Source organism: Podarcis vaucheri, assembly GCF_965113315.1.
Source record: "Podarcis vaucheri genome assembly, chromosome: 9".
In the NCBI taxonomy this organism is placed as follows: domain Eukaryota; kingdom Metazoa; phylum Chordata; class Lepidosauria; order Squamata; family Lacertidae; genus Podarcis; species Podarcis vaucheri.
The window spans coordinates 21,021,822-21,286,712 of NC_138767.1; the positions used below are offsets into that span (position 1 = coordinate 21,021,822).

Consider the following 264,891-nt stretch of genomic DNA (forward strand, 5'->3'; position numbering starts at 1 on the left):
AACCAGGCAATTCCATGATATGGATCAGGGATAAGGAACATTTATCAGGGAGTGAATCTGAAGGCACAAATGTCTTCAAGCCAGGGCTGTTAGGGGCTATAAGAAGTGGAAGTCACACTAGAAAATCAAAATTGCAGGGCTCAGATCTCAAAGTTTACTGGAACTTTTAGGGAGACAGTTGACTGCAAAGAACAAAAAGGGAAAGAGCCACAAGGAGAACAAAAGGAAACGACGAGAGAGCTGCCTTGCCGATAAGGAAAGCAGAACCAGGTTTTTCAGCAAATTGCCTAGCTGAAGCCACCCTTGCTTAGTTTGCTTAGCTGAGCAGAACAAACAATCAGATAAGCTGGCTGCGGCATATTCACAGGCCTTTTTATTGAAATAAAATAATAAAGCTCCAGAGCCATGGAGTATGCTGTGCACTGACATCAAGAAACGCACCAAAAAGGAAATGTGATTTATTACCACATTTAGATTACCAAGAAAGGTATATCAAGGAGCAGCAGTGGAAGAATGCTTTTGTATCAGCAAAATAAAAAATAATAAAAAAGGCTTTGCCTCCAACCTGGTGCTGGAGAGAGAAATTTAAAAGTGCCATTGACCCAGAGGTTCCCGCGGCGGAGAACAGGCTGTGAAAGGAACGGCTTGAGGTGGTGCATGGCGTAGTCACACACATAATGGAACTGAACTGTCGGAACCAGCTAACAAGCAACAAGGCCGCATCCCTGACCTTCTGTTAAAGATCAAGCCTTCTTCTTCACAACTGTGGCACATTGCGAGTAGTGAAAGTGGTGGAGACTTTCAGGGCATATCTGCCAGATCCAAAGCCCCATCATTTTCTGCGACACAGCCCAGAAGCAGGAAAGACTCTAACAGCCCCCTTCATATTTGGAATCAATCAAAAGGGGGAAGTAAAAACTGATTAACAAAACTGAAATAAAAAGAGGCAAAAAGCAGACGGCACCACATATGGCCAGGCAGGGGTTAGAAAACGGTGGTTCTGCCACTACAGATGCCACTTCTGCCCTAACCTCAATAGGATTGCTCTGCCCTTCTTCATAAATCTGCATATGAGAGCAAGGCATGATCTCTGAAGGCACATGGTGGAGCAGCCTTGCTGAAGCAAAGCAGTTTGGTGCCAGGTCAGGGCCCTGGGTAGGAGATTACCTTAAAGATAGCTACCTGTGCTTTCATAAGTTAAACACAAGGAACCTTCTTAATTAATCAAAAGGTTCTCAATCTTATGCCACTCTGGTGTAGTGGTTGGAGTGTTGGGCTACAACCTGAGGGACCAGGATTCAAATCCCTACTCAACCATGAGCTTCATTGAGTGACCATGGTTAAGTTACTGAAGAAGAAGAAGAAGAAGAGTTTGGATTTGATATCCCGCCTTTCACTCCCCTTCAGGAGTCTCAAAGCGGCTAACATTCTCCTTTCCCTTCCTCCCCCACAACAAACACTCTGTGAGGTGAGTGGGGCTGAGAGACTTCACAGAAGTGTGACTGGCCCAAGGTCACCCAGCAGCTGCATGTGGAGGAGTGGAGACACGAACCCGGTTTCCCAGATTACGTGACTACCACTCTTAACCACTACACCACACTGGCTCTCTTTAATCTTACCTGAGGTTTGTTGAGAGGATAAAATTGGGGGGGGGGGCATGTATGTCATCTTGAGCTCCTTGGAGGAAAGCTGGCATATAAATGTAATCAACTAATAATAATTATTATTATTATTATTATTTATTATTTATACCCCGCCCATCTGGCTGAGTTTCCCCAGCCACTCTGGGCGGCTCCCAATCAGTGTTAAAAACAGTACAGCGTTACATATTAAAAACTTCCCTGAACAGGGCTGCCTTAAGATGTCTTCTGAATGTCAGGTAATTATTTATCTCTTTGACATCTGATGGGAGGGCGTTCCACAGAGCGGGCGCCACTACCGAGAAGGCCCTCTGTCTGGTTTCCTGTAGCCTCACTTCTCGCAATGAGGGAACTGCCAGAAGGCCCTCGGAGCTGGATCTCAGTGTCCGGGCTGAACAATGGGGGTGGAGACGCTCCTTCAGGTATACAAGACCGAGGCCTAATTACAAATAGGTTTTCTAAATGATTCATCCATTAAACTTTTCAGCCTCACTGAAGCAATATCCAATGAGTCAGTTAAGACAAGCTGATGTACTGCAAAACAAAACCATGCTGACTTTTTCTGGTGATTTTTGTCATGGAAACCTTGCTCTTGCAAATTCTGCAGCATATTATTAGATCCCAGTTCACCTTGTCTCCAAATACCACCACATAATGAGTTACAATTTCAACTGATCACAGAACATTTGCAAAGCCAGTTCCTTTTTTTTTTTTTACGACATCTCCTCAAAAACCATGTGCGAGTTGACTTCAGTCTATGACTAATAGTCATTTGAATTGCCCATAAGAATAGCTGGCAGAAACATGAAGTGTTTTGGCACATTGATAATTCTGGATCATTTCCCTGGATGCAGTTCTACAATGCAGGAGTGACTCTCCTGTGTGTAAACATTTCATACAGATAATGTCAATGCGCAATGACTCAATCTCCCAAGAAATATGAGGGTGTTCCATGGGTATTCTGTGGAGATAGCCTCATTACTAATCCTTGGCATTTGGTTTTTAAAATATGGGCATTAAAATACAGTATCCCTGTATGATAAGCATGTAACAGGCTAAGTCAGACTGGGGTGGGCGGGGGAGGCGGTATCAGCATATTTAATTACATTGGGTATAGTAAAGTGTAGAGTCAATGCAATCCCTGGGACTTAAGTTAATCATCAGAGATCAACTTCCATCGTACATTAAATGACTTCAGTTGCCTATTAGAAACAGTGACTCCCTGCTTCTGAAGTATCCAATAGACAGCCACTTTTGCTTGAATGCCTTTCTTGGTTTCTCAGTATGAGTGCATGGAATGAAGTCCGTTTCTGATTAATTCCACCACCACCCCCAGCTCCAGGGCAGAGATGCCAGCCTGAAGGGCTCAGCATGGCAGGGATACATTGCCAATGATTTATGCAGCTCCGCTTCCTTGATGATTACCCCAAATAAATCATGTTGGTATTTTCCACAGTGATTTAGCTGCCCTTTACATTCATATAAATCTTCAGGCCAAGGAGAAAATTAGCCAAGTCCACACATTGATCATGTGAGGTAAATTGTACCTCGGCAGCAGGGAGGGGGGGGGCCCATTGCTAAACAACGAGGCACCGCAAATAACCTATCAGTTTGCTTTTAATCAATGCTGCTTCTCAAAATGCATTATTCTAGCAAAGGGTCTAAATCACTGAGCACCAGAATTGTTGTTTTCCAAACCTTTTAATCTAATTGGAAAAATCTTCCTTTCTGCCGGTAATAAACACTCACTAAACTGTCTGCACTTAATTGAGCTGCAGTAATTTATGGGAGCTCCCTACTGTTTTCCCACTTTTTAATCAGACAAGACGCCTCTCTGTCTTTAAGTAATGAAATCTTAGCATTCACCCAGCAGATCTGATCAAATGTCACTAGAGAATAAATCTTCATTAACAGTGGTGTGCCCCATGTTTTTCTGCCTTTGATCCATGCTGCCCACCGCCAAATATTGTCCACACCACTCAGAGAAGTTTACAGCTAATGAGGCATTCAGTCAAAACGAACAAGGCCTTGATCACATACAATTCACCAAGTACCTACATAAGAGGATGACACACCTTGGGTCAATTTCCTGGATCCTGCTACTAACCTCACACCATGATGGCGTGTTCCAGGCAAGAACATCCTTGTCTGAAGCTTTTGTTGGGTAGATCTCCATGTAACCAGTGTCAGAAAAAATGCTAAGAAGGCATATGAAATGGTTCTACTGTGGAAGCTACTACCTTCTGACCTTATGAGCCCCTTTGAGCTTCTAGCGCCATGCTCACCCTCCCACTGCCCATCTCCCCTGGAAACAGAGCCTGACTTGATCCTTCATTACACATTGGTGCCACGGATTTCCTGCTTCCACACATTACTACCAGCCTCCTGGCTTGACTCTCCTATGCTGTTTAGTTAGTTATAAAGTTTATAAAGTTAATTAATCAAAGCCATTGCAGTGGCTTGAGTGCCCTGGTTGCCCCACCCATTTCCGGAGTGTTATGAAGTTTCCTGGAAAAGGGTGGAAGGGGAGTCACTAGGTATTTAGTTGTATGTCGAGATTGGTATGAAAGTTGTACAATTGGTGGATAGAGGGAAGGGGATGTGGGATGTGTGTGTTTTGTTTCTATATTAAAAATGAAATCGAGAGAGAGAGAGATACTGTGGTGCCTCGCAAGACGAAAAGAATCCATTCTGTGATTCTCTTCGTCTAGCGGTTTTTTCGTCTTGCGAAGCAAGCCCATTGACAGATTAATGGATTAGCGCTATTAGCGCTATTAGCTGCTTTTAGCGGCTGATTGGGTCAGCTGATAAACGGCTTAGCAGCTTAGAAAAAGGGGGGAAAGGGAAAAAAACCTGCAGGAACTCACAAGACATTGTCGTCTTGCAAAGCAAGCCCTTAGGAAATTCGTCTAGCAAAGCACCTCCAAAACGGAAAACTCTTTCGTCTAGCGAGTTTTCCGTCTTGCGAGGCATTCGTTTTGCGGGGCACCACTGTAGTTTCCCAGTGAAATGGGGTTGGGACAAAGCCCTGAAGAGTTTCCAGTGTAATACCACTCATGAAAGAAAAGAAAAAGAAGACAGTTGGCTTCTGAACTGAGGATGCTTTATTCACCTTTCTATAATTTTATGTGTTTTTATATTGCTGTTTTACTGGCTTGGGTAATGATTTTGTTTTAATGATATATTCTTTATGTTTCAGATTGTATACTGCTTGGAGATTATTATTATTTAATTAAGCAGTATACAAATGCTTTCAAATAAATACATCTGTGGAACGGTTTTTCTAATTGCTCTGCCCTCAGAGATCATTTGCACGTAGCTTAAATTCAGACAAGAGCTAAACCAAGAGAGTGTGGTCTTATTTCAGTAAAGACACATTTTCACATCAGTTCAAAATTCAGCCAAAAATTAATAATTAATTTAATTTAATTTAATTAAAGTTTGCATAACACTTGTACTTAACAGTGCACTGATTTTGAGAATAGTGTATTATGCTGGAGCAGGAATGGTGCTCTTGGTTTTCAGTAATGTTTCAAAATATTGCGTTGAGATTTTGGTGGTATTTTATGGTTTTAAATTGTATTGTGTATTTGATATGTGGCTTGTAAATTGATTTTGGGAAGATTTTTTTTTGGGGGGGGAAACTGGCATGAACATTCATTAAATAAATAAATAAATAAATAAATAAATAAATAAATAAATGTCTCCTTAGAAGTAACCCTTACTGCACTCAGCTGAGCTTACTCCCCACTTAGTGTGTTTAGGGTGACAGCCTTAATCTGATAAAAACAACTGGAAATGCTGAAAAACAAATGGAATTAGGGCACTCTACATTAAAACTTCAACTCACAAAACTGAAGGGGGAGAATTTGAGATTTGTCAACTTCCCATTTACTTACAATGCTAATTTATTATTTAAGAACCCAAGAGTTCTGAGCAGCCTACAAAAGAAATAAAATCAACTTCTTCTTTTTCAAAACAAGCTGCAAGAGCATCAGATCTAGTTTAAATTGATCTAAGCAAGAAAACAACAACACTGCAATTCCCATAGTATTCGAAGAAGGAAATAATTTATAGGAACAATTGGATTGAGCTAAAATGAAGAGAGAGATAGCAAACAGCTTTTCAATATCTAATACCCAAGATGGATTTCCCATAGAGCATTAACAGGATGTGGACCACTATCAATACTTGCAGAATGTGGACCTGCTGGTGCCTGAACTCATCATGGAGCTGTAACAAGGTAAAGCAGATTTCCAACCAGCTTGAGAAATACGGATTGCCAACAGAACCAGTGATAACCTGGACAAAGAATTTGGATGCAGAATAAGAAGGGGTGAGTTGTTAGGACAGTTAGTGGAGTGCTGCCCATAGCTTAGTGGTTTGTATGCAGAAGGTCCTGAGTTCAATCCCTGGTATCTCCAGGTAGGGATGGGAAAGACTGTCTAAAAAACTGGATGGCATGTCCCTCCAAAAGCCAATTGCATCTCAGGAGGGAATTGTGATAGATACTGGAAGTGAATAGCATGATTCATTTGCCGAAAGCAGTAACTTCTTATGGTGCACCATGCCAATAAATAATATATATTCCAGATTTCTTCTTCACAGCCTCCCTGTATCTGAACTTCTCTCAAGCACATGAAAGGCAGCTTCTAATGAGCCTCTAAGAACCTGCCTGTGATAGCAGTACTCCAAACAGCACTTGGTAGCTGGGTCTAGTCCCTGTTTGATTCCTCATGAGGCCCCACCACAATGCTAGATAGTGGGTATTCTGGAATATTAATAGGGTGGTGACATTCACCACTTGGAATTACTTGGCATGCCAGACCAGAAAAAATAATTTAAGGTGGGCTCAAGGTAGGTATCAGCAGTGAGTCCTACCTCAGATACCCAAAGATGTGCGGCACTGACATCAGCCATGCAATTTTTTATTCACAATGAGTCACTGTTGGTGTTATTTGTGTATTTCACTGTTGTGTATCAGCACTTCAAAGAAGCACAAAAAGTTTCAAGATTATAACATTTCAAGCCAGAGAAACAGTAAGGACAGCTACATGACTGATTAATAAAAAAAGATTAAAAGGAGATTTTATAGGCACAGCAATTCACTGTGACTCCTCACCATCTAATATCCAACAAGCTGACTTTGGGGACTGCATTGCCTTTTCATGAACCTTGATTTATATTTATATTTAAACCACCCTACTTCACTTGTACGTCTATAGGGCTGGCTCCATTTTCCAGGGGGCATCTTTCCATAACAATCCAGGAGATGTCCGTGTCTTAATCACAACTTCTCATAAAATACCTTTCACCGAAGCAACCAGCAATCTTGTCACATCAGAATTCAGCCTATTCAAACTAAACCCCGGGCAAACTGCCATCTAGCATTTCCCCTTGTTTTGAATAGCTCCTGGTGAATAAAGTACATGCTGTTCCTGCAAAAAGTAAATACCCTGGTGGTTAACAAAAGTGGGGTTTAGATTTGTTTGCCTTTTAATTGGGAGTACTTGTCATTTAAGGCAACAATTAACGTTTGTTGGAAGCAACCTCACTGTAAACGACTCCTACTATTACCCTAAATACATTTAATTATGATTTATCGGTGCATAGCAACCTTTTGTAACATTATAGGCTAACATCCATTTCCACTTAATTAAACTCATTATGAATGCACTTCACTGCAGAGGGGAAACAAAGGAGTAGGCATAGCTGAAAATTTTCACACTTAATTTTGTTAAAAAATAAGGGTCGTAATAGAAAATGTGCAATATTGATCCTATCTTGTATTAATTATTATTGTTGTTATTAGATTAATCATACACCCAAAGTAAAAGGCTAGAAACAAAACCTGTATTTATGAAGGGAGTTTCATAACAAAGTAGAGATCATAACAGGAGTGGCAAAAATGTATAATGGCAGCCTTCACACCACAGACTTAAACAGTCATTCCTTCTCCTCAGGGAACTATCTGAATAGCACTTCAGCTAGGAATCTTAGAGGGTTTTACTTGGAGTAGACTCACTGAATTTAACGAACATGTTTAATTTAGGTCTATTAACCTTATGGGTCTACTTTGAGGAAACCTTTATTGAATGCCATGCAATGAGAGAATTGTCAGCATTCCCAGCAAACTATGATTCCTGGCCTCCTTGGGGAAAACTATGTCAATTTAACTGATTTTTTAAAAATCTAAAAAACAATTCTGTTGTTTATCCTTTTATAAAGAAATTTACAAAGCATTGCAGACAGGTAAAAACACAAAACAGCCTGCCTGCAGGATTACAACCTAACAGAAACCAAACACACGCACACAGGTTGGTGAGGTTGACAGGAAAACTCTGGCACCTTTTTAAAGTTACAAAGTTCTTATAATTTTCATCTGCAATGGAAATCGTTCAGAGAGAAGAAGAACCAAATGGCAGCTAGTCTCTCAGCCAAGTCCTGCTGCCGCATAAGGACAGCCAGTGGCCCACCTAGTCCAAGATCCTGTTCTCACAATGACCTATCAGATACCTATGGGAAGCCTACAAGTAAGATGTAAGCGTAACTACATTCTCCCCTCCTGCAGTTTCATCTTTCTGCTGTAACACATCAGGCCAAATGCAGTTATTCTGTGTACACGTGCTCTCAGAGCCATGCACCACAGCCTTCACATAGACATATTTTCATCCCTCCTTTGCTGTCAATATCACATACTTCCCAATGCAAACTTCTTTCACTGTTCAAGAATGTTTAGGGTCTCGCATAACTGCAGCCTCTTCCTCCAGTTACTTGGTTCAAGAATGAGGTTGGAAGAAGGGGGCAAGTACTGCACAAATCACCTTTACAGGGACACACAACACCTTCTGAACACACCCATATTATTATGTATACGCATTGCAAACAGATCTCCTGTCACAGGGACCAGGCAAATGCATCAACTGGCTGGATGCTGCATTCCAGGAGCTCAACACTCACACCATGGTTTCGCATTGAGCGCAATGTAAACATTCTTTGTTTGAATTTTCCATATTCTATGCTTCCAGCACCCCAATTAAAAATGGGCCGTGTGCCTTGTGTCATTCAAAAAACAAAATCAATCCTTGCTAATCAACTAGTGGGTGGATAAAGCAGGTACTTGAGAAACGATTACAGCCTGCAATTAGCATAAGTGTCCATTAGACTGCTTTATGCTATTCAGAGACTGGTAGGGGGCAACCTGAAGCAGAGATGGTGAAGATTAATGTGACATGGATAGATGCTATTTGGACTCATGGGCTCTTTCTAGTAACTCACCCCCAGTGTGGAGAGAGAACTCTTTCCTCTTCACATGGAGTTCAGCACAAGAGAGGGAGAGATCTCCTGGCCCTAAGGTGAAAGGACCAAGTGCCAGGGTGAACTGCCCTCACTAAACGCTTTGACAGTTGTTACAAAGCGGCGATCCCCCTCAACTTGACTACCTAGATGAGCTCCTCCTGTTCTACTAAAGTTGCTGTGCCTTTAACAACAGTCTACCCTAAAGAAATTAAAAAGGTGCAAGTTTCTCCCCGTGAATTTCACTGCATGCACACTATGCATTCAAAGCACATGACTGCCCTCAAGGAATCCTGGGAACTGTAGTTTTATGGGTGCTGGGGAGTCCCTCCTCCCGACACCACCGGAACTACTGAGCAGAGAATGTGTGCACAGTTCAACTGTAGCCAAGATACTGACATCACAGGCCATAATCTTCCTGGGTCAGAAGTCAGGTGATCTGAATGAGTCCTATGCCACAGTTTGCTATGAAGCTCCAAGATTTGCTCCACTCCTATTTTCTGAATGATTTGTGATGGAGGGAGTTCTGCAATCCAACCTTTTGCATTGCTAGACTGATTCCCTACCTGCTAGTTGTCTGCTAGTTGTTGTCTCCTCTGACCTAAGTAAATACTTGCTTAGGCGAGGCGGGTGGCTGCACAATAATTTAACATTCAAAACATTTAAGTAATATAAAGTATGACACTTTCGTCTGCATTCTCAAATCCAAAGCAACACAAAAATTCATATATGTCTTGGGATCAACTGTACCTCAATCATGTGAAATTAGTTTAAATAAAATAGACCATTCAACAAAGGGAGAAAAAAATTATAATTCATTGAAGTAGTGTTTCATTATATCATAAGTAATCATAAGGCTTACGGAAAGCTGTAAGTAATAATAATAATAATATAATAATAAGTAATTAGGCTTACAATCACTGAAATCTTCTACACTGGAAAAAACCCTACATTTTTTACTTCGTTATAGAAATATGGCCATGAAAATTGGCACTGATTTCCCATTCCAAAATTATTTCTTTGGTGGTTGCCACCGTATTGGGCTGCCAAGACAGTTTTATATATTTAAAACCTTGCCAACAAAGGTCCGTATAGTTAAAGCTATGGTTTTCCCAGTAGTGATGTACGGAAGTGAGAGCTGGACCATAAAGAAGGCTGCTTTTGAATTATGGTGCTTGAGGAGACTCTTGAGAGTCCCACGGACTGCAAGAAGATCAAACCTATCCATTCTGAAGGAAATCAGCTTTGAGTGCTCACTGGAAGGACAGATCCCGAAGCTGAGGCTCTAATACTTTGTCCACCTCATAAGAAGAGAAGACTCCCTGGAAAAGACCCTGATGTTGGGAAAGATTGAGGGCACAAGGTGAAGGGGATGACAGAGGATGAGATGGTTGGACAATGTTCTCAAAGCTACCAGCATGAGCTTGACCAAACTGCGGGAGGCAGTGGAAGACAGGAGAGCCTGGCGTGCTCTGGTCCATGGGGTCACAGAGAGTTGGACACGACTAAATGACTAAACAACAACACCCTGACATTCCACAAAAGATGCCCAGGTAAGCTAAAAGACAATAAAAATTAATAAAAATACAAACAGTAACAAGAACAGTAAAACATGTTAAAGATAACTATAATATTAATAAATCAATACACTTTTTATTTTAAAAAACACATTTATCACTACTCACATAGAAGCTTACCTTTCCAGGAATTAATATACAGTACTTCTGAAATAATATGAAAGGGGCAGAGGCTCTAATCTCCAGACACAATTCATTCAGGCAATGAAATGTGACACAAATGTCATTCTCTTTCATACCGAGGCACATTTTGGCCTGATGCTAGAGTGAAACATTAACTAGGGGCAACTTCCAAGTGTGCGTAGGACTTATTAGCTTAAATCATGTTATTTATGAAATGATTGCGGCAAGCAACTCCTTAAGATTGATTGAAAATTTACTCCTCCCACTCAGCCCTCTTCCACAGTAAATCATAAGGTCAGAATTAATTTGTATTTATAATGAATATGTTTTACATATCCTAGCTGCATGCTTGCTCAGCAGCACTCTAGTACCTGGAGGCCAAAGATAAGTGCTTAGGGATTACCTTTAAAACAACCACTCAGCCTTTCTGTCACTGTGAGCAGAAAATCAGGACAAATGCTAACAAGCTTACATCTGTAGACTGGCCAAATCTCAGGCACCAGGAAACCAGAAAAGAGCTCCTAAAAATTGAAACAAGGTGAAAGCAACTGGAGAGCAAGGCCAGAGCAATGGTTCTTTCCCCAGAAAGATGCCCTTGGATTCTCCATTTGCTGACTTCAAAACTGCACCTAATTATAGGTGCTTAAGTCCTATGCAGCTTTGTCACGCTGGCCACGTGACCCGGAAGTGTCTTCGGACAGCGCCTGCTCCCGGCCTCTTGAGCGAGATGAGCGCCCAACCCTAGAGTTGGTCACGACTGGCCCTGACGGGCAGGGGTACCTTTACCTTACCTTTAAGTCCTATGAAAGTAAGATAAGGTATATTTAAGGATTGCAACCCACTTCCTTTTCATTCACCTTTCTTTCCATTTCAACACTCTTACTTGAATGTGACCGTTGGTGGATGGTGCCCATTGGGACTGTTGAAGAGGAAGGCAGGAAGAACAACAACCGTAGATGATGCCAAAACCATTGGCAAGGCAGAGCCAACTAATTCCACATCCTCCTCCTTGCTGAGTTCTACTAGGGCAAAAGTGAGGCTAAGGAGGAGACAGCAGGCAGCCATGACCACCCTCTGGACTGGTTACAGTGGTGCCTCGCAAGACGAAATTAATTCGTCCCGCAAGTCTCTTCGTCTTGCGAGTTTTTCGTCTTGCGATGCACGGTTTCCCATAGGAATGCATTGAAAATCAATTAATGCGTTCCTAGGGAAACCGCCTTCAGACCAGGTCCGGGGACAGTCTGTCCCCGGACCTCTTCTGAAGGCTGGGGGGGGGACAAGGGCTTTTCTTCCCACCCCCAGCATTTTAAAAAAACCCTTTTGAAGCAAGGGGCGGTGGGGAGAAGCGATCTCCCCGCAGCCCCTTGCTTCAAAAGAGGTCCGGGGGCAGCGGGAAGCGCTTCCCGCTGTCCCCGGACCTGGGGCTGCGGGGAGAAGATCGCTTCTCCCCGCCGCCCCTTGCTTCAAAAGAGAAGACCCGCTGTCCCCGGGGCAAGCTTCGTTTTGCGAAGCAAGCCCATAGGGAAATTCGTCTTGCGAGGCAACTCGAAAACAAAAAAACCTTTCGTTTTGCGAGTTTTTCGTCTCGCGAGGCGTTCGTCTTGCGGGGTACCACTGTATATGCAAGAAGAAGGCGGTGGGGCAGTGTCCCATTTGCCCTGATGGACCAGCCTCTGAGGCATATGACACATTTTATTATAGCTGGTGATATACCTAGGAACAAAACAGATTTGTTTCACAAACTAATCAGAGTTAACAACTGATCCCCATCACAACTGGCATGTCTGTTCTGAAGCCTTCTTATATCTAACACTTATTAGTCAATCCCTAAACAGACCTTTTTACCCCATCTCATCCATGGTACTGAATTCATTCAGCAGCAACCACACAAAGGGTTTATCCACACACACCTTTCCCCCGTTCTTTCCAGGCACAGCCCATGTTTTAAAGCTCTGTGTTCAAGCGCCCTCCCCCCACCCAGAGCTCTCCCTGGGAAAACTTGTTTTTTTGTGCTCAATTGGAGCAAACGTCTATCTGTGGAAAACCCAAATTGACTTTTGCTCCAACTGAGCACCAAAGAACTGATTTCATGGGTAAAGCTGGGTGGGTGGGGTGATGATGATCCACTCAGACACGGAGCTTTAAAACACAGACCTGTGCCTGGAAAGAGTGGGGGAAAGCCCAGAGCCAATACACAAGCAGGACTGCTCAGGTACTGGAACTTCTCCTGCCTCTCAACAACCACCCTGCACTGTCCCAAATCTGCTTTCGGTTCCTCTCCTGAAGCCTCCAGATAACATTTGGGAGGGTAAGGGGAAGAAAGTGAAGGGAACTTCTACCCTGCAACCCTGGAAGTGGGACCAGAGGGGGGATCACAGCAGTGATCATTTTATGTAAGAAAGAAAGAACTGTCATGTTGTGTCAGAACAAAGGTTGATCTAGTTCAGCTTTCTAACTATAGAGATAGTGTCCGAAAAGATGCCTTAGGGAAATTTGCAAGAAGGCAATGATGGCAATATATCCACCCTCTGCTGTTTATTCCTATAATAAGAGGTATACTGAACATGGCGGTTACACCTTTGGCTGCCATAACTAGGAGCACTGAGGAGAGATTTATCATTGATGCTCATAAGCACCACAGCATCAATTCCATAAGCTGAGTATACATCCCACCTTTGGTCATGCAATTAAGATGAGATGGAGCTTTGCGAGGTTGACGGTTGTGTTACTATCATTGCATTCAGCTGATTTTGACTTCCCTAGACACAGATATTCATGTAAACTGAAAATATCCTCAGATTCAGGGACAAACTAGATTGATGTTAGTCATGTGATTAGCCATTGCGGGCTCTTTTTTTATTTATTAAATTTCAGCCTTGGATCCTGATACGGATCATCCTCCCCTATCTGGTTGTTTTCTTGTAAAGGAAAAATAAGCATGTAAGGGGAAAGAGGGACACACAACTAAAGTAATATATGAAGATAATACCTAAAGCTTTGAGGCGTATATATATATAACCTACTGTTCATGACATACTGATACGTTTTATACTATTTCACGGATTCCAGCTTATTAGTAATTTTAGCAAGTGTCCTGCGAATTGAGTGTTTTGCAGCACAGTCCTTAGTAAAAATAATTGAGGGCAACAGGTCTTGCCCCAAATTAAATGCAATCGGATTGCATCCTTAGAGAACTGTAGAGAAATCCTTTTCACCAGAAATGTTCTTCCTGATGCCACTGGAACAATCATTAGTAGTAGTAGTAGTAGTAGTAGTAGTATACTGGCCTTCATCCATGGATCACAGGGCAGTTCACAACATAAAATACAAAATGAGAGCACAAAACACATAATAAACAAAAACAAATAATAAACACCCCACCTTCCCACAAACACATTTAAAAGACCATAGAATGTTTAATCAGCCAAAGGCCTGGTTATAGAGGAATGTAGCTAAAGATATATAATGAAAGCATTCATGACATATGTTATGAATACTTATCAGCTTCTATTTATCACTGCTGGTTTACAAAATGTGCGGAGGGGCTCATATTTAAAATCCTTCTAACCACTGCTACCACATATCTCTACTATGTCTGCTGTTTACTAAAGCCTTACATATATAACCCAGTAGCTCTGATACTTTAGGTGTGGTATAAAACAGGCCAGACTTGCAATATAAGTTTTTAAAAATTAACAAGTTATGAATTATTATAAAGGTAGAATAATACTAATACTTAAATTGGTTACTATTTATTTAAGATTTATTTTTGCTCTTATAAACTTACTATTACTTTAAATTGCAGTCGCTTACAAATACAGAAGTTTACACAGGACTGGCTTGCAAAGTTCAGTTGTTCCTCCTTTTTCTTACTTATCTGCCAATTACTCTCCGCCCCAGTCAATCTCACCACAGTCAGACCACTCTGTCCATCTAGCCAATAAGAAGTGAAATTTTACAATCCTCTCACACAGCAAAAAAATAACCCAGCCTTTGCCACACCAACCTCATTCACCTTAGTAACTGCCACCTGCCATTCACCAACGGAAACTTAACTATTCATGCAACCCCACATACATAAGAAATTCTTATACACTGTATATAAAACAACCCTATCTCAGTAGACACATTTTAAAAGGTGATTTCTCCACAAGAACTGAACATGTTAGAGATGGAGAAAAGCAAGCGTTACATTATTGTTATCACCCATCGTTGAAATAAGGTGATCCACAAGGCTTTTTACAAGTTAAACTTTGTACAGCAAACAGTTTAAGGCTGACACTTGCATTGTTCAAATATACGACTGATATAAAATGGTTTGGCTTACTGTTATACGCAAGGGCAGGTCTGGACTTTAAAAAAATGCTTCTTGGTGCAGTAAATGCTATGATGTGCTTACCTGTTGTAATTCATAATTATAACCCTAGAACAAGCATGATGAACGCAGCTTTTGTGTCACTTTTCAGAATGTGTGCTTAGCTTGGAAAATGTTAAATAATTCAGTAGTGGAAGGTTTAAAATTAGTTGCTAATTAAACACAGTACTTCCTCACCATTTTTGCAATGACACCAACTGTTATTGAAATAAATAGCGCGTTGGCATCATTCCCTGCCATTCCACTTAGTAATGTCACAATCTTTCTTGCTATGGTTTTTATGAATAGAGTGTCTCCTATTTAAAGGGTGGTGGTGCGGAGAATGAATGAAGTGTGTGTGTGTGTGTGTGTGTAGATTCTATTACAGTCAAGCTATTCGCCATCCTAAAGCCTATTCTGCAAGGGACCCCATAGATCATCTAGTCCAACCTCCTGCAATGCAGAAATATGTATCCACACGGGAATCAAACCTTGGTGTTATCAGCACCACTCCCAAACCAACTGAGCTAGGATATACATAAGATTACATGTTTTATACTCTAGGTGTTGCAAGTAACATTTTAATGTGAAAGAAACTAAGGAAAACCAAACACCTGTAGATGTAGGATTTCATCCAATAGGGTTGTGGCCATCAAATCTCTTAGCCCTAACCCAATCATATCATATTGACTAATAGTTAGTGAGAGGCAACAAAATTCTGGGTGAATCTTCTGTCTACCCGTATAGTAATCCAATAATTTACAGTGGTACCTCGGGTTACAGACGCTTCAGGTTACAGACGCTTCAGGTTACAGACGCTTCAGGTTACAGACTCCGCTAACCCAGAAATAGTACCTCGGGCTAAGAACTTTGCTTCAGGATGAGAACAGAAATCGCGCGGCGGTGGCAAAGTGGCAGAGGGAGGCCCCACTAGCTAAAGTGGTACCTCAAGTTAACAACAGTTTCAGGTTAAGAACGGACCTTCAGAACGAATTAAGTTCTTAACCCGAAGTACCACTGTACTTAAGGTTGAACGTGGAACTATAAAAATGCCCATTTAAATCCAGTTGAGCTTGGCATCTTGTTTAACCCTGGTCATCATTCAAATGCCACAGCATTGTTTGAAAACACATAAAAATGGTAGGGCGAGTCCTCTGCTGCCAAGCTTTTGGCTGTTTGCTTCGAAACATAAGTTAAGGGCTCTCCCCTTCTTATGGGAAAGCATAAAATTTTCAGATCTGTTATATAAACACTAGTGGTGGGGGATCACAGCTGAAGAGAGAGAGAAAGAGAGATTGGATTAGGGAGGCTTAGACAGCAATCCTAAATGTCCTTACAAAGGAGTACGGTAAGTCCCAGTCCAATGGGGCTTACTTTTATGTCAATATCCATAGGTTTACACAGTTAGTTACTACTGCATAGTTTGAGTTGCTCTTTGGAAAATAAATTGATTCAATCAATTTCATAATGGTTTAGCCTATGGCAACTAATGTGTATCACATGGAGGTAAAATCAAAATGACAACAAAGTAAGGGCAAGATATTCAGACGTGGGAGATAGGGTCATAACATTATTTCTCATTTTCCTGTGGAGCACACATATACTCAAATGCAAGTCCCATTTATTTCTGTGGCATCTGCACCAGGTAATTTTCTTTCGAAAATATTGTGCATGTTTAGCAATTAAACAGCATTCTGTTTTGCTGGATGTTGGTTAGTTTCCTTAGATAATCCTGTTCACAGCTGCCAAAAATAAAATAAAAATTGCACTCTTTGTGCTCTTTTCTTAAATGTTTGATAAAGTAGCAGGCTTAAAGACATTTTCACCAGCTGCAAATTTCTGTTACCATTTTAAAAGTGTGAGTTGTATGAAGATGGCTATGAATCATGCCGCTCACTGTATACCACACAGCTAATATTGCTGTGAATGACTCCATAATAGGATGTGATCTAGTAGCTCTGCGCAGTCTTTATTATGGTGTGATAAAAGAAGTTATCAATGGTTACAGTGAATTTAAGACACTTTATTGCTGAATATAGCAATGATATATTACAGAATGCTTTTTAATTGGTAGTTAGCTTTAAGTGTTTTGCTAAGACCAGCACTTTGCATCCATATACCACCCACATAAAATTAGATTTGAGCCTACACTCCAGAGTACAAATTATGCACATTTTCCAGTTTCAAGTTATTCTTTAATGATTCTGGCTTCTGTGGCCATTGACAGCCTGCCTAAATATTAGGCTTTAGTCATCATTAAGCTAAGCCAGAAGAAGACCCAACTCTAAGAGATTGTGGGGCAGTCTCCCGTGAATCACACATTTCTATGGCCACATTGTGGCAAAAAAGGTTTTCGTTCTCAACAAAACCGACTCTTTGTTGTTTTAATAATGTTAGTAAAGAGCTTTAAACACTCTAAAAGCACTATATAGACTATAAGACTGTGTAGCAGGGCTGAGACGGATGCCATCCTACATTATATGAGGAGGGCTGCAAATATATTTGGAAAGCATATGAGATTAAAACTTAATTTGTGTCAAATTTGTTGCGTCATGTAGTGGTCAGTTGGTTTTAGCACTGTGTGTGCTAAACAAAGCCTTATCTCTTAATGTTTGGACCAATGTCTTCAACAGACGTGTTGGTTCTCTTAGACAACCCTAAACTGGTTTCCCTTCGTACTGGATGAATTTGGATTGGCTACTCCACTGTTCCCAAGTGGAGAATCAATGTACATGCTGATTTGAGCCCTATCTTTCTGACCATTGGGGGAAGGGCAGTGAATGGAGGTATATTGCTCAAAAGCCCTGGTCAGGCATTTAAATTCATGCATTTGCTATTGCATGAGTGGGGAACACTGGGACTCACTTCTTTGCCCAATTCCTTTGTCATATGACTGTTTTCTGCTCTTGCAGTCGCCACTTGGGGGTTGAACTTCTGTTGCAAGGAACCATTTCTACTTCAGTAAGATCCAATGATAATTGAGAAGCCTGATCATTTATCGCAGATCTCACTTGTCATGCATGTTGTTTGTATATTCTCATAGAGCTGGGTCTTAAGAAACCTGCAGCAACTTATGAAGTATTTGAGATGTTTAAAAATATGTTTACAGACCTCCAACCAGAATGGCTGAAAACCAAGATTCAATACAAGGTTGTCTAAAATATTATACCTTCCCAGAATAGACCTATTTAAATTATAGGCATGACTAACTTAGGTTCATTACGTTTAATGAGTCTTCTCTGAGTGTAACTTAGTGGAATACAATTCACTTTTTACTAGCAAACAATCTCATGCACATACTTGTATTTCTTCTGGTTGTTTCTGCAATCTACATGAATTTAGGGATGTCTATAATGTTGCAAAAGCCATTATGTTTGCCACTCCTGCTGACTGATAGCTCAGGCCTAAAACATACACTACATTCAAATATGTCATTAACATATTCTGGCTTTCATACATTCATCCAAAAATCTGGACTTGTGTGTGCTAAACAAAGTGTTGTCTTGCAAAGAACAATATATTAATTTGCTAAATAACTTTATTAATGGTTATGATATAAAAGCAGAAATGTAGAAATTGCAAAAGACCAGGGACAAGGAAGAGAACTTCACAAAGAAGAAAAATAAAGACGATATATTGGAAGAGCAGTTTTTATATCCCAGAAGACAAAGCAAACAAATGGTATGAGGACGTCGTCAAACTGTTGACATTTCTTCACAGGACAACCTTCAAAGGGACCCAGCTACCGTGGTTTCATTTTGTCTGTATGAAAAGAGAGGGGTGCATTTAATTAGGTTTCCCCAATTGTCCCTGCTTAATGTAGGTGTGGGTGAACATTCCCATTCATCACGCCCCTTCATCCTCTTCCTTATTGTATGTGAATGACTGGTAGGAGACCACCTGACCTGTGTACATGATACATTTGAACTGAGGGAAGCAGACACCAAAATTAGTCCATCCAATCCTCCTGAAAAGCTCTTTGCATAGGCTCTCAGAATAATAATTTCTGCCTGACTCTGTCCATCCATTGCTGCTTCTGGAGTACTAGATGGAAGACTGCTCCCTGCTGCAAGGCTCAGGGCCTAGGGGGCAGGGCCCAGCCTAAGGGACTTTGTTGGAACAACTCCTGGGTTGGAACAACTGGCTAAAATGTTTTAAAATGTTTTAAACATATTTAATTTTGGTTCCTCTGTTTTGTTTTTGTTGAGTTGGAGTTGGTTAAATGTTTAGTTGGGGTTGGTAGTTATTTTAATTTGTGTATAACTGTTAACTGTTATTATTAATGTTGTTGTTGATGTTGTTGTTAGTTTCTATTGATTTATTGGTTTATTTATAGTCTGTATATTCTTTTTTAAAATGTTTGATGTTTTATTATGTTTTTATATATGCTGTAAGCAGCCCAGAGTTGCTGGGGAAGCCCAACCAGATGGGCGGGATATAAAACCATCATCATCATCCAGTGTGGTGTAGTGGTTAAGAGCGGTGAACCAGGTATCCAGGTCTCTGCTCCTGCACATGCAGCTGCTGGGTGACCTTGGGCTAGTCATACTTCTTTGAAGTCTCATGGCCTCACTCACCTCACAGAGTGTTTGCTGTGGGAGAGGAGGGGAAAGGAGAATGTTAGCCGCTTTGAGACTCCTTAAAGGTAAAGGGACCCCTGACCATTAGGTCCAGTCGTGGCCGACTCTGGGGTTGCGGAGCTCATCTCGCTTTATTGGCCAAGGGAGCCGAGGTACAGCTTCCAGGTCATGTGGCCAGCATGACTAAGCCGCTTCTGGTGAACCAGAGCAGCACACGAAAACACCATTTACCTTCCCACTGGAGTGGTATCTATTTATCTACTTGCACTTTGACGTGCTTTCAAACTGCTAGGTTGGCAGGAGCAGGGACCGAGCAACGGGAGCTCACCCCATCGCGGGGATTCGAACCGCTGACCAGTGGCGTAGCGTGGGTTGTCAGCACCCGGGGCAAGGCAAGTAATTTGCGCCCCTAACCCGTGGATTTGCGCCCCCTAACCCGTGGATTTGCGCACCCTAACCCTAACCCCCAGATGTTGCGCCCGGTGCGGCCGGCCCCCCTGCACCCCCCACGCTACGCCACTGCCGCTGACCTCAGCAAGCCCTAGGTTCTGTGGTTTAACCCACAGCGCCACCCGCGTCCCTTTGAGACTCCTTAGGGTAGTGATAAAGCGGGATATCAAATCCAAACTCCTCCTCCTCCTCCTCCTCTTCTTCTTCTTCTTCTGCTTCTTCTTCTATGGTCCCAGAATCTTGTATTCATGACTAAATAAAATATAGTCTAGCTTTTGCATTATAAGACTTGCATAGATTGGTCTTTAGTTTAAGGAGATGAGCTATACAGTTGCCATCTAATTTATTAGTAGTTTTTAAATCTTCAGACATAAACTCTTCAGGTGAAAACTGTTTGCTTTAATTCAAAGCGCAGAAAATCTTAGCAAAATACGCCTGTAAATTCCCTGTTTACCAGCCTGCTTTTCTTAGTAAATACAAAGACAGAAAGGGTGAAGTTATCATACTCACTTTTTTGAGACTAGTTCATTCGACACACAGAAAATATCTTTCTCTGTCATAGGTCTGTAAATGGAATTGCCCACTTGAATCACAACCGGATTATTCAATGTTGCATTGAATGTTCTCTTCAGGACTGTATCTTTCAGAAGTGGACTCAGCTATGAAAACAGAAACATATAATATTATATTATGGTTTTATCTTGCAGATCAATTAGGGGGTAACAGAAACTGATTTGAGAAATGGTTTTGAGGAAAATATAGCTGCTAGGAAATTAAGTTTATGAAGGCTTCCTTAGCCACCTCTGCACTTCACCTCTGGGAATAATATGAGGATTCCTTTGCTACTCAACTTTCCTCTTCTCAATGAAGTAGCAGCGAAATAATATGATCTCAGTGAATGGTTGAGGCCAAGGGCCACTTCACACTTTATATGTATCCTACAAGGAGACAATCTTTTAGAGAGATTGTGCACCCAAGTACCTCTGAGGTGTGATAGCAGAGCAAGTCTTTTATTTAAATATAAGTACACATTTTTCAATACTCACTGAGGCACACTGAGAATAAGTGCAAAATGAACTTCAAAATCCCAACCCCAATCCACCCACTGATGAGATAAATCATAATGTCAGGTTTGAGTGTCATGGGAAACTATCAGGTAGAAGAGAGGGAGGGGGGAGGAGGGGGGGAGAAAGAGAAAAAAAGAGAGAGAGAGAGAGAGAGAGAGAGAGAGAGAGAGAGATCAAACACCTTCCTGGTACTATCTGACTGAAATGTATTAAACAGTTAACCCCTGACTTGATTTCCCACTCTACTGTCCTTCCTCTTCTGCCCCTTCTTTACTTATTGCTTTTCAGTTTGTCAAAACAGGTACACGCAAACATAAAATGTTGAGGAAAAGTAAACATAAATCTTACAACAACACACATTACACCAGTTTACTACAGCTTTCTTGCTTGATTTCACAAACTACTGGCAGCAGAGAAATGCTGCTCTTCCTTAAAAGATCAAAGGAGCGGTTCTGTATCAAAAGTGATTTTAAATCCTGTCTTTGATTTCATCAAAATCTGCATTGCGCAAAGCAGGAATGCTGCGCCTAAATTTTTATTCAAAAACAATGATTGACTCCGGATATGTCTTTGGTGGAACTTCACTTACTGGACACTCCATGGGCAGAAGGATGAGGAGGCTATTTACAGCCTTTCCTTCTTCCCCCTGCTGCTCCCTGTGCTCTCCACAAATCTGCCCATGAGGGTTGGGGAACCCTCAGGAACAGTGTGCAAAGTGGTACAGGAAGGAAAAGGAATCATCTCTAGGCCAGGCATAGGCAAACTCTGGCCCTCCAGATGTTTGGGACTACAATTCCCATCATCCCTGACCACTGGTCCTGTTAGCTAGGGATGATGGGAATTGTAGTCCCAAACATCTGGAGGGCCAGAGTTTGCCTATGCCTGCTCTAGGCAGCTGATGACATAGCTCCCCAAATCAACACAGACTGTGGAAACTTCACAGTGGACTTCAAGCATCTGGCATTGTGTGCCTCCCCATTCTTCCTCCAGACTCTGGGTCCTTGGTTTCCAAATGAGATGCAAAAGCTGCTCTCATCAGAAAAGAGATTTGGGGAGCCATGTCATCAGCTGGTGTTGGTCCACTGTGCTTCATTAAGTCCAGGGTCAACACAGCCGTCTACCAGGAGATTTTGGAGCACTTCATGCTTCCTTCTCCAGATGAGCTTTATGCTGACTTCATTTTCCAGCAGGACTTTGGCACCTGCCCACACTGCCAAAAGTACCAAAACCTGGTTCAGTGCCCATGGAATTACTGCGCTTGATTGGCCAGAAAACTCGCCTGACCTGAACCTCATAGAGAATCTATGGGGCATTGCCAAGAGACAGATGAGAGACATGAGACCGAGCAATGCAGAAGAGCTGAAGGCTGCTATGGAAGCATCCTGGTCTTCCATAACACCTCAGCAGTGCCACAGGTTGATAGCATCCATGCCACGCCGCATTGAGGCAGTAATTGATGCAAAAGGGGCCCAAACCAAGTACTGAGTACGTATGCGTGCTTCTACTTCTCAGAGGTCCAATATTGCTCTATTTGCAGTCCTTGTTTTGCTGATTTCATTTAATATTCTAATTTTCTGAGATTGTTAATTTGGGGTTTTCATCAGCTGTACGCCATGATCATCACAATTATAACAAATAAAGGCTTGACGTATCTTGCTTTGCATGTCATGAGTCTATCTCATATATTAGTTTCACCTTTTAAGTTGAATTACTGAAATAAATGAACTTTTCCACGATATTCTAATTTTCCGAGTTTCACCTGTAGAGTTCCATCTCTGAATGGAATGAGTCCTTTTGTATGCAGTGCAAGACAGTCATAGTCATCAATCCAACCCATTAGAATTTACTGGAAATGTAGGATTTAATTTCCTTCCTATAATGCCACAAATTCTACTGAGATGCAGCCCTGTTTTTCATAATGTGTTGGGCCATCAGATCCTGAATCTGGCATTTCAAACCTAAAAAATAACTGAATCTGGAATAAAGTATTGTGGAACAATGGGCTATGTGAAACAAATGGACCCATTCTTCTATGACAGTGGTTTTTGAACTATATGCCAAGGAATTGCAGGGTTCCTTGGGAGATTATCAGGCCTTCCACACTGAACTAATTAGTAATAGCAAACATGTGTCCCCAAAAGACAGCTAGACCACCAGTGCAAAGGATTCTAGGGTGTGTTTTATGCTACGCTCCTCACACAATTCCAACAGGCCTATGTGAACTGAATGCACACTCTAAAAGATTTGCCATGCAGAGGTTTTGTAGAAGACACACATGAATTCCTCAGGAGGTGAAAAGATCAATGTTGCTGTAGAGCACAGAAAGTTTGTCTTTACGTGTCATGTAAGCTGAAAGGTAGATTTGGAAACACTTTGCTTAACAGCTACAATCCTTGTTATTTGAGCAAAAGGCCATGGTGGGGAGCTGGATCTGATTATAAGACCAACCCAAGGGTAAAAATGCTGTTGATCAGTCTGCACAGATATTGACCTAGGCAGCAAGCAACTTGAACACACATCAGACAAATCAATAATCGCCAACAAAAAGCTCTCGGAAGTACTGATCAACATAGATCAGAGGCGGAGGTCAGTAGCTACATGTCCAAAAAGAAGAGATTAGCTCAGGCATGGACTAATGGCATGAGGCAGGCAGCAAAACAAGAAAGGCAGATCCAAGCTGCATTTCTATCAGCTGAAGAGCAACATTTATGACCTCTGATTGGAGCATACGAATGAATGGCGTTATTTTTTATAATCACATTAACTATCCCATTCTGATAAATGCTTTTCATTTATGTTTAGCTTCTCTTACCCTAAGTTAAACCTAAGTCACTTATGAACTTGTTGAAGGAAAGTACTAAAATTTGATTTGTAGGAAGAGTTAGGAAGGGACCTCCGATCACATATCTTCCCCTAGGCCCAGGGCCAGCTCTCAGCAGCACTGCCCAAAACAAGGGTAGCCATGGATTTTGAATAATACAAACCAGGAACCTAATAACAGTACATCTAGCCTTGGCCAGCCAGTTCCTTCCATATATGAAACGTACAACGGAATTCCAGTTAATTTCATCTAATATATTTTAAAAGCCCAGAAGCAGAGACCCTACTGAAAACCTGCCTCTACCTGCACAGAAAACACATAAAGCAAATGGAAGCCCTGCTGAAACAATAAATTGCTCACCAAGTGTCAATACTGTGAGCTAGGCCAGCCACCACAACCCAAAGTTTTGAGTCTCTTGCTGTATCATTTATTCATTTAATGTCTGGAGGCTTGAAGACAGATGTGGGGGGAAATGCAGACATATGGAATCTGAGATTGAAATGCAATATATTTAAAAGCCACGACCACCAAATTAATGTATTCACACAACACACCATCTTGCTAGACAACTGACCACTGAAGTTTGTATTACAATTCTCTTATATACAAGCATTTTATCTCTCTCCCTTATCCATCCTTCCTAAAATAAAAGTTATTAGTTAAATATAATCCTACTAATATCCTAATGGTAGCACATACATACAATTGTGCAGCTAAAGTAAGGGCCTTTCGTCAATAAAATATCCCTCATTCCTATTAAATAGTACCCAATCAAAAAACAGTTCATGAAAATTCAGAAGGATGCAAGACGTAACCTCTCTGAGATTATAGCCTTAGGCTATGCAATTCTAGTGGATGCAAAAAGGTAACATGGCTTGGCATTTGAATTTAAAATTGTTTTAATTTTTTTCCCATTGAGCTTTATTTAAAATGGAAGGGGGAAATGCAGCACATATATATTAATTTTTCGGTCAGTAGTACTTTTAGTCACAAGGGGAAAATCCAGACTTCCATTGCATGTATGAATTTCCACAGGCTTCTGTTTCTCTTTCTCTCTCTCTCTCTCTCTCTCTCTCTCTCTCTCTCTCTCTGGAATTGCACAATAGGTGAATTTGACCCAGTAGTTTATTTCCCTCTTTCTCCAATTATTTTTTTGTATTAGTTATCTGTGTATATTAAAGAAAGTATTGACTTGTTGAATTTCTGCTGTATATGCTTCTCATCACACTGGGACTTCTTAGATCTATATGAGCTTAGGCGGCAGGCTCAAACGCACAGCCTTGCTATGCATAAGATAAAAATAAAAATGTGTGTATTAGCTTATTTATTGTGTGTGTTAATATTTTATTAGAAACTTACCTGATAATGTGATTAAAGAGTCGAGTACCAATTTTTAAAATGAATGAATAAATAAAAACTTATGGCACCGGGCTTATCTGTGTACAGTCATATAGGCAATTCCCTGGATTTCCGAAATCCCTCCACCCTCTTCTTGAAGAGGATTGATCATGGGATTTGATTGTACATTTGCATGCCCCAGGCCATATGCTACCATGTGCATATGACAGGCAGAAGGTACAGGGACGAATGGAGGCCGCAGCTCAGCCACGCTGTGGTTTAAACGGCAAGTGGCCACGCCCCCCCAGCTAACCCGATTGGTGGGCCAGGGAGCGTGATGCAGCTGGCCGTCCTAGTGATGTGGGCAGCATCCCTCCACCCAGAGCTAGGTCACTGGGAGGTCCCAGAACTCCTCCTGCAATGCGGGAAAGGGGAGCTGTCCTCTTGAACGTGTGTCTGAATTGGCCCTTATTCGCTTGTGTGTGCTTCAAGTGATGTTAGCTATCATTAAGAGTCAAGCAGCAGGGTAGCTTTATTTAAGCAAGGCTGCGTTCAACTCCTAATTTTCTCTGCCCCTCCTGCTCTTTCTCTGCACTGCTTGTGTAACTCACTTTGTGGTGGCTGTTCCCTTCATCTGTGCCTTCCCTGAGTCATTGAGTTTCTCTCCCTGTCTGTGGTCCCAACTCTCTTACATACGTTCAGCACACAATGATACAGAGTTTCCTGGAATTATTTCTTCACAACGTACAGAAATACAGAGAAGCAGCTCCCCGGTGGCTGTGGAGCTTCTGTGCCACAGATCGTATGGGTATAAATCTCTTTCATTCTCTGATATGCCAAAAAGTGTATGTTGATTCAATATATACACTTAAATTTATGTTACAATATATTTCCCTGAAATATTAAAATTTCTGTTAAATGCATAGACTGAACTCCCAAATATTGTTAATTGTCTCAATAAACCAACATACACTGGTGCAACCTAACAATGTTTGTCTGCCAATGTTTGGTGCAGGAGGCTGTAGGGAGAAGAATGTTTACTTGCAGGACATTGCTTATCACTCAGTGTTGTTGTTTTTTGTAACAATATTTTCAGCCCAAAAATGAAAATACCAGACCTGCAAGGGATTAATGGAAACATAGTGGTGATTCATTGATTAATGCATTTTCTGCTTTAATTTTCCTCATACTTCCTCCAGCTTTATAGATTCCACTTACCCACTGTTGTGAGAAGCCATAATAGCGAGCCATTGAAGAGGATCTTGCAGCATATTGAAAAAAACACCCACTATATTTCCAGCGGATACCACATTATGTAATTAGGTTAATTTTTGTGCTGTAGCTCATTAGGCAGCTTGACAAAAGTATTTGCATAAAATAAACATCTAGTAAATAATTTTCTCATCTGTAAATACTAAAAACTAGAGTTCCTCATGTAGTAATTTGGCTAAGTACGCCTAATCCTCCTAATAGCTCCGATTTCAATGCATATTATTTCCAAGAATGGGGACACAAAGGCAGTGGATGAAATTTCTCATTTACAATTCAAATGACCTGAAAGCACCTGTAGATTAAAATTGCAGGCAATCAAATATTCCAAATAGAAAGGAGTGGGGAGAGAAACATTAGGTTTTTGGTTACAGCTGAGACAAGAGCAGATATCCGTCAATATAGGAGCTACAAGGCAAGTTGACTAAGATGCTTCTGTTGAGGAACCCTATTCAACTGGGTGTTTTTCATTTTATTTAAATATACTGATTGTTAACTCAGTAAAGTAAAAACCCAAAAAATTAAATGCTTAAAATATTTTGAATTCTCACATCCTGGAATGAGGCTGCAGCAGGATGCTTGAAAAAGTCAGCATATTCAGATCACTGCATAAAAACAGTCAAAAAGATGCTGGTTCTTCTCTGGGCGCAGTTGTGATTCAATAAGGCTTTCTAGGATACCAGTTAGGATTCCGGAAGTATAACTGATTAGCAATGCACACTTGCACACACTATGTTCAAGCACACATGCACATGAATGGAAATTGCTCTTAATTTCTTTTCTTGTCCTATGTTTCATGTGTATCTGGGAAACTGTCACTGTCGATAAACAGAGAGGTGATATATAAACAGTAGTAAATGAGAATGGTAATAATAACAGGACTTTTCCGATGAACAGCTTTATAAGCTAGTGCAAAAGCTGGTCCATTGAATCTGGGGCTGCATAAATCGAAAAAATAACTGGGGTTAAGAGATTTTCTCCTATTTCACGCTGAGTAGAATTAATTTTCACAGAAGATGAGATGATTTCTTTATACCTCTGCAGTAGCATACAATATAGCAATAAGCTTAGTGAGAACTCAAAATGTAATTCATAATCCTCAGTTGCTTCTCACACCTAAATAGTTTCCTGTGTGCTTATACAGTCTTTCCATGGTCAATGGCAAACCCCAGGAGAATCATAGGATAATGTTATTATATTACATGCATTTCAATAGGCTCAATGAATGCATTCAGAAGTGGATAAAATAATATTGTCTCCAAAACATTATCATACAACTCTAGTATAATTTTTCCTGATCATACAGTATATGAGCTATGTACAATATGAGAAGCAATTTAAAGGTTGAATGAACTGTGCTGATAAGAATCTACAAGCTGTCAGCAATTTCTGAAATACAAAAAAGAACTCTCATCATCTACATTAATTCCATCATTTACCTTTGCTCTAAGCTTGTCATTTTATTGCAAGTTTCAGATTCCAGAACATATATTCAGGTAATGACACTTAAAAAAATTACAAAGATGTAATCTTTCCAATCAGCATATTTATCACCAAGAGAATAGTGGGAAAATAATTAGCATTTTTAAATTGGTTTTAACAATTAAGTTTTGTGCACACATTTTGAGTACGCATTCCCCTCCTCCCCCCCAAAAAAGTGAAAATGAAGCATAGCATTTGAACAGTAATTCTATTGTATCTGCAGGTGAAGGAAGTAAAGCCAACTCAGAGAAGGGAATTATTAAATGTGCACCTCAGATTGACACTGAGCTTTGAGTTACACAGCAGGCATATGCTCTAAAAAACAATTCTGGATCTGTCTTTGAAGCTGTCTCTGAAATGCAAGCCATATCCCAAAAATGGTTTCAGTGTAGAATTGCTACATTGCCATAGTTCCAAGACAAAATATATGGTCTTGCTGTTTTTCTAAATGGTTAAACTCTTTTTGATTAACCTAGAAACTGATCTGAACCAAAAGAACAACAGAAACCAATTGCATGATTAATTCCACCTCAAACCTTACTTTGTCCTGGGGTAGCTAACAACAGAATGTGGACCTTTGGCAAATGAGTTGTTTCCATTATCTGATTACCGTACTTTATTACTATTCATTAGTAATTTTCTAACACAGAAATATGGCACACGTTGCCTTTCTATATGGTTCTCTTCTTCAAACAGCTGTTGGCCGTATACTAAAAATGAGTTGAATGGTAAGTACAAAGCTTGTGAAACCATATATCAGTAGGAAAGTTTTATAGCTTTAGGGTTGCTTACAAATCAATGCCTTGGAGTGGGACTACCATTAGTAGCTTTTAAGACTGCCTGGAGCTGTGTCATTCACTGCTGTTTTGACACATTAATGCATTAATAGTATGCACAAGGCTGACATAACTTCTCTGATGTACTATTATTGTAATTATTAGAAGTCTTCCACCCGGACAGCAAAGTTAAGAAAGGTGACAAAAGAGTATGTAAATACTAAGACATCCTTTAAGCACCCATTTGTCTTTGACAGCACATAATTAAGAAATGGGTGGGCAGGGGCACACTGAGATAAGGATTGTCTGCTACGAATCTTGTCAAAGAAAGTAATCAAGGAGCATGGAGGCAGTTGGATGAAAATGATGACATGTGTCCCCAACTAGTTATCTTGTTTCAGTAGAATAGAGTTGAAAAGCCATAATATAGTGAGGAATATCAGGCATTATGGTCCATTAAGTGCCTTTGCCGTTAAAATGTTAGATTCCTGATTAGCTATTTCTAACATGTCCATTACACGTTATAGGACTCAAGCCAATGTCTAATGAGGGTGGCATATTTTGTATAATTTGTCATGCCACTACAGAACCATTCAGTGGAATTTAATCTAGAATTATTATAGCCAAATGTAAGTAAAATAATAAGATTTGTCAGTGACTGGGAAATCATATAGAAACCATATTTCTTGCCTCCAGCTAAGCCAAAACTAGGACACAACACACCGCTTGAACTTCCTGTGCAACCCACTGATTGGAGTTACATATTTTGAAGAGCTAAAAAAGAGGACACATTTGCCGACTTCCACTTTTAACTTTGGATCTCTATGGAGACTGGATGTGTCCTGGAAAAAGAGGACATATGGCAACAGATAATGAATGTGTTATTCCTCAGTTCCCAATTTATCATGAGCGCAAATATTCAGTTACTGGGTCTGAGTGATGTTCTCATTCTATGTCCCTGCTCCAGTCAATACTGTGAACACAACTCTGTTGGTTAGGTGGGTGCTTGAGGCAGCAAATACTCAAAAAACCTGTGTGGATTATGCAAATCCACTGAACATAGTGTGAATGCAGATGCATAGCACATTTCTGCACCAAAGACGAGAGTAATCACCAAAGACCAGAGTAATCACTCATATGAATGCTAAGTTTTCACCAGAATGATACCAAGTGCAGCACAGGTAAGTTGTTGATGATACAAGTCACTGTTAAAACAGGGGCAAGTTGTAGTTTGAAATAAGTTTAAGTCAGCTATAGTTGTAGTTGGAAATACTGACTTCCATTTTCAGCACCAGAAGAAACTAATACATTTTTAAAGGAAGTCAAAATAAAGTGGACAATTCTGAGAACACCATAGAAAAGAGAATTATCAATAATATGGCAACTGCACCACGGGGTATATTACAGAGCCCCCCCCCCAACTGAAAATCTATGTACCAGGGTAGGCTCTATTCTTCAAATCAGAGCCTATATATCCAGTTGTTTTGTTTATAACCTCTGAATGGTTTCTCAGAAGCAGGAAAATGTCTATGGTCATTCGCATTAATGAGATCTACCTACCTACAACAATTGCTGAGTTGTGGTTTCTGAAGTAGGCTCGAAAATCTGTAATCACTCTTCTAACATATTGTTTGTATTACATTATAAACAGTTTGAATTTGGGGGCATCCCCTCAATATATGTAAGAAACCTGTCCATACTGTTTTATAGTTTCAACAATTGTTCAGTACTCTCGAAAAAATTTGAGTTGGTCTGTAAGGAGTTACGGTCATTAATGAAATGACTGGGCATTTAATACTGCATGTTCACATAATTCTATTATTGGGTTAGGGTTAGGGTTAATTATTAAGCCTAACATGGAATAGTTGGTAACTTTCTCAAAAAATGTGCATAGCTGCAAAGTGGGGGGGGGGTGTGCTCTGCTAATCAAAGAAGTGTTCACAGTAATTTGGAATACATAAATATTATTTCAATTAACCTGGTATAAATGTTTGATACAGAAGACTAGGGAATGATCAACAGATGAATAAGACGGCTGGTGGTGATGTTTTGGAATAGGAAGTACCTGAACAATATCTAACTTTACACACACAAACCCTTGCTCTATTGTAAGATACACATGTATGCTGCATGTGTATCAAATGTATATTTTCAAGAACCACCTTACTTCTATAATTTTGTTTTAAACTGTTTTTAATTTTGTGTTTTAGTTGCCTGGCTTTAGGGTGAAAGGTGGGTAACAAATTGTAATAATAATAACAATAATAATAATAATGCAAATTCATAATGGGCCTTTAAAAATCAGTATAGCTCTTTTGAAGTGGTTGTTTGGAAACAGGGAGCCTACAGCCTATTCCCAGTTCTTACAATTTTTGAAATGCTTCAGAAAACAGTATAGAATGTAATTTTGCATTAAGGGTAGGTAGTGTCATGATAAAGATTTATGATACAAATGGTAGCTGTCTAGCTTTGAAACACACTAGAGCTCTTTGCATCTCTCACTTTTATTAAGAGACTCCAGCTTGCCCCTCTTGGCAGCTTGACAGATGTTTCTTCTCATATCTCTCACCTTTGCCACAAGGACAGAGCAAATTTGATATAATACTTACTTGTTAGCTTACTCTCAAACTATGTCACTCTCTTTAACATTCTGATAGCTGATATAACAGAAGATAAGGAAGAAAAAATATTGCTTTAGTATTAATGAAGAGCAACTTGTTAAAATGAAATATACACTTGTGCCTGTTTAAAGCACTGGTCCCAACCTTTGATTCAGAAGACCCTCTCGTAGAGAGTCTTATTTTTGTTCAGTGGTTATGTGTTGCTTTTTCTTACCCATGGCAACCAGTAACAAAAGACAACATTGTTGGCATAGTTACAAATGTATAGCTATCAGATTGGTAAACCTTCCTTCCTGACAAACCTTTCTTCGGAAGCCAACAATTTGGGAAAGACCAATAAAATAAGCAATATCATTATCATTTGCCATGTACCCTATATAAAACTTAGGAAGGAAGGAAGGAAGGAAGGAAGGAAGGAAGGAAGGAAGGAAGGAAGGAAGAAAATAAATGTTCTGTCTGGTGTACATACTCTCAATCGAATATCACTTTATTCGAAATGACTCATAAATGGAATCAAATTAAAAAAAACTGAAGAGATACTATTTCTTTACACAAATGAAAACACAATGTAGTAATCATTTGTTTTTTAATGTTTAATGTTCTATTATGTTTTTATATATGTTGGAGGCCACCCAGAATGGCTGGGGAAACCCAGTCAGATGAGCAAGGTACAAATACAACAACAACAACAACAACAACAACAACAACAACAACAACAACAACAACAACAACAACAACAACAACATTACTATCCATGGAATGTGGATAAAAATGAGTGCAGTTCATATGTCACAAAGATATGCCAAAGCTACCATTGAACACAATGCAACTGAGTTCCACCCATGGTATTTTGGTGTAAGAATTGAAATATTACTCCCTTTCAATTTGTTCCACTATCCCAACAACAAATTTTCAGCAGCTGGGAAAGATGGAGATGCCTGAAGCATGCCTGACCTTAAAACAGAGCTGTTGCTTTGATCAAAGACAATGTCTTTTGAGAATGACATAAGCCTACAATATGGAGCACTAAAATGGAATTACTTTTCTTTAAGAGCCTGAGTGGGAAGATTTCTGAATGTTACACAATGGGGTTTAATCACAGATGGCTCACACAGTGATCATCCTGTTGAAATCAGTTGAAGAAAGCCAGTTTAATTGTTCCCAAGCTCCCAATTCAGCTCATTTAGTAGAAAAAGGTAAGCCCAAGTTTATGCAGGGCAGGAGGCTTAAAGAGCATATATGATTAAATTATAAGGACATTTACCTATTTTGTAAAATCAAATTACAACCGAAAGCTAGTACAGGCAGTTTTAATAACAAAATGAATATGGCAGTATGGAAAAGAAACTAACAGCTGAGCCAAAATTAGAAGTGCTTCCCTTAATATAGTTGAGGCGACTACGACACTGGCCATGCTGGCAGGGTTAATTAGAACTGGAGTCCAGCAACATCTGGAGGTCCTCAAATTCCCCATACTGTAACCACTTCGACAGGCTCCCAATCCCTGGTGCAGCTAAATTTGCATAGTAAATTGATGCAAATTTAGCATTAATTAGTCACAGAGCTAGGTGACTCAGTTCTATAGTCACTGGAGAATAGACTAAGCAACTTGCTGCCATTTCCAACGGAACTGCTACCCTTATATATTTAGAAATATTTCATGATCAAGAGTACACCCCCCACTGACCCATCTTACCCAGTACTGTCTTCCCTGACTGGCAGCAGTTCTCCAAGGTCTTAGCCAGAGGTCTTTCCCAGTCCTGCTTAATGGCATCCTTCTCATTGCAAGTTTTGAAGTCCTAGTCTTTCTCCATGCAAAGCACATGCTTTACCTATGTAGAGTTTCTCCTCTTTACATGATTTTCAAGAACATGGTCATAAGAATACTTATGCAACTGCCTTGCTTAAGCTAAGCAGCTCTCAGTCTGGTAACTGTCTGGTAGGAAGACTGCTTGGGTGACACTATGTACACCTCCTTGCATTAAACAGTAAGAAATATCTGATATGGCCACCAAATCCAGGGACAGCCAACACGGTGCCCTCCAGACAGTCACTTCACACATTGGTGAAATCACGTATAATTGAAACCCATTGAAAAGGCCTGCAAACCCACCACTCCACCCTGCCTGGCCCCCCATTTTGCCCTTTTAGTGATGTTTCTGTAATGTCTTTATGGCGTTTCTGGGCCATTTCTGGGTTTGACACAGTGCATGTATAAACAGTCATGCACATATTGAATGCATGCAAATGGACGGGGGGGTGCCTGTTCAACAGTGAAAAAGAAGAAAAGTATGATTTGATATCCCACTTTATTACTACCCTAAAAAGAAGAAAAGTATGATTTGATATCCCACTTTATTACTACCCTAAAAAGAAGAAAAGTATGATTTGATATCCCACTTTATTACTACCCTAAGGAGTCTCAAAGCGGCTAACATTCTCCTTTCCCTTCCTCCCCCACAACAAACACTCTGTGAGGTGAGTGGGGCTGAGAGACTTCAAAGAAGTGTGACTAGCCCAAGGTCACCCAGCAGCTGCATGCGGCGCAGTGGAGACGCGAACCTGGTTTACCAGATTACGAGTCTATCGCTCTTAACCACTATACCACACTGGCTCTCTTCAATTGCTGTACAGCAAAGTGTCCATTGAAGAGAATAAGAATTTCGCCATTTAAGAGCTAAAATGACTCACCTCACCTCTTCACTCAAGTCTCAGTTAAAACAGGGGGTCTACACTAGTGTAAATGTATCATTGAACCTCAGGATTCATTAGAACAGCTCAAAGTGTCCTAACGTGATAAACACAAAAGAACAACATGCCAAAGCTTTGCTAATCCTTAGGGAATCAAATTACATCCTCTATATACTGTATATACTCTATATACTATATACTGCTCCTTGGGAGAAAGGCGATGGCAAACCTAGACAACATCTTAAAAAGCAGAGACATCACCTTGCCAACAAAGGTCCGTATAGTAAAAGCCATGGTTTTCCCAGTAGTGATGTATGGAAGTGAGAGCTGGACCATAAAGAAGGCTGATCGCCGAAGAATTGATGCTTTTGAATTATGGTGCTGGAGGAGACTCTTGAGAGTCCCATGGACTGCAAGAAGATCAAACCTCTCCATTCTGAAGGAAATCAGCCCTGAGTGCTCACTGGAAGGACAGATCGTGAAGCTGAGGCTCCAATACTTTGGCCACCTCATGAGAAGAGAGGACTCCCTGGAAAAGACCCTGATGTTGGGAAAGATGGAGGGCACAAGGAGAAGGGGACGACAGAGAATGAGATGGTTGGATGGTGTTCTTGAAGCTACTAGCATGAGTTTGATCAAACTGCGGGAGGCAGTGGAGGACAGAAGTGCCTGGCGTGCTCTGGTCCATGGGGTCACGAAGAGTCGGACACGACTAAACGACTAAACAACAACAACAACAACATATACTGTATATCCTCTGCATAGCTTGGTTTGAAGGACTTTACCACTTAAATCATACATCACACTCCCTTTATGGCACTGCATCATAATTTTCTGTAGCTAGGAGAATGCACATAAAGTTTTAAGCATTATTTAATGAAGATGACACATGAACCACATACGGAAAAGCAATATTAATAAAAAAATGTGTAATGTATTCTGACATCACAATAAGGCTCTTCAATTCAAAATGTTTCTTTCAGAAAGTAATATATAGCTGAGGTCATATCAATAAAGCCACACTGTGATATATTACTAGGAAGCGGTTGTTTTCGGCTTCTTGGGATATGCTGTTCCAGAGACAGCTCTGTAAAGTAATGTGTAGCTGATTTACACAGCCATCTTTATCACATAATAACGGCAACTGCCATATGATAAATTGAAAGCATATCACCAAACCGTAATCTTGACACAAGTCTATTGTCACATGGAAGACTATCTTACTCGGCTAAGAGTGATTGCCAAACAAGAAGATTGTCACATGATCTCAGTACCCATCAATGGAGACAAACTTCTCTTCTATGCCAACACTGCAACCTAGCTCTTTGAGTTCAGTGGTAGGGATTTTCATGTACGAAGAGTTAAACATCTCAAAAGTCCCAGGCAAATTCAAAGAAGAAATAAGCTGTGGTGTCTGGTGAGCCTCTTAGATGTATGAAAAGGCCCTGTTCCTGGCCACAACCTATTACACTTCTGAAGGCAGGGAAGGGATGCTTATGAATGAGGGATGCTTGTAGAGGCAGGGTTCTTGCAGAAGATCGTCCTTGTGGGTCAAGGTGGTCCTTCGGAAACAGCTCTCAGATATCCCCATACTCCCAGATGTACACTCTCTCCCCTGCAATTTTGTAAGGATGGAAAAGAATGGGTACAACTGGGTTCTCCCAGAAATATAATTAACTTGGTAGATTTTTTGTTTGTTTTGGTTCTATAATAAAAAAAGTAGCATACAGTGTAGCATAATGCATATGCCTGCATTCAGTAGGCACCTTCTGTGTCAGCTTTTAAATGCCTGATGAAAACTTTTCTATTCCACCAGGTCTTTCCAGGCAATTAAGAATACATCTTTCCACAATGGTTAACTGATGTCCATCTTTACCTTTTTTTATAGGGTTTTATTGTCCAGTTTTATGCTTTATTGCTGTCAACCACTTTGATTTTTTTTCCTTACAAAGCGGTATATAAATATTTTTATAAATAAATAAATGCATCTAACACAAAAATGAAGTAAAGTACACCACCTGATTTTATGAAGTAAAAGAGCTCATAAAAATGCTGATCTTCAAATTTGCTTGTATTTCCATATGCAAGATCTGCAATGATAATTATTCTAAATATTACTCAGTCACATTTCACGGGGACTAGGATCTGTTTGTGTTTCCAGCTGCTATCCCACAGGAAATGTAGCATTACAATTCTTATTCACGTCCTGAATATGCATGTAGAATAAGGCATCCCTCTGGAACTTAGATTATTTAAGTCATATTGCTTCACACATGAAAAAGTTTGACTGTGGACCTATAAAAGATTATCCAGAACCTTTTTCCCAACAACTTATTATTTGTACATTATGTTAATATATTTCACGGTATCTTAAGACTTAGCTGCTCATGGAATAGCTGAAAGAATCCTAAACCAAACATTTCATTAATTTAACCGCAGGGTTTGATACATAAATGTAAGAACATAAGAACCACCTGCCAAAGGACCATTTAGTTCAGCATTCTGTTCTCACTGTGGCCAATCAAATGCTCATGGCAAGATAACAAGAAGGACTTGAATGCAGCACACTGTACCCGACTGCTACTCCCAGCAATTGGTAGGCATACTGTTTCCAACAGTGGAGTTAGAATACGAGTCATCCTGGCTAGTAGCCATTGGCAGCCTTATTCTCCATGAATTTGTCCAACCCTCCTTTAAAGTCATTCAAATTAACAGCCATCGCTATCTTATGAGATAAAATTCCACAGTTTAACTGTGAAGAAGTACCATATTTTTTGCTCTATAAGACTCATTTTTTCCCTCCTAAAAGGTAAGGGGAAATGGGTGTGCGTCTTATGGAGCGAATGCAGGCTGCGCAGCTATCACAGAAGCCAGAACAGCAAGAGGGATTGCTGCTTTCACTGCGCAGCGATCCCTCTTGCTGTTCTGGCTTCTGAGATTCAGAATATTTTTTTTCTTGTTTTCCTCCTCCAAAAACTAGGTGCGTCTTGTGGTCTGGTGCATCTTATAGAGCGAAAAATTCGGGGCTTTATTTTGTCTGTCCTTTATCTCCACTGGATGTCCCTGAATGCTAGTATTATCAGAGTCAGAATAAAACCTTTCTATTCCCACTTTCTCCAAACCATGCATAGTTTTATACACTTATGTCACATCACCTTTTACTCACATTTTCTCTAAACTAAAAATCCCTAGATGTTAGAATCATAGAAGCGTAGAGTTAGGAGGGACTGTGAGGGTCATCTAGACCAACCCCCTGCAATGCACGACCTCCTACGTGGGGTTCAAACCCACAATTCTGAGGTTAAGAGGATCAGGCTCTACTGACTGATCTATGTTGTGACCTTTCTTCACAGGCGAGTTGCTCCATCCCCTTGATTTTAGTTGCTATTGTCTGAAATTTTTCCAATTCTACAAAATGCTTTTCGAGGTGAGAGAAACAGAACTATATATAGCGTTCCAAGTGTGGTTACACTAGAGTTTTGTATAATGCCATGTACAAATCAGTAGTGTTCTAGCTGTGTACAAGTAGCATCCCTTAATGGAAGTACGCATCCATCTCCATCAGTGAGTCCTATGTGAACATGACAGTCAGATACAAATCAGTGTCTACACTTACTTCTGCAAGCAGGACACCCGTGCTAAACTGTACTTATTAAGTATTTAATTAGCAAAGCAAATAATTAAATTTCTGCTTCAAAAATTGACTGCAAGAACTCTCAAACAAAAGGTGTACTGTTTTTGGATATACTGAAGAAGAAATACCTTTCCTTACTGATTTTCTTGTGAAATATTTGTTGCAAGCATGGCTTTCATCAACTTGGAACCAAACTATGTATTCACAGATTGGCATGGTTTTAGGATACAAATTGAAGATATAATTGTGATGCAGAAAGAAAACAGCCACGTAGAACTACATAAGGAATTTCTTGTGAAAGGCATCATATTAAATATGTTTAATTACTTAGGAGAAAGCCAGTTCTATGGAACCAACAGTGTTAACTGCAAGTGCAGAGCTGCAAGGGAGGGAGTGACAGGGCCTAATAGACTGGCCTCTGATCAAGCCATACAACCAAGTCTCATGGGACTCTGGCGTCAATCACCTGTAAAGAGCAAAATCATATTTCATGGCAGTTATGAAGGTATCCTACTGGAAAGGGAAGAAGAACCTTGCTTGATTCTCATATCTTAGGAAGCAACCTTAATAAATAAAGAGGATCTTGGCAGTTAACTATTATGGGCAAAAGCCATAAAGTTTCTCAGGCTCAATCTCTTGATGTGCATTTTTAATATGTGTGCAGGACTTTAATGACCAACAAGGCAGAACAAAAGGTTTCAGAAGCCATAAGAAAGAAACATCAAGAGAGTTTTGCCAGGGGAAAACCCCCCAATATTTCCCCACTCTACTTTTCCTCCATCAGCTTGTGTGCCCAGCTGCAGAGTTCCCTGCCCAGCATGCCTGACTATAAAAGGAGGTAAATGAAAGGACAAAACAACCGTCTGGGATTTGAAATGGCCAAAAACTTTATTTATTTCAGCCCCCTGCTGGAGAACTGAGGCATGACAGGGTCAATTCAGGGATGGATCCATTGCAAAACACACATTTACGCAGATGGCCCCAAACACCGAGGGAAGCTCCTATGGCCCACTAGCCCTACACAACTGGCATCTTGGACAGAGACTTCCCTCCAGACCCCTCTAATGGGGTGCCCTGTTATCGCCGCCACAGAGAACAGGCGGTGGGTGGGTCACACACCCCAATTGGATGAAAGACTACAGGATTCCGCCCAAGGCCTAAACTGCCAAATTTGTGACTAGTGCTATGGGGAAGGTGAAACCTGTAGCACAGAGAAAATTCCCAAATACAGCAACCATCAACAGACCACAGCAAGGCCTTCCTAGCTGAAAAGGAATTGGCTAAGCAGCAAGCAAGTATAACATAGGGAGGGAACAGGTGGGTGACGCTCCCAGCTGACTGGGTGAGGAGCACAGGGATGGCTGGGATATATAGTTGGCAGGTGGACCTGAGTGAAGCCTGCCTTTTCCAGGTCCGCTTGCCAAGGCACACACCCCTATGTCCGCCGTGAATTGGCCCAATTTGAATCGGTGTCTGGCAGGGACCTGTAAGCCTCCATGGCGGCCAAGAGGGACACACTGCGTACAAACTGGTATGTCGCGTCCGGGCAGCAATGGAGGTGCCACGTCATGCCACAACCGTTGCACATCAAGGAGAGAAGGTAAGTGGCCATTAGCACCCCTGGAGCATCAAGGAAGGGGAGGGAGGACTTTACTTCTTCAGTATCTTCAATTTCTAGGTTTTAAACCTTTCCTTGTATCTGAGGTTGAGTCACCAAAATTCCATTGACTCAGTTAGATTGGTAAAGAAAAAGTGTTTTATATGTTTTTATATGTGATATAACACTGTGACACCAAATGGCGTTGTGGAGTTGTGTTTTTGCCGACATGGTTTCCCATTATAAAGGTTACAACACATTTTTCTGAAGTGCTTCCTTGACGTGTCTAGAGCCAGTCCTACTCACAGGGACAGCCCATGGCACAATAATAACCTTGGCCATTTGCAGTGAAAGCTTGGTCCCTTTTTGTGCTTAAGTAGTTTAGTATTGATAGGAATGAAATCCTATATTGCCAGAAAACTTATCTGGGGTGGATTTTAACACACTTTCTTTTTAGTCCACTCACCCCAGAGATATGATGCACAGTGCAGATCACCGATATTGGGAATTGCCTCTGTTTAACACTGGAATATCTGAATGGGCTTTCGGTTGTGCTCCCAGTACAATGCCACTATTCATGACAGCTGCTACATGAGACCCCATGGCTCTTTTAGATGCAAAACTGAGTTTCAGGATCAGAGAATTAATCTGGAATGGTATATTATAGTTCAGTCATAAAACATAAAGGAGAAAGGGAAGCCAATCCCGTATTGTCTTCATTGTTCTGCTTTAGATTTAATGTGGCACCCTAAGGCTTCTAGAGTCAGATGAATGTGAAAAAGCATCCTAGACCAACAACTGAGAACATCATTACTTACACAAATGATCCCAAACATTTAAAAATTCAATTAAGGTTGATGCACTGACAATTAAAATTTCATCAAGTCTTTCACTACATTATCTTTCCTGACACGATGATGGGGCATGATTTGAATTTTAGGGGGAAAGATGTCAGAGGCAAAAATGCCACAGACAGTTATTATGGAAACTATGTCAGATGGTGAATATCCATTAGTTAATGATCATATTTTAGTATATAAGGAAATACGTCTGATGCATAATGCAATGGAGGACATGCCAGCTTTCATGACCAAAAGGATTTTATGACAAACCAGATCAAAAGTTAAATATAACAAAAAGACCATTTGGCATTCTAAGTATTTGTATTTGTATATGCATGTGCTCTGCTAGCACAGTGTAGGAGGCACAGAAATCTGTAGAACAACACTGAGTAAGGAGATTCCTGCTTCTACTTAATAGCTGTGTTTACATTTCTCCAAATCTGTCTTCCTTTGCCTAAGATTTAGCGTATAAAAGAGAATGCATAAAATAGCTTGGACTATTTTAAGACATACCAAAGCTACAATACTATTTACCTGTGAGTAGGAATGTCAGTGAATTCCAACAAAAACAGAAAAGAAAGGCAAATATCGCTATTTAGTCACATCATTGTTTTTCAAGGCTGCAAGTGATATGTAGTTAATGAGGGGGTTTTTTACATTGTTTTGACTTTTCTTTTACACTGCAATGAATGTAAACTATGTAACATATACAAATGGTTACATAACTATTGCAGGCAGTGAAATGAATAATGTAGTATTTGGTGGAAACCAAATTGCAGAAGAAGAGATACAGCATTGGCTGTGAAAAATACAGGCTGGAAAACCAACTGCCTTCTCCTTACATCCCTATCTGGGAGTAAGTCCCATTGAACTCAATAGAAATTACTTCTGAATATACTTGTCTAGGACTGCATTGAACATAATCTGCATCACTACATGTAGTAGTAAACATTAAGAATATAAACAGTGCCATGTGACTCACATGAAATTCGATCTAATCTAGATCGCAGTTGTGCCTGCTGAAATTCACCAGCAGATCATAGTGGTGATGGTTATCCCTGTTGTCACTCCCCATCAGCACTGGCTAATTTTTCTTCTGCAAGTTGTGGATGATATAAGGAAAAGCATTTGCCATTGCCATCTGCTGTCAGATTTGACAAGTATCATTCACTGTGCATAGCAAGTGCACTGATGAAAGACTGGGAGATTTAGGAAGAGTGAGTACGATAATTTCTGCTGTCCACATATTGTGAAAATATATACAACATCCAGAGTGTCCCCATCTTTGTTTGTTCCTGTCTCTCTCCACTCATTTTATAGAATAAAAAGGGAATAATTTATGAATTGGGCATATTGTGAATCACTTCTTTTTTTAAAAGTCTCTTAGGGAAAGCATGTTGATCTAATAATGCCCACTCAAATATGCATAGCAGAGTAATAGTGGCATGAATTGACTGGTTGAATTATGATTACGATTATTAGTATATTATTCTATAGTGTGTTGTGTGTGTTTTTAAAGAAACCCAACAACAAAAGACAAGCAAAAACCTTCCCAGATAGTTGGTTTATAGAATGACACACGGCCCCTTTTAGCAGCAATTATACTTTTGGGAAAGATCTATTAATGCTAAGTCATTATCAATCGATATGGTGTGATATAGTATAGAACAGAAGCAAGCATCATTTTCATTATCAAGTACAACTTCTGTAAAGACTGAAGACTACAAGCAATGTTCATATTTTCTATACACTTTGTAAACTTCTCATTTGAGATGTTGCTATGACCACTGGCTAATGTGAATAAAGTTTATCTATCTATCTAAAGTTCTCATTTGACCAAAACATGGTTGATGCCCTGGCTTTTAGAAATCCCATGAAGTACTGACAAAAGTGACCCCCACCAATAAAACAGTACACAATTGCAAATACTTGCTGACAGCAATTTTTATGATCACACAAAAAAGTCCTCCCACAATCATGGAAATTGCAGAGCACAAACAACTGCTTCCCTTGGGTCTGTGCATTGCATCCAGTGCTGCCATTGCACTCACACAACAGACTCATGCAGTGCAACTTTCCCCTCCTCCCTTCCTCAGCCACCAAACCCCACCACCACCATGCACTCTGAAAATCTGCTCAAAGGGGTTAGGGGACTCTGTGGAGCAGGTTTGATGGGGCAGGGAGAGGAGAGGAATTAATCTCATTGTGTGAGTGGAATGCTGATCTGCAGTTGTGTGAATCAAGTCCTTCTCTACCAGTTCATTCTTCCTATCATCTCTGAAAATCCAGAGTCCTTTCATTGTTACATTCCAATAAACCAATCAATAGACATAATCTCAAATTCATGCAGTGTATTTAGAAATCTTGACAGTTCAGAAGTGCCTTTGAATATTGTTTATATGTCTCTTGAATTTTCTGACCTGTCTGCCAATACATACATCTTCCCAAACATATGGGTCAGATGTCCTCAGGGTTGTCACAAGAACCTTTAACCAGGGTCTGCCAGTGTGGCACACACAGGTGCCAGTATGCCCACCAGTTCTTCCTATGGCAGCTGTGAAAGTCCAACATGCATGAGAGGCATTTGCTGTTTCTGTTATGTTCGTGTTTGCTCAGCCCTTCCTACACTGCATACCATTAAACATGACCCCATGTCTCTGGATACCAGGACTGGAGTCCCATCCTATCATGCATTCTGAACAGAAGAGAGGTGCAAAGAGCTCTCTGTGAGCAAATGAAGCACTGGCTGATGTAGATACATTTTTCAGCATTGATGGTGCAACTGATAGGGAGGGCACGCACACATGATTTTGAGGTCCTGTCGCTTTTTATGCCCTTTCAGGTGTGGCAGCCATTTTGTGTGACACCATGCTCCCATGGCAGCCATTTTGTGATGGGCACCCACGGCATTTTCTCAAAAATTCCAAATGTGCCTACAGGTACAAAAAGGTTTATAGTACCTGCATTATACTTTTTTAAGAAGTGGGGGGTAGACAGAAAAAAGAAAGGTATGGGCACCACATGTGGCTCATACCTTTTGAACTGTCCATTCCACATAGATGCTGTAGCTGAAATGAATACCCATAATTTGTTCCAGTAGTATTCATTACCACAGATAATTTCAACAGTTATTCCAAGGATGGGGTAGATTATGAAACATGGACCACTTACAAACACCATCTCCAACTCCTCAAAAGATTCCATCAACGATGTCTCCGAAAAAAATTACACATAACTTGGGAAGACAGGCAAACTAATATCAGTGTACTGGAAGAAGCAAAGATCACCAGTCTTGAAGCAACGATTCTTCAACATCAACTTCATTGGACTGGTCATGTTGTGCGGATGCCTGATGATCGTCTCCCAATGCAACGACTCTATTCCGAACTTAAAAATGGAAAGAGTAATGCTGGTGGTCAACAAAAGAGGTTTAAAGACTGTCTCAAGGCAAATCTAAAAAAATGTAGTATAAACACTGACAACTAGGAAACACTGGCCTGAGAGCACTCCAGTTGGAAAACAGTCTTTACCAAAGGTGTTATGGGCTTTGAAGACACTCAAACTCAGGACGCAAGGGAGAAATGTGCTAAGAGGAAGGCATGCTTGGCAAATCCACACCATGATCAACTCCTGCCAGGAAACCAATGTCCCCACTGTGGAAGGACATGTGGATCCAGAATTGGCCTCCACAGTCACTTACGGACTCATTATTAAAACTGTGTTTATGGAAGACAATCTTATTCGGCTATGAGTGATCGCAGAAGAAGAAGAAGAAGAAGAAGAAGAAGAAGAAGAAGAAGAAGAAGAAGAAGAAGATAGCTCTATAAAGTTTACTCTCAAGTTCTACAAATGGCTGGAAAGGCCACCTAAAAAGTAAGCATTCCCTTCTGTATTTTCTGGGCGCTTTTGTAAATAGAATGAGATGCTCTGTGCTGTATGGGATAAAGCTATTTCATATTTTCTAGATATTGAAAAACTTTATTAGTTGGCTATCTATACAAATCAAAGGAGTCTTCTATATTATTTGTAAAGAGCTAATCACATCAGCACCACCAGTATTATGTGTTACAATGGTAAGATCAAATCTGATAAAAAGCCACGGAAATGGGATGCAATGCATTCTATGATCTTATCTTTAAAATGCTATTTTAAAATAAACTATTTAAGAGGTGACAGAAAGCATAATCCAAAGCAAAATTAGGTATTTCAAAAAAAGCAAAACATAAACTTGTTGCTTTATGAGAAAATGTGGAACTAGTTTTATATTACTGAAACCCCACAGGAAGGAGCAAGCTTTATTAAAGAAAGAATAAACTCCCAGCAACAATATAAAAACCATCCACTTTCTTGAATGTCCTTCTATAGTTCAAAATAAAACTTATTAATGTAATGGTAGTTATTTTATTTTACAAAAAAGTGATTAATGTTTTAATGGATGTTTTACAATAAGATAGGAGAAGAAAAATGCTTGCTGAAACAGCTATTCTATCTTTAAAAGCACAACTTGTTAACATGACATGTTCTGCATTCAACTAAATACTCTAGATCAGGCATCCCCAAACTCGGCCCTCCAGATGTTTTGGGACTACAATTCCCATCATCCCTGACCACTGGTCCTGATAGCTAGGGATGATGGGAATTGTAGTCCCAAAACATCTGGAGGGCCAAGTTTGGGGATGCCTGCTCTATATTTTCAAGAGATATTGCACATCTAGCTTTGTCCTAAATTAGCATCATCAAGAGATAAAGGGATAAAGCCCTGCAGCTGTGCTCAAACTAGGTGCAAAAGCATTCAGTTCACTTGCTGCAATAGTTCATTACTGGCACTACAGGGTAGAGCTGCTCCCACCAAGAGGAATGAGAAACCAATAGCCCATATGAGGCCCACATAGCATTTCAATCTAGCCCACACTCACTTCTCTCCCTCTTCTTCCCCACATTGCTCTGCAAATTGAAGGTGTGGGCCCCAAGTCTGGATCAGCACCTTGGTATTGGAGTGGGGAATAGGACAGCTTTAAAGTACAGTGGTACCTTGGTTCTCAAACTTAATCCATTCCAGAAGTCCGTTCCCAAAACCAAAGCGTTCCAATACCAAAGCGCACTTTCCAATAGAAAGTAATGCAAAATGGATTAATCCGTCCCAGACTTTTAAAAACAACCCCTAAAACAGCAATTTAACATAAATTATCTAACAAGACCATTGATCCATAAAATGAAAGAAATAAACAATGGACTGCAGTCACACAATCAATCATTCGGTAGCTGGACTAAGTTCCACACAGTCACACACACAAAAAGAGCCGCAAAAACAAAAATGCAAAATAAAGAGCAAAAACAGACAGACCTCAGCGTAACACTCAAAACGGAAGTGTGGCACTCAAATCGGAAGCGTAACACTCAAAACGGAACATGTTCAGCTTCCGAAAAAAAGTTTGCAAACCAGAACACTTACTTTTGAGTTTGCAGTGTTTGGGTTCCAACTTGTTTGAATACCAAGGCGTTTGAGAACCAAGGTATCACTGTATAGACCTGGACACTGTACCAGGAGCCACAAGTTGGCTTGCCACCACCTCCATCCCCAAAGCCTCTTGTGTAGCATCAACTGCACCAGCAAAAAAAGCTTGCCACTTGTCCATTCTTTCACTTCAGCACAAACCTGGGCTACTAAGCCTACATACAGTACCTGGGAACAGGCACAGATCTCTGCTTTAAGGCTATTGCGATGCGGGTGGCACTGTGGGTTAAACCACAGAGCCTAGGGCTTGCCGATCAAAAGGTCAGCTCTTCGAATCACCCCGACAGGGTGAGCTCCCGTTGCTCAGTCCCTGCTCCTGCCAACCTAGCAGTTTGAAAGCACGTCAAAGTGCAAGTAGATAAATAGGTACCGCTCTGGCGGGAAGGTAAACGGCGTTTCCGTGAGCTGCTCTGGTTCGCCAGAAGCGGCTTAGTCATGCTGGCCACATGACCCAGAAGCTGTCTGCAGCCAAATGCCGGCTCCCTTGGCCTATAGAGCGAGATGAGCACCGCAACCCCAGAGTCGGTCATGACTGGACCGAATGGTCAGGGGTCCCTTTACCTTTACCTAAGCTTGCAGGGGCAGGGCAGTTGTTTTATGTAAAGCATGGGTGCCTAACCCAAATCTGGGGGCAAGTCGGGGGGTGATGTTATTCTTCAAGCAACTTTTTCTTTTCCCCCAGACACTAGAATGATATACCATGAGTGTGGCAGAAAGAAGAAAAATCATGATATGGAAGACACAGTCCTAGGGTGGTCATTGGGTTTTTAAGCTCTCTGCCCAGCCCAGCACTCTAGAATGCTCTCTCCCCATTCATTAGATTGACCATTCAGTGAATGGTAAGAAAGCACTAAATCCCCCTGGATCAGGTAGAAGGGTGTGGCGTGGCCACATGCACTGCTTGCGTGCAGCCCCTGGAAAGTTAGAGGAGGGTTAATGTGGCCCTCTGACCAAAAAAGGTTAGCCACCCCTGTATTCAAGGATAAAATAATAATAATAATGGAAATGTCTCATCGCTCTCTTTGATGTGTTTAAAACATAAGCTATAGAGAGTTTAAAATTCAAATTTTCAAACTTAAAAGCAAAAACCAGGAACAGAAAGGAATCCTGCAGTCACTAACTGCCCTGCTGAGTTCTAACATTTCAAAACACATTTGTCTCCAAGTGGCTAAGAAACTTGACTGCAATGCACCCATTGAGGGCATACAGGTTAAATCTCACTTGATCTCAGACTACTTAATCTACCTCCAAGCCACCCAGGCACCAGTAACTACCTGATCCACTGGGGTGAAGCTATCAAAGGCAACATGATTTCCTCATGAACAGTTAGCTAACTGATTACTAATTCAGCAGGCTAAATTTGTTTCCTTTCCTACCTAGGTTATGTCTCCTATGGTTTTGGGATACTTAATTTTGCAACAAATTATGTAGGAGGACTGGTTTTAATTATGTCTTTCTAACTATGCATCCTTAGCACATGCACATGTGCACACACACGCCTCTGGCAGAGGACAGCACTAGCCCCTGTCCTTGCCATAGCTGCCAAGTTACAGATTTGAAAATAAGGGACCAGCAGCCTCAAAAATAAGGGATCAGCAGCCAAAATAAGGAATCCATCATGTGCCCCCACTCCAGACAGACCTCCATCATGTGCCCCCCGCTCCAGACAGACCTTTTCCCCGGCAAGGGTGAATGGTCCGTCAATGACGTATCCATCCGATACTGAGCACGGGTATGTTCAACTTCTGAGCCCCTCCAAGCCAAAGGCAGAAAGCCCAGCCAGCAGCCAAATGAAGCCTCAAGCGGTGGTTCCCACAGCGCAGCAACCTGGCAAAGGGGATGCAGCAAGGAAAACCACCGTCACCTCTCTGCTGGGAAGCACTGAGCAAAGGCGAGTCCCCAGGCAACGTGGCCGATTTGATCGGCACAAGGCATGCAAGCTCCACCTCCCAGTCGTTAGACCCCTTATTGGGTGAGCAACGCAGCCAAGCAACACAGTTGGAGCCTCCCTCCTCCCTGGCCGGCAGGGAGGGAGGGAGAGGAGCTGCTTCCTTTGAAACCCGGGAAATTTACGGGATATCACCAATCCGGGACAGCAGCGGGAAACGGCACTGGGATAAGGGAGTTTCCCGCCAAATAAGGGATGGTTGACAGCTATGGTCCCTGCTTTGCACGTGCTTAGTCTGCCTACTGAGTAACCCATGGCTGGTCGGAAACCCTACAAGAGCGCAGTTCTATATGGTGAGGAAGCATTTGCACATCCAGGCATACATGCAAATGTGGGAGCTTAGCACAGCCTTGCTCCCCACTTCTTCTGGAAAAGGCTTTTCTGCAGTTGTTTTAATGAAGACTGATCCTATAATCCTTGGTTTTTAGCTGCCCTAAGGGCCCATGTAGCTATGTGGTAGGGTATCCATCAATGAATATATGAAAGGTGCCTAAGAAGACTGGGCTTATGGTTCCTGTTTCTCACACAACTCTAGTCCTTTAACCAGCAAAAAGGGGAGAGGCCATAGCTCAGTGGTAGATCATAAGTTGTGCAAGTGGAGGATCCCAAGGTTCAGTCTCTGGCATCAAATAGCAGGTGATGGAATAGATTTCTGCCTTAGATCCTGGATACCTGCTTCCAATCAGGGCAGATGGCACAAGGCTAAATGGACAAATAGTCTGACCAGCGGTTCATCAGAACCAAACCCTGCAGTCTCAGGGAGGGATTCAAAGGATGTTTATGCCACAGCTTGCAATAACTTCATTAAGAAGCAGGAAAGGGGTTTTAATCAAGTAATTTAAACGTTGAGTTCTGTTCATGCAGAAGTCTGTCTTCTTGTCCTAAACGGCTTTGGGTTTTTAACAGGTTTTCAAGTGTCAGCATTATTCTTACCAATAAAGAAAGCATATTATACTTATCTTTAAAGCCAAAGTGCTCTATTTTATTTTAGCAATTCATTAAAAGCTCTTTGCTCAGAGATGGAAAAACACCATAATTTGAGATTCAGTGGCATAAATAATGCTCTAAAGGTTTATGTAAAACTTAGTTTTATGCAGATGAACAAGACAAAATCTAAGAACAAAAAAATCATATTTTTTTTGTTGGTACGTGGACTGGAAGGGGTTGGTCTCTCTCTCAAATAATAAACCATAAATTCCATATCTGTAATTTTATTTTTGTGTAAAATCAACTTCTGAAGTAATTATTGAAACAGTGGCCTATAGAGATGAAACTGCAGTCACTGCTAATGTCTGCCTACATCTTTCTTTAGTGGTTCTTTTCAGCCCAGTTACAGAAGGCTGCCCTTCCTTTCTTTTTTTCTTAGAGACTGAAAAAAACAGACATTTAGTATTCATTATTGGGACTGTGATTAGCTATCATGGCGCTGCTTTGGTAACATGCTTTAGTTTGCTCAGCTGCCTTCTACAGCCATACTTAATTTCAAAGATTATGCAAGTGCTAGGGTAGAAATTATTTCAAATGAAGACTATTTGCATTTCATATTGTTCATTATACAGTAAATAAAAAATAGAGCTTCAGAGTCAATATTCTGGCACATTCCAGAAGCCATTCATATTTTCAAGTGATATGACTATACTCCAAATAATGTTACCTAACTACATTGCTTGTATTTGAGTAGCTTTTTATTAAACCATTCTGTGTCAGTTACAGCTTTCTTAGTAGCCTTTTAACCTGTTTAAGAACCTTCATGCATATACACAATCCTCCATATTCTTGAATTCTTGTCAAAGATTTGAAAAGAATGCAGTCCTGTGACAGTGAAAACAATGGGACTTACATCTCGCTAAATACAGTTAGGAAAAACTGATATGGTATTGGTCTGACAGTTTTTTGTGTCCACATTTGATTATGTATTGCAGTCTAGTCCCACAGATCTTAACACAGGGTCCTTTTTATTTTTTAGCTGCAAGGGAGCATCTGCAGTGTGGTCCTTCACTTGATAACATAAGATGCCTCTGGTTCTGCAAGAGGAGGCGGTGACATTATCATTTCCCATCCCAGGCAGCTGTGCAATATTGGCATGGGAAGAAGTTGTGGAATTGGCACCTCCAACATGAGTGGATTTTACTAAGTTGTGGGGGAATGAGTAATACCACAGCTATGCCACTACAGGCAATATAAAATAGGACTCTTGGGTCTAAGCTTAGAGTACATAAACGGCAGATGGAAATGGACTGTACCAAAATTGGACTGTACCATTCTGCTGTATGCAGAATATTGCATGGATTTAAGTTTTCTGATGAGAAAAAATATCTGCACTCTGAGCATGTTCCTTAGAAATTATAATTTTCTATTTTAATATAATTTGCATGTATTAAACAAGATTTTCATTTTAGAGATTTCAAAACACTCATGAGTCTACCAGACTATTTTCATTACTGTTCAATTTCAAACTAAGGTTATGCAATAAATAAATAAATAATTGTAGAACTGATATCAAAATCTCTCAGAATAACCATGTAAAAAGGCAAAAGAATGTTTGCAGACTTATTAGTACACATGTTGATAGATATAGTGACAAGTGCATCTCTGAAGAAGACAGAGAGTACATTAAAAATGTGTAGGGGGGAATTTGTATTTGTAGTTGACATTGCAAGTTTGCACTCCCAGACAGCTGAATTGATCTCCTGCTGGAAACCTGTCCTCAACAACCATATATGAGATGCAGAAAAAGTTCCTGAAGAATCAAACCTGTATGACCCAACTTGCCATTTGCTCAAGGCTGTCAAACACACTGGAGTACTGAAAGCTCCATTCAAATTGTTCCAGTGCTTTGACTTCAAAGATTGGACTAGTTATTAAAAATATTTTCACAGTATGTAATTGAACAAACTGACAGTCTGGCTGAACCCATTACAGAGGTGTTGAAAGTGGTGGGGAGGAAGAGTGCCCTTTTTTCAATTATTGCCTCAGGGCCATTCACAAGAAATCCTTATTTGCCTTCTGAATTCCCCACATTGCTCAGATCATGTCACATCATCAGACATTAGCAATGTTCAAATGCTAATGTATTCATGCTCCTGGAAATGCCCTTATTGCACATGCACTATTTTTTAGTGAACGGGGATCCATACACCCAAGAGAAAAACACACATTTTGTAGTTTTAATGGCAAAAGTAGGCATTGGGAACACTAGTAATATGTGAAGGGGTAATTTTATGAATTACCTTTCTTAGACATGTACCTAGGTTATTTTAATGCAACAAATAGACAGGTATCCATGGCCGGGAGCCATGATGGCTGCAGCTCCTCTAAAGGGTATGCCAGCTAAACAACCCAGGTTTCCCTCTGTGTAATATGTGAAACTGCCTAAAGATTATGTTCCTCCTTCCACTGCATGTTATAATTCCATTCCTCTTTCACAACAAGGCAGAGTTTGCTATGACATTCAAGCAGTACAAACTCTAGCCTAACGCGCAAACAAGAATTGGAAGCCAGGTTTTCATCACAGTTGTGGTTTGCTAATTATGACATCTGCACATTATTTTTTCTTGGTTCAGCCGCACTAGCAAACAATGGTTTGCCGCAAAAGAGAAAGTAAAGGACAGCATGGGGAGGAAGATGGAGCTTGCGAGCCTTTGGCTGGCTCCAGTAACACTATAGTTGGCTGGCTCCAGTAACACTATAGTCTGGCTTTCCATCCACACTGACACTATATATTTTCAGAATGTCTTCAGACTCCATCAGACTTTATCTAACAAAGAGTGGATTAAACAAATGGTGAAACTTTACATCAAAGTTCTTGAGAAAACCACCCAGTAAAAACTGTAAGCCATTATGTACCATGAACTTAGCTGTACAAGAGGAGGAGTAGGGGAGGTCATTCTGTGATCTGTAAGTGTCTGAAAACAGTGGTCATTTTTGGACAACACAGTATGCCATAAATCATGGCTGTGAATGAGCAGCATGCTAAAACACACAGCTAAAATGTTCCTACTGAACTCCCATCCTAGTGTGAGCAACCCATGCTTACTTTTATAATCCAGTCAGTGGTTGTAGTTTGTTTCTCTCAAACAAACCATGACCAGGTAGCCATAAACAAACCTTGTGTTAGAGGAGGAACACACTGGACAGGAGTGGTTCAGCAGGATGCACTAGTCTACTGCTTGTTCACAGTAAACCATGTCTTACTGTGTTGTCTGAACGCAGCCACTCACCTCACACAATGCATTGTGGTCTTCCAGTAATACAGTAAAGGAGAATATGTTAGCAACAGAAACAACTATCTAGAGCATTTGCATCAGCACAGCGGGTCAACAGTCTCTTCACCTCTTCTTTCATCCTCTGCCCTTCCATGCACTGTTTATAAATTATAATTGCAGAAAAATAATGATGATCACTTTTCAGTTTAGCCTCAGCTTTAAAATGAAGTTTCTTCTTGTCCTCAGGTGACTTCCTTTGGAGAAAGGGAAAATAGCTGAGAAACAGGATCAATTTCTGATGTTGTTTTAAATGGTCAGAATCAATAAAACCAAATAGCAGGACTCTGTTGAAGTAAAGTCAATATATAGACAGCAAAATGTGGCTTCATTAGCATTTTTGCTACATAAGTAGCTATATACACCCCAAAATTGATTAGTGCAAAAAAGAATGATTCTGCACTCAAAGAGTGGCAATAACAGCAGTTATGCTTGCTGAGGTACTCAACTATCCTTTCCTACATCTTTAGCTGTTACTTATTCTATTCAGTGTGAATTTAACTTGCAGCTATTTCTGTTGCTTACCTAGGCAGTGCTCATATCATGCTTAAAATTTGAAAGCAATGAGATTCAAGTTATGAAACCGCAATTCACAAAGCAAAAGGATATACATGGGAGAAATCTTGCTACAGCACTAGAGTCTGCCATTGTGGTCTGTATGTGTTCTCATTTTTCTTTTTTGTTTGGTTTGTACCTTTTTGCCTTTTGGGTGATTGTTACATGATCATGCAGCTGTAGTGTCACACAAGGCTGCAACAGTTCAACAGCTCAGCTCTGGAAAAAAGATATTTTTAAAGTTCAGTCTAGCAGAGTGATAAACTGTACCCAGGCATCACAAGGAACAGCCCAAGTTGCCAAATCAACCCAACACAGGTAGATGTGGAGAAAAGGAAATGAGAACTTGACATGGTAGCCAAACAAGCAGTAAGCAAAAGAGCCAAAATTCATGTGAAATGCAGGCATGAGTCTGAGTTTCAGTGGAATCTCTTGACATCATTAATTGTATTGCTATGTCAACTGCAGAAGCTGCTCTTTTGAATATACTTTAGCATAGTATGAAGTGCATGGAACTGCACTCAAATGTCATTCAGAAAATGACATCACAACTGGTTGTGATAACTGGGTTGTAGGTGTGATATTAAATGTTTCATAAAGAGTCAAAAAAAGTGTGTAAGAAACTAGGGCCAGGTCCTTGAATCAAGCTTGAGCAGTCACTGTCCAGTTCCTTACTTCCTGTGCCACTAGACTGGGTCCGCAGGAGGCCAGGCAGACTAGGTTTATGTGGAACAGGTGTTTTCTAGGTTGTAGTTCCTCTCTAAAGAGCCAAATCGACTATTGTCAGCTGACTCTCCAAACCAAATCACCTTATCAGTCCAAGCAATTTGCCATGAGCATGAGGACTCTCTCCTGCTTAATTTTCCACATTGCACAAGGTTTTAGGTTGCTTGATGCAAGATTAGCGTTGCCGTTCTGCAATCTTCCATCACTTATTGTTGGTTGTAATTATTTTTAAAATATTTTGTTGTAAATCATTGAATACTTTGTTGTTTAGTCGTTTAGTCGTGTCCGACTCTTCGTGACCCCATGGACCAGAGCACGCCAGGCACTTCTGTCTTCAACTGCCTCCCGCAGCTTGGTCAGACTCATGTTTGTCGCTTCAAGAACACTGTCCAACCATCTCATCCTCTGTCGTCCCCTTCTCCTTGTGCCCTCCATCTTTCCCAAAATCAGGGTCTTTTCCAGGGAGTCTTCTCTTCACATGAGGTGGCCAAAGTATTGGAGCCTCAGCTTCACGATCTGTCCTTCCAGTGAGCACCCAGGGCTAATTTCCTTAAGAATGGATGTGTTTGATCTTCTTGCAGTCCATGGGACTCTCAAGAGTCTCCTCCAGCACCATAATTCAAAAGCATCAATTCTTCGGCGATCAGCCTTCTTTATGGTCCAGCTCTCACTTCCATACATTACTACTGGGAAAACCATGACTTTAACTATACAGACCTTTGTTGGCAAGGTGATGCCTCTGCTTTTTAAGATGCTGTCTAGGTTTGCCATCGCCTTTCTCCCAAGGAGCAGGCGTCTTTTAATTTCATGACTGCTATCACCACCTGCAGAGATCAAGGAGCCCAAGAAAGTAAAATCTCTCATTGCCTCCAATTCTTCCCCTTCTATTTGCCAGGAGGTGATGGGACCAGTGGCCATGATCTTCGTTTTTTTGATGTTGAGCTTCAGACCATATTTTGCGCTCTCCTCTTTCACCCTCATTAAAAGGTTCTTTAATTCCTCCTCACTTTCCGCCATCAAGGTTGTGTCATCTGCATATCTGAGGTTGTTGATATTTCTTCCGGCGATCTTAATTCCGGCTTGGGATTCGTCCAGCCCAGCCTTTTGCATGATGAATTCTGCATATAAGTTAAATAAGCAGGGAGACAATATACAGCCTTGCCGTACTCCTTTCCCAATTTTGAACCAATCAGTTGTTCCATATCCAGTTCTAACTGTAGCTTCTTGTCCCACATAGAGATTTCTCAGGAGACAGATGAGATGATCAGGCACTCCCATTTCTTTAAGAACTTGCCATAGTTTGCTGTGGTCGACACAGTCAAAGGCTTTTGCATAGTCAATGAAGCAGAAGTAGATGTCTTTCTGGAACTCTCTAGCTTTCTCCATAATCCAGCGCATGTTTGCAGACGCTCAGTTGTGGATATGCATGGAAGCGAAAGGAAAGTCCAATGCTGTAAAGAAAAATATTGCATAGGAACCTGGAATGTAAGAACCATGAACCTGGGTAAGTTGGATGTGGTCAAAAATGAGGTGCCAAGAATAAATATTGACATCCTGGGCATCAGTGAACTAAAATGGACGGGAATGGGCGAATTCAGTTCGGATGACTATCATATCTACTACTGTGGGCAAGAAACCCATAAAAGAAATGGAGTGGCCCTCATAGTCAACAAAAGAGTGGCGAAAGCTGTACTGGGATGCAATCTCAAAAATGATAGAATGATCTCGAAACGAATCCAAGGCAGACCTTTTAACATCACAGTAATCCAAGTTTATGCACCAAGTACTGGTGCTGAAGAAACTGAAATTGACCAATTCTATGAAGACTTGCAAGACCTTATAGAAGTGACACCAAAGAAGGATGTTCTTCTCATTATAGGGGATTGGAATGCTAAAGTAGGGAATCAAGAGATAAAAGGAACAACTGGCAAGTTTGGCCTTAGAGATTAAAACGAAGCAGGGCAAAGGCTAATAGAGTTCTGTCAAGAGAACAAGCTGGTCATCACAAACACTCTTTCCCAACAACACAAGAGACGACTCTACACATGGACATCACCAGATGGGCAGCATCGAAATCAGATTGATTATATTCTCTGCAGCCAAAGATGGAGAAGCTCTATACAGTCAGCAAAAACAAGACCTTAGGCAACTACATGAATAAACAGAGAGAGAGAGGAAGGAAGGAAGGAAGGAAGGAAGGAAGGAAGGAAGGAAGGAAGGAAGGTCCCCTGAATCTCAGGACTAGATTGGGGGTGTAGGAAAGGAGAGGTTGGAAAGCCCTGATCAGCAGAAGAGGAAATGGATGAATACCCCCCCATCCATTGTATGAGATTCATTGTACAACAACAGTTAAAAACAATGCTTAGCACTATCAGTTTGCTGAGAATTACACAGCAAAGAATAATTGCAGTGGCATTTACAAATGCTAACCCCTCCTTGATGAACAGGCTGTAAAAAATAAAATTAAAAAAAATGTGCCAACAAGCCACTTTTAAAGATGTAAGGGGTCACCTAAGCAGCTAGCAGTAACAATTTTCTAGACAGGTGCTTGTTTAATTCCAAAGTAAATTACTAATAGTAGTATAAAACGAACTTGCAATATTTTATACTAACTAAGCAATTTTTAAGATATTAGAAAAAGCAAAACAGTCAACCTTTGCCATTTAAGGTCAACAAATGGCAACGCCAGCAAGCATATAATTTGTCTTTTGACATGAGAGCCGAAGAGTCACAGTCCCTAATTCACATGGCCCTATGAAACATAATTTTCCATTCCTTCAGGGCAGAAAAGATTTTAGGGTTATTTAATTGCTGCATTATTCAAAAAGAAGCAGAATGCCGACTTCCAAAATGCTTTAGGAGCACAATAATATTCAAGCTAACCAGCTTTCAGTTTATTACACTATTATTTTCTGATTTAACACTTTTCATTCCTTTTGCATATTTTTCTGTTTTTATGACAGAATGTTGTGCAACCAATACACAGGAAGCTATGTACTTGGAGGGCTTTAAATGTAATACTAATGGAAACATAACAAGCATATTAAAACTATTATATTAAGAACAACTGAGAGTGCATAAATTAGCTGAGGAAGGTACCAACTATAACTATAAGGTTTCAAGTACTGTACCTTTAAATTGCTTTTTACTTTAAATCATTTGGGGAATAATCTCATATTGTCATTTTTGTATCATATGGCAAATAGTCTTATTTCCTCCATTGGGGCCACTTGTGAATAACAGCTTTCAATGGAACTCGGAATCCTGCCTCTTAACTTTGTGTCTTCCTTTTTCAAAGATATGGGCATATGGAAGTGAGAGCTGGACCATAAAGAAGGCTGATCGCGAAAGAATTGATGCTTTTGAATTATGGTGCTGGAGGAGACTCTTGAGAGTCCGATGGACTGCAAGAAGATCAAACTTATCCATTCTTAAGGAAATCAGCCCTGAGTGCTCACTGGAAGGACAGATCGTGAAGCTGAGGCTCCAATACTTTGGCCACCTCATGAGAAGAGAAGACTCCCTGGAAAAGACCCTGATGTTGGGAAAGATGGAGGGCACAAGGAGAAAGGGACGACAGAGGACGAGATGGTTGGACAGTGTTCTCAAAGCTACCAGCATAAGTTTGACCAAACTGTGGGAGGCAGTGGAAGACAGGAGTGGCTGGCGTGCTCTGGTCCATGGGGTCACGAAGAGTCAGACACGACTAAACAACAAAACAACAACAACATGAGATAGACTGAAGCATTTCATTGGGTGACATATAGCGTGGTGACTTACACAACACCAATAAATAGGAAACACATTGCCGAAAAAGAGGACAGAGTTTTGCATGCAATCTGCATGTGCTCATTTATATACATAGATGCAAATTTAGAAATTATTAAAATAATCTCACAGTAGGGGGGAAGGTTGTGACCAAGTGACCTGTGTGTCTGTTCAGTCTGCCATCCAGGAGCTAACTGCTGACTGGCACATTCAAGGCCACTGCTCTGCCTTCTTTATCTTTAAACCAGATTTTGACCAGCCAACCCTTCAGACAGAGGACTCAAATACAGGGCAGTCCTCTGACAACCCTTCAAAGAGAGGATTAATCCCTGTAAAGTAGGGCACGTGGCCACCCCAGCAACTAACCACACACCACTGCTCCCCAAAGTTATTCCCTAGAGTTTCCCATTTGCACTATAGAAGCATTTAGATAATAGATAATGCACTAGCTGCAGTCTCTCGTGCTTGCCCTCCACCACCACCATCCTGTCTCACACAGGCCTGGTTTGCCCAACACAGTAAGCCAAGCAATGGCTTACTGGGACCACATAGATGTGCAGGCTTCCAGATTGGAGCTCTTGCACATTTTGCTTTTCAATAGTCTCTTTTCTTTTACACCTGTGGCATGCTGAGTGAAGTCAAGGTTTTGCCTGAGCTTGTGGTTAAGCTCTCATCTCAATAACCATGAGCTGTAGCCATTGGCCCTACTGAGACTCAAATTTGTATGAGCTGAAATTCTTCTTGAGAAGAGGATATCACCTCTCAAACTTCATTGGCATCCCTAACACACACTGTAGTCTTCTTCTTTGCTCATTGTCTTGCCTTCCATACATGCTACCATTGAATTACAATTAAAATATCTGAGCTAGAACTTGCTTTACATTTATAATAGGTGTTTGTCTTCCACTAGTTCTGGTTCACGAATTTGCTGATCCTCTGCATATATTAATCAGCAAATTGCTGGCCATTGTAACAGGAGGACTGTATTTATGAAGAATTGACTTCCATCCTGAAAGAACCACTGTGAACTGTGCCTCACTGCTGGGTGGATGGTCCCCACAGCAAGCAATTGTTTTTTCTCTATATGGGTGAATGGCAACCATTCACTTATATAGCAAGGGAGTGTACACTGGAATACCAGTAGGATGTAGGATGTACTTGCTCCCTTTCCTTTGTAGTCTTTACCACTTTGAAATTAGCCTATTCCTGTCCTAGGTTTTGTTTCTTGAGTGTGGCTCTTATAGAGGTGATAAGCCTATGCCTTCTAACCAACATGCCACTTATCTATGTAAGAACAATTTTTATTTTTATGGAGAAATGCTCATCCATGTGGATAATGTGCAGTCAGAAGTGTGGTAGCCCAGACATAGGTTTGCCATCTTAGTGAGAGATCTAGGCCTTTACTCTAGAATGTAAAGACTTGATGACTGGGCTTTGTATGTGTAAATAAAAGGAACAAATAACAAATGGGGCCACCATTTCAGTGATGTAGAGCAGCGGCATGTGTAAAGTCAGTGATAATTATTCAAAAAGAAACAGGCTGTTAGAGCATATAAATCTTAACTAGATATCTTTTATAGGTATTTCAGGAAACATGGTAATCAATAAAACATGCTCTAACTTTTATCACTTAATAATGTCGATAGCAATTATAGCAAACAACCTGCTATAAAACCTTCAAATGTAAATATATACGATTGTATTCCTTCCTCCCTTAAGCATTCTGGTTAAATCTGAGAAGTAAAGGAAGAAGAAAACAGCAAAGCAGGCAACCCAGCTTTTCCTCATGTTGGTGGAAAATTGAAACAACAAATAATTTCCCCCAAAATTTGAAGGACAACTCCAGCAATGAAAATCACAACGTTTAACTTTTAACTAAAATTCATAAGCTACATACTACCTACCTGTTAAGTAGGAATCAGCAACTGGACACTGCAGGTCCAGCAATTGGAAATCCTATGTTGCCTTCATCAACTCAAGTACAACCACTTATTCTCTGGTACCTGTTCAGGCAGGTTCAGGTAGTTTATCTCCAGGCTATTGCATTAAGGTAGTTGAGTTTTTGGCGTTATGGTACCTACTGCTGTTCATACATAAAATTGTGGAAACAAGGGTAGAATCATTTGTTCTTGAGACATTCTGAAACTGTAAGAACAAGCTGCTCTCCATAGTGCTGCTGTGGTCAAAATGGCTAAATTGGAACATATTGAAGAACCTGATGCAAGTCAAAAAGGAACTTAGAACTCTTATGAAGAAAGACAATCTTATTACCTGGAAGCTAAGAAGATTGAAAGTGCAGAACAGAAGCATGTGATCCTGTCTGAGAGACAAAAGGATTTGCTATTGTCCACTCCAATGCAGCATCTGTTTCATCAAGCACTAATATCTATGCTAAACTATTTACTCTCCTAAAGGTACATTTCTGTCCAAGGCCATCTGTTATGCTACATAGGCTTACTTTTCTTTGTACATGATCAGCAAGCCAGTCAAAGTATAGCAGATTATGTAGCTGGTTTCCATTGCCTTACTAAATCTTGTGATATGCTGGATGGGAACTCCATGGTCACCTCATCTGCAGCTTTCAACGTTAAGAAATCCTCAGTGCCACAGTATTGTACATGTTGAAAACAGAAGTGTTTTCTCCAAAGATGTAACTATTTATTATTATAACTCACCAGAAAAACCAGGGTAGAAAATCCTCAACGGTGGGTTGCCAGTTGAGGAAGGAAGTCCAACTTGATAACTGACCCTGGTCTATCTAGGTAGGATCTAGGATGCACTTGAGCAGATTATGCAGGCCCAACTACTCAAACAGGATTCTGTTGCAAAACTTAAACAATTCCTTCCAGTTTCTTCACATAATCCAGTTGCACTGAGATTTCTGTCTTGCCTCAAAACTGTATACAGTGGTACCTCGGGTTACAGACACTTCAGGTTACAGACTCCACTAACCCAGAAATAGTACCTTGCTTCAGGATAAGAACATAAATCGTGCAGCGCCGCCGCCGCAGCAGGCTCCATTAGCTAAAGTGGTACCTCAGGTTAAGAACGCACCTCCAGAACGAATTAAGTTCTTAACCTGAGGTTCCACTGTATACAACAAAGCATATCATACACATTTTTTCTACCATTCACCTTCATAATATTATGCAGCGATTAGCAATCCACAGTATACGTACAGAAATTGTCTCAAACATGAAAAAGGAATACATGGAAAGGTAGTCAAAAACTTGCTGCTACTACCAAAAGACCTGAAGTCCTTCCCAGAGCTAGTGATCTTGGTTTCTAATTACAAACACTGGTGACATGTAAAACAAACACACTTAAACAAACCTCAGTAGGCATATTGTCTCCAGGGTCTAAAAGTGATTTGTACACTTGAGAAATTATTTAGATCTCATCTCTTTCAGCTATAACAGTTTGATTTAAATAATCCTCTTTGATGATGTAGATCTCCAATGAATACAGTAATGCCTCCTGATGAGATGAAAACAATTTCCCCTCCCTGGTTTTGTCTTTATTGTTTCTCCAACCGTTGCTTCTTCAGGACATTCATGTGTCAAACACTGAAAAAAACCACTAAAGGATATTTCCAGGGCTTGTTTTTCAGCCAAAACTCACCAGGACTTAGTTCTGGCACCTCTTAGGTGGGCACCATTGTCACTATAACACAACAAGGGAGGTGCTTATGGTGAGTTCCAGCACCTCTTTTTCTAGAAAAATAGCACTGGCATAGCCAAGAGGTTTTTCCATAAGGATCTTTGGGGAGTGTCTAGGAATGGGGAAATGGGGGGATGCTTTATTTTGCTCGGGGTTGTATAGAGATAAGTTGAAGATTTCTAAGGAAGAAAGTGCTCACATTCACCACTTCATTTCCAGAGCCATTCACTGATAAAAAGAACTGGTAATGCAGTGGTGCCATTCTAGTTCTTAGGTGCTACAAATGGCTTTTGGGTAGCAGCTGGAGTTTCCTGACTATTATCGTGTACTGGATATTGTTTTATTTGATTTTATTTATGTTGCTAACTGCCCTGAGCATCCTTTGGAGAGAAAGGGGGGTGTTAATTTATTTAATTAATAATATTCTCAGTTTCAGCTGCTTACTGAGTAAAAACACTGGCAAACTGAGCAGGTAGCCAAGAGGCATAAAGAGTCCTTTGACTACAATTCAAAATTCAACACATGCCAAAATTCCACACATGGAGTACAGATGGTGTAGGCCTGTTTATCTTTTGGCACCAATTGAAAATGTGCCTCCTTTTTAAGAGTTTGATGGAGCTGAGTCTAACTCTTAAACTGAGTCTAACCTGTAGTTGTTTTGCAACTGCTTAAGAGTTGTATACAATGGTTTAATTATCTGGTTTTGTTATTTACTTGACCAGGGCTGTGTTGTTTTATCTTTTTATGCTGTAACCTACCCTGGAATCATTAACTGATGAAAGTTCCTCAACAGAAGCCTGAGATCAAAAATGGAGAATTCAGAATCCAGGGCTAGATGTAGTCTGCAAAATAACTGGGACACAAGGCCAGTACAAATGTTGAGCCCAACGATGATAACAGATTTAATAAGTAACAGAGAATCAAGACTGGATGCGCTATGTTTGAAAATGAAGACAGAACGAGATCCTTTAATGATTATATCATGTTAATGATATTGATAATGATAGCATGGGTTGTTTGAAATTGAGTGCCCCTTATCCTTTTTTAACTGAACTGAAAAACATAGCTGTAGATGGAAGTTGCTGTATTTTTCCTCCATAACTATGTACCTGCGTTTCATTTTATTCCCCTCTACTTCTCTCTCCATTCAGCTCACTTTTATAGATTGTGACTCAACAGGGAACTGCCTTTCTATATATCTGTATAATACTGTTACCTGCTTTGAGCCCTTTGGGAGAAGGGAAACTACAAATCTAAATAAATAAAAACACTGTAAGGAAAGCAAAAAATACAATTGTGCATGCTCCAAGCACAATTTGCCCAAATGCCTTTTGCAGTTGAGGTTATAACTCTCATTGAAAACACTACATAAAAGCTTAACCAAGCAAACAGCACTGCAATCCCAACATGTCAGCTTCTATGTAGTTTACAATAATATGGCCACAGTACTTCCTGTAAAGCTGTGCTCCAAAAGCTACTCTTAAAACAGCATGGCCAGGAACTCCCTCGGCCTTTTGCACTTCAGCAGTCTTGCAATACAAGAGAAGAGATGTGGGATTTCTGGTGACAAAACATTAAGTTATAAGCATTTAAACATAGTAAGCAATACATTTCCATTTACTTGTCTTGTCCTGATTGCAGGCTGGGCACTTTTGCCCATGGATCCCATAGCCAAAGTCTGATAATTAGCTGATTTATCCAGTTCATACCCTTTGTAAATTAAAAGTTGAACGTTTTGAGGCTATGATTCTTTTTTGAATACATATTAATGCATTAGTCAACTATATAACATTACCAGTTTAACTGTTCTTAATGGAATGCTCTGCTTCCCACTCTGTCAATTTTATAACTTTATTGAACATATATGATCTTTGGATGAAGGGTGTTATATAAATTTAAAAGATAATAATAATATTGCAGTCCAGTATGTTCGTTCCCTAAGTGTTATCTCTAGAAACTACATTATAACTAAAGCTTCACTGTAATTGCTGCTCTTACTTTTTTGAACCTTGTAGCTATTGCATCCTCTTTACTTATTACAGTTATAATTATACTTGCTAATATTTTAATTTCATCCAATTGTGAAAGATTATGAAGGCCGCAAAACCACACAAACTTATAAAATGCATAATAATAACTGCCAGCATTATTGTACAGTAAATTAAATAAGTTAATTATGCCAATCATATTTTAATGTGCTTCAGAAGTCAGGTTAAAGAAAATTCTCTTAACTGTAAGACTCTCACTTTTTAAAGCACTTCAGCATTAAATCACTAGAGAGCAAGGAAGATTCCCACCTTTATGTAAATTGATTATCCCAAGGATGCTTTAAGTTAATCATTTTCCATAGTGTTTCCAAATTTGGGTCAGTCACAATGTCACTGATTCTGCAGTCCATCAGACTGGGAACAAGGCCTGTATTTACATGCTCCTTCTTACCCCTCACCCTGCACTTGGCTTAAGATACATAGTGAAACTACAATTTGCATGCGCCCTCAAAACCAGGGTGGCAAAACAGGTTTGCAGTCCTGGTTTGAAGGGACTGCACAAATCAGTTTTCTTATTCATTATAACCAAGAAGCTAGTAATTAAACCCAGAATATAGGGAGAAATGGAAGCATGCAAGCATAGGGTTACTTCCCAACCAATGGTTTGCCAATCAGAGGGAGAAGTGGATTAAACTAGGATATATCTGGATTTTGTCAAGAAGCCACAATTAATGCAAGCAATTAGACTGTATTCTTTGAGGGGGGCGAGTTAAGTAAATATATTTATGGTGGTGCTGGCCTCATTCTGCCCAGTGAAGCATGAATGCAGGTCAAATCTGCAAAAGCAAGGAGCTACCAATATGGTTCTCTTATTTTATGGTTGAATAGGAGAAAGTCACATAACAAACAATAATGTACTTTCAAAGCATTCAATAAAGATTTTATCTCAGGTTTTGTGAAGATTATTTCTAAAGTCATGAGTAACCACAGCCCAGCACATTAAAAAAAATGTTGTTGGTACATTAGATAATGTGTTATAAAAGACTAGTCATACACCTCTCTGTTCCAGGCCTTTACTATTTAGATTGCTGCAAAATATTTCAGATATACATTTCTAGGAAAGGCATTTTTTCAGTTTTATATGAAATAGGCCAAAATCATGATGGCAGTCCCTATATATTTGCTGCATACTCTTCACATAGAGAATAGATAGTGCTTTGTAACTAACGAGACTAGAAGCTTCCTCTTCCCGTACCTATTTATAATTAGTCATTTTAAAAGGTATGGCAGTCAACCAAAAGAAAATGCTCCCTGCCATAGGCAGGATTTTATGTGCCAAAGTTGCTGTCCAACAGAAAGAAACCAACCATAGCACAACAGTTACTGTTATCTCCCTTGTCTTAACATGGGAAGATGCAGCAAAAAGGTTGCACCTTCCAGAACTGTGGTTTGAGATCCACTTTGCAAACGACGAAGTTCATGCACAGGTGTGACTTAGGTACTTGTGGCTTCTTGTTGTGTGTACATAATGGCAAAACAGGCATGCATATATCACAAACAGCAGTTTATACATGTGGCACATGCACTTTCCTACACAGAAGGTATGTCTCTCAAGGAAAAGTGCCACACATGATGCATGTATGAAGCGGGGAAGAAATGTGAAATAGAGAATGCTTTGGAGGCAATGAAGATGGGCTGATGGGCTAGGAAGAGATTAAAGGTACTATAGGAGCTGGATTGTGTCATATAGACCTTTTAAAGGTTACTAGCTTCATAGGAGACATTTCCCCATGACTTAGAGCAGGCACATCCAACTCTATAGAGACTGTGATCTACTCCAAGTATAATAAAATTGGCATTGTCATTGCAAGAGTTGTTGAGCTTTTCTTGGGAAGGAGTGCCCAGAGATGTTGAGTTTTTTTGGAGGACAAAAGCGGGGTGCGGCGCAAATGATAAGAAGCATACAGGCGACCTCTTTTTTTAATCACACGATCAACCAGGAGAACCACAGCAATCTACCTGTCGATCGCGGTCGGCCAGTTGGACAACTCTGACTTAGAGTCATAGAATTGTAGATTTGCAAGGGACCTTGAGGACCATCTAGTCTTGTTTCCACAAGGCTAAAGTTAATGTTCAAATGGCATAACCACATAGGTATGTTGATCAGTGGGCTATATACCACGGAGGGGTGGGGGATTTTGTGAATGAAGCCTAAGTGATCAGCCACTGTCTCCACCCACATGTTTGGGTCATTTAAAAGTTATTCTAGCCATGAAAGAGCTGCTCATTGAAAAACCGCTCCAATGCAGATCCATAAACAGCAGATCATTTCAAGGACCCAAAAGACCAGTAAAGAAATAAACAAGGTGTCATAAGACAAGTTGAAAAACTAAGAGATGCAAGAGAGGATAGACAGGGGAAACTCTGCAGTTTCAGTAAGGTAGCAGAGGGAATGAGGACACTGAACTATATATAGATCTATACAGAGTGCCTCTGTCTGGGATCAGCTTGCTCTGTTTGCCTGAGAGGCTATGGGATAGCAATGCAAATAATTAAATTTTAAAATGTAAGGAGAAAGCAAAGTAAAGCATTCTCCTCAAATAGCTGCCAGATTATTATTATTTTTTTAAAAGAAAACACCACTACTCACACACACTGTCAATAATTTAAGATCGAATCAGGTATTTTTCTTTTCTTACCTCTGGACAACAGAATCTCTATTAAATCAACAAATAAATGTAACAGAAAAAAATACATAACTTTATCTCTGCCTATACTAACTTCTCAACTAGGCTACTTTATAATGGGTATCTTTATGGAAAATAAAGGGCCTGTTTGGGCTGATTTATTAATCTTTTAGATCCGGTATTAATGGTGGAATAAAATGATTACGGCTATTATTACTGTGTGTCAATCTGCTAAAGCATTATACCCCAAGCTACTTGAGCCATTGTCGTAAAACTTCCATTATGCTAGGACTATATTAGCTACAATTCAGCAGAGAAAATGTGTTCAGTTTTTAGCAAACAACATAAATTACTTTAAAATATATTGAAAACATGACACCACCTTGAAGCTTAGTGTTATATTCCTCCCATCCTTCATAATTAATTATAGAAGGGATAAAATTCACCCATATGTGTTGATTTTATTTATGCTTACATTTATCTCACTACCATGTCTACTCACTCCTCCTAATTTCAACATCAATCTGAACCTTTAAGTTGTGGGGCAAGGGATGGACAGACGGGCACATGACTTGTCATGGGTAAATACTTCCTGTTGAGAGGTGAGATGAAGGAGTGAAATGCAAACATGAAATACAGCTGTTACGTATACAAACAAAAAAACTGTGCCCAATAGAAATAATGGCTCATGGAGGATGGAAAATGAAAGTGAACTAGTTCTTGAGGCAACCAGCTAGCAACCACATAAAATTAGCTTTCTGTCCACTTCTATTCTCAGCCTCTCTGGGGACCATTTGGGGGTTGCTCTACTTGGAAAGTAGAAAGGGACGCGGGTGGCGCTGTGGGCTAAAGCCTCAGCGCCTAGGGCTTGCCGATCGAAAGGTCGCGGTTCGAATCCCCGCGGCGGGGTGCGCTCCCGCTGCTCGGTCCCAGCGCCTGCCAACCTAGCAGTTCGAAAGCACCCCCGGGGGCAAGTAGATAAATAGGTACCGCTTACCAGCGGGAAGGTAAACAGCGTTCCGTGTGCGGCTCTGGCTCGCCAGAGCAGCGTTGTCACGCTGGCCACGTGACCCGGAAGTGTCTCCGGACAGCGCTGGCCCCCGGCCAATAGATGTGAGATGGGCGCACAAACCCCACAGTCTGTCAAGACTGGCCCGCTCGGGCAGGGGTACCTTTACCTTTACCTTTACCTACTTGGAAAGCAGGATGTATAACTATATGGAACTTTGATCTGATGGCCGAATAGCAAGGTTACAGCAATCATACTTCTGTGGCTAGTTTCATATGCCCATGTTTGGCAAATGGCTATATCACAAATCTCTTTGAAAGAAGAAATGCTTAGGGTTCTGCCACTGGGCATACCAGAGCCCTTAGGATCATCTAAAGTTGCTGGTTAAAATATTTATAGGTGTTTAGTTTAGTAAATTTCAGTTTTTAGCTGATTATAATGAATTTTGCATTTTTAATAAGTTGTTATGAGCTGCCTTGGGAGGATTTGCACTGAAAAGCGGCATCTAAATACGAAAAAAATAAACAATACAGCATGGCCATTCTTGCTAGTTGAAATATTTTGGGGAAATAGTTCTGGACTAGGAACACGGCTCTTGCTGTTATAAATGGTCTGAAAAGGATAGTGAGATACTGAGCATCAGGTGCCTTAGAATGCGGCAAATACCACTGCTTATTCAGGGTTCCAGTCAAATTATGCCCAAAAAATTCAGCACCACAGTCCTTTGCAACTCATTTACCATCTGACTGAGACAGTTCTGATTAGAAATCCTATCAGTCTGCAAGATAAAATTGGCTTGAGCTCCACCACATATTAGCCTTTTAGCTTTAATGAATAATTAAACAAGCATAATAGAAAGGTCTGAAAATTAAAAATACATAACTGTCATTTTTCATGGTATCCCTGTAATTTCTGGTTAACAAACCTCCCGTTTTAAAAATGATGGTGGCTCATGCTGAACTATTTTGAGCAGAGAGCAAATTCTTCCCCTCCCACAGGTCTATTCCTGTTCCCTCCATCCTATCTGAGCATAATTACACATAACAAGAAAGGATTAAAAAAAAAACCCTAGAAACTCCCTCTACAAATGCTCTAAGAAGCTTCAAATTAAAGAGAACAAAGGCTAGGAATGTCACCTGGCTGAGGAGGGATGTTGCTGTTGGATCGCGTTAGGGTGGTTGAGCTGTCAGAGTAAGATAAATGAAGCTCAGTTGTACCATTAACCTGTGACATTTCTGACAGTGCAAGACTATGTACTGTGAGAAAAGTAGAATATTTATTCCTTGACTTTGCTCTCGCGCATTTTGAAATAGTACATAGGAAAGATAGACAGAACGGATGAAAGACAAAGAAGAGATGGGTGCATCCAACTCAAAACGTATCAAGATAGACATTTTCCATTATTACATGCAAAAAGAAGCCTGCAGACAGTAAATTGTAGTGAAATTTAGTACCAAGCCCCCCACCAAACACTATGAAAAAGTGCCTAATTCAACTGTCAAAAATCTGGACATTTCAAAAGCTAAAATTACAATTCCCACTATTGACAATTTAATTTTTTCCCCCTTTGACAGGTTAGCTTTAAGAAACGAGCAAGGAGCAGAACAAACCATTATATAATTATTGTTGTTGCTTTTATATTTGATGCATTTTTATTTCTGGGCTTCAGTTTTCAATGAGGATAACACTGATATAACAAGCATATGGGACCATTATGACATGCTTTCTTTTTCAAAGCAAATTATTGATGGTCAATACACGATTTGTGCTGCAGCAAAAGTCACAGTGGATAATGTCTCAAGCAATCATTGCCTGGCATGCAAAACCTGACACTTTGACGGAAGCTGTCGCCAAAGACAAGCTGTGACTGATTCTGTTTCTGCACACTTTGCCAGTTTGAGGAATATATTCCTCTAGAAGTCTGCTGATCATTGTGCTGGGAAGCAGGTATTCCAAAGACACCCAGCTGGAGCCAGCAGAGACGTGGTGATTGGGGAGGAACCTTGTTACTGCAAAAGCACTGGAACCCAGATGGGGACTATTCCATCCATTATCATGCTTCTGTACACTGATTGACTATCAGAGTTCACAGGATGCAAAAGAATGGGAGGCTGAAAAGTAGGCGTGTCATCCGTGTTTTCGTTTTCGACTACCAGTTATTCTGTGACAAGAGGCTTGTGGCATTTCAATATATTAGATGTCAATTTAGAAATATTAGATGCAAGAAGTTCTGGAACATGCATAGTGAAGTTAATTCACTTCCTTTTTAACCCTGTTGCAAAAGGTCAAACCCACACGTGCATCATCTCTTAAGGATGCCAACTAGCGTGAGGGCGTGGGAAGCTCAGTGGTAGTGCATCTGCCTTGCCTTCAGAAGGTTCCGGGTTCAAATCCCAACCCCTCTGAGTAGGACAGTACTGGGTAGACAATACTGAGCTAGAGGGACCAATGGTCTGATTCAGTATAATGCAGCTTCCTATATTGCAGGTCTAGTTCAAAGTGGCCAGGTTGAGGGGTTAAACCATGCTGCATGCATAGCTGAACAAAGCTGTCTTATTTTACAGCAATAATAGATATAGCATTAAGATTCTCTTACTGCTTTGACCAATACCATAATCATGCATTGTGCAATGTTTGTATGTTTGTTTCCTGGCAACTGGTCACTTTGGAATCTTCAGTTCCTTGCAGAGGGCAAAGGTGGCAAATATTGTGCTTGCAAAATCTTTTTTGCCTATCAGTGTCTACACATAATTCAGACATCTGCACAAGATGCCTTTAAATGAATATGAATTATTTGTGGTTCCCAGATGAAGCATAAAAACTCATCTTAGGTTTTGTTGCTTTCTGGATCTCCACCTGTTAAAACTCCACACACACACACACACCCCACAAACATAAACTTTTCCTTTTCTTTTTTGTTTTATCGTCATAACCCAGATTACAGCCGGGAGCATATAGTCAGACACTTTTTTATTTAAAAGCATTTCTATCCTGCTTATTTAAAAATCTCAAAGCAGTAAACAAAAAAGGAAATATCGGAACAATAAAACAATGTTATGAAAAGAGATAAAAAGAAATTCAGTAGTTAAGTGTCCAATCTTACGGGTCAGGGAGAGCCTGGGCAAAAAGATATGTCTTTATAAGCCAGCTGAAGCAACTGATGGATGATGCTTCACTGATGGCAGAGGGAAGAGCATTCTAAAGCACAGAGGCCATGTGAAGAGCTGAGTAGAGAAAAGGCATTGTACATTCACAGATCTCTCTTTCCCTCCCACATTCATTACTTGGGACGTCCATCATCTTATATAGAATATTTATATCCATCCATTCTTCCAAGGGGCCCAAGGCAGAGTACACAGGTTTATCCCATTTCATCCTCAAACAGATTAGGGTGGAAGCGTGTGACTGATCCAAAGTTATCCCAGTGGAGTTCATGGATTTCAATCTATGCCTCTCAGCTCCAAAAGCAGTTCACTTATACTTTGTACCACATTGGCTCACAGCACATAAGTGAGCCTTATGTGGGACTGGTCACTTGAGAGAGAACAGAATGGGAATGAGTGTGGCTGGTTATACCTGGGAGATGGGAGAGAATGCCAGGAGAGGGAGGTATGTCATTTGGAATGGACAGCTGGCAGGGAGGGAGGGGAAGAAATGAGGTTTAGGGGAAAGGATGCTGTACAGTTCATATCACTTTCATCATATGAGTCATTTATCTCTCTGTTGCTATTATTTTTCATAAAGAATATAATATTCTCATCCCATTATCTATAAAATAAATCCTACTCCTGTTTTTGAGAAAGGTGCAGGAGTGTACTGTTCCCAGAACATGTATTAGTAGAGTTCTATATTAGTAAAGTTGGCAGGGTTTTAAAAATTATTAATTTTTACATAGGCAAAGTTAGTAGCATAGGAAGCTGCCTATGTGAGACCACTGGTCCATTTTGCTCAGTACAGTGGTACCTCGGGTTACATACGCTTCAGGTTACATACGCTTCAGGTTACAGACTCCGCTAACCCAGAAATAATACCTCGGGTTAAGAACTTTGCTTCAGGATGAGAACAGAAATCGCGCAGCAGCGGCGCGGCAGCAGCAGGAGGCCCCATTAGCTAAAGTGGTGGTTCAGGTTAAGAACAGTTTCAGGTTAAGAACGGACCTCCGGAACGAATTAAGTACATAACCAGAGGTACCACTGTACTGTATATAATGGCAGTGGCTCTACAGGATTCCAGGCAGGAGTCTTCCCCAGCCCTACCAGGAAATTCTGGGGATTGAATCTGGGGTCTTCAGTGTGCAAAACAGTTGTTCTGTCAGTAAGCTACACCCTACAACAGGCTTCCTCAAACTCGACCCTCCAGATGTTTTTGGACTACAACTCCCATGATCCCCAGCGAGCAGGACCAGTGGTCAGGGATGATGGGAATTGTAGTCTCAAAACATCTGAAGGGCCGAGCTTGAGGAAGCCTGCTCTACAAACTGGTAAGGCAAACTGGTGGTTATAGCACCATGGACAGATCCCAGTATGCTAGCCCCTCCTCGGAACTGCAGCTGCTGTTGCTGAATGCCAGCTCAGCTTTGAGTAAGACCTCCCTCATCCATAATCCAATTCAAAGTGCTGGTTTTTACCTATCAAGCCTTAAATGCCTCAGGACCACAATATCTCAAGGACCACCCTACCCCATATGAACCAGTCTGGACCCTAAAATCATCATCTGAGGCCCTTTTTCATGCACCTCCTCTACCAGAGGTCTGGAGAGCGGCAACATGAGAACCAGCCTTTTCTGCAGCGGCTCCCCATTTGTGGAAAGCTCTCCCCAGGGAAGCTCACCTGGCTCCTTCATTACATATATTCAGGTGCCAAGCAAAAACCTTTTTCTGTAATCAGGCCTCTGGCTGATTAACACTATATGGCCTTTAAAATGTGTTTGTCAGAGGGGATTATTGGTTGGTTGGTTTTTTTTCTCTATTTTGTATTCTCATTTTGCATTTTTATGTTGTTAACCACCCTGTGAACTTCAGAAGAATGGTGATATACAAATGTTTATTATTATTATTATTATTATTATTATTATTATTATTATTATTATTATTATTATACAATTTGGCTGCCATGCTCTATCAGGCAGGCATGTTAATATGGAAGGCACTCAATTCCTTGGGCTCAGCAGAAAGCTCTTGTGATGCTCTGACTCTGGTTCTACTGGCTCTGGGCCTTCTGCCTATCAACTTCCAACCCAGGGAGCTTCTAATCATCAGATTCAGTGTAAGGAGATCAGTCCAGCCATCGGTGCAGCAGCTTCAGACTGGGACAGAGCATCCTTCTCCAAGACTGAAGCAAGTCCCATAAACAAATCACAAACAAGTAACTAACATGTAAGCCTTCAAAATGAAATGAGATGCAAATGAATATAGCTATTATTGTTTAAATCCAAACACTTAATCTTCACTGCATTTATTGGCAGGTGCGTGATATATCCATTTGCTTCTGTGCAGGAATTTTTAAGTGAGAAAATGCTAGCATGTTGAATTTGTGCCAAGGAAAAAAGAGAGCTGTAATCCTAACTATCAGTATTTTGCCATTATTTATAATAAGCTTCATCTACTCATAGAAATTTTAAAATATTAAGGGGTTTAGAAATGTCCTTAAATTAAATCTATCTATCTATCTATCTATCTATCTATCTATCTATCTATCTCTACCAGGAGTCAGTGCTTTTATATAAATCTCACTATATTAACAATGTCAGTTGATGACAAGATAAAAGTATCAACAGTAAACAAAATGACGTCAAAATAAGTCTAAGGATGTTCATTATGTTGTCAAAACAAAATTAAGTGGAAGGATACTCCTGATAAATTGCTTAGACAAGGCGATTTCATAACAAAGTGGTGTTGAGGGAGGGGAATAGCATCAGGTACTCAGAGAGTAAGTGGTGTTGCTAAATTATCACTTAGCCTGAGTCTGCGCTTTCTTCATCATTGCTTGAAAATTTAGTATCCCAGTTGATCATAAGGCCAAATGTTGTGGTTGAGCTCAATAACACCAGCAATCTTGTGGCATCAGTGTGCACTTACAACACGCATGTAAAATAACCCAAAATAACAGTACTTCCTGGCTGAGAGTCAACAAGGGTGATGGCCCAAGATATTCTGCTGTCTGATAGAATATCCAAATGGCAACCCTCACTATCTAGCAAAAGTTTAAACTTTAATTAAAATCTCGAGTTAATTAAATAACTAACAATTTACTGCCCTATAAGCATCCCTGGGAGAAAAGTAATGACAAACCTAGATAGCATCTTAAAAAGCAGAGACATCACCTTGCCAACAAAGGTCCATATAGTAAAAGCTATGGTTTTCCCAGTAGTAATGTATGGAAGTGAGAGCTGGAACATAAGGAAGGCTGATCGCCGAAGAATTGATGCTTTTGAATTATGGTGCTGGAGGAGACTCTTGAGAGTCCCATGGACTGCAAGAAGATCAGACCTATCCATTCTTAAGGAAAATCAGCCCTGAGTGCTCACTGGAAGGACAGATTGTGAAGCTGAGGCTCCAATACTTTGGCCACCTCATGAGAAGAGAAGACTCCCTGGAAAAGACCCCGATGTTGGGAAAGGAGAAGGGGACGACAGAGGACGAGATGGTTGGATAGTGTTCTCGAAGCTACCAGCATGAGTTTGACCAAACTGCGGGAGGCAGTTGAAGACAGAAGTGCCTGGCGTGCTCTGGTCCATGGGGTCACGAAGAGTCGGACACAACCAAATGACTAAACAACAACAACATAAGCATCCCAACTGACTTTGAGTTAGATGAGACTGGACAAAGTTTGTGGGGCACCCTGACCACAAAAATGAAGGGCTGCTGGCTCCAAATGGACAGAGACTGGTCACAACTGCTCTGGCTGTGTATTTATAGGAACATTTGTATTTCTATCCAGTTCTGTTTACATTGGAATTGGTCTTCTTGTATAACATGTTTCCAGCTTGCTCTTAAAAGAGTGAGATTAAAAGCATTTTTGTAATTTTCCACTTCATTATTTCTTTCACTATATGACTCTGTGATGCTATGACCTTTTACTTTTTTGGATGTAACTGATCAGGGAGGGAAAGACAGCAGAGCAATATCATAAGCAGATGAAAGTCAGATTTCCCCCAAAAAGGGAGGGGAGAGATGGCCTATGCTTCAAAAACAGGTCCTAAAACGAAATACAAAAGAAAATGACACTTTCTTGAATACTTCACAAACATGATACAGTGTTGTGTCAAAGAAGCTTTTCAAACTGCCAGCCAATTGCCTTTTTTCTTACTTTTCTAACAGATAAAAGACATTTGCTTAAGACCAAGTCATGCATACTGAGCAACTCTCCTCCTTTATGTCTTTATTCATGGTTCACCATTGAGGCTGATAGAGAACAGAGAAGTTACAAGCTTATTTCTTTATAAGAAATGATTAAGTTTACCGGGCACCTTGGTTCCAACCAATATATCACTGGCATTTTTCTGGCCATATATTACGCTGACGGGTCTAAACACTTAAAAGTAATTTACTGTGTATTCTAGTTTTATGGGGCAAAGAAAACTGCAATGAAATAAATTAATGAACACCTCTTATGATGTGGTTTTGAAGGTGTGCTTGGAACACATGGGGAAAGGGGGAAGGGGGTTCAAGAGACACATGAACCATCCAAAAATTCAATAAACCTGTCAATTCCTTCCCAACCTTTATGGAGAAGGCTTCATCTCATACCCTGCATCCTCCCTGAGATCAGAAACCCTGCACAATCAGGGTTCCCAATTTGTTGTATAATTTTCCTCCAGGCCTGCCCACTTAATGTACAAAGGATGGGAGTAGAGTTGATGGGGATGTTGGGGCCAGGCACACAGATGTGTTTGGCAACACACCCATCCACCTGCTTGTAGACCTGCCTGAAAACAGGCTTATCAGGTTCCATGTGGGCTACCATATATAGGTGGTGGAATGTGTTTCATGATGGTCAAAAGATGAGCAGACCTAATATATATAGTGTAATCTATGCTATTTAGGGGCATTACAGTGAAATGTTTCTTTGATGCTCCTATGATATCACCTCTGAATGTATTGGCACAGTAAAATCAAGCCATCCTACAGAACAAAAGTGTGTGCACAGGCTAGGTCATTAGTTAGGAGTACAACTAGGTTTCTAGTCAAGATAAAATCAGTGTACATAGAATACGAGAATCAGGTGGGATAGAACAACCCTATGCATAATAAATAGAGCAGTACATGTGAAAAGCAGTACATGTGAAAAGGATCTAGGAGTCTTGGTTGACCACAAACTTGACATGAGCCAACAGTGTGACGCGGCAGCTAAAAAAGCCAATGCAATTCTGGGCCTCATCAATAGGAGTATAGCATCTAGATCAAGGGAAGTAATAGTGCCACTGTATTCTGCTCTGGTCAGACCACACCTGGAGTACTGTGTCCAGTTCTGGGCACCACAATTCAAGAAGGACACTGACAAACTGGAACGTGTCCAGAGGAGGGCAACCAAAATGGTCAAAGGCCTGGAAACAATGCCTTATGAGGAACGGCTAAGGGAGCTGGGCATGTTTAGCCTGGAGAAGAGGAGGTTAAGGGGTGATATGATAGCCATGTTCAAATATATGAAAGGATGTCACATAGAGGAGGGAGAAAGGTTGTTTTCTGCTGCTCCAGAGAAGCGGACACGGAGCAATGGATCCAAACTACAAGAAAGAAGATTCCACCTAAACATTAGGAAGAACTTCCTGACAGTAAGAGCTGTTCGACAGTGGAATTTGCTGCCAAGGAGTGTGGTGGAGTCTCCTACTTTGGAGGTCTTTAAGCAGAGGCTTGACAACCATATGTCAGGAGTGCTCTGGTGGTGTTTCCTGCTTGGCAGGGGGTTGGACTCGATGGCCCTTGTGGTCTCTTCCAACTCTAGGATTCTATGATTCTATTCTATGAAATACAGAGAGCCAAGTAAATGCAAAGAGCACTGAGAAAGTGTGTCACATAAGGTGGCATTCTTCTTTTGGTCTCTCAGATTACTTCCTATAAAAGTGCACAATCTCCATCTCTATTCTCAAGTGGGGCCGAGCCAGCAGTTCACTATTCAGAATATTGGTTGTTTTGTTCTAAAATTGCTGTTTCTGAATGGGTCCAGCAAATCTCACAACATCCCTCAAGCATAATCTGCTATTTTTTTCTTCATAATAAAAGACCTCAAGGTCAAAACCACTGGGCCTTGGCTGTTCCTAGCCTCTGTTCTCCAGCAGTAGTGTGAAACACCAGTGATCCCATTGGAGAAAGTAAAATGACAATTATAATAAATTAAGTAACTCATTCCTATTCATGATACCCAAAGCTGGCTGTCTCAGTCTGCCTGATGGGAGGGCTAACACTGGAGTACAGTAGTACCTTGGTTTATGAACTTAATCTGTTCCGGAAGTCCGTTCTTAAACCAAAGCCATTCTTAAACCGAGGCGCACTTTCCCTAATGAGGCCTCCTGCTGCCAGTGCCCTTCCACCACTTGGCTTCCGTTCTTAGACTGAGGTAAAGTTCACAAACCAGGACACTACTTCCAGTTTTGCAGAGTTCATAAACCAAATAGTTCATAAATAGGACTGTTCTTAAACCGAGGTACCACTGTATGTACCTGTTTTGAACTGTAGATTAAATATTAAACAGGTTTTATTTAAGGAAAACCCTGAACCATAGAAATATACCTCATTATACAGTAAGTCCATCCTAGGCTATGCACTTCAAAACTTATAAGTGTTTCAGGCTAGAAAACCTGTTTGTCCTTAGAATGCAGAAGTGTAGCAATTCTGTTATAGAAGCATTGAAAGATTGCCAAATTGCAGTGACCCACCACCTGTTCTTCTCCCACCAACCACATGTGTAGCTGCTTGTCGACACTATGAGAGGGAAGTCAGAAATAATTGATTTGAACTGTACGTTGTCGCTTTTTCATTTGCTGTATAATAAATTTGACATCGAGTTTACTATAGAACAAAGGGGTATGTTTACACTGGTATGCCAAGAGCAGAACATGAGCTGTGATGGCAATTAAATACCTAATTTGATGTCTGAGTGCACAATACTAGCTCTTGGATTTAGACCAATAGGGGCATATTAAATGCTTCAAAATTTTGCTGTAATAAGTGAGAAAAAGAAAAAGTCCTGTCCAAGTGCAAGAGGATTTGGTACATCTCAGTAAATTTCAAGTGGGACCTTGTATTGGTATTTATTTGTATTGGTATTTATATGAGTTATTATTATAACTCAGCCGCTATGAGCTCAGCCTTGGCTGGGGAGGGCGGGGTATAAATAAAAAATATTATTATTATTATTATTATTATTATTATTATTGTTATTATTATTATTAATTTACAAATACTCACATAACAAAAAAATATCAACACAGTTTACAATTATACATACATATTCAAAGCTACTTACAGCACATTTCCTTAATTCAGCCTTGAGGTTACCAATGCATTGACTACAGTGATCAGGCTACCCAGGAATGGCTGTAGCAAACCAAACAAATTTGTCCTCTTGGCCAAAGAGGACACTTGGGCTCTAAGCAACATAGGTATCCAAGAACACCCCCAAGCGATGTACCTGCTTTTTCAAAGAGAGCTTGACTCCATCTAAAACAGATCAATTGTCTGTCTCTCAGACACGGGAACCACCCACCCAAAGAGCCTCAGCCCCCAGGGATTCAAACAGTTTACTGGCCTTCATCCAATCCACCACTGCATTCAGACTCTGGTTCAGAGCTTGTGTAGCCACTCCTGATTCAGAAACAGAGTTGCATGTCATAATCAATGTACTGACCAAGCCTTGCTCCAAGCCACTCCCGATGCCTCCCAATGACCGCTCCCAATGCCTTCATACAAAACAGTATTTATTTGCAAAAGACACACATCCCAGACCTCTTGCCGAGGAGGCACACAAAGAAGGGTCTCAGATGATGATTGCAGGGCCTGGGTCGGTTCTTATGGGGAGAAGGGATCCTTGAGGTATTGAAGTCCTCTTTATAGGTGAAAACCAGCACTTTGAATTGGGCTCGGAAAGTGACTAGCAAGCCAGGATTGGTGTTACCTGGATTCAGGTAGGTAGCCGTGTTGGTCTGACACAGTCGAAATAAATAAAATAATGTCCAGTAGCACCTTAGAGACCAACTAAGTTTGTTCTGGGTATAAGCTTTTGTATGCATGGTGTTACCTATTCACTTGTCCCAGTGAGCAACCTGGCCACTGAATTCTGCACCAGCTGAAGTTTCCAAACCGTCTTCAGAGTAAGCCCCACATATAACATTTTGCAGCAATCAAACCTAGAGGTTATCAGCACCTAGAAAAGAGAAGTTAGCCTTCCCCTGTCCAGATAAGGGCACAGCTGGGCCACCAGATGAAGCTGATGGAAAGCACTCAAGGTCACTGAGGTCACTTGCCTCAAGTGACAGTAATGGATCAGAGTGGTCCATTTTTGTCCTGTCCACCAATACCCCAAGGACCACCTCTGCCTATATGAACCAACCCAGATGGTTGGTTCATATAGGTTCATCTAAGGCCCTTCTTCATGTTCCTCCTACACAAGCAGTCTAGAGGGTGGGGTTATTGTTTTCATTTGTTACTATGTTATGTGTTTTTGTGTTTTAAACATTGTAAACTGCCCTGTAATCCTTGGATGAAAGACAGCATAGAAATTTAGTAAATAATAATGATAATTCATGTAAATTGGAATAAAGTTGAAAACAAAAAGAAAGAAATTATGGCCACTGCCCAAAAGGATGGATCTATGATACACAAAAATGGGGAAAAGCAAATAAAACAAATCCTATTTAGGACAAGCCCCATGCTTTTGCCTTCATTCATACTCTTCCCCATCAGTTGTGTGTAATATTTGAGATCTTACTCACATGTGAAAATTAATTTGCTTGCTTAATATTGCCACAGTGCTTAAAGCAAAAAAGATATGTCGAAAGGGTGACAAAGATATTTTTACCTCTCTCCACAGAAGCAAAAAAAAAAACACCCTTGATGTTAAGTAACAAAAGAGGTTGGTGGCTAAAATAACCACAATTATAAGTAATGACACACAACTTGAATTCAAACTAAACAAACACAGCTGCTTCTGTAGGACATCTGTGGCCGTGAAAACTGGCAAAGCTGCTGTACTAGAGCAGCTGCTTGAATACATCTATAATTAAAAGTGTTTTTGTGTTACAGAGACTGGCAAAACCCTATCATTTCATTAAAGAAGAAAACGATCTGAGGTTTTCTTGAGAATACATGTGTAAGTACCTTAGAAACTAGTGTATTTCCTGTTTACTGCAGGATGCATCTTTCATTTTGGACAACTTTATCTCCCCCAAGGCACATGAATACAATGGTGTGAGGTGTATTTTAAAGATAAATGTTCCAATGCATCAAACTGTAAGCTTCTCAGAATTAAATTTGTTCTCCTCCTCTTCTAGATTGCTATGGATTTCTTTTGTTTATAGAAGAGCATAATATCAAGTTCATAGGAGATCAGGGAAATTAAAGGGTATCTTCTTAAGTGTTTCCTCTCTCCTCTTTTCTTGTTAAAAAGGAGCAGAAGGTTTTACACAATACTCATTGTCAAATTGTAACTCTCACTCAAAACTTATAATTCAGGTCATACCTATGTGACTCAAAAAACCTTGACTTTTCTGTCTGTTCAAGTTCCCTCTTAACCTTGCCTTTGATTGTGTGCTCCTTGATAATGTTCTTGAAAAACTAAAGAGAAGGCGATGAATGCAAGATGTATTCTTGCATGGCAAAAGGGAAATATGACACAAATTAATGCCAGATATATTTCTACATGCTGAATCACACAAAATGCTTTCCACGTGGCCTCTGGCCAGCTGACAGAATTTTCTGGTTATATGAAGCCTACTATTATAGCCATGTCCTCTTCACTGTCTCTGTAGTTTAATGTATTAACAATCTATGCCCCACTAAACAATATTCTAACCACCAAATACTTGACAGTTCCCTTGTCTACTGCAGCCCTGGCTGATAAGAAAAACAAGTGGTTATCAAGTTGTTTGTAGGCCACTATACATGGCTGGTGTGTTGAATTCAGTTTCGGAGGTCACATATTGTACAGGTCTATCTTAAATAGTAAAGCAATTTATGTGTTTTAGCGACAGAAAAGGAAAAAGGCCATCGTCAAGATGTCATGAAAATGTGAATGTGTAGACTCTCCAACAAGGAATTTGGCATTATAGGAAGAGTGATGGTGCCCATGTCCAGAAATAGGGAGCTCATAACAATGAACTTACAAGGTTGCCCGCTACAATTGATTAAGAACTGAACACAACCTCCATCAGAGTTCAAGCCCAGCCCATAAGAAGTTCACTGGTGCTAACACGGGTCTCTGTTGCTACAGCTTTCCTTCCCACTTTGTTGGACACCATCCTTATCTATGTTGTATCCACTATGTTGCACTGACAGTGTCTCGATCACCAGAGATCCAATGAAATGAAGTTCTTCAAGGTACCTGAATCTTTAGCATAGAAGCCTGGAACCCTGGAAACTACATATCTCAGAGCTCATTGTATCCGTTGGGCTGTGCTAGACCATATGCGCCTTATATCCCAAAGGTTTTGTGATCCAACAATGGGTGTGTTTTTATATTTTCCATACTGCATTGGAAAGCTTCTGTTCTCAGATACAAAAAGCACTCTGCACCCCATCTCTAAAGCCTTTCCATCCAACAAGAGGAAGATAGTGTAATCCTTCACTGGAACAAACTTCTAAATGGGAGAGGACTCTGTGCTACACATACATACCCTTTGAACTGGAAGAGTTCTTATCAGGTGAGGGGTGTGTGTGTGTGTGTGTGTGTGTGTGTGTGTATATATATATACCCAGTGATATTCAGAATATCACTCATGACAACTAATCTACACTTAATGACCCACCCAGTGATATTCAGAATATCACTCATGAAATCACCCAAGATATCCCTCAAGTAATTAAGGAACAAAAGAAGAAAAGGCACACTAATCTAGGAACTTCCTCTCTGCCCAGAACGTTGGAGGCTATACACCACACCCCTCAACAGTATTTATAGGAACTCAAACACCAGACTCTGCTCTGTTCCAGTAACAAGAAGCCGAAAGCACCAGCCTGAAGATGACGAGTGAGACCTCGTCGAAACGTCGCACAGACACCCCGACTCTTACACGGGAAGACACCCGAAGACACCAAAACCTGCATTCCTGTACCCGTGAAAATCTACGAAAGCATATATATATATGCTCCACAGACCTCTCCACAGACATATTACAGACTCCATCCAGTAACCAAACTATAGTGGCACCTCCGGATGCTGCACCCCCCTGCAATCCCTACACAGATCTGGCTGGCACAAGGCACAAAACCATAGCTCGCCCCTATACACGAAGCCAAGCCAGAGCACAACTAAATGCAGCACAGCCATCTTCTCAGAAAAACTCTTCACAAGCTCAAGAGGTCAAGACACGAAAGCTTTAGCAACTAATCTACACTTAATGACCCACCCAGTGATATTCAGAATATCACTCATGAAATCACCCAAGATATCCCTCAAGTAATTAAGGAACAAAAGAAGAAAAGGCACACTAATCTAGGAACTTCCTCTCTGCCCAGAACGTTGGAGGCTATACACCACACCCCTCAACAGTATTTATAGGAACTCAAACACCAGACTCTGCTCTGTTCCAGTAACAAGAAGCCGAAAGCACCAGCCTGAAGATGACGAGTGAGACCTCGTCGAAACGTCGCACAGACACCCCGACTCTTACACGGGAAGACACCCGAAGACACCAAAACCTACATATATATATATATATATGTTCCACTTGCTAGATTCTGAATGCAAAGCTTATGATTATCTAAAGACTCTTGGAATTCCAAGCCCAATGGTATTCTACTGGTGGAAAGAAAGAAAGAAAGAAAGAAAGAAAGAAAGAAAGAAAGAAAGAAAGAAAGCTAAAAATACTTTCCCTGTTGCTCCTGGAAAAGGTAAATATGCCTGATTTTGTAGACGTGTATGTGTGGCATTTTATACTGAAAGTAGCTTCCATCTCCATGGCCCTGTCTTGAAATACATGCTTCATCCTCCCTATTTTGATACTCACCAACTAATCACCAAATCCTATCCCAATGCCTAAACTAACATATAGTACAGAAAAAATTATGCATGATCATTAAACAGATTGATGTAGAATCTTTTTTTAAATGACATTTTAGCAGAGCTTGGTGGGGACACCAGTGTGTGTGTGTGTGTGTGTGTGTGTGTGTGTGTGTAAAACCTCTGCTCAAACCACATATATTTTTAAAAGTTTATGAACAATTTCATGACAAAATCTTTTGCTTGTATAAAATGCCTATTCTGTGCATCTCTAAACACAAGCCACTCTTTAAAAAATATTTTCAGTATGATTAAGTAATGATGTGTGATTTATTTTCTTATGCTTAAAAGGGTTTAATGGATAACAATTCAAGAGGCTGTTACAGAAGTGTTATATAAAAGCTAAAGTTTGGAGCCATTTGTATTATTGAAACTTTTCCAGTACATATAAACCAAATGTAATTTAATACAGTAAGTGCCCACGGAGAAGTAGTTACTAAAAATCCTTTCTATGAAACTGCTTTTATCACTGATTGAAAAGCAAAGCTAATGCATAACAAAATATAGCATTTAGAACATTTTTTAAAATGTCAGACTCCATTTCTAATGGAAAAGAATTGAAACAAATAAACTCCATTGGAAGACAATGGGGAAGATGATGAGTGGGAGGACAACACTCTATGAATGTTGTTATTAAAAGCAATAGCACAGAAAGCAGGATTTCCTATCTAGATGCAACATTGTGCATGAATAATTAGTGGTCCAAGGCACTGTTATTTCCCAGGATTTCCCCCAATAAACAGTTTTCCTTAATTTGAGTATCTGTTATTGGTCATAAAGAAGTCCATGAAATATATTTTTCCAGCTGATGAGTTCCATAAGTTTGCTACTGCCGTTACTACTACTTTAACGTGTGCCAACAATATCTCAAATGCTGTGTTATTTCTGCCCCAAAGGGCTAACCATCTTCATTAGATATGTAAACCTGTCCTTCAGCCTGAAGCTTGCTGACTGTTTATAAACCATTCATTAAAGCGAACACATGGCTATCACATAAAAACCATAAAACCAATAAACATAATATTGTTACACACCACCCCATCTCTGTCAAGCAGTGCGCAAGACTTTGGGGGTTCCAGGCACTTACCCAGGGTTTGTGTTTCCTTTGGGAATGAGGCACAGTGGAGTCTGTGGTGCCTTTATGATATATGGTTCATTTACACATATATACAACCTGAAGCCTAGATGGGAGAGGAATTCAGAACATCACATTCCAAGTGGCGCCAACTTCTCTCAAGACCAGCAGCATCCCTGCCCTGCAGCTTGCTTTTCCCTGAGAACAGTCAGATCTTACCTGTTCTAACTTTGCTAACTTAAGCCCTGGTCTTTTGTAACAAAGAAAAAGGCCCCACACATCTGCATCCTCACATCTGGTGTGTTTTTTAATGCTTTGTTGTGCTAACAGAGCATTACCCCCAGGGATTTTACTCCAAAGGAAAATGGCTTTCACATATGTTGATTGCCTAAGACCAAAAAGGGTGGATGATACACAATTTAGGAAATTTGTCTCGGTTAATTAACTCTTCATATATGCTAATTCCATGGGATTAACAGTGGCTAACACACACCTTAAATGCACACAGGTCCTGCTTTTTCCTGGTTCTAACATCCCAACCTTAATTAAATTCTAACATTAACCTGATCCAGAATTTGGGGTGGGGTTTTTTTGCACCCACAGATTTGTAACAATACAATGGCAACCTAGCAGCAGAATAAACCAATTCTTTTATCAGCCATCTCCATAAGGCTGAAATAAGGGAGACAGTGTGAGGGACAGCCATATTTCCAGGGGGAAGGAATTCCACATCTGAGTGCCTTAATGAGAAAGCCTCCTTAGCACTGCTACATGGTGAACTATCCCTGTTAGTACAACTACGAGCAGGGCATCTCCTGCACAAGTCAGCAAGTTATGGGACAGGCACTCCTTCAAATATTTGTCGACCTGTGCTGTGTAGGGCTTTATAGATCAAAGTTAACTCCTTAAAATTGAGCCCGGTAGTGAGCAATAAGATATTTAAGGTCAGTGACACATGATTCCACCTTGCAGCAACAGTGAGTACCCTGGCTGCTGCATTCAGCACCATCTGTGCTTATAGTCTGTCTCCAGGACAGACAACATAGCAGATAACATAGATACAGATAACATAAAAAGGTCAAGGGACCCTTCCCGCCAGAGCAGTACCTATTTATCTACTTGCACTTTGACGTGCTTTCAAACTGCTAGCTTGGCAAGAGCAGGGACCGAGCAACGGGAGCTCACCCCGTCGTGGGGATTTGAACCGCCAACCTTCTGATCAGCAAGTCCTAGGCTCTGTGGTTTAACCCACAGCGCCACCCACATCCCTACAGATAACATAGCAGTAGTTTAAATGACGTGTTATCAGAGCAATGTAGGTTTCAGATGGATGTTGGCATGGCACTGTTAGTGGTATCCCCTGCTCCTAGTACTGAGAGGCGTATAGGGATGGATGTCAGCTTAGGGCAGCTGCTGGTTTAAGCTGCTTGTACACTGTGTCTAGATTATTGCATGCTGTATTTTATCAATGCATAGGAGTGCATGTGTTCACCAATAAAATGCTGCACAAAAAGCTTCTTGAAGCAATCGTACCTGCAAGCACATTAAAATTTTTTTTTTGCAGTGTTCTTTCAGTGCACACAAGCACATTAGTAATTGAGGAGGGAGAAAGATGAAAACTGAAGGAACAAAAATAGTGGCAAACTGTGCGTGGTAAAATTCCAGTTTTCATTTTAGGAATCTCCTTAGCAAAACTGAGATTCAGGAATAGAGAAATACAGGACAGAGCGAATCAGAGGAACAATAAAGGAATGGAATGGGGAAAATATTCTCCTCCCCAAACACATTTAGGATATGGTTTTTATTTTATAACCTTTTAGACAGGAAACTATTAGATTTGCTTGCCAATATCCAATTAATACTGTATTTCAAATAGGCAGGAAGGCTGCTGATTTACGCCTACTAAACTAACAATTTTATACCCCCACAAAAAGATAATGCAACAAACTTTTTTATTATTCTGCTGGTAATTACCACTGTGACACATGTTCACAAGCAGTTCTGGGAATATCAAAAATGCAACTCTGCCAATGGGCTACCCATTGTTTTGCATAGCTATTAAATCCAAAAAAGCCATTAGTAACAAGAATATTCCTGTAAATGTTCAGAAGGCAAGTTGGATAAAAGCCTGGAAATATCTTTATGTGGAGTTGTCAGATTCTTTTAAATGGATCATCCATATTAATACATGGGAAGCATTTTTTTATTTGAATATTGGAACATTAATTCTGCTGACTTTGTCCCTTAATTATTCATTCCAAAGACAAATGTTTTTGTTGAGCTAGTCATACACATTAAAACACTGTTTGGGGATTTATCTCAACCAAGATGTCTCCAGGCAAAATAGTGACCCTGTATGTATATAACACTAAGCCAAACCATGGCTATGTGTGAACTCATGACTGTGTGGGTACCCAGAGTAAAAACTGCATCCATTTCCTTCTCCCCCAGTCCTACTGCCGCCATGCTACCCAATGCTAATCCATTCTTGGGCTTAGCATTACATCCACATCTGGACTCGTGGCTTTCCTGGAGTGTGACTATAAAACAGGGTTTGGATATAGCACTACGTCAGAACATTGCTTAGCTCTTGGCAGTGGGGCAGCAGTAAGTCTGAGGAAGGAGAAAAGCAACCAGGATTTTCACTGTGAGTATCTGCCTATCCATGCCTAAACACAGTTTGGATTAGCACAATGTGTGAATCCAATAATGTGTACCAATAATGTATAATTCTGCTCTTTGCATTAGCAAGGTCAATGTCATTTTCAGTAAATGTAATTGGAGCTGGACATGCCTTTTTACGTAGAAGAAGTGAATGAACTGTTTTTCAAGAAACAGGATAGGCACATTATCTTCAAAGGGGTGCTCCTAAAATAATGGCAGGAGTCCCATTTTACATGGGGCCAAAGGCCAAAAGCTGAGGTAGCCAAGATGGTTCTCCCCAAATGTTGTTGGATGACAACTCCCAACATCCCTGATCACACTGTCTGGGACTGATGGGTGCTGGAGTCCTGTCAGAGCAAACTGAAGCAACAGATGAGCTACTGTTGGAGTGGTGTATGAATAGCTTAATAATCTGGTTCTAATTTTTCCAGAGCATATTTAGACCTTTGCTTGCCCTCAGTTTATACTGCGAAAGGCTGACTGCTGTATGTAGCAAAAAGCACAGACTTGGGAGCACCTGCACATTCTTGCACAGTAGCCCTATCAAACTTTAAGATCTGAGTATTATAGGAAGTGGGAAGAGGAGAGAAACAACAGCTGTGGCTGATGGCTACCCTCTTTCTCTTTTGTGTTCATTTTTTGCTCAGTTGGTGCTGTGGAAGGGGGGGGGGGCTTTCGATGTGGATGCTTGTGGACAGCTCTTCATGCCGATCAGGTGGATTGGACGGTGGGAGCGAAAGTTGTCCAAGCTGCTCAAAAGCCATGGGTGAGAGTCTCTTGGCACAGAGTGGGACCCTCTTTGTGCAAGAGACTAAGGAGGAGTAAGTGGGCTGTACCAGATTAGAGTGGGAACTGTTGTTAAACCCGTTTTGTTGTTTATCCAGCTGTATGTCCTCTTTGGTTAAGTTAGGAATTCCAATTGTCCTCAATGCAGTTTAGCTTTGCCTGCTTTATGATGGAGCTGTCAATTTGTTTATTGGATCTATTGTTCTTATGGAGTCTGTATTTTTTGTATATTTTTTCTGTATATTTTTGTACTTACTCTTATTTCATCATTCCCTGCTCTGGGACTGAAAATATTTAATGAAGAGTGGTGTTTTATAAACACACACACACACACACACACACACACACACACACACGTATCTAGATGTTGATTGCTTTTACTTGTTATTGAAGCCATCACCCAAGCGGTAACAGCCTCAACTTCTTCTATGTGCTTGTACTTCGGAAACAGTGTTATTATTTCAGGAAAGAAATTAGTTATCAGTGGTTAATGTGAGAAAAGCTTCAATTAGGCATTAATTATTGATCTTTCATAAATCTCCAATCAGGGGGAAGTAGAGGAAGCTGCCCTTGGCAGAAAACCTCTATACAACATTCATCCCCAAGCAAAATGTTTCCAGCTGAGTTTAAAAGTCCTGAAAATGAATTTCTAATGAAAATACTAAGAGCCCCTTAAATACAATGGTGCTAGCGGGCACTACTAAAATAAATAGAAATCTTTGTCAGTGCCAGAAAAATAAGCCTGTATTACAGGCACTTTTCTAGAAGCTTTTTATTATATCTGGATGATGATAATCTTCCCACCAGTGGGCCTGCTGGTTTTTGGCACACATCAAGCTCGTCATAAACATTTTACACATTGCAAACAGCAGGCATGGTAGACAGCAACAAAACAACAAGGAAACTTTCCCACTATCCTGCAGGTATAAAGAGATACAGAAATGCACCACAATATCTTATTGGATCAATTTGTTTCCAGTAGGAATACGTGCACTTTTAAGTGACTCAAGTCTCAGAATTAAACACAAGAGAAAAGTGCATATGCTGCCAATGCAATCTCACAAATGGAGCTACTTGTGCCTTTATTCTCTAACCCAAAATTCAGAGATCATCTCTCAGGCCAGCTCAGAGCCCTCTGCCACCAGTTTTAGTATACATGTCTCCAGCTGTTACCATCGCCCATTTCATGCTTGTGATTCACACCTGTGCATTAAAATTACCACCATATTGGAGGTGACAGAAAGGTGGAAACATGAAACACCTGCTGCAAGAGGTATGGGGCATACCTTCAGCTCTGTTTATCTCTACATGTCTGTAGCAGGGTGGTCATGGTTGGTTCCCAATTCACAAATAACTAAGCATGAATATTATATTCAGAGATACAGCTACCAATACTTACCTTATATCACAAACTATAAGCTATACTGTCATCACAGTACAACCAGTACTGCAGGTTGCTTTTTTGACAAGACCAGCCTTATAAGAAAGCCCATGAACGTTACTAAAAATTGTTACTAGCCTACATATACCTGTGTTAGCCAGGGAAAACTACTGCAACAGAATTCCATATATTTATCAGGAGGCATTTCTCATTTGCCAGAGGAAACCGGGTGAGTGGTTATTTACAAGCCTGGTCTATCATGTTAGAACACTCAGCCTGGTGATTAAACCAAGAAAGTGACATAAATTTGGAGAATCAGCAGTCTCCAAACTCAAAAAAGAGCTGATCATCTTTACACCAAGCACTGTCTATGGCCACAACTCCACACTGATCAAATCTGTTTATTGAGGAAGATTTATATGCATTTAATTAAATAGCCCATTCTCTCAAGGAAGAATCACGTTTGGTGCAATCCTCTCCGTTATCCTGTCCACCTCATCCTAAAAGTTCAGGGCAGATAATATTACAACATTATAGTTTAATTAAAACTGAACTCAACTCCTGGACTGGTGCAGTTTCAGAACCAAAAGTATACCAAGGCTACAAAATCAGACTGAAAAGAGACATCAGCGGAAGCCGATGGAAATCCAAATCTTCCTCAGACCATAGACTCTCCCAACCATCACTACTTCTATGATATCAAAGGTCAGATGTAACTGATGCACCTAGGCATCAAAGCTAGGGACTACACCTGGTTCAGATTTTAAAAGGGAGAGAGAGAGGTGGGTACAGATATAGAAGGTGCTTTCCTTATAGCAAAACCAGTGATGGCATAACTACTACATTCTAAATCTAGGTTTCCCAAACTTGGGTCTCCAGCTGTTTTTGGACTACAACTCCCATCATTGCTAGCTAGCAGGACCAATGGTCAGGAATGATGGGAACTGTAGTCCAAAAACAGCTAGAGACCCAAGTTTGGGAGAAACTGTTCTAGATTTTTGAGGGAAAACACTAGAATGAGAGCCAAGGGGGATGAGAAACATAAATATAGAGTAACGGTGCCACAAGTCATTGCTCTTTACTGTTTTGACACTTTGTGAGAAACCTATCACTCCCCTGCCCATGTTGTTTGGACTCCAACAGGAAAGTTCTAGCACAGAAGCATCTGGAGGGCTGCAAGTTCCCCACCAGTGCTTTAACCAGTTTTAACTAATGATGAGGAAAACTCCCCAACTCAGGCTTCAAATAACATTCCAAATTATGGGCTGGATGGTCAACTCGGGGGGGGGGAGATTTAAGATTTAAATCTTAAGAATTAAGGCATTACTACAGGTGTTGTGTAATAGCTGATCCACATTTATATGAACTCAATCACTTAGTGTGGCAGCGTCTATACTTTGGACCTCCCTACCTATTGATATCAAGCTAATGCCTTCACTGTACAGTTTTTGTTTTACAATCAAGCAGTGTATAATTTTTACGAAAGAAATAAATAATGAATAAGTTGTTCTCTAGCTTGACTTGCAGTAAAATCTAAGCTGGAGAAAAGCTCACAGGTTCATAACTGTTGCTTGTATTTGCAAATATAAATGTTGGTGGCAACACTAAATGTAACCACATTTTATAGTTACCCCCACTCTGGTAAATATCTTCCATTCCAGATCAATCAGACCTATCAATAATTTAAAACCAGGCAAACCAAACTTTTGAAAGCTTCGCATCAAAGTATTATATTGCCCTCCTAAGTATTTTATACATCAAGTATTAGCTTTAAAACTAAGATATACCATTACTGTTATTCTGAAATGTGTATTTCCAGGGGCGGGGGAGGCTTCCGGTATCTCTAAGTACAATTGTACTTGCAGGCTCTGCCATAGCAAAAGAAAATATTACATCAATAAAATTATAATCGTTTGACACTAATGGTTTGCCAAAACAAACAATTCCACATGACAAACAAGCACCATAAATATGGCTGTCATCTTAAATTAAATCTCTTTCCAAAAGGCTGGAAGGAGTTCTTTGAAATAATGCCATAATGCAGCTGTTCAGTGTGTTTCTTTTTAATGAAACATCCTATTGAGTCTGATTATTCCTCTAACTTGAAAATTACAGCTTTGAATGATTATGAATTTCCTTAAATACATTCATGTGACTCAGTGTAGACATTTCTGAATCTATAATTATTTCCTCAACATATTAAAAGTATAGAATGAACTGTAAATCAGGAACATGTTTGTTTTTTTTAAGAAAAGAAAAGAAAAACCCTAAGTGTTAAACATCAGAGGTGTAATTTTAGCTTTTGAAGGGAGGTGGTGGAAGCAAGATTTCATGAGCAAGGCCAAAATTGACAGTATATAGCAATTTTTATTAGTCTTATGGGTTTTGATCTCACAGTGTACACCTGTGAAAATGTGGTGAGCTTTGTAAACCATTAGGTGAGCATGAAAAGAGGCATTTAACTACTTAAAATAAATAAATAAAATTCAACTCTTGGTCTCCCTTATCCAAATCCACATTCTATTGAGACAGCATATATGAACGTGCATCTTCAGGATGTTCTGCCAGTATTTCCACAGTGCTTAGGGTCTGGTGTTTCTACAGGTTCCACATCTCAAGATGTGAAAAGTACTTACTTGTCTGACACCTGCTTCATAAAGAGCATTTTGAGAACTACCCAGTAGGTCAATCGCTATCAGGCAGAAAGCTGTTATAAAATGGCAGCTCTGACTGGAAAGGTAATTTCGAAATCAATTCACTTAAGTTTGAAATGATTTCCATAAAGAACTTTCATTTTACATTCTAAGAATTAAATAAGCCAATGTTTCTAATGAAATGGTGTAGTTCATATATCTATTTGTGGCGAAATTGAAGCAGCATCCGATAAATTTATTTCTCAAAGAGGAAACTAGAAGACTTCCAATAAGTATACTGTTAGTTAAGTACAAGATACCACATTCTTTTCTTTTTCTCTTAACACTTCTGGAAGCAGCATACAAAGCCAAAGATAACCACACTACAGCTATCAATTCTTTCTTACAGATAGATACTTGGCATGGTGATGCCTTATATTTCAGACAAATCTGGTTGCAGATTCAAAGCCTGAACAAATTTTGTGGGCATTACGATAACACTTGAGGCTATTTGGTAAAATTCCCAGGTGTGACATACTGATGGGCTGGTAAGTAATTATAAAGCCAAGCTTAAAATTGTAATTATGTTCAAAAATGTTTCCATTAATTTCCAAGGGGCTCCATATTTTACTGGCAATTATTAGAATGGAAAGGAAATTGTGTTATTCATAATCTGCACATTCACTTATAGATTGCCCTGGACTCTAGAGCATTTCATTTGTTTAATGCATACTGATGATCTATGGTACACAGCATAGTCTGAAGCAGAGCTGTTGAACTCTTTCTTTTTTCAATTTGGATAGTGCATCCGGGGAAGCGTTTAAGTAAAATGAAGAGCATTAAAATGCAAAATATCTTGCTACGGTAGATTGATGAGTTGAATTACGTTGACATTTCTTCCTACCCTGATAAATATCTTTCTGACCTTAGACATTGCTATGTAACCGACCACTGCAGGCCACCACGGCTAATACAGACATCATTGGGCCTAGAAAATAACTTCTTTGTGTTACAAGTGTGTGTGATTTTCTGTCATTACCAGGATGGCATGGATTGAAATTGGAAGACGGATCTGTTGACACATTAGATAACCGTGCTCTGTCCAAAAGCTACACGGGGTAGCATTAAAGGAGAGGAAAGAAATTTCAGAACAGGTCCCATGTCATGCCATCAATTACAATGCTGTCATATTAATGGCTAAGGGGAGGCAGGGGAGCGATGACAATAGGTGCATTCATCTTGCTAGTGCTCTGGAAAAGGTGCACCTGTATCCCAGTGCACTTTGTCTCCTGCTGTCCCCCGATGCATCTGATAGTGGGAATGTTACCTATCTGTCATCGCTTCCAGCTGAAAGGCACCTTGACTATAGTTAATGGCTGTAACTGGAACAAATGTAGCTGCTTCCTCTTCCACACAACCCAGATTTTTTTCTTATGGTGCTCAAATATCAGGAATAAATAACGCCTCTGGATAAGAAAATACAAAGAATAGGCTACTATATTTATAGCATAGATTATTACCAACATTTGAAATTTTTGGTTCCCCATACCTATTTGCCTAGCTCATATTATAAAGAAAGCATTATTTTTAAACTCTCTGACAATGCTTGTTGTTGTTATTGTTTACCCAATTCCAAACTGAGTCAGGGAGGGGGGCTGATCATAATTTTATTATACATAGAGTTGCATTTGATTAGATTCTATTCTCGGTATTCCTTTATTGTTGGATACTGAGATTATACATTTCATATGGCTAATTGGACTGATTTTTAATATATATTTGAACACTACACTGATCAAAGGAGTTCAGATAGAGCTAGGATTTTAAAATATGCATTTCCCATTCAGGTGTCATAAGAGTTAGATCACCTGATCATATTTTTACACTTGTCCAGTTCTGTTAGTTCATTCATTCATTCATTCATTCATACACTTTGTATTAATTTGGTACAGTATAAGCATTACTGTCATTATATGAGAAAAACACCTACTACTTTCACACTATTTTAATCTCCCTGATTAAGAATATGAAAAAGTGGTTAGTGTATGTGAATGTGGTAGAAAATCTCTCTTTGTGTGTATGTGGTGGGGGTGTTGCAAGTCCCATCCTCAATTAGGATAGTCTTTTGCACATGCTCATGGCATCTGAGTATTGGGAATTAACCCTGCAGAGCCTTTCCTTATTCCAGTGGGGATTTTCTGCTAGTAGCTCCCACACACCCATCACTGAGGTGGGTTTGCTTAAGAAGCTACCTTATCCAATGCAGAGCACTGGTGCATCTAACTCAGTACTGTCTACATGGTCTGGCAAAAGTTCTCCATGTTTCAAACAGGCATCTTTCCTAGCCTTACCTGGAGGTGCTGGGGTTTGAACCTAAAATCTTCTTTGTGCAAAGTACATGGTCTACCAAGATAGTGCCCTTCACTAATTCTTTGAGAGGGAGCAATTGGCAGGGAGAACTGGTTGATGGTGGCAAACACATCAGCAGTCAGGGCTAAACTTTAAGAGTCATTTGGTCTAAGCTTGTAATGGACCATGGATTTCCAATTGGGAGGGTTTATATTGCAACATCTCCCAATCCAGAAGTTGATCACTGTTGTTGTTGTCATCACTAGTCTCACCTGGTTTAGCCAGCCAACTGAAGCCATTTACCAGGATATGGCTGCTGTCACATGCTTTTAGGAGCCACTGGTGAGAGCTAAGTGGGGGGGCAGGGGCGGACGAAGGGGATGAAGTGGGTGCGGCCCGCCCCAGGTGTCACCACTGATGGGGGTGACAAAATGCTGTACATGTAATAATCTAATATAAATAAATATAATAATTATAACTGTGATGTAACTATAATTGTAACCCTGAAATCTTGGAAATGTTGGGGGGGGGGGAGAGACAGGAAACAAAGTACTCTACTAGTTGCAAAGCTGTTAACAATTCAGGGAGCACCTAGATTAGGCACAATCTCCAACAGGTTATTGTGTCTTGAATTTACATAGCATGGCTCTTGTTTAGAAGGATGTGTGGAGACATCACTTAGGGTCTTAGATATTTTAATCTGTGCAGGGTACAGGTGAGGTTAATATGCCAGAAAGCAGCTAAGCCTAAGTGATAACCTTTTGGTCTCTCTCGCTTGTGTCCCCCCCCCCCCCTGTTTCAATATTTTGTATGATTATGGGACAAAAGGGGAAAGTACAAGATGGAAAGACAGCAGAAATAAACACCATTCCTCCAATGAGGAAAAGGTCTCACCATGAGGCCAGTAAAAGGGCATCAAAGGTTAATAGCCACAGGAAAGTCAGTCAATTTCCCATTTATTTCCACAGCATCTTGACTGCTGCTCTCAATGCACTGGCATTGTTATGGAACGGTGCGACATGCAAATATAAGCATAACATAATTGGAACACAAAAAGATGCCAGGGAGTTGATTGACTAGTTTCCTTTATTTTGAACAATAAGGATTGGTTTTTAGCTAATCAGAGAGCACAAGAGACTACCACACCTATGGGAAGTTCAAGTGATTAGATATACAGTGGTACCTCGGGTTACAGACACTTCAGGTTACAGACTCTGCTAACCCAGAAATAGTCTCTCGGGTTAAGAACTTTGCTTCAGGATAAGAACAGAAATTGTGCGGTGGCGGTGCGGCAGCAGGGGGAAGCCCCATTACCTAAAGTGGTACCTCAGGTTAAGAACAGTTTCAGGTTAAGAACGGACCTCCAGAACAAATTAAGTTCTTAAGCCGAGGTACCACTGTAATGGCCCTTCCAGCTGAAACGCCTTCAAACACTCCAGCCAATTTGTCTTGTGCATCTGAGACATGATCTCTTGTAACACAAAGAAAGATCAGTTAAATGTGTGACAGTATGGAAAATGCAGGCTTCCTGAAGTTTTGGCTGCTCCAAGCATTAGTGGATGTTTTGTTTTGTTTTGTTTTGTTTTGTTTTGTTTTGTTTTGCTGTTGTGCTTTAACACCATAAACTTTTGATTTCATATGGTAGATATTAAAAAGCTTAGCTCAAGAGATCTCTACAGGCACAGGATATCACAAATGTAGATGAGACAGGGGAGAACCCTGATTTCCATGAGAGCATTTCCCTCATAATGATAATAATGATTGGCCCCATCTGTTTAGTGCTAATTTAATGGTATTTGTGAGTGGCTAAAGATGGGTTTTAATTAAGTCACGTATTTGTGTCTGTCTGTGTTTTAGTTCCTACAGGGTCCATTTAAAACTAAAATGGGATTTGTGAAGATGTGACTTAAGAGGGCAGCTTGGGTTAAGCAGTTAATTTAGCAACTTGGTACAGTGTTATTTGCTCAATATAGGCAAACAGTCCAGGAAAGGTAATGGTTTCCCTTCCATTCTTAAAGCATTAGCATAATACAGAAAATAAGAACAAGCAGAGGCACAGCTAAGGATTGGTGAATCCGACTGGAGTGTGTTACACCAAGACAGAAAGCTGTGCAAAATTTGTACCCTCACTCCAGATGTGTAAAATGTAGTAATTTCTAATGTGGCTACTGCTATAAATTGATTTGGGTGAGGGACTTCCAATTCAGCTCCTTCCAAGGATGCAAAAGACCCCAGATTCACCTCCAAGAACAAGTAAAGTATGAACATAGTAGAACAAGACAGCAATAGCAAAGTTTCCCTTGTCATCCATAAGCAGAAACAGATATAGGTTTTCAAAGGACACCTTGTTGTCAGGCCTGAAATCAGAGTTTGGTTTGGTTGAGCATCTGCTAAGGCATCCCCCGTTTTCTAACAGGAAAATTGCCTGATACCAGCAGAATAATCTGCACTCAAGAGAATCAGTTTTGTCCTCTGCCTCCAGACACCCCTCCCATTAGGAAATAGCAGATATCCCTGAAAGTCTTTGCACGTCTGTAGCGGCCTCTATGGAATGTTAGTTTCCCAAATGAAAATATGCCAGAGATATATATTTGCATTCCTTTTAGACCCAGTAATATGGGGTGCATCCATCAGCATGGAGGCATAATGCTACCACACTACTCTTATTCACAGAGATGTCTGGCTATATGATGCAGCCAACCAGGAAATGGAAGGTTCCCCCCACCAGCGCACCCCTGAAGCCATCTTCTAATTCTTCCTGCATGTTGCACTTGGAAGTTTTTCTCTTGGCTCCAACCAAGGATGGGAGGATCTGACAACTGTGGTTCTCTCATTTTAATTTTTCAAACCTCAAGTTCAGTTTTCCACATTTCTGCAGCAATTGGCCGATTATTTTTAAACAAAAAACGCCTATGACAATTCATCAGTGTATTGGTGCAAATTTCTCCTAATAAACACATTTTTGTATGCAGTTTTGAGCAATGCACACATTTTCACAAGCAATTTTCCCTAATGCAATGTTTTTGTTGTTGTTTTTATTTCCACTAGTATATCCATTTTTATTCATTTTTGTAAACACTGTTTAGTTGCAAAACTGCATCACGGAATATAGATAAGTGCTCGTTACATGATTTGCCTTTAAATGTGAACAGAATCAATTCCCCCCCCCCAACCCTAGCCTTCCACTAGCACCATCTACCTTTGTGATGCTGGCAGGGAACAGAACTCACGGTGTGGAGGACTACAAGGAGGAAATCCTGCTGGCAGTGGTCCATAAAAATCTGAAGTCAGTTCTGCTGGTTTATATAGTGTTCCATCAGAAACAACAAACTAACTATATGTTGCTTTTATAAATAGGACCCTAACCAGGAAACAAGAACAAGTCATGCATAAATTTTCTGTGTTTCTAACTAATAGGTTTAGAATCAGACTTCAGGTTCTAGTCAAAAGTTTCCACCCCCCCCCCCCCAAAAAAAAAGTTATAGATCCAAATAGATGTGTTTGGGATTGGATTGGGATTGGAGATTTAGAGCCCAACCCAACACTCCCCTGAGTGGCTGTGGCATGATCAGGTTCCACAAAAGAATACCCAGACAATCCTCCACAGCCCAGCTTGTGAAACAACTTGTGTTGCTGCTTTCAGTGGCTGCTGGCCTGGAACCAGATGATCTGGCTGGATTTGCAGTTCCTGGCCTGAAGCTGTGGCAACTTTTCTCATCAATCACAACACCATCAGAAGTTCTAGCATAGCCAAGAGAAACTGACATTTGGGGAAAATCAACCACTATTTCTAAAGACAAAATGTTTCTGACCATTTATAATATGGTAGGCAGCACATAAATATCTTCATATGTGGTCTGATAACATTAGCAGACAAATGGACTGATTATAGTGCTGGATAGTCGAAGCTCCTATATTTTATTGTCAACTATTCACTCATATTCAGAGTACTGGCAAACTATTCTTAATAAGCAGTCTGGATAGAATGAAGTACGGTAATAAAAGAAATGCCTAATATCACGCTGGTAAACTATGAATATGGATTCTGACATTATGCCTCTATGACGGACCTGCAACGTTTGTCTTTCTCCGGAACAAACAACTAACACTTGAACAATTTAAAGTCTTTGTATACATCCATGGCCCAGCAAATGCATTTTACAATTTAAGACTGAATCCCAACTAAAATGATTTTAATGAGGCCTAAAAATAGTTAATGCACTAAACTGTTCAATAGAATGACAAAGCACTTACTATCTTTTAATAACTCTACCATTTTCTTAGCAGATGATGCAGAATGATTTATGGCTAATAGACCAATTTAATCATGAAAAATTACAAAAGATGGTTGGATTTATTTGTAACATGGTCAGTTTTTCTCACTTTGGTGTTACAGTTTAATTTTAATATTTGTTACTGGCATTTCTCATTAGCCAGCTAACCTGGATTTGTTATCTAACCAATGAGAACACAAATTAATGATACATAACCATCATATTTTAGAAATAAAATTTAGACCTCCCTTATTGGATAATGGGGGGGGGGCAAGATGTATTTGATCTGCAAGCTGGAGAGTTAGATTTGTTAACATAGAATGCTAGCACACTGGAAACTAGAAATGTCCACATTGTGAGACTAATGCAGTTGCCTGCTACAGGGGCAACAGAGGATGCAGACAAGAACACCACATTCATATTGTATGTATTTATTTACTTGGCTTTTTCAATTTTTCATAGTGACTTTCTGCCATATTTGGCATTCAATAAGCCTTAACAACATTATAAGAACATCAGTATCATAAAACAGATCCTTTTTGTTCTGTTGGCACTCCTTCATATTTGAAGGAGCAGCGGCATATTCTCTATTGGGAAACAAGATGGAGGTATCATTGTACTCTGGGAAACCTCAAGTTTTGCCTTCCCAAACACAGTGCACTGTAGTGAAGTGACTGGTCCCTAGGGCAAGGTAATGCACGTCCCCCACCCAAGTATTTTTCCTGCACCTGAAAAGCCAAAGCTGTAGCCCGGAATTTTGCGTTGTCCCTTCCCAAATAATAACCATACATTTCCTATCATTCAGAAATTCCCTGGAGTGTTTTCTGTCCATCCCCTCTGTTGCCCAATCATAACTCTGAACAGCACAGCTAATCACAAATGGCTAGCAGTGCCACTCTTCACCCATGCATGGGGCCGGGGGTAGAGAGAGGAGACGAATTCTAGAAGTGCGAGGGGGGGTGTCTGTCAGCCTAACCTTCCTCACAGGGTTGATCTCAGTTTGATGCTAATTAATATAAGTAATGTAAGGGACACGGGTGGCACTGTGGTCTAAACCACTGAGCCTCTTGGGCTTGCCGATCAGAAGGTCAGCGGTTCGAATCCCCACGACGGGGTGAGCTCCTGTTGCACTGTCCCAGCTCCTGCCAACCTAGCAGTTCAGACTCGTAATCTGGTGAACCGGGTTCGCGTCTCCGCTCCTCCACATGCAGCTGCTGGGTGACCTTGGGCCAGTCACACTTCTTCGAAGTCTCTCAGCCCCACTCACCTCACAGAGTGTTTGTTGTGGGGGAGGAAGGGAAAGGAGAATGTTAGCCGCTTTGAGACTCCTTCAGGTAGTGATAAAGCAGGATATCAAATCCAAACTCTTCGCCTCCTCCTTCTTCTTCTTCTTCTGTTCCGGTTTTGCCAGAAGCGGCTTAGTCATGTTGGCCACATGACCTGGAAAATCTGTCTGTGGACAAATGCTGGCTCCCTCAGCCTGTAAAGTGAGATGAGCACTGCAACCCCAGAGTCGTCTGCGACTGGACTTAACTGTCAGGGGTCCTTTACCTTTAACGTTTTTTAATGTAAGTAATGGTACTACTACACTGCTAAGAGTCCATGGCATCTTTGCAAGAGGAGGAGAATGGGTAGAAAACCATAACAAATAGGGCCCATCCCTGGTGACCTCCGCCCCAGCTGCCCCGCCAGATCCAGTGCACGCTAACCACCACTGGTGAAAGACAAGTTGGTACACACACACTCCATTCCATGCCTAAACTGGATACATGCCTAAACAGTATTCAATAGTGGAGATGGGATATAGTCATTCACTGCACTCAAATGCAACAAACTACCTTAGAGGGTGCAGCACAGGATGTGTGGCACACAGCTCTGTCTGTTCTTCACTCCTTAGTCTTCATCACCTGAGGCATCTCTCTCTCTTTGTGTCATAGTAAGGGAGGTCCAAGCTGATTAGCAACATAAATGACCACTCATTTGGCCTGCACAAAGCATCCATCACCCCTATTGCATAATCTTCCCTCAGGAAGTGCTCAACCGCTCCTTCATTTCAGCTTTTCACCCATTCAAGATAAGAAATGCCAAACAACCCTCATCCATTCCAGGCTCCGAGGGCAAGCAAGGAGAGTGAGGGTGCTAAGCCTTCAAGAAAAACAAAATGTAGTGGTAAGGAAACTTTGCTGACTTTCAATAGTGAGTAATATTCCAATTATTAAGCTGCTTTCAGAAGTATCAGTCATTTTCTGTGGGTGGCACACAGATGCAGAGATGATAACATTACCGTGAACTGAAGAGGAAATAGTCCAACTATGCTAGCACTCTGAAATTCACAACAGAACTTCAGAGAATTGTGCCAGCAAACGTGTATCCAAAAACAAGTTTTGGCAAACTGTTCTCCTAGGATGTAATATAGCTTGAAGAGAATATTGTTTGCGTCTGCATCTCTCCCCAGAGCAACTATTTAATGCTCTTGCACATTATCTAAAACAAATCTGGAAACTGAACTAAATGTTTGACGTTCTTTCTCCAACAAGAGTATCATACACTCAAGAAATTACACGATACTTCTAGTCCCTCTGAGTATGCAAAATATTATTATGCAGGGGGAGAAATTGATGGCAGTCCAACCAAACAACAGGATTTATATAATATGCTATGCTCTCAAGAGTCCTTCTAATGTCTTCCAAAAACTCTTCAACATGCTAGATTGTTGCCTAGACAAAAACTGCTCCCTTTTACAGACAGTGCAAATGATCCTTTCATAGCACATCTCTATAAACAATATATCTTGCAAATGATAGCCTCCATATTTGAATCACAACATTTAAGAGAACCCAAACTATGTTAAGAAAGCCTCGGCTACAGAGATGCCATCCTTCATTCTCCTTGCAAAGCTCTGCGCACACATACCCATGCCAAGACGAGAAGCGGCTGATGTAGATATAAACACAGAGGCTCCTGGCCAATAGCACAGCTGTTGACTGTAGAAGCATAGCTTTTTGATTCATGCTGTGTGGAGGTGGTCAGATTCTTTATTTGTATAATAAAGTCATCTTCTAAGCATTAAGCTGGAGTGGTGGCTGCAACACATGGCAGTAGAGATTTGGAGCCTCAGCTGCTCTTTCTTCCAGTGCTTCAACAACATTTCACTAACTCATCGTTTCGGCCCTTACAGCATCATGATGGGCTTATTTTCAAAGCTCCAATTGCAATTAATTTGAATCCATAACGTTTTGGCATACCGCAGCCAGCTGAAGAATGCTATTAGGGTTGTGTGCTGGAACCAAATGAATAATTTACTCTCACAGGAAAGCAGAAGCTAACATCTCACCAACATATGCAGTTTGGATGCTACAGAGAGCTCTGCATGTTCCAGTATAACAGTATATTTTGACTTGCAGCCTTCTACATTGACTCATCTGCTGAGGAAACTTTGTATTCTGGTCCAAGTCTCAAAGGATTTGATGCGCATTCAGGGAAAAATACTTATTCAGCTCATGTGTACCCAAATCAGCTTTTTGGGCCTCAATGTTGCCCTGAGAGAGAGAAAGAGCTAGAAGACACCGCATTGTGACTGCACATTGTGGAATATTAACAATGGCTAGAATCTGTATTTCAGGGAACAGTGCCCGCCCACTACTAATCTCCTCACTGAGGAACCCGTTAAATTTCTGAGGAACCCAAGTTCACAGAAACACGTAGCACCAAACCATGGTAATCATAATGCCCTGTTTATATTATTAAAATTTTAATACATTGAAAGGTCTCAATCTTGTCCAAGTAATAAAACAGTTCTAAAATCATCAGCCAGCTCTCAAGGCCTAGTGGCACCAAATATTTCTGTGTATTTAGCAGCTGAAGCAAGCAGTCATTACTATTAGTAGGAGTAACTGATTTTAAACGCCTCAGGTTCAAAGCAGGAAAATATGAATCAAATTATTCAAAACTCATCTGATTTTCAGAAACTTATGAAAGCCCTAAGGATAAATGAATTAATTTGGTTGTCACATTCCACAACCAAGTAAGTCTCAAAGTGCCTTACAACAAAAGTAATATACAATACATACATAGTGAATGCCTCCATCAAAACAATGCTACACACTAAAAGTGTTCACCCACAACAGCCAATTATAAAACAAGAATACCCTACCACACCAACAAGAAGATAAACACCTAAATCAGCCCCCAAATCAGAACAGTGTTATTACCCAAATGCCTGGGGAAATGCCTGGCTCCCAGTGTGTTTCCAAACACAATTCAAAGTGTTGGTGGTGACTTTTAAAGCCCTAAACAGCCTTGGCCCAGTATACCTGAAGGAGAGTCTTCACTCCCATTGTTCATCCCAGACACTGAGGTCCTCCTCCGAGGGTCTTCTGGTGGCTCCCTCACTGCAAGAAGTGAAGTTACAGGGAACCAGGCAGAGGGCCTTCTTGGTAGTGGCACTGTCCCTGTAGAACACCCTCCTTTCAGATGTCAAGGAGATAAAGAATTATATAACTTTCAGAAGACATCTGAAGGGAGTCCTGTATTGGGAAGTTCTTGATGTTTGATGGTTTATTATGTTTCGATATATGCTGTAAGCTGCAATTATTTGTATTTTATTGTTATTAAAAATATCTTCACCTCGCAACAGAAAGATGACAATGTTGGTGCCAGGAAAATTTCCCTGGGGAGAGTGATCCAAAAACAGGTGGCTGCCATCGAAAAGACCATCCTCTGGACATCTGTGTAAGTTCGTAAGGGGAAAGGCAAACCTTTAGGTATCAGGGCTCCAAGCCATATAGGGCTTTATTGGTCAAAGTTAAGCCCTTGGAGTTGGGCTTAGACACAAATTGGCTGCCCATGCAATCAGTCCAGCATTGGTGTTATATGCTCAGACCATCTGGTCCCAGTAAAAAATCTGGTTGGTAGGTTCTACCTTAGCTGCTGTTTCCAAACCATCCTTTAAAATAAAATAAAAAAGCAGCCCAGGGTGTAACATATTGTAGTAATCTAACCTAGAACTTGTTTGGGACGCGGGTGGCGCTGTGGGCTAAAGCCTCAGCGCCTAGGGCTTGCCGATCGAAAGGTCGGCGGTTCGAATCCCCGCGGCGGGGTGCGCTCCCGCTGCTCGGTCCCAGCGCCTGCCCACCTAGCAGTTCGAAAGCACCCCCGGGGGCAAGTAGATAAATAGGTACCGCTTACCAGCGGGAAGGTAAACGGCGTTCCGTGTGCGGCTCTGGCTCGCCAGAGCAGCGTTGTCACGCTGGCCACGTGACCCGGAAGTGTCTGCGGACAGCGCTGGCCCCCGGCCAATAGATGTGAGATGGGCGCACAAACCCCAGAGTCTGTCAAGACTGGCCCGTTCGGGCAGGGGTACCTTTACCTTTACGTTTAACCTAGAACTTACCAGAACATAGAACTAAAAGAAATAGGAAGAGTAACCTCATTTTGTCTTTCTGTCCTGAACCACAGGGTGCCATGGCAAGTGTCGCTGCTGTACATGATTCCATGACAGATGCTAGCATGTAGTCTGGCAGTCTGGGAAGCTAACAGGTCCAAAGTCCAGTCGGGCCAAGTTCCCATCTCTACAGCCAATCCAGGGGTCAGAGTACCTAGAAGTCAGCCATGTATGGGAAGCCTGGCTCTGGTGATGGGTCCATCAGCTCTGGTTCCTATGCACTGACCCCCATCCCCTCACCATCCTCTGTCACCCTGTATTTTCTACACCAAACTCTCCTTTCCCATCCCCAGCTTGACCCGGAGTGTCCCGATCATGGCTACCACTCATCACCAGGATCCTCTTCCTCCTCCCCACTATCCTGACAGTTCACAACACTTTTCGTCATTTGTACAAACAGAAATTGGAAACTCACTGCAATGCATTGGTAACTTTCATGAAAAGAGTAAGGCGCCAGCTAGCAGAAGGTTGGCCACTGCTTATGATTCTACATCCTTATCTTAAGTTCTTGTATGTACTAGGCTTACAGTGTAAGGAAGAACCTTTAAATAAATATTATGTATGATGCATAATAATGTCTAACAAAGTAGCAACATTAGACGATTACGCTGTAAGTTTATTGAGACATGGACTACTTATGCACCATTTTAAGCTGTGAGTGCCAGGCACAACTGTTGTGTAAGAGAAATAAAAATTAAAACAAATATACTGTTCATAATAAGTTACTAAGCAACACTGAACAGTCTAGCAGAAATATTTCTCAATGTGTCTGTTCTATTTTGAATCATATTTTGAAAGCTCTCATATTACTGCCTACACTAGGCCAAAGATCAGTTTAATAATACATTTTCTAAAGGCAGCAAAATGTTCTACATATGAAAAATAAAAGGAAATTTTGCATTGTAAAGCTTTCATGTAGATCTTCTTGAATACTAAAAAAGATTTGACATACCACCAACTTTCCCACTGTCAAATTAAAGAAGTGCCTATCATTCAGCATGACAGAAATGTCATAAAGTTGGCTAACAGGTAGAAATTGTTTCAAAATGATGGATTAATTTGCATGCACTGTATATAAATTGACCGTTCCTGCTTGTGTTAACATATCTGAATATATTTAGTAAAATAAAGTATATATTATGCCACTGAGTTTCTCACAAGCAGTGCTATAATTGAAATATCACATCAAAAGGGAAAGGATTATTTTCTACAACCGTGTGTGTGTGTGTGTGTGTACGTGTGCATGTATGCTTACGAGACATGTTTTCCATGCTTATGAATATGGACATCTGACTATTAAATACAGAATATTTATTTATTTAAAATATTTTTCTCTCGCTTGTCCCTCCACCATAAATGAGTGCAAGTATGGGCTACCACTGTATTAATTTGCATAGTGGGTTTCCAACGTTCTTAACTGTGCTGTCTTTGTTGTCTCGTACACATACTGCGAGAACCTAGATGAGAACTAGGAAACACTGTCTCTTGCTACTCACTTTGTACAAGCAGCCCAGCCCAGCTCTGCCCACACACTTTAAAGGTGGGTCAAGGAGGCCCTCCCTATCTGCATAAAATCAACACCTTCATCCATGAACCCTAGGGAAATGAGGAGACTGCTATACAGTGGTACCTCAGGTTACAGATGCTTCAGGTTACAGACTCCGCTAACCCAGAAATAGTACCTCAGGTTAAGAACTTCGCTTCAGGATGAGAACAGAAATCACGCAGCGGCGGTGCAGCGGCAGCAGCGGGAGGCCCCATTAGCTAAAGTGGTGCTTCAGGTTAAGAACAGTTTTAGGTTAAGAACGGACCTCTAGAACGAATTTAGTATTTAACCCGAGGTACCACTGTACTAATTGGCTTGACTGAGCCACCATCCCACCACTTCAGAGTACCTGAAATTGTCTTTTCCCCTTGGGAAAGGACCATAACTCAGTAGAGGAGAATCTGCTTTACATGCCAAAGGTCTCAGGTTCAAACTCAGGCATCTGCAGGTAAGACTGGGATAGACCCCTGCCCCAAACCCTGGAGAGTCACTGCCAGTCAGTGTAGACAATATTGAACTAGATAGACTAATAGTATGACTCAAAATAAGGCATTGCATTGCCTGTGTTCCTAAATCCTTCTGAAATATACTCGGAGTCGAGTGTGGATTTCATGCTCTTTATTCAGCTCATAGTAGTGAGAAATGAAAGTTCCCCCAAAATATCTGCTTTATATACATTATTTACACAATGGGCCGCACGTGATTGGCTAATTCTGGGATTCTCCTGTAGGCCAATCAGGTTGCGGATTCACTTCCACCTGGAGCTGGATTGGGTGGCTCCTGTGGACCAATCATACTGCTGCATTGTTCTAGGATCAATCAGACTGCTGCATTCTGAATCCTATTGTTCTAGAACCAATCAGGCTGCTGCCTTTTGAATCCTATTCAACTCAGTACATAACACCTTCCTTCCCTCCAAGCCACACTGAATCTCCCCATGGTGTGCACTCACCCCCTGAAAGCCTGAAAACCAATGCAACTTATGATTGAACAACAACAACAAAAGCAACAGGGCAAAGAAGATGAAAAAGCCTTCCCTCCTGTAGCCAAGTTAGGAATGGGCACCAAAAATGAATGCTACTCATCTCCACTGGGCCCACTGGGCCCTTCCCATTATTGACTAAGCCATATGAGGTATCCATATGATACACAGAGTGAGAAACAATCCCTTGCCCAAGGAATCTGTAGAAACAATATTACAGGAGAGGCAGGAAAAACATATAAAGTATTTTGCTACCACATGCAAACATATAAGTATTTATTTAAAACAAGCAATTCTAAGGGGTTTTAAAAGGCAACAATTCATGTCAGGACTTATCACCTAAGGCTTTATTCCCTTAATGCAACAAGCAGACATAACTTTTAAAATACAAAACAATTTACTGCTCCTAACAATACAAACCTTGCTAACATTTGATGCAAACACCAGTCAAGTGAAGGGTATCATTTACAAGCATTGGTATTTGTTAGAAAATATTCCCAGAGGCAAGAATGGTCCCATATTTGCATGTAAATATCAACAAGCTTTGAAAGATATGTCGAGGGGGAAATCACAATGCCCTGGCAGTACTGTAGATGGGGAAAAGTGGAAGCCAGTTCTTGCGTGGGAATTGCGGTGCCTGTTCAAACTGCAGCAAGATCAAGACCTTCCTCAGCTCTACTAACAGTACACAGTACTGTACCAAAAACTTTTTCACAAAGAGGTATTATATGCAGTACAATGCCCATACCATCTGCTGTATATTGCAGTGACCACAAGAGCTGGTAAGAGCCACTTTTGTGAACATAAAAGCTAGCAAAATTGAAGTTCTCTTAGGAATGCATTTTCAAGATATCAGACATAATGAAATGATACTAAAGTTTTGGTGCTTATATAAGGTGCAAGGTAAGGAAATGTGTTTCATACAAGTGCATTTTAAAAGGTATGTCTAATTGTTTCTCTAAGGGAATCCACTTTCTCTACACCAGTCACAATAACCTTATACACCTCTATAATACCCTTCTCCTTTAGTTGCCCTTCACCCAAATGAAAAAGTTTAAATGCTGTAACCTTTCCACACAGGAGAGTTGTTCCAGCCCCTTGATCATTTTTGCTACCTTTTTCTGAATAATTTCCTGTTCCACAATATCCTTTAGAGGCGAGGCAACCAGAACTGTATACTGTATTCCATGTGTTCACGCCAAAGATTTGAATAAAGGCACCACAATATTGGCAATTTTATTCTTCAATCCCCTTTTCCAATGATCTCTAGCATGGAACTTATCCTCCTCACAACTGCCAGACACTGGGTCAACATTCCCATCCACCACAACCCCAAGGGCTCACTCAGTTACCACCAGTGCAGATCCCACCACCATACATGATAAATTTCCGGCACAATTCATTCAAGAAAACTTTTATCCAGGCATGCAGTTTGCTAATTTAGAAGGCAAGGTTGTCCTGTTAATTTGGTGAATGAACAGCAGTCAGCAGATGACTTGCCTGCTTCTTGCTACCTGCGTGTTGGAAATGACTTCCTTCATAGTTGAATTTGAAAGATAAAACAACAGGCATTTTAACAAGCCTAAAACTTAATGGATGTCTTAGGAGTGAGTGCACAGCCTTTGTATATACATAATATCACATGTATAACTGTAATTTTGTGCACAGTAGACTTACACACATTTAACTTGTACCAATTTAGCTTTACACGCTTGGCAATCTCTCTCTCTCTCTCTCTCTCTCACACACACACACACACACACACAGAGAGAGAGAGAGGGGGGGGCTGGGAACGCCATTCCATCCACAAAGGGCCCTCAAGGTAGCTCACGGTAGCAACAATAAAGTCTCAAAATCGAAAACCATTACAATTTAAACCCCCAAAAACCATTTTCTGAACAACAGAACACATAAATACACTTTTTTTTGTCCTTCTGAAAACGAATTGTTAACCTATATTTGGCCTAGTGTAGGCTGTAATGATGAAAGCATGCAAAATATAATTGAAACAGAAAGCTATATAGAGAAAAACTTCTGCTAGCCTGCATTCACAGTCAGAAAAAAATGAGCCAATCAGTGTTATCTTCCCAAACCCTGCTGGAACTTGACAGTCTTGACCTACCTCCAAGAGATCATCTGCAATCTAGCCCTGTAGACTTGACAGGGAGAGAGCAATCCAGAAGCACGGTGTACAATAGATTGTACAATACAATTTTGTTAAGTGCTTAGTCTAAAAGGCACCTTTGTTCCCATTCTAGAAATATGTTTTACATAGTACAGCATACAGACCTAAACCAGGGCACAAAAAAAGAAAAAGAAAAAAGCATTTCTGTGCACACACTGTTTTTCTCATTTTTTCTACAGCCACTAGCACATTAAGGTCCTTTTGTGTTTTGAGATGATTAAAGGAGTTTAGTTGCTCTGAGAAGAGGATTCCTTAGCCTTGTTGCACACTCTTTTTGGATGACAGTCCTGATAATGTGCCCTTTAGATATGAAGTGAGCTTAAGATACAGTTGTGAAATAGAAAAAAATAATAAATTTCATAATCCCTATGAAAATTTCTGTGCTCTAGAGATCTTCCTCCCTTCTAGGATGCACCAAGTACCCAAGCAGACTCAACACAGTTGGTTCTGTGTTTGGTTCACTTAGCTCACCTGCCCAGGTTTCAGGTAATGCACCCATCACAATCAAATATCTCTGATTCACAATTTGATCACAGGTGAGCTATGTGGGCCAAACATAACCTAGTTGAGTCTGCCTGGGCTCCAGGAACCATGCTATAATAATAATAATAATAATAATAATTTATTATTTGTACCCCGCCCATCTGGCTGGGTTTCCCCCAGCCACTCTTGGCGGCTTCCATAGAAACCAAAAATACAAAAATGCTAATCTCTGTATCATTCCAATTTTAGTATATGTGCTGCCAAAGTGAGCAGTGCTACAACACCAAGGAAGGGTCAGTTTGCTCCCACTCATAGATATGTTTAGGGATTTGTGTGAGGGATTCTACCTGGTGTTGAGCCAGAGAAACAGAACAATGGATCTTGTGCTGCCCACTCCACAGCCCAAAACCTCCCTGCCTGAGCTGTTAGAGGTGGTCTTTATTTATATTATTAATTGATCACTGATCCTCAACAGGGAGGAGACACCACTCAGGTGGGATATCATGAGCTTTCCATACAGAAGGTACCCGATTTAGTTTTATATGTCTCTAATTAAAGGATGGGGCACGGGTGGCGCTGTGGGTTAAACCACAGAGCCTAGGACTTGCCGATCAGAAGGTCGGCGGTTCAAATCCCCGCAACGGGATGAGTTCCTGTTGCTCGGTCCCAGCTCCTGCCAACCTAGCAGTTCGAAAGCACGTCAAAGTGCAAGTAGATAAATAGGTACCGCTCTGGCGGGAAGGTAAACGGCGTTTCCGTGCGCTGCTCTGGTTCACCAGAAGTGGCTTAGTCATGCTGGCCACATGACCCGGAAGCTGTACGCTGGCTCCCTCGGCAAATAAAGCGAGATGAGCACTGCAACCCCAGAGTCGGTCATGACTGGACCTAATGGTCAGGGGTCCCTTCACCTTTACCTTTAATTAAAGGATATCAGACAACAGGGCTGGGGATGATCTTTCCCTGGCTGAGAACTAAGAAAGCTGCTGTAGTAAGAAAAGAGAGCACTGGGCAAGAACAACTTGCTTCATATGTATGTGTTTCAATTATGCAGGTGAAATTCATGAACTAAAAGAAAAATGAACCCTCAGGGACATTTCATTATATTCTTATATTTGCAGATTTTGGAAAAGGGCAATCTAAGTATGACAAGCCCCAATAAAAAGCCATTTCAAGTGCAGCCGACTACTGCATATGTGTGCAGATTCAAATGACAGGCAGCAGGTGATGTAGAAAAGTCAACACCTGGCAATTTGCACATGTGCTTTAGGTTGTATGAATTGTTTGTCAAGTCACGGGGCAGTGAGATTTCAGTTCACCGCCTCAAAGCTCAAGATTTTCTGAATTTTCTTATGCTGTAGTTATAAATTTGGCTACACAGTTCCCTCTTTGGTGCAAAGGCTGCTACGTCTGCCTTAATTTTAAATAAAACTATTATTTATTACTCATTATTTATTACTTAGATGTCTATCCTGCTTTTTGGTCAAAGTCCATAAAATGGCCTAACCCCACCCCCCAAATGGTACTATATACCTTGAATGGGAAACCCATAGCCCTACAGAGGTTGTTGAACTACAAGTCCCATCTTCCCTGACCAGTGGCCAGGATGGCTGGGAGTTGCAGTCTAACAATATCTGGAGGACCACAGGTTCCCCATTCCTGCCATATACAATACAACAATTCATTGCTAACAGCCATCAAACCAAACACACTCAAAGCAAAAACCATACAACTTCAGGGCTCAGGAGATGACACTTCAGTCATCACAGTTCAACTCTAGAAGAGTAAGTGCCTTCTGGAAAAAGAACCTGACACCATACAAAAGCTGAATTTGCCAAGCTAGTTTCTTTGTGCAGAGAATTCTATAAATCCATAAAATGGATTACCTATACAAAAGTTGCACAAAACCAGATTAAGTCATATGAACTATCCCGTTTATGTCAATCACAAAACAGTTATGGCAGTTCCATCAAATTGAATTCTGCCCCCTACATACACTGCAGCCAGGAACCAAAGCCATGTTTGTATTTCTCTCTCTTATTGCCAACTGAAAGCACCAATCTTTTGCTTTCCCACTATTTAAATGTCTCAACTACAACAGCATCATAGCAGGTTGTTATGTACCTACATGTTTTTGATGTAAGATTACTGGCGAAGGCCCAATTAACATACCTCATACGTTCCGGGTCCAGGAGTGTCATCTTTTGCTTCTTTAAAACGTTCCACCTGGGAAACGTATACCGCAACATAGGAAGGTGATTTCAACCTTAAGCTGCTTGTTTCTGGGCTGTATGCCCCTGGTCCTAAAATGAGAATTGAGAATGAGATGAATTAATTTTTATGATTTTTTTTGTAGAGGCTTGTTTGCATTTGCGTTGAAGGCAGCTTTCCTGTCAAAACCACAGGTCATGACAGAAAAGTGAGAGATTACCATCAGAATCTCAGAGTTCTATAAAAATGTACCAATAAAATAAATCACATCATTACCACAGTCCATCATGTTATTAACATAATATCTCCAATGTTTGGTGAATGAAAATATTACTAGTGTCCCAGATTATTTGTTTGCAGAATGGTATGTATTTATTGATATGATATGTATCAATTACATATCAATTACAATTGTTTGCAGAATGATATGTATTTATAAAGATGTATGTATTTATTGATATGAATTATACGAATCATGGTGCTGGAGGAGACTCTTGAGAGTCCCATGGACTGCAAGAAGATCAGACCTATCCATTCTGAAGGAAATCAGCCCTGAGTGCTCACTGGAAGGACAGATCGGGAAGCTGAGGCTCCAATACTTTGGCCACCTCATGAGAAGAGAAGACTCCCTGGAAAAGACCCTGATGTTGGGAAAGATGGAGGGCACAAGGAGAAGGGGATGACAGAGGACGAGATGGTTGGACAGTGTTCTCGAAGCTACAAACATGAGTTTGACCAAACTGCGGGAGGCAGTGGAAGACAGGAGTGCCTGGCGTGCTCTGGTCCATGGGGTCATGAAGAGTCGGAAACAACTAAATGACTAAACAACAAATGTGTTTATTTGCTTGTTACACTTATACCTGACACTTTCTCTGGGGAAGCTCCAAACAAATTACACAGTGGATTCTAGGACTCTCCTACCCAGGGCATGGCCAGTCTGAGACATGTTTGCGTTTAACAATGCAACAACATCACGTGCCTTCAGGAAATTCTTAGGCACTGCTAGAAAAAACCTCTATCCAGGTCAAGTAGTAATTGTGGGATAAGAATAAATTGCTCTTTTATGAGGTAGGTGTTTGTAAAAATCTCTTGCTCAAAAAGAAGAAAAAGTACTTTTCTGAGCAAGTAGCTTTTCCATTTTTCAAAACTATACAATGGGGATCAAATAATACAGCAAAGTGCATAATGTGTCAACAGTTAACAATGACCAAAAAAAGTGCCGTGACTTCAGGAAATTGTGCCCCACCAACTTGTACTTATTAAATGCAAATTCCACCTTTCCTACAAGTTTAGCCTCAAAACTCCTCATTGGGGTAAGGCAACAAAATCTTAGCAAAGCACTTTATTTTAAGGACAAGACAAATCAGTCTCTCTCTGGCTCATATGACTTTCATATGAATTCACTCATAAATCTGTTCCATTTCCATACTGATCTCATTTTAAAAAACTCACACAAATGCTTCACTCAAAGGCACACATATTGAAATGCATTTTATCTCCAAATATGTATTTTGCAACTTTTGGGTCTGAAAACTCAAACATCATGTTCCAATCTGCACATTAGTCCAAGGGAAACAGATGGGGTTAATCTGCATCAGAATCCATAAAGATCAAATTCCTCAAGTATCTCCACTTTAGGTTTATATACAAAATCAGAAAAGTGTCTTGTTTCAGTCCTGGCTATTGTGCCAAGCTAAGCTTGAACAGAAATATTCCCCATCCTTCTACACTTTGCCCTCTATTTGTTGGTGGCTTTGGATGGTTCTTTCATTCATGGAAGGGATATCAGGACCTGCAGCAGCAGTGGCGTAGCGTGGGGGGTGCAAGGGGGGCAGGCCGCACCGGGCGCAATATCTGGGGCGGGGCGCGCTCGCTGCCTCCGGAGTCGCCGAAGAGCCTCGGGCGCAGGCTGTAGCAGAGCTGCATGTCTCGCGGAACCGACAAGCTGTGCGCGTGTCCGGGCTGAAGGCGCCCGGCAGGCAGCGGCTCTCAGCGCTCGCCGCGGAGGACACGCCAGGCAGCCCCTCCTCACAGCCCCGCCTCCGCTGCAGCTGCTGGGCCATGTTGCATTTTCCTCGCCTCTCTGCCCCCCTCCTCCTCCGGGCAAGCGGTGTCGTTTGGGCGGCAGCGCCAGCAGCAACTCGCAGGTTAGGGGTTGGGGGGGCGCAAATTACTTGCCTTGCCCCAGGTTAGGGGCGCAAATTACTTGCGTTGCCCCGGGTGCTGACAACTCACGCTACGCCGCTGTGCTGCAGCTATAACCAGGATCCCATAGATCCACATGTTGTTTTGTCCTTTGCGGTAAGCAGCTGGAGAAGCAGAGCAGAGTGTTGTCTGAACAAGAAAGGGTTCTAGGGCTCTGAAGTGACTATGTCTACATCAGGGATGGGGACCTATGGCACTCCAGATGCAGCTTAACTGCAATTCCCATCATCTCTGATTGTTGGCTTTGCTGGTTGGGGCTGATGGGAGTTGGATGCCAACAACACCTGGAGGGGGAAAGTTCTCCATCCCTGGTCTACAGAGTCTAGTTCTCAGTTCCCTATAAGTCTTCCAGTTCATGCTGAGACTTTGTCTTGGCAACAAGGGTACTCATTGTGTGCAACTGCCAGGAAGTTTTCCTTCCTGGGAATCCCAATTCTGAACCCATTACAAAGGCAGGAAACTCTTGCAGAATATGATAGTTCTCATAGGTAGAATTCTTTGTGGGTGAGCTGTCACCCTACTTCTTAAGCCATCTCATTTCAGGCTCCAGCTGTAACACGGTCCATCTCCTAGATTAAGTACATCGTGGAGGTTCCCTGCACAAAACTTCCTGTTTGAGTTTAGCCCACAGCCAGGACAAACACAAAATATCACAATTCTTGGGCATCCTATACCCCAACCAAGATGGGTTCAAATGTGACATGGAGTTTAAATTAAAAGGGACAGCTGAGGAAGACAAGAAAGCCTAATCTAGCCCTGCCTTGTGCTTTAATATTTTTATAATATAAATCATTTAGATGGTGTAGGATAAAACAAACATTCACATACAGGGCAATCTGATGCCCATCATCTTGTTACATTCCTTAAAAAGAATCTGCTTCTGTACATTTAACTCTGGAAACATTCATTTTGTAACACCATCCTAGGACATAGTTTCCATTATACCTATGCTGCTGCTTATGTGATACAGGTCAAAGACTTGCATTACCAGCTTCTTTTAGCACCAGTTGAGAACTGAATTATGCAAAAGCTATCTGCTATTTATTTACCAAAATGCCACATTTTAATCACAGGTCAACAAAGAATAAAACTTTTTCATTCCACAGCAAGCACCTACAAAAAGCCTGCCTCTGTTGTGATTGCTACGTAATGGGAAAATCAAGAGAAGGTGATTCTTATAATTATATACTTTCTGGCCCTATGCGGGTTCACTCTCTATGAAATGTCAACCAATGCTACAGGGCAAAGGCAGCACAGAACAAGAGCAATGGGTAATTTAAAGTGAAAATCTATGCTGCTGGCCCCTCGGTGGGAACATTTTCAGTACAGTCAAGGAAGGCTGGAAAATGATTGCATCACAAAATGGAGCTTTAAAAATCAAACACACGTTTTCTTTGCAGTAGAAGGCACATTTGTGGATCCTGTATCATTCAGTTGCTACCCACTTTACTGCTGGTTCCTGTTATGAGCTTATAAAAAGTGGATGTTTAAAACTGAGTCCGGAATTGAAGGTGTAAAGGGCACAGCACAAATCTGTAACTATGAAAACAAAAGGTGCTGTTCTAAGCTCTTAGGTGTTTCCGCTTATGCCAATAAAGGCCAATAACAACTAATAACAAGCTGTTTCCGTTTGGATTTGATTTTTTTTTAAGGAACAGAGAAAAATAGAGAGACTTTTGGCACTGGGGAGATTAATTTATTGTAGTGTGAGCTTCCATAGTCAAGGGCTGACCTCATCAGTTGCAAGAGATATGCACTGAATGGAGAGGAAGGTTATCAGGTCCAGAAGAATCCTGACACCAGTGACATCATAGGGCTTTGCCATATCAGCAGCCATTCACTGTTAAGGCCAGAGGTGTAGATCATACAGTGAGATGGATCTTGGGGGTTCTGGTGTACTATGTGTGCATGGTTAATCTGGTTCATTTTAAGGAGGCAGAGTGAGAAGCCATGGAGAAAGAGGCTGAAGATAGAAGAAAAAGAGAGAAACCACATAATAATGGCTGGGGTGATTCTATGACTAGTGTACTGAGAAGAAATGAAACTGCATGAAAGTGGATGAGAGCAATCTCCCCTTGCAGTTAAAGTCATCTCACTGGGTCCTATGCTTTTCCTTTATATGCCAATCATTCTTGGATAAAAGTGGCATCTTGCCAACTAAAGATCGTGCTCCATAAAATTAGCTATTTTTAATGTGCACACGTGTCATTGGTCTGATGTGTGTGTTTTGGGGGGGGGGGTGCGCCACACACATGAAGCTATTATTGTAATATATAAGAACCAGTTAACAATAATGGACATTTACAAGGTGATGTTAAAGTGACCTTATTTATTCCACAGCAAGTGTCAAGTGGCTCTTGAGTAATGTAGTCACATGGCATTCTACTCTGAAGTAACAAGGGAGCAATGAGGCAGTCAAGAGGGGTGTTTGTAGTGTGTCTGTGTTGCAATTATCCTCTTGCACTCTGCCTTCAACTCATTTTGATATAAATGACCTTTCAGATTAGGGTCATACACAAGCCAACTAGCCCTAGGGTTTCGAAAACGATGTACACATGTGTGCATAAAGGCTTCAACATGACGAACATGCAAAACGGTGTGACAAAAATACACAAGCCTTTTTCATGAAGTGATTTGTGACACTATATAAATGCAACTTAAATTAAAAGCTGTGTCCAACAATTGCACCTGTTACCAGTTCCTGTTACCAGCTCCTATGTGGCATGCCAGAACCTGAATACAAAATATATGTGCTTCTCATTGGCTCTAAATGAGACACACATGTTTATATTTAGACTTTCCCCCTGCAAAATAAAGAGAAATATGGGCATAGCTTTTCCCGACTGCTTCTTCCAGTTATTGTCCTGAGGAAATTCTGAGTTACACATCTGCCATTCTGAATTTACATGAGGCAAAGAGGTCTGCAACCAATTTATTATGACATAAGCTTTTGTGAACAGTCTACCCTAGTCTCCCCCATCCCAGTGCCCTCCAAAAGTTGTTGGCCAACCATTCCCAAGAGCATTAGTCATACGAGCTGGAGCTGGTAGGACTTGGGAGTCCAACAATACCTGGTGGACACTAGGCTGAGGAAGGTCTACTTCATCAGGTGTAGCAGAGGCTTGCACCATTTTAAAAGGCAGAGTCAAGCCACAATACACTTCTTTGTTTTTGCTGCAGTTGGATGAGACCATCTCTCATGTCATATACACATCCCCTTCTGTGTATGCTGCTACTGCTGGATGCTTTGAACTCTTCATAGGTAGGGAAAGAAAGACCGGTGCATGCATTCACCCACAAAAATAAATGAAACCAGAATATTCAAGCTATTTTAAAACTATGTACTGTATACCACCCACACACCACCCTCTCTATCTCTCTGTCTCTCTCACACACCAACACCCACACTCACAATTTCTTGAAAAAACAAGGCAAAAAAGCTGTAGGATGAAATTGGCTGCTGGCCTGCCAAGGGTACATTTACTTTCCTCAGTTTTGTTTTTGCTTCAGGCAGTTTAAAATGTAAGCTGAATATGGAACAGTTCTTTTTTTCCAGCATGTAGAACTCAAATGCTGAATATTATGGAAGATAAGTAGAAGGAATTCCAGTAGGTTTTCAGTATTTACTGCCTGGGTATTTTCCAAACTCATGGAAATCTTTGCTCAAAGTTTGATCCACACTAAAAATAATGGGACTAATGCAACTAATACCACAGTTTTGTGAAGGCCCATTCATAAGAACATAAGAACAATTCTGCTGAATCAGTCCAAAGACCCACCAGACCAACATTCTTTTTTCATTGTAGCTAACTAGATTCTATGGAAAACTCATGTGCAGAACATTCTGTGGGGTTTGCGCAACAGAAGTTCACTCTATATTGTGCCCCAAATGTTTATTTGTGGTTCGAGGACCCGAACCCCGCACAGTGGAATGAAACACAAGGACACGTGATATAAGGTTAATGGGCAAGAAAAGGCCACAACTTTATTGATTACAGCAAGTGAAAAGGTATTGGCTTAGGCATTGGATTACGTCAGCTGACTCCACCCACTCGGAGAGGGGTGAGTCTAAAAAACAAACAAACAAACAAACAAAGGGGGTTTATTCACCAGTAGGTGGAGCCTGTTGATGCTACTCCAACTATAGGCTCACCCCTGATGTCACCGAGGGTCGTGCCATGGCCTCCCGCCAAGCAGGCATCGGACAGAATACACGACCGCCAGATTCCTTTAACGGAATACCCAAAAATTGAAGGCGCAGGCGGTGGCCACACCTAGCCCTTCGACACACCACAACACATTATTCCAATGCCTAACCTACCCACCAATACCACAAAAGTTGTGACGATTGCTACGAGGTAGGCGAAAAAACCAAAAGGCCAAATGCCAAATGGAAAAATTCCTACCAGGCCCCCCGGACAACCAGGGCGACCAACCTGAGGTCCATAGCAAGGCCAAAAGAAAACTGGAAACCCTGCTCTAAGGGAGTGGACTGTGGGTGACTCGCGACAGGACGACAAAAGTGAGGGCTGGAGGCTGGCGCCGCAGCAATTCAGGCTGCTGTACACGCCCCCTTGAAGGCACCTGGTTGGGTGCCTGACCGAGGGCGTGGGCGCCAGCCAGGGGAGTGGGAGGCAGGGGGCAAACGCCCCCTGCTTGAGGCAGAGTCCGGCTCCCGGCCACAACCACTCCCCTCTCTTGCAGGGAGGAGAGTCTTTAGCTGTCACTTCCAAATAGCAAATATCCTTAGTAGATACTGATAAGCACCACTGGTTACAACATTTTCTATAGTTTATCTCCAACAATGAAGGGCTATTCATAAATATCAGTAAAATATTAACCTTATATGTAAATAATAACCTTACACATCCCAAAAGTCTGGCAAGGCAATAAAAAAAGGAGTTTGAAAGAGCATTTGTGAGACTATTTGTGTCATTAATATAGGAGGCAAAATCAACAAAGTGGAGTTAAAAGCTTGCTTTCTAGAACACTACTCCATAAATGCTGGATAAGTAAAACATTTAGGTTAATAGGACTCGGTGGAGTATTCGCGACAATCTGTGAAAGGAAGGTAAGATCTAACATGCTGAGTTTTCAAGAAAGAAGCACTTGCCGCAGAGCTGCTCTGAAATCATGTTGGGCTCTAAGTCACTCTAGGTTAACTCCATAAAAGAACGCTTGGAGACATTTTATGTAGAGAGCAGTGCTGGCCTTGTGGAAGTGATATTCTGCAGGTAATCTCCAGGTAGCCCTTACACTAAATATGAATGATAGTGGGGGTGGAGGAAACGATGATGCTACATTAAAGATGAAGGACAAAATTTTAATGTCTCCTGCACCATTCCCACTTCACTCCCCCCCCCCTCTGAATGTATGCAAATGCCTTTCCCTGTGTTAAAAGAAAATTAAGGTACTCAAACCCAAATATAATTCTGAAGCGTGAACAACTAAAGAGCTTGGTTTAACTGAAAAAGTATATTTGGTTCTTTTAAAAAGCAGTATCGTCAGTTGTTTTGAATAACCTGATTTCTACAGGATGGAGACCCTTGTGTATATTTTCCACTTATGCTCTGTGATATTTAAGGGTACTTACTATACATGCTAGCCCATTCACACATTAGTTTCGCGTGCCAGTGATCTATGGCTTACATGAATGTGGCTAGCATGCTAATATAAAGGAGTCCAGGACATTTAGTAAGCGCACTCAAAACATGACTGGACATGCATGCGTAGCTTATATGGATAAGGGATTTGCAGGAGTCCAGTACCTTGTACAGATCAGTTAAGCTAATAAAAAGTACAATTTTTCTTGATTCCCCCCCCCTGCTGCTCTGAGGGACTAAAATGGCTACTAAGATTCTAATTTGCTACTGAAGTTTGTCAGTCATACTGAAGACATCCTGAGCAACCATTAATTATTTTGATTCACAGTCACTTAGTGTCAGATGCCAGAAACCTGTCACACAATATTGGATGCAAATTTTCTTTTAGGCTTCTAGAATGCACAACTGAAATGGACAGAGCTACAGATATTCCTCTACCACTAGTCACCAGAACACATATTTGATGCAGATAGCTATGATTATGATAAATCAAAAGTGGTGAAAGATTTCAGTGCTTAATCGAGGATTCTCAAGAAAAGTGAGAGGGCAGGAAAGATTTGTGGACTAAGTAGAATGGAGGGATTGTGTGTTTGGGGGCTTTTTAAAAATCCATTGTATGTGAAACCATGACTTCCAGATAGCAGACACCTTTGGCAACTGCTTTCCCTAGGAGCAACAGAGCTGCACACATGGCTGTGTGGGCTTTGTTTCAGTGCAGCAGTGACAACAGCACCCGGAAACAGGCAATGCACATATATTGTGGCAGGTCTGGTCAAGCTAATAAAGAATAATTTGTGCTGTTTTGTTCACTTTATTTGTTTCATTTATATCCTGCCTTTCTCCCAGTGCAAGTAATGTTTCCATCAGCTATTTGCATCAAGCAGAGGAAGTTATACACAAGAGTCCTGAATTTGGTTTAAGAGAATCATCTTGTGGTTACCTTTCCACCTCACAGTCATAAAAGGGACATTGCACACTGAAATTGTTGCAACTTCCCAGAACTCAGCTGAACTCAAAGACTTTGAAATATTGCGCTTTTTTTTATTAATAGCATGTCTGTAGTAGGTAAAGGAACCCCTGACCATTAGGTCCAGTCGTGGCTGACTCTGGGGTTGCGGCGCTCATCTTGCTTTACTGGCCATGGGAGCTGGCGTACAGCTTCCGGGTCATGTGGCCAGCATGACTAAGCCGCTTCTGGCGAACCAGAGCAGTGCACGGAAACACCATTTACCTTCCCGCCAGAGTGGTACCTATTTATCTACTTGCACTTTGACATGCTTTCAAACTGCTAGGTTGGCAGGAGCTCACCCCATCACAGGGATTTGAACCACCAACCTTCTGACTGGCAAGTCCTAGGCTCTGTGGTTTAACCCACAGTGCCACCCGCGTCCCTATGTCAGTAGTAACCTAACTATAACTACCTTTCCAGGTTTCCCCCCGTTGGAGGATTGGGTTGGAAAGAAGGCACCTGGCTCCCATCCTCTCTCTCAGATACAGACCAAAAGAGAGGATGTGGCTCCTCTTTTCCTGTCTTGGAACTTCAGCTTCTTCGTGAGCAAACAAGGCAGAAGTTCATTATTCAGGATTCTGCCTATGTTGGAACCACTCCAGTCCCAGAGGGAGACAGCTATCGCAAAACCTCTCCTTGGTCTCCTTCCTCCTCCCCTCTAACCAGCCAGGGAGATGCTTTACCTTTCTGATCAATACCCCCAAGCTGGCTCTCTAGTGGCCTTTTATGATCTGTCTGTGTGCTATCCCCACCCCACCCCATCCATCACCACCACAAAGTGGTGAGGCAGCTCTTGAAGACTCAGTCTTTCGACAACTCAGCTTGCCATTGCTGGGCCAAATGGAGGCTGCAGAGATGGAGGTTGACAAAGATGGGTGAACATCACACACCTACATGACATCTGAGGTTCTTGAAGAGAGGCCTTTGTTTCAACGAGTATCTCCAACACTTCACCCTTTCTTGGTCTAGCTTCTTTTTCATCAGTTCTCACTCCTGATTAGCTGAGTTTGTCTCAGTAGATTTCTCATTAAACAGGAAAGCAATAAGAGCAAAATCTCTGAGTTTCCTATTTCTGCACCTATGTTATACTGCAGTGTTTCCCAACCGGTGTTCCGCGGCACACTAGTGTGCCGCCGGAAGTTGCCTGGTGTGCCGTGGGAGGGAGGCGGGCGAGTCGGGCTAATCCTCCGACGAGCTCCACCTCCAGACCCATTGCTCAAATCCTTTAACCCAGGAAGGCAGGAGGGCGGGGAGGGGGGGGAGAAAGAGAAAAAAGAAAGGGTAGAAAAAAAGAAGAGGAAGAGAAAATATTTTTTTTAAAAAAAGGAAAGAGAGGAAAAAAAGCGAGGGATGGAGGAAGGGGAAGGGGGAAGAAGATGGGGGATCTTTGTGTATAAACAGAAGGGGAGGACAATGAAGAGGGGCGGGGCTTGGCAGGCAGCAGATAACTGGGGAGGGGGGCGTGGCTGGCGGCAGCTCAAGGCAGGAAGGGAGGAGCTGCCTCGCGGAGAGTCTTGGGCTGCAGAGATTTCCCGTTCAGGAGCGCGGGAGGCCACGCCGTGGATGGGAATCTCCTCCTCCTCTTCCTCCTCCTGCTCAAGCGTGGGAGCCTATAGTTAGAGCTCAGCTCCTTTTCTTGCCTTCCCCGCCCCCCCACGGAGCACATTTTCCTCGCCCCCCCAACCCCCGCATGTAGAATAGAAGCCCTCCAGCCTCCACGGTGCACAAACTCTCCCCTCTGCAACGAAGCGCTTTGTTGCATATCTTTGGTGAGGTTTTTAGGCAGTCTTGGTGCACCTTAAATCAGCGCTAATTGCGCCTGGACGCAGTGTTTACTTCCGAGTAGGCCCCCTTCTCTCCCCCCCCCCTGGGTAGCACCTGACGTTGCTATTCGTATCATCAGGTTTGTTTGTTGATAATTTAATTGTTTTAAAAGCATCATGCTAAAGAGCTCTCTCCCACCCCCAGACCCTTGGGCAAAACAGAAACACACACATACACAAACACAGAGATTGAGCCCTGCAGGTTTTATGAAATGAATGGATTCTGAATGCCTGTTTCAGTGGCTTGTCCGCCTTAGGCTGCTGGGCCAGACACCTGTTACACGGTGCAGTCCGTAAGCTGTGAGCGCTGCTACCTGCCGCCGAGACCACGTAACGACAGTCTTGAAAGACCTACATTGGCTCCCAGTACCTTTCCGAGCACAATTCAAAGTGTTGGTGCTGACCTTTAAAGCCCTAAGCGGTTTCGGTCCAGTATACCTGAAGTAGCGTCTCCGCCACCATCGTTCAGCCCAGACACTGAGATCCAGTGCCAAGGGCCTTCTGGCAATTCCCTCACTGTGAAAAGTGAGGTTACAGGGAACCAGGCAGAGGGCCTTCTCGGTAGTGGCGCCCGCCCTGTGGAATGCCCTCCCATCAGACATCAAAGAGATAACCATTACCTTCTATGCTGTTACAATTTTTTTATTTTTTTTTTACATAAGTAAAAAGTGACCTTTCCCCATCTGGCATGGTGGTGTGCCTCGAGATTTTTTTCATGAAACAAGTGTGCCTTTGCCCAAAAAAGGTTGGGAAACACTGTTATACTGGATCCTTGGCATATGAGAAAAAGTGCTAAGGGCGAAATTCACTGTACCCTCCCTTGGGCCTACAGACTTATAATGGAACATCAACCTGATCATGTGCAAAATGTTTTTTTGTTAGTAGAGATTTATAACTTCATGGAATTATTCTCTCCCCTCACTGCCATCCTGGTTAGCCCAAAGAACAGGGGTCAGCAAACTTTTTCAACAGGGGGCTGGTCCACTGTCCTTCAGACCTTGGGGGACTATATGGGTGGGGGAGAATGAACAAATTCCTATGCCCCACAAATAACCCAGAGATGCATTTTAAATAAAAGCACACATTCTACTCATGTAAAAACACACTGATTCCCAGACCGTCCACGGGCCATTGGGCTGCATCCGGCCCCCAGACCTTAGTTTGCATACCCATGGACTAGAAAATATTACATCACATCTTTAATGTACTCCAAATGTATAAACACTAGAGGATGCTTTCAGTTGTGGATGCTTTAAAAAAAAACAGCCTGAGGCAAACCCCAGGCATGGAAAATAGCAGCCCATGCAATTAATTTGTCAGAAGTTAGAATCAACTAAAACAGACTTTTCTAATGGCAAACATTAACATAAATCTAAACCTGTATCTGACATTCTAATGCTATGCTGCCGTGCAAAGGTTTCTTATCTCTAAACTACCTAGCTCTTATTGACACTACGTATGTATATAAGGTTGACTATAGGTGTACCTGGGAACAGGGGAGCCAACTTGAATAAAATACTGGGGGGGAGGCAAGTAAGCCCCACCCACCATAACTGATCAGAAGACACGGTGCAAGCACACCATTTGAATGGCAGTGCCCATTAATTTGGGGGAGCAGCCCCTCCAATATTTATGACCTCAGCCCCTAGGAGTTGGCTTCTATGCCTGGGAGGGGGCGAGTGGTAGTGGGAGGCACTGCAGGTCCAACTTTGTCTCCCCTGCCTTCACTCCTGTAGCAACATACCGGTATACAACTATATAGAGTGAGTTCTGGTTGCCTCTTCCTGATTGCTCAACCATTCCCACAGATTTTAGACAAGCTTACCACTTTGTTTCATGCTTTATTTTCAAAGAACATGCTGGCTAAATTTTTGTTTGGTGCTTTATTTGCTGAAGTAGTCTCTCCTTTTTTATAAACCACTTTGAAATTTGCTCTCATGAAGGAACAGGAGAAGCGACTTTCTGACTGATACAGGGACCAGCCAATCAGTGCTCTGCATAATTTTGCTTTGAGAATGAGGAAGTCAGTGGCATGATTAACATGAGGCAGCCAATCAGTTCTGTACAAACAGGCCAATGGCCCGTGGGCAGGGGTGTGGCCAGGGACAGGTACTGGGGCCGATCCTTCGGCCAATGGTCATTCTTCTTCCTTCTTTTTCAGGATCACCCACCCGATCCTCCCTAAATAATAAATTTGGCTTTATTGTCAACTTTTTTTTCTTTTGCAGCTTAACCTTTTGCGCTCCAGGTCAGCGGGTGCTGCTATGGTAATAAGATGGTTGCTGTATTCGGAACCGGGAAGGAATTTTCCCTGCATTGGCAGGTTTTGCCTTCCCCGTAGCAATTCATCACAACTTGGTTGGGTTTTTTTATTGTTTTATTCATTTAATGTACAATCTTTATTTAAGACTTCACATCCCCAAAAAAGAAGTATATAATGAAACCTTAAGTCTCATGTTCACATTTATACAGATCTCTTCTCAGATTCCCTTATTTTAGTATTCCTTGATGTTTGTATCCTTCTTTTAGTTCATTGTTCTTAACCTCTTAGATCTCATATATATCTTAAACAATTTTTCAATTAATTCCCTCACCTCCCTCCCTCCAGAACCCATTGCTTCCCTCCACCCATGTGCGATCTTCTTTATATACTGTTAATTTTTTTGTTGCGTTAACAGCTGCTTATGTTTGTTATTCAATATTTGTTATGATATTATCCTTTCTCCTTGTGCCCTTTAACCTATTGCATATTCATTTTAAGCTCTGAAACCAACTCTTTCCATGTAAACTTTGGCAGGTTTTGGGCCTTGTTAGGTATCCTTTAGACTATCTTCAAGTTTTGGGGGAGAGCATCTCATGCACCCCCATGCAGCGGCATTTGCCTGCTTGGTCCTTATGAATCTCTTCCATCAGTACTTTTTTTCAATCTTTTTGCCAAAATGTCTGCAAAAATTTTGTAATCCACATTAAGTAATGATATCGGGCGGTAGTTCGGGCGGTCAGACCCGAACTCGCGGAGCAGACTCCCTCCGGAGCTCGGAGGGAAATCCGCCATTAATTGCTGGCGCCGACCGGAAGTCTCTAGCCTCTTTCTTGTGGGGGGAGGCCTCCAAGGACAGGGTTTAGCACGTGGGCTCACAATCTCCAATGTTTCATTATGCAAACTACAGGTTTAAAATCTTGACAATTCTAGTTCTTGTTTAAAATATAATCCTAATCCTCGTGTTTGGGTATTTAAATTTCTATATGTGACAGCACACATCTTGATATCAGAATGAATGAAGTGGTCCACCAGCAACTGAATGAAGTCATGTAGACTGTGCACATTTGACAGCCAGAATTAGAGTTTATGAAGTTAAAGAGTAGTCATGCAACCTCTAAAAATACACAAAACTGTTGCACTTCCTTGCTTTCAACAGTTCATAACAGCAAGATTTTATACACGATGTGCAGATAGATAGATACATGCTACTTTGAGCCATCTGGGATAAAACAACATGTGTCAGTGTAATCTAAAGCAATGTACAGTATACATATTTCTCTGCGCTCCTGGTTCTTCTGACTCCAATTTGGAAAAACCGAGAAAACTACAAGAGAGGTGCATGGTAGTGAACGCCTGCTGTGAGAAGAGGAAAATATTATTTGATGGCCTTGAGTGAATCATGAGTAATGGAGACTCCAAGCTGTAGGAGGTCGTGGTTGAGAGTTACACAGTTCAGTCTAGCAGCAAACCAGAGGTACAAATTAGAACTAAACAGAAGGATTTACTGCTTAGCAACCTTAAGATAAGAGAGAAAACCCTTCCCTGATTTCATCACCCACTCTTCATTCGTTGAAGAAGTGGGAATGGTCCATGTAAGAAGCAAGTATTTTCTTCATTGAGAATGGGAAGCCGCAAAATACACAGAACTCCCAAGTGTGGCAATAACTCTATGAGTTTACAGTAAAATAGGAAATAATATCTCAAATGCAAACATCTCTATAATTATTTCTTCTAAGATAAAAAAGTGTTTTATTGCACCTTGATTATCTGGATAATTCTTATCAGACTTCTTACTATTCACCATCTCAGGCCCTTTGCAGCCTATTAATACTCTTATGTACCCGTTGTATGATTGCTCCTACACCTGAAATCAGGATTACTTAGCATAAAGCTGAATATGCCTTTCCTTAACAATGCACTCAAAATGCAAACCTTATTAAATACAGACATCTAGTGGTGCTGAAAAGTAAAGGATTGCTCCAGTTCTACACTCATATCTTCAGATAACTTTCAACAATGCTATACATGGGCAATACTATTTTTAGAAATGATAAAAAGTGTTTTGTAATCATTGTTTCTCAGTAATATTTATAGTCATATTCTTTCTTTTACCAGAATCTTACTTTAGTACTGCCTTAAAAACTCAACACAGAATCTGAGAGATAGGTTAGTATCTCTTTGCACAATAGGAAGGGCAGTTTTACATGGAAATTCATTGGCAATCCTGAACTTGAAAACCTCCAGTTTTCTGTTCCAAGATTGAAATGAGACACACACTTCAGAGAAGACAATCCCAGATAATTATTACACTACAGCATAGTGTGATGATATTCATATTTTAGTGAACTTAGGAATGAAAGGATTGCACCTCTTTTTAATGAAATATATACTTCTTGTGCATTCTGAAATTTCTGTAGAATGCTTGCTATTAATGAGAAGATAGGCTGCTAATGAACAACAAATTTAGCATAATGATAAATCCAAATTTGCTCGCAGTCTCCTAATTCTGTGAGAATATACTCTAGTTCATTTCTTTCCTGGTTGATCTAGAACACTAGAGAAAAATATTCATATAAAAATGCCACTAAAATTAACAGTACTTGCGTTAATAATTACTAACTTGGTTCAAAAGGTTTGAAGTACAACTAAGGCAGCAATTCTAAACATACTTACGAAAGAGGATCTAACATTATAAATGTGCTTGTCTTTTAGGGTCTACAAGACTCTTCATTGCGCTGTGGTCTAAACCACTGAGCCTAGGGCTTGCCGATCAGAACGTTGGCGGTTTGAATCCCCGTGACAGGGTGAGCTCCCGTTGCTCGGTCCCTGCTCCTGCCAACCTAGCAGTTCAAAGTGCAAGTAGATAAATAGGTACATGGCGTTTCTGTGCGCTGCTCTGGTTCGCCAGAAGCAGCTTAGTCATGCCGGCCACATGACCCGGAAGCTGTCTGCGGACAAATGCTGGCTCCTCGGCCTATAGAGCAAGATGAGTGCCGCAACCCCGGAGTTGTCTGCAACTGTACCTAACGGGTACCATTACCTTTAAGACCAATAGCACAAAACGGAACTTCCTTCTGATTAAACATGCATTGGCTTGGGCTGTTACTTCTTCTAGATTAAGCCAACTCATAAAAAGATGTATTGGTGCTAATATATTCAATAAAGTCCCTGTTCTGTCTTAAAAACTTCATTTTCCTATAATTTCTACTACAGTGGTACCTCGGGTTAAGTACTTAATTTGTTCCGGAGGTCCATTCTTAACCTGAAACTGTTCTTAACCTGAAGCACCACTTTGGCTAATGAGGCCTCCTGTTGCCGCCGCGCCACCGGAGCACGATTTCTGTTCTTATCCTGAAGCAAAGTTCTTAACCCAAGGTAATCTTTCTGGATTAGTGGAGTCTGTAACCTGAAGCATATGTAACCTGAAGTGTATGTAACCTGAGGTACCACTGTACTGACTTAAGAAGAGAAAACCCGGACAGTTCAGAAATCATATACAATCCTGAATTCTCATTGTAATGGTTTTTGTTGAAAGAAGCATGAGCAGAATTTCACTTAGACTGTAGAACTTCCCTGCTCCCACCATACACTTACCAAAATACATATAAAGTGAACCCTCATGAATATCATGCAGTGGAGGGTGAGAGACACAACTGGAGGGGGGAATTACAGAAGGAGAGCTCGTTGCTTTCTATTGCAACTAAAGTCTCTTTGGATTCAAGCACTGTTTATTCCCCGATTGTGAAATGAATAAAGACTTTCATTATTTTGCATACATTCCAGCTCTAACTGAATTGTTACTATCTGTGCTTCTTGTATTTAATCACTGTCTGATCGAGACCCAATGCATCCAATTCCACATGCACCTTCCTTGCAACCATGTGCACAAATCTGCAACTGAGGATTACGCTTTATGCATCAGATGGCCCCTAGCCCATAATGTAATAATAAGATTGGCTAGCTCTAAGATGCCATAAGATTTTTTTATTGTTTTTACCATATACCTTCAAAGAGTTTTCTTCACATGGGTTCCATAGGCTAGCAATATTTACAGCTTCCCTTAGAACCTGGAAGCTAATCGTTCACTTTACACTGAGTGACCTCTGCTGGTTAGAGGGAAGGAAGCATATATTCATACACACCAGTTAGGTAATCATTCTTCTCCCAGATAGAAAATGATTTACCATTTATATTTTGAAAGTATGCCGATTTATATATCTGCTCTATCATCATCTATTATTAGCAGAAAGATAATGAGCCCTGTATATCAGTAAGAAAGTCCTCTGTTGTTTTGGTTCCCCCCAGCGGTGCAAGATTGAAACATATGCTTATTATGCAAAAATAGAGCAATTCCCAAAAGGATAACATCCCCCACTACTACTACTCACAGCCTTTTTAAAGCACCCTGCTTTAAAAGCACTCTAAGACCCTCTGACAGGAATGCCGAAGGGTAAGCACACTGAAATCAGGCAAAAAGTAGCTAAACTGCATGTATTTATTGCTATGAAGCCTCACGACAATTAATAGGAAAAACTTGCAAAACAACATTGTGCAAGATTGCAATGTTCTATGTGTGGTATTCAGCTAAGTCCTACTCAGAGCAACCCCACTGAAATTAATGAACCCAAGTCCATTACTAGGGTCTGCTCTGAGTTGGATTATTGTTATAATACTATGTTCTCATTATAAATTCATCAGTTCTAAATTATTTCCTCCAATACTGAACTTAAATGGTTTAGGGTCTACTCTGAGTTGAGTTATTGTTATAATGCTTTGATCCACCAGTTCTAAATTATTTCCCCTAATACTGAAACCTAAGTCGTTAAGAGCCAAACCAGGCATGAGCTTGTTCATATTTGCCTGCATGGGTTAGTTTGGCTATAAACAAAAGGATTTTAGATATTCAGGGGACTTTCTAGGTACACAGAAGTCTGAAAGTGGAAGGGAGAACACATTTTTTTTTATAAAAAAAAACACCTCAAAATTATCTGGCAAAAATTTGTGGGGTTCTAGACTTGCAGAATGTTGATGGCAGTTGAAAAGAAAAGGTGCTCAAAGCATTCAAGAGGAGCCTCCAGTGTGTGGGTTAATCAGGCCTGACAGGAGTCCCAATCTGTCCAAGGAAACAGTTTCTTCAAGCCATGCCCGCCTGCCCCACACCTGACGTCTTGTATACAACATCAGATAGCAGGTAGCTAATGACAGAGTTGTCAAGAAACAACTGGGAACCTTCATTCACAGTTCTTCCTGGGCAGGCAAGGCTTGGCTTAACCACATTTTAAAATTGGCACCAAATACGAGCTACACTCCAGAGTTGTGGGTGATCCATGCCCAAAGTGGGGCTTGAAGTAACTCTTAATCAGCTGGTTGGCAATGACTTCATGCTTTACTGGGATTGGAAACTGCAAAGGGCAGTTGATCCTTGCTGAAAATGTGGCTTAAAGTCACCACTGAGTTCCTTTGCAGTTTACATTTAACCCATGCCTATAAAGGAACACTTTTCCTTTGCAGCCCAGCTTGAACTTAGGACAAGTTCCACTGCAGGCTCAGGATGGATTCAAACCACACCTGCCAAAAAACATTTTTCCTCTGCAGCATGATTTGAGTTCAAGCTGGAATGCAAAGGGGACCCTGATTTATCTCAATTGCCTTCTCAAGCTGCTGTCATCCACATCATACCCCACACACAGGGACACGGGTGGCGCTGTGGTCTAAACCACTGAGCCTCTTTGGCTTGCCAATCAGAAGGTCAGCAGTTCGAATCCCCACGACGGGATGAGCACCCATTGCTCTGTCCCAGTTCCTGCCAACCTAGCAGTTCGAAAGTATGCCAGTGCAAGTAGACAAAAAGGTACTGTTGCAGCGGAAAGGTAAATGTGTGCTCTGGTTTCCATCATGATGTCCCATTGCACCAGAAGTGGTTTTGTCATGCTGGTCACAAGACCCGGAAAGCTGTCTGTGGGCAAATGCCAGCTCCCTCGGCCTGAAAGTAAGATGAGCGCCGGAACCCCATAGTTGCCTTTGACTGAACTTAACCATCCAGGGGTCCTTTACCTTTTACGTGCCTTGTCCCACACATCTTCAAAAAGTTACTCATCTCTGTAGAGTGTTTCTTCCAGGGGGCACAGTGGTCTGTGAAACAATGGAGTCAGGAAAGCCCTAACTGGAGCTCAGCTCTCATACTACAAAAATTTATTTAATTAAATAATATGTTCACAGTATTATTGACATTTATATTCTGAAAATCTTAGCATGCTTTTTAGAAGGCATGAAGCACAGGAGGGAAAAGAACAAAAAGCTAATTAAGAACAGATTCCCTGAGGGTCACAATCAGCATTTTCAATAGCTTATATTAAGTTTTAGTGATTTTTTTTAACCAAGAGTGATATCAAAAACATCTCTACAGGAACTGAAAGAGATGTTTTCATGGTTCTATTATTTTAATTGAGATCTAAACCCTTTATACCACTCAAAAATGTCACAGACTGTTGATGCACTCTAAAGCATTTTGACCAAGAAAATTGTTACAATTCATAACTGCTGATCATGGCAATATCTCCACTTATTTAACAATGTCCATGGAAAAAAAGGAAACATATTAGGTCTTTGCTTCAGCAAATACTGAAATCTATTTATATGCAAATACCCCATCCATTATAAGTATGAGAGTAGAAGCATAAAGGGAGGAATAAATTATCAGTGGGAAACGTTAATGAAATCTATTTCAAAACACAGTATTTCATGAGTCCTCATTGATACAATATTTGTTCTATTCTAAAATGGAATTGGTAAGTTTGGCATTTAAGATGCACCACAACTGCATTATTTCCAATGCCAATATGTTTTCTAAAATGTATGTATTATTCCCATAGAATTATGATCTACCCTTTTTCTACCTATATAACTCATCCTTACAAATACATTCTGCTTCCCTAATTGTGTGTACATAAATATGTTTAGGAATGACAAATAGAGATTAGCATCAGTCTTACTAATAAAAATTTCAAATGAAGAATTGGTGTTGAAAGAGTACAAAAGTAAGGCTTCCGGGTTAGCGCCTCCGGCAATGGCGGATTTCCTCTGATCGGGAGGAATCCGCTCCGTGGAAATCAGGGTCTGGACCGCCACGGCGAGGCGGAGACCCATTAAAAACCACAGGCGGGAGAAGCCTGTGGACGTGGGATTCGGCTGGCACCTTTTGCGCCTCCCCTACTCGCGGGGAAACCCGGTTTCGGGGATCCGGAGCAACGTGGGATGAGCAGCGCGGTGCTTCGAATCGACTGCTTCTTTCACGGAGTGAAGCCGCATTGCTGTTGTCAGAGAGCGCTGACTTTTTCCTGTGGACAATTGGACTCTAAACAACTACCCGTGAGTAGAACGGAAAATTGGATCTCTAAACTTCTTAATTTGGCATTGAAACGGGAAGGTTTCAAACAGGAAGTCCGCCTTCCTCTTTTGTAAATAGATTAAAGCAAAGACGTCGCATGCTAAAGCCTGGAAAGTCTTTTGTAAAGGGTTAAATCTCCATCGGCTAAAAATTACCAAACCCCCCTTGGAAGCAGAAGAAGAGGGGGGTAATTCTAGATCGTTTAAGCCTGCAGGAGAGAGAGTGAAGAAAGATAAATCACCACCGTTTCGAACCTGGGAACGGGCTGCCAGTAAGATTGACGTTTTGGGAAAGTTCATTGACTGTGAATAAAACGTATGTTGACAGATAGTTAAATAAGAGAAATATATTGTTTCCATTGTTTCCTTTTGCACTTAAAAAGGAGCAAAAAAAGTAACTGAAAATCGAAACTAACTCTGTCGCTGGATCTGCGTTTGATGGATACAAATAGAAATTGTTTCCCCTAGAGGGAGCATTTGAAACTGTTGCAGGAGTGGAGCTGGGGAATTTTCCAGCTGCAGAGATTAAAGAGCGTGAGAATCAGAGTCTGACCTTGGACAAGAATGTTGACAGAAGAAGCCTTAGTGATTGCATTTTGCAAGACAAGTGCTTTATTGGAACAGCTTCATGAGAAGACGGATGTGTGGATTAATAAAATTGACAATTTGGGACAAAAAATGACTGAGTTGGGACAAAAAGGGAATATCTATACAGAAATTACTCAGGAATTGACCCAGGAATCTGTTTTGACATGGCAAGCTGTGGAGAAGACGAAGGAGAAAGTTGTTGTTGAACCTCAAGTAATTCAAGTGGAGACGGCCCCAGCCTCACAGAGGCAATTTGATGATCATAAGCTGTTGCCCTTTATGGTCAAATCTAGAGAAAGCCAGATTTGGTGGGATGGAGCCCTGCTTGGATTGGAGAAGGAAAGTTGGATAGATCCTCCAATGCAGGGATGCTCTGGCCTTTGGGATCTGGATTTGGGTCAGGGGGAGAGTGGCGCTCTGAAATATCTTTTGGACCTTAGTTCTGACTATGGAGAATGGGCTGACCCGTCGAGAAGGAATAAAGACATTGTTAGGTTGGAGTTTCCCCGAGATCTACTCCTCAGTGCCAAAAGAAGGAAATTAAGAACAAGATCAGCAGAAGATAAAGTAAAGTGCATGCATAAATATGAAGAAGATCTGCAGAAGGGACATGGAAGAGAGTTAAGAACCTCGGACAGAAGGTCACCAGGTTGATGGACCATAAGGTATTGATAGAAAGGACTGACAGAATCCGAGACCAGGGCCTCTGATAATACTAAAGATGCAACGTCACACCACCAGTAAGGGGGATCAATAGTGGACAACCTAGAATAATCAGGGCTGGTGTGGGCTATTACATTATGCAAACACAGGGTTACACATTTCAGGGAAAGTGCTTCCCATGTTGCTGAGAAGACTGCTTGACGACAGTGACCTAGATTGCATGACCTAGGCAATGGCTTACCAGGACTGCACAAATAGGCTGGTTGTGGAGAGTGACTCACGTCTGCTTTGCTGCTGCCCAGACTTTTTAGCTCAACATGGCATAGCAGCTAGGCCATGGTTTTGCTTATTGTGTCATCAAACCCAAGATAGTTAACGTCTCTTTTCTTAACCATGATCTGTACTCAAGGTCTGCCCTGTGATTGCAGGTTTATGCTTAAGGAGGTTAACCACAATCCAGAATTCAGACAACTCACCAAATCTTAGCTTCACTCCTGTCTTGAGCTAAAAAGCTCAGAAAAGTGCAAAAAGGGTGCAAGCTCTTTCTGAGAGCCCTTGTGTTCATACTAAGCCACAGTTTGGCTTTGTGTTATATGCAAACGAGGCCAATTAAGTGCCTTTTGAAAATGCAGCTTGCTCCATGCTTCCTTACTCTGGGGGCAGAGGTGTGATAAACATTTAAATAGCAACAGGTAGTGTTTTAATTGTATGAGTTTCAGCAGAGAATTATTTTGGTTTAAATTACAATTTTGCAATGTAATTTATTTATTTTATGGAACTTTTCTACTTGGCCGCCTCAGGCATTGCTAAGCTGAGAGATGGGACATATCTGTATTAAACCAATAATAGACAACTGGGGAATTTGTTGGCTGACTGTCTCCCAGCCACCAATGTCACAGTTCTATCTCTTTCACAGAGAACTAGATCAGGGTTCTGTGTTCCCCTCAATCCTGCACTCCCTTTCTACTCTGTCTGTTCTGGACTCTCAACTGTTACTGCTATTTATGTTCTGGCCAGCTGGAGAAAAAAAGCAAGGCTGGAAGTTTCAAAAAAATACAATACATGGCTTTTTTTTAATCCAGCAGGATGTTCTGTTCCTAATACTATTACATATTTTTATCCAGGATGGCCATGTGTTTGTTGCAGCAAAAAGGAAGACTCTTGTGGAAGCTTAGAATCTAACAAATTTGTTATGGTATAAGGTTTTGTGGGCCACAATCCACTTCATCAGACGCATAAATTGTAATCTACATCGACAAGCATGGTAAGGATGGTATATGGAGGAATGAGATAAGAGAAGATGAAATGATGAAAACAAAAGACAGGTGTGCTTCCATGTAATTGTCACAGTCTCTTATTTTTGCATTGCATTTCTCTCTGACTTCACCCATCTACACACACCGCTCTTGTCTCATGCTTGCTTGCCAATTCAGGGTTATACTCCTCGTGAGGTGTACTGTGCTTCAAGCACCTGAATTTGTTAGCATTTAACGTTTCATAAGACTCTTTTTTCTTTTTGAAATCTTGATACGACACCCGCTGGGCGAGATTGTCTGCGAGCTAGATCGTCCAGTGTCAGCAACATGCTGATACCAACCAGCTCTATTTGTCATTCTCAGCTGAACCAAACACAGTAGTCTCAATTCAGAATCAGCTCTGAGTACTGCAGTGGACAGAATGAGAGTTAATAAGGCGGTGCCCTCTTAAAAAGTGTGTAATGGCAACTGATGATTCATTCTTCCCAGGAAGGCAACTCTTCCACTTTGAAATGAGTGCCATACTTCTTTTGGCAGAGAAGATGCACCATTTTGCTTACCACAATAAACTGGTTTTACTGCTTCAAGGCTGTTTTGCTGGGTGTACCTGTTTCAGCTACATTCAATTCACCCATTTGATTAATGGGCTGGTGTGGGGGATTCCCTGCTCCTGAATGGGGTAACCGTGCCCCTGAAGGACCAGGTGCGCAGCCTGGGAGTCATTTTTGACTCACAGCTGTCCATGGAGGCACAGGTCAATTCTGTGTCCAGGGCAGCTGTCTACTAGCTCCATCTGGTACGTCAGCTGAGACCCTGTCTGCTTGTGTACTGCCTCACCAGAGTGGTACATGCTCCTGTTATCTCCCGCTTGGACTATTGCAATGCACTCTACATGGGGCTGGCTACCTTTGAAGATGACTCTGAAACTACAACTAATTCAGAATGCAGTTGCCAGACTGGTGAGTGAGAGTGGCTGCCAGGACCATATAACACCAGTTCTAAAAGATCTACATTGACTCCCAATATGGCTTCGGCCCTGTATACCCAAAGGAGCATCTCCACCCATAGTATTCAGCCCTAACAATGAGGATCAGCTCTGATGGTCTTCTGGTGGTTGTCTCATTGTGAGGTTACAGAGAACCGTGCAGAGGGCCTTCTCGGTAGTTGTGCCCAACCTGCGGAACGCCGTCCCATCAGAAATAAGGAAATACACATCTATCTGACTTTTAGAAGAAATCTGAAAGCAGCCCTGTACAGGGAAGCTTTTAATATTTTGTTGGAAGCCACCCAGAGGCAACCCAGTCAGATGGGAGGCTATTATTATTATTATTATTATTATTATTATTATTATTATTATTATTAACAACAACAACAACAACATCCTTGAGGACAAGGAGATTGCGGCTGTGAAGAAATCCTTTGATATTTGCGTAGATCAAATATTGTAAATAGATCTATATCAGGCTTCCTTTGAAGACAGTCCAGAAATTCGAGCTGTTCCAAAATGGATCATAATGAGCACATAATAACTTTGCTAATACAACAGCTTTGGATGGCAACACCCACTTCAAAGTGGGACTGTTGGCTTTTAGACAGTATGAAAATATCACTTGCACTTAGGATAGTTAAGGAATGTTCTGCTTTGGGATACAGCCTGTAAGACATCTAGGCCAAGATACTGTAATTCCCACACACGTGCAACATTGGCATTGCATATATATTTTTAAAGGCACATTTTTTTAAAGGAAGAATTGCCAAGTGTCTCCCCTCCTGGATCATCCTGAAGGAGCACTTAAAGAACCGCTCTGTAAGAAATTATAGATTAAGTCTTACAAAGGACAATCACATCAGTAGCCAGGACAGGTTAAAAGGGACCTTGAAAAACATAGCTTCACTGTCTGCCTACATAAAATATGAAATCATCTGGACACTCCAAAAGTGGGGCTTTTGCCAAAACTGCTCTCAGCCAAAATTTGAACTGCCGGTGACTCTACTTTCAGCGCCTAATTTGCAAAAACATGAAACAAGGGAACAGGAAAGTGTCTCTAATGGGTATAATAAATCAAAATCACATCAGTAAAAAGCAATTACAGCATATTTAAGTTCATACTAAGCAACCTACACAATTATGGGTTATTTTTAGTTCAAGCAATATATTGTAAAACCCTAAGGGGAATGCACCCCTTCCATGTCCTTTGCATTGATCACAATCTCCCATATTCCCTAAAAACCTTTTGACTTTATTGGCACTATTAGAGAACACAGCTACATCTCGCGGCAGAACTGAGCCAACTAACCCATTTATACTACTGCTAGAAAGGCATGCTTTGTAGGAAAAGGCTGATCTTTTATCCTTTACACACCCACAAATATGCTTCTCCGATGTCTCCCCTTGAACTAAGATCAAGTGAACTCACATCCCACCCAACCATAAGGGCACTTGTCAACACTAAGTGCATTTTCATAGACAAAGCTTAAAACCCCCCTGAGTCTTTCTTGTGCCATTTGTGTGACCACTGTTAATACAGAACAGGAAACCAAGAGAGGTATTTGTAATTCAAGAGCACATTCTGAGCAATGTAGGCTTTACATTCACATCACAAACTGGTTTAAGGCTGCCGCCCCTGCCCTTCCCCCAAAAAAATCCCATAAGGTCTCACATGTTTTGAAGTAATTCAGATGTCTGCTTTGGATTTCTTGAATAAATCTGGTAAACAGTTGTAAGAATTCATAAATGCACAGCAATCCAAGACAGAGGGGGGGAATCAGTATGGTCAAAGGGGGTGACATGGGGAGAGTCCCAAGGGTCTCAGAGAGGTATGGAAGACCACATTTGGTTCCGAGACCTAACGTTCAGCACCACTTATTTACTGCACCTATATCCTGCCTTTTATGGAAACTCTGTTGAAGAAACAGCTGCCTGCCCAACCAAGCAGATCAGATACTTCATACCTAAGGTCATATATTGATTTGCACAATCTCCCAAAACACTTTCAATTTTTAAATCTGAAAAGACTTCCACAAATTGGCCTTACTTGTCTCCAGTACTAAGCATGGAGCACTTGTGTCATATGTGAGATGTTATGTTGTCAGGCTGAGACGTATATGTGGCAGCCATAACAGATTTCAGGCCTGAATCTAGGCCTGGGGTTTATTGTGGAGGCCATCTACTATAGCTGGGTGCTTGAGCCACAGTTAGGGTTGGAGATACAACTTGATGTGCAGAAGGCAGAAGTTATTGCTCTACGGAAGCAAGCAAGGGCAGAAGACTAGGCTAATATCTGAAATGACCCAACACAGAGATTTTTTTACAGGCTGTTTGCACTTGACATTAAACTATGGTTTAGGTTTTTATTTAAAAAACCCACCAACCGTGCTGCAGCCAGAGTGGGGGTTGTACGCTCCCCCTCCAGCACAGCCATGAGAATTATTCATTTCCACTTTATATTAACCACGGATTGTTGTGGCATGCCAACCTGAACATTAAGTTGGCTTCCTTCAATAAAATATAATAAAAACTAACCACAGATTAAGGTTTGGGTGTGATGCTAAACTGTGGTATACCTAAAATAGAAGAGAAAGCTTCTGATCTCCTCCTGTTGGCCTTGCTGGCAGGAGGGGAGGGGATGCATACACCTAAGGCTCACTGAAGATTGTCCTCATAATGCAAAGAAGCAGGGATGCAAACACAGGTATCACAAAAGAATCACAAAACAGAGAAACCAGTAGGAGAACACTTCAATCTCCCAGGACATTCTATACAAGATCTCAAAGTAGCTGTTTTACTACAAAGGAATTTCAGAAATAGACTGGAAAGAAAAGCTGCTGAATTGCAACTCATTACCAAACTTAAAACCATGGAGAGACCTGGTCTGAACAAAGACATTGGATTCTTATCTCATTATACATGACTAAGCCATTTTTCACCTTCTCACCCCTTGCCTTTTCCTGTAAGACCTATTGCAGTCGTTAAGAGTCATCAACAGGCTCATCTCAGCTATCTGCCAATCTCCCATTCCCACCACCCTTCTGAGTAATACCCCTCCCCACCTTCTCACTATATAGAAGGATCTGGCAACTTCTGTTTCAGTGTATCTGAAAAAGTGTGCATGCACACAAAAGCTCATACCAAGAACTAACTTAGTTGGTCTTTAAGGTGCTACTGGAAGGAATTTTTTTATTTTAAACACAGGTACTGTTTGCCAATCAAAGAGTTCAGGGCTAGATTTTGTCCTACACTCCAGTTAACTGAAGCACATGCCCTGAGCAAACTGGGCAGTAACAGAGGGAAACTTACAATATGCAGTGTAAGCGTTAATGCAAACAAGCAAGGAAACCATGAAAAATGTATGCATTTTGTACACTGTTAAATATTTGGAGCATAGAAGACAAGACAAGAACCTTACAAAGCTCCAGAGCTCAGTGGTGAGACATCTGCACTGAATACAGAAGGTTCTATGTTGTACACCCTACATCACTAGATAGCTCTGGGAATGTCCCCACCATGAAACCCTGGAGAGCTACTAGTGGTCACTCAGTATAAACAGTTGTCCCCTCACAGAACTACGATGCCCAGCACCCTTAATCAGCTACAGTTTTCAAGATTCATTAGAGAAATTATGGTGTGGATGTGACCAAAATGTTGCAGGTGGAACATCTAGGGCATGTGCATTGGTTTTTTAGTGAACTGATACTTTCCCACTTTACCTTGCTTCATTAGTCTTCCTGGATTTATAAGAATTGCCAAAGGAAATAAATCATGGGAGGGCATCAGACAGGTTCAAATAGTAGAGGAGGCATCCAAAAGTGGTATTCTGTAATACTGTTTAATACTTAAAAGCAAAGCTCAAAGTGATTGAACAATTATCCAGATTTAAGAAAAAAAATAGAAAACCTGCTTCTCTTTTGTAATTTGAAAATTGAAAACATTATTGATTCCCACACTACTACAGTACTCATTTTAAAGCTATTATTCCATTCCTAGTTATTCCACTTTTGCAGTCTCTCATTTGATATCAACTGAGTGTATCTTAATTTTTAGCTGGCAATTTTCCTTAACAGCAGAGTATGGCCTAGCATCTGAAGTACGAAATTTTAGCACTGATCACTAAAATGCTTCAGCAATTCTTTGACAGTAGGCACAGATGTAGCAGAGGAAAATGTTTTTGATTAGTCATCTGTTCTGCTATTGATACTGACTCCTCACAGAAGTTATTGACTGGGATATTCAATTAGACACATTCAATTATTGTTTAAAGTTTTACTCTAAGCTTTGGAGAACAGATTTTGTGTGACCGTGTTATACAGCATTACAACCACTGCTGGGTCTTCTCTAGCCACAGACTGGCTATGTGTCTTTGGTACCAAAGTAAGTTACAGGAACCCCACCTCAAGTGGTAAAACTGTAGAACAGACAGTAAATTTTTTTTATGTTTTGTGGCTATTGATATAGCTGATAAACTATTGTCATGGCCTGATGCACGGCCGAATGGCACCAGGAATCATACAATGGACCAACTATCCTTACTGAAGCACAGTACAGTGGTACCTCGGGTTACAGACACTTCAGGTTATAGACATTTCAGGTTACAGATTCTGCTAACCCAGAAATAGTACCTTGGGTTAAGAACTTTGCTTCAGGATGAGAACAGAAATCGTGTGGCGGTGACACAGCAGCAGTGTGAGGCCCCATTAGCTAAAGTGGTACCTCAGGTTAAGAACAGTTTCAGGTTAAGAATGGACCTCCAGAACGAATCAAGTTCTTAACCCGAGGTACCACTGTATATCTTTCACTGCTCATAAAATAGTGGTTTTGTCCCAAATATATGAGAAACTATGAGAAGAACCTCATCAAATGTGTGGCTATGGGTCTCACATAAACTCAAAGAAACCTCAACCACCAATATCTCCATCAGCTTTCTCCACCACATCTATATGTTTTGCAGCACCCCACCCATCAGCTATAACCAACACAACTGTTCTGTTCTGCTGTTGAGAACTGTAGCCAAAACATATGAAGGGCACCAGATTGGGAAAGGCTGCTCTACATAATGGACAAGTGCTCTTCATTGATGTTGCTTATTTTTTACTTTTAACCCTATGCTGACATACCATTACCACCTTCTGTCATAGTTCTCTTTGCTCACTTCTACTGTATGTCAACAGAGAAGCATTATCTTGATCTTCACAATGTTAATTCTTAACTCAAACTCAGACTGTGACACCTTAGAACATTAGCCTGCTCATCCAGGATGCAGAAAGCATACCAACATTTTTGTGATGCTTAAGAACAAACAAGCTATCATTGTAATCAAAATTCCATTTCTCAAGGCAATGGAACTTACACAGAAAGGTTGGATAATTTGCCTGGCAGTCAGAACTGCTGGATTAGATGAAGCTAATGACCAGGAATACCATCCAAAATTTGCTCCCTGAAGGCTCCCTTCAGATTTTAAAACTACATGCTTTTATATTGCCGCATTTATAAATAAATGGCTGACTAGCTACTGCATTGTAAATGGCTGGTTAGAGCATCCATTTCTGCTGTGGAATTAATGTTGACGCAAGCGTGACTGACGTTCTAGAGCTGATGGAGATGGGTTGACTATCTGCTATCAGAATGGATGCAAGGTAATCAAATATACAAAGTGCTTTATACGCCTTTGGACAAGCTTGTACAAATACATCACAAGAGAGAGCAGCTTTCTTTAGGGCAAATTCCAGCAGTTCTACATGGAGTTTGGCATAATCTCAGTACTCCTTTACCCTCTCCAAATCTATAGAATAGATACACATGCCAGCATCTACATTTGGAAGCATTTTCATTGTCTCTATGCTTACATATGCAAAAATATTTATGAAATCTTCAGTGGCATATAGTGTTAATAATATATTACATTAAGTAAAAACCTTTGTGAATAGATGCACTTGCTATCTCCATTCCTAAGGTCAGATGACACATTAGGAGCAGAAAGTAGTTGGGAGCAAAAAAAAAAAAATCCACTGCTAGGAAAAGTTGGGCTGTTTTCAATGTACTGTGTTTAAATATGCAGATCTTTGCAGAATTTGGGACTGATAATGTAAGGCAAAGTAATATATATTTATATGGTATTTCTAACCACTGATAGGAGTGAAGCTAAATAGAGCTGAATTTTGTGCATTGTTTTAATGCTTAAAATAGATTCATGAAACTGTAAAAATTGTCACAAGTTATCAGAAAATTGCAAGCAGCTAAAACTTCTTAGACTGCATAAAATATGTATCTGTAAGTTTTCACAGCAAGACTGGTTCTCTTTTTCAGTTTAACTTATTAAAAGTATATTTTAATAACTTTGCCTACCCATTTTCTTTTCAATACAACCAATAACTTCAGTGTTTCTTTCTTTGAAAAGACATTTTTTTCCATTTCCAGAATATCCACCCCCCTCCCTCATGATCTTTGTTTCACTAGCTTTGATGTCACATTTAAATTCCTAGAAATAATGCCCTCTTAGTTTTCTCTGCTGCAGACAATATTGAACCCTGCTGCAGTAATCATTTGATTATAAGTGCAGCTGCACTTTCCACTGTGGTCTTCATTTGATCTGACAATGCAAATGCATTCTGATGTTATTTCTAACAATGACTTTGAAATGATTTCATATTTATTCTAAGACTGCATAAGAGCAGCCAGTAGACAAATACACAGAAAAATGGGGTCTTATCTTCCTGTGCCAACAAATCAATTCCGAGGCAAAGAACTTCTAAAGAAACCTTGCAATTAGCATATCACTAAAATAAATAAATACTTTCTTTTTTCCCCAGAGGGTATCAGATAAATCTTGATATGCAAGCTAGCAAGAAAGCTTTACAGGGAGGGAGAAAAGTGATTTCTGCAAAATGAACAACTAGCATGCACCAAATTCTTCTTAACAAAATATAATAATAAGATATAGCAAACTCGATTGCTGAGTTATGATGGCTATGCAACCCAAACTGAGCTACTGAGTTACAAGTCTGGGAAAACTCTGCGGATTGCACAAGTACAAAAATTCTTTAGGGAGAGAAAATATTAGAGGGAGCAAAATAAATAAATAAATCCAAAACAGGTAAATGAGGACTGAACATGCTTAGTGGTGTACCTATTGTGATGTTAGGTTGTGGGGAGTAAGAAACGTGAAACCAGGAGATAGAGGGGAATGGAATGGGGTCTCCTCAAAGAAGGTGGACTTGCTGGAACTGTGAACATATTCTTGTATATAACATTAACGTTCATGCACTTTTGCACATGGTAAGTTTCGATTAATGAATGCCCCTCCAATGAGCACACCCAATGTAGGAAGGAGGGCTGCCCCACCAGCTCCACATTCAACATCACAAGCACCACTGGCCCTGCCCCACAACATTTGTGCATTTAGCACTATGTTTGAGAAGGTAGCCTACAACATGAGTGTGAACAAACTGAAACTGAATTCAGACAAGACAGAGGTGCTCTTGGTCAGCTGGAAGGCAGAACAGGAGATAAGGATTGCACCTGTGCTGGATGGGGTAACGCTCCCCCTGAAGACATAGGTTCCCAATTTTGGTGTTGTCAGAGCTGCCCGAGGTCCCAGCTCACAAAGGACCAACGCTGGTTCGTTGTTATATACAAAAGTCTTTATTGAAGTTCAGTTTTTGCTTTCACAGCCGCAGCACGCAGCTCTACGTCTTAAACTCTAGACCGCTGAAGCTCCGTCTGAGTCTCCTCCCCCCAGACACCAGTTTAAGACTCTAGCCTTGCTCCACCTCTTCCTTTGCTCTTTCCTCCTCTGGCTCCGCCTGTCAGCTGGGGTCTCGCTCTTCTTAGACTCTTCTGACGCTGAGTCCCCTGAGTCTTCCCCCTGCCTCCGGCGGGCTTTAGGACCTGGTTCCCAATCCGGGTTTTCTGCTGTCCCACACGCCTGTACATTTGAACTTGGCGCGCGCGCCCAGCCAGCAACCTTCCTCCTGACCGTTACACTGCTCCTGTCACTGCTTCCCCCACTCTCCGCTGGAGGTGTGGTCAGTCTCGACTCATCTTCTCTCCCTGCTGGGGGAGACGCTGGCCCTGACACCTGGGACTCCTCCCCCCCCCATTACGCTCTGGTGGGGAAGCTGGCCCTGATCTCCAGCTGCTGCTTTGGGAGTCCCTGCTGGCCCCCCTTGCCCTGACCATCGGCGCCTCCTTCTGGGAATCTTCTGATTCGCTGGAGAAGCTCATGGAATCTCTCGGGTCACTGCCATACTCCCCTACGCTGCCCTCAGATCCTTCCCCTTCGCTCTCCATCTCCTCTCTCCCCTGTGCCTCTGTCCCTGAGCCCCTGACAGGTGTACTCCTGGATTCAGCTCTGAGCCTGGATGCCCAGGCTTCTGCGGTGGGCAGAAGTGCATCTGTACAGTTAAAGCCCATGCACCAACTGGGCCCTATGTTAGAGATGTCTGATGTGGCCGCAGTGACACATGCCTTACTTAACATCCCATTTAGATTACTGTAACACAGTAAAGTACTGTAAACACTGTAACACCACGCGGAAACCAATGTCCCCACTGTGGAAGGACGTGTGGATCCAGAAATGGCCTCCACAGTCTCTTATTGTCTCTTATTTAAGGATTTTTTCCTCCCACCACTAGGTCTGCATGCTGTTTGCTCCATTTGGTCTATGACATTTGGATGATCATCTTCATCAATTGATAGACTCCTACCTTCAGGAGCACTGTCTCCCTCCCCCACATTAGTCAGTTTAAAGCCCTCCTGATGAGGTTTCTAAGATTTTTGGCAAAAACATTTTTCCCAACCGTTGTGAGGTGCAGCCCATCGCTTGCCAGAAGTCCATCTTCAAGAAACTGCAGTCCATGATCTAAGAATCCAAACCGTTCCTGTTTACACCATTTGCGAAGCCAGCTGTTCACTTCCACTATTTTCCCCTCTCTCCCTGGGCCACGTCGTTCAACTGGGAGGACAGATGAGATGACAATTTGTGCATTTAATTGCTTCAATTTCCTGCCCAGAGCCTCGTAGTCTCTTTTGATCTTCTGGGGGCTATTGCTTGCAGTGTCATTGGTTCCCACATGAACCAAGAGGAAGGGGTATTTGTCAGTGGGTTTTATGATTCCTTGCAGTCGTTCAGTTACATCTTGGATCTTAGCCCCGGGGAGACAGCACACTTCCCGAGACATCTTGTCAGGCCCACAGATCACTGTTCTCCCTTCCTGTCCTTTCTATCTCATGGAACATCCCTGTGATGCTACTTGGTTTAAGTCCCTCCTCAAAATCCATATTTTCTGTGAAATATTTAGCCCAATCCCCTACTATAACTAAGCCTGAATATGTGTTACTGAAGTAGTTGCCTCTGTTTCGTCTCCTTATCTTCCCTATGTCAAATTTTAGATTATAAACCCCATGAAACAGCAAGCTGTCCTCTGCCATACACCACAGTGCACACTGATGGCACCATAGAAATAAAGTTTTTCCCCCTAAAACTTGTTTTGTCATTTACTATAGACATCAGAAAGAACTTATATTATTCAACTGATGTTTTATCCTTGATCATATGCAAGAGACAGCACTAAGCTTCATAGGACAGAAACTATGCTTTTCAATTTCTCAATTCATGCAATCAGTTCCAAATAGACTGCCAAACATGTAAAAATAACCTTTGAGATAAAGAATCTTTTTATTCTTTATTGTTGTAAACAGCAATGCTACACAACAAAGAAGAAAATGTATCAGAAGTATTGTATACTTATTGCCTGCAAGTTTTGAGAATTTTTATTCTAATTTTTCACTTTTTTGTTCCCCTCAGAAAAGGATAATCTTCTGTAAAATATGTTTTATATAAACATAAGTCATGCTTTTCAAGTGTTCAGAGTTTGCACTGAACGTCCTGATCTTAGATTAAAACATGCTTTTGCAGAAGGAGAAATAAATGAACATTGCAAAGATATTGCAGCAGGCAATAAAATGTTTGCCTGGAACAAAACATAATCCATTTCCAGCCAAAGGAAAGGGGGGGGGCACAAGTAGGAAGACTTTTCTAAGAGTTCCTAGAGATAAATCAGTATGTTATTGCATATTTATTTTCCTGATTTCTTGGGAATTAAAAAAAAAAAGTTAAAAAGAAATGAGTGAGCAAGGACAAAGTCATGTCATGGATTTAAAACTGGCTGCTTGAAAAGGAAAGTTTTAATAGTGTTTAAACTGTGGTGTGCTACTAGGGAAATGTCGAAGGGATATCTGTTGACTCATCAGAGAATAAGAGAAGAGTGAATTCATGAGGATTACTACTATATGGTGAAAGTTCTCCAGTGTGTCTCTGGGCACCATCCAAAGCATTTGATTTCACCATTCTTCAAATTACAAGGGAGGACCAGAGAATGTTTTTAAAAAGCTAAAATGGGGTGGGAAGGATGGTCTGGCAGCTGTGACTGTAGAGACCAATACAGCAGAGAGATGTTTTCTTGCAGCTGGGGCCGTTGAAGGCATCCAGTTGTGCTGCTGCAGATGCACCTCAGCGTTTCTTCTCCCTGCACTTCTCCCAGAGGCCATCCCTTTTCTGGTCACTACTGCGGATACTCGACCTGACTGCCTGTACCCAGGAACTGCGACCGTCTGCAACCAATCGTCACATGGTGGGGATGATGTTGCCAGCCTTCATGTCTTGTTTGCAGACATACTTGTAACACAAAGGGTGTGCCAATGGGCCTGGTGTCTGAAGCCAGCCCCACATCGAGCAGTGTCTCTAGTCCCAAGCAATCCCACAAACTCACTTGGAGGTTTTTAAGCAGAAGTTGGATGGCCATCTGCCACAGATGCTTTAGCTGAGATTCTTGCATTGCAGGGGGCTAAACTATACAACCCTCCCTTCCAACTCTACACTATGATTCTAGCCCAGGGGTCAGCAAACTTTTTCAGCAGGGGGCCGGTCCCGTCCCTCAGAACTTGTGGGGGGGCAGACTATATGTTGCCATGATTCTGACCCACATTTTTGCTAAAAACCCTTTGTGCTGGTCCTGGGGGCTAACTGAGAGGCGAGGTCCGAGTCCAGTCCGAGGTCATTGGTGCAGTATGGAGGCTGTCCATCAAAGCTGTAGCTGGGTCCAAGGCAGGGACTCAGGTGGGGTCAGGAACTCTGGCAGAAGAGCAGGACAGGGTCAGACAGAAACAGGCTAGCAACAATGTTGCTCCCGCAACCTGGGACTGGGGCTGACTGGCTTTTATCTGCCCCAAGGCATAGAGCGGCCCCAGTCCACAAGTGACTTGCCTCTCCTGGCCCAGAGGCGATCACTCCTCCTGCGGGAACTTAGTTCCCTCCACCTCTCTGCCCTGAGCCTTTGTAGCTCAGGAGAGGCTGGAGGGTTACCGGACCCAGAGGCAACCTCCTCTTCCCCTGACGGGGCTGAGAGTGGAGCACCTGCAGGCAATGGGTCCTCCATCATCTCAGGGGCCAGAGCAGACTCAGCTGGTGCTGGCACCTGAGGATCCAGCACAGATGAGGACCCTTCAGGCTCAGGCCCCAGCCCCGGCTCAGCTGGTTCTGGAGGCGGGGACTCCTGTGAAGGCTGGGATTCCTCAGGCTCAACCTCTGAGCCCGAATCCCAGGCCATCACACCCTTATTGGGACCAACCCCAACGCTGCTGCACGTGCACAAGCAACGGAGAAGGGACTTGTCTTGAGCAGCAGCCCGCCTCACTTTTGACCCCCAAGCCTGGCTGAGTAACAAAAACCATCACGCACGCACTATGCCGGCTGCCCGGATTCCTGGACCGTCCGCGGACCAGATCTAGAAGGCAATTGGGCCTGATCCGGCCCGTAGGCCTTAGTTTGCCAACCCATGTTCTAGCCCTCTTAATGCTGTCTTCCTTCAATATAGTCCAGTATTTGTTCTTCATTACAGATTGTGGTTAAGGAAGAGAGAACTTAACTATGAACCTGGTTGAAACAACACACAAAATCAAACCTTGGCTTAGCTGCTGCAGTGCAGTGAGCTAAAAGGACGGGAGAGGAACAAAGTGGCTGCAAACTCCTCCGCAGTGCATTCATGCTAAACCATGGTTTGACTTAGCATTATGCGACACCACAGTATATAGATACACACATCCACACACACACACACTCCTGCGCAAACATCTTAGCTATCCTGCCAAAATATATATTTTAAAAAGGTAAGTCATGATGCATTCCAAGCCTTTTGCAAAACAGTTCTTTGATAAGCCACACAGCTGTTCTGCTTGCTATCTCATTACAGTGCTGCAACACCACCCACACACCTACACAGAGCTGGTTCCCCTCTGTAGAATGTGTTATTTATTTGATGAAATATATTTACTTCCATTTGTTTTCAATAAAGTCTTGCCATTAAAATATGAGAACTGTTATGAAAAGAGGCAATGAGGTGGAAAGCTGTCTTTTAAACCTTTTTGGTTTTCCTCCACTAAGAAAAAGGTCCTGATATATATTTCAAACAGATAGGAACTGGCACAATCTGTGAATCCATGTACACTGCAATGAATTTAATTTAATCCTTAAAAAAATAACTTGACTGGAAAACACAGTTCAGGGGGCTATATTGTACACTGAATTTCATTTATAATAAATAAAGTAAAATGATTCGCTGTACCACTATAATCTCTCCACGTGCACAGCTGTGGGGTTATGATTTTATATGCTACCATTTCCATAGCTAGTAGTGAATACAATTTTGGAGCTGTCAAAAATGTATTGGATGGAACTTGAAATACATATAATCTCCTTGGCAAATAGTTTACACCCTGCTACAGCGCTCCTATTGGTTTCTTTTTCAACGAGGCAGAAGCAAGCAGAAGAAAGCTTTCCAGAATATCAATAGTAGCAATTCTATTCATTTATTATGATATTTGTTAAATATAATTGGAAAAGTGAATGCAGCATATACCTCCTTTTCTGTTCTCCTAATTAAATGTCATGTGGCTTGGCACAGCTTACAGCACTGTTAGAAGGTGTTGGAATTAATCAAGATTGCAGAGGACAGGCCTATCAATAGTTATTAGCCATGATAGCTAAGCAGATCTTCCACATTCAGAAGCTATAGATCTCTGAATACCATTTGCTGGGGGACAAATATGTCCTTCCCAGAAGCATCTAATCAGACACTGTTCAAAATAGGATGCTGGACTGTGTTGACCAACTTTCTTCAACCTTTGCAGACCCAAGACCCATCTTTAGCCCAAACATGCATTTGGTGACCCACTTCTTTTTTAATTATTTTATATTTTACCCTATACTTTTATGGTGCTTCTGTAATGACCCAACATAGGTCAGGCTCCAACTCACCCGTTGAAGACCACTGGTATTGACTGTTGGTCATATCTAGGACTCTTCTTATGGTCTAATGTGTCATGTTTAAAACACCAGTTGTAGCAGTAGACAGTTGTACCATATATAGCATGATGACAAACCAACAAAAATGTGAAAAGTACTTTCTTGGGCTCCATGATCACTGTAGATGGTGACAGCAGCCATGAAATTAAAAGGCGCCTGCTTCTTGGGAGAAAAGCAATGACAAACCTAGGCAGCATCTTAAAAAGTAGAGACATCGCCTTGCCAACAAAGGTCCGTATAGTAAAAGCTATGGTTTTCCCAGTAGTGATGTATGGAAGTGAGAGCTGGACCATAAAGAAGGCTGATCGCCAAAGAATTGATGCTTTTGAATTATGGTGCTGGAGGAGACTCTTGAGAGTCCCATGGACTGCAAGAAGATCAAACCTCTCCATTCTTAAGGAAATCAGCCCTGAGTGCTCACTGGAAGGACAGATTGTGAAGCTGAGGCTCCAATACTTTGGCCACCTCATGAGAAGAGAAAACTCCCTGGAAAAGTCCTGATGTTGGGAAAGATGGAGGACACAAGGAGAAGGGGACGACAGAGGACGAGATGGTTGGATAATGTTCTCGAAGCTACCAGCATGAGTTTGACCAAACTGTGGGAGGCAGTGGAAGACAGGAGTGCCTGGTGTGCTCTGGTCCATGAGGTCACGAAGAGTCGGACACAACTAAACGACTAAACAACAACAACAAACAAACAAACAAGAGGTTGAAGGGAAAGGTAAGCCCTGATATGTTGCTGAAATATATCGCTGGTGAAATCATTGTAGTGGGCTGAGGAGAAATCAGTACTGGGTTGCCAGTGCACACTGGTGTGTGCAGATCCTTACCATCAAGTTGACCAGATTACAGAAATGAAAATCAAAAATCAAATGAAAATGTGCAAGCTGTCAAAAATTATTTTACATGTTTTGAAGACATGGAGGCTCAAGAAGCACAAAGTGTGTGTGCTTCCAGCTTTCTTTGCACTGGCATGGTGATTGAAGACAATCTTAAGAGAAAGCAGAGAGGACTGGCCATCAGTGATGGTGCGTATGTGTCATTCAGATGGGGCAGCTGAAATCATAGTAGCAAGAAAGAACTTAATTAACACTTCTGCAGTCCCAAAACGGAGCAGTTTGTTCTCTAACAGGCCCAAGAGATTAAAGCACACGTTTTAAAATTACTTCACCAGACTACTTCTATTCTAAGAAAGAAGACCTCAAAGAAACAAAACACTGCACTGAATACCACGCCAGAGTTTTAAAACGTTCTCTAGGATCAAGCCCTAATTGCTTTCTCTGGCAGTTGTTTCTACTCATGCCAATTTGAATTACTTTGAGGCCTTCAGATCCTGCTATTCCTACTAACAAGTGTCTGGAGATCTTCAAGCCTCCAAAAGCTTCTGCAGAAATGCACTTCTGATATTAAGAGTTACTTTACCAGTAGTCAAAGAGAAGCACTGGGACCCATTGCAGAGGTCCCAGAAGACTAATGTTCCACTCCCAAACAAAACACAGTGAGAAAGACAGGACTGTAGTTGTTACAGTGACAGACATCAGAGAAATGCTGTCTGAAAGGAAAATCAATTAAACTAAGATGAAAGCCTTGTTCAAAGGATTAAAGTAATATGCAGACAAATTTTGTATGCTGGTTTGTTTGTTTGCTCTTGGTGGTAACTCTGAAATCAGACTGGCTAAACTGAGCATTGAGGCACAGCAACAAATAAAAGAAGCCTTGAAGCTCAAGTTAAAAACTGGATGGTTTAGGGCCAAATTCCACTCAGTCGTTTCTCACAAAGAGCATTAACTTTCTCCACGAGTATCCTCAACTATTCTCATATAGGTTGATGGAAACTGGTGCTTGGAAGTAAAAGAGAAATAGTACAAGACACAGGGGATGACCAAATGGGGTAGGTAAGTGGAATAAAAGGAATTTTTACAATAAAAAGAAATCACTACAATAAACAGAACAGCATGCAGGATGTAAACATTTTGTGTGCACAATATTAGTACATAAATTTTCTTAACCTTCAATTTCAACGCTCCATCATTTTTACTAGCTCAGACTGCTGCAGCAAAGGGATGGTGCTACACCACTGAGAAATAATTTCTTAACATTTATTTCGATGTGCAGAAAAGACAGCTGTGTTTGGAATAATCTCTGTCGCTCTGACAAAGTGTTTGTTTCACATATTAAGCAATGCAAAGAGGAACTGCTGCTGCTATTTCCCCCTTTCATTATCATTGCAATCAAAAATACTAGTTGGCCAGGTTGCAGGAACAGAGATTTGCATAGATGAAAATCAATGACTCAGTTTCTCTTGTAACTTTTTTTTTGTTTTTGTTACTGAACATAAACTCTCCTAGATTAACAAGTTTCAAAGGTGAATGATAAAGAAAAGTAGTTCCATACAAAACCACAGCTGCTGTGGTTTAGTGACTAAGTCTGCTGTGCTATCCCTGGGGCTAAGTCCTATTGAGGTATACTTCTGAGTAGACATGCACAGAATTGTACTGTAAGGATGGCACAAGATCCTGGTTTCATATCCTGGTTTATAAGCAGCAATTAAGCTGCAGTGCCCAGGACAGCAAGGGAAGCTATGGTTTAACAAGATAAAAGTGCTGAAACTGAACATGCAAGGATAGAAGTGTAGGAAAAGGAGGGTGGACTTTGATATGTGGCTGATAAAACCTTCCTAGTCCAACATACTTTTGAACCAGGTCACAGAGTGCTGACCTGTTAGACCTCCACTGAGTGTGCCCTAGACCAGGGGTCTGCAACCTTTAAGACAAAAAGAGCCACTTGGACCCGTTTCCAAAGAAAAAAAAACTGGGAGCCGCAAAACCATTGCGACATTTAAAACAAATATATCTCCGGAGCCGCGATCTGACAGCGGGCGGGAAGGTGACGTCGGGACGGTGCTTCCCGCACGTACTGCCCCCATGCGACGTCACAGCCAGTACAGTGCCCGCCACAGTGGGGAGTGTTGGGGCACACAATGAGCCTCCTCCCCTCACTAGTATCTGCCCCAGAGCCGCGGCAAAGGTGTAAAAGAGCCACATGCGGCTCCAGAGCCGCGGGTTGCAGACCCCTGCCCTAGACCTTGCCTAATGTTTGTCTGTAGCTGCATGTTCTGCATTAGTATCACATTAGTGGTGCTAATGGACAGCTGTGTTTTTTCAAGGGAGCTTATCCACCAACACTCATTTTATGGTGAATCCCAGGGTTTCCCTTGACACAGTATAACAAACACTGATCTATCTACAAGGTGTGGCTGGGTTAGAATTTAAATACACAGTGAATCATTCCTTTTCTTGGAAGGTAGATCTCAATAACACTTTGGAACAATACTAAATATATTGTTTTTATTACATTATTTGCAACATTTGCATCCTGCCTTTCTATATCTCAGGGTCAATTGTAAGCACGACAACAAGTTAATTAATTAAAAGACAACAAATTGATTTTTTAAAAAAACTAAAGCAGAAATCATAGCTACAAGCCCAAATCAAATGCCTTCACTTTTGCTGCTGCAGTTGCTGTTTGGCCTTTAGCCTAAGACTGTTCAAAATTATTATTATTATCATTATTATTTACAAATATGTTTTCGTATCCCTTCTAAAATGCTAAGAGGGATGGAAACACTTTTATGAAGGCCAGTCCATTACCTTGGAGCAATCTCAGTGAAAACTTTGCTCCAGGAAGCTGATGCTTGAGAAGTAATAATATCAGAAGCAGGGCACAGCCTGCAGAACACAGATGACAGAAGTTTACTTGCCTGAAGCTTCTTTATGTTATGTACCAACCCAAATTTAATTATACCCTTCTTTCCAGCATTTCAGTAAACAGAACCTTTCAAACTCTCAACAGCAAGTAAGTGAGAGGAAAAACACAGCTTTTCTCTCTGGGTGATTTTAATATGCTCCCCTAAAGTAGTCTGTATTTTATATTCACCTTGCAATATGTTGAGAGAACAGCTAATTTTTTAATTCACTGGAGCTGGAGAATATCCTTTTAATAGCTGATGTGCCTCATTACGTTTAATTTGAAAGGGGGAAAAACTAAAGCGCATTCTTTTTAAAGAACTGTACAGTACAACAAATGCAACAGATACTTGCACACAGTGCTCTAATCAACCTTTGCAAAATATAAATTAGTAAGATCACAAAGTCCTACATCACAGCACAAAATAAACAAAACAAGGTCACATAAGACCAACACTACTTCCATTCACCTTTCAAACAAGAAAGAAAAGTCTGATAAAATGTTCATATATACTTACTCAAATGTTATCTATCTCAAATTAGGGCAGACTGCTCCATACACTTACTGAACTTACTGTTAACTTGCTTTACCCATAAATTTCTCCATAAATTAATGGTAACCATGTAAAGGGTTTTGTTTTGAGACAGAGAGGGACAGGTGGGCAATGCTAGATTGATAGGGCCATCTAACATCAATTGTCCTAGGGGACGGATTGCAGGAGAGAGTGGGGCATGCAGGGAAAGGATGCCACAGGGCATGCTCTAGGGATTAAGGTTAGGTAAAGGTAAAGGTACCCCTGACCATTAGGTACAGTCGTGACCGATTCTGGGGTTGCGGCGCTCATCTCAATTTATTGGTCGAGGGAGCTGGTGTACAGCTTCCGGGTCATGTGGCCAGCATGACTAAACTGCTTCTGGCAAACCAGAACAGCGCATGGAAATGCCGTTTACCTTCCTGCCGGAGCGGTACCTATTTCTCTACTTGCACTTTGACGTGCTTTCGAACTGCTAGGTTGGCAGGAGCAGGGACCGAGCAACGGGAGCTCACCCGTTCGAACCGCTGACCTTCTGATCGGCAAGTCCTAGGCTCTGTGGTTTAACCCACAGCGCCACCCGCATCCCAGGGATTAAGGGTACCAGACGATTAATACTACAAGAAATGGTTTAAAACTTTTCCCACAATTGGATGGTAATTCATCAAGTCATCCATTTTATAAGTAGCATAGAAATCTGCAAACAAGGGATGAAGTCACTAACTGCATTTGAAAATACTTTATATACCACAGACCCTAGTGGTAAAGGTCTAATTGCCTTAATCTATAAAGCGATTGTAAATTTCTCAGCCTCAAAGCCCTCCATGTTGAAGACTAGATGGGAAAGAGACTTGGGAGAAGGGATTGGTGATAGTTTGTGGGAAGGAGCATGGCAAAAAGCCCCCTTTTGAGCTATTTCTGCCCGAATAAGAGAAAACACCTTAAAGCTAACCCACAGATGGTACTTGCATCCCACATTGCTAAGCAAAATAGACAAAAAACATTTCTCCGCAATGTTGGAGAAATTGTGGGAATGAAGGAACATTTATACACATGTGGTGGAAATGCCCACTGATTAAAAACTTCTGGTTAAAAATATTTCAGGAAATGGAACAAATTACATCTCAATCGACCAATTTAGATCCCAAAATAGCATTGCTTTCTATATTTGCAGATGAAGCACAAAATCTTAGAGACAAAGACTTAATTGTGCATCTTATAACTGCAGCACGTCTTTCTGTTTCTAGACATTGGAGGACATTAAACGTGAACCTATATGAAGTTTGGTGTGCTTATTTCTGGGAAATAATTTTGATGGAAAAGTTAACAGAAGGGGTACGTGAAAGAAAACAACGTTTTAAATAAAAACAACTTTTACATAACGTGGTCCTCCTTTATTACATATGCATCAAAGAAAGAGCATGCATTTAAACCACCAAAGATACATGGGAACATGTGGAATGATACTTTTTAAGCCAGCAACTGTAGAAATAATTTTTTATTTGATTATATTACTAATGTAATTACCTGGATGTAATTGGGGCTGGGGTTTTGGGGGGGGGGAGTTAGGGGAAAACTTTATTTGAATATATGTTATTCTTATATTCAACTAATAAAATATTTTTTTTAAAAAAAAAAAAAGGTTACCAGATGTCCCCGGATTTACAAATCAGTCCCCTGACAAAATCCATTGTGGTTGAAAAGCGCCCCCCAGATTCATTGAAAAAAATCTGGTAACCTTACTCTAGGTAGGACTCTCACTCTCGCCTGTTCACTACGAAATTCTCCATCATAAGAATCCTGATTGCATTTTGTATCTCAACAATGTTTCTTGGGATTTTTTAAAAAATGTAGCTTCCAGTTAAATACCTATAGGTCAGGTGAGATCTGAAAGCATCCTCACAATACCAACTTGTTTTTCAGAAATCAATGCTATTCAGCACAGAGCTAATGCAGCTTAGATAGTAGTTTCGCTCAATCTACCAATAAGTCAAGTTTCTATCTCACTTTAACTGCTACGTCAAGACAGCTATATAAACTGGCTGATCTGTAAGTTCAAAGAAATCCCATGGCAGACTTCTTACTACCACTTCAGGCTAGGTATAAAATTCTTTAGAAATTTAAAGGAGAGATGTCTGTCTTTATTTGAAAGTCTACTGTTATACCAGCACACTGGGAAACGATCATGTTTTCTATTTGCAATAAGAGACAATATACTCATTACAAAACTGGAAATTCTCTGCTAACAAACAGAAAGTTATTACCTACACATTCACAACTTTATTTTAATCTGAAGATATGAAATATAAATATATTTAAATTACAATGCTGTAATCTCATTTACAAAGAAGAGAGAATTAAACTACTTTGCCTGGGCCTTTTTTTCAGCTGGAGCTCACAGGAACTCAGTTCGGGCACCTCCTAGGTGGGGTGCCATTGCCATTATAAGAGAACAAGGGAGGAGTTCATGGTGAGTTCTGGCACCTCTTTTTCCTCAAAAAATACCACTGCCTTTTTCCAGAATGAATATAGATCCTTCTCAAACACAAGTTGTGACATTTCATCATGAAGCAACATAATTGAATTGTGTGCCGTTTAGGTATCGTAACCTGAAGTTCCTATGTTTATTCAAACTATGTTTTGATTTTACATTTTCTGTAGAATGTGTTACATGTTTCCATATGGAAATAAATGTTTAAATAAGCAACCCTGAAATAAAATGTAATCAGTGGAAGTTTAAGAGACATAAGGGACAACGGAATCTTGACTGGATGAAAGCAATAACAAAGTCTGGCAAGGAAAAGAATCTAACAACCTAGTTTGTAGGCCGTGGGTGTCAGACATCTTTCTTCTATGATTAAAATGCGGTTTGCATTGATTCTTTTGACTCTCCATATTTCATTTCCTTCTCCCCCTTACAGTAAACCTGGCAGCTCCCTAATTGGATTTAAATTTTAAAACATCTAGCTGGTACATTCAAATTTAAATGTTGGTATCTCAATAATTTCTTTCTCAAATGAATATACGGAACAGAAATATGCTGTGGTCTGGTGATAAATATAATATATTCAGTAAGCCTACAGTCACAGCATTTGGTAAAAAAAAAGTTCAATTTTATTATTTTATATCAGCTACTATCAGATAGTTATGCTAAGTCACTATGTACTAATGGCTTTCATAATAATTCTACTACTCATAGAAGAAGCAGAAAAGCAAGAACTGTGTCTGATTTAGTTAATTTAACCTGCAGATGAGTACAGAAAATTGTAAGATAACAGCTTAAATCTAAACAATATCTGCATATATTACTACAACATTAAATTATATGACTACCACACAGTAAGAAATTAGTGTCAATCAGTAACCCCATAAACCCAGAACTTTGGCCATGTTTAAAATTTTCCATTTTAAGAGCAATTTGATTTTGCTTAACATGACTTTCATTATGCCATTGTTTTTATGAATAGCAGAAACCCCCACCTTTTGGTCCTAAATTTTCTGAGAATACATCTGCAACAGGGAGAAGAAAAAGGGGGAAAGTACACAAAAACTGTAGGATTTGACCTGCTTACTCTTATTTTTTCAGCCTGAGAACTCAGTCTTGATTTAAAGACTTCCAACTATTTTGGAATGTAATATTACAAGCCAACAAGCAAATAGAAGAAATAATTAGTTTTCACACTACAATAACTTTTATACAAAAAGGTACTGGGCGAAGCCATAGAAAAAGTGGACACAACTACCTTTATGTGATCTGTCCAATTAATTTTGAAGATAAATTCTATTTGTTACCTAAAGTAATTTCCTGTGAGAATGTGCCAAGAAACATAATGAGTTTGGGACAGTGATTCAAACAGTAGCTTTTGTAACTAACGCGACGAATGAATTATGGTGGAGTGCACTGCTCCACATTATTACTAATTATTTGTTAAACATCAAACACATGAGAAGTAGTCTGTGGAGCACAAGACTCATATCACCTACCAAATACAGTAGAAGAGATAGTGATGGATGCGTTCAGGAAGCAAGCTGTGCTAATTCTGAATGGAGGATTGCCTCCACTGCTTTTACATGGATACATATTTTTCATGGCCGTATTTTTTAAACTGATGAGTGAATGAGCATTCCAAGCGCTAACAAAAATGATGAGGCTCAAGTATCTCTTGTCTAATGAATCTAGGAGTAAACCATGCTAAATTCAGAAGGACTTACTCTCAGGTAAGTACATACAGGATTGTGGGTTGAAACTCTTTTCTTTATCAGCAGCCCCTTGTGCCACAAAGCAAACTGATTCTGAAACCAAGGGCATTTTGCTTTGTAATACAGAATTGCCATGGGGAGGGGAATCCAAAATTGCCCTGGCGCAAGCCGCCGTATAAGAACAAACAAGCCCTTGGATTCTGGCCAACTGCGGCTTCCTGTGTTAGCAACTGGTTCTCCATTTCATGTGGGAGTAACTCATAAAACCATTTGCAAAACTGTAGAGGAAAACTTAATTATGAGAAGATATTGCTTTATAATGAGAGCCACATCATTTGATAATACTTTCATTAAGTTAGCACAAGTGATTTTTTTGTATTAGGCTACTATAATTTTAATGAAACACAAATGAACATCTGCTGATACAATTGCCGTACTTTAATTTTATGTAATGCAGTTGTCTCACAGCACCAAGAATAAATCTGCCCTGATCCAGACACCATCAGCTGCGTGTACACTCCTGTACACAAGATCTCCACTGCACTTGTTGGGTATGCCTGGAATCCGATTCAGATTCAATCTTCCCACCCCAGCCCCCGACAAGATGTGTCAAATTACAACAGCTCTTGTTTTATAATGCCACAAATGTAAGGCAGGATTTAAAAGTCTTTAAAATATTGTTTCATGGTTTTCTAAAACTGCCAACATGAAATTAACAAGGACAGACTCACTAGCACAGATTTTGTCCCTGCAAATTATTTTTTAATCAAGAAATATACAGTCTATTGTACTACAGCCTGTGTTGGGGGGGGGGGAATCTAACACACTATAATAGGTATTTGTGAAAGAAAAAGAGTCAAGCTAAGAGTATACTTTTACAAGATTAATAAGATACTACACAGAACATTTAATTCCATCCTGCAACATCAGCATTGTCCAAACTTTCCACTGTATATATTGACTTTAAAGGGGGGGTTGTCTATAATATATTTTCCTTTGTAGAAATGGCAATTTAATTTTGCATTGGTTTCAAATGTTGTATATACTGAGGGTTTACTTGTATTTTCTTTTCACTGCTGTATTGAATTTTCATTGTTAGATTGTAATGTGGAATCAATATTCAATAGCCAACTTTTGGCTAAAAAGTGGGATAAAAATATAACAAAATAAGTAAATATTGATTAATATTTTTGGCTAGCTTGCTTTACAAAGTAGCATATACCTTTCATATCATTAACAGTTATCTGCTGAATTTCCAGAAAGCACCAGTTCATCTCCCTTTTTTCAGTTCCCATCTTTGCTCAAAAGATTCCATTCTGGAAAGTCTTATTCTCCAGACATGGAGAATAAGTTTGCAGACATTTGAAGAAGTGTACAGCAACCACAAATATTCATATTAATCCTTGTATGGATGAAAGATGCCTCTTTATTAACCATCTAAAAAGCAAAGTGACCAGTGGTAATACAGAGATCTCACAAGGCCTATTGTTAAGTTGTGGGCGAACATATCAGACGACACAGCGATTCTTCAAACAGCTCTTCTTTATTCAGAGGCCAGAACAGAACAGAACTGAAGGGCTCAGTCAGCCTGCTTATATAGAGCTCCAGTATAACGTTACTGTAGCAACTTTCTAAAACTATCCAATCACTGAACATCACTTTCGATCTTTCATTTGCATAACTATCTACAGTATCCCCCTGCTGGCCCAGGGTGAGAACTTCAGTACATAACATCTATAAAAGCAGTAATATACACAATTTCCCTGCTCTTACAATATTTTGCAGTTGTAGTTTTGAAAAATATGAGGAAAACATGCAATTGACCTACCTGGCATATCCTTCTTGGCCTCACATATACCGTGCCTAATTGAGCCACTGAGAAAAGAAGTATGCTTCCTTTTAGCCGTGGCAGTTCGGGGAGCCATGTATTCACTTTTACACTGGGATTTCTCAAATGATTTCTGAACATCATAGGAGCCTGGTGGTGGAGCTTCCTGTAATATTGAAGAAATTGTCAGTTATTTGCTTTTATTCATTCATTTGAGTTATATACTGCCCTTTCTCCAAAGATCCCAGGGCAGTTGAAGCAGCTTAGCACTTTGTGTACATTTTACAGGCATCTCAAGTTCTGTGTCCATTGTAGGGAAACCACAAGCTACAAAAAGGCATCTGCTAACTTAAAAACAAGCACCTAGTTCATATGAGCCGATGTGCTAGCAATGATGTGTTTACAATGGAATGCAGTGCAACAACTGCAGCACCAATGGAGTCATGCAGCTGCACTGAAATCGTGGTCTAAACCAGTGTTTACCAACCGGGGGCTTGCAGGATATTCCAAAGGGGGGCATACGTGAAAATTGTGTAAATGGGGGGGGGCCATGGCTTGAGAGGAGGCCACAGAGGGAAGCGAGAAGTAAAGAAAACAGAGAAGAAAAACAGAGAAGTGAAGAAAATAGAGAAAAAATAGAAAATAGAAAAATAGAGAAGTAGAGTGAAGTGACTGTGCTTCCTAGTGGATGGATCACCACGTGCACTCTGCGGCAACATCGCTTCTACTTCATTCTCCCTCCCACTTCTGCACTCCACCACTGTATGCACCAAGCTATCTGCATCTCGTTTGTCACAGGCAATGGGTGTGGGGTGCTGTTTTGTCGTGCAACCATTACTGAGAAAGGAGGTATGTTGCTGCAGACCATTGTTGGCTAAAGAGTACACTAGCTAAAAGGTTTCCACACTTTCGGGATCAAGCAAAATTGTTTTTCATGGCATTTTCTACTTTGTATTTGGTATACAGTACTCAGGTTTCAGTCGTGTGAGTTATTTACTCAGCCTAATGCAGAATCGCCTTAACATAATGGACAGAGGTGATATTCGGTTATCCCTCACAGCAATAGAACTGGATATAAAAAAGCTTTTTTCTAGTCACCAAGTACATTGATCAAGAAATACACATTTCTCTGTGACTGTTTTTTGTATAAATTATAAAAATTATAAACGAAATATGTTCTACTTACAAACAAAACATTTAAATAGTTACCTTTCTACCAGTAGGAAAGGGGTGGGGCATAGAAAGGAAACAAGGTTGGAAGGGGGCCACGTCAGAAAAAGGTTGAGAAACAGTAGTCTAAACCATAATGTCACCTCTGTGCAGTGAGATGAAAACTATTTCTCTTTTGCAGTGTCATGTCAGTCACACTGCATCCTGGTGTATCAGGGAGGTAGAGGGACCACAGTTTTATCAACAATTTACCTATGAATTGCTTGTCTACCGCCTTTTGAATACTTCAGACTAGTTATACATGCAACATTCATACTGGATAATTAGCAATAAGCATTGAGAACACGAACTGCAAGTAACAGGGATTATATAATTCTTGCCACTCTTAGGAAACAGAGTTTTCTGCTATATATGCCAGCCCTCCTTCAACTCAAGTTAAGAAACGAAATGTGCAGGTACTGTTCTGCTCGTTTGTTTTGTGAGAAATTAGCTTCAGTGATTTTAGTCAATGAATCAAGTCACAGCTATGATTTACATTTAAGAGAACTGATCTAGCTAATTGGACAAAAAAAAAAGTTTACAGCGGCACACCCATGGGCTTCCTGGCTCATTTTAAAGCTTTAATGTTGATCTTCCCTGGCAGAGAAGTGGTTGCTGCCCAAAACAAAATTCAGATATTTAGGATTTAGTGTAGCTGTGACTAAACAGTAGTGTGTCGATCCAAAAACAAATGCTGACAACAGAACATCTTTCCAGGCTTTATTTCATGGAGGGTGGATTCCCCCCACCTCGCCCGAGATTATAAACATTTTAAAAATTACCCTTCCAATGCTGATAAAGTCCATTATTATTAAGGCTTTGACAGAGTGCATCAATTAAATAAGCCCTGCTAAGTATCTCAGTGTTGCTTTGGTCATTTTGCTGGTGGGAGGGATGAGTCAGTGTTATATATGACAGCTCTGAAATATAGTCCAGTATTGTTATCCTGGTGTGTTGGGGGCATGTTTAGGGAAATTCAGAGAGGCTGTGAAGGTGACTCCAGCAGTAAATTAATTAATTAAGGGCTGCAAGGAGCCAGAGATTTAGTTGAGGGCTTCAGTGCTGCATAACAAAAATCTGGATACATATTTCCATATGTGGTGGACTTGCCCTCAAGCTTAGCTGTTCTTGACTGTTGTTTCCCAGGAGGTTCAGAAAATTGCATCTCAAGATGCCACTATGAACCTGTAGCTGGTGCTTTTAAATGTCTTTGTAGACATAAATGCAGACCCTGAAGACCCGATTGTTCATCTGCTGGTGGTGGCCAGGTTGGCCATGACTAAATACTGGAGCAATCTGTGTAGTACCACCTTGATATACCAGTATCACAAGGTGTGGAATACTGCTTTCATGAAGAAGTTGGTGCAGAAAGTGAGAGTATTACATGGAATCTCTAAGTGAGACAAATTTATTTCAGCAAGACATTCCTTCCTTTATTGCTTATGTTAACAATGAAAAAAGTAAGCAACACCCTCCGTTACATTACACATACAAAAATGAAATGCTTAATTTTATAATTGTACAACTCCAAAAATTGTAAACTGTAAACCTTTTGCTTGGAGCATTTTCCCTCTTAATGGCTACTGACAGTTGCCTCTTTTCATTTAGATTTTTCTCTGCATTTGTCTTGTTTAACTGCAGATTGATATTTCCTTTAGTGTTTTAACTCTTGGTTTAATAATAATAATAATAATAATAATTTATTATTTATACCCCACCCATCTGGGGTACATTAATGTATGTGGTGGGGAGGTGTTCTAGGATTTCTGTGTTACCAGTAGTTTTCAAATGCAGAACTTGTTGGCTTTGTATTTTTTGTACATATATTTTTGGTTATCTTTTTTCTGTCTGGATGCCATGTCTACCTGTAGACAGACAACAGGTCTACCTACTGAGAAGTAACTGAAGGGTAGATCTGGAAGAGAAATTTCTCAAAGGCCAAGTCTTCCCAGACCTCAGCACCACTCAGTTATGAAATCTACCAAAAATGATAGCTCAGTCCTCTGGTGCTTGTGTGTGTGTGTGTTTATTAATTGAAGTATTTACCTAGCACCATCAATGGAATTTCTAAGTACAACCTTGATAATGGTGCCCATTCAAGTTCTACATTTTAGGAGTCTTAAATACAACTAGAATAATTGCTACAAAAAAAAGATAGATGCATGAAATACAATGGGGGAAGGAAAAATCCACCAAACACCACCAAGTACCCATTTCTTTCTGTAACAAATGCAACAGCACAGCAAGCAAGAGCCCCAATCTAACATTAGGAATTGTGCTTATAAAAAATGTGCAGCCAGATGATTATTTACATTTATATACTGAGTGTGAAGTGATAATGTATTTCCTTATTCAGCAATTCTTAACAGTTCTCGCTTCATTCCAATTGAAGAGTGCTAATTTATTATCCAAGATGAACCTGTTTACTTCAAATTTAATAGTTTCCAATTAAGCTAAAACATTTACTCTTCCATCATGTATAAACCCTTTCTGCTAAGTTGCTATATTAATATTTTTAATCAACATCAAAGAAACATTAGTATTAATAATGACGACAATAATTCTTGGTTAAGTATCAAATGTCGCAAGCAAAAGGACTTAAAATTGTAAATGCAGCAAAGGCTTCCATCGGAACATCCAACCATTCAGTTTCATTTTACACTGCTCAGATCTCCTGTTGAGCAGCGGAACATAATCACTGATGTGACATAGTACAAGGAGAAAAGATGGGGTCAGGAGAAAATATGTTAAAAGCTCAGACCAATATCCTGGACTCTTCACATGATGATCCCCGGAGTCAACAAAGAAATAATCTACCTTTAAAAAGCTGTAAATTAGCAAACTAGGCTTTGCTTAGATAAGGGCCCTTCAGATATTGTTGGACTCCGCCTTTCAAGAGCCCTAGGCTGCATTGCCAATGATCAAGGATAATGTGAGTTGCAGTTCAACACATTTGGTGGACCCCACTACTACTTTAGGTCATTTGATACTATATAGTGGATGTGGACCAACCAGAGGCCATAGCAGCTTTCCAGACAGATTGCCCTAACTTCTGTCGTTATCATCCTCTTGTAACATGATGGCTGCATGAGCCTCTCAATGGGAAGGAAGGAAGATGAATCTCACTGGTTTACAGCTTTTGCAGGAGGAGGGATCAACCTGTATCTCAGTTTTGACACTCACTCAAGTCAGTGCCAGGGGTGGGATACAAATTTCTCCCTCCCCATGCTCATGAGATTAATCATCAGGTGAGACTACAAACCCAGCCCTAAGCAGAGGAGAGATTTAAATCTTTCCATCGATCACCCATCTGGAAAGTGGAGGAGGATCCAGCACTGGATCTGCATGTGGGTGTGTAGTCTGCACATGTGGATTTAGGTATAGTGCATGATAGAGCACCTTAGAGTATTGCATAACTAGAATGCAGACAACAGGCCAAAAATGGTTAGCTACCCTGACCTACAGAATGTAAACAAGAAGCCAGAAACAAGTTATATGTGGAAAGATTCTATGTAGCATAGTTTTAACATTTTCCGAGAGCCCGTTTTCTAAGAGCTTGATTATATAGCTTCTCTTCCATCAAACAGGGTAACCAAAGAAGCAAATGCAACCTAAGTCAATTAATGTTCTCAGTCACACCTTGATTTCCTCGATGTCAGGTCTCCTACTTGAATATAAATTTGATCTATAATCCTGTGCTCAGTTACATAAGCTTCAGCTCAAGGATTTCAATAGCATTAAGAATGGGGAATTATGGGCAAAATGGAAACTGTGGACAGCAGAATGGGAACCAAAATTGAAGAGACAGCATTGCACACAATTTTTCATGTTCACTTCTCTGGACTACCTTATCCAATGACTAAAGTTGATGCAGCTTTCATTCCACCCCCTCTTGTTATCACATTGTGATAAACAACAAGGGGAAAAAATGAGAACACCTGCCAGTCAAAAGGGATCCAAGTTTTGCTTCTTGCTCTGCTTTGCTGCTCTTTTGTCCCTTTCACTCATCCATCCTCCAGTTTTCTGTCTCTGTTTGTGTTTGTGGGCCCATTCTACTTCAGCTTTTTACTGACACTTGACGTTATTTGGACAGCTGTTTTCCTGATTTATGTAAGCACACTGGGGCATTATGTGAGAGCCACTCTGTTACAGTAGTGTGAACACTTTTTCTATACACCTTGGGGAGGTTTAATGAACAAGTTTCGCTTCATCTGGAAGCTTTAATTAATCACCATAATTGGAATATTAAAGGAATTTTTTCCCACATGAGATTGCCAGGTGAGACCAGCAGCCTTCATCTTCAATTGCAGCGAAGCATTCCACACTCACTTCTACTATTTAGGGAGCCCAAAAACAGGCTGGAATGCAAAACCCCTGATTGGTTTGGTTTGACTCTGAAATGAACCACACTTTACTGGAAAATTGCAAATACCTTCATTTATTCTCAGAGTCAAATGGGGCAAAGCCAAATTCTTGGCTGCCCAAAGGCCATCATTTGCTGTCGTTTGCAACCTAAACTCAGGGTATGACTATAGTTTTCTGCCTCCCTCCCTCCTCATTACCCCTTTCCCTAGTCTGAATCCTGTACTTTGGTTTGTAGGCCACAATCTTTGACACTGGCTCATTTCCAACCAGCTGTCAGGACTCCAACAACCTGAACGTAACCCAAGCGTAAGTGGGGAGACGCCTGTCTAGGTCAGCCTTCCCCATCTTGGTGTCCTCTTTCTGTTTTGGCCTCCTTCGATCAGAATTCATTACAAAAAAGAATTCATTACAAGGTGAAGTGCGTGAGGAATTGATTGAGTGCAAGGGGGGGTTGGAGGACAGGCAGAAAGAAGAGCCAATTTGTCCATGTCTAGGGAGTGCAATCTGGACAATTCTGCCAGGGGCGCAAGATTGCCTAGCTACGGTTCTGAGTACAGGAGAGACATGGACATCAACCACAGAAGCCTTCTTGCACAAGTAGGCTGGAGAAGGTCAGGTGATATTTCATAGTTCTTCTAAAAAGTTATAGATCAGGCTTACTCTCTGGTCTGAGCAAGTAGGAACCTTGCTTTGGGTTAATACTATTTCCATCATCACATCCCCACCTTCATAGGTTCCAAGTCCCATATCACCTTATATTTCACATAACCATACAGAAAAGATACTTCACCAACATCCAGGAACTCGGCATATTTCAAGTCAGATGCGCATCTGAGATCAGCTAACTGTTCAGATGACAAGTGCTTTGTATTAAAAAGTCTAAAAAATCTCCCATACAGTTCTTTAAAAATCCAATCATACTCCTTGTAGGTTTTGAACTCTGTTTCAGATACTGAAATGCACAAAAGACTGACATGTAATTGTAATTCAATTTTATTCTGGCTGCAATGTAATCTTACTAATATCTATATCAGACATAAAAAGATGAGACACTTTATAAAGGAGTCTATCATTCATTAATACTATTGAAGAACTGTCATGATCAAAAGTTATTTTTAATTTTTTCATATACTTTATAGGATTACACTAAATTGTGTTTTGCATTATTCATTGAATAATTTTTAAATGTCTGGATCACAGTCATTGTGAATCTACAGCTTCATATATCAAAAGTAAATGTAAAAATTCTGGTGATAATTTTATTATTAAATATTATTATCATTAAGTTTTGAAATTTCACAGTCAAGGTTGCTTACATCCAAATTTAGGAAGGACAGTCTTATTTTTTTAATATATTAAACACACTCATGCCTTTGTATTCAAAAAGAAAATTATTGAGCACTTTAGAGTACTAGTCCATCTACTTCAGTTTTACAAATATAAATGAAAATGATACACCTGGGAGAAGGCAAATATATTTTGAAAGTAGGTCTGTTATATAACTTCTCTAACTTGGTATTGTGAGTACTTCATAAACAAGAAAAAATACTTCATATACCCTAGTATTTCAAAAATAAAACATTTGCAGGTAATCATACACAGAAATAATTATGAGCCCTGATCCTTGGCTGACATGTTAAGTCTTTTTTTTTTTGTTAAATGATTTTTATTAATTTTCAATTACTGAAGTCCAATAACAGCCACATTTTATCAATGTCAAATTACAATTCACATCCAAATATATATCAGTTATAAAGCCAATTATACAATTTGTGTGACTTCTCGTGTACTGGGTTTTGGGGTGCAAAGTTCTTATTTATTCCTGCTTCCAAAATCTTGATTAATCCAATTAAATTCAGTCCTGATCTTAGTCTCATATCAACAGCTACAGAGTTCTTGTCTTCCATTCATATTAACATATTTAATAAATTTTATTTCTGCAGAAGGAGTTGTGAATCGAGGTCCCGCTCCCCTATTTGTGATGAAATAAGACACGTGGACACAAGTAATTTAGGTTAATGGGCTAAAAAAGGCCACAACTTTATTGGTTACAGAATGTGAGTGGTATTGGCTTAGGCATTGGATCCAAACTGACTATACTTGACTCCTGTCTGCTCTGCAGGGAGTCACACAAGGGTTAACAACCTGTAGGGGGAGCTTGTTGATGCAAATCAACTGGAAGCTTTCCCCTAGAGCCACTGGAGGGTCTTGCCATGGCCCTAGCCACCACCTGGACATCAGACGGGAACCATGACTGCCAGATTCCTTTAATGGAATATCCATCAAAGGGAGGGGTAGGTGATGGCCACAAATTCTCCTCCAACACAAAACACATTTTCCAATGCCTAACAGCCAAACTTTACAAAGTTGTGACGATTTGCTATGAGGTAGGTGAAAAACCAAGTGGCTGGTGCCAATCTGCCAAGTGGAAAAAATTCCTACCAGGCCCCCCCTTCAACAGGCGACCAACCGAGGTCCATAGCAAGGTCAGGTGTGGAATGCATGAGAATAGAGGGAGGGAGGGAGATCTGTGCGTGCAGGAAACAAACAGGCTGAGCCATACTCCCATGCTCGTTTAAGAGCAGCAACCCCCCCCCCCCGGCAGCCGTATTGGCTGGCTGCGGGCATGACGCAGGTCAGGGACTCTTTGTGATGCAGTGGGCCATCTACGCCCACTGTGAAGCGCAAGAAGCAAAACCCGCTCACAACCCCTCCACATGGGGAAGAGGAGAGGCTTTCTGTATCTTGTGCTGACGTGTCAAGTCAACACAGTGTCTCAAGTACCCTCAGCCCCACAATGAGGCCACGCGATTGGAACTTTAGTTAATTATTGGCACAGCACTCAATTACATCAGCTCCTAAGATGCAAAAGTCACCTGCTAAACAGCTAGCTAGGCATCTCCTTCAAACCTGTGCCCAAACAGCTGGAGCAACAACACATCCATGCCTCCATCAGCACATTTAAACCCTCTCAACTGATGCACACAAGCAACCAGCTACTTCTCCTGTGTGTCAGCTCCAACTGCTCCTGTCCCTTTATGCCCCTCCTCATTCTTGAAGACCGTGGAGGAGGTGACAGAGGAGATTTGAAATGACCCAACTCTCTCTAGGATTCTCTCTTCGACCTCTGTTCGTTCCTGTAACTTTTCCTCCATCTGACTGCCCAACCCCTTCCTCTTCCTCCTGCCACATGAGTGGAACAGAACCCCACAAATTACTGGCTCCTTCCCCTGGACCATCCCCGTGCCCACCCTTCTGAACTCCTGTCTATCCCTGACAGCTGGCAAGTGACTGATGCACAAATATATCCACTTTACTGGCCGGTTGTACTATCTAAATGAACTCTGCCTTCACAAAGAACTGAACTAGGATCAAAAAAGAAGTGGTATCTACCTCCCCTAGGAAAAGGTATCTAGCTCCTCATGGACATCTTACTGCACTTTATATTTGTAATATAAAAAGGTCCACAACCTTGTTTTATGTATCAGTAAAAGATGAGAACCACAGAATTTTTACACTCCTCTCAAATTTTGAAGTCACTAGGCACAGCAAACTATGGCAAGTTCTTAAAGAAATGGGAGTGCCTAGTCACCTCATCTGTCTCCTGAGAAATCTCTATGCAGGACAAGAAGCTACAGTTAGAACTGGATATGGAGCAACTGATTGGTTTAAAATTGGGAAAGGCGTACGACAAGGCTGTATATTGTCTCCCTGCTTATTTAACTTATATGCAGAATTCATCATGCGAAAGGCAGGGCTGGATGACTCCCAAGCCAGAATTAAGATTGCCAGAAGAAATATCAACAACCTCAGATATGCAGATGCCACAATCTCGATGGCAGAAAGTGAGGAGGAATGAAAGAACCTTTTAATGAGGGTAAAAGAGGAGAGCACAAAATATGGCTTGAAGCTCAACATCAAAAATACGAAGATCATGGCCACTGGGCCCATCACCTCCTGGCAAATAGAAGGGGAAGAAATGGAGGCAGTGAGAGATTTTACTTTCTTGGCCTCCATGATCACTGTAGATGGTGACAGCAGTTACAAAATTAAAAGACACCTGCTTCTTGGGAGAAAAGCAATGACAAACCTAGACAGCATCTTAAAAAGCAGAGACATCACCTTGCCGACAAAGGTCCGTATAGTTAAAGCTATGGTTTTCCCAGTAGTGATGTATGGAAGTGAGAGCTGGACCATAAAGAAGGCTGATTGTCAAAGAATTGATGATTTTGAATTATGGTGCTGGAGGAGACTCTTGAGAGTCCCATGGACTGCAAGAAGATCAAACCTATCCATTCTGAAGGAAATTGGCCCTGAGTGCTCACTGGAAGGACAGATCCTGAAGCTGAGGCTCCAATACTTTGGCCACCTCATGAGAAGAGAAGACTTGAAAAGATCCTGATGTTGGGAAAGATTGAGGCACAAGGAGAAGGGGACGACAGAGGACGAGATGGCTGAACAGTGTTCTTAAAGCTACCAACATAAGTTTGACCAAACTGCAGGAGGCAGTGGAAGACAGGAGTGCCTGGCATGCTCTGGTCCATGGGGTCATGAAGAGTCAGGCACGACTAAATGACTAAACAACAACAACAACAAGCACACCAATAATATGAGAAGTGGAGAACTCATCTGCCAACTTTGCATTTAGCCATGCATGTGAGCAAGTTGGTATTCCTTCAACAAAAACTTGACTGAGAGGTATTAAGAAGACTAGTACTGCACTTTGTGTGCTGTTTTTGGGGAAACCTGCCTTGCATTTTGAAAGACATGTTCAGGATCCAAGAGAAGCCAATGGACAAAATACTTCTCCACGGGTAAAAGGGGGGAAGCCAGGTTTCCTTTCTGGCTGCATCCCCTTATGCCACAGCAAATGCTACTTTGGAGAGTCCCCAGAGAATGAAGGTAGTAAGATCTATTCATGCACCAGGTCTTTGCCTCTCTTCTATAATAATAATAAGCCCAAGTAATGCAATACCCAAATTTATGGGAGACATAAAAATAATTTGTAATATTTTATGGGGAAGGAAAGGACATTGTCATGGGCCAGGAGTCAGTTTCACCTGCCGAGCAGCAGCCTGAAGGAGCAGAAGGCAGTGACTCTACCTGCTGCTGATCAGCCTTCTTGCTCCTGGTGTGAACCAGCTGGCTCCAGTTTTCTTAAGCAGGGTTTCCAGCCTCAGTCAGTTGCTGTAAAAAAAATAATTGCCCTTCCTGGCCAGACCTTGCTGCTTCTTGCTTCTCGGGACCTTGGACTCTCGGCTTTCTGGACCCCCAGACCGTCTGACTACGTGAACTGAGATACTCCTGACCTTAGGACTGGAGTGAACCTTGCATATGGATTCTGCCTCCAGGCAAGTACCTCCCTGAGACCTGGCTGATTGGCTGGCCTCTCCTGCCACTAAGCTCCGCCGTGGCTGATCAGCACAGGACTATGACGGACACTGATGCTCAGGGAGCCTTCACATTCAATTATTATGTCAATGTTTTGAGGACAAATTCTAATGAAACTGCACCAGGAAAGAAATTAAGTATTGTTCCGATTTTCCTAAAACTGTCTCTCCCGGTATAAAGAAAATAAATCCGCGGAGGTAGCTCTCAGAACGTAATTACTGCAGAAGAAATTTAACAGTATTCTCTCTGGGCCATGACTTCCAGAGAAGAGTCATGAAAGCAAAAGGTAACTATATCAAATGATCTTGTCTTTTTCTCAGATAAATGAGTATCTTCATTTAATATTTTGCTCTGCCAGAGGCCAACAGAATCCACATTAGACTGAAGTTCCAGCTGGGTAAGCAAATTATTTGGGTGCTGAAAACTTTGCAAAAATACTCACAAAGGGTTATATTCAATACTAGTCCTATTCAAAGTACAACTAGTGAAAATAATAGGCTTGCCTACCCCATTCTGAGTAGGATACAACCAATAAAATATAAAAACCTATTCTATTTTTAACCTATGCTTCAAATGTGTGTTTATTTACCTTCTTTTTTAGGGTAAAGTAAAGGTAAAGGGACCCCTGACCATTAGGTCCAGTCGCAGACGACTCTGGGGTTGTGGCGCTCATCTCGCTTTACTGGCCGAGGGAGCTGGTGTACAGCTTCTGGGTCATGTGGCCAGCATGACTACGCCGCTTCTGGTGAACCAGAGCAGCACACAGAAACACAGTTTACCTTCCCACAGGAGTGGTACCTATTTATCTCCTTGCACTTGACGTGCTTTCAAACTGCTAGGTTGGCAGGAGCAGGGACCGAGCAACGGGAGCTCACCCTGTTGCAGGGATTCGAACCGCCGACCTTCTGATCGGCAAGCCCTAGGCTCTGTGGTTTAGACCACAGCACCACCCACATCCCTCTTTTTTAGGGTACTACATTCCTAATGCACCTTCTATTAAATGTTAAAATACACAAAACATAAACTAATTTAAGTGCTACTCAGAGAAGACCCATCAAAATTAATGTTAGTCACTTCAATTAACTTCAATGGATCTACTCCCGAGTAAGACTAACATTGAATGCCACCCTAGATGAAATTAATACAAGTTATAAAAGTAACCTAATAAAATGAAAGGCCTAAAACATGCCCACTTAGCAAAACTAATTTGAAGCCAGCCAAACTTTAAAAATCCTTCAGCCATTTAAAATTCTATTATGTGACAGCATATTCACTCAAAGCCTCTCCAAAACAAATGCATTTCCAGTGCCTGTTTAAAAGCTGGCAAAGAAGCTGCCATCTGCACACAATTGTGGGGTCACGCTCACAAGGGCCCTCTTCTTAATTATACCTAACAACTGTTGTGGAGGGTGGGGGTGATTTAAAAAAATCAATTCTCCTGTCAGACTGGCAATATCCCCTCACTCACGCAAGTTTAGGATATTCCACCACTCTTCAGCAGAGTTTCTTTTCTTTTAGCAAAGTAAGCGGTCCACGTACATGTCAAACAAAGCTTTAATAATAAAAGAAAATTGTAACACAATAACGTACTGCCCGAGAGAAACTAAAACAACATCATGAGGCAAGATTGACAGTTGGTCTCTAACTGAACTTAACTGAACACACGAAAGGAGGGGCCGATTCTGGAGCAGAACACAAAAGCCCCACCCACCAGATGCCAGACATTCTACTATTCAAATTAGGCCCCAGCGTTTTCTAACAACAACCTAACAGACCATACCAGCAAGCATTTGAGAAAAGTCACTGAGGCTTATTTTAAAGTACACTCAGGCTGGTGCAGGTGAAAGCAAATATTTGGATAACCTAGTTCCAAGCCATTTTTTAGCTTTATAGCAGAATGGGGAACCTGTGGCTCTCCAAATGTTACTGGAGTCCAACCCCCATCATCCTTGACCACTGGCTTTTTGAGTAGGGCTGATGGGAGCTGGAGTCCCACCACATGTGGAGGGTCACAGGTCCCTCATCTCTGCTTTACAGGTTAACATCAGCTTCTTACTAAATTAGGCCTAGAAATGAGAGTCAGTGCTATCCATTTAGCATCATATGCTCTGACCATCTTATCCCAAACAGCATGGACATGGATCAGCTTGGGAAGGGGGGCAGACTGAGTGCCTCTGTGTGTGTGCGCACAAGAAAGTGAGGGGTGACCAAACTTACTTTTGGCCACATTCCCCATTGGCTTGCAGCCTGTGGCAGGCTGGCCAAGAGTGAACATGGCCCTTGAACAAAAGATGTTTACCCACCCCTGCACTAGAGTCACAAAGGCAAGGTCTGTCCTTTCTAGGACAGCTAGCAAATCAAATCACTGCTGGCAAATCAGCATTACCTGATAGAAAGCTCTTGATATTTGAATCCAAGATTAAAATGTTTTAATTGCCAAGATTAAAAAGTATTGTATTCATAAATACACTCAAGCATTACAAGCTGGGCAGATTTGTTTTCCAAATTAGGTACAGTGGTACCTCAGGTTAAGTACTTAATTCGTTCCAGAGGTCTGTTCTTAACCTGAAACTGTTCTTAACCTGAAGCACCACTTTAGCTAATGGGGCCTCCTGCTGCCACCACGCCGCCGCTGCACGATTTATGTTCTCATCCTGAAGCAAAGTTCTTAACCTGAAGCACTATTTCTGGGTTAGCAGAGTCTGTAACCGGAAGCGTATGTAACCTGAAGCATATGTAACCTGAGGTACCACTGTAGTTACATAGGACCTGACCTCTCCTTCCCTCAATCCAATCTTACATTCATACACAATATGTCTTTCCTCCAAGTTGAGATACTTTTGTGCAGACGGATCCTAGGATTATGGTCTACCACTTCTATGTTACTCTTTGGCTCTTGTTGCAGGGAGCACTTGGGATCCTTCTATCAGCTGCCCCAAGTCCTCAGATGAGTCAGTTTCCTATCCACAGAAGAACTCATCAAAGGCTGCAGCATACAGACAGCCACATATATTTTAACAGCAGCGTTCTGCTTCTGAGCTCGCATGACTGAGCTAGCTGAGAGCTGCTGCTGGGGAAGGTGCTGGGCAGAACCCTGTCATGAAGTATCTGAAAATTAGTTTTTATCAAGGCTGAATCGTTTATCAAAAACCAAGGCACAAGTAGTAAAAGCTGTCAGGTGACAACTCCTTGGAATATATAACAGCCGTCTCTGTAGAACCATTTATTGTCACCTACAGTTAAAACTTATTTGTGTTGTGGGCATTTAATGACATCTGACTGATTTGATTTATGTTGCCTAAAATCTGGAACAAACCAGGGATTTCCCCGATGACAGCCAGGGCTCCCTAAATCAGCAATCAGAGGCCGGTGCAACACATCTATCAATATAAACAACTGCGGGATCAACGGCTTATTAATGGACAAGTTAGCATTTATTTCACCCAAAGGACATCTCTATTGAGGTATAACTCTCTAAGGATGCACAGTACAGTCCCATCTGCTAAAGGGGGAAAAGACTTGATGAAGTTGAAACATCTACTGGCATAGTATTGTCAGCTTTCATATGGGATAAAGCATTTTTGTAAAGGAGAGAGCCCTTGATGGATTGAGTTTCTTCTCTGGCTGCAACACTATGCACACACTGCCTATACAAGGCTAATGGGAGTTGTAGTCCAACATCATCTGGAGGACACCAGGTTAGAAAAGTGGAAACAACTTTTAAAAAACAGGATGCAGTGATTTTGGTTTGTATCCAATGCAAGACTAAGTAGCATAAGGCATAAAGATTTATAGCGCAACAGGGCTTCTTCCCCCCTCCTCCTCCCACGCCCCCTAAAAATGCTCTATGGGTTCCCAGATTTGGAGAATGTGCAGTGTCCCATAGCGCAAACACAAATCCTTGCATTTGTGGGATAGTTATGTAGACATATTGGACACAACTCTTGTAAGCAACTCAACGTAAAGCTGTTTCATATTCAGTCAATGCTTTTGATGTAGCTTTGATATCTCCAAATGCCGGAAAATATATATTCAAGAAGTGAAAGCAAATCTTTCGCCTTTTATCCTGGGTGCAATGCAACCTTATTAATATCTCTACAAGACATAAACGGATGAAAGCAAAACAGTAAAAAGATATTCAAGAAGTGAAAGTGGCATTTCATAGCTTAAAGCATCCAAGAAGACCAATAAATAACGGCATGGCCACAGGGCTCTGTTACTCCAGAGCTCATCAAGTGGATTTCAGAATGGTCTCTTCAGATTAATAAAGTTTCACAGTGGGCTGAAAATCAGCTCATTACTTCCTGCTAGGATTGCCTCAAAATAGCTTCACACTGGTTCTTGGAATGAGGAGGGAAGAGTGCCCCAAAACTCCTGTTTAACCATTTTTAGTTCCCAGGTAATGAAAAGAAAAACAAGGACACCCTTCAGGAAAGGAGGAGGAAAAGTCTATAAAGGTCTATGTCAGTTTGTGAGACACATGGAAGATGGAGAGCCTTTAATACTAGTTTATTAGCTGCTATTTTAATCACTCACACCACGAAGCATATGAAAATGGCAGAAAAATCCAATAGAAGCTGCCACAATATCATGCTGGTTTTCATTAAATTTGTTGAAAGGGGACTCAGCGTGGAATTATTAAATGACTTTCAGTGGTAAATGAGTAAAATGTCTCATCTATTTATAGCCAACATGCTCAATCATTATTATTTTTTTTAACAGTGACACCTCCTAGTTAAAAGTCTTGTCAGCATTTATAAGCCACTCACATTTTTAAGGTTCCAGTAATGAAAACCCAACAATACCTAATTGAAATTAGGCAATAACAATACATTAAAACTATAAGACCGTCACATTTTGGATAGCTGTTTCTGGATATTGTAAGCATCACTGTGAAATTATTGTATTCAGTACTGAAACTAGGCATTGCTAGGAACTAGGCCTCCTCCACTACTCTACCATAATGTCCATCATAAAAATATTACATAACCTTGCAGATTTATACAACCCCAGCTTAATGTGACTGGATGGCGTTTGTGGGTGCAAGCAGTTTACAACTATAAGCTCAATTATAACGTCCATGCAAAATTAAAATTTGCAAAAACAACTTATCAGAGCATTAAAATAGGCTTAAATAAAATCCACAACAAAACAAGCCAATTAAAATGCACCACTATCAAAACAGTTTTAAAAATAGTTAAAACAGTAAGATCAGAAATTCAAGTTCAGGGGAATGGCCCCCTAAATACATGTGACTTCAGGAGCTGGAGGAATTTTTAAAATGTCCATTGGTAGAATGCCAATACTGACGGGGCTTCTCATTATTCCACAACACTAGTGTCATCAGTTAAAAAGGAAGTATTGGTGTTACTATGGGCCGATAATCATCAGGCCATGGCAAAACTAACCAGTTTCCATTTGCTGATCATAATGCCTTTATCAAGCAATGGAGTGGAAGGCAGTTTTTCAGATAAATTCTATTTTGATCTGTTTTTAGTTATTATCTTAACTTTGTGAAAGTCTTGAATTATTGCTGTTACTTTTTCTTTTTGATTCTTTTCTTGTTTTATGGGTTTCCCCCCTAAACTGCTTTGAGGGAGGCTACAATCCAGTGGTTTGTCATTTATATGAAATAAATAAATAAGAAATGAAATTCTGAGGCTGAGAGCTTAAAAGGGGAGGGAGAGGAGACTCGCAAGGCCGTGCATTTGACAGGTGGAAAGCCCCTTTCAACTATGTGACAGCATAACAACCAGCTGATGAGCAGACGGTACAATCCTGCTGGCTGCAGGGGTCTGCTTTGCCACTGTGCTGCGTGCAGGGAAGAGGCTGGGGAAGCAGATCCCAGCAGGACTGAAAAGGGAGCAATGAAACCATCTAACCCCAGGATGCTGGTCAAGGAAGAGGAGGGAAAAAAACCAGCTACCTCTTTCATGTTGGGCTAGTGCCTGAGGTCAGTTGGTCTCTCATTGTTGGTTATGGTCCCAATGGTAATATTGACAGCTAATGCAGGAGTCAATTGGGGAGGGGGATAGCAAGTGAGGTGGGCTTAGCATAGGTGGGTGCTTTCCATAATGCAGCAGAGGTGACAGTGCTGGCCATGGACTAGAAGGTGGTAGCAGAGACAGCTGGGACCTGAACCACACTGAGCTGGGACATGTTGGAGGCAACTATCAGAGAGGGCCAAGGCAGAATGGGGAGGTTGAGCATGCAGTTAATTCATAGCTCATCATCTCTTCTGCAAATTCCTGGGTCAACAGTGAGACAATTGACAACATGGTCCTTTGGCCAGAGTTCTAATTCTTCATGGTACCATGTATAATTACTATGTACAGGATTTACAGAAGTCATCTGCAGAACATTTTTTCTCATAAATAGTAGTTGTTTCAATATACAGTATCACATCACCATCTTGATCAAACTGGCATTTTGTGCAACTCATAAGGGCAGAAAGACACTGATCACCTTATATTTATGACCATACTACTCTTTGACCTACTGAATGATAGCAATTAGCCTTCTTTAAAGAAAACCAACATGAATATAATTCTCTACTTCCAAATAAGTGCAGGATTTTTTAAAATCCCCATTAAAAAATATCTTCAACATTTTATGAATCAAAGCAATCACAAGTCTTGCATTTAAATGTGTGTAAATGGCAATTAATAGCTGCCAACTGCTGAGTTTGAACTGATTACTGTGTCTCATTTTGCAATAGTTTCAAATTTATTTATATGAGCGCATAAGTTGTGCAAAAAATAAATTGACTTTCTAAACAGCAAGATGCAAAGAGCTTAAGCAGCTGGCTGCTGGAGGCATATGTCATATTTTCCTTGCTGTAAATGTTGCTGTAGATTTTTTGCATAAAACATGGGACCAAAATAGATTAATTCTGTTCACATTTTGGCATTGAGATCAAAAGGTGAAAAAGACTTCCTTCAAGGGAGGAAGAAGTAGTTACAGCTTTCAAAGCTGACAGTCTGGCTGACGCCTACAAAGTTAGGCTGCTGTCAGGAAGTATCCTCGCTACAGGCAGTTCAAATATTCAGATGACCAGTGCAAATTCAAGGTGGTATCCATTTGACTCATAAGGAATGGGTAGCCAAGGGAGAAAGAGCCAATCACTGAGCAACATATTGTGCAAATACATAATTAGGGGCTGTACAAAGAAGGGCCATCATTCAGTGGTATAGCACATGAACGCTTCCATGTTTAATCCCCAGCATTTCCAGTTAAAAGGGTCTTGGAGAACTGCTGTAAGCCAGAACAGAGAATACTGGGCTAGGCAGACCAATGATCTGACCAGGGCTAAGACACCTGCCTATGTTTTGGGATGGACATACTTTTAAAATTTAAAAAAAGTCATGGGGCATTCTTAGCACAGGTTATGACTAGGGCAGGACAATATATTGATATATCATCCAAAACCGTTTTGAAGCTCATATCGTGATATCGATTTCATAATTTTGACCTGGCAATATATCGTGAATCACGATGTGTGTGTGTGTGCTATGCAAAAATCAATAAAACCAAGAGCGCACATAGTCTCTGTTCCCTGGGATTATAGTCTAAGAGGAGAGGAAAAAGCTAAAGAAGCTGGGCTGTGCATGATTAAGGGGATCAAGAATAAAATTAATCAGGAATTAACAGTTTAAACATTGTGTGGATATTTATATGGCAATAAAAACTTTGGGAGGGAGAGGATATGAAAGAAAGTTGGCTTGATCAACCAAAAAGCAGAAGTATTTCAGATACAGTGATCACTACAACTATGCAAGAAATACATGAGAAAATGAACCATCCTAGTAGCGCCATCTTGCTGGTGTTAAAGACCTCTGAGACTGGCACAGGTGGGAAATAAGAGATATGAGGATGAGAAAGGATCAAAGCTAATGAGAAAGAGAAGAAGCTGGAGTAAAGATGCAGTGAGGGTCCATGTCCACACATCATGATAAATCATACTTTTTTCCTTATTGTGGTTTAATAAGAATTTAGCAGCATGCTGGTACACACTGCCTGATCACTCTCACTTTGCTCCTCCCATGGTATAAGCAGGACAAACAAACCAATGAGAAACCATGGCTTCAAGTTGGCTAGCTATCATGGATTATAAGGGAGAAATAAGTCATAATCCCAGGTTCAGATGTAGGTAGCCTGGTTTGTTTATGCCCCAGAGAAACAAAGAAACCATATAATTTGCATACAAATCCATATCTAGTCCATATAACTTGCAGAAACAAGTTTAGCTACTTCTGTCTCAAAGCCTTGGTCTGCAGGTAACAACTTTTAAAAATGAATAATATATAGAACACAGACACTTTACAAATTCCTGGAAGGATAATTTACTGTAAGAAAAGAAAGAAATGTGTAAATGATTAGAGAGTCTCAGCTCTACACTGCCATATGGCATCACAGCATAAGTTGAACATAAAATACAATTAAACTACTGTACAGCTAATAGGGTAATTTATTTCATAAAATGAATATTAAATTCTCACATGTGAAATCATGCAAAAGTTTTCAGTAGATAAACACCTCAGTCAGCAGTAACTACCAAGTCCTTTTGCTCAGTGATAGCCCTTTTATATTCTCACTGTCTTTGTCAAGCAAGTAAAGCCAGGATTACAATTGCCCAACAACTGAATTTCATTTATTCCTAACCAAATCCTAGGACCCAAACGATTTGGTTAAATGAAATTTTAGTGCAATTGCTTTCTTTGATAGGTAAAAATGATTTTAATTCAAGGCAACAGATGCAGTTTGGGTAATGAAGTGAAATAGGTGAAACTTACACAAGTTTTGAGGGTCTCAGGGATAGACAAAGAACAATCACACAGCAGGGTCTGCAATGATGCCTTTTAAGTGAAAACTGAAAGCACAGCATGAGTGACATAATGTTTCTGAAATTTGAAAAATAACCAGACGAAGCCTATAAGCTTTATTTTTTACTCTGACAAGTATATAAATCTTATTCCTCCATTAGCACAGCAAATGAGGAAGAAACTTACAGGAATGCATCGGGGATTGTTTCATTTTAGAACAATCTGTTACAATTAGAATTTTCTCAAACCATGCAGGGCTTGATTAGCATGTTAATGATTAGCTGAATTCTAACTTGTTTTGCTTGGGCCAAGACTGCTCAACTTCTAAGAGGAATAGAGCCACAGCACAGCGGCAAAGGACAATGGGTTTAATGCAGAGGAGTCTCATCTTCAATCCCCAGTATATCTACTTCAAAGTATGGTATATCAGGTAGCAGGGTAAGAAAAACTTCATCCTGAGACTTTTAAGAGCCAGCGGCAATTGGAGTGGATAGAATGGGAATAAACAGACTGATATAGTAAGGGTATGCTCACATTATTGCCTTAGCACAGTGAAGTTCATCAAATCACAATTAGATGGGCTCAACTTCCATGGCTGAAATCACTACCAGGAAGTAGGATAGCCATGCGCCCAACATTACAGGAAGCAGTCATTACCGGAGGCAGGCACCCACATCACCTACTCAGTTTCTCCCAACTATAGTGAGATGTTTTATATTTCTATTTAGACTTTTTTTTTATTTATGCATGTAAATCTGCATGTGCTAGTTTTATGCAAATCTGCACTATCTTTTGTTGGTGCTGCACTGAATTTTCTCTTTTCCAACTATGTGTAAACCGCCCCACCACTACCCTTGGTAGGGTGGCCATCACCAAAGCAAGAGCAAAAATACTATACATATTTGCATAAAAGTTTGCATATGCACACACACACAGTAAGCAATTCCTATTGGACAGAATCACGAATGGGTGGTTTCTACTACTTGTGTTTCTGATCTGCTGTTGATAGTGGCAAAGCTATAACGTTCAAAATGGAACCACTGGAGTCTTTTTTTTTTTTTTGCTGCCATCTGCTGGGATATTTTAAACCCATTTTTATTTTCAGAAAAAGCAAACAACACCAATTAACTGTTCGCATCTTAGGTAAAAGAAAAGGTAAAGACAAAGACCATTAACCAAATTTTGAACTTGTATCGATCTTTGAATTTTCTCTATGTTGCAAATTTATTGCTGCTGCTGCTGTTTAATTTCAACAAAAAATATTGCTTGACTGTCTCACAACTATGCATGTGCATGTTGGGTGATTGGAGAGAAGACAGCTAAGCAAATATCCAAACAGGAGACCAGGTTTCCTGGGATAGAGGCTCAAGCCAGAACTGAATACAAAAGACAAAAAATAACTCCTAGATGCTGAGACCAGAACCCTTTGTCTTTTTAGCCACAGCTCCCTTCTCTCACTCAAGAGCACTTCTGGAACTGGTACACAGCTGAGTAGAAAAGCCCTGGGAGAACAGACTTAAGGGAAGTAAACGGTCAGGAAGGAACAGACCATTTATTTGTCCATCTAGCTCAATATTTCTGGAGATGTATGCAAAGCAGATTCTCTACCAACTGAGCTACTGGAGAGAAGAGGGCTGTTCTGCCTCTTCTGCTATTGTGAACAGATAACCTGTTTCAGACCTTTTTCTATGCAGCTTAGACAGACGTGCTTAGCACATGAATCTGTCTTCCCCCATGCCTAGTTTGGATCCCAAACTGGATTTAAGAGTGCTAAGGAGCTTGAACCTTACTAAATAATTAGAACAGGTGAATTAAGCTTGTTTTTGTTTTTGTTTTTATTTTAAGCGCACAGCTTCTGTTTAACTGAAGGTTAGCAGTATCAAAAACGCAAAAGCTATTTTGGAAGAAGGAAACAAATTCCTTTGTGATCTGTGTGGTGTTAAGTGGATTACGGAAGGACAATATTGAGATGGGCAGACTTATAGAACGATTTGCAAGCACTCTCTCCCCATAACTGACTAATGCTATTTACTTGTGATAAACACTTTTTTATTTAAATGATGCTCTGTATCTCTCTGTGGTACAATGCACTATTAACAGTCTAATGGCAGCCTACGACCAGTTCTCATTATAGCAGCATAATAATAGTGGATTACATCTGATAGCTTCCTCGTCAAATTTAATAGGAACCATTTTCACTACAGAACTTTATAATTTGTTTTTAATCACATAATAGCATTGTGAAGCAAACGTGCCCTTTATACACTTTGGGGAATAACTTTTTTTTTTTAAGACCTTACTAGCTGTTCTGCACATATACATATTTTTTAAACCCACAAACTAACCACAGTTGCTGGTTTCCTCATTACTATGGGAATCCTGCTTTAAGCAAGGAAATCCATACTGTAATTTTTTGAAAAATAAAAAAATAAAAAACTGAAAATGAATAAATAAAAAGTAATAAGGGCCTATAATCTTTTTCTTTCATGAGCCGCTGCTCTGCACTACACGATAACTAGAACTGCACCAGATTTTTGCCCAATGATGTTCTGGGCAACCTCACAAAATGATTAAGGCAGAAACCATGTGTCAGAAGCTGCTGGCGTCTGTCTGTGTGTGCCTGCCTCATGTCATGAACCTTTTAAACCAGTGTTTCCCAAACTTGGGTCTCCAGCTGATTTCAGACTACAATTCCCATCATCCCTGAACATTAGCCCTGCTAGCAAGAGATGATGGTAGCTGTAGGCCAACAGCAGCTGGAGACCCAAGTTTAGAAAACCCTGATTTAAACTGTAGGTGGCCGCCTTCTTAGCAAACAACTTTCTAGACCAATTTTGCCTACCCATTGAAAGTTTTGTTGCATGAACAAGAGAACAAATGACTTCTTTTTTTGGCTGAGCCTTGCTTTAACAAGTTCTTCCTATCCTCTGGCATGCCTCTTGGCTCCAGTTCCTTGTTTGTCCTCTGGTGCTGTTTATTCTTTGGTCTTGACTCCCAGCTTTTTTCTTGATCCTGCACTGTAATTCGTCCTTCAGTCCTGCCTTGCTCATCAGTTCCAAATATTTGCCTGTCTAGTGGCTCCTGGTTCCCAGTTCCAGACTCACCTCAAAGTGCTTGCTGCCCTCAGCACAGCCCAAACACCATGTCACTTCAAGTACATGTCAAGGGGGTCTCAGTTCATGAAGCTCCCAATGATTGCCAGAGGGAATGGAGAGCCAAGATTTTTGATACAAATTCAATTTTTTATTACTTAATAAAAGATCATAACCAGTCATTCAACAGTACAATAAAAACAGCTTAATATAGGATTAAAATATATTAAAGCATAAATATCATAATCCATTACAATCGAAAACCTTTATGAAGCACTGAGTTATAAAATCCTGGGATACAATTTATTCTTTAAATCAAGTTTACTCTGAAACAATTGGAGTATTATTTGACTTTCATTTACAGTAAAATATTTTCATGTATGTATACTAAATATATCTATACTACAGCAGTGCTGTAAAATGACTGCAGAGTCCAATACAAGTTGTCAGTGGCATATATCAATATTTATTCTCTTTTCAAACCACAGTTTCTATCTCATTTTCCATATATATCTTTCTTGCTGAACATCACTATTTAGTAGATATTTAGTCAAGGATTTCATAGATATCCACATCTCTTTTCTTAAGTTTGTTTGTAATAAAATGTTGTTACTGGCATAGTCAACATGGAGCTCATTTCACGGGACAAGACTAAATTTCTGAGCATCTGGTCTTCATTATATACTAATGGGCTGTCTGTTAAGGATATTGTAAAGCAATTAATTGACAGAAAGCACATCCTTCCCCACAGGAAGCACACCAATGGCAAAACATATTATTATAGATCCCCTTTTATCAGATAAAGACATTCTGTGGCATACAGTAGGGAAACCAATGCTTTGCAGATGACTGCATGTAAGTGTTCTAAGAGGGTTCCAGTACCCAGAACATACATCTCCACATGTACCAAAAGAAAGTGGAGATGGAAGCCATTCATATAGGACCAACCACGCCACAAAGGAGTGGCTTGGTGAATCCATATAATCATAGAATTGTAGGGTTGGAAGGGATCCCAAGAGTCATCTAGTCCAACCCCCTGCAATGCAAGAGTCTCAACTAGATCATACATGACAAATGGTAATGAAACCTCTGCTTTAAATTCTCCAAGGAAGAAGAATCTCCCACCTCTCAGGGGAGTCCATTCCACAGTTAAAACAGTGCTTACTGTCAGAAAGTACTTCCTGGTGTTTAATCAGAATCTCTTTTCTTGTAACTTGAATCCATTGGTTTGAGTCCTACCCTCTGGAGCAGGAGAAAACAAGCTTGCTCCAACCTCCATGTGAAAGCCCTTGAGATATTTGAAGATGGCTATCATATGTCTTCTCACAGTCTCCTCTTTACCAGGCTAAACACACGTAATTCCCTCAATAATTCCTCATAAGGCTCGACTTCCAGATTCTATCACACATTGCAGCCTACTGCATTGGTTACAATAGAATGCTTCTTCCAAACCTAATCCCGGTAGGTTGAGCAGCAACTTCCACACTATGGATACCAGGGAAGGCCTGAAGACACAGGTGCCCTCACAGGGGTCACACTAGAATCTCCCAGGGATAAGAGATCTAGCCACCTCAGGATAACAAAAAGCCTATTACATATACGGGATTTATGGAATACTGAAGGAAGCAAGTAATAGGAGGAATATGTCCAGCAAGGAAAACTTGGAAGGAGAATTTAAGCTCACCATACAATACATTCAGTATTTGAATATATTGTAGTATTAGTCATATAGATTTTTTTCTGCTGTACTTTTTCATAATTTAGGCAGCTATCCTGTAACTACTTACCTGGGATAGAGCACTGAGCTCAGATTTACATCAAAACACAGAATTGCAAATGTACAAATATGATTTCAATGTATCTTTTTTGTTTTTACACACATTGTAATGTGTCTTAAATACTCTACTGAGAAAGGAAAGACATAAATAATTTAAATAAAATTTCCCAGTCTAAGCATCTTCTGTCTTGTATAAGAGATATTTCCTCTCGATCTTTCTTTTTGGGTCTGCTGTCACTGAAAAAAGCCTACTTTTCATCAGACATGGAGCTGCAGAGCAATGGTTTAAGACATTCATAATATAATTTTAACATATGTTTCTCTGATTTCCTTCCCTGCTGCCTACAAAACTTGTCATGTTCCTTTACTCCAAATGTCTCCAAATAAATAGTGGTTGTAATAAATAAATAAGCAGAGGATCACATAGATTAAATTTAATATAAGACAGAAAGAGCTTGGGGAGAGAATGGAAAGCACTGTGGGGCTAGATCTTATAGTCTGTGGTTTGGAAGGCAATGTCATAAAGGGAGCAGTCATTACAAATTGCAGAAATCCAAGCCAGAGAATGCAAATGCATCAGGGGTGCTCCATGACCACAATAAATTACCGTAAGTAAAAACCACTAGAGGGTTGGGTGTGTGAAAAGGAAAGCAATATGGATATTCTCTGGTCAATAAATTAATATTTATTGTAGCCTTCCCCAATCTGTTCCCCCCTAGATATTATTGGACAACAATTCCCATCAACCCTGACCACTGAGTATGCAGGCTGAGGCTAATGGGACCTGGAGTTCAAAACAGAGAGGAAAAGGCTGAACTATACTTAAACCTTTTTGATGGTGATTCTTGGAGGCCAGAGGAAGTCTGAGCATGTCTGAAATCCCCCCCCCCCGAAGAAAATGGCATGTGCTTCAGTAGCTGCTACCTTTTAATGTTTGGGGGTTTCTAAGCTTTCTTATTTCATTTTATCATGCATATAAAACAGAGAGAACAATTATAACAATGGATGAAAATTAAAAGATGAAAAACAAAACTATAAAATTGGGATGCAGAATGAGAAAAGTTGACCATGGGTTAAAATAACAAAGTCCAAGGAAAGGCTATCAACATGATCAGATTATCAAATATAGTTCCAGATTTGCCATGTTTGTTACAAGGGTTGCCTTGAAAAAAGATGGTTTTGCTTTATATGTCACAAGTACAGTAAGTGGCAAACAATATAAAAAGTGTCTGGAGAGTCTAGTGCTTGCTGAAATTTCAAAATATGTGTGATTTTCTCCATTATAGCTATATTCCACAGTGAGTGGGACCAAGTCTACCAATTAATGTTTTTACCCAGCATCCTTCTATTGACAATGCTCCTTCAACAGACCCATGCAGAGGCGGGGGGCAGCCAGGTACACTTGCCCTGGGCCTCAGAGGGATAAGTCATCGGGGGGGTGCCAAGGGGCTGCAGGACTTACACTGTCTGGCCCGGACAAGACTCCCACCCCGGGTCTCAGACAAGCTCTGCACATGCCTGACCTTCAACTATCAGATCTCTAACATTCAAGTCTCTAGGTGGCGTTGACAAAGATAGCAACTCCCATAAGCAATCATTTAACCCAATAAGCTACAGTTCCTAGAACCATTAACAAGCTACAGGACTCTCAACCATTAAAATGGTATGAGTGCTTTAAATGTATGTTGTGGATGTGACCTTAAGGAGCCAATACCAAAGTGCTTAAGTTTTGCTGGATACTCCCAACAGAGAAAGTAAGTATTTGAACCTCTCTTTTTTGTTTTGTTTTTTGGTCTAATGGAGAATCCAGAAAAACTTAAGCACTTTGGTACTGGCTCCTAAAGGTCCGCATTTTACACCGCTGGTTTTTTCCCTAGAGAATTCCACGTCACCATTCTAGACCTCTGTCTCCACCAGTTACAACACAGCCACGAAACACTGAAACAATATTTCAAGTTAATGAATTGCCTTTTGCTCTTGAATTATCTGACATTTGCTCCCCCAGATTCAGTCTCCAATGTAACAGCTTATCATTCTAAATTTGACTGGTTACACAAGAGAGAAATTGTTGCCATTCAATCCAAGTTTGCATGAGGACTAAGATGCAAAGTGTAATTAACACAGCTCTTAAATAGCCTCAATTAAACACCTGCCTCTCAGTTACACACCATAGGGAAGGCAGATGCTTATCTAATTAACACCACAGCTCTTAGCCGAAGAAATATGGTATGTGTGTGTGTGTCAGAATAATTTGACTATTCATATGTTTGTTAAGTTCACATCCTAAATTTCACTGGAAATGAGCACTGAATTATTCTCTATTGATGTATTTTTAAAGTATTCAATTTTCTACTGCACTATACCAACTTTTATGCTGTTTCCACAGAATGAAAGAATATACTGAAGTCTATTAGGACAACGATTTTCTGCAATAGAGTTATATACTTGCATAGAATATGAATCTGTGGATTACCTACTATTCTATAATTTGGGAGCATGCAGCATAAAGGGAGAGGAATCAGTCTGGAGACAACTTACCGAGCTAACTCTTGGAATTCTTTCTGTAACTGACGCAAAAATGGCCAATTCCTTCTTCTTTTTTCGTGGTTCTTCAGTGGTCTCTTTAACCTGAAATTTGAGTAGGTAGTATTATGTTTGGGTGCAGGGGAGGTTACATTACAAAGGGAAGTTTGAACGTGTCACTACTTTACAGTTTTAGTAAATATTGGTCTGTTGGCAGAATCCCCAGACTCATTTGCACAAATCAGCTGTTCACGTACAATGCTAGGCCAAAAACCCTATCTTAACAAGTGATTATATAAGCATGAGCTGTATGCAGGTCAGTTGAGCTCCCTTGAATCCACTTCACTCATCCTTTCATGTGAGAGACTCAACATGCCAGGATTCAGCAACTAACCATAGCTTCCTGTTACAAGCATGTTGCTTCAAAACAGACTAGGGCATGAAGCCATGGTTTGAAAACACCTAAGGGCATATATTTATATGCTGAATCCTGTCATGTTCAGCTGTTTGTACAAGGAAAGACTGAAGCAGCTGCAAAAGAGTTATTTGCGCCCACCTGCAGCTTGGGTATATCTTGACTTACTCAAGGCAGGATTTTTGGGTTAGCACTGGTGCTAATACAACTCTACTTGTCCTGGTCTCTAATGCTCCCAAGAAAGATCCCACTAAAGATTCACCTCTTTCTCGAACTTTATCATAAAAGCACTTAAGTGTGTGCAATTCTACTAGAATTATATTTTATTCCTACTAGGATATAAATATTTGTTTAAATAAAAATATTAAGAGCACCTTTGTGAGAGTAACTTCACAAGGAATCATGGGAGTCTTCTCCCTTGCTCAGCATGTCTCCCATAGAGATATTCTATCTCATTTTACCCCAGCCAGCAAGTTACCGTATTTTTTGCTCCAAAGGACGCACCAGACCATAAGGCGCACCTAGTTTTGGGAGGAGGAAAACAAGAAACAAATATTCTGAATCCCAGAAGCCAGAACAGCAACAGGGATCTGGCTTCTGGGATACCGTGTGGCTGTTCTGGCTTCTGGGATAACCGCGCCAAGCCTCTTCAAGGCAGCAGGATGAAGGCTCCCCCTGCCCGAGGAGGCTGTGCACGGCTAAGGCAGAAGCCAGGACAGGCGCGTCGCTGAAGGGGCGCTGTGCAGTTCTCCCTCTCTGAGAGGGAGAACTGCGCAGCGGGGCTTCAGCAAAGCTGGAGAAGGAACAGAAGGAGTCCCTTCTGTTCCTCCTCCGGCTTCTAGGACAGGCGCGTCGCTGCAAAGCGGGAGGAGGAACAGAAGGAGTCCTTTCTGTTCCTCCTCCGGCTTCGCATGACAGGTGCGTCGTTGAAGGGGCGCTGCGCAGTTCTCTCTCTCTGTGCAGCGCCTCTCCTTCACAGGACAGGCACTGCGCAGAGAGGGAAAGCGAAGCAGGAGGAGGAACAGAAGGGGCTCCTTTCCTCCTCCCGCTTCGCTGAAGGGGCGCTGCGCAGCTCTACCTCTCTGCGCAGCGCCATTCGCTCCCTAAGATGCACTCACATTTCCCCTTACTTTTTAGGAGGAAAAAAGTGTGTCTAATGGAGCGAAAAATACGGTAATAATGGACCAGGAGCATAGCTAGCCTGGGGTGGGGAGTGCTGTCTGCACCAGGTGGGTGGGGGCATAGGGCAGCACAGCAGGGGAGCTTGAGTTTGGCACTGTGGCTGCTGGGCGTTTGGGGGGATGCAGCTACGCAACAACTTTGCTCCACCCCAGGCGCCGGTGGGGATTGCTACACCACTGTCCTTGACAGAGTTCTACAAAAATAATCCCCCGCAAAAATTAAAATTGACAATCCCCTTGGTAGACAGCACACCAGGCCATGCAAAACAGGCAAATATAATTAATTTAATATTATTGTGATTTATGGTAATTCATTGTAAGTGTTTAAAATTTGTCACCTGACAATTGTCTCTCTGGAGAAACTATATAACCTTACAGAGCCAAGAGTTGGATTTTGAAAACTTTTTGCAAACATTGTGTTATGTAGGAAATGCAAGATACTTTTTAGTTATGCATTTTGTTTTGGATTATTTTTAATAAGCTCATTTTGAAAGCTGAAGAAAAATATTTGATGACTTTGCCCCAGTAAGAAATGTTAATAGCATATCCAACCCCCTTCTCCCTTCCGCTATCATGAGACCTATCTCTAAATTTATCTATAATAACTTCTAATGATAATATATGTTAGCTATTCAGCTTGATTAAGACCTAAGGGGGGAAAGTATTTGCATCTGAGACATGCTGCTGAAAATTGTCCCTACAACTAGCATATTTGGTAATATGTATTCAGTTCTTCCCCTTATGATTATAATTCTGTTAAATCAGCTGTCAGGGAATGTTAATGGGGCTCTTAGGTAGTCATACTTAATATGTTTGATAATATGGAGTGAAAGATCCTATGCTAATTAATTGACACCACGTGAGAAATAGTGTAGGTTTACTATTCTTCTAATTTGACTGTAGTGTGGAAATGTAAGTTATTTTCTAATAACTAGTTACTTATTTTCTCTGTATTTACAAGATGGTCTATGTCGTTCTTTAAACCACAGTAGAACCTATTTCTTTTATAGAGAGATTTTTCTCATTCAGAAAGGATTATTCACATGTACTTTCCAGAGGGAAAGCCGTCTTGGTTTGTTACAGCAAAAAAAAAAAAGAGTGTGTACTGTTGTACCTTAAAACCTAACAGATTTACTGTGGTGTAATATCCCATGGATTGCAGTCATGAAAGTCTATGAAACCTTATGCCACAATAAACTTGCTAGTTTTTAAGCTGCCACAGTATTCTTTTTTGTTTTCCTATATAACTGTAAGCCAATTCCCTAGTTTCTGTTTGATGAAGCTTGGCTCCTGTGTACTGCACATTTCTGTCTCCCAGTAGGTGCTCAGAGGTAGTAATGCCCAATGCAAAGTCTGGTAACCCTATGAAAATTTACTGGAAAGTTAGATCCCACTGAATTCAGTGGAGCTAACTCCATAGTAAATCTTCTTCTTCGACGGTCACTTGTAACCAAGTAAGATTGTCTTCCATGAACACGGTCTTAACAGTGAGTCCGTAAGTGACTGTGGAGGCCAAAGTAAATATGCATAAAAGGGCAGCCTGAACAGTGTAGAGCAGAAAAGCAAGGTGAGAACAGAAAGAGGAGACTGAAACAGCTGAGTTGGAAACTCAATCTTACAATTCTAAGTGAAGGAGCAGAGGGAGGAACACTAAATTGGCTAGTCTGCTTACACTGGACTCTATCAGACCAACCTTCCCCACAAAAGATGCACAAGCACCTGCTGTTCACTTGCCTCTTTACAGATGAAAACAAATATAGCTTTGGTAGATCAGACCACAGGTCCATCCATTCCAGGATCCTATTTCCAATAATGGCCAGATAGCCTCTGGGAAGCCCATCAGTAGAGCATGAAAGCAACAGATCCCTTTTTGTTTATTCCCAGCACCTGGTATTCAGAGATGTAAGGCAGAGATGATGGGAAACCTGTGGCCCTCCGGATGTTTTTGGACTCTCATCAGTCCCAGCCAACATAACCAATGGGCAAGGATTATGGGAAATGCTTTGCAACATCTTCTGGATGGCCACAGCTTTGCAATCCCTTTGAAAACAGGTGCTCCATTAAGTTATCATACTAACAGCAGTTGACAGACGTATTCTCTATTTGCAGAACTGATTATCTACTGCTGCTACATTCATGTACAACTGGCTTTTGCTAAATAAAGAATTCAGCACTTACTCTCATTTGAGGTTTTGTTTTGTTTTTATACCGCCCTTCATCTGAGAATCACAGGGCAGTTTACAATATAAAAACACTAAAATACATACCATAGTAAAAAAAGCCAAAAAACCAGTAACCTACACACACAGTTTAAAAGCCCATAGATGGTTTAATTGGCCAAAGGCTTGCAAGAAAAGAAATGTTTTTTCTTGGCACAAGACATCTCTGGATTATAGACAAAGTAGATTAACACTACAATTCTAAACACATTTACCAGGAAGTAACCCCCTTTAAGCCCATAGAGACTTACTGCTGAGTAAAGATACACAGGACTGTACCACAAGTTATTTGGGCTCCATTTTTAACATGAAAAAGAAAACCAATCTACCTGATAATCAGCTGGTCCAGGAGTAGTAAAAGCTTCTCTCTTGACTAAATATAAGAGTCTAGGAACTGAAGAACCAAATGCTCCCTTTTTCTTTTTTTCCATGTCAGCCTTTTTAAGACTTTCTGTTGCAATGCTGTGGTTGAGAATATTATAGAATGCAGGACCTGCACAGCATACAATGAAATTCTGTAAGCATAATAGCTGTTACTTAATTCTTTTACCACAGACAATTAAGTTAAAACGGGAATTGTAGGAGAAAGGGCAAAAGTGCTATACAAAAATAAAACAATACGCTTATATACACATACACATATAGCACAGCACTATAACTACTTTGGATTGTAAAAGAAAAAGAAAACCCACATCTTTGCCAGTTAAGAAGGTCCACATTTAACAGACTGAGGACACGATCAAATGTTGTACTCAGCAAAGAGAGGCTTATGCTGAAGATAAATGGTAGGCCACATTTCTTGCAGATTAGAGGACGAAAGCAAAGACTTCTGTTCAAGGACAGAGTACAAGGAGAGGTGCAATAGAAGGGAAATGAGCAGAATGAGAAATACATCATTAGCATGTTTTCATGGTAGGCAGCTCAAAAATATACAAAGGGTCACCAAACATTATACCCTTTGATACATTTCAGGTTATTTACATTTGCTTTCATACAATGTTTTAAAAAAGGACGAATCTAGAAATTACTGGGAAAACCGTTCATTCATACTAGATTCCACCCTTCCCCTAGTTTCTGCAAGTATCTCATTCAGTTGTCTTGTTTATACACAGCTCACTCAAAGTGCTCTGAGAGAGAGAGAGGGAGAGAGAGCACTCTTGGGAATACCATTAATAGGTACTATTTGTCTTAGGAAGTGACTGTCATATTATAGTGCTGATGACCTCTAGAATCTTAGGATAACTAGCGTGATCTGCAACACAAGGATAAATAGCTTTTTCTGACTGTCAACAAGGGTGACCTTGTCAGATGTGAAGGAATACGCGGGGAACTCAATGGAAACTGTGGTATATATTTACAATAAAGACCCACTTCTTTGAATGGCAAGAAAATATTCATAAATTATATATCTGTAAAACTCTACAGCTGTAATACTATGTGCTCTTATTTAAAAGTTAGTCTCAGTGAGCTGAATTGTGGTAGTTCTGCTTTAGCATACTGTTATGCACCTCCCATTTCCTTGAGTTGTAGAAATAACTCAACGGGTTGTGTTACAGAGCTTAGTTTCCTTTGGTGGAGAGACAGTATTAGAGACATGGTGTCTTTCTACAAGCATACAAGTGGAGCCCAGCTGAAGCTACAGTAGGTAATACAACAACTAATCCTGTTTTGACTTCCCAAGAAGCAACAGCACTCAAAGACAGCGTCTTTTTTGGTCAACCTCACTTAAACTTTCTACCTCTGTCTCAATGCATGTTGTATAATTCCGTTTCTAGCTGTTTCAGTTTCTAGCAACCAACCCTTGCTGTGTATGGGAGAAACTGAAGCCTAAAATATAGACCATCAAGCTCTTTGGTTAAGTTCCTGATCACCTGCTATGGTAACACAGGGAAAACAATAGCAATAAGCCCATTCACAATCATCAAAACCATCTAAACTCCAAGCAACTTTCTGTCACTTTATGTGCTTTCATTAATGTGTTTCTAATAAAACTGCTAAGCTTGTATTTGGGTAGGCAGAGGGAAGCAAGGCTATTATTTAACTATATGATTTAGCAAATACTGCCAAAAGGACAGTTCAAACAATACTGATATTAGAAGTATACATATGACTTCCAAATCCATCAGTGGCACAAACATTGCTTATATGCTGATATTTGAACAAGCATTGTAATATAGCTGGAATCAGCAGTACAAGAAAAACTTTCACATGCAACCCACTTTGGCCCATTCTCATTTTTTGCATAAAAAACTTTTTATTATCATTTACACAACCATTACACAATGAGATGACTTTGTAGTCACCTCTTCCGAGACATCCATATATGTCCTGACCTCATCTTATTTGTATTGGAAAACAACCCATATTTGAAAGTCATGGTTTCTGAAGTCCTCTCGAAAACAAGGCATAATCTTATTGTATCCTGAACTATTTGAGACCGGGCTTTACTACTCAGATTCAGTTTTACAATTCAGCTCCGCATCATTATGTACATTAATCACTATGCGGAATGTATTGTTTTGTAATACAAATCCAGGTCCATTGCTATCTTCACTGATTATTTATCCTGAACCACATGAACTTAACACCAGACAAATACTTCCTTTCAGCAGAGAACTCAGGTGGTTGGTTGCTTATTGGCTGGGAAGTGAAATAGGACCACCCAAACGCTTAGAAGATTTCCTAGGTATCCTGAAATAAATAAGTGTATAACTTAAAAGAAAAATGCTTAACCCCATGCTGCCTAGCATGCAAAAGTGCTAAGGAAGAAGTTAAGTGAAGAGCAGGGACATAAGCTGGAGGTGTCAAAGAAAGATGTAACTGATCTGCTTAAGACCCTGGCAGTTTCATATTGGAGTAGGGATTCGCATTATGGAGATATAGACCATGTATGAAGGGAAAAGGCTATACAGTGGTACCTCAGGTTACATATGCTTCAGGTTACATACGCTTCAGGTTACAGACTCCGCTAACCCAGAAATAGTACCTCAGGTTAAGAACTTTGCTTCAGGATGAGAACAGAAATCATGCTCTGGCGGCGCAGCAGGAAGCCCCATTAGCTAAAGTGGTGCTTCAGGTTAAGAACGGTTTCAGGTTAAGTACGGACCTCCGGAACGAATTAAGTACTTAACCCAAGGTACCACTGTACTCTCTGCATTAATAAGGGATGCTTCAGGAGTAAAAAAAGGAAGAGGGACACTTTTCTCTTTCTCACTCTCCAGAAACATCACAATATATAAATAAGGAAAATGCTGAAGTTTCCCTTTATGCCCTCCTGAAAAGCCATAGCACATACACACAATGGAGGCCTGAACAACACCTCAAGGTTCCTGCTGCAGGCTGCCTGGAGCACTCCTCTTAGAGGGTGAAGATATTTTGCTCCTCATCCCACTTGTTTACATTAATTACTGCAAACCTGGACTTTTTCGCAGCCTGTGGTCTTGGGTGAATCGAACAGCTGTATTGCCAAATGGAATGTTTTTTGTTTTAGTCGCTTTCTTCAAGGACTCAAGAGCGTAGCGAGTTTCATTATATGTGCCAGGAGCTGGGGCAGTTGATTTCACAGGTGCAAATCTCTACAGAAACACAAGAGAAAATGTCAGGGGATGATTAGCTGCTTGTGCTTAAAATAATGCCCCTTCAGAGTTTGTGCGACCCCACAAACCTCTGTGTGTGACAGAGCTCCTCAGACATGTCTGCTCTAGTCACTTGTAGAGTCCGACAGTGGCTGTCTGCGGAAGCGCTTCCAGCAAAGAAGTTCCTTAACGGAAACGCGTCTCCTGGACTCACGACGTGACAGCTTCCGGCGAAGCATAGGTCTCCCTGCAGTTGCTTCTGACACCTCCCCGCTATTTTCGCTCGAAGTGTCTCTCACCCCTTTCTCTCCCCTTCTGCTTCCTGCCTGGGCTGCTGCGTCTCTCTCAGCATTACTGAGATCCTCCTCCAGAGACCCCGCGCTCCCCCTGCTGGTCCCTGCTTTGGCTGTTGACTCTCTCCCAGTCTCTGGGAGCCCTACCACTTCCCTTTCCTCCGATGTCAGTTCCCTGACATCCACCTCCCCTCCAGGGCCCCCCTCTCCCCCGCCCCTACTCTCTCCTCTGGGCGGTGAGGAGCTGAAACCCCTAAAAGAATCCTCTTCATCTTCCGACGTCTCGAACATTTCCCTCCATCGGTCTTCGTTCCGACTCGCTGAATCCTCTTCCACCTCGGAATCAGCGAACCCCTCCAACTCTTCTTCTTCGTCGGTGGTGGCGAAGTATTCCCTCCGGAACCTCGCCACTGGCTGGGGTTTCCGAGGGAATCTCTGATGAAAAGTTTCAATCAAAACCTCGTCATCTACATCCTCTGCCCTGACCCAGGTGTTTTCCGACTCCGGCTCCCCTTCCCACATTACCAAATACTCTACTTGCTCTCCCCTCCACCTGGAATCGAGAATCTCCGCTACATGGTAGCTGTGTTCTTTTTCCTCCATAGCTGGTCCCCTATTGACCCTCCCCTCTCTGTCCCCTATATACGGTGACAGCAATGATCTGTGGAACACTGGGTGTAACTTCATGTGGTTAGGTAACCGGAGTCTGAAAGCCACTGGGTTGACCTGTTGCGTGACTTCAAATGGGCCCAGCCTTTTGGGTCTTAACTTCTTACAACCTCCTTTAAATGGTAACCCTTGGGTGGACAACCACACCTGGTCCCCCACCCTAATGCTTTCTCCTTCCCTTCTGGTTTTGTCTGCCTGCCTCTTATATTCCTCCTTCGCCCTGTTTAAATTAAGTTGGAGCTGGCGATGGATCGCTTCCATTTCTTCAACGAACTGTTCTGCGGCTGGAACGCTCCAGTTCTCCCCCTCCCCCCCTGGGAAGGCTCGGGGATGACACCCGTGATTGGCCAAAAAAGGGCTCATTCCCGTGGACACGTTCTCCGCATTGTTATAGGCAAATTCTGCCAACGCCAGCTTCTCCACCCAATCATTCTCTCTGTCATTCACATAACACCTCAAATATTGCTGGAGGACACCATTAGCTCTTTCCGCCTGCCCGTTGGTTTCTGGATGGCGGGCAGTGGAAAAATTCACCTCTACATGCAATAAGCTCATGAGCTTCCTCCAGAACCTGGAAGTAAATTGTTTCCCTCGGTCCGAAACCACCCTCAAGGGGGCACCATGCAATCTAAACACATTTTCCACAAACAATTTAGCGGTTTCTTCTGCTGTGACCGCATGTGAGCAGGCTATAAAGTGGGCCATCTTGGTTAACAGGTCTACCACAACCATAATGGCTGTCTTCCCTTTGGACCTGGGCAGATCAGTCATAAAATCTATTGCCACTGCCTCCCATGGTCTTTCCGGCGTGGGTAGTGGTTCTAATAAACCTGCCGGTGCCCGCCTCTCCCCCTTGGCTCGTTGACATCGGTCACACCCTCTCACATACTCCCGCACATCTTCCCTGACCTTGGGCCACCAGAATTCCCTGGTAACCAGCCACATGGTTTTGTGTTGCCCAAAATGCCCTGCTGTGGGGCTATCGTGCAGTTGCTTGAGTACCTTTTCCCTCAATTCTCCTTCAGGTACGTATAACGCTCCCTTGTAGTACAACGCCCCGTTTCTCTCCTCAAAACCCCCGGGTTTGTCTCCCTCCCTCCTGAGACCCCTGAGTTTGTCCTGGGCATATTCATCCTGCACCGTTCCCTCTATCAGTTCCCTTAGCCCCACCAATGCCGCCCCACACACCCAGCGATCCTCGGGAATGACATGGGTCTCTTCGGGTGCACCCTCTCCCTCCAAATATTCAGGTTTGCGTGAGAGAGCGTCCGCCCTAACGTTCTCCTGGCCTGGTACGTAACAAATCTCAAAGTTAAATTTGGAGAACTCCTGGGCCCATCTCAACTGCCGTTGGTTGAGCACTCGCGCAGTTCTCCAATACTCTAGATTCTTATGGTCCGTGCACACTTGCACCTTCTGTTGTGCACCAATTAGTAGGTGCCTCCATCTCCGGAAGGCCTCATAAATCGCAAGAAGTTCCCGGTCGTACACCGTGTAGTTTCTCTCAGATTTGTTCAGCTTTCGCGAAAAGAAGGCACACGGTCGCCACTCGGACCCCTCCTTCCCCGGCTGCAGAAGAAGCACCGCCCCTATGGCTCTGTCAGAAGCGTCTGTTTCGACCCTCAGCTTTTTTTGTAAATCCACATGTAGAAGTTGTTCGTCAGAGGCGAAGGCCTTTTTCAGTTCCTCAAACGCTCGCTCCGCCTCCCCCGTCCAAACAAACTTCTTTTTGCTGCTGAGACAGTCCGTGATGGGCGCCGTCAGGTGAGCGAAGTTTCGGATGAACTTACGATAAAAGTTTCCAAACCCTAGGAACCTCTGCACATCCTTCTTAGTCTTGGGGGTTTTCCATTCCAGCACCGCTTGAACCTTGCCGGGGTCCATGGCCAACCCCTTGTCTGACAAGCGGTACCCCAGGAATTCCACCTCCTTGGTATGAAACTGACACTTCTCCAGTTTCACCCACAGTCTGTTGGCTTGCAGCCTGCTCAACACTTCTCTGACGTCTCTCACATGTTGCTCCTCATTCTCCGAATACACCAACACGTCATCTAAGAAGGCCACGCAATTCCTGTAGAGCAAAGGCCCCAGTACATGGTTCATAAAGGCTTGAAAACACGCGGAGCCTGCTTGTAATCCAAAAGGCATAACGAGATATTCAAATGCCCCCAAAGGGGTGAACATGGTGGTCTTCCATTCATCCCCTTTCCTTATACGTATCAGGTTGTACGCCCCCCTTAGGTCCAGCTTTGTAAAAATCTTTCCTTTTCGCACCCTGGTCAAAATATCATCAATCCTGGGCATAGGAAAAGCCACCGGCTCTGTCACTGCATTTAGGGCCCGAAAGTCACATACCAGTCTCGGCTTGTCCGTGTTCTTTTTATCCACAAAAAACACTGGGCTACCCCCCGCTGCCTTGGACTCTCTGATGAAGCCTCTCTTCAGGTTCTTGTCAATGAACGCTCGCAACTCCTGCATCTCCCTGTCTGACATGGCATACAACCTGCCTACAGGAAGCTGTGCTCCAGGGAGTAAATTGATCTGGCAATCAAAGGGCCTATGCGGGGGTAGTTGGTCAGCCTCCTTCTCGCTGAACACGTCGCTGAGATCAGCATACTGTGATGGCACCTTCCCCTTCTCCATCACTTCCGTCCCTGCTAGGGTGGCTTGGGCCCCTGCTGACCCCTTTTCCCCCCTGCAGTGTTCTAAGCAATGTGCGGAACCGAAGGAAACCACTCTTTGATGCCAGCCCACCAGCGGATCATGTAGGGCTAGCCAGCTCATTCCCAAAATAATGGGAGCGCCTCCCAAGGTGGCCACATTAAACGCTATCAGTTCTGTGTGCCTTGCCACCCTCATTATCATTGGGATGGTCTGCAAGCTGACGCCTCCTCCCAACAGTTCTCTGCCATCGATCGTGGTCACCTGCAGGGGGTTGCTTAAGGGGATAGTCTGTATCTGGTGTTCAGCAGCAAACTCCTTGCTCATGAAATTGCAGGAGCTGCCTGAGTCCAACAGCGCCTTTATTTTTAGGGGGTGTCCATTTTGCAACTCTAGCGACACTTCAATCACTAGAGCAGGTCGAGGAGCTTCTGGCACTGGCACTTGGGGAAGGGGCACTTTCACTGCTCTTTGGCCTGGCTGCAGTGCCCTGCTGGCAACCAGGCGTTGGCTTTTACCTGCTCCGTTTCTCCCTGCTCTTCCCCCTCAACAGTTCCCACCATCCCTTGCCATTCCTTCCTCTGGGGGCAGACTCTGGCAAAGTGGCCTGGCTGTTGGCAGAGATAGCATTTCCGGGGTCCCTTTCCCTCCTTCTTCGCCCCCTCACTGGGCTTTGAAACTGCGCGCGCGCGGGCTGTTCCGATTTCCATCGGCTCTGCCGGCGGGAAAGCTGGCTCAGGAATGTCTGGAATGCGTAACTCCTTCCAACGTTCCCCTCTCCCTTCCCGCCTCTCCAAGGCTCTTGCCTCCTGGCGCGCTCCAATGGTCAGCGCAGATTTGGTCAGCTGATCCATAGACACCGCCCTGGGGCTCCTGGCCAGCTCGTCTTTCACAGCTGAAGAAAGACCTTCTTCAAATAGCATCTGAATGGGTGCTGCCGATAAATCCCACCCCAATCTGTGAATCAGCATGGTAAATTCAGTCCAGTACTCACGGACAGATCTGCTTCCCTGCTTGCAAGCCATTAGCTGTCTGCGCACTACCCCCTCCTCAATATCGCTGGAGAACATGATATCCATTGCACGAAAGAATTTCATAGTGTCCTTCAGGATATCGTTGTGCGTTGCCATCAGGGGTCGAACCCAATCTCGCGCCCCCTTCTCAAGATGCCCAATTACGAAAGCAACTCGGGATTCCTCATCAGGGAACTCATCAAACTGCACATTCAGGGCATATTGCATTTCAGTCCTGAAGGCATGGTAATCCTTGGGGTCCCCCCCAAACTTCTGCACTAATCCTGGTACCTTTCTGGGGAACTGAGTGGTTCTCCCCTTCTTGTCTGCATCTTGAGCCCTCCTCTCCTCGAGCCTCGCCGTCTGCAGCGCAAGTTGGACCTCCAATGCTCGGTATCTGTCTTCCAAGCTTGGACCAGCTCCACCCCCTGCGGCTCCGGCTCCTGCTGGGTCGCTCATGATGCCTTCTCCTGCACAGGCAGCGTACAGAGACTGTCGGACTGCTGTCAGGGGATGATTAGCTGCTTGTGCTTAAAATAATGCCCCTTCAGAGTTTGTGCGACCCCACAAACCTCTGTGTGTGACAGAGCTCCTCAGACATGTCTGCTCTAGTCACTTGTAGAGTCCGACAGTGGCTGTCTGCGGAAGCGCTTCCAGCAAAGAAGTTCCTTAACGGAAACGCGTCTCCTGGACTCACGACGTGACAGCTTCCGGCGAAGCATAGGTCTCCCTGCAGTTGCTTCTGACACCTCCCCGCTATTTTCGCTCGAAGTGTCTCTCACCCCTTTCTCTCCCCTTCTGCTTCCTGCCTGGGCTGCTGCGTCTCTCTCAGCATTACTGAGATCCTCCTCCAGAGACCCCGCGCTCCCCCTGCTGGTCCCTGCTTTGGCTGTTGACTCTCTCCCAGTCTCTGGGAGCCCTACCACTTCCCTTTCCTCCGATGTCAGTTCCCTGACAGAAAATAAATCAATGGCAAGCAATCCCTTCAAATAGCTATGTAGGTAGAAAGATCCCAACTTTGTCTAAAAACAGCTTTCTCAATCTAATAGCAATAAACTAAAAGGACATATTTTATTGTCTTACATTGAGTCAAACCATTTGTCTTTCTTTATTTTAATCAATATTTTTCCTGTTTTCAAAACTAAACAAGGTGTATCTACTCAAAGATCCCAGCAGAGCTCTTTTCCAGTGCTGCAACTGAGTGCTTTTTAACTGCGCCTGAATCTGAGACCTTTCCGCATTCAAAGCATGCACTCTGTGATGGGAATTCTGGCCATCCTTAAAAATAAAGGTAGCATTTATAAATTGACAAGTTAACTTGTGATTTATATATCACAAGTTTTATTGATGGAATCATTTCCTGACTGCAAGTGGCTTATGTAGTGCTCACTAGAAAGTCACTGGTGTATAATATAAAACATATTTTAATATACTTGTCAGAGCTTTGCAAGCCAGAAATTGAGAGCAACAAGCAACAAGATGCATCTTGTCTGTTGATTGACTTTAGCTGGTTATACTGATTTAACCAAATGAATAGTCAAGGCTCTTAATAGGTAACATTCTGCAGAGGAGCAACATCTGAGCTTCAATACTCTGAAGAGGCAGCTAAAAGGATGGGCAATATGTTGATGCAATCACATTTTTTCCAGAATTTCATTTTATGCTACTGTATTAGAAATGAGTATGGCTATCTTGAATGTTGTGCATGGGCCGATAACTATGCCGTTGCATAATGTCACCTGATGTGTGCGATCAGAGGCTAAACAAGGTGCTGATGGTCCTTAATGGCCAGGAATCTGGAATGCCAAATCTCTATGAGAAGGTAGGCCCAATACATTTTTGCTGCCTAGGGCAAAGGACAAGATGGTAGTCCCTCACCAATTTCATGAACAGAAGCTGTCTAGATTGGCAGATGAATCTTACTGATGGGACAGCATCCTCCACAATACTAATGACAGATACAGATAGGTAGCCGTGTTGGTCTGCCATAGTCAAAATAAAAAAATTCCTTCCAGTAGCACCTTAAAGACCAACTAAGTTAGTTCTTGGTATGAGCTTTCGTGTGCATGTGTATCTGAAGAAGTGTGCATGCACACGAAAGCTCATACCAAGAACTAACTTAGTTGGTCTTTAAGGTGCTACTGGAAGGAATTTTTTTATTTTGACAATACCAATGGTCAGCAAGACAGCTTGCAGGGGGCACACACAGCTCTGTTCTACAACTTCTTGCCTGCCCCACATTTGCCACCCGAGGCAACTGCTTCACATCTGGTGCCTAATGGTAGGCCCAGTCCTCTGTCTGAGTATGGAGGAGTAATATAAATTTGGGGATAGAAAGAAAAGAGGCAGAGGAAGCTTGAGATTTTAAACTAGGATAAAAGAAGCATATCCGGCGCTGTACAGTGCTGTACTTTGGAAATTTGTTACAAGATTAGCATTTCTGGTACCTGCTGTAGGAATGTACATGCTTCCACAATCAGTGTTTATATACACCGGTAAAAAGTTATCACAAAGGTACCAGAAATCTCCACTGTGCTCTCCTATGCAAAGGAAATAAATTCATGCACAGTGGTACCTTGGTTCTTGAACACCTTGGTACTCGAACATTTCGGCTCCAGGACACTGAAAACCCAGAAGTAAGTGTTCCAGTTTTCAAACATTTTCAAAGCCTGGTGCAGCTGTTGGCTATTGTTTCCAGGGGGCCTGCACCAATCAGAAGCTGTGCCTTGATTTTCGAACATTTCAGAAGTCGAACAGACTTACAGAATGGATTACATTTGAGAACTAAGGTACCACTGTAATGCCATCCCTGGAACTTCTCACTGCTCAGATAAATGTAACAATATTATGGAAAATGAAAAAAGAAAGAAAAAGAGCTATATTACTTCTTACTTGGGCAAGTGAAAGGAAAGGAGCACTTCGTGTTGCACTAACTGGTTTCTCAAACTGACTTCTTATGTAATACTGGCCAGGACCTGGAACACCCTGCAAAACAGTTATAACAACTATGACTGAAATAGCATAAAATGCAGCACGCACTTTGTATGGCAGGCTGTGTTAACTCTGGAACAAGAGCAGTGACAGAAAGGTGGAATATAAATACATTAAATAATTGTGATAAAAGGCTTCCCTTTAAGAAACTTAACGAAAGAGAAAACCCTGAGAAAACCACAGAACATAGAACTCAAATCACAGAAATAATCCAAAGCTTTCAAAAGTAAAATGTTTTAGGCAATTATGTGAATCAGCTTTATAGTCACATTTTGAGGAGATATGGGATGTTTCTTTTCACTACTGAGATTCTGAAAAATTGCAGCCAAGGGCAAAGATCAAACAGCACAGCGAATAAGCAATGAAAGATCCTTCCTTCCAACATGCAAACAGCTTCCAGTGTCAACCAAGACCCTGAAATAACAACAGATTGCAGAGAAGCCAGCCCATAGCTTCCTTCCTCTCAACCGAGAAAGATCATCCACATTGCAAAATGTCAGGCCCTTTTTTCAGCTGGAACTCACTGGAACTCAGTTCTGATACCTCTAAGGTAGGTTCCATTGCCATTATAAGAGAGTAAAGGAGGTGTTCATGGAGAGTTCTGGTACCTCTTTTTCTAGAAAAATAGCACTGCTTACAGTTGCTATCAACATGGCGGCAGAAGGAAGGTATTTCAGTGCCAAGAATGCTTCATTCTACCCACACCACTTTTGAATGCACAAACAAGATTCTGCAACACCAAAATATTTTGCTTTCAAATTGTGAAACACAACAACTATGTATACATCCCCGACCGGTTTTTCCTGGTGTGCAGGAGGGAACATAACTGGAAAAAGGTGAAGTGCAACATAAATAGGATCTATTGTAAGGGTAAGGAACTGTGGAAATCCATATGTTGCTGTACCTCCATCGTCCGTGAACATGGGGCTGGGACTACAGGGAGTTAGCATCTAACCACATCCAATTCTCCACCCTAGTCTATGCCAGGGACGCGGGTGGCGCTGTGGGTTAAACCACAGAGCCTAGGACTTGCTGATCAGAAGGTCGGTGGTTCGAATCCCCACGACGGAGTGAGCTCACAACGGGGTGAGCTCCCATTGCTCAGTCCCAGCTCCTACCCACCTAGCAGTTTGAAAGCACGTCAAAGTACAAGCAGATAAATAGGTACCGCTCTGGCGGGAAGGTAAACAGCGTTTCCGTGCGCTACTCCAGTTCACCAGAAGCGGCTTAGTCATGCTGGCCACATGACCCGGAAGCTGTACACTGGCTCCCTTGGCCAATAAAGCGAGATGAGCGCCACAACCCCAGAGTCGGTCACGACTGGACCTGATGGTCAGGGGTCCCTTTACCTTTTACTAGTATATGCCACTCAGTCTTAAAGTAGGAAATGCTCTGCAAAGGGGCCACTGGGGCAGGACTTGAGGGCCATTTGTCTTGGATCTCAAGGTCAAAGGAGGCTCAGATTCAGACAATTATTAATACTTTGGCATTTGATAAGTTTTGCAATTTGTCCTTATGCACATCAGATGAAATGCGACGCACACACTCAGCTTAGGGCTGCAAAATTAATGGGGAAAGAGATGTCATTTGGTAGTAGACATACTTTTATGTTAAATGATATCTGTCTCGCTCTTTTTCTTGGTACTTCATTTTGTTTGTGTGGGACATAATTTTTAAATTATTATTATAGATAGAGGGGTTCAAAAGACGAGAGTGGCCTGGGTGCCTATGGACCTCTGAAAAGGCCTGACTTTGTGCACACAATGAAATATCCAGTTACTCCAATTATAGAAGAGTATGAGGCAGACTGCTCAGAGTTTCTTATATGCATCAGATTTTCAAGACCAATGGTCAGGAAGCAACGAGGCAGCCAGGACAGGTAGTCTAAAGGCAAGTGTGCAGTCAGGGCCCCATGGAGATTCGAATTACACTCCCACTGCCCCACATAGGCAATGGAAATTGAAATATAATCATCATTCCTTTTTCAAAATGAGCCCAAAAGGTAAGGGCTGGAGTATTTATGAAAATTTATCTCATTAAGTATACTTGCTCTTGTTCAATGAAGTGCCATAAAACAAATTTAAATACACTTTAAAATAAATGCTTATTAACCTAAAGTGCATTCCATATGGTTCTTATCTCAACCGGGCTTTCAGCTAAATGGCTAGAATACCAAGGCTCTAAGAGAAAATAGGTCTCTCATAGCAGAAGGTTGCATTGAATTAATGAGGGAGGCACAGATGTAGAAATACTTTTGCTGACCAATTTCCAGTGCTTGATTGGCTAATGCTTAATGCAAGTCTTCCATCTTACAACAGACCAAAGATTTTGTATTGGCAGTACTAATTTGCATAATTGCAACATAAATTTTAGTTAACTCAAGGCTCAAGTACATCCTGTGTTTTAATAAAGCAAATAAGTGCACTCAGTATAGACAAAACTGAACTAATTAAATCTTAAAAGACTTAATTCAGTTTAAAATGGTAAATGGTAAGTTATGTAGTAAAGATTGAAAAATACCTTAGCAATCGATCAATAATATGTAAGGGGCAGGGTGGTTTGGATATCTGCATTATGAACACTTTGTGGCCCCAAATAATAATAATTAAAAAGAATAAGACTGTATTTCACTGGGAAAATATATCAATTGTCCTAGTTTATGCTGGCAAACCAGATAATGAGATGCAGATATATCAGCATGAAGTTCTGCTTTCTGCCTTATTATTTCCTTAAGCTTAAATAAGTGCAGAAACAGTACCTTTGTAAACTCTCTGCCCAGTAAATATATATGAAGGTTCTTATACTAGATATTTGCTAGCATTACTATGTGCAGGGTTAGAGGAAAAAACTTATGGGTCTGTCTTAGAGTCTCAATAGTCATTTTAACTTCTGGAGAGAAGGAGTGCAGCTACTAATGTATAGATTTTACAAAAGCAATTGCAAATTGTACTGGAGAAGTTATAAATATTCATAAAGAAATTAGCATCAAAGTAAGATTAATTCTAAGAGAACTCACCTACTGAAAATTCCATCAGCAGATAAATATTTTATACTTCTTAAGAAGTCTCTCTTCTTGTTCACTAATGCAACTTGATTAGTATTAACCTTTCACTGTTGTGACATCCTTTTCCCTCCCATTTAAACTCATCTCAAAACTTCCTAAAAGCACACTCTTAATACTGCACGACCATTGCTATTTGTTATCTTCCAAAAGGCATTTAACTTGAAAAGACGACCAGAACACGACCCAGTTCAGCATAACATGGAGTTTAAAAGTGAGCTCACGAAGTCGAACACAGTCCTATTTAATTTCAGAAAGGGAACCCTTTCAATAAAAAGTTAAGAGACTATAGTTACAAGGAAATTCAAAGACCATTAAAGAAACTCAACTACTTTCAGGAGCTTAGAATCACAGAATTGTAGAGTCCCAAGGGTCATCTAGCCCAACACGATGCAATGTAGGAATCTTAACTAAAGCACCCATGACAGATAGCTTATTCAACCTCTGCTTAAAAACCTCCAAGGAAGGAGAGTTGTCCACCACCTTCCAAGAGAGTCTGCTCCACTGTACAACAGCTCTTACCATCAGAAAGTTGTTCTTGATATTCAGTCGGAATCTCATTCCAGAAAAAGAAAACAAGCTTGCTCCATCTTCCTTGTGACAGCCCTTTAGATATTTGACGATGGCTGTCACATCTTCTCTCAGTCTCCTCTTTTCCAGGCTAAATATATCCAAGTCCCTCAATCATTCCTCGTTAAGCTTGGTTTCCAGACCCTTGATAATCTTGGTTACCCTCCTCTGCACACATCCTATGTTGTCAATCTTCTTAAATTGTAGTGCCCAAAACTGCACACAGTATTCTAGGTGGCATCTGACCAAAGCAGAATAGAGCAGTTCTATTGCTTCCCTTGATCAGGACACTATACATCTGTTGATGCAGCCTAGAATAGCATCTGGTTTGTTTGTTCTTTGCTGTAGCATCACACTGTTGACTCATGTTACTGATAGGTAGCCGTGTTGGTCTGCCATAGTCAAAATAAAAAAAATTCCTTCCAGTAGCACCTTAAAGACCAACTAAGTTAGTTCTTGGTATGAGCTTTCGTGTGCATGCACACTTCTTCAGATACACTGTTGACTCATGTTAAGCTTGTGGTCTACAACAGTGTTTCCCAACCTTTTTTGGGCAACGGCACACCTGTTTAATGAAAAAAATCTCGCGGCACACCACCATTACAGCCCCGTGACGTCAGCGCGCAGCGTCACGCCGGGAGGGACGCATGAAAGTGAAAGTTTTCAATTTTTTCCCCTCCCCCTTGCCGGGGAACCTCCAAGCTTTGGGGGTGGGGGGGGGAGGAGGCAGCAGAGCGAGGGACTGAGGGACGGCAGCAGCTGAGGCGGCGGCGGCTGTTGTGGTGGTGGCGGCGATAGCGGGCGGAGGAGGGGGCGGCGGCGGGGCCGAGGTGGCCGGCGGCAGCGGGGAAGGCGGCGGCGGGTGGAGCAGGAGGGCGGCCGAGGCCGGTGAGGGAGTAGGGTGGCCCGGGGCTTGAGGAGCCGTCGCCGGGAGTTGCTGCTGCTGTTGTTGCTGCTGCTGCCCGGACATGCCGGCCTCCTCCTCCTCCTCGTCCGCTGTCTCGCGCTCCTCCCTTTTGCACGCGCTGCCCCGCCGCCGCCCCATTGGCTGGGTCCTGTCAGCTGATCCTGTGTTATTTCCTGTGTGTGTGTGTGAGGGGAGAATGGAGAGAGAAACCTCGGCACCACCACCGTGGAGCCGCCCCTGGCTCGACGCGGATCCTCGCCGCCGCCGCCTCTCACCGCCCGACTCGCCCGCCTCCCTCCCACGGCACACCAGCCAATGTCTCACGGCACACTAGTGTGCCGCGGAACACCAGTTGGGAAACACTGGTCTACAAAGACCCCTGGATCATTTTCACACCTGGATCATTTTCAAGCCAGGTGTCCCCCATCTTATATTTGTGACGCGGTTCTTCCTGCATAAATGCAGAACCTTAAATTTGTCCCTATTGAAATTGATTTGGTTAGTTTTGGCTCAATTCTCCAATCTGTTAATGTCATCTTGAATCCATATTCTGTCTTCTGCAGGATTAGCTTACCCCGCCCAGTTTGGTGTCATCTGCAAATTTGATGAGCATCCCCTCAATTCCTTTACCCAAGTCATTTACAAAGTCACTTAAAACCATGATATTTAAAACTAACATTAATGGCTCAAATACAATTCATACATCAGAGAGAAAAAATGCACTCCCAAAGGATGCCTGCCAAGGAAGAGGAAAGTAAGTAATTTTCTTATCAAAAAGGGTAGGGTATATTGGGGTTCAGAGATAAAACTGCCCCTAGTTTCTTCGGAGGACCAGGCTTTGCTTCTGCAAACAGCCTTGTCCTTCCATTTGCCCCCAAGACCTCAGTGGAAACCACTAAGAACCAGACATGCCCATTCACCTACATAGTCACCCATAGTATTGCTCAGTCATAGTAACAAACATAAGTAGTAGTTTGCCAAGTACTACCGCCTGAGCATCTAATTACAAATCCGGGGTATGAAAGTATCACCAGCTGTGGCAATAGCAACTTCATGCAGCCCACCATGGGGGACAAACAGGGATCTAGTCACATTACCTTCAATCTTCCCCACTCTCTCAAAACAGCACTCCACTCAACCAAGATTCTGAAGCTTAAATTTCTTGACAGAATAACGTCATAGTTTCAGAATGCCTGATATGGCAATATAAGCATTTCTGGCCGTCTGTACCCGCTCTGAATCAATTGACTTGATGGTAAAAGCAGAATTTATTCAGAAGACACCCAAAAATGAAGCTGAAATAAATATGGATCTCTGAAAGCACCTTTAAAGGAATAGAGATAACCCTAAAGCTGGAATCAACTTTAAAATCAAAAGCAGAACTTATACATTGCATTATTACTGAGTTCGTTGCGTAACCATCCTTATGTAAGATGTATGCAGCCAATTATGAAAGAAATGATTGCAAAAGGCCTAAAACATGGAGACATGAAAGCATGTTTGCATGGAAAAATTCCTTTAATTAGCCAAGCGAAAACTGTCATGCAACAGTGACGATGAGCCTCTGGGAGCAGCTACCATTGTAACAGAATAATAGTCATTTTAATTAGCTAAAACATTAAAGCATTCACCTCAGTGGTTGCCTCAATTGTTTGTACTTTTAAAAAAAGAAAAGCTTTTTGTCCTCTGTGCAGTTGACAACAAATGTCCTCAATACATTTTTATCTTCAGGGGAAAGTAATTCATGTCAGCATTATTCTAGAGTAATTCAAGAAAGCATGCTAGTATTTGTGAAATATCCCCGCTACTGCGGCAAACTTATGGTAGCATAAAGAATGTCTCTGTGGCTCATAGTCATTTTTTAAAAATTCACTGTTCATATAATTTTCTTCACTTCAACAGTAATTGAAAGATTGTTGTACTGGAATGTCATCAACATTGAAACTATTACAAAACACCCAAGATCCGGAAGCATGTACGAAAACTGCAGGTCACAAGTGAGGCCGGTTAAGAAAAGCAAGACTTGTATCATCAAGGACCTTTCCATCCTATTAGCTTACAGCAGGTGTGGGGAACTTTTGACTCTCCAGATGTTGATGAACTATAACTCCATTATACTTGACCACTGGCCATGGTTGCTGGGGATGATGCAAGTTATGGTTCAGAACCATCTATAGCAGTGTTTCTCAACCTTGGGTCCCCCAGATGTTGTTGGACTACAACTCCCATCATCCCTGAGCTCTGGCCTTGCTAGCTAGGGGTGATGGGAGTTGTAGTTCAACAACATCTGGGGACCCAAGGTTGAGAAAGGCTGATCTAGAGGGTCCAAGGTTCCCCACACCTGGCTGGCAGAGTAGTAAAGATAGAACTATTAATTGTTTGTTATGGGTAGGGATGTCACAGACAACCAAATACAATGGTACCTCAGGTTAAGTACTTAATTCGTTCCGGAGGTCCGTTCTTAACCTGAAACTGTTCTTAACCTGAAGCACCACTTTAGCTAATGGGGCCTCCTGCTGCTGATGCGCCGCCGGAGCATGATTTCTGTTCTCATCCTGAAGGTAATCCCAAGGTAATATTTCTGGGTTAGCAGAGTCTGTAACCTGAAGCGTATGTAACCTGAAGCATATGTAACCTGAGGTACCACTGTAACAGAAATTTGTGTTTCTGATGAGTCTTCGCCAATGTCCTGATCCATCAGAAACAAAAATATCTATCAGAGATAACCTTCCAACAGAACTGTCTCTATTAAGTTGCATGGGTCAATAGTAAATTGGCTCATGCTATCACTTAGAACACGGGTGTCAAACACAAGGCCCGCGGGCCGAATCCGGCCCACCAGACCTCGCCATGTGGCCCGTGTAGCCGTCGCCGGCCGCCAGCCTTCACCTTTTATTCTCGCCTCTTTTTTTTGACACAAGAAAGCCGCCTCTTCAGTGCATGCACGGCAGCCTACAAGCCAGAGAACGTCTGCCCTCTAGCGGCACCGGCCGTTCTACACAGGAAACCTCCACTTTACGTGCATTCAGGAAACCACTTCCGTGTCACTGGACACATAGTCCTACAGATACAACCGGCCCTTTGAGGGTGACCAAACTGCTGATGTGGCCCCCGATGAATTTGAGTTTGACACCCCTGACTTAGAAGCTTTGCTCAGAAAGAAAAGCAAGAGCTTACTAGGAAATGTGTGAACACAGCTTTAGATGACTGGGAGCTGTAGCCAGGAGAGTTGGTGTATACTCACTAAGAGTGTGACTGCAAAGATCCCAATTCAAATCTCAATGTTTCTGAAAGTCCGAATTGCAAACATTTGCTTCTGAATACAGGCAACTCCCCATTTACACACGCAATGCCAGGTCAACCAAGTCATTCTGTCCCTCCAGCTCACTGGAGTGAGAAGGGTAGTAGAATTGGCACAGCTCACACATGCAGGAAAGAAGGGTCTCCGCATACGTCAGCTGGGCTGGTCAACCAAGCTCCACCACCCCTCCAGCTCCAGTTTTCCCACATGTCAGCTGTGCCAGTCCACAGAGCCATGCATGTATGATGTCAGGTTTAGGGCAGGTTGGTGTGGCTTCCCCAAAATGGCCTGGTGGGCAAAGTTTGACCTGTGAGCCAAAGATACCCCACTCCTGAAATAATGGGAGAGGCCAAAGCTCAGTGGTACAGCACAAAAGAAACCCAGATTCAAACCTTGGCATCTGCAGTTGAAGCTATCTACAAGTAGCAACGCTGAGAAGGCTCTGAGGTCTTGGGAAACACTTAGAATTGACAGTACTAGGCTATATGGACCAAGAATCTAATTCAATAGAATGCCATATCCTCCAACAACCTGTTGATCATAATTGGGATGCTCATGTTTTGATTCCGAGCTGTCCCTGGAGCCAACTGACTCAAGCAAGAACAAAAAATAACCATCCTTTATTTTTGTCTTCTTTCTAAAGAGGAGTCAGTATATGTTGATACTTTCTGCAAAGTGAAAGCAAACTGCATTTGCTGGTTTCCTTTATCATTACAGAAATGAAATCTATTTTAAATCACAGAAATAACAGTAGAAGACAGTAATAAAAACCAAGTACTCCACCTAATACAAGACAAACAATTAATGCTACACTTTATGTGCCAAGTACCAGTGATTGTTAAATAAATCACCTCCATGTGAAATATTAAACATGTACTTTTATTGTCCTATTAATTTGCTGTATCTGCAACTTTACAAGTGAGTGCTTTATTCATTCCGGAGTGTATTATTTCTGACAATCATGGTAATTGTATTCTTTATTAAACGGATTAAACCCATTCAGATACCAAGAGATATTTACCTTCTTGCCAGACATTTAGAATGTAGGAGCTCTAGGACATGGTCACCCTTTAACAAAATACGGAAGAGATTGCCATCTTTTATCGCCTGTATCTCACAAAATCTATGAGATGAACAAGGTTATTTAAAAAGCAACAAAGTGTAAGTTGTGGTTATAACTCTTCAGAACATGGAATGAGTATGTCCCCGGATTTCAATGGCACAAATGAAAATGGTAACCATCTTCTTGCTACCATGTGTCCTCTCATTTTGACAGCACATATTTCTCCGAGGGCCTAGAAGATAGGTTAAATGTACACATGGATTTACTTATCTGATTTTTTATTATTATTAAAATAACAGCTTCCTCAATAATAATTTTCATCAGAACATCATGGGGAACTGAAGGTTCAATCCTGAGGAGATACTTCTACAGTGGTACCTCGGGTTACATACGCTTCAGGTTACACACTCCGCTAACCCAGAAATAGTGCTTCAGGTTAAGAACTTTGCTTCAGGATAAGAACAGAAAACGGGCTCCAGCGGCGAGGTGGCAGCAGGAGGCCCCATTAGCTAAAGTGGTGCTTCAGGTTAAGAACAGTTTCAGGTTAAGAACGGACCTCTGGAACAAATTAAGTACTTAACCCAAGGTACCACTGTATTTAGATATTTTTTAAAAAATCAGATCCATGAAATGCACATAAACGTAAGTATAAACCGGTATGTCTTCACCCTGAGGGGCTGTGAGCTAGTGCCCTGTGATGACCCTTCTGCATGGGGGCACTACACTAACAAAGGAAGCGTCCAGCCCCTGAAATGTTCAGGGACTGGTAACTCTTGAAATAAAATCTCTGGAGGCTGGTAAACTTTAAAATGTCTCAATCCTGAATAGCTAGTCATGAATAATCAGCAATCAATAAGAAATACAAGGAGCTTGCATACAAGCTGCTTGCATTTAAAGGACTAATTATTATGTTGTGTACAGTATCTGTTTTGTTTCTGTAGAAGGTATACATTCTCCTCCCAAAAAGGGTATATACTTTCTTCAAAGCTATTTTTAATTATAGACTCGGTAACATAATTTTCTGTTAGTCATAATAATGCTCATAGAAGTGTAAAATATTAAGATATACTTGTTTGTTTTTAAAAAGCCGAATTCCAAAGAAAGACAGAAGAGTAACGATGGAGACAAATGCAGCCTAGTCATGGGTGATTTTGACATTATAACCAGTTACGGGTATTCAGAGCTTATATGTTTTCTCTTATATTGGCATTTCAAACTACTCAATCCTCATGTTCCTGGCTGACAATATAACACAAGATGGCATTAGGTATAAAAGTTGCAAATGCCAGCAGTAGCTCTAAATGTCAGCCGTAACTTCAACAGGTACATTTAGAAAACCAATTCCTTCACACAGCTGTACAGCTACACTAGATGGCAAAACAAGCTTTTTTTAAAAGCTGTTTTTTTCTCGTTTGGATATTTCAAAAGCAGTAGTGATAACTAGCACCATGTAGCCACTAGGTAAGTGAAAAGTGCTATGCTAGTTATTTATATTTCTGTGCCTTTATGGAGCATGTGGGGAGATTTGATTATTTTAAAAAATTATGTTATATTTATATCCTATCTTTCTTCTTATATGCTGAAGGTGGTCTGGCAAGGCGGTCCAGGATCAGTGAATTTCATGGCTTGAATGGGGATTTGAACCCTGTTCTCCCAGGTTTTAGTCTAACACTCTAAACTTCTATACTGAACTGGCTTCATTTGTTACAGTTGATCAGAACAAAGTTTTTAAATTACAGCCTAAAATACCACTTTCTGATTTTGGGGGATGTCCAAAAATAAGTAGAGATAGCAAACTCTCAAAGCAGATAATTTGCTTTCAGGGTGATACAATCACACCTCTTCCTTTCAAACAGCAAGAACCACAGCAAAAGAAACAGAACATCCACATAATAAAATAAATATTAGCATATTTTAAACAATATTCAAAAATTATGAGAAGCTTTGAATATATTTTTAAGACATTTTTATACCAGACCACGAATAATAGGAAATAGTCCACATTCCAAACTTTGATGAAAAATAAAACATTAAGGTTGCAATCCTGTACAAATCTTCCTGGGAGAAAGCCCAGTTAACAATGACACTTACTTCTTACCAGGCCTATATAGGACTGCACAGTGAAGATGGAATTTCCTTCAAAGAATTTTATTATTATTATTATTAAATTGTAAGTTCTCACATTTAAGGCGCATAACATGCATTTCCTGAAGTTTGGAAAAATAGAGAATTCTTTTTTTAAAAAAAATCAAGGACATTTAAATCAGTTGAGTAAAATGCAACTGACTGACCAAAAATAGTTATTATTACATACAAAATAAATAAACATATCCTCTGATTTCTGGATTATTTGTTGTCCAGGGGTTAATTAAATCTGTAAAAACAATGTTAGACATTGATTGCACTTTTTTCACCTGCTCCAAGGACAAGCAGGTAAAGAGCAACAAAAGTCAGTTTCTAGAATAATATTATTCAAAATAAGCTGATTGCTCTCTGTGAGGTAACACTGTGTGTCCTGCTTAGGACGACTTTGCCTGTCCTCCAGGTACACCCAAAGGGCAACGTAGGCAATAATGACCCATCTGTTCACTACTGGCAACTAGAAAACTTCTAATGAAGACAGATGTGGGTCACCCTGTACAAACATGCTGCAGGGTGCTAATGAATCCTCCTAATGGTCACTACCTGCCAGTTTTGACTGATTGATGAACAAAAGGGTTAAGCTTGAAAAGCTAAGATGAGTACTACAGACAATCATCAGTCTTATTACGACGTCTCTTTCACTCTGACACCCTTGCTCTTTCCTGTCATCTTTCTGAGTTTAGAAAAATATATTCCTATTACTGATTCTGACAAATAAGCCCACCAAATCTTGCAAGAAACCCTCTCCTGAATGGAATGCATCATTTTTTTTAAAATGCAGCATACAATTTTCAAAAGTATTGATAAAACATAAGTCTTTCTGAAATATTCAATACCAATCTGCGGCTCAACTGTACACGAATCGTATCCTGCACCCAGTCACCAGCAGCTCAACACAGCATAGCAACAAAAAGTAAAATATTTCATCAAAAAGTATGTTCAGGCTTTATAGAGAGTTCCATTCCCTTGCCAATCATGACATCATTCCCAATCTATTTCCTCTAGAAAATTTGCATGCAAAGTACCAATCACCATGCCTCAACATCGTTGATGCAATGCTGACTCTACTATATATGACAAACATTTCTAAATAGTATCCCCAGCAGACTATGTCAACTCAAATAAGATATCAGATAAGATCAGCTTTGGCTGGTGGCCCAGATGTGCCCCATCTGGGACAGGTACAGTCTAACCTCTGTTGTCTATGCCCTGGTAACCTCTAGGTTTGATTACAGCAACACATTATATGGGGCAACCTCTGAAGGCAGTTCAGAAACTTCAGCTGGTGCAGAATTCAGCGGTCAGGTTGCTCAACGGTGCAAGACAATCAGAGCATATAACACCTCCTCAGGAACTCCTCTCAGTCTCAAATTATTTCTCACACCATACTCCAGTTGCCCATGGTTTGAATTTTTCATGCTCTCTGATAAATTTAGCACTCTTTTCTATACTTAAAATATCATGCCCATCCAGACAGCAAGCTTAGGCTCTACAAACATCTACTGAAGGTGGGTTAGAGATCCTGCAGGATTGGCTCCACTACCAAATCTCCCAAGAGAAACTTGTTTGCACAACTGGTTGACTGCAGAAAGCAGAGTCTGGTTATAATACCCATCAGATGATGGGTGGTAGAACTGAAGTCTGCAGAACTGGTGCCTGCAGAAAGCAGGACTGTTGCAAAAGATTCAGCTGCTTTAGAGAAGCACACAAGCCTCTTTGCAAGCCATGAACAGAGCTTTGAAGCACACAATCACCTACACACCAAAAAAGGTTCCCCTTATCAAGATACTCTCTTTTAAAATAATTATCTTACAGTTCAATCCTAAAATGGCTGTTGGACTGGGGGCTAGATTAGATTACCCTTGGGGTACCTTCTGACTCTACAATTCTATGATTCATTGAAGCCCACTGGGAAGAATGGGATCACTTCTAAAATCCCTTGCACCAACAATCTTTTGTCCCCAGAAACAAACAATACTGGAATATTGTAACAATCACTCAGCAGTCGTAATTTGCAAACAGTTCTTTAAAATGTCTCACATTTGTTCTCAGCAAAATTCTATAAAGCAGTGCTCTAACGAATGATTTCCTCCACCCATTTGGATAAATCTTCTTTCATGCCTGAACTGAAGTATGTTCTCTATTTTATGCAGTTCTTCAAATCCTAGAATTTCTGTCCCACTATAAATAACATTTAAAGTACTACAAAATACAGTGTTGAACTGGCATTACCTTCTTTTCTTCCTGTAATACTATTACTTCATGATACCGTGGAACATAGAGGTCATATTTTCTCTGGTCTTCCTTTCTGATGTTGACATTTTCATAATGCACTGCGTTTTCCCTTTAGAAAGTTTGAAGAGATTTATGAGTCATCTCTTAAATGTGCCTGGGCACCTAAATATGCACAGTGAAAGCTTTCACCCTCTCCCCACAAGAGTATATTAGAAACAGCTGCTCTTTGCAATAACAGATGAGAGGCTTGTTTGCTCACTAATAGGACAGCCAAAGTTTATGTAGTGCTATTCTATGTATCCAATGAATTTGTTTTCATATTCAAGTTTCCTTGCCATAGGTGAACTACAATAAAAAAAAAACAGTGGAGGCAGAAGACAACCAGGAAGCTGAATAGCCATTAAACATGGAAAATAATGCCTCAAGTGAACCTAGAACCGCAACCTTGCTTGAGTATTACAACTTTGTGAGAAACCTTTGTTTCTCAACATTCAAAAGCTTCTTAGTATTTTCGGCTAGCCCAAAGGTCTTGTTACTTTACATAACCACAGAATTTGGCGAGGAATAGTATCTAATTGTGCAGTGCAGAATTCCAATCCCCCATTTTTCTTAATAGAGCATGGTAGAAAAGGATTAAATTGGAACAGATGCTCAGATAGGGGAATAATGTAAATCCATATACAACTAAGAAAATTAATTTAATTAGCAACGGTAAAGCAGAGTAGTTTTAAGCTGCTCATAATTCTTTCAAGGATTAGTGTAAGAAACCCTCTAGCACTAATATCAAGGTATTCAGCTACATTCCCAATTCAACAACTTTAAGCACCCCTGATCGTTAAACTGGTGCCAACAAGGTGGAATCATTTCAAGTGCAAAAGGGACACTCAGAAAAGTGGTGTTGAACCATTTTCCTCCTGCTGTCCATCCTCCTAGGCCATTTTCTCACTGGCTGGCAATTAGCTGAGGTGACAGAAAAGAAACTCAGAGAGGTGCCTTCAAGGGGGAAGTTAGTAGTCTAGGGCAGCTTCAGTACCCTCCACTTCTGTATCCCTTTAAATGAGGAATATTTCACCCACATCCCAGAGAGACAAATGGCCTTGGAAAGAAACTGGTCGCAGGTCACATGCCTGTGGTGGGAGGAGCAAGAGTCACACCACGCCCCCTCTTCCCCTCTAGCTCTCACACATGTATACATTCCATCTCTTTCGCTTTTATCTCTCTTTCCTCCCCTTCCCTTTCTAACTGCATCCCTTTCTTGCTCTTTTCTTCCCTGCACAATATGACCCTGCCCCCCAAAAAAAACACCCCACAGCAATTAGGCTTAATTAAAGAAATTCCAATGATTTAAGTAGGACTTTACCTAAACCTAACTGCTACGTGGTGGACAATTCCTTCAGCATCTACCTCCTGAAAACTGCCCCCACCTGAACAGCAATCCAACTGAGAGGGGAGGGAATTAATTTATGTCAATGAGAGGTTTTTTGTGATGTAAGCTGCCTTGTCACAACTATGTCCTAAACAGTGGCGTAGCATGGGTTGTCAGCACCCGGGGCAAGGCAAGTAATTTGCGCCCCCTAACCCATGGATTTGCGCCCCCTAACCCATGGATTTGCGCCCCCTAACCCTAACCCCCAGATGTTGCGCCTGGTGCGGCCGGCCCCCCCTGCACCCCCCATGCTACGCCACTGGTCCTAAAGGGTGGCCTACAAAAACCTTCACATAAATAAAATGGTTGCAGATGAAATTCTGAAAGGGAGGAAAGCAAAGACATTCAAGGTAGCTTGCAGGCTACAAACTGTGGAACAGGGAAATTCAGGGTATTATTTCAGGAGATTTGCCTCCATGCTTCCAGGTTCTACATATGGGGCAGTTATGAGAAAACAAACTACAGTAATTCTTAATTTCTTGCATTTACTATTGAAAATATACACCCTTTATTATTAGAATACAAACATACATTGTAGCATTTCAGCCTTAGCTTCACATGCCTCGCCCTCACACAATTTCCATTTTTAACAACAGTGAACTTGTCATTTCATCCTAACCCAAAAGACTGTGATCAATATTAGCTATGGTTTGTTCACACCAACTTCAAACCATGGGAGATGAATCAAGCTCATTGCAAAGAAACCATAGTTAGGATTCACAACAGTTTAGGGTTCAGACAAAATGACAAGCTGCAGTTGAAAAATGGAAGCAAATGTTTCCAGTGTCCTTCTCATGCCCACACTAGAGGAGAGAAGGAGGACAGCATGAGCCCAAGGCTTACTCTGGTTCTTTCCCATCAGGGTATCCACTTAGCATGACTTCCAAACAGACCCAGATTCTAAATTGTCTTAAAATTTAGAGCAGTCAAGTAATTCCGTTGTCCCCGAAGGGGGCAATGACAATAAAGATATTATTATTATTATTATTATTATTATTATTAAAATATACATACGGAATCACGTCATAATCTGCAGGTCCGGGGCCCTCACGTGGCTTAAATTCATGCCGCTTTTCTGTCAAATTGCCAAATTGCACTCCTTTATATTTCATGGTAGGGTAAATACAATCCTGAAAGAAAAGATTAATCAGCATTTAGCTTGTGATCAATATATTATAACTGCCAAGCAGTTATTTGAAGACAGGTCTCCCAAGTCCAAGTTCAACACTACTGCTCCACGCTGGCTTTGATCAAATCAAATATTGCATAATTCAGGCCTACAGAAAGATCACCGTTGATGCTTATTATCAGGTAATTTGCACCTCGTGTACATAATTTTATCCACAAAGTGACATCCATGAATTCAGATCCTATAAATTAACATACTTTTTCATCCTTCTTCATAAGGAGCTGATCTGTATGTAAAAACAATTCATGACTGATGCCCTAGCTGAAATATAAATGGGCTGATAAAAGAAAATCCCCCCTCCCTCTACAGAGAAGGATCATAGATCAGTGACATGCTTTATCTTTACAGTGTTACCTTGGTTCTCAAACGCCTTGGTACTCAAACAACTTAGAACCCAAAAACTGCAAAAAAACAACTTAGAACCCAAAAACTGCAAACCCAGAAGTAAATGTTCTGGTTTGCGAAATTTTTTTGGAAGCCAAATATGCTCCATTTTGAGTGTTATGCTGACAATCTGAGTGCCACGCTTCCATTTTGAGTGCCACACTTCCATTTTGAGCGTTACGCTGAGGTTTGTCTGTTTTTGCTATTTATTTTGCGTTTTTGCGGCTCTTTTTTGTTTTTGTGACTGTGTGGAATCCAGTTCAGCTACTGATTTATTGACTGTGTGACTGCAGTACATTGTTTATTACTTTCATTTTATGGATCAATGGTCTTGTTAGATAGTAAAATTCATGTTAAATTGCTGTTTTAGGGGTTGTTTTTAAAAGTCTGGAACGGATTAATCCATTTTGCATTACTTTCTATGGGAAAGCGCACCTTGGTTTTGGAACGGACTTCCGGAACGGATTAAGTTTGAGAACCAAGGTACCACTGTAGAAGGTGCCAGGTTCAATCCCTGGCATCTCCAGGTAGATCTGGAAATGTATCCTGTCTGAAACCCTGGGGAGCCACTTCTCGGTGCAAACATTGCTGAGGCACATGGCCAAAAGCCTAACATGGTATAACTTGCTTATGAATTCTTCATTCACCTTTGGCACTCCAGATGTTACTAGACAATAACTCCCATCATTCCTGACCATTTGCGTCTCGAGGCCCCAAGACCTACCCCCAAAATAAATACACACGGACACTTATATTAGTTTAAGTTTTGGGGCAAATTTTGGCCACAACTTTATTGAAATACAATCACGGTATTGGCTTAGGCTTAGGCTCTCCACTATAACTGACTCTACCTCTCAGGGTGATTGTCCAATGGGGTAAACCAAACGAGGGAGCAAGGTCAATGAGGACCAACCTAAGCTCACCCCGGGGTTCCTGTGGTCCTGGCATGGTCCTAGTACCTCAAACGGACTTCGGTCGAGATCCAGGACCCCCAGATTCCTTTAACGGTTCCTGGAGGGGCAGATGATGGCCGCACCTCCCTTCCCCACAGTCCAACTGAGCCAATGGCTAACCGCCACCTTACAAGTGTGTTCCAAAACAGGCAACCCAAACCAAAGCAAGGCCAAGCGACTTTACCTAAACTAGGGGGGGGGGTGTTCAACAGTGCGAAACAAGTGCCTCTCCTTGCGTCATTTATAAAGCCCCTGGGATCACGCCACCCACTGGCTATTGGCTAAAATCGCCTGGTGTGATCCCAGGGAAATGGCCAGGACTTCTTGCTTCTCCCCCCCCCCCATTTTAACCCTGTTAGGTGAGCTCTTGGGTCCCGAGCGCAACCAGGACCCTCTATTATGAGGATCCCATTTACTGGTCATACTGGCTGAGGCTGATGGAAGCCGGAGTCCAACAACATCTATGAGAGCCACAGGTCCCTTGCTAATGTGACCTGACTCAATGAAAAGCACAAGGGTAAACAGTCAGTTATCTCTATGAACAGAAGGGAATGGTTCTATTCGGAGCATCTTATAATATCATTATGAACAGGACTATAGTCTCAAGGACCACGACTGAATCTAGTACTTCACAGTAATGGGATTAGAGCACCATCCAGTGGTTTCTGGACAGAATTTTTTTTCTCTAATAGTATATAAATGGATAATTGCAACCATGAAGAACTTGCCACAGTTAGCAATCAAGATTGCTTTTAAATATTTTTTAAATCCAGAAGGCTGGCTTCCCTCTTTGCATAATGAGATAATACTGAAGGGTTTAATTTTGTTCCAGTGTCCTATGTCCATATTTAGTGTTTCTATATCAACTTGCCTGATAAAATTTGTTTAAATTGCGGGTAAAGTGAATGCATAAGTACCTGAACCCTTTTCTAGCTATTGGGATTTGTAATATTTTGGAGAAGGTTTCCTAAAGTTGCGGCTGAAATACCATACTTGAGTAGTGTGCTCAACTGAAGTGAATTCAAATGTTGAAGAGACTGGGGCATTTTCTGTTATTTTTATCTCTCCTATTTGTGTTCTTTTCACTGTATTTAAGAGTGGGGAGGGGGGAAGTTTAATAGCAAGTCTATTCTGGATCGCAAGCTGAACACTAGGGACACATACATATGAGTCATGTCTCCTGGATTCATCTCCCACCCCAGCCCCCACTCTCATAGCAACCTCACCAGTTTCAGGTGATCTCTGCCTTTCTTACGTTCTGTTGCACTCCTACATTTCCCCCCACAGGGAATCAACCAGATCCTCACATATTAATCCTTTTATGTTCCTATTAAAATAACCAATTAGTAAATCATTTAAGGAGGGTTTTTAGGGGGGGGGGTTGCCAGTTTGGCCAGAGGTTTTTTTGCAAAAAAAAGTGAACAGACCACTATTTGGTGCATAAACAATGTCAGTGTGCTAGTTTGCGTTCCAATAATAATGCCTCCCAATAATGGCTTCCAGAGGAGCCATTACAGTGGTGCCTCGCAAGACGAAAAGAATCCGTTCTGTGATTCTCTTCGTCTAGCGTTTTTTTTGTCTTGCGAAGCAAGACCATTGACGGATTAGAGGATTAGCGCTATTAGCGCTATTAGCCGCTTTTAGCGGCTTATCAGCTTATCGGATCAGCTGATAAGCGGCTTAGCGGCTTAGAAAAAGGGGGAGGGGAAAAAACCTGCAGGAACTCGCAAGACATTTTCGTCTTGCGAAGCAAGCCCATAGGAGATTCGTTTTGCGAAGCACCTCCAAAACGGAAAACTCTTTCGTCTAGCGAGTTTTCCGTCTTGCGAGGCATTCGTCTTGCGGGGCACCACTGTAATTCCTCCCAGGTTTCCACAATCATGGTTTTTAAGTAGATGTGTTTTGCTTCAAACTCCTTCCCAAGTACGGCATCCAGGTTTTTTTCTTTTTCAGTTGCATTTTTTGCTGTTCTAGAATGGATGGAGCCCATTTTGTCTCCTTCTCCACTTGTTTCTCTTTTGACACAAAGAACTGAGCTAAGCTTCCCTGTTTGGAGCAAAATTCTGCTGCAGACATCTCCTTGGACAGAAAGCGTAAGATGTTTTAATAAATGCTGCACTTATCCGGCAGACTGCAGCAAAATTTGTTCTGTTCTAAGCAGCCTTTTGGTTTCCATTTGGCCATGCACCCATTATACAGTTTCTACTGTATGAAGATGTACCTCTTTACTCTAGTCCTTGACACCTGAGATACGTGTTTTCAGGGCCCACCTTATTCTTGTGACTGTAACTTATTTTAACTGTTTTTAGTATTGAATTTTAAAAGTATATTCACCTGTTCTGGAACCTGACGGTTCTCTCTCCCTCTATATGTATAAACCAATCCAACTCTACCTCACCCATCTCTATACAATATTATCTTCAAATGGCACAAAACAGATCTGCCTAGATGTAACACATGCCATGTTCATTAGAGTGTTTAATATTGGTATCCAGAGTGTTTAGCACTGGCTAATACTTTCCAGTATTGTTTGCTTCATAATGGAGTAGTAAGTCTCTATATCACATATTGCACTTAACATTTTTCAATGAAATGAAGAAACACAAATGACTTCTCTGATAAGCCCACAAACTGACACATTGAAATGCAGACTGAAATGCAGACATTAGTTCTATTTAGCTCCTGCCATTTTCATTCCCATATGCATACTTCTGCCATATTTTCTCCCAAGATCCTCTGAAGCCCTAATTATGGGAAGAGTGTTTTATTATGCACTAGTTTTATTGGAAATATTAAACTTCTTAACATATGCCCTGTTCCATGAGTGTACATTAAACCACATAGTATCAAGGATTTAAAAGTCCATAAATATTTATAATTTGATATTTATTTATTTTTGTTGGTGAATAATAATTTCCTAGCTTCACAAAAACTAATAATTAACCACAACAACTGGATATCTGCAAACTAAGGATAGCTTTTAAAAATATTTTGCTTTTCTTGTTAGAGTTTCACATAATAGCAGGAGAATAATTGTTTCAATACAGAACTCTAATTCAATAGCTAAATGTTTGTAAGTGTCCATGAAGAAACTTTAAGGTCAATATATATTTGACATTTACAAAGAACACTTTAGTGAGTCAGCTCCAAAGGCAATTTTAACAACTACAGCCTATTCTTTTTCAAACTCAATAAGCATGAATAACATTATTTCCTTCTCCATATACAGCTTAAGCTCTGCATTAAAAATAATATAAATTGACTGCTACTTAACACACTAACCTGTACATTACTCAGGTAAAATGCCCCATGCATAATGGAATTAAAAAACCTTTTAAGAACACAGGCAGACTGAAGAATAAATTGATGCACTCTTGACTCTAAATCACCACGCTCTTTTTGCCAAGAAGTGTTGACAATACCAACTTCAAGGTCGCTGTCAAGTTGCTATGTCATTAGCAAATAAAATATGGTTTAATTGAAGCAAACTCAGCAAGGAGGTGCATTATTTTAAGTGAACATTGCAATATAACTTGAAGAATTACTAATCGCCACTCCTGTTGACAATAAAAATGGATGGAGGTGATTTGAAACTTTTTTTCTATGACTTTCCCGTAATTAAATATGGAAATAGATATCATGAAGAATTAAAAGTCCCAGAGTGCATTAATTCTGGCACTAATGGACTGTCTTTCAGTGCTGCAGTGCACAGGTAGTTCCCAGCATGTTCTCGCCACTACCTAATCCATCAGTGTCAGCGCTCTTAGCCAGAAAGAGGAACGTGGAAAACACAGATTTGGGATTACGTCCCACGCTGCCTCAAGTGGAAACAACTATTTGTCACATCTCAGAATGCTTGGGTAGGAACCTTGCTTAGCTATTAAATGTTTTGCATTTTGCAAAACAGCCGCTAGACACTTTGTGTAATCACCATCAAATCTCCGCACACAGACATTGTGCCTGAAAGAAATATGCTTTCCCAAAACAGAAACAGACATTGCACATTTCTGTTTTAATCAACATTTGCCACTATTTATAACAGCTGCAGGTTTCCAATGATCTTTCTGTAAGTATACACTGGCAGCTTTAATGTAAACCTCACTATTTTGGTGTTTTGTTTATCCCCCTCTTTTATTCCCTCTTGAAACAATTGTCCACCCTCTGAAGTCAATTCTGTGCTCCAGATGAGATTACACTTACGGGTTCTAGACTTTCTGTTGAGGACTACATTCCCCTCAGAGGTAATTGTCAGGGGCCGAAAGCTGGCAGTGGGTGGGGCTGGAGCCAAAAGTTGGTAGTGTAGACCTTTTCTCTGCCAACTTCTTTCTCCCTTGTTGCTTGCCATCCCCATCTCAAACCTCTCCTTCCCACTCAGAGAGCTGCCAGGAAAGAGAAAGTTAATGTTTGCTCTTGCTGGAGGGCTTCTTAAAGGTCTTCCGGTCCTTGCTATTAGCATATAAAGCCTTGAAGAACTTGAGTGAAGAATTTAAGGAGAACGTTGCTAAAAACACGAAGACCAACAGCAAGCAATTCTTCAGGAAAGGGTAACCAAAATGATCAAGCAACCAAATGATCAAGTTGGACACCAACTCGAGTGGGTTTAGAAGAGAATTAGGCAAATTCATGGCCGTAAAGGCTACTAGCAATAGTTCTGCTCTCCGTGGTTAATGGCAGTGAGCTTCTGAACATCACTTGGTGGAAACTGCAGGAGCAGAGAGTCCTCCTGAGATTGGGGGCTGTTTGTGGGTTTCTCACAGGAAGCTGGTTGGCCACTGTAAGAACACGATGCTGGAATAGATAGGTCATGAGCCTCATCCAGCAGACTTTCCTTATGTCCTTATGGGAGAATGGAAGTGGTAAAAGAAATGAAACATTCCTCCCACTAGTCCTCCAATGAAAATTCTCCCCCGTCTTCTAAGCAGTCTAGAGTTACATCTGTATGTTTTCTATCCAGGCTCCCTAATTAACTAGGATTTGAAATCAGGTTAAGAACCTATTTAATATCAGTGATGATGCAATGATTAACCATCGTCAAAGATGGATAAAATTTGTCCTGGAGTACTGAAGAGCTGGGGAAAGGAAATATATACCGTATTTTTTGCTCTATAAGACTCACTTTTTCCCTCCTAAAAAGTAAAGGGAAATGTGTGTGCGTCTTATGGAGCGAATGCAGGCTGCGCAGCTATCCCAGAAGCCAGAGCAGCAAGAGGGATTGCTGTTTTCACTGCGCAGCGATCCCTCTTGCTGTTCTGGCTTCTGAGATTCAGAATTTTTTTTTATTGTTTTCCTCCTCCAAAAACTAGGTGCGTCTTGTGGTCTGGTGCGTCTTATAGAGCGAAAAATACAGTATATCCACACTGGCTCCCAATCTCTTACTCATGATTACCAATGTTACAATTGTCCATGTCTTTGTAACTGATACCACTAACTCCAATAAACTGTGTAAATTGCCTACCCCTGTTCTCTGTGACACACAGCTTAGTCTGTAATCAAACACTTATCTGGCAGTATGACTCAAGGAAAACAATGGCACTTACATCTGAGTACAGGAGTACCATTAGAATATTATTTTCAGCATTTCAGTTTTATTGTTACAGTGTACTTCAGTCACAGTGCTACTTTGTTTGCACAAGATAACAAAGATTGCTCATCCCCCCCCTCCTTGAAAAAATAAAAGTTTCAAGGTTCCATGATTCGAGAGGTTCTCCTTTCTGGCTAGCCTTTTGAGTTTCTGATTTTGTTTTGGCTCATGCTGTTTAAGTAGTTAAATAACTGGCTTATTGTTTTGTATATTGTGTTTTGTTGTTTAAGTATGCATCTGGAAATAGATCATTGTTAACCAACTAGTAGATCATTTTTTGACTGGATATCAAGATTTCAACTATTTAGCTAAATAATAATATTTGGAGCCAAATTATATTGTACATAATTCATAAACACAAAGAAATCATGGGTGCATCTACTGAATCATGTATGACTTTTCCAATAGAGAATTCTTAATCTTTCAAAAAGGTTAAAGATTTGATTTTTCATTCTCTTCATCTAACATAGTAACTCAACTTGAGTAAAGTAAAATTCACTCCATGTTTTATGATGCCAAAGACAAGTAGTTCATTTTAGTGACTCTGCTGCCACCTAATGTACTGACTGAAAAAGCATATTATAAGGAACAAATGGAGAATTCCAAGCATTCTTGTAGTGATTCCATATTTTAGTCAATTGCAAATCATTGTTCTGTCACTAAAGATGAGGTGTGCTTAAAATTACAAGGATTGCTTGCATACCTCAGAACTTCCATACAGCTTCTAACAAGCAACATGTGTGCTTTCAACAAACATCAATTGTAGGTTAGGAAATACACCCTGGGAACATATCTGAACAAAACACTATTCTAGAAATGTTATTCTATTCAATCTTATTGAAAGAAGAAATTGCTGCTTTATAATACAGTGAAGTATCTGCAAGCATTTTGTAAAATAGCTATAATTAGCAACTGCAACATTATGGTTTTCCACATAGCATGTTGCTTTTTTAGCTGAAAATAAGTAATTTACAACTAAACTTTAAGAAGACAATGGTTGCTTATTATGGTTTTAGAAATTTTGGTTAAATCCAAGCATGAATGCCATGAAAAGCGAAGAAGAAGAAGAAGAAGAAGAAGAAGAAGAAGAAGAAGAAGAAGAAGCTGTACTGTATCTATCCAGCCCAATATATTTTGACTGGAAGAGATTCTCCAGGCAGATGTGTACCTATGCTCCTTTGCACCCTAGGTAAGGAGATGTATTGGTACCTACCCTCCGGTCCCTTGCACTCTTGGCAATGAGATGTATCAGTCTCCTCTGAAACCAGGAGAGACCATGGTGAAAAAAATAGCTTTTTGTCGCCTTTAAAGCTATGCCAATGACTTCCTCCATGGCCATCAGGGTCAAGTCTGCTCTGCTCCTTCTCTCCATCAGTCCTTATCTGCCTTCCTCCTCCCTCCCTCCTTTTGCCTCCTTCCTTCCTTTTTCCTCCTTCAACTCTTACCCCGCTCTCTCCTTTGCCAACGATGACAACTGGGGAGGGGTGCCCTGCTATGACAGCCCACACCAGCAACCGGATTCCTCTGCCAAGGCACCCAGAGCAGCCTGCATGCCTCACCTGACCACCAGAGGAGCGGACAGGGGAGCACGCGGACAGGCAGACAGGCTCGTAACCACACCAACCCGAGTGGAGAGGCGTGATTTTTACGCTCCCCCGGGCCGGCACCCTTGTCTCCAGGATCTCAAGCATTTTGGGCATCCTGCTACCTGATTCTTCTTCAGCTGGAGATAGCAAGAACCAATGTACGAAAATTCTGCATGCAAAGCATGTGTTTTACTGCTGTGCCACAGCCACAAAGGCAGAAATATAAGCAGGGCTAAGAAGGCCAAAGAATCAGAGGAGTAGGGAGAGTCAGGAAATGAAACAAAAATAGGTAGCGGCAGAACAAAAAAATGAATTTTACGACCTGCCTATGAGAGGCGATAAAAAAGTTAATTTATACAGGGACACACCCTCTAAATCTAAAAACCAGTCACACTGATGCAGAGACACAGTAGGCGCCAGTTTCATCCCAAACCTAGAAAGCCCTTAGTTCAACTTTACCTGATGTCAATGACCCTGAAATTATGGAGATACAAATCACACTTAATGAGCCTTGAGTTCCAGGTGATCCCAGCTGTCAGGTTTAGGTTCACTTGAGTTCACTGCCTCTAACACTGATGTTGACTCACAGCGCCTGGCTGGTTCCTTTCTGTGTCTGGAGTGCTACTTGAGGTCCAAGTCATGACACCCATAATGCAAAATTTTATAATTACTTACACCTTTTGTCTGATAGTATGCTGGACCTAAAGTAGTGTCTCTTGAAGGAGGATTATGCTTTAAAAGAGTGCCATCAGCAGCCTCTTCATAACCAAATGATTGTCCTTGGGAAGGGATAGAGGGAGCCTCTGATTTCCGGAAGACTTTGATGCATTCTGCAAGTTTCTGTGGAAACAAATGCAATATACCTTGTCACAGATATAGTACATCTTTCTAACAGCTTAACACAATTAAAGTTGTCCAGTTCATGTCCAGTGAAATTTACCTTAAAAATGAGTATCCTTTCCACTTCTCAACAGACATGCTTAAGAAAATCTATGAGCTACTGACTCTGCACACTTGACTAAAGTAAGGCTGCTCCACTTCCTGATGGGGCAATGTTGCAGGCTGGCCACGTGGCCTCCCTGTGCACGGTGGGGGCGTAGCTAAGCCCCTGCATTATCAGGGAGTCCCAGCTGCATCACGCCCCCCGGCCAGCCAATCCAGCCGGCCGGGGGGCGTGGCTTAGCATATGTAAGGATATGCAAGTAAGGAAATCAGCCCTGAGTGCTCACTGGAAGGACAGATCCTGAAGCTGAGGCTCCAGTACTTTGACCACCGCATGAAAAGAGAAGACTCCCTTGAAAAGACCCTGATGTTGGGAAAGATGGAGGGCATAAGGAGAAGGGGAAAACAGAGGACGAGATGGTTGGACAGTGTTCTCGAAGCTACCAACATGAGTTTGAACAAACTGCGGGAGGCAGTGGAAGACAGGAGTGCCTGGCGTGCTCTGGTCCATGGGGTCACGAAGAGTCGGACACGACTAAACGACTAAACAACAACAAGTAAGCAAACAAAACAAAACAAAAGTGGGGCCTGCAACAAAAAGTTGTAATGGGGAGGGCTTCTGTTCAGGATACCAGACAAACTGCTCCCAGTGTTCCATTTTTCTCCAGGCAGTCAGAACTCAATACCCATTAAGCTACTCAATCTTCACAGGACTCGGCCTTTTGGGGGGATGGAGAGCAGGGTGCCCCGTGGTTTCTTTAACTATTTTTGTACCATGCCAGAACGCTTGCACTGCCTTCCCAAAGCCTAGTAAGCCCATGACTGCAGCTGTGCGCAGGTAGACGGGGGGAAATAAACAAATGGAGAGAAGGCACAGTGATTTTCCCCCCAATTATTTTCTCCAATTATTTATTTCCCACCCACCCATAAAACCTGCAATTGCACAAGTGTAATATGCATAAGATGCAAGTTACCTGTACTTGCTTCTAGTGGGAGCAATGTTATATTTTTGATTACACGGGCTGACTTCCAAGAGAAAACCAGAGAGAGTCCTGAAGTTAAACACACTGATGATGCAGACACCAAACCCAAATACATAGTTAACAGATTTGGCACGGAACATGAATCTAAAGGGAATTCTTTACAAAATGACATGTTTCTTGTGTGCAGTATAAGATTTACATGCTTTTAATTTAAATGAGATGTCATCCGGCCTGACATCTCCTGTATCTTGACATCAGCTGTGTAAAGAATAAAGAGACTTGAGCCCAAGAAAAGAAAACATATACAACACGAATGGCAAATTTTCTGCCTAGCTGAATTATGTTTGGCTGCATTGTGTGAAGCAACACTGTATGTATGTTCTGAACAAGCCTCCTGTACTCGATTGAAATAACAACGGTAGCAATCCTTGACATATACAGTACCGCTGTTGTGGCAAGGTTGCGGTACAGAAGGTTACTCATCTTTCAGCAGAAATGGAGCAGAGCTCCAAATTCACCAACACCCTGAAATCTACTCAAAAATCGCAGCTTCCACCAAAAATAGAAATATTTCAAAAGCAGACCCAAGACCAACTTCTTTCTGACAAATGAAGGGAGCCCTCTAAAGAAGGGGAGTGTAATAAATACACACACTGAATCAGAAACCTTTGGGTGCACACCCACACCCAAAGACCTTGGGTCCAAGGAGGGGAGTGCTTTTATAACCTTCCGCTTGCTGGATCAGAAGAAACTGGTGGAAATCATTCCGGGTTCCGTAATATTCTCAGGAGTTTTGGCAAGAAAGAATAAAATCTTTCTGCTCTGCTCTGCCTCACTAGGAAAGAATCCTGCTGTTCTACCTAATCAATAAAGTAGCATCATGTGGATATTTGATGCCTGGCGCTGAAGCCCTCTGCAAGTAGCAGAGCTAGATATAAGGGCAATAGAAGGATACTACACAGGCTTTCAACTACAGCAGAAGAGACATCGCTGTAAATTTCTCAGTGTACATGGGCATTTCTTCTTCTTCACATAGGAAAAAAGTAATCAGCCCTGGCAGTTCATATAAACAACAAAATTACAATATATCCCTTTTTATGCTGATGTACCTGTGCTGCAGAGATTTTTGATGGTTTCTTTATCCTATTGGTGTCTAGACCCATTGAAGGAGGCTGGCAATATGTTCCAGGACCAGGAGTATCGGCACGGATCTCTCGGAAACGTTTCTCTTTGTTCTGAGGACTCTTGCCCCCTTTAACGGTTTTCTAGAGGTTAAGCAAAATAGCCCATGAATGTGACAATCACCACTATGCCAAGGAGTGTGGTGGAGTCTCCTTCTTTGGAGGTCTTTAAGCAGAGGCTTGACAACCATATGTCAGGAGTGCTCTGATGGTGTTTCCTGCTTGGCAGGGGGTTGGACTTGATGGCCCTTGTGGTCTCTTCCAACTCTATGATTCTATGATTCTATTCTATGACTATCTATACAGCACCATATACTGTAAATGACATCAGAGCTGCCAAGAGGCAGGTACAGAGGCTACAGATGTACCAGGCCCACAGCCAGAAGGGCCCCAATACTGTACTCTACAAGGGGCCACCTTGCCAAGACCCCCAAAAAAGTCAAAATATTCACTTGTCCAAAGTGTCACTGCCATAGCTGGTGGACTAGAACACTTGCAGACAAACAGGTTAGCAATGACTACGATAGAATATTGACTACGTTCATCTTCAGGCCCAATTTAAATTGCTAGCTCTTACCTTTCAAAGCCCTACAGCCTGGGACCTAGGTACCTTAAGGACCATCTTCGTGCAAATGTGGCCTCCCACATACTCTGTTCAGCACCTGAGACCCAGCCCTGAGTGGCTGTTTCCACTGGGTGAATTCCACTTGTGATTCTGAGAGGCTTTCGGAGGTAGGTGGCTGGTGTTTTATACCTCACTTGTGTCAGAATATTTACTGTGAAGTGATTTGCTGACCGATTTTGGTTTATTATTCTGTGCTCAGGGTAGGGAGTTTTACTAATGCTGCTGGTTATTGTTGCGATTGTCTATGTTCTGATATTGCTTTGAATTGATACTGGTTTCAACTGTGTGTTTCTTAGCTACTTAGAAACTTTTCAAACTTTTCAAATTCAAAGAGGATAGAAATATTTTTTTTAAATGTTCTGCTTTTCAGGTAACTCAGAGCCCATGGTAAATGCCATCCTAGTTTGCAACCTACTAGGGATTTTGAGCAGCCAGTAAAAACTAATATTTGCACCAGGATTTCCATCTCACTTTTCTATACTTCCTTTAGATTGCCTCTCCCAGCCTGCCAAAAAATAAATATGCAGACATCTCACCCTTTTAAAGTGGAAAGGGCAGTCAAATTCAAATCTGCTTTGTGGGCACACTATAGAATGCTAAAAGTCATTTGCTTGCAAATATAAATTAAAGCTAGTGAATAAAACTGCTGCAATGAACATGTTTGCTTTGAAAAGGTAACAAAGATTCAAAAACACATTTAGAATAAAAAAAAACCCTAAAGTAATTGTTTCAACCTTACTGTTGAAACAATAATCAAAACCTAAACATAACACTGATAAGTAACCATGTTACTTTCTTTTTTCCACCAGAGAGAACACGTTTAGCTTAACTTACTTTAACCTTCTTTACAGGTTACTCTAGCAGCTTTGCTCACACATATTTCACAGATGTTGAACCAACATTTGGCATTCAAACTTTGAATAAAATGCACACGATAAACCAAACACCTTCCTGATTGGCATCCATCTGTTTTGGGAGACAAAACACCTTCCTGCTTCCCTTTTTTATCTTGTTTATTAAAATAATCATATGCTACAAGGCTTGGTAGCTTGAAAGTTTGACTACAATATTGAAACATGTTGGTTGAATTAAAAGGATTGCTAATCCTGAGACGTTTGACACAACTACTGTGATTTATAGACATTCTAGTTTTGCCACTTGAACAGCCACCTCACAGAGGTGATTTAACTGGGATATTTAAGACTTTCATCTTAGAAAATATTGTTATATTTGATAAATACAAGCTTTGTTGCTTATAGCCATGGCAATCTGAAAAAAATATATAGGCAGTAAAACATCCAGGATATACAAAGCAAATATTACAACAATAACTCCAATACTCCTAAACAGAATAAAAACAAATAAAACCACTCATTTATATTAAACCTCAAAATGTTCCTTATATTAAAAATACTGGATATCAAGTAAGATTAACAAAAGCACAAATCACACTGTGATCTTTAATATACTGAGCTCATATTTTCTTTGCTTCCAAAGCAAATTCTGCTGCCCTAAGTGTAATATATAGGTTATTGCCTATAAAAATAATATGTATCAATTCTAAAAGATGACAGGAAGGGACTGTGGAATATTAGCAAGAAATGTATGTCTAACCCTTACCTTTTTGCACTGCAGTTTGTATAATGCCTAGATGAGAAAACTGACTGCTGCTCCCCTTGTATAGACTTGGAAATGAACTCCTTTTTTCCAAAGTAATTGGAAATAACTCAGTTCATTTTGTCACCCAATCTGAGGCTCTAAAAAGAAACCCATTTGTCTGCTAATGGGCTACTCTTTAGATCTGTGCGCAAGAAAATGGGAGATGGAAAAGGCCACCCACTCTTACAATATATGCTTCCTGTAATGGTGGGTTTTATGCCCACCCACACCTGTTTTCTCAAAAGCAGTCCTGCAAAGCACACACATGCACACACCCAGGTGTTTATCCATTTCTTTGCTGCCGGGCTCTTTTAAATATCTGCTGCCAAGGAAACTGAGGGTTGAGAGCCAAAGGACCACCTCCACAGGGGACTGTCTTACACCATGGGTACCGTCTGATGCTTTTACACCCCACGTGAAGTTTAGCTGAGTGAGGGCAGATCTTCAAAGCAGCCCTCTACCAAACCAAAAAAGAAACAAAATGGCTCAAATGGCCTAGAAATCTTCTCTAGCCTGGATTTCAGTCTGATCTGGAGAAGATTCAGGAGTGCCCAACATTCAGCTATCTGTTGAGCATTATCAATCCCCCAATCATCTCAGAACATTTTAAATTCAATCAACAAAAATATCTAATAAAAATGTATTTTGAAGAACCAAATTACCTATTTCTATTGCATTCAGCTGCACATCAGCTTCTTTTATCCTCTTTTGATATTTGCAGATAAAGATATCGAATTGAAAAAGTTTCACTTAGTTTGCCCATCTTTGCTAAAATACATCCCATATTCCAAAATCTTCATTCCATCACTTGTTCAAATGTGCATTCACTCTGCTTTTAAAGCTGCACTCTGTACTAGCAGAACATATCAAGAATCTCAACCTAGCTCCCACACCTGCAAGAACCACATGCAATGAGCCACAAGAGAGGAAAAAGTAGAATAATTTGACAGGCATTTCATATCATGCAGAAAAATAAGAGTATAAAATAAATGAATTTTAAAATCTCTACTAACCACCCAGCAGTAGTACATTCTGGGATACAATAATTCTTTGTGCACATTTTTAATTTGGAAGAGAAATAGGCTGAATACAATTCTCACTTGACACCATGGAGGTATGGAGTGGCAGATCCACCGCTACATCCCAAACACTGCTGGCTCGCTGCAGACAGGATGGAGGGTGCAGGTGACTCTCCCTACGATTTTGCTATGCTGGTACAGCCGAGGGGCCTGAGGACTCAGCCCCTTGGTAGATCCATGGAGCTTGGGATCCAGATCAGTCAAAGCTGCCAGCATCCTGCCTCTGAAATGCTACAATTCAGGGCTTTCTGCTTGCTACCAATAGTAGTAGCTTTCCACCCACTGGAACACAGCCTCACCAGTGGGCACCTACATACCATCTTAAGTCTCCCTCAACCAGCAACAGCAAGTGGGTATGGATTGTGTTCCATGTCCAACTAAATTGTTGACTTACTTACTGCTTCTAGAACTGCAAACTCCACCTTTCATAACAAATTTATTCAACCAGTATAATTTTACCTGTGTTTTCTCGATCTCATAGGATCCCGGTCCTGGAACATCGCTCTCAGCATTCTGATAAATACTTCCATGGCCACGACTTGCGAAAGAAAGAAATGGAGCATAGCCAACTGGGGGGAGGGGACGAAATTTGAATTTGTTAGAATTTGCTTCAGGTCATCATTCAGCGATGAAAAGTTGTTAGATCTCGTTTTTCAAAATATGTCAACGGATATGACAATGCAACTCCCTTTATTTACTGTGTGTGCCTGTGTACACACATGTGTACAACTCCTGCTCAACCAATTGGGTTTTGACTTTGTTCTCAAACAGCAGCACTCCTCCCTCCCCAGCATGCCACATTTGAACCGAGAGACATTTTTAATAGCAGCATTTAATGTAGCAAAGGAAACTTTGGTTAAATAAGTATGTTCAAACGAGTTTTAAAATAACACAAGTAAATACCGCATCTGCCTAGACTTTCAACAGGGCTGACCAGAAAGAAAATCTTTCATTTCCATTAGTCTCTCTAAACTGTATACTTGCAATATAAACAATTGATAAACATCAGCATTATTTGCTAAATCTAGAATTAGATTTGTTGGGGCCTTCTGAACTAAGGTGAAAAGTTAGCATGTTCTGCTGCATATGACAACACCAATGAAGAAGAAAATGCACTCGGCTTACATGAGAGTTAGTGTGGTCCATTGCATGATAGGACCTTTTTCCTGCACTTTCATTGCGAGAAACTATTGATGACTTTCCCTCACACATTTTCTGAATTAACAGCTAAAAGAATGGGTAATAGTTGGAACAATATTATTCTGATTAATGCCATGGTTGGTATCCAATTCATGTAATCATGTTAGAATAAAATAAATAAATAATGATAAAATATATGAGGAGGTTGATATACTTCCATTTGTGTGCCACTGGGATAAAGTGTGTTTAAAAGCCTGCCCTTGTGCTCTGGTTCAAAAAAAATACAAATGCCACAAATGGGTAAATGATAACAGTGGCAAGCATTGAGGAATCAAGCCCTTAACCATTATCTCACACTGAGAATGCATCAAGTACAGAAATCTTTCTCATCCTAAATAATGAAGCCAGAAAACCTGGGTTGGAAAAATAAATGCTAAGAAGACACTGCTTTTAAATTGGACTGCTGAGATCCAATGCCCAGTTGCCTGCCAAGCACACAAGTTGTCTTTCAAATGAGAGTTTCTTTTTCTGCTCATGTAACCATGAACAATATGCCTGAAGCACTTTTATTTATAATGTACCGAACCAACAGTACTGTAATAAACTGCAGCTGTTGAGTTTTCTTTTTCTTTTCTTTTCTTTTCTTTTCTTTTCTTTTCTTTTCTTTTCTTTTCTTTTCTTAGTATGGGCTACATCATTGCTCTCCTCTATAGAGTTGGGAGTTGTACAAGCGCAGAGTTCTTACATTCCAATAATAATAGCAGAGACACTGGATTTTCATATACCTTATTTAAACACCATCGGCATCTGAGCGGTTTGAATAGAATTCTTGTGGATAAAACTTTTTCATATCCTCATGCTGCTAGACTGAGTAAATTGCATTAGGACAACCTGAAAAGCTGTGGCTCAAATGATATTTGAGGCTTTGCTGTATTTGTCCCTGTTATTGCATATATTGTTTTGTCTTGCAGTTGTTCCTCAAAACCTCTTTTGAACCTGAGGCACGTAATAGGGTTGCCATATTGCTTTTATATCACCTCGTGGCAAATAGAAGGGGAAGAAATGGAGGCAGTGAGAGATTTTACTTTCTTGGGCTCCATGATCACTGTAGATTGTGACAGCAGCCATGAAATTAAAAGACGCCTGCTTCTTGGGAGAAAAGCAATGACAAACCTAGACAGCATCTTAAAAAGCAGAGACATCACCTTGCCAACAAAGGTCCCTACAGTTAAAGCTATGGTTTTCCCAGTAGTGATGTATGGAAGTGAGAGCTGGACCATAAAGAAGGCTGATCGCCGAAGAATTGATGCTTTTGAATTATGGTGCTGGAGGAGACTCTTGAGAGTCCCATGGACTGCAAGAAGATCAAACCTCTCCATTCTTAAGGAAATCAGCCCTGAGTGCTCACTGGAAGGACAGATCCTGAAGCTGAGACTCCAGTACTTTGGCCACCTCATGAGAAGACTCCCTGGAAAAGACCCTGATGTTGGGAAAGATGGAGGGCACAAGGAGAAGGGGACGACAGAGGACGAGATGGTTGGATAGTGTTCTCAAAGCTACCAGCATGAGTTTGACCAAGCTGTGGGAGGCAGTGGAAGACAGGAGTGCCTGGTGTGCTCTGGTCCATGGGGTCATGAAGAGTTGGACACGACTAAACAACAACATTGCTTTTTTAAGGAAGACCCCCAAATTGTTGAGCTTTTTAAAAACAAAAACACCAAACAAGTGCAGTTTTTCAATTGACTTTCGTAAGATCCAGGACAAAGCGCTACATTTCTGAAATTCCCCCTGGACATCATTTCTGCCTTTTAAGTTCCTCTTAAAAGCTTGAGTGATCCCTGTTGTGGGGATTTATCCCCCACTCCCATTTTAGAACATTTGTTCACCAGAGCAGTGTGCCAAGAATAATTTCTGTACAAGTGTCATACCTTTCAGACTAGGAAAGAATGCCAAATGCCACGTTGTAAAAACCTGGGAATAACTTTGATCCCATGCACACTGCTATACATTTAAAGCTCATTTTTGCCACCTTAGCTGTCATCCCTGAGAATCAAGGAACTGCCATTATTCACCCCTAACAGCTATAACTCCCAGCAGCCTTAAGAAACTACAATTTCCAGGAGTCTTTTGAAAAGTAATGACTGTTAAAGCAGTATAAATCTGCTTTAAACGTATGGTGCGGGTGTGACCTTTGATTTAACTCAAGTGTTTAACTTCTAAATAAATGCTACTTCTGAAAAGTTTAAACATTCTGGAATCCCCTAAGTGGAAGTAAATGACGATACAGAATGTGGGGAATGCCTGTCTATATTATTGTTGTTGTTGTTGTTGTTGTTGTTGTTATTTAAATCTCCTGTTTATTTGGGGAAAATTTTCAGAACGCAAAACAGGATATTTGCTTTAGAAAAGCAACAAGATTGTGTGCATCATGTATAGATGGTATACAATACCAGTGCAGTTAAGGGAAATGTACAAAACTAGCTCAAACATGTGTTGGAAGTGTAAGGAAAAGGAGGGGACATTTTATCATATGTGGTGGGATTGTAATGAAAATTTAAAAAATTGGGAAATGATATAAAATGAATTGAAGAAAATGTTCCATCTAACATTTGTTAAGAAACCTGAAGCATTTCTGTTAGGGATTGTAGGAAAAGACCCGCCAAGGAAGTTGAAAAACATCTTCATGTATGCAACAACGGCGCCGAGAGTCTTAATAGCACAAGGATGGAAGAATGAAGAAACCCTGACTAAAGAATTATGGCAAGAGAAACTGATGGACTATGCAGAATTGGCAAAATTGACACATAAACTATGGGACAAGGATAACTGTGACTTTGTAAAGGGTTCCCATTCATCTTTAAAGTATTTAAAGAAGCAACAAAGTGAACTGGACTCCTTGGCAGGTTTTGAATAAACACTCACAAACTTTTTATTGATAATAATCAGTTAGATAAATTAAGGATTTATACAATTTTGTAACATGCAGATAATAGCATTTACAAAGAAACCAGAGATGGGAACTGAGGGAAGTTGGGGGAGGGGGGTTTGTTTTATGGGTGAGGGGAAATGGGGGAATTAAGGATATGTTGTAAGATAATATGTTCCGTTTAAATTCCTAATAAAAAAATATTTTTTTTAAAAAAAAAAGATCGTTTGCATCGATTGCTCAATTAAGTGGAGCAGAGCAATTAAACACAGGTAGCGATTATAAAAAAATATAACTGAAAAAAGCTGTAGTCTTCCTTGAGAAATATGCTCCACCCAATAACAGGATTTATTTCCAAGGAGAAAAGTTCTGGGTCGGGCTGCGTGAGCCTGCCCTGCCAAACTCCCATCCCCACACATAAACCCACCTCTCCGCCCCCGTTTATCCTTTTGGTAAACCGCTTTGAGGTGGGTTGCTGCTGTTGCAACCAAGCGGCGTATAAATCTCAAACAAATATGAATGAATGAAGCGGGCGCCCCGCAGACGCTTCGCGCTCCCGCTCCAATGGTAAACAAGCCACGTTTGGCCTGAGGGAAGCCCGGAGCGGAGCCTCCCGCCCGCCCGCGCTTCTCCCCTCCCCTCCCCGCTCGCCTCGCCTCACCTTGGAGCCGTTTGGTGTCGGGAGGCAACTCGTAGCAGCCCGGCCCCAGGTGGGACGCGGTGCCGCCGACGGTCAAGGTCAAGGCGCGGGGAGCGCGGTCGTACATGCTGCTCGGCGGCCTCCACCACGCGCTCCCGTCGCCATGGCGACCGCAGGCCTAACGCTCCGCCCGGGCCGGCCTTGCCAGGAAAGCCCGGGGCGGCGGCGGCCTCGCCCCTTTCCATCCAACTCCAGCCGTTGCAAAGCCCGCTTCGGTGTCTTCGCGGACTCCCTCCCGTCGCAAAGGGCTGCTTGAACGAAAGATGTCGCATTTTAAGGCTATAAAAAGAAGCTTTCGTTTATATCCAGCCTTTCCTCAGCCCCCAAATACCCTTGAGATTGAAGTAACCAGAAGGAAGGGTGGGGGTTCGGTTGTGTTTTATTTTCCTTGTCTTCATAATAATTACATTTTAAGATTGCTTCATAGCCAAATCCTCCGTAGTTTTTTTTTGTAACTTTATTGCAAGACAATTTACATAGAACAACACAGACAAACAAAAACAATAACCTCAATGACAACAAAACATTAACTAACAACGCATCGTCTAACATCACACACACTTTGGACTTCCAATTCACCTCATTGTGCTTTCTACATATTCTTAACCTTTAAGTATTTCCTGTTATATCTGTTACAAACAACACAGACAAACAAAAACAATAACCTCAATGGCAACAAAACATTAACTAACAACACATCGTCTAACATCACACATACTTTTGACTTCCAATTCACCTCATTCTGCTTTCTACATATTCTTAACCTTTAAGTACAAATCCAGAAAAGTTTCTACATTTATAGTTTTCCTTAATATCAAGATTCAATCTAGACCTGGAGATTTGCATTCTCACAATACTGTATTGTTTTAGATATTCTTTAAATGTTATCCATTCTTTACACACTTTCTGGTTTGAGTTTCCTCTTATTCTCCCAGTCATTTTTGCAAGTTCCAAGTATTCTGTCTGCTTCACCTGCCAGTCAAGCTTCGTAAGAATTGAGTCACATCTCCAGTTTTTTGCTACTAAAATTCTAGCCGCCGTAGTTGCATACCTAAAGATCCTCCATAGTTTTTAGGTACTTTTAGGTGAACATACACTAGGCTGCAGGCACCCTATATAATGTAGTGTTGCACTTTGATTATTCCTCTATAATGGTTCGTGTGTCTTTAGTAGATGCGCAATAGGCAGAAATTCAGTAGGTGGAACCCTTTTTATTTTATTTTCCCCTCTTGTGCTGCTTTTCCATAGGGTGTGTTAAGGGACTGGTAAGCTGGGGGTTGTGTAGGTGAAGTGTGGGGCTCACATCACTTGACACACCTGCTCCGTTGTTCACAGTAAGAAGTTTGGGGTGAAGGAAGCACTGCTGCGTGCACCTGCTTCTTATGGATCAATCCAAACAATCAAGTCAATAGTATGCCATAAACAGAGAAAATGTGCACTGGTCACAGAGCAAAGGTTCGAGATTACTCATACAAGTTAGCCAAGTCACATTGTAAGGTGACCAAGAAGCAAAAAATAAAAATTTGCAGTGGGGTGGGGGCATATACTTCACAATCACTCTTTATAAAGAAACTCTTTCTACAGTCACCCCACTTAACTATTGTAGCCTGCATGTGTGCATGCATGCACACACACACACACACGCATAAAAATTTATTTGTATATATTTAGGCAAAATAAAAGAAATTCTCTATTTCTTACATTTTATTCATTTAGAATGCTTACGCTCTGTTCTATCGCCCACTCAAAGCAGCTCACAAAAAATTGCATGATGCAAATCATATTCAAAATGATTTCCAATATAATCAGAAATAGCATGGTATATGGTTAATTCTTGCAATTCCTGGTCTTCCCTGTCATCACCAGGTAGGAAGTCAACTCTGAGGACATCTGAGGCCAGGGAAGTTGTTGTTAAGATGTACCTTCCTCATCCCATGATGGAGGCAAGTCATTGGCAGTTGCCAGGCAACTGTTCCGATGAAGGCCCTCTGAGTATCTGTTGCATATTTCATCCTAATCTTTGTATAGTGGATAAAGAATTAAATGATGGAGTGCAACATTCTGGAGGGAATAGTGGAGTTATATATACAGTAAAATTGAATTTTTAAGTGCCTGATCTTTAGATTCTACCTCTGCAGAGTTTTTACATTTGCCTCTTGGGGTGGGGGTTACCACCCATCCACACTTATTACAGAGTAATATTTGTAGAATATAACATCTAGGGACTACCTGATCTCAGATGAACCACCACAGGAAATGTGCTTTCTGGTTGCTAGGGAAAAGGAAGGGCAAGCTATAAGTATTCCAATGATTAGAAAATAAGACAGAAGCAGAAAAGGGCACTAGATGGGAAGGGAAATCAGCAGCACTTTGGGATTCTAGGGATTCCTATTTCCTGGTGTCCAAACAATTCACTTAACTATCACAACTCTGACTTCGTACATTAGCACAAAACACTGACAGGCAGGAAGGAGTAGGCAAACTGGCTCATTTCTTTTTTTTAAAAAAATATTTTTTATTAACAGGCCAATCACATCATATTATCACATTGATTCCAAATTACCGTATTTTTCGCTCTATAACACGCAGTTTTTTCCTCCTAGAAAGTAAGGGGAAATGTCTGTGCGTGTTATGGAGCGAATGCCTACGGATGGCAGGGGAATCCGCTGCAGTTGTGAGCAGTCCGTGGCTCTCTTTGAAACTGCAAAGCGGGTGTAAGCGGCTCCTGTCAGCGAGCCGAGCTGGGAGGAGGGAGAGAAGCAGAGCGGGGTTGGCTGCTTTAAAACAACCCCGTGCTCTCTGTCCCTCTCTCCTCCCCACTGAGCTGCTACGTAGCAGCAAAGCTTTTCAGCCAGCCTAGCCAGGAGGAGGGAGAGAAGCAGAGCGGGGTTGGCTGCTTTAAAACAACCCGTGCTCTCTGTCCCTTTCTCCTCTCCACTGAGCTGCTAAGTAGCAGCAAAACTTTTCAGCCAGCCTAGCCGGGAGGAGGGAGAGAAGCAGAGCGGGGTTGGCTGCTTTAAAACAACCCCATGCTCTATGTCCCTGCCTGCAGTTTTTTGCTGTCCGATTTTGGATCAGCCACTGTAGGGGCTGTGTGTGTGTGTGTGTGTGTGTGTGTGTGTGTGTGTGTGTGTGCTTGAGCTATCGTTCTCCTCCTGCTGCTTCCTGTTCACTCTCACAGCGCCCCAGCACTCTCCTGCGACTTTAGGATTGATACTCTGTGTGTGTGTGTGTGTGATCGTTCTCCTTCTCTTGCTTCCCATTCCCAGCCCCTACGCTCTCCTGCGACTATAGGATTGATACTGTGTGTGTGAGAGAGAGGGGGGGGGGATCGTTCTCCTTCTCTTGCTTCCCACTCCCAGCGCCCCTGCCTCTCCTGTGACTTTAGGATTGATACTCTGTGTGTCTGTGTGTGAGAGAGGGATTGTTCTCCTCCTCCTGCTTCCTGTTCACTCCCCCAGCACCCCAGCGACTTTAGCATGGATCCACATGGATCCTCAGGATTTTTGCATTGGGCTACCCCAAACTCACCGTCAGATCACATGTCTGTGGCCACAGCATGAACCACAAAAATCATACATCCACTGTTTTGTTTAGAATATTTTTTTCTTGTTTTCCTCCTCTAAAAACTACGTGCGTGTTATGGTCTGGTGCGTGCTATAGAGCGAAAAATACGGTATACAGCCAAATTTTAAATTTTGTTGGGGGTACCCATACATCAAGCTCAGCTCGAGTCCAAAATAGCATCACTTATCTTACTGCATTAATTAGACAGTTCTGTCCAGTTTGATCCGGACAGTCCTTTATTACTTCCTTTCTCTTCTTGTTGTTATCATAAATCCCTTTCTTTGCGATCTCTGATGATTTTCACAAGCGGGTTAAAAGCTGGCATTCTATGTGGATTTTGTACTCTTCCAAAAATCATATCGATCTGGGACAGCCTCTGTACAACGCTTCCATAAACAAAATTAATCTCCGATCTGTCCTTTATTTTTTTCAGGCTTACCAAATAAATCAAATGAGTCTGGGGGTTCTGTCAGGTCAAACTTACATTCCAGCATTCCTTCTCATTCAAACAATCCTGATTCTCTTCCCCCAGTCCTTCTTCCTCCGGCAAACCTGTCATGGCGAGACGCCATTTTTTAACTGTGTCATAGAAATTTTCCTCTTTTCTCACCATTCTCCAGTCTTCTTTCCTGTTATACTCCGTCCCACATAGTTCTTAAAATCCTGCCTGTGATTCATAGAAACACGACAATCTTGTTTCTATCTGGGGTGAAGGGTTATTAATGTCACATCATGCAGAGAAAAAAAGAGTTTTTTACTCCACCCCCCCCCCTTCGTTCCAAACATACAGTCTCCTTATGGTAATTCATCAGAAGATTTACTTATCCGTCCGTCACTCCCATTAATCAGCAGTCTTATCAGCCAAGCCTTACTTGATGTATGTGCTTTCAGCTTCATTTCCAAACATATGTTTCCAATTATAATTCCAAGCTGCAGCAACCAGCACGTGCTAATTGGAATCGGCATCAGGAAGATCTGACTTCACCGAGGGCCTGTGCCAAGTGTTCAGCACCCCCATCACTCGTTTCAGGGGGTGCATTGTGAACACCGCTGGCAGGACAGTATTCCCCCACATCCTGGGGGAGTTTAGGAAGGCTGCATACTTCCCATAGCAGCCCCTTAGTACCTCGTATGGGTCAGAGAGATGTTATTGTCGGCCATCTTCCAACGCGCCACCTGGTGGCCCCGGCAAACTGGCTCATTTCACAGAAATAACTTGGAGGGGTACCTGCACATTTTGCTTTATGTTTGCTTCATTTTTTTTCTGGGAGGGCTAGAGATTTGCTTTAAAAGAAGAAGAAAAAGGCTGCTTATTGGAACCAAGGTATTTGCAGGTGACATTTCAATTCCTGCACTACAGTATGCTGGTATCACAATGGTAGTTAAGCTGCAATAATCAAAATGCAATCATCTCCATAAATGCAAAAGGGAAGATTTTGTAATCTTAAAAAACCACTCATTCCTCTAATATAGTTTCTAATAAAATGAGAAAATAAAGTAGCACACTTCAGTACTCCAAACAAAGCACTAGGTGGCACCTATTCCCATCATTTTCAGTCAATACTCAGCGCAATTAACTTCCTCCTGTTTCTTTACAGTAATCTACCAGTGCGCTTAAGATGCAGATTAATATCTAAAGCCATCATTTCAATTGTTTAAAGTGAGACTGACTTAGAAAGATAGTATAGTGGCAGAGGGGGGTCCTTAAATCATTGCACGTTGTAGCAAAAATGGCTGCTAGCATGCAGGAATTAAATGAAGCTTGAGCCTGTTTTTAATTAAATCATGAACACTTTTAAGTTCTGTGACTTTAATTCATGTTATGGATTTGTTTACCAGCCATCCAGACCTAAATTAGTACTAATATAACTAATGCATCTAAACAGAAATCTTGGTTTTCCTTAATTATCCTTGTGCCAACATTTCTAATTAAATAGCATCTTTCGCAACATTTTCCTGCTGAGCAAGATTTTCAAACTTTGTCACAATGAACCATTTCAAGGGTAATAATGATCCAGATGGGTAACACAGTAGTGTCGATTATTGCCTTCAGGGCAAGTAGATCAAAGGAAAATATAATAGAAGACTGGGGAATCAAATGTTTGGAGTATTGAGGATTTACTCAGCACACCCTGATGAGGGATTTCACACAGGGAACAATTTGTGAGGCCCCAAAAGTGCATTCCTGGGCAACCAGAGAGGGAGAAATCAAGCATATTATGCAGCTCCTTTCATACCTCCACTTTACCCCCCCCCATTCCTCCTTCCTCCTCCTCCTCAACTACCCCTTGCACTACCCCCATTTCCATTTCTCCCTTTCTCCTATTCTGTAGCCCCTTTTGCACGCACACACACATGTTCACCACTACTCCCTTTTTCCTCCCTCCTCTCTCATTTTTTCAACTCCTCTTTGCAGAGAGACCACCCCATTTACATGCTCCAACCTCTCTCCTATTTTGCAGCCCTCCTACTTCAGCAGATCTCTGTGGCTGTATCTTTTAAGATGAATAGCATCTTAAGAAGACACTTGTTAATTAACTTGTTTAATTAGGGAAGGTTAAGTGATGGGTGCTGTACATATGAGTGATTGCTTGTTAAAACACCCGTTCTAAATTGTTGCATTGAATCTGGAACTTCATGTGGAAGACAACACCTGGTGCTAGGAGTTAAATAACCTTTATATTTCACACATGTGGCAGCAGAAAAACGGAAGAGGAAGAGGTTCGATTAAAGCAGGGATGGAGGGCTTCTTTCTTACAGGCTTGTTTTTGTGAGCAGGCAACTAGCTGGATGGAATTTCCCAAGACTGCCATCAGCTGTGTCCCATTCAGAAGTAGACAGCATTCTCCAGTGCCAGGCTGAAGCAGATTTACAACTGTCAGCATGCTGTGCTTCACAGAGCTACCATCATCTGTTGGTAGCCCCGTGAACTATAGTGTGACGGTGCAGATCTAATATAGATCAGTGTTTCCCAAACTTGGATGCTCTGCTGGTCTACAACTCCCATCATCCCTAGCTAGCAGGACCAGTGGTCAGGCATGATGGAAATTGTAGTCCAAAAACAGCTAGAGGCCGAAGTTTGGGGAAAACTGAAATAAACCTTTTACCTATGTATTATTTTTGATTGCTACAGGGTTAATAATATGTAAAAACTGCTGATTCAGATGTTGCTACTGTCATTATTGTTATTTAGGTTTCTTACCCACCATCCAACGCAAGTGCAGGCCACAGCAGTACGAAAACACAATATTAAATGCATTGAAAGTATGGACAATCAAAATTATAAGGTGGTCTCCAAAAACACGCATACCAGATGCCAAAGGCCAGTGTAAAAATCTTCTTTTCCTTATCCCCAGGCTGTAATAAGAGAAGACCTAAGCAGGTCCAGAAGCCAGGGGTTCCAGTACTCCCAGTACTCTGGATTCTTTGGAGACTAGACCCAGGGGGAAAGTGCTGTCTACACCACAGTTCTCTGAATCCCCAGAAATAGTCTGTTAGATTAGACCATGGGTGAATAATTAGATCCAGTTCAGATGTTGTGTTGTTGTTTAGTCGTGTCCGACTCTTCGTGACCCCATGGACCAGAGCACGCCAAGCACTCCTGTCTTCCACTGCCTCCCACAGTTTGGTCAAACTCATGCTGGTAGCTTCGAGAACACTGTCCAACCATCTCGTCCTCTGTCGTCCCCTTCTCCTTGTGCCCTCCATCTTTCCCAACATCAGAGGCTTTTCCAGGGAGTCTTCTCTTCTCATGAGGTGGCCAAAGTATTTGAGTCTCAGCTTCAGGATCTGTCCTTCCAGTGAGCACTCAGGGCTGATTTCCTTCAGAATGGATAAGTTTGATCTTCTTGCAGTCCATGGAACTCTCAAGAGTCTCCTCCAGCACCATAATTCAAAAGCATCAAATCTTCGGCAATCAGCCTTCTTGATACCACATCCCAATGTGGTGCGTGCTCCACAACTTTTTGAGAGATGGGCAGGGCTGTGTTGAAACGACACTTCTGATCCTTCCTTTCTATCTCCAGGTTTAATAAAAAAAACCAGGACTGCACAAGATTCTTCCATGGCTTCCAAAGAAGAACCTTGCACTGCTTTCTCTGCTGAAAGCGGGGCTTGAATTCAGTGCTGAAGTCAGTGCCAAACGGAAGCCCTACTTGTAGCAGAACGGTCAGGAATGCCCTGTAATAGCGCCGATGGGGCTGCATGTAGGATAGAGCTTTCCTACCTGTGAAGTATACAATTCTGGGATAGACAGCCTGACTGGATATGAAACTGTTTCTATGTCAATCACTTTAAAAGTAAGTACAAACACCTTAAATCCAACCCAGAAAAAAATTAGGATAGGGAAACATCAGAATTCATATAGAGCCAGGGTTATGTAATATTGCAGGTATCAACCTAGCCACCACATTTGAGACCCAACTGAAATTTACACACCAGCTTCAAAGGCAGCTCCACAGACAGTGCATTACAGTAATCAAGTAAAGAGGTTGTCGGCACATACTATAGTTCTTAGATTTCTCATTAAAGGATTGTCAATAAACTCTTCTGTTATGGAGAAAATAGCAGACCCCCACATGTTGAGAAAAGAAAATGGTTATGTTCTGAATAAGTACAGTATGTTCATTAGATTTGTTTACAATTAATGTAATATAAGGCTTTTTAAACTAGAAGCTCCAGAATACCAATGCATTTGATGATGGGCTATGGAAATGTACTGGGAACATTTTTACTGTTTCTTTCCCTTGCTTCTGGCTGTGAACATGCATTCAGAATTACTGCAGAATGAATAACAGACTCTCGAAATATAAAGAAATGTCCGTTACCAAGGGATGCTGTGCAATTGCTAGACTTCACAGTATCATATTGACAATTGTGAATGGGGAGTGGGAGGCGCCTATGACTCAATCCCTGGATTTAAAATGCAGTCCACACTGTGAAAATGTATGAGGACCTCCGCCTCTGCATTGTAAGCCTATAGAGTCTGGCATTTAAAATGCCTACGTTGCTTCCCTCTCAGCTCACAATGCACTTGGCACATTCCCTTTTAGCTGGAAACCAAGAGAGCTTTCTATTCAGTTCCTGACACTGCCTCTAAACAAAAGTTACTCAAAACAGAAAATAACAAATAAGAAGTTATCCAAGTTCTAAACTCTGTCTCTGTAGACACACAGAACAAAACAAAAAAGCCAAATCAATAATGTGCTATTGATTGTAGAAAACTGCCTCTCTCTCTCGCTTTTTGGATGATCTTTTTCATTCTTTGTGATAATATATTTCCCCCCTCTTCCTCAGCATTTCTTCTTCGTCCTTGAATTTTAATCTCTTCTTTAAGCTGCCAGTCATCAACACACAGTATTACTGCCCTATTCTCTGAAAGTGTTTTGAATCCACAGTGACTATTTGTTGGCCACAACTGAAAGTGAAGTATGCCACTCATGTTTGGGTTAACTATTCAAGTAGAAACATGCTACAACAAGATCATCAAGCCAAGGATGAACTGGATCAATCCTTTTGTATCACAAATCATCATGCAGACCACATTGTAGTTTTCCCACAAGTAGCAATAAATGCTTGCCTGGCACTTTCCTTACATCCCTTTAGGCAGCAGGCAAAAACATTCCTCTTCTCCCAGGCCTTTGGCTAATGAAACAATCTATGGCCTTTAAAACTGTGGGGTGGTGGTATTGTTATTTTTTGTTGTTATGGTATGTATTTTTGTGTTTTTATATTGTTAACTGCCCTGTGATCTTTGGATGAATGGCAGTACAGAAATTTAATTAATGATAATGATAATGAACTACATAAAAGATTTTCTTCCTTTAGGAAAATTGATACATCTAGATCCAGGCACAGCCCAAAGCAAATTGAGTAGTACCTCCCCGCCACCCCAGGCACAGTTGGGTAAGTTTAGTCTTTGGACTTAATGTTTAAAAGCACTGTATTAGAAACTGGTGTGTATGCTAGAGATCAGGAAAGGCACCATGTGGACCGAAAGGGCACTAGCATGGTTAATAAGCAGAGTCAAATAAACTACAGTAATAGAGGCAAGAAGGCTTCCTTCAAAAAATTATAGTCTTGTCCAAAGGAAGAGAACAAAAAGGAACACAAACTTTGGCCAAAAGAGTGCAAGCAGACAGTATGGTGGTTGAATTTGGAATCCTATACTTACTTGGAAGTAAGCCCTAGTAAACTCAATGAAACATACTACTGGGTAGACATGTACAGGGTTACATTAATACGAAACCAGCCAAATGAAATAAGAAATCTGAACAATGAACTGTCTTCCTGTTTTATGCGAGAGTGTCAGGTTGAACTTTTCTCTGGATACAAAGGGATTTGGTAGATTTTGACTGCAAATTACAACCTTACTAAGCCATCTTCATGTTGGTGTGTTTTGTTTGTTTGTTTTAAAAAAACTCCTCAGTATTTAATGATGTGTTGCTGCGCTACAGATTTGTACATAGCATCAAATCTAAGCAATATTATTTAGCTAGTCCTGAATAAAATCGCTCTTCACACTAGACATAGAAGGAAGAACAGATAATGGTGTTAGCAATTCAACAACAAGAGTACTTTTAACTTTAAAATCTTTAATGAGCACAATTGAATCAGGCTCATTAATTCCAGTGTCCTGGAGTGCCCACACAATTCTGTAAATATAGCCGTTAGGAAAATGCACTACTTTTCTTTCAAGCCGCCATCCCTTTAAAACTAGATTCCGTAGCATCTGGTTCTCTTCTAAGAGCTTGTCCAAACCTTCTTCCCATGGTCCAACATGAGTAGAAAAGCAAAAGCCATCACGCATGGTGTTGCTAAGGAACACTAATTTGCTATGGTCAGCATGACATCTGTGTATTTCCGCTATAAAAATCCAATTCAGATCTTCTACCAGTCATTTAAGAAATGACATTTAAAATTTAGAAGCCTTAAGCACATGCAATTGTTAAGGCAACAAGGGCCCATTCCAAGATACAGTACCTTGCTGCAAGCAGCAAGAGACAAGTGCCATCTCCCCCATTATATGTACAGAAACTGACTGCACTTGCAATTGGAACTTATTTCAGCACTGGCACAATGACACCATCTTCCACTGCATCTGGGGACAGACAGCTAGCTTATGGGCAGGCCATGTGGCACACACAGCTCCAACTTCCAATACCTTTCAGGTTTCCCCCAGACCCCAGCATCTGCTTTCTGAGGTGCCCCATCACTCTGCTTATTGGTAGGCTCAGCCCTGAGTTCCACACATGGGCATCTGTTGGGGGACAGCAAGGCAGAAAGTGGCCCTCCCTGGATGAAGTTTAATTCCCAGGTTTCTTTTTTTGCCTTCTTTTCAAGTAAACTACAGTGTTACCTCGGGTTATACACGCTTCAGGTTACAGACTCCGCTAACCCAGAAATAGTACCTCGGGTTAAGAACTTTGCTTCAGGATGAGAACAGAAATCATGCTCTGGCGGCGCGGCAGCAGTGGGAGGCCCCATTAGCTAAAGTGATGCTTCAGGTTAAGAACAGTTTCAGGTTAAGAATGGACCTCCAGAACGAATTACTGTATTTTTCGCTCTATTAGACGCACCAGACCACGAGACGCACCTAGTTTTTGGAGGAAAACAAGAAAAAAAAAATCTGAATCTCAGAAGCCAGAACAGCAAGAGGGATCGCTGCGCAGTGAAAGCAGCAATCCCTCTTGCTGTTCTGGCTTCTGGGATTGCTGTGCAGCCTGCATTCGCTCCATAAGACGCACACACATTTCCCCTTACTTTTTAGGAGGGGAAAAGTGAGTCTTATAGAGAAAAAAATACGGTAAGTACTTAACCTAAGGTACCACTGTACTCACAACAGTATAACCTGTCCTTGCATAATTCTCTTGAGCTGCAGGGTAGGGAGAAGTGTTGCTTACCACAATGACTTCCACAAGACCAATGCTATCATGCAGTCAGCGCTGTCTTTAGCAGATGTAGCACCGGGGTGCAAATATCCGCCCAGCGCCCCCAAATTACCATGGATGGGGGGGTAAAGCTGCGCACTGCCAGCCATCGGGGGGCGCAACTCTCCCCCATGCCACTGCAGGATAGTAATCCCCGCAGAGGCTTGGCTTGGAAGGGAAGCTGCGCACCCGCCAGCCATATGGTTGGCGGGGCGCAGCTTCTAGCCTAAGCCTCTGTGGGGATCGCTCTCCTTCCGTGGAGGCTTGGGAAGGAAGCTGCACACCCACCAGCCATATAGTTGGCGGGGTGCAGCTGGTGGGTGTGCAGGGAAAGGGGAGGCCACCGGCAAAGCCGCACAGCTCCCCCACTCGCTGGGGTCCCCCTGAGAGGCCAGCGCCCTGATGCGACGCAACACTAAGCCCTATGGGAAAGATGGCTCTGCATGCAGTCACAGCTCAGCCCATTCTGAAGGCTAAAGGTGAGTAACAAAAGTATATCCTTCCACTAAAGCAGAGTTAAAACCCAAGGATGGCTAATATGGCCCCCACGGGTGGCACATTTGCCCTCAGAGACCTTCTATTGTGTCCACAGGGTTCCCTTTCTCCATTTCTATGGTTTGCGAATGTGCCCATAGACCAAAAGGGATATTTGCATTAAAATATCATTAGATGTTTCTTCCCCACGCTCTGCTGACTTAGCCCTGTACCCACAAAGCCTATACAAATAACTAGTTATCACAACACTGCTGATTAGTACTTCATTTGTTAACACTGAGATACTGTGTGATGAATAGAACTGGACAGAGACCCGAGTTCAAATCCCCAACCAAACATTATGGTTGCTGAGTAACCTTGGGCCAGTCACTAGATGATATTTAACACTAGCCCTACATAGAGTAGACCCACTGAGGTTAATGGACATGGCTAACTTAGCTTCATTAATTTCACTTGGTCTGCTCTGAGTAAGATTTAGTTGACTACAACCCATTTTTTCTCTCTCTCTCTTTCAACCTAACGTACTTCACAGAGTTGTTGTGAGGATAAAATGGAGGGAATAACTAGGTAAATTGCCTCCAGCTCCTTGGGAGAAAATAGTTTCTGACCTACCCCCAGAGAGAAAGGCATGTTGTAGCAGCAGACCTCAGGCACGTTCAGATAAATGCCCAATTTGACATTTGCTTGTTCATCACTCAGTGAGTAGAACCAACAAGTGACGACATGTACATGTGAAAGGGTCATCACAGATCAAACATCACAGTAGATCTTTCATCTTGCCCTCAAACACAGTATTTTAAAATAGAGGCTGTTGACACCCATGAGTCATCAAGTGATGTACATATGGTAAAGAATATCTGAATGGTACAATTTATGAATATTTAGATGAGGGGCCTTCTAAGCAGTGCCAGAAGAAGAATCTCCTAGTACCGTATTTTTTGCACCATAACACTCACATTTTTCCTCCTAGAAAGTAAGGGGAAATGTCTGTGCGTGTTATGGAGTGAATGCCTACGGATGACGGGGGGGGGGGGATCTGCTGCAGTCGTGAGCAGAGGATCCATGGTTCCCCTTCCTTCCCTCCTCTGTGGCTCGCTTTGAAACAGCAAAGCGGGAGAAGAGCCAGTGGGGAGGAGAGAGGGACAGAGAGCCTGCTTCTTTAAAGGAGCAAAGCGGGAGAGGAGAGGAGCCGCTTACACTTGTGTAAGTTGGCTCTGTCCAGTTGGCTCCTTTAAAGCAAGCAGGGTCTCTGTCCCTTTTTCCTCCCCACTCAGCTCGCTAAATAGCAGCAAAGTTTTTCAGCGAGCTGGGGAGGAGGGAGAGAAGCAGAGCCTGCTTGCTTTAAAGGAGCAAAGCGGGAGAGGAGAGGAGCCTTCTCCTCTTATACCCCTCTTCTGCATTATTAACAGCATCCTTCTCCACCCACCCCATGCGTGTTCCTTGTCCCTTGAGTGCTTTTCCTTCCCTCCCTACTTAAAACATGGTTACAAAGCACGGATCCACATGGATCCTCAGGATTTTTGCACTGGGTCACCCCAAATTCACCATCAGATCACATAGCATGTCCATGGCTACAGCTTGCACCAAAAAAATCACGCATCCACTGTTGCCTGGGGCCGCAGTGGTGCAAAAACATGGTTACAAAGCACGGATCCACATGGATCCTCAGGATTTTTGCATTGGGCTACCCCAAACTCACTGTCAGATCGCGTGTCTGTGGCCACAGCATGAACCACAAAAATCATACATCCACGGTTTCGTTTAGAATATTTTTTTTTCTTGTTTTCCTCCTCTAAAAACTATGTGCGTGTTATGGTCGGGTGCATGTTATAGAGCGAAAAATACGGTAATTCTCTTGATGACTATTGCATTGAGTGCAGTTATTGCCTCTGGTCTCAGTTATATTACATCCAAAAATAAACAGTTTGGGTTTCCTTTACAGGAAACAAAAGCTTTTAGAGAACACCTCTGAAACTCTTACAACTGTTGCCTTTTTGCAGTATAGTAACGCTGCAGAGAGCTTGCTGGGGAGATCATGCATTAAAAAGAAAGGACTCAAAAATAACTTAAAGGTTTTAATAAGAAAAACAAAAACTCCATTTACACTAAATACATCAACAAACCAACATGACCCAACCACCAACCCATCCCCCAGGGTAATGGGAGAGCTAGGTGCTGCTCCTTATATACTCTACCCAAATGCTGACACGCCTTAATCAAATACAACTCAGCAGCACCTGTTATGTTTCACAGCTGTAAAGCTGGGTCTCGTTATCTTGCTCTGGCCCCTTAAAGACATACACATGGAGTGAAACAATGATGAACCTTTACATTTAAAGAAAAACCATTCAACAACAACACCACATTCATGTGCAATTTAGCTGAAATGAGAATGTAGGCTACTATAAATCTGAACTCTTTTTTAAATCAGAGAGGTAAAGAATTATTCTTTGTAAGGCTATTCAAAAGTGCCACCTCCTATATCTGAGTTGAAAGTTGTGTACCACTGATACATTTGAGCTTCCTATGAATAACTGGATTGCGATCCAAAATATGCTCCAGCACCATTGTGCCTCTAAAGGTGCTCTTTAAAAGTTCTGGCCATCTTTGGCTTTCTGCAAAAGGAAGTAACATGTTATGCTTCATGCCCTGACAGAATCAACTTCACTTTAGAAGGCCTCCTGCAGAGATTACATAACATACATACACAACTTGAGAGTTTATGGAAAGCCAGTAAGTCTTTAAGCATAGATTACGGGAATACAAAAGCAGTAATTCATTCATAAAGAGGAATGAGTCATCCATTGTTCAGAGTTATCTAAATGTATTCAGCCAAGGCCAAACGTGTAATGTTCATGCTTGGCTTGAAAGACAAAAAATATGTCCTTTTTATTATTGTGACACTTCCTAACCTCAATTATGGTTCCTGAGCATGCAAATGAAACTCAACTCATACAAAGTAAGCTTCATCAGAATGGGGAATGTACACCCCCATGGTTTTCAAGGACCACAAAGGGTTTGTTATTTACAACATTGCAATTCTGATTAAAAAGGGGGGTTGGGGGAATTTTCCACTAATGGTTACAGGATGCATGTAAATCTGAAATATTTTCAGAAGTTTGCAAGTACTTGTCAGAATCCTGACAATCCCATATTAATCTCATGTTTTTGATAATCGTGTATGAGTGACTAGCCCTAATATTTGAACTGAGCAGATTTAAAATGTGTATCCTAAAAGATTAAGGCTGCAATCCGTTTACTGGGGAATACGCCCCATTGGATTCAATAGGACTTATTTCTGAGTAGGCATGGATGGGATTGTATAAACTGCTGGTTTAAGGCACTTCAGGTGGTTAATCTTAAACACAGCTACAAAAAGGCAGCATTGATCCAATTCTGTCGCACCCCTTAGCTATCCTGTATTTAGAAATGGGGTGAGCTCATATTAAGGCTGAAAGCTTTCCTGCAGTCTCTTGCTAAGCCTAGCCAGCAGAACCCACTGTGGAACCTGCATGAACATGAGGTTGCACTGTTGCTTGGGTATGTTGACTGCTTTACTATTTCCAGTAGTTGATCAACATTTTAAGAATGCTGCAAGGCTTCCTGAAATACTCTCTTGCTTCTAGAGCTGAGGAATAGCTCAGTTGGTACAGCATGAGACTCTTCATCTCGGGATTGTGGGTTTGAGGCCCCACACTGGGCAAAAGGTTCCTTCATTGCAGGGGGTTCAACTAAATGATCTTTGTGGTCCCTGCCAACTCTACAATTTGGTGATTCTAAGATTCTGGGGGAGTATGGCTGGATCAGAGGTTAGGGATCTGTGGATGCTTCCCAGCCCAGGTGGTATAAAGGAGAGGGGAAATCGAGGAGAGAACTTTTCACACCATTCATATGCCGACCAAAACAATTGGGCAAATCTTTGGCTGTGGCCTTGTAGGATATTTTATATTAACACTGAGCATATCAGGAGCTTTTATTGTTATGGAATGTGGAGGAACCAGGAAAAGAGGTCACCCTCTGAACTGCTTGCTAACTAGCCTCTCATGCCCATTTTCGTGGTTTATTTTTAGAGGGCTCTAGGAACTGCATAATTCATGTAGCAAATGGCTTTGACGCACTTCATAGAAGTCTTCCTATGCACTAAGCAAAAATGATATTGCATGTGCAAACAAATAGTGTTGACAGTCTTCGAGAAATGGTGGAAAATGTTTCAGATAGCACACGTCAAGTGCTCAAAGCAGTTCATGCATATTATCTTAGTCAACCTTACAACAGCTTTGTCTACCTAACAATTGTCAGGTACTATTGTCATCCACCAGAGGGCTGTATTTCTGGTTGAAGTGTGATTTGAACTGGCTTACACGCACACATTCAAAGCTGCTGTGTTGTATGGCAAAATTTGTTGCAGAATTGGTAATAATCCTAGTTTCTGGCGTTCAATATTTGGTAAGGGCTTCAGAGAAGTGATGAAGTCTGAGCATTATGAAATCTTATCTACCATACCTTGTGCACTTCCGGTCTGGTGATTTTCTGTAGGACAATGAAATCGGAGAAGGAAATGTCACTTAGGGTAGTCTGTCTTACAGAAAATGTTAGCTCAAGGCTTCAGGGCATAGTCTGAAGGTACACAGAATCATAGAGCTGGAAGATCAACCAATCCAACCCCCTGCAATGCAAGAATGCAGCAAACATACAGTGGTACCTTGGGTTACATACGCTTCAGGTTACAGACGCTTCAGGTTACAGACTCTGCTAACCCAGAAATAGTGCTTCAGGTTAAGAACTTTGCTTCAGGATGAGAACAGAAATCGTGTTCCGGTGGCGCAGCGGCAGCAGGAGGCCCCATTAGCTAAAGTGGTGCTTCAGGTTAAGAACAGTTTCAGGTTAAGAACGGACCTCCGGAATGAATTAAGTACTTAACCCGAGGTACCACTGTACTGAAGTTAAGATAATCTGAGGCTGTGTATCCACATGCACACACACATGTACTCTGCATCCAGTGTGCTCCCTCCACCGCTTTTGGAAGCAGTGTACACGTGACATTCACCAAAATCCACATCTGTCCTGTAATTTGTTATAAAATACTGCGTTTTGATACATTTCCTCTGAAAACAGCTTCAGTCCAAATCGAGGGGGGAAATGACATAGCTGCATTTTAAGTTTCCCACTTCCTTGCAGAGAATGTCACTGGAGGCATGCCAGGAACCAACAGATTCCACAAGGTGTTGGGAAGCAATTGGCATCAAGCTGGGCTCCTGGTGGGCGGGGCACCTGAGCAGACCTAGGCGAAGACTTTGCCCACCCAGGTCCTCTCCAGGGGAACAGAGGGAGAGCTGTGTTGCACTCTGCCAAAATGTCTTGTCAAGCATTTAGCTCATTCAAAACCAGCCATTTCTTATTCTGTCTGCACCAAAATCAGAATCATTTTCAAGTTTTAAGCTGTAGGAACACACACACACCCCGATTTCTCATTATAATGGCAAAATGTGATTCAGCTCATTCACCTTTAACAACAGGGAATAAATACACTTTCATCTCTTTCTCTACCCTCCCCCTGTCATGTTATTTATTATTTTATTTCTTAAACTTTACACCGCTTGATTGTAAAAAAAACCTCAAAGTGGTTTGCAAAAGGATTATTATTTGGGTACACAGTGCACATGGCATTTCACATAATTTCCTAATCAAGACAAGTCTTTAACCCCACCCCAGGTTCTTACAGTCTTGATTGTACAGAAAATGACAAGGGAAAAGGAGAAATCCAAAGGTAATAAAGGATTAATGTGGACAAATGAAGTCACTGCAAGTAATAGGTTGTCTCTAACCTATTTAAGCAACTGCCTTGCCATGAATACATCAACATAGTATCCATTCTGCTAAATAATATCCAATAATAAATCATTTTTCTGTGTTGTACACACAAGCATGAATATAGAAAATGATTATACTGAATAGAAAATGGTCATACAGTAAGATTGCAGCTATGGTATAAGAGTAACAGAGAGAGAGAGAGAGCGCGCGCTGTGATGCTAATACAGAATTTGCAGTAATGCATTCCCTATACACTGATTCTGACTCTGTAATTTTGTTATAACAACATGCAAGTGGTGATTAACAAGCATAATCTTCATGAGTCCCTGATGTTTGATTGATTGTCAGCCAGGGTCCATGGATTAGCTTAATCACTCTACTCATTTATCAACACTAAGGTGAACATGCAGTTTTGTTTGTGTCCTCTGACTTGCTTCTTTAAGCTACAGCTGAAAATTCAGTTCCAAAATCCTCATCCCAATGCCTAAACAATTCCCCAAAACCTCTTCACGAAGATGCTTCATCTCTGCAACATTCCCAGGTGTTTCTGCAACTAGCTTTGCCTGTTGCCATTTTCCTTGGAAAAGATCCAAGGGCAAGTTGTGGGGTTTGAAAGCTTCCTCTTTTGGCATGTACTTAATTGGAAGCCACAGAGAAACAGTGGAGTATTTTTAAAGCTGGCATTTTGGATGCTCTAAAGTCTTTCATCCTATATCAGCATCAGTCAGGACCGACAGGCCTGAAATCTAAGCCAGCAGGGCGTTAAGAAGCCAGAACTGCCATTAAATGGGCTATGTAATTATTTGTGGAAGAAGGCAAGGCAGTGCATTTCAGTGAATAGAATGCTGAACTTGGATTGGGAAGACTAAGCTAGGAAACTCATTCAGCTGCAAATCTGAGAGTGGCCAAGGGTCAGCCATTGTCTCTTGGCCTAACTAACCTCAAAGACACCTTCTCTCTCTTGGGTGAAGCTACCTTACAGGAGTGCCAGGGTTATAAGATCAGGAAGCCCAATATGTCACATGATGCTGCTTAGAAGAAGAGTGGAATAAAAATGTGTTAGGCAAGCAGATTAAGGACACAGGCTTAACCTTCTATGGTTCTGAAAAGGTCACTGGCAACTGTTTGCACATCTCAATTTTTTTAAAAAACACCTTTTAACTAATTCATATCTAAGCCAAGTTGTATCAACAGTCTGAGGCACAGTCATTTCAAGGACAGCCTTCCCCCACATGAACCTGATTGGGCCCTAAGACTGAACTCAAAAGAAACTGTTCTCTAGACTGTGTCTAAGGTCCATCAGGTTGGTGTACCAGGGACAGAACGAGGCCTTTTTAGTGATGGCCCAACGCCTGTGAAATTATCCTGAAAACTCTGCTTAGCTGCAGTTTTTAAGCAGATAGTAAAAATCACTAAGCTGGACAATTACAAAAAAAACACACCTTTTTAATTCCTTTGTTTAATGAATTCACCAGGATTTGCATTTGTTCTAGTACCTATTTGGATAGCATTTGACATACATTTTAATGATACTTTTTTTAAAAAAAAAGTTAATAATGTTTATAACTTGGTAAGGATAAACAGCATGATAAACACTGTGCTTCCTTTAGTTGCGTTAGACATAACTGTATCTCCACAGATTTTAACCGCTGTGATCTTTAAACTTTTCCCCTCTGAATGGTCTATTCAGTATGCCACATGTTCTCTGATCCATTCATAGATATCTCTATAGAGATAAATTAGCTGCAGTGCAGCTGTCTGATAGCATCAGCAGCCCCAGAAGGCTATGTGACAGACCACTGGACCTAAGAGAATTTGAAGAAATTTCAACATGAACTGATGTCACTGGAACTCAGTGTCGCTATCAGATATGGCACCCACTGGGATGAGCAGATGAATGTGACTTTAGACAAACATAGGGAGACAAGAAAGGAGAATTTCTTTTGAAGCCAGCAACTAATGGCACAAATCAGGACAGTTCAGCTTCAGAGAGCAGCTTCTATCAAGTAATGTACCAATATGCTGTTCTGGTTCAAACAAAACAAAATACTCTAATATGTATACATATGGCAGATAAAATCTTACGATGGACTACAACTGCTTCATCAGAGCTCTGTAACAACCTGAGGCGCCATGAGGCAGACCCAGGATATTGAAAATCCAATACAAACAGGGTGCAGAAACATATTGCATATATAGTGCAAACAGTGCATATTGTCTAATTTCTCCATTAATAAAACTCACTGGGAACCCCAGGGCAATGTGCGGTAGATACTGTACCTGAGGTAGGAAATTTTGCTGCCATTCTAAGGGCAAAAAAAGAGAACCAGCCAGATTCGAAGAGACAAGGATGTTGCTCCAAAGTTGGGTAATAGAGTAGGTAACAGCTATCTACAGTAGTTTCTTATTCCTGTAAACCTGGGTTGGTGTACCCTCCAAAATTCCTCAGGTGAAAATAGGGACATTTCTCACTCCCCCTGCAGAACATTTCCGCCGCCACTACCCCAACAGGACCCAGCACACACACCCTCCACTGAGAAAACCCCTTAAACCTGATTTTATTTTCTTTGGTAGATCTACAAAAAGAAAAACGGGGCAAGATTAGTTGTGGACACAAAAGCATTTTTTAAAAAATATGTCTCCTTGAGCTCTGCTCTGCTCCCACCCAAGGCAGCCCTGCCTTTTGCCTAAACCTCAGAGCCAGCACCTCACATGAGGCTGGGCCTTGCCAGGGGCAGCCTCTCCTCCTAACCCAGTCTTCCAAGAGAGGAGGCTGGCAACGGCAACCATGAAGAGGCCATGGAGGCTGCCTCTGCTGCTGCCACTCAGGGCAAGTGCCAGCTCATCTTCCTCCCCAAGATTGGCACTGGTGGGGGCAATAAGGGCATTCTGGGGTCAAATCAGAAGCTTTGTAATTCTGGAACTTTCCCTGGAAAATAGGGACACTTGGAGGGTATGGGTTGGGGAACCTTTTTCAGTCTGAGGTTATCTTTCCTCATGGGGTTCCAACTGGGACCCACTGGCAGGCAGGACCAGAGGCAAAAAAAGAGTAGAGTGATATATTTATTAACTTTATATAGTAGGCAACATTCCGGCTGCACAAAACCGAGAGGTTTACACACACACACACAACCCTCTCAATAGGATGCAGTCAACTCATAGCTCTTTAATGCATTGTTACCCATGTCTTATTTATGCCCATATATATATTGGTGGGGGGAGGAAGGGGAGAGATGCGGCCAAATTCAACAAATTGTGGCTTTGGGGACATTGAAAACTCAGCAATTCAAAACACCCAGACATGCCTATCCTCTTAACTCCACTTCACTGAATCACAGTTCACCAACTTTACAATTTTAAGACATGTTATTACTGAATCAAGCTTTGCAGAGACTTGCTGTGACAGCACAAAATATTTTTTCTGTTGTACAAAAATATTCCAAGCTGATTATTTCCCCCCCGAAATTCCGGTGGTAATCGCATATATACATATCAGCACAATTTAGGAAAATACATCTTCAGGGGAAGGATATGCATAACGGCTATGTTCAGCAGCGAAAGCAGGACATGACCCACAATTTGGGAACAGTAATCTGTTATACAGTGGCACATATAGCTAAATATGATACATGAAGTCTTACTGATTACAACTGAAATTGAGGCATATGTCTGCCACCAACTTAACATGGATCAGTAGCCACTTCCCAGAAAATCCTGAAACTTGGTACAGTTTTAGCATAGAGAGATGAGAAAATAAGAATAGTCCTGCAGGATCATACCAAAGGCCCATCTGGTGGGATAAATCACCCTCATATAACTAGCATACTTAACTCTAATTAATGTGTGAAGGGGCTAAGACAAGAGTAAGCTGTCCTGCCAGGCTTAGTTACGCCATACCCTTACACCTTGAAAGGTTACCAACTCTTTCTGGTTCTTCTTCTTTCACCATGTGAACCTTACCAGTAAGGAGGTCTAAGCTGGATGCTCCAAGCTTAGACCACATGGCTTTAGCAAGCCATCTTTGTGTTACTATACAAATAATTTAGAAACCTTTTTATGGAACCTAAGTTATACTGCCTTTCTTGTCTTGTGGCTGTATGGGAAAGCATTTGTAAGTAAAGCATTTTTAACTTACCAAACATGTGGGAGCTTTCTATGTTAAAGAAAGTGGGGAACTCTAGAAGCAACTCAGAGGGGGATATTTTAAAGGTTTCCAGGCTTTATTTAGTTGCATGGTTTGTGATTTTAAATCTCTTCTGGGACTCTCTTACCAAAGAGTACTTGCCCCAAACCTGGATCTAGGAATCAGTGAATTCTCCTTTTTATTTTACCAATATTATTTTATCTTGAACCAAATCCAAAAACCAACACATGCAATTCAGCATCCTGTTCTCACAGTGGTCAGCCAGATTCCTATGAAAAGCCCGATAGCAGGACCTGAGAGCAACAGCACGTTCCTCACTTGTGATTCCCAGGAGGTGGTATTCAAAGGAATACTGCCTTCGACAGCAGACTGTCTAGAGCAGGAGTAAGCAACCTAAAGCCCGGGGGCCTGATGCAGCCCAATTGCCTTCTCAATCCGGCCTGCGGACGGTCCGGGAATCAGCGTGTTTTTACATGAGTAGAATGTGTCCTTTTATTTAAAATGCATCTCTGAGTTATTTGTGGGGCAAAGGAATTCGTTCATTTCTTTCCCCAAAATATAGTCCGGCCCACCACATGGTCTGAGGGACGGTGGACCGGCCCACAGCTGAAAAAGGTTGCTGATCCCTGGTCTAGAGCAATGATAGCTAGTAGTCACTGGTAGCCTTAGTCTCCATGAATTTGTATATACTCTTTTTCAGAACAATGTATACACTCTGCTAAGGGGTGGTGGTCTTTGTCCATGGAGTTTTCTTGGCAGGGATACTGAAGTGGCTTGCCGGTTCCTGCTCCAGGTGGATCACGTTTGGTCTCCACTATGAACTGTCCATCTTGGGTGGCCCTGCACGGCATAGCTCATAGCTTCTCTGAGTTATTCAAGCGCCTTCGCCACGGCAAGGCAGTGATCCATGAAGGGGAGTGCCTGGCGTGCTCTGGTCCATGGGGTCACGAAGAGTTGGACATGACTAAACGACTAAACAACAACAAGGGGTGGTGGTGAGTAATTAACATTCTGTGCCAAGCTAGCTCTAAAGCTGCTGTTCCTCTTACGTAACTAAAGTTTCATCTTCATCCACTGCAACTTTTCTGTACCATATATGCCTTAAAAACACTGCTTGGTATTTTATCTTTTTTGTGTTGCCCTTCACTTCTTTGCTATAATTTTGCTGTTGCTTTACCTTGTTCTGTACTTACTAAAAGTACAGTAAAAACTGTTTACAAAAAAATACCTGCACAAAGAAAACAGTTATTTGACCACATATATTTTCTTATTTTTTCATCATTCAGTCTGCTTCAGAAGAGTCATCTGTCAAGCCTCAAATTTAGTTTAGTTGGTTCATTCAATTTATAGATCGCTTCACAATCAAAAGAAGCCTCAGAATGATTTACAGAAGCAATAACACACAAAATATAATACACTATCCTTTAAAGCAATGTGAATACACTAAAAGCGATTATCCACACACAAAAATCACACAACACAAAATATCCACACCCACGCACAAGAATGAGCACCAAAAAAGAGCCACCCAACGCCAGATTGTTAGTGCTAACCAAAGTGTCTGAGACAATAAAAGCATCTTCACCTAGCACTGGCAGAATGACAAGTTGTTGCTAGGAAGCTTCACTGGGGAAAGCATTCCATAGTTGGGGGGCTACCACAGAAAAGGCCTGTTCTCTTGTTGCAACCCTCTGGATATGTCTTGGAGAGGATACAAAGAGAAGCACCTCAGATGTTGATCTCAGGTTCTGAGGAGATTCACAAGGAAAGGTGATCTGGGAGGTACTGAGGTTCCGACCTGTGCAAGGTGTTCTAGGTCAAGGTTTTCTAGTACTTTGAATTGGGCTTGAAAACAAAGTGGAAGTCAATGCAGCACACAAGAACTAGAGATATATGTTCTGACCACCTGTTCCCCATCAGCGGTCTGGCTGCCATCTGCCACACTGATGGCAGTTTTTGAACCACCTTCAAAGGCAGCCCCACATGCAATGCATTGCAGCAGTCTAGTCTAGTGGTTACCAGAGTTTGTGTCAGGTTGGAAACAGTATCAGTGCAATACAGACTGGGATTTAACCTGTGTGCTAGCCTACAGGTTTAGCAAAAGGAGAGGGACGTCAGAAGTTGTCTTACACAAAGCCAGAAGCTTAGTGTAGTCTACCCTGGCATTCACCCTACAGGAGCCTTTCTCAGCCTCATCTGGAGATGCTGAGGAATGAACTGAGAGCTTCTGTATGCAAAGCATGCTCTCCATCTTTCCTAGAGAAATGAAGGGAACAAGCCTAAGCACCAAGGAAGTTTCCTTTTGCCAAAAGGCCAGGGCAGGTCACTCATAAGTGGGGCTTCCTCAATTGGTATGACCTGCTCTTGCTGTCTATACCAGGGTGGATAACCAGTAACCTTTCACTAGTTGTTAGGACTCCCAGTGCCCGGTACCCTCAGACAGCAGCCTCCATTGCAGTTACACAACATTTGGAGGGTCACATAAATTAGCCACCCCTGGGCCATACAACATTGTCCTTGCTAGCACAGAAATCAGATGCAATTTTTTAAAAAAAAGAAAAGAAAAAGAAAGCTGAATTCTCCGGTAGTGAATTGGACTTACTTCCCATCATATGTTTAGCTTAAATTTATACCTACTGGTTTTAAAAAATGTGTTAAAGCAAGATCCTTTCTGCTCACTGTCATCCTCCAGCATTTGTGTCCTGCAACCTTTTGTGCTATTAATGTCCAGAACCATTGTTACCGTATATCAATGCAGCTCAGCAAGCACAGAGTCAGCAGTGTGGGCTTTGATCCTGACACTTTTGATTCTTCCCTGGGAGGAGGGAGGGGGGAACATCGCTCCTACCAGCAATTTCCGTTGCCTGAAGATAAGCATATGAAAACCTGCTGATACAAGCTGTGATCCTCTTGCCACCACCCACACCATAAGTTATCAAGAGAGAAGTGTGGATTTTCAAAGTCATCCTCTCCCACTGGTGTACTGTTACCCGTTCATTTCTGCCCCTTAGGCAAAACTGCACAGATACACAGAGATTATCCGTAATAATACTCAAACACTTACTCTTTTAACTGTACTTCTCTGAGAATGGCAAAGTTTCACACTGACAATAAACAATTGCTCCTCTTATATAATTAATTCATGCAAAAAGAAGATAAGCCACATCACAGAGGAATGGCATCTGGTAATTTATTCAGATAAAGGGTGGTATATAAATTGAATAAATAACAAATTGAACAAATAAAGCACAATTTCCTGGAAACAATGGAGCAGGTTTTCTCTCCTTCCTTTCCTCCATCCCCAAAGCAATTAAAGGTAAAGGTAAAGGTACCCCTGCCCGAACGGGCCAGTCTTGACAGACTCTGGGGTTTGTGCGCCCATCTCACTCAAGAGGCCGGGGGCCAGCGCTGTCCGGAGACACTTCCGGGTCACGTGGCCAGCGTGACAAAGCTGCATCTGGCGAGCCAGCGCAGCACACGGAACGCCGTTTACCTTCCCGCTGGTAAGCGGTACCTATTTATCTACTTGCACCCGGGGGTGCTTTTGAACTGCTAGGTTGGCAGGCGCTGGGACCGAGCAGTGGGAGCGCACCCCGCCGCGGGGATTCGGGCAATTAGGGCGAGTTTAATTATACTAGGAGTGGTATAATTAAATACAGCCTAAGGGACGCGGGTGGCGCTGTGGGTTAAACCACAGAGCCTAGGACTTGCCGATCAGAAGGTCGGCGGTTCGCATCCCTGCGACGGGGTGAGTTCCCGTTGTTTGGTCCCAGCTTCTGCTAACCTAGCAGTTCGAAAGCACAAAGTGCAAGTAGATAAATAGGTGGGAAGGTAAACGGCGTTTCCGTGTGCTGCTCTGGTTCGCCAGAAGCGGCTTAGTCATGCTGGCCACATGACCCGGAAGCTGTCTGCAGGCAAATGCCGGCTCCCTCTGCCAATAAAGCGAGATGAGCGCCGCAACCCCAGAGTCGGTCACGACTGGACCTCTATTTTTTGTCTTTGGCAAACTTCCAGGGGCCACAGAAGCAAAAATGATGTACAAGGACTCCCGAGGGCAGATAGAAAAGCTTGGAGGACCACATTTAGCCCTGGGCCTGGGGTTCTTCTCCCATGAACTATGTGGACATGGGTTGGGAGAGACATACAGAGCAGCCTTATTCCAGATTTGATCTGAATTGAGTGGGGAGGGGGAACCTAGCTGTGTTTTAAGCAGCTAGTGCATACACCCACCCTTAGTAAACTTGGGGAAACTCATTCCTTTTAGGGTCCTTTTAGTTTTCTGGGGTCCCTCACCTGCCAGACACTCCCCCCCCCTTATAGCTGTCTCTGGCCAAACTAGGCTTTCATGACAAATAAGAGCAGGGCTTTTTTTTCACCCGGAACTCAGTTCCAGCACCTCTCAGGTGGGCGCCATTGCCATTATAAAGGGACCAAGGGAGGCATCCCTGTAGAGTTCCAGCACCTCTTTTTCTAGAAAAATAGAACAGTTAATAAACTGTGGCGAGAGAGTGTAGCTGTGGGGAAACAATAGAAGGAAGTGTGTCATGGTTTGTTTGGTTATCAAAACTCTCCTCTGCGTCACAGGCTATCTGTAAATCCTTAATAACCAGAGAGCCTGGGCATCCTCTTTGACTCCTTACACTCTTTGGAAGCAAAAAGCTGATAGATAAACAAAACACTTCCAATAATATTTTAAGCAAGCACGAAAAGAAAGAATGCTGAGGTAATTTTATTCAAGTTCTGCTGATTCAGAGTCCTTTTTTCTTTTAGTCCCTTAGCATTATCGGCAGTTTCATCAACATTTCTTGCCTTGAATAATTTCTTCCAAAGCCGCTTTGCCCTCTCAGTATTTCCTCCACAATAAATGTCTTGTATCAGGCTGCTGGAACAGCTTGACTCAAGCAGAAGGCAGATGCCACTAAATCTAGATCTATGATCAACTATCTTGGGACTGCATGATTCCTTCTTTCCTTTCTACTAAATGTTGAGGCACACAAAAAAAATTGAATTCTTTTTCATCTTAACTGTAGGACCATGTTCAGATGACTTTCTGCTGCTCATTGGGGGATGGGTACGGATGGGAGAGAAATGTGGTTCAGTTTGCAATTAAAGGCAAACTAACCTATTTGCATTTTCTAAAACAACACAAGAACCAAAACACAACCATCCTTCACAATTCACGCTTCTCCAAATTTTACATGCAGTTCTCCAGCCAAGTAATGTGCACATAAAGTGTATATATGAGTGAAAGAGACATGCAAAAAGGCATTTTTAGGGAACACTGCTTTGCAAAAAAATATATATTTTAGGTAAAAACTGAACACCAACCTATAAACATCAGGATAAATTCACACTAAAATGCTTATGAATTCTCATTATGATTAAAAAATAATAATAAATCACAAACTGATGTGGAAATGTAGAGAAACAAATTTAAGACTGGGAAAACAACAAACTGAAATGGACCAATTTGCCACATCCTTAGTGATGGGAGACATTTTAGCTGTTACACATATTTCATGGATGCTCCATTACTGCGGCGTAAACAGATACCAATACTGATTTAGCAAGCCATCAAAAGGCAGTCAAAGAAGGAACCACCCAAACCTTGCGAGGTAACAATGTTGCAGAAACTGATATTTAATGTAGCCCCTTTTTTATTTCAAACAAAATAAACCGTAACATCCTAGCTGTCGACCTACATATACAAAGCTGTTCTGGCAATGCTAACATTCTTCCACTTTATCCACCGTAAATGTTATGAAATCATCTCTCTGTTAAGAAAATTAAATCTCTCTCTGTATGTGTGTTTGCCACTAAAGTATTAATAATTTGCTCCCTCCCTCCTGACAGCTTCTTGGAAACTGTGCTACACAGACAAAATGCTTTCAGAAGCTCTTTAGAGTAAGAGAGGAAAAAAATACAAAACTAAGCCAGGGGTGAGAACTGGTGAAGCTTGGGAACTCACAAAGTATGTGAAAAGAAAATGTCAAAAGGTAAAAAGCAATCACAAGTCACTGTGACCTAGCTATGTTTTAAGTCTGAGTTCCGGGCTCAGCTCAAGGATCAAATAGACAGGAACACTGCTCTCTATTCAGGCTTCTTCTGACAATTTTAACAGAAGGATAGAACTTCAGTGGGGTTATTTATGTCCCTCACCCTGAGAACCACTGTCATCGCCCTGGCTGCAAGGACCACAAGAGGCCCTTGGGCAAGGTTGCTCATATTCAGAATACTACATTAACCAAAAATGGGGGAGGGGTAATGCTTGGCCATTTGTCATTCATCTTTTCAATACAGTGGTACCTCGGGTTACCTACGCTTCAGGTTACATACTCCGCTAACCCAGAAATAGTGCTTCAGGTTAAGAACTTTGCTTCAGGATGAGAACAGTTGTCGTGCTCCAGCGGCGCGGCAGCAGCAGGAGGCCCCATTAGCTAAAGTGGTGCTTCAGGTTAAGAACAGTTTCAGGTTAAGTATGGACCTCCAGAACGAATTAAGTATTTAACCCAAGGTACCACTGTACATGGAAACGAAACTGAAATTATTCTAGAAGGGCCTGACCCTGTGTTGGATTGTGGCACTGATAGGGAAGTTTTTAAATGTTTGGTGTTCTTTTGTGCTTTTAATTCTTTTGGGAGCCGCCCAGAGTGACTAGGGAAACCCAGTCAGATGGGCGGGGTATGAATAATAAAAATAAAAATAATTATTATATGGGTGTTTGGATAGGCGCATGCATATGAGAACGGAACTGAAATGTGTTCTGGGTTGTGTTGTTTCTAAGTTTTATGGTATCTGTACTTGTCTAGTATATAGTTTTTATTAAAGGGGATGAGAAGGCATTTAACTTCCTCTCCAAAGTGATTCTGTTAGATGTCAACTCATGCCCAAATCCAGTTTGATGAAGAACATGGCGATTCACTGTGACCTTTTACATTCCCATGAGCTTTTGTATCAGCTGTTAATAGGGAAAGAACACATTCAAAGGTTCCAATCTCACCTTTTCCACTCTCAGTCCTAAGAAACTTATTTTTAGTCTTCACTTCAGCTCCTTCACAATAGCAAAGCTCATCATTAACAAGCTGTCTCAAACGCTCAGATCTTGCAAAGGAATATTACTTAGGCAGAAATAAGGAGCATAGGTTTATTCCTAGTTTTCTCCCACGGATATTACATTAAATAATGTTGTTTCTCATTTGTTGACATTGTAAAAATTACTAGTTATTACTAGTTATCCTGGAAGGAAAAACTTTGATCTGAACTGAGATCTGATCTGATCTCAGTTCTGGTACTGAAAACAAATTTCTGAGTTGAGATACATCCTGAGAGCTGCCCTGTTCCTTAATTGTAAGTAAAGTATGTCAACCACCATTTCTAAACCACCATATTGCCCTTGGCTTTAGCTGGTGGATCTTCTTTGGGTTCTATGAAAAAAGAAAAGTAGTTCATTCAATGCACACCCCTGCTATATGCCACACAATGAGTATATGCAGAGTATATCCCACTAGGCCTCACATGAAGCTAAAAAAGCACATTCAGCACTTCCTATGAACATAGGAAACAATGGCACATGTGAAACTGCCTTACACTGAGTCAGATCATTATCTAACGCAGCTTTCCCCCATCCTGGTGCTGGACTGCAGATCCCATCATCCCTGACCACTGACCAATGGTTATGGCTGATGGGTTCTGAAGTCCAAAATCATCTGAAGGGTACCAAGCTTGGGAAGCCTGATATAACTCAGTACAGTACTGTTTACTGTGACTGGCAACAGCTCTCCAGGGCCTCAGGCAGATTTCTTTCCAGATCCTGCTACCTGGGATGCTTTTAAAAGATGCCAGGAACCTTGAACCTGGGACTTTCTAGGTGCAAAAACAGGTGCTCTCAGGCATGAGCAACATTATGGGTAGCCAACATTGTAAACTCCAGCTGTTGGGTCTAAACCACAGAGCCTGGGGCTTGCTGATTGGAAGGTCAGCCTATTGTTCCGTCCCAGCTCCTGCCCCCACCTAGCAGTTCTAAAGCACGTCAAGTGCAAGTAGATAAATAGGTACCGCTCTGGCGGGAAGGTAAATGGCATTTCCATGCACTGCTCTGGTTCACCAGAAGCGGCTTAGTCATGCTGGCCACATGACCTGGAAGCTGTCTGTGGACAAACGCCG

At 41.4% G+C, this 264,891-nt stretch overlaps 1 protein-coding gene and 1 long non-coding RNA gene across 2 annotated transcripts; one reads left to right on the forward strand and one right to left on the reverse strand.

Moving 5' to 3' along the window:
* Nucleotides 1-18,624: 18,624 nt before the first annotated feature.
* STPG2 (sperm tail PG-rich repeat containing 2) lies at nucleotides 18,625-235,105 on the reverse strand. The gene is made up of 14 exons (XM_082238438.1): nucleotides 234,745-235,105; nucleotides 230,477-230,586; nucleotides 226,583-226,738; nucleotides 224,224-224,388; nucleotides 214,870-214,985; nucleotides 212,427-212,538; nucleotides 199,052-199,144; nucleotides 191,364-191,523; nucleotides 188,278-188,441; nucleotides 184,149-184,238; nucleotides 156,955-157,120; nucleotides 109,459-109,589; nucleotides 20,531-20,679; nucleotides 18,625-18,752 (listed from the first exon to the last, which is right to left on the reverse strand). The coding sequence occupies exons 1-14, from the start codon at nucleotides 234,848-234,850 to the stop codon at nucleotides 18,719-18,721; spliced, it is 1,752 nt and encodes a 583-aa protein (XP_082094564.1). The 5' UTR covers nucleotides 234,851-235,105; the 3' UTR covers nucleotides 18,625-18,718.
* A 9,069-nt stretch (nucleotides 235,106-244,174) lies between these two features.
* Nucleotides 244,175-252,317, forward strand: LOC309541028. Its single transcript, XR_014223620.1, has 2 exons — nucleotides 244,175-244,254; nucleotides 251,952-252,317. It is a non-coding gene; the product is annotated as an uncharacterized lncRNA (long non-coding RNA).
* The last annotated feature ends 12,574 nt before the right edge of the window (nucleotides 252,318-264,891 follow it).

Excerpts from the sequence above, each read along its gene's own strand:
- STPG2 (XM_082238438.1), bottom strand. The coding sequence starts at position 234,850 with ATGTACGACCGCGCTCCCCGCGCCTTGACCTTGACCGTCGGCGGCACC. Across the intron at positions 191,524-199,051 it reads CTTTCCTTTCACTTGCCCAA|AGATTTGCACCTGTGAAATC; the intron begins GTAAGAAGTAAT and ends GTGTTTCTGTAG. Across the intron at positions 188,442-191,363 it reads CAGGCTGCGAAAAAGTCCAG|GTCCTGCATTCTATAATATT; the intron begins GTTTGCAGTAAT and ends TATGCTGTGCAG.